This window comes from Drosophila bipectinata, chromosome XL (genome assembly GCF_030179905.1).
Source record: "Drosophila bipectinata strain 14024-0381.07 chromosome XL, DbipHiC1v2, whole genome shotgun sequence".
NCBI classification, from domain to species: Eukaryota; Metazoa; Arthropoda; class Insecta; order Diptera; family Drosophilidae; genus Drosophila; species Drosophila bipectinata.
In genome coordinates this window covers 3,264,976-3,491,693 of record NC_091734.1, presented here as the reverse complement: position 1 = coordinate 3,491,693, position 226,718 = coordinate 3,264,976, and the positions used below count along the sequence as shown (strand labels likewise).

The window sequence follows — 226,718 nt, the reverse complement described above, 5'->3', positions numbered from 1 at the left end:
TACTCTTTAAGGGAGTTACAGTAAGAAAAATAAATCATGAATCTAGTCTAGTTATATTTCAAAATTTAATTGTTTATTTTTTTAAAATTTTTACTTCTTCTGGTAACTTATAGAATTATGACTCATAAATTGTCTTTTTTATAGCTAGTATTTCATCCTTATTTCTCTCTCTAACTTTAAAAATAAACCCCTAACCCCTAACTAAATTCTTGATTGAAGTGTAACCCCTACTACATTTTAAGGTGTGATACGACTCGACAACAGATTGTCGAGACAGATGTTTTGGGCCTCATCCCGAATTTCGGTCGGTATCCCTCCGCGACCTAGTTACGCAATGATTTGTCCGATTGTGGGCGTTATCCAAAGTCCATAAAACACTCGGAAAAAAAGGGACCCCTCAAAAGGGAGAATAAATAACCAGGGGAGTGGGGGGAAAGGTGCGCCTATTTAGTCATAATTGATCGCCTAATTGGTACCGCTTCTTGCCACGCGGCCTCAGTGACGCGGTGATGATGAACTGGAGCCAGACAGAACGCAGTCAGGACACTGACCAGTCCAGAGGCCAGTCCACAGAGACCAGTTTTCAGCTGTCCAGTCTTTGTTGGGGATGACCGTTGACTTGATATAGGTTATGGGATGCTGTTCCTGTTGCTGCAACCGAAAACTGATCATCAAGTTAATTACAAAGTCGATTCTCAGCTGGCCGAGTATCCAAAAAAAAAAAGGAGGAGATGCACTGAGAACAAGTTTCCCTAAGTTTCGATTTGAAATTATAAAACTTTTTTAAGATAAAGTCCAAAAAGGCCTTAGTCTTTTGAGACCTATTAAGAGCTTCATTTTTGGACAATCTCATTTAACATTTTTTGTGGCAGTGTATGGACAAGTGGCACGAGCCAAGAAACCGCAGAAATGCAGCTTGCATTTTTGGTTTCCCGACTCTGGTACCTCTTCTTTGCAACATCTCCGACTTCGACATCGTTATAATTCTGTTCATAATCGTGTGGAGGAAGAAACGACGATCCTGCCAAAGGACAATGACGTCGCTTCTTCTTTATGTGAAAATGCCTGGGAGAAGGGGAACATTCTTCTTTCCATTCGGGGCAGTCAGCACGTGCCCCTCCAGTGGCGTATACGAATCCTTGTGATCCTGGTACTCACCAGAATATGTCAATGAAGATCCTGCTCTCAGTGCGGTCCGCACGTGCCCCTTCTCCGATAGTGGCAGATCCTTGATCCTTAGATCCTGGTGACTATCTCATGATGCAGGTTCTGTGGGAGGAGGGGCGCATTTGTTGTATCCCTCGGTGCAGTCAGCACGTGCCCCTCCGATTCATCTTCAGGATGCAGCGTGGCGTGTGGCAGAAGGGTCCTTGCACCGCAATCCTCGATCCTTTTGATCGCCAAGATGCACCTGTTAGGGCCATTAGTGGAAAGACGTTGAAGAAGCCGAGAAACAGGTTCAATGATCGCTTACCTGCAGCATCTCTGGATCCTGTTCGCCAAGGTCGGGCGGCTCTTTATTCATTTTTCCTAATACGTTGAAAATCCGACTTAAGAATTTTTTTTAAATATTATATATCAAACTTTAAAGTCTACAAGTTCTATGTATTCTTCCAAGAAAACATCTTTGGCTTCTTGGAGAAAAAACCTAAAATGTCACATTCTTCCCCCCCCCCCCCCCCCCCTATGCCTATTATCCTTTTTAGATCCTGATCCTAGAGAGACAACTGTCCGAGGGCGGAAGACATGTGCTTGACTTCTTAATCTAATTTAACAGAAATACCTGGCAGCCTTTTAATTCGAAAGTAGGGGCGAAATAAAAATAAAAAAAATACAAAAAAAGAAGTGGCAGGAGTGGCAGAAGTGGCAGGAGGGTCAGTGGCAAGAAGTCAACCCCCTTGTAAAAAATAATACAAGAGGGGCAGGTCGAAATGAAGAAGAAAATAAGGAAAAACCTGCAGGACAGCATAAAAGCAATTAAAGAAAAGATGGTTCACAAAATAGGGGAACCACCGGGGGCTAGAGGGGATAACAGACCAACTACCAGAAGAGGGGGATGAGAGGGGGAAGACAGTCAACCGCAGCGCCGGAAGTGAACACAAAGAGATAGAGATGGCTAGATACGAGGCGGCTAAAAAATAAAAAACGAAACGAAACGCAAAACAAAGATACAAAGATACACAGATGAGTCGTGAATCGAGAATCGAGGGAAGGGCGCCCTCAGAGATCAAGACCAAAAGTCGGGGGCATCTTCTCCGGACCCTTCTCACTGCGGCCACTCCTCTCCTCTACCCTACCCCGGCCCCGGCCCCGGCACGTTGCAGTTGCAGTTGCATTTCGCGCTTGAGAGGGCACGTGCCCCTGTGCAGTCCGAGCCCACATGACATTTTTTTTCTTTCTCGTATTTTCTTATTTTTTCCCCCTTTATTTTTTTAGTTTTTTACCTTTTGGACCTGAACCCATTTCCTCCCGACCCTCGTCTTCGTTTATTTTCCACTCTATCTGCTGCAATTGGCCCGGTTCTTGTTCTTCTGGTCATCTTCTTGGGCCGAAAGATAGACAGGGCTAAGATATAAGGACTAGATGCTGAAAGGACCATTTTTAATAAAAAGTTTACTTAAATGGGTTTTACTTTTGAAATTTTATTTAAAAATCTTTGTACATCTTAAAAATAATTGTATTATCTTTATAGGTAGAATTCAAAAAAAGCTAATGGACCGTTAAGCTAATCCTATACAATACCAAATTCAAATAGTTTTTAAGATTTTTTTTAAAAAGCTTCTAGAAATGTATTAAACAACTTCAATAAAATATCACAATTGTAAACCCTATCTAAATAAAAGTTAGGAGTTAGGACCTTATAAGAAATGTCCTCTGACAACACTCGCCTCTCACATTTGTCACCTTAATTATATCCTTGATATATTTGCAGCAATTTGCAATTTGAAGGATTTATCTTGACATTTTCCCCCAATTTGGTGCAAGAATTACAGCGCCATCATCATTTATGGTTAAAGGTATTACAGGGGAAAAAAAAGGCTTCTCCCGACGACCCGACAACGAGCCGGAATTAAGGCAAGAAGTTCCACAAATGCACTGAAATGTTGAAAAGTTGCATTATCTAGATGGTGACGAATGTCGAATGATGTGTTATGGCAGCTGGTCTTTGGCCTGTTGTTCTTCCTGTAAGAGGGTCCTGTAATTTTCTTGGCTTCTTCACGGGCCATGGTCTTCTCCTCATAGTCCTGCCGCTATTGCTCTCCTTTCCTCTGCTCGGCTCCCTTTTCTCAATTTTTATTTAATTCCTTTTTTTCTGGTATTTTTGTACTTTTGTGGGCAACGGTTGAGCGCCCCAGTTGATGTCCTCGGCACTCGTCCTCGTAATCTGGTTCGTGGCTCGTGGCCCGTGGCCAAGGCGAGGACACAAGAAGCGTCATCTGGAGGAGTTGCGATCCTTGACTTTATGATGCACTCGAAAAAAAAAATTAGAAAGCGAATAAAAGGACCACATTTTTTTAAAGAATATAAATGATTTTTATTGCATAATATTTAATAAAAAATAATATTTAAAATGAATCAGAAGAAATCAGAAACATTCTCCTTTAGACGCAAAACGATCTCACAGGCTATTCGAAATAAATATTAATATAATAAAAGTCTTTTAACAATAAAAATAAAAATTGAAAAATAAAAAAGTTGAACAATATTTCTCCAAGTGTGATAGTCGTTACACGACATACGACACACGACAATTCCGTTTCCCTTGTCACTTGCCGAGTTCCGAAATCCCTCCATCCAGTAATGGGTCTTATCGAGGGACCTAGTCTTCCACCTGGGTCGCAGTGCAACTGCCTTCGGCGGCTGTCTTCGGTTCGGTGAGCAAATGGCGGGAAATTGGCGGGACTACCAAGGCGAATCCCCAAAACCCAAGCCAAAACTCAAAACACAATCCTAATCAAGTCTAGCGCCCATATGGCGCTGGTATTTCTTATCAGCAAGGGCTCCCTTAAATTTGGATACCTTGGGAAGTGTTTTGGGTTGTTGGGTTTATTGTTTCCCTATTTTCTCCATTTGTTGGGGTCTATGCGGGTAATGTGGAAAGCTTCGGCGATAAGAAAACTCTGGGCGTGGGAAAAACTCCTTAGCTGCGTAAACAAGAAAATCCGTATCTACGACAAACCAATGTTAATGAATATAAAATAAATTAAAAATAAAAATAAAACGAAAAAAATTTAATAAGTAAATCAGACCCATCTAGAAATGCCAACAAAGGTCAACTATTAGATGGCATTAAAGGCTTTATATAAAAAATATAAATACGAAGATAAAAAATAAAAAATTATTGAAAAAAATAAAATCAGGATGAATCCCAAAAGTGTCACGGGGAAGAAATAGGACAACCATGGAAAGGATTAATAAAATATAAATAATAAGAAAATCAGGAGAAAAAAAGGATGAAAACTTGCACTATATATTAAAAAGCTTTCTTGAGTAATCTAAGCAATTAGTTGCTAAATAATTTTAATTTTTTTTTTTAGATTTTTTACGAGTACTTCCCCGCTACTGCCCGGGGTCCTCTTTCGTTTGTCGGCCTTTAAATTTGTACCAGTTTCATGGCTTGCACGTGATAATTGCAACGCAATCGTTTTTGTTTTCAGTTTCATTTTTGATTGTTAAAAAAATACAAAATAAAAAAAAGAAAGAAAAAAAAGTAGACAAATCATAAATAAATAATAAAGTCTGTGTAGCGTAAAATAAAATCATGAGATGCATTTCCTGGGCGGAAGGAAATTGCATACAAGACTTGGCATTTGGCCAAAACAACAAGCAGGATTTGGAGCAAGCAGCGTACCAAATGTGAGTCCCAGGGTCTGGTAAAAAAAAAAATAATAAAATGTCAGAGCCCATGGGATTAGTTGAAGAGCATCTGGTATATGTGTGTGCTTGCTGGCACACCCTTAACCCCAAGGCAATAGACCGAGTGCATCATTCGTTGCGTTAAAAGTCACGATTAAGCAGTACCTCCTTTCTAATATTTTCAGTATTTTTTGGGGGTGTTGTTCGGGGCTTGGCTTTTCAACACAAAAAAAAAAAATAATAATAATCAGCATGAAAATAAGTAATTAACTGAATAAAGTTCACTTCCCGGGTCATTGGAAAGTGAAAAAAAAATAATAGAAAAAAATATTTAAATAAAAAAAGAAAACAAGGCACCGGTCAGTCGAAAGTTGTGCGACGACTGACAAAAATTTCTGGACTCTCTGGGCTTATATAGCCCCCAAGGAAAAAGTTCAAGGCCTACTAGATTGTGGGATTTTTGCAAAAGCGTACTAATGCTTACACTAATAACTTCGATTATTCCATAAATACCAATTGTTTATCGATAAGAGTTGCCATCCCAAAAATCGCTCTTAATTATTAGCAATATCTGTTAACCCTAGACGGGTTAATCCCATTAATATTATCGTATATTCTTAACCCAAACCGGAGATAAAACGGCGAAAGATCAAACTCTCATTAACCCAGATGTGCGCGCAAGGACCTTTCGAGGTCCTGCAACTATAAATTATAATTTTAACGGCCGTGGCGGAAATTACGCAGTCACATAACAAATTTCCTAATCAAGGAAGAATTCCGGATCAGGATCCGGATCAGGATGAAGGAGCCTGGAATCAAATTGTAAAACGCATGTCCATTCCGAAACGGGATGGTCAGCATGAAATATGAGTTCAAGATGGCAAGGGGCAGTGGCAAGAGGGCAGGGGCAGTGGTCAAGCGTAAAATGCCCAAAAGGATCTAGGACTCATGAATGTCTTGGCATTGGCAATTTCACACTGAGACCCAAAATCAAGATCAAACCAACCCAACTAATATTCAAATGAGGTCGGACCTTCGGGGCTCGCTTCGGGGTTCGAGGGTTCGTAAATTAAGGCAACTGCTGACCAAATGCAACTGGCCACTGCAAGGGGCAAGGATAAGGCATAGGGTACATAGGACATAGGACAAGGGCCAAGGGGCAGGGGCAGTGGCAAAAGGGGCCGTGGCAAGGAAAGGGTCAGTCTCTAAGTGAGTAACGAGCTCGAAACTCATTACAATGAGAGCAAACGGCAGAGGCAGAGGGCAAGTCTTAATACCAATGTCCTTTTGAGGAAACTGGAAACTGGACAGTCCAAGATCCAGATCCAGATCCAAGGGGATGCATATTAAATACTAGTGCATTTCCTTACCGAACCTCGGTAGCAACCCCCTTTCAAGGATCAACTGGACAATGGTCAGTGTTCTCATTTGCATTTCTCGCGATATTTTTCCCGGCACTTTGGCATGGGATGAGAACTTTCCACGGCCACGGACTTGGTCACTCAATTCGGCCATTGTTTTGGGCTTTTGTTTGGCCCTCTCTTTCTCGGCCAACTATCTCCGTCTCTATCGATAGGGCGAGCCAGTCCATTGTTTTCTTATGTCATGTCCGACAAGAGGACGAGGACGCGGACTTGGACTCGGTGTCCTGGAAGAGCTTGCAAAGGGCAAACTAGTTCCCGTTCACATTCTTTCATTCAAAATATTTATTTCTATTTTTTTGTTGCTATTTTGCGGCAATCAGCTCAGCTGTCCCGCCAAAGTATCCTTGCCGAGTCCTGGGCCAAGTCACTAATTATATGCCTTGATTTGGGCGGGAACGAACATTTCAGGGGGGCTTCATGGGTCGGACATTTTATGGTTGCGGGTTTCTAATATTTCAATTAATATAATGTACCGAAAGGACTTTTAGGATATACTCTATCGATCCTAGCAAGGGATATCTCATAAATTTAATAAACAAAAATAATCGAAGGAAGATAAAAAAAAAAAACTTTTAAGACTTCCCCAGACATGGAGAAAAATCACCAGGACAAAAGAGGCCATCTGATATTTAAATAAAAATGATAGAAAAATATTTAAATCAGGAAAGCAGAATATAATGATTAAACAAAGTAGACCGACTTCCAAACGAGAAGACTTCCCTATACATGGACAAAAATCATCTGGACATGAGAGGCCATCTGATAAAAAGTCAAAAATAAAAATTAAAAACAGAAAATAAAATGGAGAAAATAAGACGAGCCAGCCTGTCGAATGCCAACCGACGACTGACTAAAATAATTTGGGTTTCCTGGTTAGGAGGATTTTTAAAATTCTAAAAAACTTGCCTACTTGTTTCCTTAGACTTAGACTCCCTTTTCTTGTGGGAAGGTGCCACAAGGTTTCGGGATTTTGGGATTTCAACAATTCCCCACTAACTTCACACTAATTTCCGTTTGAATTTAAATTAGTAGTTATGCTACTACAACACTAATCTGCAAGTGGACTTGGTTAGCTTTTACAATTTTGAAGAAAAGAAGTTGAAAGAACAAAGGTTAAGGAACCTATATCAACTATATCCTTTAAATATAATATTATATTTGCGTATATCCCTTAATATTTTTCGCCATTTGGAACCCTCCATTTGGCAATTTTTAATTACAAGTTGTTTCTGTTTCAGTTTCGGTCTCGGTATCGGTTTTTAGACCAGCTGAAAGGTGTGTTGGCAGGACGAGAGCCGCAGGACGAAGGCTGCAGGGCGCAGGACTCAAGACTCAGAACACGAAAGGGAAAACGCGATCGAAATGAGGTCAGTGACTGGCATTGCAGGCGCGCCTTAAAACGAGATCGAGATCAAGATGGAAGTGAAATAAAAAAAAAAAACGAAAAAGGACAAGCTGGCAGGACCCTCGGGCATTGTGCCAAGGCGTAACGGTTTTCGCTGCTTTTGTTTTCTTTAGTGTTTTTTTTTTTTTTTAGCAGACCATTGGTCCTTAATTGAAAGTCCAGGACGTGTCCGAAGACTGGACAGAGAAATTAAAGCTGGACAAGTTCTGGTCAAGGATTAGCAGGATGTTCAAGGAACAAAGAAGTGAATAAAATAAGAATACTTTAATATTTTCGAACTTAAAGCTTATAAACTTACTTCTGTATATTCCATATTCATTGAATTTTGAGAATCAGGCCACCCATTGGTCCTTTTTTAGTTTGTTTCGACCCTTGTCCAGCTTCCGTAATGGCGTGCTGAAACTGACATTTTCTAACCCAAAAATGCCCTTCGACTTGAACCCCAACCCCTGACAGGGTACTGGGCTTCCTCAGCCCAACCCTCCTCGGTTGAAAGTTCAAAGATACCATTACGGGCATTTTTAATTGAAATTGACATCGGTCATTGGGTTGAAAGAGCATCAAATTCAATTAGTTTTTTGGCTCAAAAGTTCAAGAATTTTCACTGGTCATCCGGTGAGGTCTCTTCTCAAAACAGGATCTTTGGTCATCTCCTGATCCTTGCTCCTTAGATACTTGGATTGATTCACCCCAAGAGGTTAAGTCGCTAAACTGGTTTCCACATCCCCCTTCAGTTCGGCTTGGTCCTGTTCGTCCTGTTGATTTATGGGCTCACCACCCCGTGAACCCTTTTATTCCACCTTTTTTGAACGAAAGGTGACAGATACCCGGGGCGTAAGTAGAGCAGCATCCCCGATGCTGATGATCCTGTAACCTTAAGATCTTGATGATCTTGACCTGGCCACTCGGTTGCGTGTTAAAATCCCTAACCATCGATTGTTTCTAGCTGGTGGAGGTAGAAATACCGATCAGCTGCCTTACCAATTAGTCAAATGAAGATTTCTTTTTTTAAATTTTAATCTTTCCCAGGATGGGAAATGGCAGCTGACCGATAGAAGAATTCCAATCAATATTCTCCATACTCTCTACAAGTTCTTAAATGTCTATGTATTTATAAAAATCTTTAACATTTTTAAGTTTTGTATTTTTGGGAAAGCAAGTGACTTGACCGATCTGGAATGAGGCAAGGCATTTCAACATAATTTGTCTGACAAGTTGGGAGGTGAAACAAGTTTCGGTTTTCCACAATTTCAGCATCATTTGGCGGCCCGTTCTCAGCACCTTATGACCCTTAGTCGAGTGTCGTTTTAACTGCGCCCCAGACCAAAAAAAAAAAAAAACCATCCGACAAGCCCAACCAAACAAAAAGAGATGTAGACCCAACTCGTAATATGTTATTTTTTATTGCCATAAAAGATATGGTGCTGGGCACTTAGATGAAAGCTGACCGAACTGACCGCCAACTGGATAAAAATGGTCAAGCAGTTTCCGTTAGCACTCTTTATTTCTCTTTTTGTTTTTTTTTCTCAACTTGTCTTTAGAGAATATATATGTTAGTGGCTATATGTGTATGATAGTACCACTATATGCACCACAAAAAAGTGACAGACCACCTTAATTGCTCGTATCTGTCACAATTTCAACTTTGAGATCTCTTCTCTCTGCTGTTTCTTGTCTTTATTTGTTTTATTGTTTTTTTTTCGGTTGTAAGTTATTTTTTTTTTTGGTTTTTTTGGATGGGGTCTACTAACATGGGAATCTACAAGATTGGGTGTTGCGATTCCAGAAGATACGGGTTCGAGATACTGGCTTAAGGTGCTGCAAGACATTGAAAGAAAAGAGGGCTTTTGGAGAAAGAACTTTAAGTTCATAATTCTCTATGATATTTATGGGAAAAGTATAGGTTTAAAACCCCTAAAAAAATATATATAATTATAATTATGTTGTATTATTTTTTAGCCTATAATTCCATCTTCCTGGGATATGTACATTGATTATTTTGTGTTTCAGCAAAGAGGAAAGTCAGACTTAAACCCGGCAGTGATTTTGATCGCATTTCCAGCCAATTGATATGCGCTTACTTCCTCCTAAACGGATGCATTTTATCCATCAGATACACACACATCCAGCAATATGGAGTTGCTGTTAATTACAAGATGCCGCATTGCATTAACAGAAATCAAACATGCAACGCAGCCAAGCAGCCAAGCAGGCAGATGGATGGAATGGATGGATGGAATGGATGTGGAGGAGCCAAATAGTTGCAACATTTTCAATTATGAAATGCTTCTTTTTTTGTTTCGAACACAACTTTTCATTGGCTTGTGAGCAGAGGCAGTATTAGTATGTATAGTAGTGGTGGTGCCCCCTCACAGTTCCCTTCTACTCTTAACCGATTATATAAAGCTCGCCTCTTGGCGTAAATCATAAAAAAGCGGCGAATGTATCTTGCAGATACGAAAATTGCATCGCAGCTCAGCGCGTGCCGCCAGTTAAAAATGAAAACGAACAACAACAACAAAATTAATATGACGAAAGCTGGATTAGGGTATTGACGAAGTTTAAATGCCCTTTATTTAATAATATTTCGATTTAAGATACTATATTTTCTTAATCTTGTATGAGGTAAGGTTGCAGCTTCCTTATTAAATTCTTAGAACCAAGAACCAAAAAGGGCTATTAAAATTTAAGGTTTAAGTTCCTATAGTTCTAAAATAGAAGATAAATATTGCTAGATAAGTATATAAGGAATATTTCACGAAAAGAAACTATCCAGAACATGGACTATATCCTCTATAAGTCCACTCTACTCTACTGTCTTATCCCCACTTTAAGGAAAAACTCACACAGCCCCTCCAAAAAAAGTGTATTTAAAAAACCCCAACTTAGCTCACTGAAGATTTTTTTGTTAAATTTTTTTAATCGAAGGTGTTTCTTTTTTGTTTTTGTCTAGTGGGCGGTGGCAGGGTGGTAGGAGGTAGGTGGTTGGAGGTGGTGTCTGCTGGGCCGGTTGTTGTTTTTGTTAATTACACGGCAGCCGCATCAGTGGCAGAAACAGAAAAGCACCATAGCAGCATTCAGCTTTTGTTTCTGGTTGCGCATGCGCCACAAATTTGTTGCATTTACGCGAGATATTTATTATGATTTCGTTTTCTTTTTTGTTTCTTTGTCTTGTGTGTGTTTTTTTTCGCCTTGCACTGTTTGTTTTATGAAGGCGGCAAATGGAAATTGAAGAGGAAGATTGCATGATGCAGCTCCAAATTGTTTTGCGGTGCAGTCTTTTCAGTTGCCTCATATCCAAAAATATAAGCAAAAAAACTCCAACATTGGCGACTTAAGGCCAGTTATTAAAAATTCAGTTTATTAAACGATTTTTATTTGGAAAACATATTAAAGATAATTTTGATGTTTAGAAAATGGATCCACGATTCGTTTAAGGTATTTCGTTTGAGAATCGGATGAGAATTGACTGAGATATAGCCATGGCTCTGCCGAAAATCCAGGATTTAGCAGGGGTCTCCCCACAAAATTTCGAAAAAAATTCAAAAAATATTTTGTATCCAGATTTTGATGCAGAATGACGCAGAATCGATTCACAATTCGTTTAAGGTATTCCGTTTGAGAATCGGATGAGAATTGGCTGAGATATAGCCATGGCTCTGCGCCAAGACCGAAAATCCAGGATTTTGCAGGGTCTCCCCACAAAATTTCGAAAAAAATTCAAAAAATATTTTGTATCCAGATTTTGATGCAGAATGTCGCAGAATCGATCCACAAATCGTTTAAGGTACTCCGTTTGAGAATCGGATGGGAATTGGCTGAGATATAGCCATGGCTCTGCGCCAAGACCGAAAATCCAGGATTTTGCAGTGGTCTCCCCACAAAATTTCGAAAAAAATTCAAAAAATATTTTGTATCCAGATTTTGATGCAGAATGACGCAGAATCGATTCACAATTCGTTTAAGGTATTCCGTTTGAGAATCGGATGGGAATTGGCTGAGATATAGCCATGGCTCTGCGCCAAGACCGAAAATCCAGGATTTTGCAGGGGTCAACCCACAAAATTTCGAAAAAAATTCAAAAAATATTTTGTATCCAGATTTTGATGCAGAATGAGGCAGAATCGATCCACAAATCGTTTAAGGTATTCCGTTTGAGAATCGGATGAGAATTGGCTGAGATATAGCTATGCTCTGGGCCAAGTCTGAAAATCCAGGATTTTGTGGGGTCTCCCCACAAAATTTCGAAAAAAAATTCAAAAAATATTTTGTATCCAGATTTTGATGCAGAATGACGCAGAACCAATCCACGAATCGGTTGAGGTATTTGGGTTAATAATCGGATGACAATTGGTCTGAAAATCCAAATCAATTTGTAAAAATTTGAATTGGGAGAGCAAGACCAAGGAAATTGTAAGGCCACCAATACAACTTTAAGAAATTACAAAAAAAAATAAATAAATAAAAATAAATAAAAGAAAAAATGTTCTTCCCCAGCCATGGTAGAAGAATCATCAAGCCAAGACAGGCCATCCGATAACAAAATAAAAATAATAGAAAAATATTTAAATCAGGAAAGCAGGATAAAATTATTAGACAAAGTAGACCGACTTCCAAACGAGAAGACTTCCCCATACATGGACAAAAATCATCTGGACAAGAGAGCCCATCTGATAAAAAGTCAAAAATAAAAATTAAAAACCAGAAAATAAAAAGGAGAAAATAAGACGAGCCAGCCTGTCGAATGCCAACCGACGACTGACGGAAGTGCGTTGGTTTTTCAGCTAAGGTGGGGCTAAAAAAAATGCTATGCCTACTTGATACAGGATTTTAATGGACTTTGGGATTCTCCAAAGGTCATACTAATAAGTAGAGGTATTTTTTGAAACACTAATTAGGTAGGCGAATGGTAACACTTTACTCATTTGTTTTATTAAAAATTTTCTATTTTATTAAGAACTAAATTACCTTCCTCACTATTTTGTTTGTGAGTCACAAAAGCCTTAGCTTCCCATGAAACCGCAATTAGTCACCGTCTTTGAAGCATCAAAATCACTTTGGAGATCACTTGACAAGGCCAAAAAAAAAAAAAAAAAAAAAAAAGTTGCAAGCACATCTAATTTTTTTGTTTTTGTAAAAAAAAAAAGAAAACAGTTCCCAAAGGTATTCGCTTACCGGGTAAGATCTGCTATCGCATGTCTGGAATCACTTTCGATGGTGCTATCTGGATGTCTTGATTTCTGGACTTTTTAAAAAGCCATCCGCACGCGCACCGCCTCACGTGTATGGAACACTTGCACGGATGGATGAGCTGATGGCCAGATGATGGCTCCCCCAAATGGATACACACGGTTGGCACTCCGGTTTCCATCCAGACCCGCACCAGACAGTCGCCCAGTGTCATTGGAGTAGGCCAGGGAATGGCTATGGACACGAGGGGGTCTTACGTCAGGAGGCTGGCTGGCGTTTCTGGGGACTCATTAAAGCCCCATCAGCTTCATTGTTTCTACAGGGTACAGGGTATATACATATAAAAGTTTTAGGGTTCCATTTTAAAATAGAATATATAACAAGAGGAGTAAGCAAGAACCCAACTACTTATTAGAGATATTATAATATTTCATACTGTATTATAATAAAATATATCCATACATACTACAGGGTACTTCCAATGACTAACCTTTAAATCAAAAAATAATATTTATGCTGATCTTGGTGTAATTTCATATATTTATTTTTCACTTTGCTCGGAAAGAAAGAAAGCTGGCAGGAAAGAAATTAAAGATTCTTTAAAGTTTATAGCGAAATCTTTGGATCACGTGGCTTTATCGTTTACCGTTAAGCATAAACATCTAAGAAGTAACATTTCTTACTTCTCCGATCGATAACCGATTGACCGTTTGGATGGTTTTCCATGGATTTCCTGCTTCTCACATTAACAGTCGTTGGGCGTTCCGACTGGAGTACTGGATACGCCACATACTCCTCCTCTCCACACGAAGTGTTACTGTCCCCCCCCCCGCCCGTCCTGAGTTCTTCTCTGGCTTCAGATCGGATCGAGTGGGGCTATCTCTTTTTTTTTAGTTTTTTTCCGTTTTTTTTTTTCGACGGTCACGTCCCCTACATAAATATCCATAAAAAGTAATGCTCACATCCGTCCGGATGAAATGCGTTCGTGTTTGGCGCGAGAGCAAGAGCAGAAAAAGGAGTGGGAGAAGGGGGGTCAAGGGGGCGTAAATTAATAATACACTTGGAGAAAAAAAATCAAAGAAATCGGTTCAAGAACATTAAACATTTAAAGCTAAAGTAATAACTATATCTTAAAAATTAAAAACCCCAAAAATCCCTTAGCCCAAAGACTCTAAAAGTAGTTACCCAGAATTTTCTTTCAGTGCCAAAAGTAGTTGAAAATCTTGCAATACTTTCATTTATTCTCAAGCCTTCTCAGCGCCCTGTTCTCAGTTCCCAGTCAGAGCCAGGAGAGTCTATCATAAATCATAAGCGATAAGATAAGGTCCATAAAAATAAGTCAAAACCTTCACACGATCAGAGCTGAAATCAAACAAAGCTGCAAGATATAGACACTGGCATACCTGAGATCTTCGGATACAGAAACCACATCCCGAACATCCAGTCGACACGAAATCCATGCCAGTGCATCCAAAACAAGCCAAGTTCGATCAACAAGGTTTATCATCTGTCCAGAAATTGGAGCAAACAAACGGGTATATATCACATAAGAGATGAGTATATAGAGTGTTTTGATTTGGTTTTTTTTTTTGGGATGTGTTTTTTTTTATTGCGGTTCAGTTGATTAAATATTTACACGGCTTATCGAACACCCACGACCCGGAACCCCAAAAGGGATACGCTTACAGATCCCTCACTTATGGGGGATGGATATTTATGTATTTTAATGTATTTTTTTCCACCCTATAACCTTCATTAGAGTCTCACTCGTAGACCGGACCTTCTATATAGTAAACAATTCAATTGTACAACTGAGAAACATCGATCATCCGGAGGCTCTTGCTAATTAGCCAGCAAGCCAGCTAGCCATCAGAAGGTTAACACTTTGTTGCCTTGAACGCAATTCTGAATTCCGAAAAACCGCCAACAAAATGCTGCTGCCATCTTGGCCATCCAAGTTGGCATAAAAAGAAACAACAACAAAAATATTAATAAATAAAGAAATAAAATAAGAACCTTGGAGGGTTGGCGAATCAACACCCAATAAACTGTCAAGGCCTCTAATGTCGTGCTGAGCAGAGCCACATCCTCCCGGCCAATTACATTTAGCCAGCAAAGTTCTTAGCTGTGCAAATAATTCAATTAGCCAATTATCGAGGCTTTGATTTTGTTTTAAATTGGCTGTTAAAGTCGTTAAAGGTAATACACTTTAGTGTAGGAGTTTTTAAAACAGAAATCTAAAGTAATTGCTGGTAGCTCTTGAAGTAATACTTTTCTTACTATTTTTTTTAGCAAGAATTCTAGCACTTAACTGTGATATGTAATTTTATTTGATTTATTTAGAGCTTATAAATTAATTTTACATTAAACATCTTAATTTTTGAATATTTGATTATACTTTTAATAAAATTATAGTAAATATTTAAATAAATATCTTTCAAGAAACCTTAAGATACGTTTCCTAACCTAATACCTTCATTCAGCTCTTAAAACCTTTAAAATAACTATTTTTATAGATGTTTTATTTATAATACTGTTCTAAATAATTTCTGAAGAATTAGTGTTTTAATTACTTAAAGAAAAACCACAAACGTTAAGGCATTAAAAAAATGGCCAAGTGGAAGGCGTCAAGGTGCTAAAAATCAATGTTGCAGTTATTAGAGCGCTCGTTTTGAAAAATAAAAACAAGTCATTGCTAAATAATTCAGGTATTCAGTTATTCATGTATCTTAGTATCCATGTATCTGTGTATGCAGAACGGGTATGGATTAATGGATAAATGAATAAATGGCCAATGGTGTGGGCCAACAAACTCATTTAACCCACAAGTTGTGGCCAATGTCTTTCTGTTTAATTATGGAAAATGATCATGACAGAGAGAATTTCCTGTCGTGCGTTGGGAGTGTGTGTTGGCCTTTTCCCTTCCAAAAACAAAAAAAACAAGAAAACGAAAACCCCAAACACCATTTCTTTTATTTTCTTTGATAATTTCTCCGCAGCGGCACCGGCGGCGACAATCCAAACCAAATTCAAATCAAATCTTTTATAGTTGAGGCCCATCGGGGGCCCATGGGCTATGGCCTCTCGACTGCATCGATTTGCTCTCAGAATTTTAAGTACTTGTTGGCTTAAATGGCTGGCCATCTATTCTCTAAGCCAAAAACTCTTGGAGGTTTCTTAAGGATTTTTCATAGATCCTCTAGAAACGTGATTGCACTGTTAATTTCGATTAAAAGTTCAATTGATTTCAATTGTTGAGGAGAGAGATACTTGACTATCCTAGAGATAGAGATTATCATCATCATTTACAGCTAAAGACCATTAAATCTTCTGACTTGGAGTATCATTCAGTTTTATGTTTAGACTTTATTATCCTTGGCTTCGATTACGACTTGGTCTTGGATCGTTAAATCCCACCGGAGACCCGGAGATCCAGGAGAAGTCCATTAAACCACAAAAGGTAGCCACCGAACCATCGAACGTGTCAGACATAAAAGCCGAGCTCTCCTTCCAGTCCGAGCATCATTCATCCGGAGACGGAGACTCTGTTTTTGCCTCTGGATCGGGCATTTCCTCTGCCGGAGTACCATTTGGACTTGGACTCGGTTGCTGATGTTGCTGGAATACTAATTTTTGATACACAGAACAAAATGTTTCATTAGTTTGGATAGTCTTTAAAAAACGTTGAAGGGTTCAAAGAGGTAAACTATTCTATCTATAATGGGTTGTTCTTTGAGATAGAACTCTTTATAGATTTATTAAACATTGGAGATATATAAATAGCTATTATAATTAAAGTAGTACTTAATAGTTATAATAGAAACTACATATTTATAAAATATTAAAATTTGAAAGCTAAGATATCATACAAAGAATTCAACACGAAAGAGCTCGAACCTGGGCTCTATTGAACCGCTCTCGAAAGTATTCCTATCTCATTATCTCTCACTATTCATACCTATAACTCTATATAGTCTAGTATTTATATATTTTTTCTTTCAGTGCATTTTTAAGGCAAAAAGCCCAGAAGAAGAGGAGCTGGCATTAAATTGGTACTTGATGGGGATGCGATGTGGCTGCTCATGCTGATGTTGCTCGAATGGATGGATTGCCAGATGGATGGATGGATTACTGGATGGATCGGTTGGGCTGGGATGTGGGATGGGATGGAATGTATCTCTATCTGCAGCTCTCGGTTTTGCCATTTTTTGTTTTTTTTTTTTGTTGGTTTGAGGTCGTTATGGTATGGCGTGTCTCTCGCACATTTAATGGCTTTCCAAGGCATCGCGATGCATACTAATCGGCTTTTGGATGAATGGATCATCATCATGATGATGATGATCTGGGCATCCGATGATGATCATGATGCGTTAGTTAAGTTAGGTAAGTCAACGCATCTGTAAATGTATCTGTATCTGTATCTGTATCTGTATCTGTATCTGTATTCGTCCGCCCACGCAGTAGCTTGTGTCTCCGTGGGAATCATTTACAAAACACACACAAATTTCGGTCGAAAATGTGTATTTTATGTGGAAAACGTGAGGATGCCTTCTCCGGGATGTCAACTGTTTCAGCTTCTGTACCTTTTGATGTATTTTATTTTTTTCGAGGTTTCAGTTTAGAGGCTCTCGGCTGGGCCAATTGGATGGGCTGGCTTATTTATATTCCGGCCGGATCATCATCAATGGCCCTCGCAATGCCCACAATCTCCGCTCGGACTTGGCCAACTCTCGGACCCGGAGGCACTGTCTATGCACTGGGGAAAATAAATAGAAAGTTCCATAATTATCTAAAGAGAACTAGTGGCTAAATAGACAAGGGAGTATCAGAGTAACAGGGAAGACTATTTAGAATATCTAGAGAAAGTCTTTGGATTATACCTAAATTATAGGATTTTTCTAAAGTGTAACCCTTAGGTGACATAATCCATGGAAACAGCAGCCCGACTAGCTGGCCAAAAATCGGATAATCCGTCAGTGCTGATGACAGAGAGGCACTTGAACCGTCTTGGCCAGGCCAAGACAGAAAGCCAGCAAGACAACAACACATCCTGAAAGAGGTCAAGTGATTGCCCAATGCTGTGTTTTGTTTTTTTTTTTTTGGTTTTTATCTGAATCTCATTGTGTTTTCCCATCAGGTGCCACCACACTGCCACTACCATACTGCCAGACTACCAGGCTAAGTAGTGGCAGTGCGTTTGGCTTTTTGGCCAGGTTGAAATATGATACGCATTGTGTATGCATGATCACAAAAATCCAAGACGAGACGACTACTCCACAGCCACATCACCTTCGACGACGATCATCGTGCCGCCGATGATGATGATCCCGAAATGTACTGGGTACTGGGATAACCCTGGGCAACTGAATGGGGAACGTGATCGGTTACAGTCTGCATCCCGTATATCCCATCTCCTGAAAGGCATCCTGAGGAAGTCAGGTGCCTAATTGTTTCCGTTCTTTATTGATTTCTTCTCTTGTTTTTGTTTTTTTTTTTGTTTGTATTCCATTGTGTGGTTAATTTTTGTCACCTGATCTCACCTGATAAGTTTCTTTACTTGGGAATCATTGTGCGTAGGGTTTCCCTTTCAGCTCTTAATTTTCTGATTTGTTTTCTTCCTCTATATATGTATGGGGGGTATAGGTTTTTATTGTTTAAATCCAGAGTGTGGGATCTGGTTGACTACAGAAAGGATTCTGAGGAAAGTTGGAGAGTACATACTTGGCAAGTGAAAGGGGAACTTATTACTCCAGAATGTTTAAAAGTCAATTTTAAGGATGCTTTAACTTGGTTTTGGGTTTCTTTAAAGGGTTTTGTTAAAATATATATTTGAAAGATATTTTTTCCCTAAAAAAAACCTCAACTTAAGACTTAAAATTTTCTTAACATTAACCATCAGACTTTTAAAAACTAAAGCTTAATGAATAAAATTAAAATTCCAAGTAGAGTTCAGGCCCAATGGGAGCAGCGCTGATGATATGTATCTTTTGGAAGCACAATTGGAGCACAACCGCCCACTGATAAGCGAGGGGCGGTACGACAGGTACAAAAAATAGGAGGTGGATGGGTGGTGGATGGGTGGTAGGTAGCTGGGTTGTGTTTATGCCACAAGTGCCACACGATGTAGACGCAATGCCAGCCAAATGCTCCGAATGCTAATTAAATCAACGCCTTATTTTCAGCATTTAATGGTGCTGGTTGTTTATTTTGTGCTTTCTTGTCTTTTTAACTAATTTGCATAAAATTAACTTAATAATCAGTTGGAGGGACAGACAGAGCTGCCAACAGCTGGGCGGCAGGCGGCAGGCAGCGTGGGAAATTTGTAGATTAAATTTATTTTCAATTATTTTATCAAGAAGTGAGTGAGAGCAACGCTTTGCGGCTGCGGTTTTTTTTTTATTACATGACATATTTGTTTGTTTCTCTTGTTTTTTTTTTTTTGTTTATCAACAAACTTTGTTGTTTTTTTATGCTTTTTTTCGGTGGGGCTTACACGCTCCGCTTCTTGTCACTTTTTGTCACATAATGTGGCTCAGCAATTAAACGAAACGGCCTTAAACGTTCATCAAGAAATTAAGCCAGTTCACTGCGCCACTTTGCATACCAATTGCTACGATTTTTCTGATTCCCCAAAACCCGGGAAAAATACTATCTGTAATACAAAATAAAGCCAGAAGATCGAGATCAAGGGTTTTGGGGCTGACAAAAAAAACGAGAGTAAACATTGGTCTGTGGCGTTTTGAGTTTATAGTTCCAAACCTTCGAAAGACCTCACAGACTCTACCAATTAAATAATAAATATTTAATTTCCCAAAATGAAAGTGTTATTTATTTATAGACTCTCTCCAGACCACCTACTTACAGACCAGAATCTCTGCAGGAACTTACACCAGAAATAAAAACCCCAAAGACCCATAGCAAGTGATATAGTATATATTTCGTGGTAGGTCATAATTTTTAATGATGAGCGGATTTTGTCTCTTGATCATGGCAGTCGTAAAAAAAAACACCGCAAAGGGAAGGTCACCGGTAAGGGTTAAAAGGTCACAACCGGGTGGCCAGAACCCAAGCCCAAATCTCAGATACCAAATCTCATATTCCCGAATTCCCAGATGTCGGAACTATTTCTTTGGAGATGCCTGTTATCGCCTTGATTTCTTCGGCAAATATTAAATATACCTCTTGGGTTGAGCTTTAACGCCGTTTTTTTACTCGGTATCTGTATTTTGTTTGTTTTTGTCGGCATTTTGATGTTTTCTTCGGGGTTTTTTGTTTCAGTTTTTATCTCTGTGTGGATGCTCCACATTCATCATAATGATGAAATGATCATCTTTATGATCTTTTCGAAAGACCGGAACTTGACGCATGCCAAAGATAATAAAATTTAGTCATTTCCTTAGTGGGGATAAGTAAATAATTTGAATAATATTTTATTTATCTTAGTTTATTTATTGGGGGATTATTGCTATTTATCGATAATAATCAGTACATTTAATAGTTTTCTTTAAAGAATATTCTTTTTATTCAATGTTCGTTTATTTAGAAACTTATATACATAGATAATTATAAATTATTTTATACAAAACATTTTACTTTAAACCTTTAACAATAACATTTTTAAAATCTTTTTAAATATCTTTCAAAATCAGGCCATAGAATTCTCAAGAAATCCTACAACTTAACCCTAGATTAAACGCAAGAAAGTATCAAGGGCTTTATAGAAAAAAACATGCCTGATGTATTTAACAATTTAAATTGTATGGGTATTGCTTTGGGTCTCTTCCACGTGTCTATATTAAATCCAAGTCAATCCAAGCCAATCCGATCCAATGGAATCGATTCCGATTCCGATTCCAAAATGAAAATCTCAACCCCAAGAGCTGTGTCTTTCTCATCAATATTCAACGCATTACAATTGCAATAAGTTCCAGCAGGCATTTCCAGCCATGGCACTTACTTGATCCCCTCGGATCGGAGACTATACATATATATGCTTATATACGATTGCGATCAAATCAGCGACGATCAGTTGCGGATTTTTATGCTGATTTTGACCCACTTGACTCCACAGTCCGGACCGATTGTAGTCCAAATGAATTGCGTTCGAGTGGTGTTTGTTTATTTACTTTGTCGATCCGATCGATGGTCTTCACGGTGACTCTATATATAGTATAGAGTGCTTGGTATATACTGAAAATATTTCCAATTTCTCGGGATAATAATGGGGCTTTTTCATCTAAAGTTTAAAACATAGCTTGAAAATAACTTTTAACCGTTTTTTCCTTATATTCAGTTTATGAGAACAATAACAAGAATTAATATATATTTTTATTATAAAATAAACAAACGAATAAAATAAATAAAAAAAAAAAAAAGATTTATTTTTTTCACGATTATTTATCCGCTTTTTGATAAGTACAACGACGAGTACGATGTGGAGAACAAAAACCCCACCGTTAATTTTTTAAAGAAAAAAATAAAACAAAAGAATTATTTAAATAAAAAAAAAGAAAATAAATCGTGGTCATCTTTAACTATTTAAATATACATTTATTATAAAATAAACGAACGATGTTTATTTTTTTCTCGATTATTTATCCGCTTTTTGATAAGTACAACGACGAGTACGATGGGGAGAACAAAAACCCAACCGTTAATTTTTTAAAGAAAAAAATAAAATAAAAGAATCATTTAAATAAAAAAAAAGAAATAAATAATGGACATCTTTAAATATATAAATATACATTTATTATAAAATAAACGATTATTATTTTTCTCGATTATTTATCCGCTTTTTGACATGAGGACGACGATGAGAAACCCCACCGTAAATTTATTAAAGAAAAAAAAATAAAATAAAAGAATTATTTAAATAAAAAAAAGAAACAAGAAATAAATCATGGACATCTTTAACTATCCAAAACAGTCCAGGGAAAATATCCTTTAATTTTAAATAAAATAATTATATAATATTATTACGATATTATATCAGGTCTGGGCACGATTCAGTTTCAAAGAACCATGGTTATTAATAAAAAATAAAATAAGAAATAAAAATCAAATAAAAATCAAAATCAAAAAAATGAGGCAATGGAGCAGGAAAAACTGATTGCAGACTCCATCTTTTTTAATGGAACATTAAATTACAATACAATAAAGTCAAATCAAAATCAGAAAAAAACATCAACGCTGGAATGATCCAAGGCAATGCCAATGGCAGGCAATGATTAAATAAAATAAAATGAGTATTTAAAAAAATAAAATCGAAATAAATAAAAAAGAAAAGAAGAGACGAGCCGAGCCGAGCCGGATGAATGCCAGGCAACGACTGAATAAAATGATTTAGTTTTCCTGCTAAGGTGGAGTTTCAAAAAAATCACGGACTACTTTGTTTTAGGACTTGAAAGTTTCCTGAGGAAAAGCCTACTAATTATCGATAATTTTGTTGTGAAACTAATTGTTGCCACTATTTGTTGAAACATCTTTTTGTGAACATGTCCGGCAACTACTCCCAAAATTACAACTTGGATATAATCGTAAAATCGGGGTAAAAAAAAGAGGAAACCAAGAAGATTCTTAAACGACGAGTGACACATAAGGAGTGTCGTCTGGTAAAAAGCAATCTTGCAACTAAATAGCTTCCGTTCTTAATGGAAATCGAATGGGATATTTCGGATAAGAAAGAAGACAGACTCGAATGGATGTGGAAACCTTGTTCCGAATGATTCCCAAGGATGAGTCTTACTTCCTGTTTAATCACTAACCGTGCATAATTCAGAGGCAAACATTCAAATAGCGGAGTCTGACCTTCGAGGGCACAGATAACCGCAGGAATTCAGAGCAAATAAATGTCACAACACAGCAGCAAGACAGGGGAAGAGATATTCAACCTGGAGACTACCTGGACTGGACACTTTCAACACGAGACTCATTAGGTAATCATTAATTATCGAGTTCCGATTTTCAAATTTCGGTTTAAGCATTTCCGTTGCGAGGCACAAGCCATGGCTGATAATTGAAAATGTTGTGACAAACTAAATAAAATACAAATACAAATGGGAATTGTTAGAGAGGACAGACTTATCTGCCACTTGGAGTGGCAGAAAGAAATGTCTCTGTGGCAGAGACCCAAAAGACAAAAATTATGTATTCAATGGGGCAATTAAAGCGTACCAGAGGAGGAGAATCTCCCCCACCTCAGATCGCCTCACGAAAGATTTCAAGAAGAAATCAAGCCAACGCCGATCCGAACTGACAATGCCGAGGCATGGCAAAGCATTTTAATATAGAAATTTTCTTGCGGCCATTATTTTAGGCCAACGGCCTACAACGGCCCCGACCAGTCGCAGACCATGTCAGCAGCATACACTGAAGAAAAATGCATAGGCATTGATAAGAATTATGTAGAGAAAGGGTAAAAGTTTTGATCGAAATGTTTCAATAATTAATTAAGGTTCTGAGGTATACGATTTTTATTATTTATTTAATGTCAATTTTGAAACTTACTTAAGATCTATACGAGATTTATACGATCCTTTAAAAACCTTAAACAAAACTACTGTAGATACTCTCTTATCTCTCATTATTTTTCTTTCAGTGCCCTGGCAGAAAAGTCTCAAGACCCAGACAACCAAGACACCCAGCAACATCCAAAGCCATTGAACAGCCATCGACGTCGCTCCATAGAAGGGTCTATGGATGGGCCTCTCTCATTGCCTCCGCCCCGCCCTCATAAAGACCGCCCTGCCCCTACCTTACCCCACCCATCCATCTACCTAACTGCCCATCCACCCCCTCTCCGTCTACCAATTTTGGATGTGGCTTTGGTCAAAAAGAAAGTCGCCTGGCCATTTGGCTGTGGCTTCCATTGGAAGATTGGCGCAGCAGCAGTTGGATGCAGTTTGGGCCGTCGAGGGACGACAACATCGGCACATCGACAAAAGAAAAACACACCATGAATCTTTAATGAAGAATCACCAGTTGCCAGTTACCAGATACCAGTTACCAGTTGCCACTTGCCAGTTACCACCAGTGGCCGGCTATAACAACCAGTTACCAAGTTAACCCAAGTTGGGCCCATAACTGTTGGGCCAACAAACGAACAAACCAATCGCCAGAGTCGTCAGAGTCGCCACTTCCAATCGCCATCATTTTCTTTTATTGAGACCTAAAGATTCTCTACAATTTTTGTTATTATTAGACTATTTTTATACCCATTATAAAGCTTTAATTTGGATAATAAAAAATATGAGATTTAAAATCCTAGAGATAAGAAAAGACTTTGAACTTATAGCTTTAAATAATGTTTTTTTGAAGTAGTTTTTATCAATAGAATTACTTAGAACATTTCTTAGTAAACTCAGTAATTGAACTTTATTTAAATACCTTTAAAAATAAACTTTATCGTAAGACTTCTAACAAAGTTCCAAAGGAACCTTTAACCAAACCCCCTTTTCATAGAAAGAATTCCCTTAGAAGCTTTACTCTTTTGCTTTTCAAAAAAAATATATATTAGTTAAAAACCCTTTTAGAAGTGATCCCAACTTCGTAACCCTCTCGATAACCATATTTTGGATGTGATTTTGTATTTGGCGCGGAATTCGCTGAAGAGTCGCAGAAGAAAAGCATCAAAACATCGCACCTTGGACATGTGGCCATTCGGACTCATGAGACATGAGACATCGGCATCGTGCCCAATCCAAGCCAATCCAAGCCAAAACGAACCAAAACCCTAACCAAATCCAAAAGGCATATCCAAAAAACCGAAAACCCAAACCAAATCCGAGCCAAACAAATCCAAAAATCAAATGAATTGAAACCACAATCCAATATGTTCGGCCACTGATGCCCCGACGACGTCGTGCACCCATCGCAATTTTAATGTATTTGGAAATCGTGCCCAGTTATGCTGTCTTGCCGCCTACATCGCGCCCTCTATAATGCCCTCACCATATAGCTATCTCTTTTATTTCAAAAAGGGGGGAATTTTAGGGGGGGGCCTGGTGTATGAAGTTTAAGAAAACCAGAATGAAAAGCTTGGATACAAGAAATCGAATGGAAAATACTCTTTAATAGGGATTTTGGTTGAGATATTAATGGAGATTATTAAGGAGTTATATAATATATATAATATATTCAGATCTTAAGAAAAGCATAAGTCTATAACTTAAGAACCAAACTTTGCTATCATTTATAAATTCTATTAAAAAATACTCTTAAACTCAAAACAAAATCTTCTTAAAAATGTATAGGACTTTCTTTAATGTGTAACCCCCATAGGGCATATAAAAAGATATATATATATGAGAATGAAAAGAAATTTATGTACAAACTATGCATTATTAAAAAATGATGTGTACATGCGGTGCGTGGCTCGTTTGAGATTTGTTTAATAATCAAAATTCATTATGCGAGTGACGGCGGCGATCGGTGATCGGTGAAATTAAGCAGCCATAGATACATTGAATATATATATCTATATATAAAGATACTGTATGTCTGGAGAAGATGGTCAACGAACTGCCAAAGGCGGATCGAGAAAGTTTCACAAGAGACACGATTCTGACCCAAAAAAAAAAAGCCACAAGAAGAATTAATAATTAATAGTTTATAATAATGATATATTAAGATATAATAGATTCATAAATATCATTTATTCGATTCTTAGAATGCTGCATCCTTTTTGGTCCTGTAATGTGATATGCTGCTGCTTGTAAAGCTTCCTGGCCAGTTGGAAAAATAAAAAATTTAAAGGAAAAGGAACAGAGCATGTCCACTGGAGCATTACAACGCCACGGACTTCCAGTCGGACTTCCGATTCTCGAGTTACGTCCCTGAAATGTGATCGATTTAAAAGGCGAATAAAAAATAAAAGGGATCGGCGGCGAAAGTTTAACTGCCGCCTTCCACTTGATTAAGCCAGTTTAGGCCAAAGCAGCCAGGCTGACGACGACGACGACGACGATGACCTCCAAGAACGCCACCCCTGCCGATAACCCTGTGGCAGGACGGACAGTCAGGTCTGTAACCCGATCCCAGTCAATGATCCGCTGGATCTCCCGTTTTCCTTTCGGTTTTAACAACAGACTACAAAAATAAAAAAGTGTCTTTCTCATTGTCGAGCGCGTTTTGTGGCGCAGTGACAGGTGCACCACCGACACCACCAGCAGTGCCACCACCAGAGCCACAGCCACAGCCACTGCCCGATGATGATGCAAGGATGCACCTTTGTGCAACTGCAGGGGTTGCTGCTGCTGCAGGATGCAAAGCGTGTGTCTTGGCCAAGAAACTGAAAAAAAAGAAGGCCAAAACAAAACTCAAAAAAAGGTAAGAGAAGGAATAGGGATAGGGGAGGATGTTGGCTGTCAGGACTGGTTTAGGGCACAGGACAGGATAGGCCAGGACAGAACAGCACAAGGAAGCTGCTGAGCGACAACGCTGTCCACGTTCATTCAACTGCTGCTGTCGTGGAATATGCCTATATCCTGGCAACAGGACGACAGGACACAACACCTGACCCGCTGCCAGTTGGGCACTCAATTCAGGATCAATGCTCGACGATGTCAGTTTGTTGAACTATAAAGTGTATCATCCCTTCAGTCTTCGGTCTTCAGCTGCCACTTCGCGATGTGGCCACATGAGCAGGTTCATCAACTTGGCCAACAATTCCGGCTAAAATTGGAATTAGAGCCAAAGAAATAATGATACTAGAAAACGGTTAATTCGAGGGGCTAGCGATCATTGACATTTGACCCAAGGATTCTGCAGGACATTCCCTTTTCTCCCATCTGGCCTGACAAATATAGGAGTGTTCTTCAAACCAAATATCGATTACCAACCTAAAGGTGTGTCTGCTCTCATAACTCATCACATCATAGACCATCATCGTGACTGTGTCAACAAATTAATCAGTTCAAATACAAGATACAGATACAACTGCACCAGATAAAGATACAACTGCGAGATACATTTGCATTCCGCAGCCAAATATGCAGCCGTCCGTCATACATAGTATCTGTATCTGTAGCTGTATCTGTATCTGCCAACTGTCACTTCCACATCTCAACTTCCTATATTTTCCGTTTATTTTTCTCCTTTTTTTTTTAGGGTTGCATTGCATTTGAGGTTGTGTCAATATTTTCATTGGCTTTGGCTTGGCTGATGATAAAAAAAAAAACGGAGGAAAAAATGAGGAAAAAAGGAGGAAAAACTACAGGAGATATCAACGAAATCCAAATCCAAATCGAAGTGCAGATGCATTTTGCGCGCACGCTCCGCTTGTTTGCCTTTCCACGGGGGTGGAGGCGGAGGTGGACAGAGTACACACAAAAAAAAATATGGTTCGAAGAAAGAATCAACAAAAATTTTGTATTAAAAACAAATATAATCTACAGATTACTTAAAATAATCAGGTTTCAAATAAAGTTAATAAATATTTCAAAATATTTAAAATGAAGAATAATAATACCTGGTACTAATGGGTAATAGTCTGAAATATTTATATTAGCTTAAATTACTAAAAATAAGCTTACTTTAAACTATAAAGTACTTCTTTGGAATAAATATTGGATAAATATTGGAAAAGTTTTTAAGTTCTTAATTACAAATAAAAATATTTCTAAAGAAAACAACCTATAACTACCAATGTTTTTTATTAAATAAAGACCTAAAGAAAAAATCTATATATCCCTTATAGACCCTTTTCTTTCACTGTATTGAAAGATAGTTGCCATGACTATCAGGCGATTGGGTTGGCCCGATCCCTGGCAATCTGACTGGGAATTGAGGTGAAAAAAAGCCCTATAGAATTGAAATGGAAGGGTAGTTCGGGTCTTTAACTCCCAACTCCGAGAGCTGCAGGACCTCATCAGACTATATTCAGACTGAATCCCTGGCAAACCGTTAGGATCAAACATTGGGGGAGCGCCCAGAGACACCAAGATATGGATACAGATACAGCGGCTAATGTAAATGAGCAGCTGAAAAATGAAAGGACACGAAGGATATGATACGAAGGATACCATGAAATTGCGGGTTGTAAATAAAGAAAAGGTGTGGCCCAAAAAAATGAGTGGGCGAGCGGGGCTGAACATACACTTTTGCTTTTATTTTTTTTCACCCTTTATTTTTTGGTCGATCTTCAAATAAAATATTTATTTATTTTTGTTCCATAAAACAGCAGCCATCTCCCCTCTTGTATAGTCATTAGAAATATGTATATATCATTATCTGGAAAAGAGATAACGATTCAGACTCTCAAAGAAAACCACACAGAGAAACTTGACGTACCATAAAAATGGTATTCCAGGTAATAGCTCCTCTCAAAAAAAAAAAGAGAAGAATTCTACGCCCCTCCATGTGTGCTTTTATGTAGAGCGGTATTTCCGAGGCTTCGCTTATCGGCAAGCAAATCATCGATCATCTCAAATTCACGATCCATCATCATTAGCCAACGCATTTTGTTTTTGGCGATAAGAAGCCCCGAAGGTTCAAATTCTCATAATCATACTCATACACTTTTCTTATTTTTTTCGAAAAGGGGTTTGGCCCCAAAAACTTGGAGAATCTATACACCCAGAAAAAAAAAACCCCTAATTTTTTTGTTTTAATGTTCTGGTATAACTGCGTCTTCAATTGCAATTTCTAGGCATTATCTTTACGATCTTGTAGGCGCGATTAAAAAGGCCACCATTCAATCTATATATATGTAACTCTGGACGCTGGACATACGATCTGGAATAACGATTGCAACTTTTATAGAGCACCGTGTGTATATATATTTGGGGTGATTATCTTCTGAAAGGCGGGCAGCTGGGGGTGTTGTAATACCTTTTCGAGGCCCGATAGTGCAATGCGACTCATAAACCTATCGATCTAAGGCTATAACTTGTGTATATAGATAACCGAACGACAGATAGGCCCCTTTGCTTGTTCTCCGGACCTTCCGATTTTGCTCTCAAAGTATTTTCCCCCAAATGCTAAAGTTTTTTTTTCATAGAATACCAGGCAAAGTAATACTATCGGCGGTTCGGGGCTACATATATCTTGAGACTTGGGCTGTTGTTTGTTGGGCTTTGGCGTCAAAGACGCTGTAAGCGATTTTTAAGCCTCGCACGGAGGCGCGTGATAAAGTCCCCGGAGAGATTTCGTTCCGTGAGGGTCCGAGTAGAAATCGATTCCCCCGTACACCAAAGACATTGCATCAGTGTGATCGCTATCACAAAAACAAAAAATACAAAAAAAAAAAACTGGCTCCTCCGACTGACTCAACTGATTCCTAATATCTATGAGTCACCCCACCCCGATCGACAAATGCCAACTGAGAGTCCATAGAATTCCAATAACCACCACGGTCATATCTCCTCCGCCCGAAAAGTAAAGCTTATTCACACCTTTTTCGCACACGCCGCCGATGATGATGATGGTGATGGTGATGGTGGTGTCCCCGTTTGGAGTCCGTAACGGTAAAGACGGTACACGGCGGCGGTACGACGGATCCGTCATTATTTTTCATTTTTTTTTTTTCAAGGGGACTTTTGCCAGATACCAGACTGTCAGATCAATATTGTTTTGGCACTTCGGGCCAGAGATAGTACCGCCCAGATAATGGGCTTGATCTTTGGAAAATCACAAATGACGTACAGAACACTTAAACGAGGGGTGTTAGGTTCGAAACTGTAAAGGGAACAAATATTCCAAGGAAACTATAGATGATTCAAAAATAAGAGGTCTAATAATACTAGTTTTAAGGTGAATTTTTGGTTTAAGGTTAGTTATTTTTAAGATCTTGTTTTTAAAACTACGATTTCTTTTTTCTAAATACTAAGGAAGTTTATAAGTACATCCCCCAAGTTCTGGCTGTCTATCCCCTGCCTTTTATTCTTAACTTAACCAATAGTCCATCTTAGCCCTATATAATCTCGAATACAATATGTAATTTATAACCCCAAAGTCCTATAACTAAGCAGACCCCACTATTTTAACCCCAAACTCTATTTTTTTAGGCATATAACCACGTTTTTTTTATGCTGGATGCTAAATCGAAAATTGTTTCCACTTAAACGAAAGCCAGTCGAGGCATGTAATCATTGACCATTAACCTGAAATCGGAAAAGGTATTCCCTTTGGCCAGAATATGTATGTATATGTATTGGATGGCTAGTACATAGGGTATACCATACTACCAGTGATGTTACGCTGCGGGGTGAATCAATAAAAGTCTCACGCATAATTTATAAGGCTAAAATGGCAGTGGAAATGGGAGGCGACTGAATGGTTGAGACTGTATCTATTGTCGGATATTGATTGCCTAACCATCCCGCACCACCACCACTCGCATCACGCGCACATACCGCCACCACCACCACCACCACCACCTGACCAGCACCTGAAGAAGAGCAGCTGTGGGGCGGTTAGGGGTTGGGGGAGGTTGAGGGGATAACCACCACACAGATACACCGATACACAGATATACAGATACAGATACAATCGCACAATTGTTGCCTGGTTACCAAAATGAAAGCCCTGAGAATTTGTACATAACAAACCAAAACCAAAACCGAAAACCAAAAACCTCATATAGGGGATGGTTTATATTTTTCTCACTTTTGTAGATCCCATAAGTTAGGAGGTAGGATTTCAGGTTGGAGTTGGATGTTGTATGTTGCTATTGGCCTAAAGCACAAAACATACTATACATATAGTGGCCTTAGACCCGCATGATTTCATCACCTTATGTAATGAGTTTCCATTTTTTTGCATCCCCATTCGAATCAATAAACTGCCTGTATCTGTATCTGTATCTGTAGCTCTCGCTATATCTGTATCTGTAAATGTATCTTTAGCTTTACCTTTAGCTTTTCAGTTGTTCTGGCAAATGTATCTGCAGCTGTGGCTGCGAATGGCTTTTTTGTGGTTCGTTGACTAAATGCGGGCGCGTGCGTTGATGACCAGAGAATCAGAAAGAGAGGGAATCAACAGAGGGAGAGGGAGAGGTGGAGGAAGATGGAGAAGGATGGGGAGAGCACAGGTACCACCATATACTTGGATCCGTATATACAAATACAAATACATATAAATTCTCTGCACTTCTCACATCCAGATGAACCTAACGTAGATACAGTGGCTATAAACTACAATAAATTTACACATATTAACAGTACTTTGATCTTAAATTTTGTTGCTTTTTTTAATGCAGATTGGTGGATAATTAAAATACAAATCGTTTAAGGTATTCCGTTAGAGAATTGGATGAGAATTGGCTGAGATATAGCTATGGCTCTGCGCCAAGTCTAAAAATCCAGGATTTTGCAAGGGTCTCCCCACAAAATTTCGAAAAAAATTCAAAAAATATTTTGTATCCAGATTTTGATGCAGAATGACGCAGAATCGATCCACAAATCGTTTAAGGTATTCCGTTTGAGAATCGGATGAGAATTGGCTGAGATATAGCCATGGCTCTGCGCCAAGTCTGAAAATCCAGGATTTGGCAGGGGTCTCCCCACAAAATTTCGAAAAAAATTCAAAAAATATTTTGTATCCAGATTTTGATGCAGAATGACGCAGAATCGATCCACAAATCGTTTAAGGTATTCCGTTTGAGAATCGGATGAGAATTGGCTGAGATATAGCCATGGCTCTGCGCCAAGTCTGAAAATCCAGGATTTGGCAGGGGTCTCCCCACAAAATTTCGAAAAAAATTCAAAAAATATTTTGTATCCAGATTTTGATGCAGAATGACGCAGAATCGATCCACAAATCGTTTAAGGTATTCCGTTTGAGAATCGGATGAGAGTTGGCTGAGATATAGCTATGGCTCTGCGCCAAGTCTAAAAATCCAGGATTTTGCAAGGGTCTCCCCACAAAATTTCGAAAAAAATTCAAAAAATATTTTGTATCCAGATTTTGATGCAGAATGACGCAGAATCGATCCACAAATCGTTTAAGGTATTCCGTTTGAGAATCGGATGAGAATTGGCTGAGATATAGCCATGGCTCTGCGCCAAGTCTGAAAATCCAGGATTTGGCAGGGGTCTCCCCACAAAATTTCGAAAAAAATTCAAAAAATATTTTGTATCCAGATTTTGATGCAGAATGACGCAGAATCGATCCACAAATCGTTTAAGGTATTCCGTTTGAGAATCGGATGAGAATTGGCTGAGATACAAATATCGTATAAACTCAGAAAGGAATTTGTTTGGGGGTCCCATAAGATACTTTTGCAATTAGGTCCAAAAATGGTTGTAAATATTTAAAAAAAAATATTTAAATAGCAAACTAATAAATTTTAAGCTGAAACAAAGTGTTTGATTTGAATATATGTATGTATCTAAAGAATAGGCATGTCGTCATGGGTGTAAGCTCCACTGTGGCCAAAAGAAGCCTTGGCCAGCATTATGCTGTGTATCTGCAGAGAAAAATCAATGCGCAGACGAACGAGGAGAGCAAACGAATCAGAAGAACGCAAGTCTCCAAGCACATAAGATGTACATACACACAGATACTCAGAAGCACATACACACACACACACACACACTCGCTTACACTCGCTGCCAAGGGACAGTCCTGCGCAGCAGCAGATACACTTCCAGATACAGATACACAGACAGAGACGGAGATAGGCAGGCATCTGAAACGAGAGCAGGCTGCTGTGGTTGGCTTACACACATGCACACACACACAGATACAATCCAAGCAGACACACACATAGTAAAAGATAAGCACGCACGCAGTCTGTCACCCAAACACACACACATACGCGCGCACACACCCCTTGCAGAGAACAAATCTCAACGGATACCACCCCCCGGCACCCCCCCACCCGACTAGCCACCCTTACCCGTCTCCCCCACCCCACCCAAAAAATAAAGCCAAAAAAGGGGAGAAAAGGTGAAAAAAGAAGACGAAAACCTGTGAAAACGAAAGCACGCAGCAGCAGCGTGTGAGAGCGAGAGAGCGCCAGAGAACACGACGAGCAGAGACGAAGCTTATGCCTTGCTGCCGGCGTCGCTGCCGTTGTAGATGTTGCTGCTGCGACGACGGCAGCGCTGCCATCCTCGCTGCTACTACTCACTCTCTTGCTGCCGCGGAGACTCTCTTGTATCTGTGTGAGCCGGGAGAGAGTATCTGTGTGTGCTGCTGCGCTCTTTTCTTATTTTCCTATTACACCTGAGTTGCTGCTGCGTGCTGCTGCTGCTGTTTGGTTTTCCTTCTTCGACGACGGCGACGGCGACAGTGTCGTTGAACGCTGCTGCCGGCGCTGGCGTCAACGCAAACGTTGCTCTGTCGCTACTTCAATTGAATTGTAATGAGCGTAAGGCGGGTGGCGTCTCTGCAGCGGCCTCTTCACTTTTCTCCTTCTAGTAAAAGGCACTGAAAGAAATAAAAGGATATTTAAGAGATAAAGATTTATAAGGATATTTTTAAGGACTTGCATTTGATAAAAAGTATCTTAAGTATCGTTTTTTTTTATTGCTTTCTTAGCTTTCTTGATCTACCCTCTTTTTTTTGGAGTGTAATTCTTTCAGTGACTTCTCTCTTGGCCACTTTTCTTGTGGCTTTTGTTGGTGTTGGAAAATTTGTTAAATTTTCGTCGCCAACTTGACGGGTTTTTACCTTGCTCCGCCTCTTCTTCAGGTTGTTAATGCGTTTTACGTTTTTTTTTTTTTTTTGGTTTTTTTTTTGCCTCCATAGCTTTTTTTCGGTGTTTTTGTTATTTTTGTTGTCCCCATCTGGCTCTATCTTCAACTCTAATTTGTTTAAATTGTTTTTTAATTAACTGTCAGTGACATTTTCTTTTGATTGTTGTTGTTGGGCCTTTTTGTTTTGCGGCTTTTTCGGTTTTGGGTTCTGGCCAGGCCATAATAAAGCTGTTAAGGGAAAGCTGTAAACTCGAATTGGGTTGCAAATTTGTTAAGGAAAATTGAGGTTTTTTTTTGGGGAATTTTTTCTTAAATAAGATGTGGTTTTTGGAAGTCTTTTTTTGTATTACATATTAAAGAAAGTACATAGATATTTAATATTCAATAAATATTTAACAATATAAGCTTTCTTTCTTCTTAAGAAGTATCAACTTCTAGACAATTCTTAAGTCACTTTTCCCAAGAAAACCCAACTAAAATAAACCCTAAAACTTATAACTCTTATATTTCATAAATTCTTTAACTTAAAAACTTAATCCTTATATCTTAAGTGAATTAAATTCCAACCAAATACCCTTAATATTAAAGATTAATCTATTTTTGGCCAACTAACCCAAAAATATGGGCCAGTAATAATAGTCGTAAATAGTTCAAGATATTTTTGAATTTTTTTCTTGTCGACTATTCCCTAGAACGAAGTCTACACAGGAAGGTCCAAAGACACACACACACAGATACATATTTTTATTTGTATTTGTATTTGTCAAGACCCCCGATTTATCCCCCGATTTCTTATCGATGGGGGACATGATTGAACGTTAGTGGTGGAAACGACATTTCTACGGCTGCTGGTTGCGCCTTTGATGGCCGTAGGAGCCCCCTATCTAATCGAAAGTAACTCCCGTTCTTCCGTACACCCCTTTCTGAAAGCTTCGCCGATTCTTCAGAAGATTAGCGAAGCTGGGCGGCATTACGTTTCCTGCGTAATTTCTCACAAAAAAAAAATAATAATAAATAGTATTCATAAGTATGCGTCAGCAGTGGTATTTTTTATTCACCAAATAGATCGGGTATTTAGTTGATTTTTTATCGAATTTGCCTAGCCAGAGATTCGAGGTAAAAAACAGACGACGCAACTGTACTTTTACAGCTGCAGAAAGCCAATAGCTATTCTCCCAGAGAATCCAGAATCTCGAATATCTCTGGTTCTGGTTTCTAAGGAATTTCAATTACGTCTCAGTCCAGTCACTAGTCCAGAGATTCTGCAGTAATCGAAACTCACAAATCCATATAATATTTCTTTATAAAGAATGACTCTTTTTTTTTTTTTTGCGCACTGTAGTAGCTAATCTTCTAGCGATAACTGGTATCTGGTCTATTGGCGTATTAGCATAAATAGCCGTAATCTAGAATATCCCCGTTTCCCTGAGATTTCGGCCTTCAACGGAAGAAAGCCTTAAACCCGAACCCCGGCTATCTGTCATTGGAATTTGTGCGATTTCCAGATGATCACCTGTGCCGGAACGGAACCTGTGAAGGTGGCACAAATCCCAACTCGGACACGTCCAGCCGTCCAGTATTTTTCGCTTTGGAGCTTATGTAAATGGCTCAGGGTACAGGAAGACGTGTCCAAATTCAATTTGGCCGATGACGAAACCAACCAGACGGTCGGTAACTGAAATCGAAGCCCCTTTCGCAAAGCCCCTTGATTCATTCCCAATGTGAGAAATGGCATGCTGCATGTCTTCATTATCTTTTTTTTTTTAAATGTGGAATACAAGTATGCTTTATATAATAGTAGAGGGGGAGTAGAGACGAGAATATATACGTATATATATATATATATATATATATATGATTTGCGGGAGACAAAGGTAATCCCTGGGTATTGCACGCGTTGTCGATAAGCGATCGAATTGTAAACTCACTCAATGCAATCAGGCCATTAAATTGTATCTGTATCGCTCCACCTATATCTGTATCTGTATCTGTAGCAGCTGTATCTTTACACAACAACAGAAAAAAAATATAAAAAAATAAAGCAGTCTCTTAAGATATTTATTATTTTTTTTAAATGCAAATAGCAACAGGAAAAAGTAAACAGAAGAGGTTTGTATGCCCCTTGAAGTTTTGAGATCTTAGCCTCTATTTCTATGGGTTATAGTCTTTCGATTCTATCCATTTTAACAGACATTCCACTTAGTTTAATTGCCAAAGTGTATCCCAGCTTTTTTCAGCTTTTTATTATAAAAATTAAAAGAGTTATTAACTAAAAGCCCCAACAAGCAAACAGACGGTCTGGTTATTTTGATATTATTTTTTTAATTTCTATAACATTGCTCTCAAGTTCTTAAATGAATTTTCATTTGTTTAGGTAACGCTGCCCAGCCTCGTGGCGCCAATCGTAATTGGAACACCCCAATACCAATAATATATAAACACATATTCGTATACATTAGTGGTATTCTAGAATCTGGGAAGCGTCTCTTTCTCTTTGTCTGGCGCTGACCCATTCAGTAATTACCCAATTTCTGCAGTTCGGGTTCACTCTTCTATATCAACGTCTACGTGCCGGTTGATTTTATATTTTTTTTTGCTCGCATAATAGCGTTTTGTTCCCAAGCTCCCCCAGAGTTTAAGGTTTTTGAGTTGTGCAGGTTCCCAGGTAATGCCCACATAAGACCCGACCAAGAATTTTCTTTATGACAATTCATTTGTTCATTGGGAATCTGGCTTGCATAATGGCTAAATGGCTCTTCTTCACCCCAAATGGTCTCTGACTCATCGTTGGTGCAACAAAAGAACCCCAATGATGGCCATGTGAGGGAGTATTATATATAATATATATATGTATTTTTTACCTAATAAAAACTTGACTAATTTCTGTAGTTCACTTTCCATTCTTCCCCTCACTCGGCAATTTGCAATTTTCCAACTTCTTTTACAGACTTGTTACCTTTATTGTCATTGTCTGGGTCTGTTCCACCTTTTTGTATCTCCGACTTTTCCTGTCCATGCATTATCTCAAGACTAGAGACTCAAGAACGTTTTCGTTTTCATTTTCCTCTGGCTGTTGCCTAATTTCCATCAAGAAGTAATTACGTTGCTGCTCATTAATTTCATGATCGCATGCCATGTGAAGTAGCATCTATGGGGTGACTTACATCCACAACACCTGCTCAGGTGAGAAAGAAGGACGAAGGGGATGATGATTCCCGGTAAGACATCTGCCTTGGCTAGGGTGTAACCCCTGTTGCAGTCTTAGTCTTAGGGCACTGCAACTCCAGTTGCAATTTAGAGCGTGCCACAACCGGCTGCCACCCAACCGAACCACCACCACCCACAATCAAAGTCAATCAACGTCAATCTAGAGGCATAATCAATGGGTCTGAGGGCGTAACCCCAAGCGTTAAACGTTTAGCACGGGCCAGAAAGTAACTTTCCCAAGATTGAGAAAAGAAAGTCCACACACGGACATAAAAAAATAAACTATATAGTATGTTCCACTGTGCAACATGCATTTATGAGAAGCGCGGAGAGAGGCCCTCGATGCAACGGATCTTCTTCTACGTCTGACCTACGCTTATGTCCCATTTTGTGGGTAATGATTACACGTAACCCCTTCAGATCGATCCATGGCATTCCAGATCTGTACAAAGTTCGAACTAGAAATAGCCACAGATATGGGGAGATACGAAAAGCAGAAAGTATGTATGGAAGGCTGGCAGAACAGAACCCGAAGACAATGGCAGACTGCAGACCTTGAAACAGTTCAAAAACGTAAACGGTTCAGTGATCATTGATGTAAAAGCTAAAAACGGAGCAAACGGTTGCCAACGAAACGAAAAGCGAAACATAGTCAGCCACCACTGGATGTTAAACTGAGAAGAAGTTGGGAGTTGAAGTCGGAGTCAGAGTACGGGACTCAGAGTTAAAGTTAAAAGATAATGACTGTCGGAGAAGAACGAGAAAACGCCACCGCACAACATCCGTCATCTGGGCATGTCAGTTACAAAAATAAAGGGGGCTTTGAGATACAGACTGGAAAAAAAATGGTATATATATATGTATATATTTTTATATCCGAATCTGGAGCTGGTGGCGTGCGCTCTGATCTGCCTGACTGCCGCCTCACATGGATGGCTCTTTGGTCGTCTTCGGTCTTCTGTCTTCGGTCTTGGCCTGGTCAAAAAATCGGTGAGCCGTTGAGCTGAAATCTGCGAAAAGCATATTTTGACATGGCCACTAACCAATGGTTATCCGGCATCTCTTTAAGCTAACTGTATGCCATTGTCTTGCCTTAAAATAGTGGGGTTTCTTTTGGGTTTTTAGGCGAATTATATAATTATAGATAAATTGATTTTTTTCTAAAGAAAATTAAAGAGTTTTAGGTCAGTTTCTTAGGGAGTTCTTAGGGAGTGAGGTAGTTATTGATTAAAAGAAGTAGAAAATTGAAATAGAACCTATAGGATTGTTTTTATGTAAGTTGGTGGAATGAAAATACCGGGTATTATTCTTAAAAATACTGTTCTTTTGTGAAAGATTTAATTTGAGGATTAAAGTTGACCTTAAGTTCAAGAGTTGTCTGTCTCTTCCTTTATATCTATGTATAAAGCTCCACAAATGTATGCCTTAGAAACCCATTGTCTCTTTGTTTCCCTCCCTTCTTTAGACCCAAGTACCGGGTATCATAAAACCCCTCTTCTAGAGGGATGCAGTTCCTGTAAGATCCAAACCGCCATTTCAAAGCACTCGTTTGTCTGTCTGTGGGTTTGGAGTTCCTGCCTTCGTTCCATGATGGGTTGGGTCTCTACTCGGTCTCCCCCGGACTGGGTCTTCTGTGGGTCTGGGTCTGGGTGTCTGAGTCTTTGTTGGAGAGAATCTCCCTGGCGAGTGCTGACGTCGGCCCCTTCTTCAGGTTGTCGTCGTTTTTGTTTTTATATTTTGTTTTATATATTTTCGCCCTGTCTGCCCTGTCGGCCCTGTCTGCCCTGCGTTGTTGCCGGTAATGATCTTTAACCAAGCGTAACGTTCGCTTTCAGTGCGTCTACATCTGCGCCGTCACCATCATCATCATCATCATCATCTTTGGTAGCAGCAGAAGCAGCAGCAGCAGCAACATCACTAACTTTATGATCATCTTGCAGCCATTTCTTCAGATACAGATACAGATACAGATACAAACTATAGAGATACAGATACAGACAGACAGACATTTAACTCGGGTTGCTCCACCCGCTTCGCTTCCGTCGTATCTCTCATTTAAATGGCTGGCTGCAAAGCTTCTTCCACCACACAGATACAGATACATGTATCTGTGTCTGTACAGACAAACGTATCTGTGGCTGGACAGTGCATTTTAAATGCACCATTAATGATCAGTCGGTGAGGCCAGTACCCAGACCTTTTATTCCCCAAGGAACCCCATCAGCTCATTCCCAGAGGATGAACAAAGTCACACGATCTTTTTAGGATGGTATATACAAAAAGAGTACTCTATATATTTTTAAAATGTATACCATTCAAGTTCATTAAAGTTGAACCCTTTAGTAGCCTACCCTAGAAATAGTCAAATATTTGTTATTTTTGAATAAAACGTGCTAGACACACTCTTCTCAAATAGTTTGCTAAAAAAAAAAAAAACACCAGATGTATTTACTTGGCCAACAAAGTATCATCTAAATACCTGAATCAACCATAAATCTTCCCGAACTCTGGCCAAATAAAACATTGTGTATAATCAGCTTGTGGAATCCGCGGAAACTGCTCCACAGCAGCGGATTTAACCAGAAGCCAACCTTGCGGATGATGTCCCCCCCATTTTTTTTGTTTTTTTTTTTTTTTGAGGAGATGAGAACCCAAAATGTTAAAGACCCAAATGTTAAAACCCCCCGCCATAAAATCCAAAAAAAAAATCGTAGGAAACGAGCCAGACAACAGCCGGGCAATTTCGCAGAAAACTAACACATATAGAGCACTTCGAGAATAATCGCACTTCATGTGTGTATCTTTGGCTTTGGCTTCGATATAGATACAGATACAAGGGTATGGTCACGGATACACAGATGCGGATACCAAAATGCTAATGCGCTTGGTCTTTGTTTTTTTTTCGTTTTTAACTTTTTATACACTTTTAAGAAGTATTTAAATATTTTCAGATATTTTAAGTATTTTTGTAAGCCTTAAGTAAGCTTTGTTCTTATGTTTAGTTTCTAAAAATACCCAGAAATATATATGCTTCAATAGTTATAGTACTAAAACTATATCTTCATCTTCAAACTACTACAACTAGCCTCAATAAATATAGGACTACAACTAAATATAAAGTAGACTAGAGCTCCTTCAAACTTGGCATACATCCACCTCTAAGTTTTATCCTATAACTACAATCTTAAGAGACTCCACACTTTATCCAAAATACATCTCATAGGGTATACAATCTTCGGTTTAGGCCAAATTAGAGCTTACCTTATTGTATTCTTCTGCCTTCACGTTCAATGGGAGAGATGACCATAAAACTTTTGGCCCATGCATCGCTGACTGGACCAAGACACGAGCTCCGAACAGTGTGAGGGGTTAGAGGGAACATGGAGGGAGGACGAGGAAACGAGGGTGGTGGCAGGGATCTGAACTGGACAGGTGCCCGAGGTTCCCGAGGAGCCCTAGGTGGCGTGTGAAAAATGCCAAATGGCCCAAGTGGCTTCTGCAAAAATTGATTTTCTTAGTCTTTCAGTTGGCACAAATATTTCATGTACATTTATTTCTAAAAAAAAAACAGAAAGAGAGAGAGAGAGATCGAGATACAGATTCTCAGATACAGATACATAAGTATCTATAGATGTAGGCGTTAAAAATCTCAACAACAGTAGCAGCAAATAAACGAGAAGCCAGAGATCCCATTTGCTTTTGCAGCCACCGCGAGCCACACAGATACATAGATACAAAGATACAAATACAGAGACGGAAAAAACAAGAAAACAAATCTTACAGATACAAGTTCGGGCACCCCAAAGCCAAGTGTATCTGTATCTTTTGCTTTATTTTCTGATTTTTTTTTGTTGTTTTGTTTTTGGTGTGCTCGCGTCTCGTTCGCCCATAAGTGCTTCATTAATCTCTGTCAGCGCCGTTGTTGTTGTTGTTGTTGTTATTATTGTTTTTGTTGGAGCTGAAGTTGCCCCCTGAACCCCCTACCTTACCCTACCCCCCTCTTACCCCTACCCTATCTAGCTCTCCTCCACCATCTTTCGTCTGAATGATTTTCGTTTCTTTGGGTCTCTCAGGTTCGAGCTCAAAATGTATCTGTATCTGCGCCTGTGTGAATGTATCTTTTGTGGAGATCGCTCTGTGGTTAGCTTTTGATGGCTGCCCGGTTCGGCATTGATTTTTCGTCCCCTCTTTTTTTTTTGTTCAATCTTTCTTTCCGAGGAACAGGCCTTTGATTGGTGGAATCAATAAAGAAAGCAATGAAGTCTGGAAACTGGTCAGTCATCTAGAAAGCCAAGAAGAGTAGCTTGAAAATCATCATCCTCCGACAAAAACCCTATAAAGATCTCATACCCGTCACATCTCACTGGCCAGACACATGCGTGCGTATTGTAAACATAAATATATATTTTTATTTTAGGTGTATTTACCTTCAGGCAGATCGCGTGCCTCGTGCAGCCAAAAAGCGGCTAAAACATCCAGAAAAACAAAAAATCAATAGCCAAAAAAAAAGGGCAACGAATGTGGCAACGGCTGGTGGTAAGTGGATGGTAGGAAGGTATGAAGTGGTGGCTGTAAGTGGTGGCAGATGCTGTCCCCCCGACATCCTCAATGCCGCACCTCACATCGCCACAGGGACACACCCAAAAGGATACACTATGGGAAAAAAATGATAGGTTTTACAGGGATGGATAAGCCAGAAGACTCTTTTTAAGATATGTTCTATTATTTAAAAAATTCTTTAGCTTCTTTAACACCCCTATAAAAAAGCAAACAAATTTTCTCTTAGTGCATAGGAAGTTAAGTACTAAAAGAGTCCCAAGTCAATGACACACCTTCCAACTCCCAGCGCGAAAAAAACACCAAAAATTAAGGAAACGTCTTTGGGGAAGTCGGTTGTTCAAGTGAATGACCAAAAATATTCCCCCAAAAAAATGGCTTAAGCTCTTCTTTATTTTTTATTCTTTAATTTTATTGCAAAACGAATGGAAAATATCCTCGAAAGTAAATTGGAATTGTGCAATCTGAGAATTGCACAACAAAATCCAATTTGCGAGAAGGCTTACTGGAAATATTATCAGAAAAGACTTATACAATTTGTAATTGTCTGGTTATTTGTATTATTATTTGTTATCTTTAAGGGAATTTATATCTTAACGAGGGATTTAATTGTATAACCAAAATGGATATTGAACAAGAGTTTTGTATAAAATATGGAGAGTCAAGTGTCTAGACGCTAGAGCTTACAGTTTCAAGGTAAAGACTGAGAATTTCGAACTCTACGTAAAAAGTAAAGATCTCTTTGGATATATAAGGCTAGATAGATTGAGTATTCTTACAACCCCTCTTTCTAGAACGTTTTTTTCGAGGCCAAGCTTTGATGTCTGCATCGGGTTTCATGTCCTAATGACGAAGCCTGTGACGAGTCGTCATCATCAGCGGGTAATTACCAGCCAGGGGCAGTTCAGAAGGTGTATAGTACTATGTAGGTGGTGGGTGGTGGATGTATCCACCACCTGGACAGGTGAACACTGCTCTGGCTCATTAGGCAAATCCTTGGAGAGTAGCAGGACCTGTATTGTCACTGCCATTGCCAGCGGATGAGTAATGTTTTCGAATCCATTTATTTGCCCGCCCCGAGATAGGTGGTTGTGTCAAAGTGGGTGTTTGGGTGATTTGGGTGGTTGGGTGGCTGGGTGGTTTTGTTGGGTTGACCAACCAAAACACCACACACTACAGAACCAATCCGCCAGCTTGACTGACTTGATTTACATCCTTGGACTCTGGCATTCGAGCGATGTCAACTTCGGTGAGGAAGTTGCCAAATGCTAAATGCTAAGTGGGTGGTACTGGTAGCTCTCTCTGGTGGTGCAAGTGCGGCCACGTATGGTGGCCATGGGTGGTGGCTGTTGACTAACATGACCCAAAAATGTTGGCTTCACTGGACAATTTATTACGTGACCCTAGAATACTTTCTACTTGCCGCAAAAAAAAACAAAAATAAGAAAAACAAAAAACAAGTTTCGCATGGAAATAAAAAATTTAAAAGAAGAATTTAAGCTGCAAAGGAATTTTAAAAGAAAAATTTAATTTTTAATATTTGGAATATATTCTTCATCAGAGTTAGTTTAAAATTGTATAAGACAGGCTCTCTATGTCCTATAACTAAGGCCTATAACTTCTAAGATTATTTTGCTTAAAAGCTTTTTCTTCTTTCAGAAGACCATATCCTAAAATTTCTCCAATAAAACCCTTTATAAGGATATTTTTCTAGAAAAAGCTAGAACAGAAGCTAGAAGTTCTATTAATTTTAGAAAATAGAAAAAAGGACCAGAATACACACACCATATCCAAAACCTAAACCTTAAACCTTTCCTAAATCTTTCAAGAAAAAAAAACAGAATCCTCAGACCACTTGAGAGCCGCCTTTAATACATTGTCCTTTCTAGTAGGTCCTTCTAAGTCAGCCTTCCTTCTCTAGTATTTTGTTATTTTTTTTTGTTTAGTCCTTTTGTCCCAGACTTGGCCCAGAGCCATTGGACACATCAATGTGTGGCTCGACTGGGGGTAGCTCTGTATCCTTTTACCCTTATCCTTTTGGCCACGTGTGTGTCGGTGTGGCCGGAGAGCCGGAGGATAGGTGGATAGGGGGTGTCTCTATGCGACAATTTCCTGTTTTTTTCAAACTTTGTCCAGCGGGTTGACGGCAACGGCGACCTGACGGAGAAAAGCTGGATAATCGAGGGGAAAATCGAGGGCAAAAAACGCAGAAAAGGAGGCAGAAAGTTACAGCAGCGATAAATTCGAGGGAATTGTATCTGACGATCCTTGCCCCCCCTCACATCCTTAAAAGCACCACCCCCCACCATCCCTATCCATCTAACCCCGCGCCCGGCCTTTGCGGTTGGCGTGCGGCACAAAAAGTTTCCTTTTTTGTTGTTATTGTTGGTGGAAGGTTTTTTGCATACGAAATGCGAGCTGTAAATTGTATCTGTGCGCTACTTAGATACACCAATGCGAAGCGCACGGGGGTGGCACATTCAACCACCGCACCATCACCGCCACCCAGCCACCCCACACACATACTATATACATATATATATATATATCTGTTTATATGTATATGTTTTTTTTGGTGGTTTCGTTTGCCCGCAATTGGTTGCCGCAGCAACGTTGATTTAATAGATTTTTCCGTTTCAGTTGGAAATGTATTTTGCAGATACGACAACGACAACGAGGACAAAAGCCCAGAGAGGGTTGAAAGGCAACCAACCACCCACCAGACCAGCCACCAGACCACCCATCACCCACTGATACTCCCACAAAATCATCCCCTGCATCCGATTTTCTGGATAATCTCTTCTCTGTGATTTGTCAGATATTTTTTACATTATATATCTTATTTATAAGATAGCCATAAAATGGCGTTCTTTACAATTTAAATATGAAAATAAACCAGTATCTTGTTTTCTTTTAATTTATATTTAATCAAAGGACCTAAACGATGACTAAGCCAATGGAAACTCTGGACAATGGCCGTAAAAACAACGTATTTTCAGGCAGAAGAGAACTTAAAGATGGAGGGGTGGGGTAGTGAGCGCCAAAAGGGGTGTAGAAATTGGCCCAAAGGGGGTCGCTCGTTGGGCATCCAAGTTGCCGCAGGACAAAAGGCCCACGTCAGCCGCATGTCACTCGAGGTAAACGGAACCAAGCCAAGCCGAACAGGACTAAACTGGAAACCAAACAAATATTGAAAGGTGACTTGAGAATATTGGATACTCTATCAAAATAAAATAATTATAAAATAAAGGAAAATATTAAATATAAATATTAGTTATTATAAATAAAGTAACTGCTTAGGAAATATTTTAAAAGAAACACAAGCTTTGGGTAATATTTTCATTTTATTTCATTGTAATTCTTAAATATCTCTAGCAGTTTATTTATGAAAAGCTTTCTAAACCTGGAGATACGATACTTTCTTCTAAGATACTTCTTGGATAGATATAATATTCCTACATTAATGATTAAAAAAGGTTAACTATATATTTTTTAACAAGGAAATATTAAATTAAGTTTACAAGATGTTTAATCTTTCATTTAATTCTCATTTTTATACCCTTGCAGAGGGTATTATAATTTTGTCCAAAAGTGTGCAACGCAGTGAAGGAGACATCTCCGACCCTATAAAGTATATATATTCTTGATCAGGATCACCTCCTGAGTTGATATGAGCATGTCCGTCTGTCCGTCTGTCCGTCTGTCCGTCTGTCCGTCTGTCCGTCTGTCTGTCCGTCTGTCTGTCTGTCTGTTTCTACGCGAACTAGTCTCTCAGTTTTAAAGCTATCGTCTTGAAACTTTGCACACACCCTTCTTTCCTTTGCACGCAGTATATAAGTCGGAACGGCCCGGATCGGCCGACTATATCCTATAGCTGCCATATAACTGATTGATCGGAAATGGTATAACTTTGGTGTTTTTAGAGTTAGAGAGTTCAAATTTGACATGAGTGCTATTTTTGGCAAAACATTACGACATGCCAAATTTCATAAGGATCGGCCGACTATATCTTATAGCTGCCATATAACTGAACGATCGGAAATGACCCAACTTTCGTTTTTTTGAAGATAGAAAGCTGAAATTTAATACAGATTCTATTTTTGGTCAGTTGATCCAACGTACCAAATTTCATAAGGATCGGCCGACTATATCCTATAGCTGCCATATAACTGAACGATCGGAAATGACCCAACTTTCGTGTTTTTGAAGATAGAAAGCTGGAACTTGGTACAGATTAAATTTTGATCCATCCTACCAAATTTCATAAGGATCGGCCAACTATATCCGATGTTTGCGATATATATCCGGTTTTAGCTGCAAGGGTATATAAACTTCGGCTCCGCCCGAAGTTAGCTTTCCTTTCTTGTTATTAACCAAAAATGGTAACTTAAACATTATATAAAATATTATGTGTTCTTTCAATTAAAATATATAATTTTTGACACAAATATATAGATATTAAGTATTACAATATTTTAAGAATAAAATCCCCTTTTCAAAATTTATAAAACCAAAGTCCTGCCATAGCTAAACTAACCTTACTTAATGTTTGTATAACCAAGAGTATCTAAAGAGCCAAAAGAATTTCAGATTCATGGCTTTGCTTGTGTTTTCTGTTGGTTCATTTCCGTTTTAGCCAACACACACACATACACAGTGAAAAAAAAAATCTTTATATAAAAGGAGAATGGTGAGGGGGTGGCAGATTACACCTAAAGGACAGGAAGAAGCAGAAAAGAAGAAAGGAAGCCGAAGGACCATATTCACATCCAAGGAAGTTGAGCCAAAAGTCTCGAAAAACAAAAAACCAAGCAAAAAAGCACCCTCCAATCTGCAGTCTGTCATTAATTTTACCTTTCACCCTCGACTCACCTGTGTGCAACTAACCACCCCCTGGTAGAGCCACCTCCCTTCATCACACCCCCCTATAGCTGGGCACGCAGCGGGGCCTTCAAGTTAGTCAGCCTTGTCAGCTCGTCAGTTTCAGTTTCAGGTTCCATCCACATCCACATCACAACAAACGCAGCCACCACCCTACCTCCCCCGCTTTTTGGCCAAAACCCCTCCAACCCCCTCCTCTTTGTTGGCCATGTATATATATATATGTGTGTGTGTGTGTGTGGCACCCTGACAGGTGAATTATTTCCCTCTGCGGGCATTTCTAATTGGATTTTCCCTCAGTTCTAAGAAAAAATCTATGGAAAAGAATTTTTTGTTTTCCATTTTTCTCTTGTTTGTTGTTATTGTTGTTTCTCTTAGTATTTTATTTATTTATTTTATTTTATTTTGTTTTTGTGGCTGCGACCTTCTGAGGAAAGCCACCCCCGCGGAGAGAAACTAAGCCCCCTCTTCAGCCATTCAGCCACTAAGCCACTGGCAAAATATTTAAGCCTCTTTTATAAACTAAACTAATAATTTAAATATATAAAAGAAATATTTAAGGCTTATAATTGAATTTTAAAATATTTTTATAACATTTTTTATTTATTTTTAGAACTAGAACCATTTTAACAACTTAACATTTTAAGACTTTTTAGAATCTAATGAAACATAACCTTTAAAAAAACCTTTAAAAATCTGAAGATATATTTAAATTTATTTCTTATTACTTTTTTATCATTTATAATTAATTATTTTATTTTTTATTAATTTTTAAAAAATATTTTCTTGCCACTTTCTTTTTGCTTTGTGTAGCCAGAGAGTAGTCGCAGCAGCTCAGCCACACTACCCTCTGTGTGACCTCTGCCCACCTGTGCAACCACCTTTCATCCTCCCCCCTGTGAGCCCCCCACCTCCCCCCAGAGCACCTTTGTTCTTGGGTTTTTTTGTTGTTTTTGTGGCCATCCAGGGATGATGACGTCGTCGGTCTTCCTTTCTCGTTCGTCGTTTTCGTTGTTGCTCGTGTTTCAATTGTTGTAGTTGTTGTTGTTATTGTTGCCTTGGCCGATTCTCAACTGGTACATAGAATATATATATATATATATAAATCTACGTATATAGAGAAGGCATAGATGTGGTGTATATATGTAGATGTATGGCCACGTCGTCGTCGTCGGCAAAAGTTCCTCTGAATTTCTGATGTTGCTCTGATAAATACTTCACTGCGCCATTCTCTCTCTCCCCCGCTGGTCCTCCCCCCTGTCTATCTTTCTCTTTTCCTCCCCATATCTGCCATCTCTTTCACACTCTGTATAGCCTTCGCACTCACTCATGGTGTGTCTGTGTATCCTCTGGTGGAAAAAAGGGCGTTTTTTCCACCCATCAATGCCAAGCACTTTGCAGCATTATGTGGAAAAAACAGCAGCAGCACCAGCAGCAGCAGTAATAGCAGAAAAAAATCAATACAGATGGACAATGAATATATATCTTTGTATATAGTATGTGGAGAAAAAAATACACACACACATCACAAGGCTAACGGGGCGTATGAGTAATGGAGCAATAATATTCCACCAAAGATTTAATCTTAAAAGGATATCTACAAAAGAATATTTGTTTGTATACCATTTTTAAGGTTTTTCTTAATTTTAAGAAGAATTTCATTTATAAAAAACTTAAAATTTAAATAGAAAATAAATAAGCCAGACCAATAGTGCGTATGAGTAATATTCAGAACAAATATTCACCTAAAATCTTAATCTAAAACTACTTATGATAATAAATATAATTAATAAGTATCTAAAATAACAAAGAAATTTTGAATATTCTGTATAATTTTTAACAATATATACTTTACAAAAAAGTAATACTTTAAAAATAGGATAACAGTGCGAATGAGTGATATAGAAACCAAGCCCCTCACAAATTACATGCTACGTAAACGATTTCTTGGATCACTTGCTGACTAAAATAATCTTAAGTCTAAAAACCAATAACTAAGCCAACCCTAAACCTAAATCATAAATCCAATGACTAATATTATCAAAGTTTACTATAACTGATTGATTTCTTAGCGACACCCTCCTCAGACCCAGATGAATCACAATGTCAAGACTTTGTTTAAGTTCGATTGATTCCTTCAGTTTTGGGATACTCATGGTATATGGGGGTACACCACGTCGTATACGCTATATTTGTGTATGAGTCGAACAGTAAAAAAAAACCGGGAATAAAAACAAAATCGGTATCAGCTTTTCAGACTAGTAAGTAACGCCAATAGATAAGACCAACATCTGTTAAGCAAGTGGTGACGGGGCTAAAAAAAAAATGCACAAAAAACCGGAATAAGTCAGAAAACTTAGCATATATCACTAAAACTAATGAAATATTATTTAAAATTATGTTTTATTATATATAATAAATATAAAACCACAAACTAAATAGTTTAAAGATCAATTTATAAACCCCAATACTAAAAGTGACCTTTGCTTGATTTCTTAGTTAACAAAAATATTTTTAAATAATTTCAAAAAATTATCTTAAACCAGTTAATAGTTAAACCTAAGAGTTATACAACTTTGTCTTAACTCTCAAGCACAAATACAATGATGATTGATCCTCAGGCACTCGGAGAAAACACGCGGCTGTTAAGCTCATCCGGCTGATTGGCGTCGATTTCCCCATTTCGAAACGAAGTATTCCCATTGGAATTCTCAGACCCCAGATACCCAGACCCCAAGCCCCCGAGCCGCAAACGCCAGACCCCAGTAAGAGAACCAATTCTATTTCTATTTTCAAAGTCGGAAAGATAATGCTTGGACGTTAGTGCAATTTCCAGTTAATTGCATTTTTTTTTTTATTTTGTAGCTGCCCCGACACCGGCGACTCTGGGTTGTAAAATATTTGTATATAGATTTGGGTTTCTTCGTGAAGAGGCGCCAGATTATGGGGGCCCCATAAGGAAGAACCTTGTGCGTTTGTGCAAACATTGCAAATCAATCGAACTATCTGCCACTTGTGAGTCTCGGCCCTCTTCTCCTCTCCCCACCAGTCTGCACCTTCACCTCCGGTAATCACTTAAAGATACTCTCCGCAAAAAATAGGGGTTTACGCCTTATTTTTGTGGTTTCAACTACAACATCTGTTGGATACTCTGGTTTTTGGTCAATCTTACTTTTAATATTTGTTTTATTTCATTTTTGCCTTTCAGAAGCTGTGCTAATCAGCCTGAGAAGTGCCCACAAATTTGCGGTTTTTTGTTTTTGTTTCATAAACATGCCACATCTGGAGGAATTGATAAAAAAAAAGAGTCATGAGAAAATAAATACGATTCCTTAATGTGGATGCCACAAAGGCATTTAAGATAAGCAATTTCAGAGTGACCTACAAATATGTTGATATAGGGAAATATTTTAAAGAGTCTTTCGGAGGCTTAGAAAGGGTTGTTATTTTATAGGTATTTGCAGAGATTTTTGTTTAAAAAGATTAAATCCTATACAAACCTCAAACCATTTAAATTCCAAAAGATTGCAAACTCAAGTCCCTGAACTGCGGTTTTTAATATAATTTCTTATAATTACAAGTAGACAGGCCTTATAATCAGTCACAAGTCGTGGTAACTTGAAAACCCAAAATCATTCCGATAAGATTGAATATTTGCGGTCATCTTGTTTGTCAAAAGACGATGAAAAAGTGTCCCATGGGAACTGGTTGATAAATTTTGATTACTACTTAGATCAAAACGGAAAGAGCTTAAAAAAACTGATACATTTCCAGGAATTTTGAAATTCTTACAGGTATTAAACATGCACGACAAAAAAAAAATGAGAGAACAACGAGAAACTTTTCTTCACATAATAAAGCATTTTTTGTATTTTGTATAAACGATAATGCCCTGAGTGGACAGAAATCGAAGTACAATCAGGTAATTACGATCATTGATCTATATAAGAAATGCGAAACATCAGCGAAATCCACGAACATGAACGGCAATTTAAGACGCAGTTTTGGTTTTATATTGTATATGAATATTTTATATTTATTTTCAGTTATGAGATATCCCAATCTTAAAAAGGGAAATATTTTCAAAGATCAATGATCTCTGGGAAGGTTATACTCTGGAATGTTAATCGTTATAAGAAATGGATTAGTTACCATATATTGAAACTAAGTTATACCAACATCTCTTATATGTAAGCTCTTATTTGAGTTTATAAATACTTTTATTTTGTTATTTGTAGTTCTTACACTTTCAAGATTTAAAATTGTTCAAAACTTAATTTATGACTAAACTATTTTATTATCTTCCTTTACACATATCTCCCTTATCTTCAAGCCTAGATCTTTATTTAAAAATAAATTCCCAATAGTAACCCCCAATTTTTCAGAGTGCAGCGATGCACTACGAATGCCATTGACCTGCGTGGGTAAAGAAATCATTGTCCGGTGCACGATTCTTTCTCTTTTTCGCCCCCAGGCTGCCATCTCTTTCGGTAGCACGTGTCTGGCAAATGGAGCAGAGTATCTTGTATCTTTCAGTTCCATTAATCATGCATCCACAAGTGCCAGCCACGTCTGACCCACCTGAATTGATCAATATTATATATATATATATACAGAATACATATAAATATATGTATCTCTGATCTCAGATTTCATTATAATCATGTTGCAATTAAATGATTCTTTCTTGAGGCACTGGAACGTAGAAAAAGCAGAGCAAAGATCTTTATAGAGGTGTCTCTATATGATTCTATATATTTATATATATATATATATTTTTTTTCTGTATATTTATATTCTTATTTTATGGCCTGAATTTTATCTTGGCAATGCAGTTTTTTGATCGCAACCATGAGATACTCGAATTCTATGCGGACTTCGATGATTGGGGGAACTTCTCGTATTACCGTCAAAACCGAAAGGTTTCTGATATTATGATGGTTTTGGATGGTCTACGGTTTACACTTCCACTTGAGTGAGCTCTTTTTGTTGCTACTATCATATATGTATATTTTTTTTGTAAAGTTCAAGTCTCTTTGGTTAAATTTTTGCTGATTCTATGCAAACTTTCGAGTCTTTCGAGTTTATATAAAGAATTGTACGATTCTTTTGGAGATTATTGAAGGGTTCTTAAACCGAAAATCGATAAGCAAATTTCAGTTTCTAAGATTTTCACAATCTTTGAATTGTTTTCATGGGAATGGAAATGTTAAACAAAGGTACATATTTCTGATTAGTAATTAATTCTTATCGCCACGAAATCATGCTGGTTTTTGAGAATTACGCTGATTTCATAGTGAGGTGCAAAGATCTTACCCTATATTCTTTTAGTGCGGGTCCTATAATATTGCTATTTCTTTCTTTTATCGTTTCTGGCTCTGGTTTCCCCTCTCTATCACTGGGTTAGTCACTCACGGTATTGGGTATTGGAGTGAACTTCGAACACTTTTGCCATATATTTATCACATGAGAAAGCCATAAAACCCAGGGGCAAAATGATAAAAAATAAACTTACTTTACTTTTCCGATTTTCTTTGTAATATGACGGAAGGTGTGGCGCCAAAAAAAAACACCTTTTCCCCCCCAAAAAAAATAAGAGAAATATTATAATAATGAGACACTTGAGCTTCCACAGAATCGGGAAAAAAAAAATTGAGACGAAAAGGTTTCCTCAATGACAACGATTGTTCAAATGCTGGAGCCAGCCAAAGATACAAATACAGACAGATACATGCCGCCATAGATACGGATACAATACATATATATATATATTTTCTGGCGACCCATTTGGCCATTTTTTCTTATTTCCACTTATCGAAGGCGACGCTAGATTTTGAACATTTGATAAATGGGGGGCGCCCATTACGAGGCTCCGATTTTCCTATAAATACATATATACATACACCCAGAGATAGAGATAGGCGTTAGTGGGCGAAAGAGAGGGAAAGAGAATGGAATATTTGAATAGAGCCGCTTTTGAGATAAAAAAGAGCCACCCTCGGATGAAACTATCTCAAGGCCCCAATGGAGTTTGAGTTCCGGGGGGGAAAACTGCAGCTACTGGGAGCTATTTTGTAGATAAAACTGGAAATAATACCTTAAAAACTATTACCATATCTAGACTAGACACTCTAGAGTCTAGACTAAAACTAAAAGGAAACTCCCCCCCTAGCAACAGTTTCGCAAAATCATCCCACCTTTCCAACATTTTTTCCTTCAACCTCCAACTATCCAGATATTATCTAACGCCCCAACAAATCCCCAAAAAGCCTACAAGACCCAAGTAGAAGGCGACTCGGGTGTGGAACATTTGACAACAGCACATCATCATTCAAAACCTGAATATATATATATATATATTATATATCTTATCAGTGGAAAAAAGGGGGACTGTGGAGCAAAGAAAGAATCCGCAATGGAATCGGAATCGGAATCGTATCGGATCAGAATCGAAGGTCTATGGGAATAATTGTGTCGCCAGGCGGATAGTCTTCTTAAGTTTGGAACAGAGAAGATATCTTTAGGTCTACGCCCCAAAAATAACCTAGATAAACTTGTAATGTTTAAAAACTCTCTCTCTAATAATTTTATATATTTTTTCCAGTGTATTTCTATATCTTTGTATTTTTTTTTTTTTTTTGGTTTCAAGGAAAATCGATTCGCTTTGAATCGTCAGTCCCTGTTTGCCAATAACTTGTGGGCTTGTAACTTGCACCGATAACTTGTAATGCCTTTTGCTCTATATACTTCCTCCTATATTTTTTTTTTTTTTCAAATCTATTCCTATATTATTTGTGTTATTTTTGTTATTGTCACCGAGTCTAGCCATAAAGCCAAACGAGCTGTCGGCTTTCGGACTTAGAAGTTTCACAGTTTTTCTGTCGCTATTTGCAATGACAACGATGCCAAGTCACGAAATGTAAACCGATCGAGGGTTATGAAGAAATAATACCTCCATTTTTCGGAGGGAAAATTTCGGATGACGCGCTCCGATATATATAACCCATATATCAGTCGGAAGGTCGGTCGCACTGGTGGATCCCACTTAACGTTTATCATCTAAGACTCTGCCCCTGATGACTCTGGGAATTAGCCAAAGATAATGTTCGTTCGAGGGGATTGTCATCTATTGGAACTCCCTTTTCGGTGGGTCTATGGAAAAATATAGTATTTCTCAACTCTGAAGGAAAGATTTTTAGATTTCTTGTAGATTTCTCAGTATATGATTCATAATTCTATCTATATTCATCGAACCCATATATTTGATCTCCTAATAATACTTTTAAAAATATATTATTTCTACGAACTAAGTACTCTTTCTGCTTGAAACTTAATTCTTCCAAAGAATCCATTGATTAATCTTTGGACGTCAGTCAGTCAGGGCCCCGGACATCTAAAAGTTTTGCTGCCAAAACCCCGAAAAACGCCCTGATAACCGTATACCCCCTTCTTTATAACTCCCCACCATAATTTTTCGATTTTGTATTTTATTTTTGGGACTGCTCTCTTATCGCATTTCGATTTGAAATGATTTTTCTCATTAATACCCAGAACAGAAATTCAATTAAAAGCACCTGCGATGGACGTGGCTTATCAAGCAGCATGGCGTCTGAAAGAGATGGCTTCACTAAAGTGTGAAAGAGACAGCCATAAGCTTGTTCTATTTTGGGGCCTGTTTTTTATATAATTTTTTTTTTATATATATATATATTTTTTTTTTGGTCACCACTTGACGAAATCTGTGGCACCATGACTCGCTCTATCGGGAAACAAACCCAAAAAAAAAACGTCTCATGGGGTCAGATGATTGATATAGAAATTTCAGGTGATTACCTTCATTTGGCGTTTCTCAATCAAAATCAAAAATAATGCCAAAAAATGAGAACTTTGGAGATAAAAAATTATTAAAGAGAAAAGTTTATAATGTACTTGGAAGGTGAGGAAATTCGAATTGATTTTAGAACCAACTTTTAAATGTCTTAAGAAGAATTTCATTATATTTTATTAGTCTTTGATATTGTATACACCTTTTTTATAAGTTCTATAATTTTTTTGAAGTGTAGAAGAGCTGTCAATGAAGCTTTATCTCCTCGTCTGCTAATGAGTCTTCGTGAGCCATACAAATCATCTCTCTGGGCCAACACCCATCCAAAGTTGTGAAAAATAATGCCCCAAACGATAAGGGGTGTATGAGGTGTGCAAATAGCCACCACACCCTCCCCCTCCCTATACCTCTTGCACCACCCCCTGCACCACCACCTACGCATCCACATCCGCATCTACATCCGCGTTATCAGTGGCGGTCTCTTTCATGTCTTGTGTCACCAATGCGTGATGATGAAACCCGTCGACTGCGACTGTCCCAGATAAGACACTGCAAAAAAAAAAAAGAAACAAAGGGCTAAGCTAATTCAAAGAATCCCAAAAAAAAAAAAACAAATACTTAAAAAAGAAAGACTCACCTTTTAAGACAATTAATTTTGTGGTTTTAATTTTTAAAAAGACTTTCAAATATGAATGTTTATTTAGACGTTATGATCTGGGTATTTAGACACATGGGGATTATTTATTTGGTTAGTTGAAACAAGGCTTTAATTGGGAGTGTTTATAAATAAAAGATTAAATAGAGTGATATTAATAAATTAAGAGTAAAAGAACTAAAGGACCTAAAGGACTCTTAGTCAAAACTATAACCTTTATAGAACAGATTTAAAGATTTAATATGGGATTCTCTTAGAATCTTAGAATTGAAACTAAAGATACAGGTCTATGGGAGCTACCAAGGAGCATATACAAACTAATAGATATAGGTATGTATATGGTATGTATCTATGTAGCATATGGGATGGGGAAATATATATAATGTTTACCCAGCTTATTAGCAAACATTCTTATCAGTCAGCTCAGAGTTTCTGTTTGGTTCTGTTTCTGTTTCAGTTCAGTCAGGTTGGGTCGAACATCGATGACTATATAATAATGCTGATCATGATGATGATTTATCAGAATGCTGATAATGATGATGAAGATGTCTGTGTTGGCGTTGAGACAACAAAACTGGTAACAAGAGTAAAGCAACAACAACAACAACAACACCAAGGAGATGCAATAATCGATAATGGGAAACGGCCAACAGAGAAAATACATACAAGCTAACAAGAAAAAACTGAAAACTGAAAACCAAAGTCAAACGAAATCCAATGCGTCTAAAGAAAACAGTATCTGTGTATCCGAAAGATAGAAAGATACAGGCCACAGATGCCGATACTTGCGACACATGTGAGGCAAAAACAAAAAAGAAAAACGAAGAAGAAAGACAACGATTATTTGCTTAAGTGTATCTGAAATCGAAAACTCCAAGCAGAGTAACAGAGAGACAGTCAGTCAGTCAGTCAGTCATCCAGATACTACAGATACAGATACTTTGGGATACTGGGTGGTTGGGATGGATGGAGGGGATGGTTGGGAGGAGACCGGGGGAAGGAAGCTCAGATGGCGGTAAATACCGATCAGTTGACAATCAACGTTCAAACAATAAAGTCGAAAAAAAACAACAACAACAACAACAACCGACAACTTTCAACGTTTATTTTCACAGATAAAAGATACAAATAGCGGCCAAGACAGTGCCAGTACCAGATACAGATACATTCGCGATATCTGAGATATGAGAGATCTGGTAACTACAACTGGTCCAAAAGCTTACTAAGCCAAATATTGAGAGATCCATCATCTGAGAGAAACCCATCCCCAGAATTACGAGAGGAGCATCTGTGTTGTCGCATTTACAATTCGCAATTACACTTGAACAAATATCAACATTCGACACTCATCATAGGCATCCAGCCAAGACGATGACTACGAGAGACTATGAGATGCCTTCAACCTCATCGTATTTTCTGCCAAGTCTTTCGCTGACAATAAACCCAAAACCGAATGGATGGGAGTATTTTTTGGGCAGAGGAATATGAGATCTTGTAGCTTCTATACACTCAAAAAAAAATAAATCAGTTCTGCTGTTACTGCTGGACTTTGTGAAGGAAAATATGATACAAGTTCGACCTTATTTTAGTTATCTTTCAACTACTTTAACACAAAATCTCTTAAACTGGAAAGAAGAGTTTAATAGCATTGTATATTCTTCCCACAAAAAACCAAAATTATTAAAACAATTTCTTTCAGTGTAAACTCTCCCATAAATGAGAACCTGTAAGTTCCCATCTCATGCCAGGCGCGATGCCAGAGAATCATTTGTGTGCTTTTTGTGATAAATCTTGCAATCGTTTGCAGAGTTCTTTTTTTTTGAGAAACTTATTTTATTTTATCGCCCCGATAAGGCCGGTGGGCTTATGTTACCCTCTCCCTTTCACTGGCACCCCCCCTCGTTTTGAAATGAAAACTTTGTGGGAAACATCAAAGCCACAAAACGCTGGCCAAACAATCAACTTGAAGAAACAGAGTCAAGGCCAAAAAGCAGCCAAGAGGAGAGGCCTGTGATGATGATCTTTATTTCGGAAAGCGGAAACAGAAACCGAAACTTAAACTTGAAAATAATATAGTGGAAAAGATATAGAAATGAGTCACACGATATAAATAAAACATAGAACTCTATATTCTAGATCTTAGAACTGACTGATATACAATCTTAACTGAATCATTGGAAAAGAAATAACCCCCACGATAATCTTTACGATCTTAACTAGACTTTTAGGATGATCAAGCCTTGTTTCTCAAAAAAATATATATGAAGGTTTTCAAACCCCTTTTGCACACCTTTGCTTGTACGCTGACTAAGTGCCGATAGATCTTTTAAGACACCCCCTTTTTGCTTGACATCGACAAAAAGAAAAACACACCCACTCACAAAAATCTATAGGTATGTACATATATAATACTTTTCACAAAATTCCACAGATCCCAGATAATGTGAAACCACAATCGAGTTAGCTGAGAACTTGCAGAGAACGTTGTACGACAACAAATTCGAGAATTCGAGCAAAGTACTCCACGGTGCTCCTATCTGCCTGCCACCCTGCCACCCACTCCCGTCATCACTTCTCACCTTTCGGCTTCATGCTCATGCACTTCCACTTCCAATATATATATATGTATATATAGATTTAGGTATATGTGGGTCCCAGCTGCTTATCTTTTATGGGGGCTCTGGGTTAGATGGGTTTTGGGTGCCCCTCTCGTGGGCACTGTTCGATACGATACTCAATGAAAAGCCTCTGATGGCGATGACGCCGCAACAAGAGGCATTCGAGTTTAGATGTTGCTATTGCCTTGTACTGGACTAGATGATTATGAATCATAGATACACTTGGAAAAATTAAGAGCATGTTTCCATTGAGTCTTCTTTTAAACATGATAAGTAGAGCAAGATCATCAATAACAGAACACTACATCAGAACATTCAACAAGATCTATCTAAGAACTTCTTTTTCTATTTATTTTTTTTCCATAGGGTATTATCTGTTAAATTTCAAACCCTGGTCACACTGAAAGAGCATAAAATAGGCTATATAAATAAAGATATCCCTTTGAACCAAAGATTGTAAACATAAAACTCTGCTCCACTTTCCAGTTCTATTTATAAGCTTATACTTCTATTTATTTTTGTACATAGATTATAATCTCCATATCTGTATTATTTCCAACCCTGGTCACACTAGAAAAGCAGAAAATAGTCTTTATAAATAAAGATACCCATTTGAACCAAAGATTATAAGCCAACAACTCTGTCCCACTTCCTATTCCTATCTATTGCACCAGTTCCTCCAATAATCTATAAAAGAACTCTTTTTTTCCAGTGCTGATAAGCAGCATTACTCCTCGAAACCCACTGACCATGATGATGATGCAGATTGGCCAAAAACCAAAAAAAATGAGGTGTAAATTTTAGAGTACCATGTGATTTAGAGGGTTTATGGAGAACGGATGGATCGATGCTTCCACAAACTGACGAAATCAGGCCGCACAGCACGAGGTCTCTGGCAGGCTGGAAAACCCCCAAAATAAAGTCTCAGATACGGAGAACGGGATCTGGCCAACTAATGCCCCGAAGGTAATATACAAATATGTGTTTATATATAGAGAGATATAATAACCAAGTCACCTGTGTGTATTGGCGGGCGCCTTATCTTCTTTTCATTTCATTATTTTTTTTTTCTTGAGGACCGACGAAGACGTTTTGGTTTTAGTTACGGATAGCTGGTGGTTATTCATCACGGCCCTGCGACATATAGTAATCAAATTCCCGTAGCCGAACCCGGACCCGGACGGCATAATTTAGTGATAGAGTGGCGGTGTTGCATCAAGTCGGCTGAAATGACCGACCGGCTGGAATGGTCGCCAAAGAAACAATATCCAACTATTCATCTATCGATTGCCGCCGTCATAATTCCGTCGCCGCAGTGTCATAAAAACCCAGTCCGCCAAAGAAAAAGGTTCCCTATAAAGATTACACTGTAAAAAAATATATATTTCTACCTTCTAATAAATATATTTTATAAATATTATAAAGACCTCTTTACCCTATTATTGAAGTAACTAAAGTAATGATTTTAAAACAAGACTTTATCCTTTTCTTTCGATATATTTTTGTCAGTGCATCTATCTTCCACATATAGGGATATTATCTACCTGCCGAGGATATGCGGCGCGTGCGCTAATATACCTCCATATACCAAATGATGGGCAGACCGAGTCCTTTTTTGTTTTTTTTTTTTCGAAAACCCAGAGTGTCGATGATCCTGCAAAGTCAATTGGTTTCTAATGAGCTTAGCTCCTGTATACAGACTCTGTCTGAAAATGAGTCAATTATTGGATAATAGTACTTTATAGAGGGGTCTATAAAAATATGATAAAAGTAGTCTTAAAATAGTCAGATCTGTAGCAAGTATAACCCCTAATTCCAAAACAGTCTAGTCTATTTTTATTATAAACAAATATTACCATAACCTTACCAGTTTTTAAAGTTGGGGGCCCGACTTGTCCTACTTGTTGAGTGTCGCACAATATATATATACATATAGACTTACGTCTAAACACTATTTTATTTTTATGGCTATAAACATTGTCACACCCCCGAAATCCCCGGGAATTTCACTGAAAAGCAAACTGTAAACTGACGCATTTTTTTTACCAGCTAATGGTTTGGTTTGGTTCAAGTTCGATTACCCTTTAAAAGGAGTACATTATTTTTCATTTTATTATATAAAAAATATTAAAAATTATTATGGTATAAAATATATAATTAAAATTCCCTAATCCTAATTGTTTTAAATAATTAAAAGCTTAGGTAAAGGGTATTTATTGTTTAGACAACTAATACCACAAAAAACACCTAATGATTTGTTTTTTCCATTATTTTTTATTGTTATTATTAAACAAGTCGTTTGGCTGGTCATAGCTATTGTTTCTTTGGTTTTTCTGGCGCAAAGTTTAGGGGAAAAACATAAAAAACCATTCAGTAAAAAAAAAAGGAAAATAAAACTATGGCGCGCGCCTTTTTCAATAAAATGTTTATCATTTCTGCTTGTGTGTATTTTGTGGGTGGATGGGTGGTTGGTTGGGTGGTTAGTCGGAATTGGTTGCCCAGTCACCTTGACATGTCACTAACAATAACAAAAACAACAACAAAAAATCACAACCATTAAACCCATTAACTAAGCCACAAAGCACCCAAAAACAACAACAAAGCTAGTGTGAATTAAAACAATTATGACTTTGAAAAAAAAAACGAAAAAAACGAAATGAAAGTGAATTTCAAACATTACTGTCTCGAAACAAACAGAAAAAAAAAATAAATAATAATAATACTAACTAAAACCTCTGCCCTAGTTGATCTAGTGCGAAAGAGAGACGGGTATAGCATGTTCGAAAGAGATGGCAAGTCAAAGTTGAAGAGCAAAGCGTGGGACTTTTTGTTTGTCTTTTTTTGTATTTTAGTGGCATTGTTGTTGCCATTTGTTTTATGCCAAATTAAATGCTAACTAAATGTTGACAATTAAAGTGTCTGCCACTGCACTTTAACACTTTTTCGTTGAAAATGGCAATTGAAAAGGGAAATTGAAACAGAAACTGAAATCTGAAATCTGAAATGCAAAAAAAAAAAATGCAATACCCAGAGACTATTGTTGTTGCTAGTATAACGTTGGGCTTTTAATGTTTATTTAACACGCATTGCCAGTTACAGTTATTGTTGTTATATTATTATTATTGTTATTGTTGTTATTGTCGCCCCATTGTTGTTATTGTTTAGCGCCATTGAATGCCACCCACGCGCAAGCGCAGCCCAGCGCAGCACAGCAGGGCACAGTGACATATCCAATTGGATATTATTGAACTGCAATTGGTTTTTGCAAAGATTTGTTAAACAGATTTTTAAATTAGATACTTTAAAGATAAATTTAATAAAATCCTCATCAAGGTTTTAAGTTTAAATTGGTTTTATGAGGACTTTAAACATTAAATCCCTTCAAATACTAAGCTTTTTCTTTTGGTATTTTTAAGTCCAAAGTTGTAAAGTTTTTGTCTTCAAAAAAACCCTTTATAATTTCCAACTTTATAGATCCTTTAAGTTAACATCTCAATAAGTCCTTTTCCTCCAAAAAATTCTAGAAAAGTTCTTTAAAATACATAATTTTTGCTTCCAAAACTTATAGATCTTGAAAAACCGCACTTTTATTTCCTCAAAAATGCAATATTTTCTTTAATATTTTGAGTCACCTTTTATTTAAAAAACACTCTCTTTACTTTCCTTTGTTTTCCGCTTTTATGATTTCCACTAAACGAACCACTGTGCGAATTTTTCAAGTTCATTATAAATAAAACGTAAATATTATTAAATTGTTTACAAACGGCGCGTTGCACGTGTCGCCCAGTGTGTGTACTATACGTTTGTGTGTATGTGTGTGCAAGTTGGGGTGTATGTGTGTGCGTAGGGGCGCGTGTTTGCGTAGGTGTGTGCTTTTTGTATCTGTGTGAAGTGTATCGAGTGTATTGAACTCTTGCTGCATTTTTTTGCACAATTTCATCGTGTCTTTCTTTTATTTTTTTATTTATTTATTTATTTATGCCTTTTTTTCTGTCACCCCTCTGTTGTTTCTTATTTAATTTTATTTATATCATATGGCATACTGTTTTTACAATTGTTTTAAGCAGTTTATTGCTTATTTTTTTAACAATATTGATTGATTCTTAGTCTTATGATGCTGTCTGAAATACAATTATCTTTTAATTTGTAATTTTTTGAATTAAAGTTGGTTAATTTTTTTCTTAGCAGCAGCTGACACTCGAAAATTGACCTCTTCTGGTATTTTTCTTAGGGCGGTCAACTGTAACGACAATGTAGCTTCTTTACCTTTCAAGGGCACTGAGAAAAATAATTAAACGAATAAAAATATTGGAAGATATTGGAAAAAGTTAAGGTTATATTCTTAAAGTTCTCAAGAGAAAAGCTCAAACAAATATAACAAAAAGGACACTTTTAGGGGAAGTTTTTAGCTTATAATTCTTAACTAGTTTTTTGAGACTATGAACCTCTGAGTTTTGGGATTATTTTTGTAAGACATATACCTTTTTTAGTATATATATATATCTGTGTACTACATATCTTCCTCTCTAATTTATTAATTTTTTCTCTCAGTGCATTAATGTTAATTTTAATGTTGCTTGATTGCCGATGACGCACCCTGAAAAGCTGAAAAGGTGAAAACGTGAAAAGGGACAGGGACTGAGGACCAGGGAACATAAGACCAGCAGATCGTCTCCGACTTCCGTTTTCGGGCCAAAGTTAGAGGTTAAGGTTGAGGAATTGTCCAGGAAGTGTCCGTACTGGTCGTTTTGGGGGTTAATGGATGCGGATATGGATGCGGATGTGGATGCGATGGGCTCATCGTTAGATGACAAAACACACACTACCGAGAGGGTGACTCTGCGGATAATGGTGTGCAAGTGAGAGAGGGAGATGGAGTGCTGGAAAGAGAGGGCAAGAAACATGGAAAGCGTGGCCAATGGCAACGGGATTTGCCCAAAATCTAAAATGCATCCAAACACACACACACACAGAGACACAGATACAGATACAGATACAGATACAGATACAGACTCATATATAAGGGTATTATATACAGTGGATACCCTTAGGGATAAAATTTAAATAAACTATTTAGTTTTGAAGTTTTTTAAAGCTTTAAATTTGTTATCTATAAGAAGTTAGAATTTCCTAGAATTCAAAGAAAAACTTAGCACAGGATTAATCATAAAATTCATCATTATCTTTGAGTAAATAATATTTTCGACTTTGAACGGGTATAAGGTGACTTTTGAATTTATTTATTTAAGGCTTCTTAAAAAATAAACAATGATTTATGATGATTAATTCGGGTACTTAAGCTTAAGGTTCTTGGCTTATTTTTTGAAAAGCTGGAAACCCATTGAGGAAAATGGAAAAATGTATCCAAGGCTGGACTGTCTCCCCATTTTTAGGGCTCACTGTGACCGAGAAGAACGATTCTCTCTGCAAGATGACTGCAGCTCTCTCTCTCTGGCCCACACACGCACTATGCTAATGTGTGTGTGTGTGTGTGTGAGTGTGCGTAATCCTATTTGCCACAAAAAAAAAACTAAAAAAAAAAAGAAAATCCAACAAAGAAGCAGTCGAGCTGCTGGTGCTGCTGCTGCGCTGCCTCTGCCAAGATTTACAGAGCTGCGCAGCGCCAAGTCTTTGCGCCAAGTGTTTGCTCTCTCCCTCTGTCTCATTGGCTCGCTCTTATTCCCTCTGCTGCTGCTCTGCACTTTTATCTAACGCACACTAGTGCAGCCAAGCAGCCACCGCACGCACACAGCAGCAGCAGCAGCATGTAGCAGCAGCAGCAGCAGTAGCAGAGAGGACGCAGCAGCAGCATGAACAGCCAGCAGCATGCCTGCTCTCTTTCCCTCTCGAAGCCTGAAAAGATAACTGCGCTCGGGGCCTCTCTGCCGCTCTGCTGCTCTCGGCGACAGCGCTGCCGGCTGAACGGCAGAACGGCGTGCGGCGCGCTTTGCTCTTTTATAAGTACAACTTCGTAGATACGTAGATACATTCGAGCTTCATCTGCACTGCCGAACGGTGAACCGTTACTTGACGTTGCGCTGCGGCTGCGCTCAGAACTCGTGCGCGGCAAAAAGCAAATGCAGAAAGCAGATACAACATCTTTAAAAAAAAATATAAAAACTTTAAACTAAAAAACAAAACATACAGGAATTGGAGCTAAAAAACTCTTTGAAAAAAAACTACAAGTGCTAAACAGAAAAAAAAAAAATAAAAATAATATTTTTTTTAAGTTTATTCCTTGGATTACCGCAAACTTACAATTTTTTTTTTTGCTAAACTACCAAAGAAGTGTGATCGCCCAAAGTGTGCTAAGTGTGCTACTAAAAAATTAAAACAAAATATATAAATATATATATTTTTAAAACAAAAAACATACCAACCAAAAAATAGAAAACCAAATAATTTAAAGCTCAAAAAATTGATGTGGGAATGCCGTCGCAACTTTTCGAAAAATAAAAAAAATTCATAAAAATAAAAAACACAAATAAAGGTAATTAACTTCCATCGTGCTTATTTTGGATAATTCTTAAAATTTTTTTGTTTCTGTGTTGAGTGAGTGAGTGATGTTTTTTTAATGGAAAAGCAGTCAAGCCGAAATATAAATGGATTATCTCAAAAGGATAAACAAAATTTAGAAATAGTAACTATAGGACTTGTAGGCTTAACAAATTCAATTAAATCTACCACCTCACCATGACCTGATAAATTACCTTAAAATATTCCACAAAAACTCTAGATAACATTTCAATTTTGGACTGTCCTTCCCCTAATTTTTAACCCATTTTTTTGGGTCAAGTTTTTGACTTCACAGGGTCACAAAATTAACCATGAAAAACCCTTGAACTTTGACACACACGCTTTTGGTTCCAGGGAATTATCATAGGGATGACATTGGATGAAAGTCCCTGTTTATAGGGTTAATTCAGATTGATGATCTGTTTATATGCCTATAGTCCAGGTTGGACTTCCATTCATTGATAAATCCCAGGTGTCATAAAGGTGTGAAATACTTGATTCCGATTTTGGCACCGTCGGGAGTCTTTATCTTCCCCCCACTCCATATATGAGTCATGGCTGAAAACTGAAATCAGCCAACCAAAATGAAACACAAATACATTTAAAGAAATTATATATATTATATAATTTTTGTTGATCGGTTGGTCAGCCTCTCATGGAAGTTTAGGATTTCCGAATGGGCCTCTAAATGCTATAAAAAAAAAAAAAAAACAAAAATAATACAAATTGGAACAACACTAATAGTAATAGCCTTGATAACGGTAAATGTTAATGAGCATGCCCACATTTTTCATTGGGAAAACAGAATAGATAAGCTATATATATATATATATGTGTGTATATATGTTTAGATATTACTACACCTCCATCATAGGCACTTGCAACAATCGCGAATTCTTTTAATTAAAGTTTCATTTGAAAGCGATTTCGATTTCGAATGCATTTTGAGGTTTTTTATTTCTTGTTTATATGGCTTGTATCTGTATCTGTAGGTAGAACTGCATCCACATCTTGGGGATTGTATATCTTTCGCTGATCAGCTGTTTATGGAGCTTTCCCCTCAAGATGCCTTCTAGAATTACGCGACAGTCGAGAGGGTCTGGGTGTCATATTAGTATTTGGGAATGTTATTATTATTTGATCGCTTTTTAATGTTTATCTATAGACTTTCATCGATTGATAGACATCTTAAATAGCTTATAGCCTAACCATTTCTTCTGTTCCTTCTTCAGATACGTCAAAATGCTGGCAGCACCGCAGCAGCAGCAGCACAATACCACCACCAACAACCCAAACACAACTACCACAGAGAACGAGATGGAGCGCCAGAGGCGGGACTCCACCACCTCGGAATCCTCGCTGGAGCACCTGGATTTGGGGCGCACGCCCAAAAAGCTCAGCGCCGTTAGCAGCGGCGGCAGCGGCAGTCTGGTGCTGCAGCCGACGTCAACGCCACACGAAGTAGCGACAGCGACGTCGCGCAAACGTAAGCTCCGCCAGCTCCAACATCATCATCAGGACCTACTCAGTGATGAGGACGAGGAGGAGGACGAAGCGACATCAGGGGTTGGAGCCCGCCCCCACGGTCGTCAAAAGCAGAGGCGCAACGCCTCTGCCTCGGCCAGCATCGTGCTGGACGGCAGCGGCAGCGACGCCAGTTCACTGCGCAAGAAGTTCCGTTTGAATCGCTCAGCAGCAGCAGCTGCAGCAGCGGCGGCTGTCTCCAGTCTCTCGGAATCGGGATTCGTGGACACCACCGCCCACAGTGGCTACTTGGGTAACAACAGCAGCTCAGCGACAGCGACGTCGACGACAGCAGCAGCTGCAACGGCGCAGTCGGCGAGCAGCAGTAACAGTAGCAGCGGCAGCAGCAGTGCCGGATCCGGTGGATCTTCGCCGCAAGGTGGCCTGTGCCTGTCCAGCGGCGAGTCCGGCATTGGGGCGGGGGACGAGCACATGAAGTACGTGTGCCCCATCTGCGAGGTGGTCAGTGCCACGCCCCACGAGTTCACCAATCACATTCGGTGCCACAACTACGCCAACGGGGATACCGAGAACTTCACCTGCCGCATCTGCTCCAAGGTGAGTCAACTACAGTGGTTACTCTACAAGGGGGATAGACTTTATTTTTGAAATAGCTGAAAGGTTTTGAAAGATTTATTAATTTTTTTTTTTAACTTGAAATCATTTTTTAAATATCTTAAATATAAAAATAATTACTAGCAATTAGTTCATTATTACCTAGAGATCACTGTACAGACAGGTGTAGTGGAGTTTCTGTTTATGGACCCCCCACCCCCCTGAAATTACTCACCTGTTCACCCGCTTAACGCTCTCTTTCTCTCTCTCTCTCTCTCTCTCTGCCTCTTGTTTTTGGGGGAACAGGTGCTGTCGTCCGCCTCATCCCTGGACAGACACGTGCTGGTGCACACCGGCGAGCGTCCCTTCAACTGCCGCTACTGCCACCTGACCTTCACCACCAACGGGAACATGCACCGCCACATGCGCACCCACAAGCAGCATCAGGCCAACCAGTCCCAGTCCCAGTCCCATCAGCAGCAGCAGCAGCAGCGACGCCAACAACAGTCACATCCTGCCCAGCAACAGCAGCACCAACAGCTGCAGCAGCAACAGCAGAACCTCCACCAGCAACAGAGCCTCAATCCCGCCCAGCAATCGCTGTCGGGACGGGCGGAGAGCTATGAGAGCGACGCCAGCTGCTCCACAGACGCCTCCAGTGGGCACAGCCGCAGTCGCAGCAGCTCCTCCCTCACCCACAACAACAACAACTCCCAAAAGGCCAACCACAACCACAAGGACATGGAGCTGGACCTGGAGCTGGAGGAGGAGGTGAAGCATCATCAGAACCGTCGCGGGCTCAAGACAACCATAAACAACAATGTCATCGAGAGCGAACACGAGGACGAGGAGGAGGAGCAGGATCACGACGATGTCGATGAGGAGACCGATGTGGCGATGCTGACATCCACTCCCGATGTGGCCACTCTGTTGGCCGGAGCCAGTGGCTCGAGAGCCGCCTCCCGGTCTGTCTCCCCCTCGTCGGCTGCCTCGCCGGCGCTCCTGCTCAGCTGCCCCGCCTGCGGAGCCGGGGACTTCGAGACGCTGCCATCCCTGTGCGACCACCTGGACGCCCGGCACTCGGACATCCCGGCCAAGTGTCGCGATTGTGAGGTGATCTTCGCCAGCCACCGCCAGTTGCAGGCCCATTGCTGTCGCGGCGGAGTAGGACGTCCTGTTGGTGTGGGTCTGCCGCCTCTTATGGGCGCCAGCAGCTCGCCGCTCCACGGTGACGACGATGCCGAGGACGAGGATGACGAGGACGCGGAGCGACGTCGCTTGGAGAAGCAGCGCCTGGCCGACCAGCGCGAGGACTTCTTCCAGCAGCTCTACCTCAAGGGCAAGACCTCCGGCGAACACCCGCCCTCGCCGATCAAGCACGAGCCGGCGGACAGCAAGGACCTGGCCGACATCCAGAGCATCCTGAACATGACCAGCTCCAGCTGCACCAGCAGCTTCCTGCGCAACTTCGAGCAGTCGGTGAACACGCCCAGCTCCAGCCAGTACAGCCTGGACGGGCGCGACCAGGAGGAGGAGGCGCAGGATGCCTTCACCTCGGAGTTCCGGCGGATGAAGTTGCGCGGCGAGTTCCCCTGCAAGCTATGCACCGCCGTATTCCCGAATCTGCGTGCCCTCAAGGGCCACAATCGCGTCCACCTGGGCGCCGTGGGTCCGGCCGGGCCCTTCCGCTGCAACATGTGTCCCTACGCCGTCTGCGACAAGGCCGCCCTGGTGCGGCACATGCGCACCCACAACGGTGATCGCCCATACGAGTGCGCCGTCTGCAACTACGCCTTCACCACCAAGGCCAACTGCGAGAGGCATCTGCGGAACCGGCATGGCAAGACCAGCCGGGAGGAGGTGAAGCGAGCCATCATCTACCATCCGGCGGAGGACGCCGGCTGCGGCGAGGACGGCAAGTCCCGTCTGGGCGAGGATCTGGACCTGAGCTTCCGCTCGATCAGTCCGACTCCCCCGCCACCACCGCCGCCGCTCCCGGAGAGCAGCTCCCAGCTGAAGCACATGCTCCTGGGCGAGAATCAGACAGCCAGTGGAGCTCCCGCTCCCAGCCCCCAGCCTCCGCTGAAGATCCAGGTCAAGAGTCTGGACCAGCTGGTGGACAAGAAGCCCAGCCAGGAGAAGAGCTCGCCCAGCGCCGCCCTGGACTTCAGCATGGACGTGCTGGATCTCAGCAAGAAGCCATCCAGCGGATCGGCGGCCATCACACCGACTCCCACACCGAATCCGGCTCCGCTGGCACCTCCCCCGGGAGTGGCTGGTGCCCCGGACCTGGCCGCCGCTCTGGAGCAGCATCAGTTGCTCCTCGCCCAGCAGCAGCTCTTCGCCGGAGCCGCCGGCGATGCCGCCTCCCAGTATGTCCAGCAATTTTTCCGCAGCCTCATGCTGCAGTCCCAGACTCCGGGCTTCTCGTACCTCTATGGCGCCTTCATGGCCCCGCCGCCGCCGCAGACCAACTCGGAGAAGCCCCCGCCACTGGTGAGCCCGCCCACTCGCGGCTTGAATCCTCTGCCGATGGGCGGTGTGGGCGTGCCAGTGCCTCCGGGCGGACCCGTCAAGATGGTCATCAAAAACGGCGTCCTGATGCCGAAGCAGAAGCAGCGCCGCTACCGCACCGAGCGTCCCTTCGCCTGCGAGCACTGCTCCGCCCGCTTCACTCTCCGCAGCAACATGGAGCGCCACGTGAAGCAGCAGCACCCCCAGTTCTATGCCCAGCGCCAGAGAAGCGGCCACCATGTGATGCGAGGACGTGGCGCCTCCAATGCCGCTGCCGCTGCCGCCGCCGCAGCTGCTGCTGCCGGTATGGGTGTTCCCGGCGTGTCATCCGGTGGAGTCGGCTCTGGATCTCATCACCATCCCGGCCACGGTCACGGACACGGACATGCTCCCATCTCGGAGCAGGTGAAGTACGCCATTCTGGCCCAGCAGCTGAAGGCCCACAAGAACACGGATCTGCTGCAGCAAGCCCTGGCCCACGGATCGAGCAGTGTGTCCGGCAATCCTCTCCTGCACTTCGGCTATCCACTGGCCACTCCGCCGCCCAGCTCTGCGCTGCACAACGGCGGTAGCGGGCAGCCGGGAAACGGGGTGCCCATGGTCTCCATGGATGACGATGAGCCCAAGCTGATCATCGACGAGGATGAGAACGACAACGATGTGGAGGAAGTGGAGGACTTCGAGGAAGATGAAGAGGAGGAGGAGGAGGATGAACCGGAGGATGAGCCCGAGATCATTGCCGACGAGGAGCCACTCCCACACGATGAGGAGGAGGACCAGCCGGAGGAGAAGATGGCGGAGCTGGAACTTCCCAAGCCCCTCTTGGAGCAACTGCCCAACGAGGCGGCCCAAAAGACCGCCGAGACCATCCTGGAGCAGGCCATCAAGGCGGGCAAGCCCGTGACTACGCCCCCGCCTCCGCCAAAGGACCAGCAACTGGAGCAGCTCTCTCCGCCCGCTCCCAACTCTCTGAAGACCATGATTGCCCAGGCCGAGTCCGTGGCCAAGTCCCTCAAGGAGGTGGCCAGTTCGCCGTTCAAGGACGAGTCGCAGGACCTAGTGCCGGTGGCCAAGCTGGTGGACAACGCCACCAGCCAGAACATGAGCTTCAACAGCTACTTCCGGCCCAGCGACGTGGCCAACCACATGGAGCAGAGCGACGAGGAGGGCCTGGTGGCCTCCGGCAGCGCCAGCGAGAGCAACAACAGCGGCACTGAGGACGTCACCAGCAGCTCCTCCGGCAGCGAGCCGAAGAAGAAGTCCGCCTACAGCCTTGCCCCCAACAGGGTGTCCTGCCCGTACTGCCAGCGCATGTTCCCCTGGAGCAGCTCCCTGCGCCGCCACATCCTCACCCACACCGGCCAGAAGCCCTTCAAGTGCTCCCACTGCCCCCTGCTCTTCACCACCAAGAGCAACTGCGACCGCCACCTTCTCCGCAAGCACGGCAACGTCGAGTCCGCCATGTCCGTCTACGTGCCCACCGAGGACGTCAGCGAGCCGATTCCCGTGCCCAAGTCCGTCGAGGAGATCGAGCTGGAGGAGCAGCGCCGTCGTCAGGAGGCCGAGCGAGAGCGTGAACGCGAACTGGAGCGTGCCCGAGAGCGGGAGCTGGAGCGGGAACGCGAACTAGAGCTGGAGCGCGAGCGTGAGCTGGCCGAGAAGGAGAAGGAGCGCGAACGCCAGCAGCTCATCCAGAAGTTGGCTGCCCAGATGGCTGCCGCCGCCGCCGTCGCTGCCGCTACCCCCGGAGCTCCGGGAGTCGTCGCACCTGGCAGTCTGGATGCCCAGGCTGGCGGAGATCTGCCCTACAAGTGCCACCTGTGCGAGGGCTCCTTCGCCGACCGGCTGCAGTGCCTCGAGCACATCAAGCAGGCCCATGCCCACGAGTTCGCCCTGCTCCTCGCCAAGGGCGCCATCGAGAACGAGTCCGTGCTGGGCGAGTCGGCCTCGGGCAATCCCAACCAGCCTCCGCCATCTAGCCAGCAGCCGCACTCCGACGATGAGGGCACCAACGGCGTGATCGGTGGAGCCGGAGGACGTGGCAAGTACCCGGACTACAGCAACCGTAAGGTGATCTGCGCCTTCTGTGTGCGCCGCTTCTGGTCCACCGAGGATCTGCGCCGCCACATGCGCACCCACTCCGGGGAGCGTCCGTTCCAGTGCGAGACCTGCCTCCGGAAGTTCACCCTCAAGCACAGCATGCTCCGGCACATGAAGAAGCACAGTGGACGCGCCCACAACGGCGACGCTCCCGGCTCCGACTGCTCCGACGACGAGCAGGTGAGCAGCAGCCCTCCCGGCACCCCGGCCCCACCCACGGCCACCACGGCCGCCACCAATAACAACAACAGCTGCCACACCAACAACAACAACACAGTGAGCGCCAAGCTGGGCCTGAAGCTGCCCAAGCTGCACGAGCTCCTGGACAAGGCGACGGAGTGGCGGGCCAGCCGGCTGACTGGTGAGCACAAGGAGAACCTGGGCGAGGCCACCGCCCCCTCGGGCTCCAGCACAGATCTGATCGGTAACCTCCTCGGGATCAGCGATCAGGGAATCCTCAACAAGCTGCTGTCCTCCGCCGACGAGGCGGCCAAGCTTCTCGGCGTGGACAACAAATAAGGACTTGAAAGCCATAAGATACTGCTGGGATAACCCCTCTTTTGAAAAAAAAACTACACATATTTCTTAAAAAAAAGAGAATAATATTTAAAAACAAAAAAAACGAGAGTAGAAGAAGCAGCCTTACGTATACCAAAGCTTAAATAGTTTTCAGTAAATCATAGTACTTAAAAAACTACTTAAAAAAACTTAAGGAATAACTTAAAAAAGAGACCCATTTGCAAACACTCCCCTCATATATTTTTTTTAAACTTATTTTAACGGTTTAACCATCAAATCAAAAAACATTTTAAAACACCATTTTTTTTTTGAAGCAACCACTTTTTTTTTAATAGCTATAGGTATTTTTAAATATATATTTTTAAATTTTAAAACTTAAGTAGCAGCAATCGAAAAACAACGAACATTTTTCATGACAACAAACAAGACTTTCACACAAGAAACATAAATTAAAAAAAATTACACAAAAATATATAAACAAAAAACAAGAAAAAAACAAAAAATATGTACATTGAAAGAGGCCTTGAGAAACCGCAGCGTGGCTTAAATATTATTAATTAAGACAACAAACAAAAACTATAAACAAATTGCAAACAAAATTGTAAGTCAAATTATTTGATAAGACTCTAGTTTTTAGACGCATGTTTTTTTTTAAGGATCTTATTTAAAGAAACTCATTCATTGCTGTAGCGCCTACACACACATTATATATTATGATAAATAGCTATTAAATACACAGAAAGCATGATTCTTATATTAATTACAAAGTTAGTGGACTTCTTACAGCAATAACCAAAGCATTTTTAAGATAAACGAAAAAAAAGAAACATAAACTTACCCACTGCATGCCTATAATAAACTATATTTATATACATATGGATACCAGCCTCTATATTATATCAAATGTATACATCAAATACGAAATGGCGTATTTGAATTTTATTTTTAATGTGGCAGCAACAAACTACTGAACAAATTAAACTATGTACTTAGCGTTTATTGAATGTACTTAAAAACAAATTATGAAAAAGTGTACTTAATTGTAAACCCTCAACAACACGACGCAACGAGAATGGATTACAAATTGAATTCAAATAAAATAGCGATGAAAGAAAATATGAAATGGTTTTTATTTCTATAATATTGAGTTTAAATAAAGGAACGGCAAGCTTTCTTGATATTCACAATTTAAATTACCCGCCCATGTTAAGTTACAGCCACCTGTTGCGCTTAACAGAGCGCTGTTGATTCCACTCTTATCGATAGTCTAGCGATAGTTCGCTATTGGGCACTGTTCGTGACTCTATCAGCTGCTTATCGCCCATCCCTGACACTCGGTCGTCGTGTATTTTTGTTTTTCGTTCAAAGATTTTAATTTAATCCATTTTAGTTTCGTGTCAGCTTGAATTGAGTTGAAATTTTGAAACCCTGTACCGGGTCAAATCCATATCAAAATTATCTAAATTCAACTTGTGGCCCATAGAGCCGGACGAGTGCGTGTCGCCAGGGAAACCGATTGGAGTCCAAAACCAATAAAGAGACCAAGAACCAAAATAAATTGTAGAGCGTGTGCGCTTGCAATCTCTGACGAAATCCAGAGATATTTCCAGCAAAAAGAGCAAGCATTTCCAGCCAGGTGAGTAGTCACATTCACAGTGCCCACTCAGCAGTCCCGGTGAGCAGACCTCGCCAGCTTCACTGATAACAACTCAGAAACTAATTATTTATTTTTATTTTTTTGTAAAGAAGTAGCAGCAGCAGCAGTTAAACCATTCCCACATCATGACCAGCGAGGCGAATACACCAGTCCTGCGCAACTGCATCCGGTTGCCGCTGGCAGAGGATGAATTGCTGGAAGTGACCGCCAAGGCCAAGGACTACGCCATCATGCACGGAGCTGCTATGCGATCCAAGACAGCCTTCAGTCCCGACTCCTTGAACGTGAGTACATTCCCTAGCCAAGGTCGAGGTCCTTTTTCATTTCGATTTGTTTGTTTTGAAGTTTGCTCCCTTTGTGCTGGTGCCGTCGTCCTTTCCGCGCAAGGAGTTCGAAAAGGCCGTGGCTTTGCAGCCCATCATCAACCGGCTGATGCACAATGTGGCCCATGACGAAGAGTTTATCACTACGACCCTGGCAGAGACGATAAAAGTGGACGAGTTTACAGCGAATCTGTTTAATATCTACCGCAAGGTTTTGGCTCACGGCTTCACCCAGGTGAGATGCCGTCGGCTGGCAAGCATAACATCACATCATCCATACACCATTCGATCCTGCACCAATGCCATCTAAACCAATCAACCAACCAACCAACATCCTCATCTTATTCATTCCCATTGGGAGCATATCCACAGGCAGCCAGCTAGATTTATTGGGCCCCTCCACCCGCGTTGCAATCTTATCGCCACCCCCTCCAAAATCCATAAATCGCCACACCCCGCAGTCGCAGCCCCAGTCGGTTATAGTTGCTAATCTCGCGTGATTTATTTGGGCATCCTGCGGACTCCTACTTATCGCCGGTTGGCCCAGGTAGCCGCTTGTAAATCCATGTAGGCCATCCGTCCATTCCTGACCCATCAACATAAAAATAGAAATCGAATGCTAAGCCCTTAGCCTCTTGCTCTAAAAAGTCTCTCACTATTTATTATTATTTTTTTTTTAAGACTTGAAGTTGATATTGTAAGGGATAAGTAAATTATAAGACTTCCAATATCAATTTCAATATTATCATTTCTTCTGCTTATTCTCGTTATATATATTTTTTTTTAATCCACTTCACACTAAAAAAAAATAAAATTAAAATAATAAATTCCTAACCCCGCAATTGTAAAAATTATATCGACTACAATCACAATCTGTTGCTCCATTATCCGTCACTCATTGCATCGCTATGCTATCTGAATCGGAAAACCAAAGAAAATATCCCTGGGAATGCTGCGCAGCGACCTAATGCTGGAGTCCGGTTGTCCGGAGCTCTCGCCTCGAGCATTTAGATCAAAGGCTGGTGCAGATGAGGCTACCGGAACTGCTGCTGCTGCTGCTGCTACTATTGCTGTTGATGGGACGGAGATTGGGACTGCTGCAGGTGGCACTGCTGAGGAGAAGAACAAAAAGGAGATGGCGGTGGCGGCGGAGCAAAGGGCGAAGAATGATCGTAAGGATTGCAGGGAGCTGCAGTTGAGCCAGGCCACCAAAGAGCAAAAAATGGATGCAGCAGCGAAGAGTATACAATCGGCGTACTGCTGCTGGAAACAAGTCGAGATCAATACGATAGCTTCGGGCTTTGGCCATTTGGGACCAGCAAGTAAAACCATACAAAGGTGCTGTCCACAGTCCACCACACCACTTCCAAAACCAAAACCAAAAACTCCATTCCATTTCAATCCGAATTCCTCCTTTTTTTCAAAAATAAAATTCCACCAACCATCACATCCAGCAACATTTAAACAATTCGATACTCTATGATCCCACGACCTATGACCTCGATCATCTACATTGCATCGCTTGTTTCCTTCTTCGCTAACACCCCCCAAGCTGCATCCATACACAAATACACTAACACACTAGATCAGGTTAGATTAGATAATCCAGGCTATGTTTTATTTTCAAAAAGTAGTTTCCAAACTTTTTGTGAAATTTTTTCTATAAAATGATCATTATTTTGTGTATTACAGTGTGTTTGTGTATGTCGCTTGTAGTGTGTCCTTTGTATTTTAGCGGTTTTTTGATTTTGTTAGACTATTTCTTAATACTTTTATCTACAAATTGTATATATATATATCCTGTATATATGCCTGAATGTTTTTTTTTCTTTAAATATTTTGTTTCGTCTTGAAAATGTTGCGTAGTCCACCCGCCTACTGCCTACTGCCTACCGCCTCCTGCCTGCTCTGTAACCGATCTGCTCTGCTCCTGCTCCTGCCACAGCTGCTTCTAAAATAATTATACTAGTACCTGCCACCTGCTAACTCAAGCTGCTAAAAAACTAATCGCCATCTCGCTTAAAAGTAGTCTACTTTCCACGTTCCCCGAACCACAGTGATTGTCCTTTTTTTTTTTTAGAGTTCTTGGATAGAAATTAAATCCGCATTGTCAAGGTCGTCTGTCCCCGACCACAAGCCCCCAGGTGGGGCATACCAGTTACCGATAGGGTCTCCAGATAGGAATACTAACAAAAAACAAAAAAAATGATATAGATACGCCCCGTAATTGGTTTGTTTAAAATGAGCGATAAAGTGGAACTACAAGTTGCATTTTCAGTTGAAAAATTATGGATAGCAACCCGAGTTACCAGTCATTATTATGACTATTTGTTGTTTATTTTCTAGAATTTTGGGAAGTAAGCTTATCGTTCCAGACCATAACTTCTCCCCCCCCATGACGAGTTCCGATTTCGAAAAGCAAACACAAAACACATTTCTATTAAATTCTGTTTGAATTAAATGCCACCAGCCATGACGTAAACAATTTTTTCGTATTTAATTTTTTTTTTTTTTAATAGATTAGAACATGTATGATGCAATGGATGGCATGATAAAAATTAGTTTCTGTTAGCAGATAATTGTGAAATCAGGCAGTGGGCTTTAGTTGATTATCTAAAGCACAAAATGTTGAGATTAAAAAAAAATACTTCAATTGTAGTTAGGTACTTTAGTTTAATCTATAGACTTTCTATAAAAAATACAAATTGAGGTTTCCAACCTTAGGGTGAACCTTAATTTGATTCCAGCCTTTAGAACCCCTTTAGATTAGCTGCTGCTGCATTTTTTTTGGGGCCAAGGTAGCACCGTTTCATCGACCATTCTCCATTATTCCTCGATCTCTAATTACAACTCTGCACCCGTTTCATCCCTAGATTAAGACCTACGGGCATACAACTTACTATAAACTATTTTTTAGATATATTATGCTAATATTTATAAATATAATGATGTTTTTTTTTAATATAATTGCTTTTATCGGATAGTTAGTTGTAGTTTTAAGGGCTGACCTAAAAATAAAATAAAAAAAAGGACCTAAAAACAATGCACCTAATGTATATATAATGTATAATGATCATTATTGCAGGCTTATAGCATCGGTCTGTTGCGATCCGACTATATGGCACACGTGTACGAGGACTGTGCGATAAAGCAGGTCGAGATCAACACGGTGGCCTCCAGTTTCGCTGGCATTGCCACCCAATTGGTGCCGCAGCAGAAGTATTAAGCGCTCTTCTCTATCTATCTCTCTCTCTATCTATCTATCTATCTCTCACACACACACAAACACACACACTCGAATGCACAAACACACATTTGCACACCTGTCCCCCCACTCTCCACTCATGCACGAACTGATCCACTGATCTCACCTGTAAAGCAAAAAAAAAACAACAAAAATTGGTATTAACGGTTTCTTTATTTTTTTATAATTTGCATGCGGTTGCATCTCTTTCTATATGCATATATCCGTCCTTTTTCAACCCGCCATTGCTTTACGTTCTTAACAAAAGTTATCTCACCTTTTCCAAAATCCCGCCACCCACCGACCACTAACCCCACTCAAGGTTATGGCCACACTAACCAGCCCCCATCCGACCCAGACCCCACATTTGTTGTTGTTTGTTGCTGTTGTTGTTGGTCCAGTGATTACGAAATAATGCTAATCATCTTTATCTTTCTGCTCCTGCTCCTGCCACTCCCCACCTCTTTCCACCAACGCAGATTTGTACTTAGCGAGCTGGGACACGCGGATAAGCTGAAAAATGTGAGTATTTCCAATATGATACCTGGTACTTGGCATTTTATATTGTAAGGAAACCGATCTATATATTTTTGAAGGTATTCTGCATAAGAATCGGTTGAGAAGTGGCAAAGATATAGCTATCTTCCTGGGCCACATAGGGAAATCCTGGATTTTACAGGGGACCCCCCACAAAAATGTGAAAAATTTCGAAAAAATATTTTGTTGCCAGGTTTTGATGCAGATCGATGGAGAATCGATCCACAAACGTTTTGAGGTATTCCTCTCTAGAATCGGTTGAGAATTGACAAAGATATAGCTATCTTCCTGGGCCACATAGGGAAATCCTGGATTTTACAGGGGACCCCCCAGAAAAATATGAAAAATTTCGAAAAAATAGTTTATTGCCAGATTTTAATGCAGATCGATGGAGAATCGCTCCACAAATGTTTTGAGGTATTCCTCTCTAGAATCGGTTGAGAATTGGCAAAGATATAGCTATCTTCCTGGGCCACATAGGGAAATCCTGGATTTTACAGTAGACCCCCCAGAAAAATATGAAAAATTTCGAAAAATTATTTTGTTGCCAGATTTTAATGCAGATCGATGGAGAATCGATCCACAAATGTTTTGAGGTATTCCTCTCTAGAATCGGTTGAGAATTGGCAAAGATATAGCTATCTTCCTGGGCCACATAGGGAAATCCTGGATTTTGCAGGGCCTCCCCCACAAAAATATGAAAAATTTCGAAAAAATATTTTGTTGCCAGATTTTGATGCAGATCGATAAAGAATCGATCCACAAACGTTTTGAGGTATTCCTCTCTAGAATCGGTTGAGAATTGGCAAAGATATAGCTATCTTCCTGGGCCACATAGGGAAATCCTGAATTTTACAGGGGACCCCCCACAAAAATTTGAAAAATTTCGAAAAAATATTTTGTAGCCAGATTTTAATGCAGATCGATGGAGAATCGATCCACAAACGTTTTGAGGTATTCCTCTCTAGAATCGGTTGAGAATTGGCAAAGATATAGCTATCTTCCTGGGCCACATAGGGAAGTCCTGGATTTTACAGGGGACTCCCCAGAAAAATGTGAAAAATTGCGAAATTTTTAGTAAATATTAGTTTATTGTCAACTGTGTTTTTAAATTATTAGTGTTTTTATTAAATTTGAATAATTTTTTATATTCTGTCTTGAACAGATGCCCCAAAACAACGCCCTGGCTGGACTCTGCGACGGAATGGTCAAGGCCTGGGACATCTACGCCCGACCCAACGCTGTGATCCTGTTCATCATCGAGGATGTGTCGTACAACATCTGCGATCAGCGATTCCACGAGTTCTACATCCGCGAGACCTATCCGCACATCAAGGTCCTGCGTCGCACCCTCAGCGATGTCCACCGCGAAGGAAAACTGGGCCTGAACAAGGAGCTGCTGCTGTAAGAGATTAAAAATTCCTTTGACTTCAAATTTCTAGCCTAATCTTCATCTTCAAGGGGTCAGCAAGAGGTGGCCGTGATCTATTTCCGTGCTGGCTACGAACCAGGGCACTATCACTCGCAGGCGGAGTGGGATGCCCGCTACCTCATGGAGACCTCTTTGGCCATCAAGTGCCCATCGATCCATTACCATCTGGCGGGCACGAAAAAGGTTCAGCAGGCTCTGGCCCAGCCGGCGGTACTGGAACGTTTCATCAACGATCCCGAGGAAATCAAGGCCGTGGGCAAGATCTTTACCGGATTGTATTCGTTGGACGACAACGAGGCGGGCAATGCCTCCTACGAGATGGCATTGAAGACACCGGAGAAGTTTGTCCTGAAGCCGCAGCGTGAGGGTGGTGGCAACAATGTCTACGGTGTTGATATTCCGGATGCCCTGAAGGTGAGGTGTACTTTACTCCTGTGGTTAGACTATAAAATAATGAAGCCTATTTTTCCATAGCGCATGTCTCGTGTGGAACGCTCTGCTTGGATCCTAATGGACCTGATCCATCCACCACTCACCAAGGGCTATATGGTGCGTCCCGGGGCCGAGATGCCGCCGCAGATCGTGGATATGGTCTCCGAGCTGGGCATCTTTGGAGTGGTGATCGGCGATGCGGATCACATTGTGCACAACTACCAGGCGGGTCACATGCTCCGGACCAAGCTGTCCACCGCCAACGAGGGCGGTGTAGCGGCCGGTTTAGGTGCTCTGGACAGTCCCTATCTGATCGATAGCGACGATGAAGAGGAGCAGTAGGACCTGTACTGGTGTGATGGGGACACAGATAGCGGTGATCCCAATCCGGCATTCCACCATGTGGCCTCAATTGTGTATAAAGATTCATTTTTTTGTAGAGTGTGTTGTACATTATTTTTTTTTACTTTATCTCGATTGCAATAAACCAACCGTAAAGCTAGTAAATCCTTTAAGATTCAAGGCTTGGTTTCTAAAACACTTTAATAATTGTTTAATAATTATAATAACTATCACCAGGGGCTATGTTAAAAGATTATGGTACTGTGTGAAGTCTTCACTACCGTATGTACTGACGGTATGTGGCGTCCATCACACGATCAACAACATTGTCTTCACTACCGTATGTACTGACGGTATGTGGCGTCCATCACACGATCCACAAGTTTGTCGATAGGATGCACGATCAGTGGTATGCTAGCGAGGCCCACCAGGGTGGGTACAGTCTTGAGTAAAGCAACAGGGGCACGCCTCATCGCAAGGCGGGTGGCCCAGGTAATCCTTTAAAAAGTATGGAAAAAAGATAATTATCCAGCTAACATAGGAGCTATAAAGGGGCACTTACCGATTAATAACTAGACCGGGAATCGTTACAGAGGCTAGCATCTGCCAGGAAAAAACATCACCGCCCTTGACAAGCACCTCCCGTGTGGGGGCACCGTTCATCCGGAGACGCAGCGACTTGTCGAACGTATCTGTGCAAACGTATCCGATGGCCATTCCATAGGATGCAGCTACAAGTGATTTAGACACCAGCGGTCTAAATGCCTCCCCAATTTCGTTGCTATAACCTTTAATTAAAGGTTATGACGTCAGTCGGAATATATTATTGGGATCTTAACTACTCACCCATATACCGTATAAAACTATCCCGAAATATATCCATATCCGGAGGAAGCTCTCTTTGAAAAGAAGTAACATCTTTTAGGGGAGGATCTGGGTTCGGTTGAGTATTGTTTTGTTCTGACATTTTATAATGTTCCAGGCACTCTTATATTTTTGATTTAAATAACAGTTAAGTAATTCCTCACTTTGTTTTTCCAAGCAGCTGATTTTGGCAGTGTTGGCTATTTTTTGCAGCTTTTAGCAACACTTTAAAGCTTATTTTATAACAGCGATTATGATAATAATACTAACTAAAATAAAACATAAAAACGAAGTTGGTTTAACTAAAATTCAAGCTGTAAAATATTACAGAACTTTTTCATGTTTTTAAAGCGTTTTTTATATACTTTCTGGTAATTAAGAATGTTTAATAAATATCTTGTATTTTTTAATAAAATATATTTAATTTTAAGTTAAAGAAAGTGCACAATTTTTAATTAATACATAAGAAATTTAAAAATCCCGCCACAGCTCTTTAGAACAACATTTTTAGCCCACTTTTGTTTACGAACCACGGTCACACTGGCAAATAACAAAAAAATACAAGACGTCGTCATTCGTGTTGGAATTCCACCAAAATAGTTAAGTTTTCGTTTTTGTTTCAACATTTGTGGGAACACCAGGAGCACTTAGGAACGATCGCCTGGATTTCGGATCACAACAGCCAGCCAAAAGGTGACTAATCCTCCAGAACACAACCCTATCACCTCTTTTTTTTTTTTTTGCTGTCGCAATTTGTTTTTGTCAATGCCGCCGCCGCCGCAGCCGCGAGCATTAGTCATGCTCAGAAATTCGATTTTGTTCCCCAGCACTGCGTCACCGAAGGACTTTGCCTGGATATCTCAAGGATTGGGTAACCCCTATCATAAATATCCGGAAATTCGAAGTGGGAGATGAAGCTTAGACAGCGAATGATTCGATTGGACGCTGGCTTGCTAGGGAGGGGCTTAATACTTGAGGGAATACAGTGGCTATAGACTATAAAGGAAGTATCTTAAGATGGCTCGGGAGTACGAGGATAACGGAACTCAGCGCAATGTAGATTAGTACCTTTTCAAAACCAACTCGATGGCATTGTTTTCCAAACCCTTACTTAGTTAATGTTTACTGTAGCTACTAACTTTAGTTAGTTTTGGATTTTAAAAAACATTTACACTGAACCATGAATATCCCGCCCTTTCATCTACAAACCTAATCACATGATGACGTCACTTTCACTATCAAAGAAGCAAGGCTTGAAATTATAATACATTAATTAATAAAATTCCTTAAATTCCAGCATTATGGCAGCCGGAACCACACTACAGAAGGCCATCGATTTGGTGACCAAGGCCACCGAGGAGGATCGCAACAAGAACTATGCAGAGGCATTGCGTCTTTACGAACACGGCGTGGAGTACTTCCTGCACACCATCAAATGTAAGTAATCTTGGAGGCACTTCCATCCTTCAGAGACTTTAATTATCCTCCCAACTACGCAGATGAAGCGCAGGGCGAGAAGGCCAAGGAATCGATCCGGGCCAAGTGCCTGCAGTATCTGGACAGGGCCGAGAAGCTTAAGGAGTACCTGAAGAAGGGCAAAAAGAAACCGATCAAGGAGGGAGGGGAGTCCAGCTCCAAGGAGGACAAGGACAAGAAGAGCGACAGCGACGATGAGGACGGCGATGATCCAGAGAAGAAGAAACTGCAGAGCAAGCTGGAGGACGCCATTGTGATTGAGAAGCCAAAGGTGCAATGGTCCGATGTCGCCGGCTTGGATGCTGCCAAAGAGGCACTGAAGGAGGCTGTCATCCTGCCCATCAAATTCCCGCAGCTCTTCACCGGCAAGCGTATACCGTGGAAGGGCATCCTGCTGTTCGGACCGCCCGGTACCGGTAAATCCTATCTGGCCAAGGCCGTCGCCACAGAGGCCAATCGGTCCACATTCTTCTCGGTGTCCAGCTCCGATCTGATGTCCAAATGGCTGGGCGAGTCCGAGAAGCTGGTCAAGAATCTCTTCGAGCTGGCCCGACAGCACAAGCCCTCGATCATCTTCATTGACGAGATCGATTCGATGTGCTCGGCCCGTTCGGACAACGAGAATGACAGTGTGCGTCGCATCAAGACCGAGTTTCTGGTACAGATGCAGGGCGTGGGCAATGATACGGACGGCATTCTGGTCCTGGGCGCCACCAATATCCCGTGGGTTCTCGACTCGGCCATCAGACGTCGCTTTGAGAAACGTATCTACATTCCGCTACCGGAGCCGCATGCCCGCCTTGTCATGTTCAAGATACACTTGGGCAACACCACGCACGTACTCACCGAGCAGGATCTCAAGGAATTGGCCGGCAAGACCGAAGGGTAATTGGTTCACTCTTAAGATGGTTTATCTCTATGGAAGCTAAATGGTTGTCCTTATTTTATAGTTACTCCGGCGCTGATATATCGATTGTGGTACGCGATGCCTTGATGGAACCAGTACGAAAAGTCCAAACGGCCACGCATTTCAAACGGGTCACCGGACCCAGTCCAACGAATAAGGATGAGATTGTCAATGATCTGCTGGTGCCCTGCTCGCCCGGCGACGAGGGTGCCGTCGAGATGAACTGGATGGATGTGCCCAGTGATAAACTCTTTGAACCGCCTGTAACCATGGTAGGATATTTATGGGAGTTTCTTTTCCCAAAACGAACAGTCTCTAAAGCTTATTTCTTTTTCTATAGCGCGACATGCTGAAGTCCTTGTCGCGTACGAAACCCACTGTGAACGAGGATGATCTTAAGAAGCTGCGCAAATTCACAGAGGACTTTGGCCAAGAGGGCTAGATGCCAGATCCACGCCAGAAACCGCCCTTCAGCACCACCAGCTAATTCAAATTGTTGCCTATTACATAAATTCAAACACGTTTTTACCTTCTGGCTCTCCTTAAACTCAGTTTTTTTTTTATTTTACTTTATATATATATATGTATACATGCAAAATATGGTTAAAAAAAAAGAAAAAGAAGAGAAACCAATGTAATTCTGGATGGAGAGTATTAGAGGATGAGGAGGAGGAGGGATTGTTGTAATCACAAAGTCTATGTATTTTTGTACTCTAATTGTTAAGCTGTAGAACCCGAAACCGAAACCTATACCGATACCGATACTGAAACCGATATGCAATATGTGTCTGCGCTTGCGCAAAGTCTTGCCACAGATAGATCAGATCAGGAGGAGGAGGAGGAGGAGGCGGTGTGGAGTGCGAGTGCGAGTAGCAGTTGGAAGGAGTTAAGCTAAACCAAGTCAGGCCAACCAAAACCTATTTAAAAATTGTAACGTACGAGTAATAAAATTCAGATTGTATACACATAGAATGCCAATTGCGAGTGAATCGACTTGGGGAATACCCTCGCCGCTACTAACTGACCCCATTTGATGGTGGGGTATCGTCCAGAAAGAGAACGAATTACAGACACAGAGCCAGACAGAGATGGAGAGTAAAAAGAATGTGCCACTTTTGCCGTATGCCCTACATGCTGGATATGTCTATGGCCGATAAGATCTTTCCACCGACTGGGGGCCCGAAATTAACGGACATGCTACGTGCTGTGTGGGCGGAAATGTACAGTGGGCCTTGCGCTGATTTTTTTGGATATAATTATTTATAGATTATACTTTTTTTATTCTTCATAAAAATTAGTTTTATTTTAATTAGGGTTGTCACAAAAATTAATAAATAAATGCCTAATGATTGCATACATATGTAAAAAAAATATTATTTGAAAGCCCTTTTTTATTGGAGACGCCGGGAATTGAACCCGGGACCTCTCACATGCGAAGCGAGCGCTCTGCCTCTGAGCTACGTCCCCTTGAAAGAACCCCAAATGTTTCTAAAATATAAGTAAACTTAAATGTTTAAAATTAAACAGATTAATTAAATATATATTTTTTTTTAATTTTTAAAATAATATCTAAATACTATCTTGATGAAAACATTCCACTGTGCATGGCGATTTAAGATCGGTGGAGTCTTCGGCTTGGAGCTCGGCTCTGGCTTCGGCTGCTCCGGTGGGGGTTGGGCTCAGAGCCCGGCTGGAAAGCATGCTTTATGCTTTTCAGTTGAGCTCCAGCCGCAACGGCTTCAGGTTCGATATCCGGTCATCGGTCCGCGCTGTTCTATTTAATATCTACCGCTCTTTGGCGGTCGGACATTCGCAGTTCCGTTACGTGAGTGCAGCGTATCTCTGCCGTCTGCATTGCACAAATAAAAATAAGAAACAAAATCCAAAAGATACAAAGATACATTTCTCGGTTTGCTTTTGCCTTTTGGCTTTGCGCAACCTTTCGCAGCGGCAAGCGTGAAAAGTGAGATACAAGATACAAAAAAATAAATATTTAATACAAAAAAAAGTGCGTATTTGTTGTGATTTGTTTTTTTTTTCTTGTTTTGTTATCATTTTTTTTTCAATGTGCATTTTAAGGGCTTGGCCTGGTCTTTGTTTTTATATTTTAGGAAAATAAAAACCTAGTTTTAATATTTATGTATATTTTAAAAAACTTTATAGTTTCTTTAGTTTCTTCTTGAATATCAAAACTTTTAAGAAAAATGTTTAATATGCTAGTTTCAAGTTTTTATTTTAATTTATAATTTTTTCTTAGAGTTCCTAGTGTTTCTTTCAAAGGATATCTTACATAAAAGCGTAGTATCCTTTATTTTTTTTTAGTAAAACATCATTGAACTGGTCATAAAAAATATATTTAAATTTTTTTCCTGTGAATTTGTTGTTGTTGTTTTTGTTGTTGGGGCTCTGGTGAAGCGCAACTTTCACGCGCTTCAAGTGAAACCGTGAGCCGGGTCCGAAATAAGCGAAATGAAGAAGAAGCTGCCCCAGACGCCGCACAGCAGCCACAAAAAAAAATACATATATACATAAAATATATATATATATATATTAAACTATTGTATATATATTTTTTATGTTTTGTTTTGGCTACTGTTATTTTTTTCTGTATTTTGTTTTATGTGTCAGTCGCGTAGTTTTGCGAAACTATTTCAAAAATGCATATTTCTTGCGGCTCAAATGTGTCCAAGTGACTTGAATTATGTGCATTAATTTATGTGCATTTCGCTGGCAATTACAGAAGTAGTTAATCATTACATTTTTTTTTTTTTTTGCTGCACTTTATACATATATGTACAACATATAGTATGTATTATGCACACCTTTCGATTAAACTTGTTCGCAGAGCCATCGACACCTGAAAAACTAAAAAATCATGCTGACATTGACACGAATTGTCGTCGCCAGCAGCAAACAGCAACAGCAACAGCAAAAAAAAAAAAACAAGCAACTCACCAACAAACAAAACAAAAAGCCAAATCATACAGTTTAAAGTTGAAACCCAACAACACACTTCACAATTAAAGTGCATAAAATTCCAACCAATGTCAAAAAGACGCCAACACAATGAAATATTTGAATTAGTAGCTCTTCAAGATTTCTCTATTTTCTGAGAGGGTTTTGTTTTTTTGTCAAGTGCATAAAATTTATTGATATGTTATTTAAATTTTCAATTTAATAGTAAATATATATCGGAGCTAGAGCGACTTGCATCTTGTAGATAAACAAAACTACAAGTCATTTGATTGTTGCCTTGGCTGATGCAGGCTTGAGCCACCTGTCGGGGCTGGGGAACAAGGTCGTTTACCACCACGCCATATTATACCATATTATCAAATGCAAATGGGCATTATGTCTGCTAAATGCTGGAAAATTTCCTCAAATTATTAACCAGCAATTTGTTTGATCGCTCTTCGACCATAATGAGCATTTTTAAATTCGTTTACCCTTGTGATTTTTTAGTTTTTTTCAAGTTTACATCATATTTAAAAAAAAGCTTAATAATAGTACATGTAATTACCAGAGAAAAAGAGTCCATAAAACGAGTTCAAGCTAATTAAATTTCTTTTTGTTCTTGTGGCCTCTAATTAAAAGAGAAGAGATTATTTTTAATCGGTTCTTTTAATAGCGGCCTCTGCAATGGAAAGCCATAATGACAGAGTTCTAGAATCTAGATCCTAGACATTATGATTTTCTTAATATTTTTATGGTATTAGTTGTATAATTTTTTTTATTTCAAGACCATGAGTTACAAGACTACTATTTACAAAGAACTACTATTTTGTTTTTATTGTCATCTGGTTAGTGTCATTGGGTAACTGGGCCAGAAGGTTTCATAAGCCAAGAAATGATAGAGCAGTTGCTGATTAGGTCAGCCAGCCGGCTCCAGCCATGAGCTGTGAACCATAACTGGCAACTTGATGCTGTCAGAAAAGCGGGATCTATGGAGCCATATACATATCTATTCCCCTATTCCCCTACCCCGAAACTCCAAAAAAAAACTGTGTCAACTATCTATGTAAAGCCCAACATTGCATGCAATTGCTGCCACATTGTTGCACTGTATACCGTTTCCAAACTGATTTATGGCTTATTGTTTTTTTTTTTTTTAGTTTGTGTTCTGCATTGGTAATGAGTTCTTTTTTTTTTACTATATACTTGCCACTAATTGCCTGTTGCAAGTAAGAAATAGATAGATAACTAAACACAACCGACGAGAGCGGAAATTTTATGCGCTGCTGGTTTTCATGATATTTCTTCGCCTCGAATTGGATCGGCTTCCTCCCTTTTTTTTTTGAACTTTTTTTTAGCAGAGTTGGTCGTAACAAACAGGAAACAACTACAAGCGATGCGAAAATTGGCCAAGGAAATTTTGTAAACATATTTTTTGGGGTTTTTTTTCTCTCTAAAGTTGTACTTTGAAAGACAGCGATTGGACATTTTGTGGCAAGTTCGTTGCCTAAGTCTTTCGTTTTGGCAAGTGACGTTGCGACGAAAATCAAAAGGCAAGTCAGGCTTTTGTGTCGTGAGTTGAGTTTGGAATTAAAATAAAAGGTTTTTGGTTTTAAAATTAAAAATTAAATTTTTATTTTAATATATTTTTAGTTTTTTTTTTTTAATTTTTATTACTAAAGACCATAAAATCCAATAGTTTTGTGAAATCCGACTGTAGGAACCTATAAATCATTTGTAGGATTTCTTCATCACCTGTACGATTTCTTGCCGGAATTCTCCATAGAGACGATGGAGAGTGAAGTGGAGTCCATAGAGTAATAATAATAAAGACTGCCTCTATTGCGCTGAGCTTTGTTTTTATTTCTGTCATGTCGTTGGCTTGACAAATCAATCAAATCGCTTCATGCGAATTTCGATTGCACAAAAAAATGAAAAAATAAAACAACAGCGAAGACAATGCATTGGTATTATACTTGGTTGGGGTCTAAGGGGGATTTGGCAATGTTGAGTGACCATTTCCATTTCCATTGTCCGCCATACGTTTGGCTCACGTCCAGAGAGCCTAATGAGACGAATGAATGGGACAGTTGGACTGACAGACTGGCGGACTGACGGACACGCGGACAGACTGAACGGACAGTTCAGGCAGAAGGTAGAAAATACCTGAGACTTTTGCGGCGATTTTCTTTGGCATGGTTCGGTTTTCTCAATCGATTTGTTGACTTTCCCAGCCAGTTCTCAGATCTTCTCACTTTTTATACACTGTTATTTAAATGGGGGGCCGGTAGAGGCTTAGAAAGGTATTAATAAAGGGGAATCTTAAGGAACCTTTAAAGCTTAATTCGACTCTAGTCCCTTCTTGTTGGGTTTTGTTTTTTATACCCTTGCAGAGGGTATTATAATTTTGTCCAAAAGTGTGCAACGCAGTGAAGGAGACATCTCCGACCCTATAAAGTATATATATTCTTGATCAGGATCACCTCCTGAGTTGATATGAGCATGTCCGTCTGTCCGTCTGTCCGTCTGTCCGTCTGTCTGTTTCTACGCAAACTAGTCTCTCAGTTTTAAAGCTATCGTCTTGAAACTTTGCACACACCCTTCTTTCCTTTGCACGCAGTATATAAGTCGGAACGGCCGGGATCGGCCGACTATATCCTATAGCTGCCATATAACTGATTGATCGGAAATGGTATAACTTTGGTGTTTTTAGAGTTAGAGAGTTCAAATTTGACATGAGAGCTATTTTTGGCAAAATAATACGACATGCCAAATTTCATAAGGATCGGCCGACTATATCCTATAGCTGCCATATAACTCAACGATCGGAAATGACCCAACTTTTGTGTTTTTGAAGATAGAAAGCTGGAATTTAGTACAGACTCTATTTTTGGTTAGTTGATCCAACCTACCAAATTTCATTAGGATCGGCCGACTATATCCTATAGCTGCCATATAACTGAACGATCGGAAATGACCCAACTTTTGTGTTTTTGAAGATAGAAAGCTGGAACTTGGTACAGATTATATTTTGATCCATCCTACCAAATTTCATAAGGATCGGCCAACTATATCCGATGTTTGCGATATATATCCGGTTTTAGCTGCAAGGGTATATAAACTTCGGCTCCGCCCGAAGTTAGCTTTCCTTTCTTGTTTTATTTAAACATTTTTCTATATAGTTTTTCTCACAGTGCTCTGATCAGAGCCACTCGTTCTGTGTAATGAGCTGAATTAGCCGCCAAACGCGAAAATGAGCAGCGAAAAGCGTCAGAGCCGCCAAATTGGGTTAATCTGTTTGAAAGTGGAAGCACTGGCCGGTAGAGCCACCAAAACCAAAACCACCAACCACTTTTAACTTCATCTTTGGCTTCAGAAAGTCTCCCCGAGTCTGCCCCAAGAAGTCTCCCCATTACCTATTGCGTTACTTTCCATTTTGATGCTGACGCCTGTGATGTTTGTCGCTGCTTTCTCAGATATACAATATTTTTTTCTTTTACCTTTGTTTTTCTTCATTTCTTTCTCTTCATTTTACTTCAGTCACCTGTCAAGGTGGCTTCTTCGTTTCTATTCTTTAACGGTACTCGCATTTTAATTTTACTTTTCATCGGATGTTCACACGAAGTGGGGTCGCGAACAAAGGGTCTTGAATCTCGAGATAATGACCGCGGAATTGGATCGCAGTTAATGAAGATGATGATTAGTTTTGACGGAGCAGGTGTGGGGGGGATAGATATTAGATAGATGAGGCTTTTTATTGACAGGTAAAAATTAATTATCAACGGATATTTGCTGAAAAATTAAATGATTTATGAGGAGCTTGTTAGGAGAAGTATTTAAAATGAAAGTACATAAAATATAAGCTAGAGAGACTTTTTAGACTTTATACTAACATATACTTGATGTTTTGGGGATAAAAAAAGGATGCCAGAGACTTTTATCCTTAACAAATCAAAAAAAATAGAAGATATAGTCGTCTGATAATAGTTCAAACTTTGATATCTTGTATGAAACTAAGGATCTTCTTTTGATAGTTTGAACCTAAATATAAGTTTAAAGCAGCAGAGTTCTTTAAGTGTTAGTTCCTTTTAAAGTCTAGAAATAATAATACTCTAAATACCCTCTGTTAGGGTATAAAATAAAAACCACAAAATGTATTTTTTATAAAACCAAAATATGTTAATTTTCCATTGATTAATAAAAAGGTTTTTAAAACTCAATCAAGTCGGTTAGTCATAATAGTTTCAAGAAAAGTCTTCAATAAAAAAGTTTAATTTATGAAAGGAAGCTAAAGGAATGCAAAACTTTGTATTTTAAATAAAATTCATTAGTTTCTCAGAAGTCTGTTTTATGTGGTTTTATTTTAATCAATTACCTTTACCATTTTCTATCTAAACCCAAGCCAGAATCTCAAAACATTAATTAATTAATTGGCTTTAAGTTATTGGCCAACTTTTATAGTTGTTTTTAAGCAACTACACTGCAATTGCAATGTGTTAATTATAATTAACAAAAACAAAAAAAAAACGATGACAAAACACTTTCGTGGACAAATAGATACAAATGTATCTGGGCATCTCTTGCACAATCTTGGATGCTAATTGATAGATCACGAAAACTGAAAACCAACGAAAGTGAAATGATGTTACTTGTGGTTTTATGCTTTGACTTTTGTGAATCGATCGGGAAGACTGTTTAGGTTTTTGGTTATGGTTACGGTTATAGGTTTACTCAGGTTTCGGTGTCAGTTTTTTATTTTTGTGGTTTTTTCGTTCAAAGGTTTTCACTTTCGTTTGTCACATCGCCTCCACTGAGTCACGCCCATTTCACACTATATTGGCTTTTTTGTTGACTGGTTGTTTGGTCTTTTTTTTTTTTAGTTTTTTGTCTCATACTATTTAGCTGCTGATTTTGAGTAAATTAGCCAAAAGTCAACAAACGGCAATATGTCCGTTTGGTCGGCGTGTTTGTTTATTCAGCTATTGTTTGGTTTTTTTTTTTTTTTTACTCACCGCCTATTGACCCAAATGTGCGGCGGCCAAAAGTGGTCGAGCTGGATTCGGATTTTTTTTTGCTACGCCAGAATGCTCCAAGTCCGAGTCCGAGTCGGAGACGGAGTCAAGTGTAAGGTCAATGGCCAGAAACAAACAGACCAAGAGACAATGTTCAAGATGGGAGGAGACAGGCTGCAAGAGACAAGAGACACCAACGGAGACAAGAGACAACGGCCAGACGCACATGCGCAACATCCTGTTCGGGCGGCACTGCAACCGGCCTATTATACAACGGCACTGGTAGTAGCTCTGCACTGAAAGAAAAATATTTAACAAATTTAAGGGGCTTTTAAAATAGTAATATGATTTTAAATAAACTTTGTATACCATTTTTAGAGAGAAATCTTTAGGGAATGATGACTTTTTAAGGCTTTTTACTAGACTATATGATACACGGTATTTATTATAGTTAAAATATATATTCTTATTAGTATGTATGTCTATATGGTATATGTTATATACATTTCAGTTCTCTCTTCTTACTTTTGATCTCTTGAATGCATTTATTTCTTAACGAGTACCGGGTATTAATATTCACAAAATCGAAGCACCATCGAATGGAATACCTTCTCATTTAATGAATACTATTTATTATATTTATGTTTCTTAAGGAAACTCTGTTATTAAATATGTAGGTCTTAACATTATTATAAACTAAATATTTGAAATACCTTTATTAAGTACTTTTTTATTTAAATATTCAACACTAAGAACTACATATCACCCTAAAAAAAGAAAGGCTTTTCCTGTTTACTTTCCCCCCCAGGTCCCAGGTTCGAGCCCTGATTCGGGCAAACCTTTTATTTTATTTATTTTTTTATTATTTAATTACATTTTTATTATTATCTATATTATTTTAAGATTATAAACCATATTTTTTCGGCTCAGTGCCTTCTGTTTAAGCCGTTTAAACTCACCAGAGTGTTTTTGATTTTCTGTTTTGTTTGTGATTGCAGACGACTGATCGCCAGCCATCAATCAGGCCATCAATCAGTCAATGCCGCTTGTCGCAAATTGGAGCTGAAGTCGGAGTCTGGGCGTATGTGGCTCTGGAGGTTGAGTTTCACCCTTCTCGGAGAAAGCCATATGTATATAAACCGATATAAATGCCTTACCTGATGCTCTGCCTTGCACATAATTCAATCAAGTAGTAATCAGCAATCGAGGATCGAAGCTTTGGAGATTCCACCGAGGCATTTTTTTTGTTTTTGTTGTTTTGGAGACAGTTTTGGAGTGTCTGCCACTATTTTTACAATTTTTGTTTTTTTTTTTTTGTAACTTTAAAAGTCAGTCAGTGAGTCAGTCATAGTTATAGTCACGATTCCGTAGCCGAAGCCACCATCTCGTCTTGGTTTTGGTTTTGGTTTTGGCTCGGCTGGCTTTTGGCTTTAACTTGTCGCCCGGCAGGTTCACAAATAAGTGAAAGTGAATTTGTTTATTGTGTATATTTTGCTATTACCAAAGCAAAAAAAAACAATAACAACAATAATAAAAAAAAAAGACACACATAACACTGACTACCATCGAGCAATGTTCACTGGATCTTCAACAAAAAAACTAAAAGGAGAAATATAATAGAAAGATCTCGGCAATTTAATCAATGAAGATCGTTGTAGAACAGCGGAAACATGTCGACTGCCAGCCAAGTGATTTATCTTCTCTTTCTTCTGATATTCCACACGGCCTCTGGAAATGGAAATGAGAAAAGTGAGTATACGCCCCGTGGGCTCCATTAACTAATTGCCAGACATTAACTAATTTACTTAGCGCTCAACAAAGGAGGGGGTACTACACTACACACACCATACTTGAAAACACTTTCATGTGGGTGGTTATTAGAGGGGGATGGGGGGTGGAGGGGTAGCTGTAGCTGTCTGGCAATTGAGAAGACGATCAGCGAACCACTTCACGGCACAGATTGCACAATGGTCCGGGGCCTTTGTGGGGCTTTCACGGGTTTATTTTTTGTGATATTTACACATGAAAAAATTAGGTATAATATGGGTCATTTGGTGGATTTTATTGGGCTTAATATTATATTATTTATTAGGGTTTTTATTAACAAAAAATAAAGGTTATCTAGCTGGGAAGCTGTAGGAACTGCAAAGGATCTATGTGTCTTTTAAGCTGCATATTTCTTCGAGTGTCTTTTTGACCCTCCTCCAGACTACACTCACAATTGAGATTAATTCATCCTTGAGGCCATTCCAAGTGATACTATATACCCTTTGATTTAATTTAAAATTTTAAAATAAAATATATGTATATCCGTTTCCTTGACAACCTTTAGACTTTTAAGAGCTATCCTAGTAGGCCTTGGGTTTACGGTTTTTGAAGCATTGGAGTTTATATTTCAGAGTTTAGACACTCCCTTCGGTGTAGCCGGAATGGCCTTAGGTGTAAAAGCCCTAGGCTCCGAACCCGGGGTCGTGTGCCTCCTGTCTGTGGGGGGGATCGAGTCCGGGTCCGATGGTCTATAGTGATGTGATGTAAATATGTCATTATCGTGAGTGTGTGTCTGTCAAATGTTGTGATTTGTCTCTCTGGGTCTATCCTCCTCGTCTATAGTTACTGTCCATGTCCTCGTCCATAAGCGGATCCGTGTATACCGGGTTCTGGGTATCTGGGGCTTTCAAGGCGCATTTCGGTATTTTGAATCATCTAACAATTTTTTTCCCCTTTTTTTTTCGAAATATATTTATTAAAATATATTAAAAATTCTTAGGGTTACTATTTCCTCCATTACCAAACTGGGCGGCGTGTGCGTAAAGATATTTTAGTTATTTTAAAAACGCAATCACGCTCCAACGATTTATTATAAAAAAAAAAAAATACAAAAAACACTCCTATGTGGTTATGTCATCCGCATGGCGTGCATTTTGAATGGTTTGGAGGAAAACGTAAGACGGAAAATTAAATTTAAAATAATTCACGCGTTGTCATTAAAGAAATTACAAACAGTTGGCGGTTTGTCACTAAATCAGTAGAGGGTAGAGGGTTTTTTTTTAAATATTTTTTTTATGGTCCATAAGAAAGGCTTTAAAAAGGCCCTCAACTTCTCTTTAGATTCTATAGCTCATATATTTTTTAAGCTTTTTTTTTCTGCCTTTTTATTTTGAATAATTATAGAACCACAAAACCCACCGAATACCCATCCATATCAGTATCAGTAATGTCTAATGTGTCAGTCGGAATAAGAACGTGATTTTCATTCAAATTGTTGAATTTCTTTCTTAATTTCTTTTTTTAACGACTCGGGAATCTCTTAAAAAATAATTGTGTGTTTTTTTTTTTAATTTATTTATAGCTCATGCCTCCCAGGAAGTCTCTACTGTGACCTCATCTCCACCTTCCTATGCCAATTTCACGGAATTATCAAAGGCAGTGGAGGATTCCATCAAAGAGTTCGAGGAGCGGCAAAAGGAACGCCAGCGGCCAGGACACACAAGGACTCGCCGAGCTGTGAAGCGAGTGTGCTATGGCGAACTGGGCTGTTTTGAGGACTCGGGTCCTTTTGCCTACCTGGAGATGCTGCCATCCGCCCCGGAGGAGATCAACACAAAGTTCTACTTCTATTCCACCCGCCAGCGCTCAGATCGTCCTCTGATGGAGTTGTCCTTTCTGAATATGACGAGTGCTTTCCGCGGGAAACGAGACGCGGAAAATAGCACCAGTTCGCCCGAGGGAAGTGGTCGCTCCTCGGGATCTGGTTCGGCATCTGGCTCTGCAGGAAGCCAGAACTTTACCACAGAAAGACCCACTAGCCAGAAGAAACCCTCAACACCGTCGATTGAGGATCTGGAGGGCTTTGACGAGCTCTCTGTTAGGGTCATAGTCCATGGCTTTGGCTCGGCCTGTCCGCATGTCTGGATTTATGAAATGAAAACGGCTCTAATGGCGGTGGTGAGTTGGGAATTTTTAATAATTTTAATGACTTTAAGTAGTTTTAAACTAAATATTAGTACTTATATTATAAAAAGAAGATGCTATTTTAACTGAGAAGTTGGTGTAGGGCTTTAGGCCTTAGATCATCAACCCTTTGGGTAAAAGGTTCGAAACTGCCCTGAGGCCAAGATGAATTTTTATTTTATTTATTTTTTTAATTCCCCCGTTTAATATTTTTTTCCAAATTTCCAGGAGGACTGCATCGTGATCTGTGTGGACTGGGAGAATGGAGCCACCTTTCCCAACTATGTGAGGGCGGCGGCCAATACACGTCTGGTGGGAAAGCAGCTGGCCATGCTCCTGCGGAATCTCCAGCAGCACAAGGGCCTGGATCTGATGAGGACCCACATCATTGGCTTCAGTTTGGGGGCTCATGTGTCGGGATTTGCGGGCGCCGAGTTGCCCGGACTCTCGAGGATTACGGGCCTAGATCCGGCCGGACCCCTGTTCGAGGCCCAACATCCCAAGGTGCGACTGGACAGCAGTGATGCGGAATTCGTGGATGTGATCCACTCGAATGGCGAGAATCTGATACTGGGTGGACTCGGCTCCTGGCAGCCCATGGGCCATGTGGACTACTATCCGAATGGAGGACGTGTCCAGACCGGGTGCTCCAATCTGTTTGTGGGAGCTGTAACAGATTTTATTTGGTGTAAGATGTCCTTAATTAATGAAGTTATTTTTTTTATGAAAAAATATTAACTAATTATTTCGCCACACAGCTGCCCAGGCGGCGGAGGACGAGGAGGGACGATCCTTGTGCAATCATCGACGTGCCTATAAGTTCTTCATCGACTCGGTGGCACCTCGATGCCTGTTTCCGGCCTTTCCCTGCGCCAGTTACGACGACTTCCTCAAGGGCCGCTGCTTTCCCTGCGCCCAGGACGACGAGGATCTGGCCGAGGGTGTGCCTCGCTGCGGCAACATGGGCTACTATGCCGATCGCTCCACCGGTAGGGGTCAACTCTACCTACTGACCCGCGAGGAGGAGCCCTTCTGCGCCCACCAGTTCCAACTGCAGATCTTCAATTCCTTCAACGACCTGCCACTCCGTACCATCGGCCGCCTGGAGGCCATTCTCGAGGGCGATGGTGGTCTCAACGAGACCTTCGAGATATCCGAGTAAGTATTCCTTGTCCAGCATTGTCCTTCGATTTTGAAAAATTTTTTTTTTTCAGGAAAGACGACGCCGAGTTCTTTGCCGGCGACATCGTCTCCAAGATCATCGTCCCCCACCCGGCTCTGGGCTTCCCCACCACCCTCAGCCTGCACTACAAGTCGTACAGCGGGTGGCTGAGCAAGGGACTGCCCCACTGGGACATCGACAAGGTGGTGCTCACGGACAGCTTCGGCCGCAGCCACTCGCTCTGTCGTCCCTCCACCAAGCTGAGCAGCGGCAGTCCGGTGCGATTGCGCCTCCAGGCCGGAAACTGTGAGTTGGACAACCAGGAGGACTACGGAGCCTACACCACACAGCCACCGGGTCAGAATGGCGGAGGAACTGCAAGCGGAGGGGGAGCAGGATCAGGAGGTGCTACTGTCTCCCCCACGGATGTCCCCGATTCCAGTGTCCAGGAGTCGGCGGTGGATGGCGTGGAGACGGTGAAGCAGCGCAAGGACATCTTCAACTTGGGCACCAGCTTCAAGCTGGCCCAGAACCAGACCTATCCCTTGGGCCAGGACGATGAGTTGCCGTGGCAGCCGATCCTCGTCGGCAACTCGCTGGACAATGAAACCGCCGAGGCAGCCGAGTCCAGTCGCAGCTTGTCCGATTCCCCCGGAGAGATCTTTGAGCCCGTCCTCAAGGATCGCCGCTTGGCGGTGAATAAGGGACGGAATCTCCAGGACTATTCGGGAGATGCCAGAGGCACTTCCGGATCTGCTGCCGTTTCCACTCGACCGGAAATCGTGGAGCCCGTCCTGAAGGCCACAACGCCGCGCGTTAAACAGGGCAAGGACTTGGACCTGGGACAGGATCAGCCCGGGCAGGTGACAGCCACACCGCCCAAGATGATGGCCCAAATGGGTACGGGCCGTTCGCCGGATCCGGATGAGCCGCAGACAGTGCAGCTGCTGCCCTTCCGCTTGGGGGAATTACTCCAAAAAGCCGAGCGCTACGCCCGGGAAACCCTATTGCCCTTGATATCCGTCCAGGCTCCCAGATTTTTTGGCTTCAATGTGACACCCCACGACCGGGAGGCAGTGCGTCCGGGTGAGTCCCGCAAGCCCCGGTACATTCCACGCTACGAGGAGTCTGCCTTTCTGAATGCCAGCAGCTCGTCCAGGCGGCGCTCCAAGGCAAAGGCCTCCCGACGATCGTCGGTTGTCCAGCAGCAGAGGAATCTCTTCCGGTTGATGCGGGCCAGGTCCCAGAAGCAGGACCCTGCAGCTCCCATCCCCGACAGAGACAGCGAGGAGAAGACCAAGGAGCCGGAAGGGAAGCAAAATGATTTCAATTATTATACCAATATGCTGCAAACGGAATCCAGGTCGATGCGTCCTGAAAATCCGGAATACAGGCCCGTCTTCATAGATCTTCCCACCTATAGGCCGCCAACTTCCGGTTCGGCGGCTGCTGGTGCTTCCGTCTCCACACCCTTGGCAGCAGCATCCGTTTCCGCCGCGGCTTCCGTTTCGAAGGCCCGAAGACGCGGCAGATCCTCACAACTGATTCCCTGATGTCCAGAACTCCATGAAACTCATAGCTCTCCCGCCAAAGGGGATGAACACTTTGTGATATGCACACCAGATCGTGGCTATGGCCCCCCGAAACATCATCCCATGATGTAATCCATCATTACCTGAAACACACACACACACAACCAATCCAATCCTCACCTGCTTGGAAGAGCACTGTAAATATCCGAAACGAAAACAAAGATATAGAAATGGAATTTCGAAATGCTGGCAACACGCATAGAATATAGTTTTAAGTTTATGTTTATAATGTGAGACAAAATAAAAAATAATTATATTTAATACAGTCGAGGGTCTCGACTTTAAGATACTAGAACTGGAGTGGTGTTTTGTTTTAAAAGTGGGGGAACTATGGGTGTTCCCATGTGCATATCTTTCTTAAAGCTCTGCTCTATATCTGCTCTATAAAAGTGAAATATAAACCAACATTGTGCCGAAGATGTTTAAGTTTTTATTTCAAAAATAAATGAAATAAAAAAAAATGAATTAATTAAATAAATAACGCCCTCCTCCTCGATTCTCAAAGGTCGCACTTAAGCTAGCCTGAAAATTTCAACCCACCATATATATTTGGAAAATTATTGTTTATTTTGATTATTGTTTGTTGCTCCTTTCATTGCATAACATTAACATTTCTTAAATATAATTTTAAATTTTTCGAATTTTTCCTAGAGGTACCCCTACAAAATTGAGGGTTTTCGCAGTTTCCCCACTTTTGCTCCTTCCGATGGCCATAGCTCTTCCAATTTGTATCCGATCAGGAAACAAAGTACCATTTAGTAATCAGGGAACTCAAAAGCTACTTTCCTCATTCAAAACTTTGCCCTAATATCGTTTTGAAATTTTTCGAATTTTTTCCTAGGGGTACCCCTACAAAATTGAGGGTTTTCCAAGTCTCCCCACTTTTGCTCAGTCCGATGGCCATAGCTCTGCCAATTTGTATCCGATCAGGAAACAAAGTACCATTTAGTAATCAGGGAACTCAAAAGCTACTTTCCTCATTCAAAACTTTGCCCTAATATCATTTTGAAATTTTTCGAATTTTTTCCTAGGGGTACCCCTACAAAATTGAGGGTTTTCCAAGTCTCCCCACTTTTGCTCAGTCCGATGGCCATAGCTCTGCCAATTTGTATCCGATCAGAAAACAAAGTACCATTTAGTAATCAGGGAACTCAAAAGCTACTTTCCTCATTCAAAACATTGCCCTAGCATCGTTTTGAAATTTTTCGAATTTTTTCCTAGGGGTACCCCTACAAAATTGAGGGTTTTCCAAGTCTCCCCACTTTTGCTCCTTCCGATGGCCATAGCTCTTCCAATTTGTATCCGATCAGGAAACAAAGTACCATTTAGTAATCAGGGAACTCAAAAGCTACTTTCCTCATTCAAAACATTGCCCCAATATCGTTTTTAAATTTTTCGAATTTTTTCCTAGGAGTACCCCTACAAAATTGAGGGTTTTCCAAGTCTCCCCACTTTTGCTCAGTCCGATGGCCATAGCTCTGCCAATTTGTATCCGATCAGGAAACAAAGTACCATTTAGTAATCAGGGAACTCAAAAGCTACTTTCCTCATTCAAAACATTGCCCTAATATCGTTTTTAAATTTTTCGAATTTTTTCCTAGGGGTACCCCTACAAAATTGAGGGTTTTCGCAGTTTCCCCACTTTTGCTCCTTCCGATGGCCATAGCTCTTCCAATTTGTATCCGATCAGGAAACAAAGTACCATTTAGTAATCAGGGAACTCAAAAGCTACTTTCCTCATTCAAAACTTTGCCCTAATATCATTTTGAAATTTTTCGAATTTTTTCCTAGGGGTACCCCTACAAAATTGAGGGTTTTCCAAGTCTCCCCACTTTTGCTCCTTCCGATGGCCATAGCTCTTCCAATTTGTATCCGATCAGGAAACAAAGTACCATTTAGTAATCAGGGAACTCAAAAGCTACTTTCCTCATTCAAAACATTGCCCCAATATCGTTTTTAAATTTTTCGAATTTTTTCCTAGGAGTACCCCTACAAAATTGAGGGTTTTCCAAGTCTCCCCACTTTTGCTCAGTCCGATGGCCATAGCTCTGCCAATTTGTATCCGATCAGGAAACAAAGTACCATTTAGTAATCAGGGAACTCAAAAGCTACTTTCCTCATTCAAAACATTGCCCTAATATCGTTTTTAAATTTTTCGAATTTTTTCCTAGGGGTACCCCTACAAAATTGAGGGTTTTCGCAGTTTCCCCACTTTTGCTCCTTCCGATGGCCATAGCTCTTCCAATTTGTATCCGATCAGGAAACAAAGTACCATTTAGTAATCAGGGAACTCAAAAGCTACTTTCCTCATTCAAAACTTTGCCCTAATATCATTTTGAAATTTTTCGAATTTTTTCCTAGGGGTACCCCTACAAAATTGAGGGTTTTCCAAGTCTCCCCACTTTTGCTCCTTCCGATGGCCATAGCTCTTCCAATTTGTATCCGATCAGGAAACAAAGTACCATTTAGTAATCAGGGAACTCAAAAGCTACTTTCCTCATTCAAAACATTGCCCTAATATCGTTTTTAAATTTTTCGAATTTTTTCCTAGGGGTACCCCTACAAAATTGAGGGTTTTCGCAGTTTCCCCACTTTTGCTCCTTCCGATGGCCATAGCTCTTCCAATTTGTATCCGATCAGGAAACAAAGTACCATTTAGTAATCAGGGAACTCAAAAGCTACTTTCCTCATTCAAAACTTTGCCCTAATATCATTTTGAAATTTTTCGAATTTTTTCCTAGGGGTACCCCTACAAAATTGAGGGTTTTCCAAGTCTCCCCACTTTTGCTCAGTCCGATGGCCATAGCTCTTCCAATATGTATCCGATCAGGAAACAAAGTACCATTTAGTAATCAGGGAACTCAAAAGCACCTTTCCTCATTCAAAACATTGCCCTAATCTGGTTTTGAAATTTTTCGAATTTTTTCCTAGGAGTACCCCTACAAAATTGAGGGTTTTCGCAGTCTCCCCACTTTTGCTCAGTCCGATGGCCATAGCTCTTCCAATATGTATCCGATCAGGAAACAAAGTACCATTTAGTAATCAGGGAACTCAAAAGCACCTTTCCTCATTTAAAACATTGCCCTAATATCATTTTTAAATTTTTCGAATTTTTTCCTAGGAGTACCCCTACAAAATTGAGGGTTTTCCAAGTCTCCCCACTTTTGCTCCTTCCGATGGCCATAGCTCTTCCAATTTGTATCCGATCAGGAAACAAAGTACCATTTAGTAATCAGGGAACTCAAAAGCTACTTTCCTCATTCAAAACTTTGCCCTAATATCGTTTTGAAATTTTTCGAATTTTTTCCTAGGGGTACCCCTACAAAATTGAGGGTTTTCCAAGTCTCCCCACTTTTGCTCAGTCCGATGGCCATAGCTCTTCCAATATGTATCCGATCAGGAAACAAAGTACCATTTAGTAATCAGGGAACTCAAAAGCTACTTTCCTCATTCAAAACATTGCCCTAACATCGTTTTGAAATTTTGCAAATTTTTTCCTAGGGGTACCCCTACAAAATTGAGGGTTTTCGCAGTTTTCCCACTTTTGCTCAGTCCGATGGCCATAGCTCTTCCAATTTGTATCCGATCAGGAACAAAGTACCATCTATTAATCATCTCTACAAGAATATCCATTTTTTATTTAAAACAGCTTATATAACATTTTCGGAATATTTCCTATGGGTACAAGCTACAAGAACCTCCAATTCTTAAAAATCGTTCCTTAATTTTTCATTTGTTCCATTTCTAAAATTTTCCTGTTTATTTTTAAGTATATTTGTAACACTTTTATTTGAAACACTGAACTAAACTCAAAAGCCGAAAAATATATGTGTTTTAGGAAAACAAAAATACAGAATGGCAATTTACAGCAACGTTGGGATTCGATCTGGCGTCTCATCCGAATCTCACTTCTTGGAGCGCCCTCGCTTCTTGGGCGGCACATTGGCTTCGTTCGAACCTGGAAGTGGGGACAGTGTTAGAGGGTCAAGTTTGAAGGATGGAGTACACGATTCCTTACCTTCGGAGATGGGGGGCGTGCGCAATGATCTCTGGGACGGAGCCGATGACTCGGCAGCTTCCGCCTCGCTCTTCTTCACGCGCTGGATTCGGAGACGCAGTTGCCGGGGTGCGGAGGTGCCAGGAGATGGTGGATCTGTTTTGTCGGTCTTATCGCTCTTGTCACTTAGCTCGGAGGCCCGTCGCCTGGTTGTGCGTCGCAGCCGGGGCTTCTCCTCCTCCTCCGGCTCTGGCTCCGGCGGTTCTTCTTCCTCCACCTTGCTGTTCTTCCGGGATCGGACGGCACGGCGAGTACCCCGGACTGGGGTTGTTGTGATCGCCGGGCTGGGCGGCTCACTGATGCCGCGACGCAGGCGCGGTGCCGGATTCTGGACATCGGAGAGCAGCGAGGTGGCCCGCTTGGAACGCGCCATCACGCCGGATCCGGGGGCAGGGGCATCCGAGTCGATGCTGAGTCGCGTGCGCGATCTGGTGCGCGGCAGGGAGGGCGTGTCCGGCGAGCCCTCATCGATGACCTCCAGGAGATGCTTGTGTTGGACGGGGCGACGCCTGGGCGTCGACACGGCGTCAGAGCTGCGCAGACGCAGCTTTCGGGCGGACACCGGGGGCGTCTGCACGGCGGGACTCTCCGTGGGAATGGAAGTGCTGCGTCGGGCACGCAGAGTCCGCGTCGAAGTCGGGATGGCTGGTGTGCGGTCGTCATCCTCGGACATAAAGCTCTGCTTGGAGTCCTCTTCCTGAGCGGGACGGGGATCTGGAGTTGCTCTATCTTTGGCCTTTTGCTTGGATGTGTCCTTGGAGGACTTTTTCTTGGTCTTCTGCTCTGCTTTGATGGGCTCTACAGGAACTACCAGCACGCAGTCGTCTTCTGAGTCCTCTTCTTCTTGGATCACTTCCAGTGTCATATCGTGCTTGTTCCCATGAGAGTCCTCGATTTCCATCTTCTCCTCATCTGTAAGCACCAGGACAAGCTCTTGCTCCTCGTCATCCTCCTCATTATCGACCACCATCTCATCCTCTTTTTCTTCCTCCTGAACTTTCTCCTCCTCCTCTTGTTGAATCACCGTCTGGACTTCTAGATTCTCTATAGCCGGTTGTTCTTCCTCATCTTCGACTATAATCTCATTCTCATAATGGACCTCTGGTTCGGTCTCCACTACTGGCTGCACCTTCTCCAGGACTACCTTTTCCTCCTCATCCAAGACCACCATCTCCTCCTCGATCTGTGCCGGCGCCTGTTTGGTTTCAGTGAAGGACACTGTGGCCACGGAATCGTTGCTGGATGCCGGCTCCTCTGCTACTGTCACTGGCACCGTCACCACCTCTCCCACATCCACATTCACGGACGAGGACTTCACCTTGTCTGGTTCCCTGTCCTTGCGAGACTCACTGTCGCTGTCCAGCACTATGGTGTCCGCCACCACAGAATCACTGTTGGCAGTGGCGCCCAGCGAGAGCGAGGGACACGATCCGGCCACCGCCTCCTCCTGACACTCATCCTTGAAGGCGAAGAGCTCGGCGCTGCTGCAGGCCGCCGGCTGCTCCGGACGTGCTACGTATCCGCGCACTTCCGTACCATCCAGCGCGATCACGCAGTCGTCCTCGTAGTCCTCCTCGGCCTCCTCTACGGAACCCTTGGTGGTGTCCAGATCGTCGACCGTTTCCAGGCTGTTGGCCCGATACAGCGACCCATCCTCGCCAGCACCGATCGGCACCGAGACGTTGGAGGCGCTGGAATGGTACGAAACGATGGAGCCCGTCTCCGTGGTGAACAGCGGATTGTCGATGTCCTCCTGGGTGGGGCGCATAGGATCGACATAGGTGGACCGATGATGGTCATAGGATGAGAGCTCGGATGACTCTTCGCTGCTCAAACTGTAGGTTGGCGAGTAGAGTGGCTCCTGGACGGGCGCCTCGGAGCTAGCCATGAATGGTATCTGGTAATTGGCCTCGGTGGTGCTTGCCCTCTCCTGATCCTGTTCCGCTGTCTGCTCCTCTTGCTGCATCTCGGCTGCTATTGACTCCTCCAGCTCCAGCACCTCCTCCTCCAGCTCTTCACGCGGTTCCTCCGCCTGCTCACGCTCCTGTTCACGAGGCTCCAAAGAAGTCACATCGTAGGTGGACATGCCAAGGGTCGTGTCCATCATTTGGAGCGGCTGGCCCTGTGCACGCGACTGCGGCATAGACCATTCGGAGCTTGCCGCCGTCAACGCGGCAGTTGTCTCCGGAATCAGATCGGTGGACTCCATGTCGCCGCAGATGGTGGTGCGTTCGGAAATCTTAACGCCACTGCTGGTGGAGGCGAGTCCGCCGGAAAACAGATGCATCTGCGAGTGGGTCTCGTACATCTTGGAGGAGCAAATGGTTGGCACGAACTGCGATTGCGACGACGTCTGAGAGGCCTGGACTGTGGCGAAGCTGCCGAAACCGCTGCTCTCACTGCCGTTCCCGTTTCCGTTCCCATTCCGGCCCTGAAAGAGGGAGGAGCGCGGCTGAGGTCCGCGTGGCGGGCCCATGATCCTGGGCGACGCTTCCGCCACCACTTCCGACTGATTCGCCAGCGAGACATTCGCCGAGGCCATCGGGGACAGGAACTCGTCCTCTGACTCACTGTTTTCGGTGGCCTGCGGGTCGCTTCTGGACTCTATGGCCATGATGATCTCGTCCGTTTCCTCCTCCTCCGTCTCCGGCACCTCTTCCTTCGATTCGGCGTCCTCATCCACCGGCTCCTCGCCATCCACTTCCATGGAGCCATCCAGACGCAGCGGAATCGGCGGCATGAAACGGAATCGCTTCGTTCCCGACAGCTTCGTGGACGTGGCCACGAGCGGAGTGCCGCCCAAGGATTTGATGGCTGGGCGCGGCTTGAGGACTGCCACCGGTGAGCTGCTGCCCTGCCGGTTCGTGGACTGGCGCGACTGCACGAAGGATGGTGGCTGCAGAAGTCGGCTCACCGAGTCCGTTTCGGACTCCGGCTTCTGGGCTGGCGACTTTCCCAGGATTTTGTTGACGTGACCGCGCATATCCTCCACTAGCTGCTCGCCCAGCAGTCGCCGCCGCTTCCTCGGCTGTATGGTGACCTCGTCTCTGCGGTGGCGCTCCTCCCGCTGCAGCTCCTCCTGCTCGCGCTGTCGCTTCTCCGCCACCTGGTGGAGCACTGGCTTTACGACACGACGCCGCCGGGGCTGTTCCGACAGGCCGTATTGTGCGCGCCGCAGGAAGGGGATGTTGCTGTGCCCCTTGTTGGTCGCTACGGACAGCCCAGGAGCGGGCAAACCGGATGCCAACTCGTCGTAGCGCGTGGCCCAGTGGGCGCTGAGGGCCGAGCACTGGAAGATGCCGCCCACCTCGCCGCTGGCGTTCTGCTTGACGAGTTGGCAGCTAAACGGTTCCGGATTGCCCCAGTTTCGGCTGGGCACTTGATTCATTCTGTCCAGCTTGCCGCGAATCTGGAAATAGGTGCCGGCTATGTTCTGTGCCACCGGAGCCATCGTGGAGCGGTACGCCGAGATGATGGTGCTGGAGGAGTCGTCCTCGCGCTGTCGCTCGTCCGCCACCTCGTCCATGAAGGACACTGCCTCAATATACTTGCTCTTCTGCAGCAGCAGGATCAGCTGGACGCACTCCGTCTGCCGCGATCGGCACTTGCGCAGCAGCCGGTAGACAAGTCGCTCCTCCGGCTCGCGCAGGCAGAGCTCGGCCAGCACCTTGAATCGCCGGTTGTCGATGCAGTGCTGGAAGAATCGCTCCAACAGCGGTTGGGTCTCTTCCTCGTCGTAGAGCCGGGCCATGTGGAAGGCCTCGGGGATGCTTTCGTTGGCCAGGAGGATGCGCAGATGCAGCCAGACGTCCACTGGGCCCGGCGGCTGACTCACCACACGCATGGCAGCCTCGGGGGCTCCAGCATCCAGCAGAGTCTCTAGCAGCAGCCTCGACTGCCACTCCTCGTAGCCAGTGATCGGAGTGGCAGCTTCGTACAGCTCCCTAACGCATTCCTGGAAAGATCAAAGAGCCATCAGCCTATGTCCTGGGGTCTAATCTTCCTGAAAAACTCACCTCAAAGTCACCATGATCCAGAAACCAGAAGGAGCGCACCGACAACACCAGATGATCGCTGATCTGGAAGGCACCCTGGAACCGCAACCACAGCTTCGGAGCGGCGAGATCCATCAGAAAGTAGAGGACGAGGGCGTGCTTTCGGTCTGTCTGGGTGTCGGGGTTGAGCATCAAGTAGAGGAGCGACTGTAGCGTCTCCGGCGGATAGGCATTCGACAACCCAGTGCGCTTGCCGAGAGCGTCTATGTAAAGGGTTCGCTTGTTTTTCCGGAGATCAGCATAGGATCGACGCAGGCGGACAAGTACCGACTCCCGCTGGGCATTGTTCTCCATGTGCTGGCCCTCCGGCAGCAGGGCCTGCTCTATGAACCAGTAGAGGACTCGCTGGTACATCAGAACAGTCTGGAGAGCCCGCTTGTTGGTCTCACATTCCATCAGGATGCTGGGTGGCATGCTACGATTGCCCTGCTCCAGGATGTAGGTCTGCAGGCGCAGGAGTTCACGAAGCTGGGACGAGAGGGCCTGGTATTCGCGGCGCTCGCGCTCATCCAGGGAATAGCCACCATAGTCGAAGATGCCCTGGCAGAGCTCCGAGCAGTGGGCCTTAATGAGCCCGGCACGGCGCACAATCCAATTGGTGAGCGTGGAGAGGGAGAGCTGGGTGGAGTCCAGCGTATTGCACAGGAAACTGCCGTCCAGCCAGCTGCGGGCGCAGTCGTTCAGCAAGGCCACGCACTTGTGTTCCAAAGCCACCGACAAGATCTCATCATACATGGCTGCCTTGGACACCGTGGCGTCCGGATGCAGCTCGCTAAACTGTGGCATCAGACGCAGGCGGACAATCTGCTCATGGTAGGGCTGTGGATTCAAAAACAACGTGGCCCTTTCCCAGCGCAGAGCGTTCAGGAATCGATGCTGGACTCCATCCTGGGCATAGTACCGGCAACCAGTAGACGTTAGCAACGAACAATCTGCGAGAGAAAATTATAAAGTGACCCATAAAGCCTCTAGAGCCACCGCCACTTACCGAAAGTTAAAGATTCCGGATAAAAGTGCTCGTCGAAGCGGTGCAAGGAGATGAAGTGCAAGATGGTGTTAGGGCGCAGCTCCAGAGCCAGGCCCTTGGGCAGTCCGCTCAAAATGTAGCCGGCCAGGTAATGTGGAGTCTCGCGATGTCGCACACTGGGCGGCATCTCGTCCTTGTACCACTGGTTGATGTCGAACAGCACCAGTTTGTTGCGCCGCTCGGCGTGCGAGTGCCAGCTTAGAATGGCCAGCAGTGTGCCGTTGTCGCCGGCGAAGCTGAAGGTGGAGGCCGTGGTGCAGCCAATGATGGAGCATTTTCCTTGGTCGAACACTTGCTGGTTGCGCAAGAGGCTCGAATGGAAACCCTGCAAACCAAGAAGTTTTAGTGGGTATTTGAGGAAGAAGACGATATGGGACTTGCCTGGAATCGATAACCTTCACCGTCGCTGGTCATATGGGAGCGTCTGTAGCTCACCGAGTGCAGCTGCAGGCTAAGCCTGTCCGAGCTTAGGTACATAGCGCAGACATAGAAGCATGGCTTCGGGTCGTCGGGCGGCAGAATGCAGCAGATACGTTCAACGGAAACGTCTCTCTCGGGTGGCGCTCGCAGCACGGTGGTGAGATGAAAGTCAACCAGGTCATAGATCAGAATGGTGCCGTCCTCCAGGCCGGCTGCGAAACCGGGGGCAAATCTTATGCTCGCCAAGCAACGGATGCCGATTCGAGCAACTGCATCAGAGAGACAATGAGCTAAGCAAGAAGCCGACATGGGTTACAACTCACCGTCCACCTCAACAGCCAAATGGGCATCTCGGGAGCGGCACTCGTCCAGCAGAGAATCGATACGCATCACAGAACCCACACACGGAAGGCGGAAAACCTCAGCGGATGGATCGGCCTCTGATCCGCGGATGCAGCGATTGCGGGTCTGCAACAGATGTTTGCAGTTAATGTCCAGCAGAAGGACGAGGCCCTCCTCGGAGGCCACGGCCAAGCAGCCATCAAAGCGGGAGAGGTGCGTTCCCTGGCACAGCCGGTCATCGAGGAAGACGAGGGCGCTGCAATAGAAGCTGTCCAGATCGAAGCGGCGCAGTACCTGGTCGAAGGCGACCGAGTATATGATCAGCTGTGTCCTAGCCGCGGAACACTGCTGTGGCCGGCTATTGCCAGCACTCCAAACCTCTAGGCTGATGGCCACCAGACTGGGTACATCCACTTGCCCCGGGAACATCTCTTCCACGGCCTGGATGCTGCAACGCACATCCTCCTGACCGGGCCGGTCCTCGCTCCAAAATGTGTGTCGAGCCACACTCTCGCCAGTGGCGGTGGCGCACACCAACATGGTGGCCTCGTTGGAGTACTTACATGTCACCCATCCCCATTTTCCGCCGCGCAGATAGCCCCCTATGTGTTCAGCTGCTGGGTGGAAAAATATATATTCATGTATGTCTGTCTGTGTATGCACCAAGGAGCTAACATACCCGATTCCTGACCATGGCCAGGAACTGCCCGCTCCGGAAATGCCGTGGTCCGGCTTCCGTCCAACTCCACTTCGTGCCACTGCATGCCTGCCCAAATTATACTAGATCGCGTTCATAGGCAGCGTTATCAAGGAATATTTTTATGAGAATACGATTCTGTTCGGAGCTATATGTCGTGTGACTGCGTAGATGTGTGAGTCGCTTCGTTTTGAAATGTGTTGCCGGTTGTTTTTGTTGTTGCTGAGTTTAGAGTTTTGTCGGTGTTGGGAAGCTTTAAATGAGAAGTCCGCAAATTTCGTGAGCTAGTGTTGCATAACGATGAAGGACGAGTTGTAGAGCTGAGAAAATATCGATACAGTCGATAGTTTTTTTTTCAGCCAATAGATCCGTTATTAAAAGAATTTTTAAATTTTTTTATGGCTGTTTTATGTAATATACAATCAATTTCATTTCTTTATTTTTTTTTTGTGATTTAATTTCAATAAATCTTAAAGAAATAAATAATATTTGGTATAATCGATTGAATTGATGTTTTTTTTTTCTAAAATATCGTAACGAATCAAAGTTCGACAAGTGGCAAGGCGATGGGAAAGCATGAAACAGGCCTGGCATCGCCAAGGCATTGCAAAAATATCGCGCGAATTTCATAAGCCATTTTACCTGTTTGTTAGTTGTCAGTCAATACCGACACATATCCAAATGAGTTTGAACAAACTACACCCCGAATTACTCACTTATAAAATAGTAATAAAATAAATCACAAAATTTGCACATCTCACCGACATCGCGTGCCATCTGGCAACATCCGCGAGGCGGCTGTCAACCCTGCCCGTTTGCGATTTGCTGCACATTGTTCTAACGACCAGCCGGAAAGGAAAGGAAAACCATTTCCGTGGGCCACTTGAATGCGATTCAAATGTGAGACCCTCGACGCCGAATGCTAAGTTCCCTGGCATTGGCGCAACCCAAAGCAATCCACCGGAGACACTAAGAGCCACAACTAGAGCACTCAGCAGACCGCACTCGGCAAACCACACTTCGCACAGCCACACGCACACCCTAACATCCTCACCCTCACCCACATACGGCTGCCCCCCCCCGCCCCACACCCCTAATCGAAAGAAAAACGTTGTCTGGCTGGCTATAGCTAAAACCGCATTGGGCAGCGGCAAGGAAGGGGGCACGGAATCCGAAGATCCGAGGAAGAAGCGACCGGGCAAGCGAGCGGTAAGTGGCTGGAGCACATGCCTGCGCATCCACCCTCTCAGTATACCTATCCCTCGGCAGAGAGCCATCAGCTAGCCATGGCCCAGCACGTAGCCGGCGGAGGAGGAGGAGGCACCGAGGCTCTGGCCGCGGAACTTGCCAAGGCGGTGGACCTCATAATGCACCCACTAACCCAGCAGCAGGCACGTCTGGAGGCCTACATGGCCTGTGAACGTTTCAAAGAGGAGTCGCCGCTTTGCGCTCAGGTGGGCCTCTTCCTGGCCAGCTCGCCCCAGTCCAACCAACAGGTGCGCCATTTCGGGCTGCAGCTAATCGAGTACACAATTAAGTTTCGCTGGAACTGCATTACGCACGAGGAGAAGGTTTATATCAAGGACAACGCCATCAAGATGCTGAACGCGGGCGTAGGCCCAGCGGAGGATCGCACACTCTTGCCGACCAAGGACGCCTTGTCGCGGATTATCGTCGAGATGATCAAGCGCGAGTGGCCGCAACAGTGGTCCGACTTGTTGCCGGAACTGAGCCAGGCCTGTACCAAGGGCGAGGCCCAGACAGAGCTGGTGCTGCTCGTGTTCCTGCGACTGGTGGAGGATGTGGCGCTGCTGCAGACGATCGAGTCGAACCAGCGCCGCAAGGATATGTACCAGGCACTGAACAACAACATGAACGACATCTTTGAGTTTTTTCTGCGGCTCGTGGAGCAGCACGTGACCGCGTTTCGCGAGACGACGCAACTGGGCAACTTTCCTAAGGCGAACGCACACAGCCGTGTTGTCGAAATAGTGCTGCTGACGCTGAGCGGGTTCGTGGAGTGGGTCAGTATCCAGCACATCATGTCGAGCAACGGCAAGCTCATACACTTTTTATGCATTTTGCTAAACGACAAGGCATTCCAGTGCAACGCGGCCGAGTGCCTGGCGCAGATATCGAACCGCAAGGGCCAGGCCAAGGAGCGCAAGCCGCTGATGCAGCTTTTCAACGAGGAGCCGCTCCGCTACATCTACCAGGCCAGCCAGATACTGCCCGATTCGGACTCGGGCCTGTCCATCGAGCAGCATCACAACTTCCTCAAGAAACTGTTGCAGGTGCTCAGCGGCATGGGCCAGCAGCTGGTGGCGCTCTGGGGCAAGGATGACGCCACCCAGCGCCCGGTACACCTGGAGATTCTGCTCGAGTGCCTGCTGGTCCTGGTGCAGCATCCCTCGCTGACCATCGCCCACGGTTCGGCACTGATTTGGCAGCTGCTGCTTAAGCACGAGCCGAGCTCCAAGGACTTTGCCACAATCAACTACATTCCCAAGCTCATCCACACGATTGCGCCGCGGATCGTGAAACTGCCATATCCCCCTGCCACAAGTGCACCTGCTACCATGTGCACGGACGCCTACATCCGGATGGAGTACGACAGCGAGGAGGAGTATGCGCTCCACTTCTTCCGCTATCGCACCGACTTCCTGGAGATCTTTCGCCTGGCCACGTTGGTCCAGCCGCTCGTCACCTATGGATACTGCGAACGCTGGCTACACCAGCGGCTGCGCAACGCCGCCACCGAAGCCCAGGCAGAGGTCAAGACCGGTGTCATATCATGCAGTGTCCTGGATCCCGTCTACCTGGAATGGGATGCTCTGGTCAGTGTTCTGGACGGTGTCCTTAGCCGCATCCTGCTCGTGGCGGAGCGACCGTCGGTGCCGGCGGGTCTGCGCCTGCTGGAAGAGTGCCTTGAGCTGGAGACCACCAATCCGCTCACCTACTCCATTCTACTGTCGTGCATTTCGGCGCTATTCGTCTTCCTCAGCATGTCCTCGTGCCAGATCACGCCCAGCAATTGTGTGGCCATGAGCGGGGTCAGCCTGCTGCCGCGTGTCCTCGACAAGATCTTTCGGGCCCTGGTCATGAAGCCGCCCAACGAGCTGGAGAAGGTGCAGGCCAAGTCGGCCAAGAATCTGCGGCGTCATGCTGCCTCGCTGCTCGTCAAGCTGGCCCACAAGTACCCGCTGCTGCTGCTGCCCGTCTTCGACCAGATTAGCGGGCATGTGGAGCTGCTGCTGAAGGAGCCCGGCCAGCACCAGCTGTGCCGCATGATGCGGACCACGCTGCAGGAGGCGCTCATCCTAATCTCGAACCACTTCTGCGACTTCGAGCGCCAGACCCTGTTCATCGAGCATATCATTCAGGACAAGCGCACCGAGTGGCTGGCCATCGGCGATGTCCTCAAGTCGCCGCTGGACTTTATGCGCTTCGTGGGCCTGGACAAGCCGCCCATCTTCGCGGTGGAGGGCGACATCACCCTGTCGAATCGATCACGGCTACTGGACGCCCTGCACGTCGTCCTCGGCGTGGTGAAGCGCTGCACCTGGCCGGACGACCCGGACCGCGCCCAACGCGGTGGCTTCGTCATCGGCTGCACCGAGCTGGGCAATCCCATCTGCCGCAATCCGGCCACCAAGCACGTGGTACCGCTGCTCTCCCAGGTACTGGGACTGATGCGTATCCTAAACGAGTTGTTCGCCCCGGAGGCACTGGCCGCCCTGTCCGAGGGCTATCGCGGCATCCACGGCATGCTGGAGCACGAGAAGAAGCTGCTGATGGGGATCTGTGCCTTGCCAGCCGATCCACTGGACACCACCATTCGCAGCGAGCCGACTGCCTTCGAGAAGATGCAGACCTTCATGATGATGATCACCGAGGGCTGTTACCACCTGATGGGCTCGGCGGGTCCGTCGCTGGGTCGCGATCTCTACCAGCTGCTGGGCCTGGCGGACGCTCTGGTTACGAACGTCTTCGCCCGCCTGGACGTGGTGCCCGACTACCGGCTGCGCCCCATCATCCGTGTCTTCTTCAAGCCGTTCGTCTACTCCTGCCCGCCCAGCTTCTACGACAGCGTCCTGGTGCCGCTGTTCTCGCACCTGGCTCCGCTCATGTGCGAGCGCCTGTCCCGTCGATGGATCTACATAGCGTCGCTGTACGAGAGCGGCCAGTTGGACGGCGAGGTGAACGACACGCAGGAGGTGCTCGAGGACCAGCTGAACCGCACCCTGACCCGTGAGTACTTGGATGTGCTGAAGATCGCTCTGGTGGGCGGGCAGATCGGAGCGGATCATGTGTCGTCGGGGGCCAATGCGAACGTGAATGCCAACAGCAGTGCCGTGGCGATGGAGAACGAGGAGCATTCGATGGACAGCGCACCCCAGTCCCGGGCCAGCCAGTCGGCCCTGCTCTCGGACATAGTCTCGGATCTGGGCGGCAAGCTGCTCCGCAACGGTCTCATCGGCAACTATGTGCTGATGACGCTGCTGAAGGCCATCGCCTGGAACGACGGGATAACCAGCATGCGGGCGGTGAATATAGCGGCGCCAGTGATGCGATTCCTTGCCGCCGAGAAGCTGATGGACGAGAACAAGGCGGTGACGGCATTTACGGCGGTGCTGCAGGGCATGCAGGTGCATGGGCAGCACGAGGCCAACCAGTCGGGTCTAGTCACGCTGGGTGTGCAGTTCTATGAGCTGTTGCGCCCGCACTTCCCCATCCTCAGCGAGGTCCTGCAGCACATACCGAGCGTGAACGCGGCCGACATCCAGAAGTTCGACGAGAAGATCTCTGTGGCGCCCGTCAAGGGCAACAAGGTGGATCGGGCCAAGAAGGATCTGTTCAAGAAGCTAACCGCCCAGCTGGTGGGGCGCAGTGTTAACCAGCTGTTCCGGCACGAGGTGCAGATCGCCAACCTGCCACCGATGCAGTCGCACAAGTCCAAGTCCGGTTCGGGCGACATCATGGACAGCAATCAGAACGCGAGCCTGACTCGGCTATTTGGTCCGGAGAAGTGACAGGGACTGTTGTCCCAGACACGCTCCACACAAACAGAGACGACGACGACGACGACGACTGCACACAAGGAAACACAAAACACGAAACAGAGAAGAAGGAGGAGGAGGCGGCGTCGCAGCGGAGACGCAGCCATAAGCGGAGTAGCTCGTCCGGTCCTGGTCGTAGAACGGGATCGGATCAACGAGCCGGAGGCCACCTCAGCTGCCAAACTAGCGACGACTGAACTTAAAATAATTGTAAACTAGCCAAGACGATGGAGCATTATGTAGCCTGATGCAGCCTAGCCCAGGATCTAGAACTAGATCTCCGCTGCCGCAGGACCCGAAACCGTAACCGTAACCGAAATCGAAATCGAAACCCGACATCCCAACATCCCATAGTGGAATCAATCCAGTTATCGTTCAGTCTTGAGCAATATTTGATTTATTTATTTATTTTACGAACTAAATTTAATGCCCGCACGTAACATTTAGTTTTTTAAGTCTAATCCCCAATCGGGAGTCTTATCCCAATATCCGCCTCCGCTTCCGCATCCGGTCAATATATTAAGGGGGGGGGCGACCATTGACTTGTTACTACTTTGTTATTTATTATTCGGAATTTTGTTACAATCTTTTAATTGCAAATACTCGAAAATTATGTTTCAATTATATATATGGAGTGTCCTCCTTAAGGACTCGTTGCTCCTCGCCCCAGCCCCTCCAGCCCGCCAGCCACCCAGCCAGCAGCTCTATTTTTTTTCTAGTTAATTAATTAATGAATTGTGTGCTTTCTCCAGTTTTTTGTATAGTTACCTATGCGAGTGCATACTGTAATTTATATATATACATATATATATATATCAATATATATATATATATACATAACATATATCCTTTGAACATTTCTGAAATTACGCTTAGGCTTAGTTGATAGGCATGAAAAGTACGAGTTATTATTATATAATACATCGATCTGTATATGAATACAACCACCCCTCCTTGCAAAATCCACACATACCCCAATTCTCCCTCCCATTTATACCCCCCACATTATCCTTCCCCCCACCCCCCACAAAGAAAAAAAAAAAAAAAAACAAAACACACATCGGGATTCTAAGAATTATAGTTGCGTGAGTATGCAATATATACAACTGAAATTATACACACATATTGTATTTATAACTAAATGAAATCGAAGTGGGGGTTTACCCGCAAACACACACACAAAATCGAAATAAGCAAATAAATTTGAAATAAATTTACAAAATCGAAATGAAGATAATGGTTTTATTTTTTAATAATAATGGTATACCTATCCCACCTTTAGACCACTTCCTAAGACTATAATCCTCTTCCGGAAATATAATTACTGGAACATTACAGATATTCCAAAGCAATATCTGATATGGAGTTGGAAATAATAGATTTCTCTTAAAACATATATTTTTATTCTTGTTTTAATTTTAATTTAAAAACTACATATGTCGGCTTCTCATCAAACGCTACGTGATAACGTTAATCGTGGTAGTCCATCGATTAAAGATACCGAACCCATGACTTTTTGTTTAAAAATGGATTTATTTTATCAACTGATGATACATTGGCGAAAAAACCGATACCATAATTATAATACATCTATGCAAGATATACAAACATATAATACAAAAAATATAGCGCAAGAATGGTTAACAGACTTTTTAAAATATAAAACAAAAATTTCAAAAACGGAAAATCCAGAAATTCCAAAATATGGACCTTGTGAAGGCCATATCTCGGCCAATATCTATCGGATCCTCCAGAGGAATACCTCAAACGATTTCTGGATTAATTCTCCTTAATTCTGCATCAAAACCTCAAATTAAAATTTTCGATCAAATTTTTTCAAATTTTTCTGAGGGACCCCCTTTGAAAATGGGGAAAATCCAGAAATTCCAAATATGAACCTTGTGAGGGCCATATCTCGGCCAATATCCATCGGATCCTCAAGAGGAGTACCTCAAACGATTTCTAGATTAATTCTCCATCGATCTGCATTAAAACCTTAAATAAAATTTTCGATCCGATTTTTTCAAATTTTTCTGATGGACCCCCTTCGAAAATGGGGAAAATCCAGAAATTCCAATATATGGACCTTGTGAAGGCCATATCTCGGGCAATATTCATCGGATCCTCAAGAGGAATACCTCAATCGATTTCTGGATTCATTCTCCATCGATCTGCATCAAAACCTCGAAAAAAAATTTTCGATCCGATTTTTCCAAATTTTTCTGATGGAGCCCCTTCGAAAATGGGGAAAATCCAGAAATTCCAAAAAACGGACCTTGTGAAGGCCATATCTCGGGCAATATTCATCGGATCCTCAAGAGGAATACCTCAAACGATTTCTGGATTAATTCTACTTCATTCTGCATCAAAACCTCAAAACAAAATTTTCGATCCGATTTTTTCAAATTTTTCTGATGGAGCCCCTTTGAAAATGGGGAAAATCCAGAAATTCTAAATTATGGACCTTGTGAAGGCCATATCTCGGCCAAAATCCAACCGATCCTTGAGTTCATAGATTTTGTTAAGCTTAATTTTATTAAATTTGTTTGTTTTATAAAATTGTATTTTCTATAATTTACACATGCAGGGGAAGGGTAAGGAGAAGGATACTTTAGGCTTATATAATACAATTTCAATCAATTTCAATAAATAACTGTCGGTAGTGCGTGCTTGAATAGATCTAAAGCGTGTATCGTGTGTGGTTTTCGGCTTTAAGACCCTGTTGGCCGATTATCGCAGAGATTACTCCAGTCGGGAACGTGCTCGTTCTTCAGATAGGTGTCCTTGGCCAAGGAACGGGTTTGAACGTGGTCTGTGGCGCCGCACAATGCTCCACCCAGCCAGGCCGTGAAGTTCTGATGCCCGACGGCGGGGAAAAACTTGAACTGCAAGTCACCATGGAAGCGTGTCTTGTAAAAGGAATCGTGGACGAGCAAGTGCTGCAGTTCGTGCTTCAGGCGAGCCAAGAGCCCAGCATGCATTGAGCCACCACCGATGAGGAAAACACTTTCGATCAGCGACTTCCTCACGTCCACGGTGCAGTCGAGAATGGAGCGTAGAATGAGATGGGGCAAGCTATCCCTCTCATTGCTGGCCTCAAACATCACCTCGAAGGCGGTCTCTCTCAGCCGGCCGGGCACCTGGATCATCTCTTCATCATCGGGATCATCGTTTCTGACAATGAATTCCACGGCTGGCGGAGGCTTGGGCAGATCTTCACCACCCTTGGCGTATCCCTGCGCCCGCTCGAAGGTTGTCACAAAGCAGGTTCGTACCTTGATCTCCTCCAGCACGCCCTCCGACAGCAGGCTCTCCTTGACGCCAGCCTCCATCAATTGGCGCTTGATCTCCGCGTGAACGGCCCTGCCTCCGTAGCTCTGGTCTCTAAAAGCGGACATGATTTGTACGCCGCTAAAGACGGGCATGACACTCGTTTCACTGTACCCGATATCAACAACCAAGGCGGTGGGCACGGCCAGCGTGGAGAGTGCCATTAGGTGGACGGGCACAAACAGCACCGAGGAGGCATCAAAATGGACAAAGAGAACTCTCGCCAGTTTTTCCCTGAAGAGGGTGGGGCCGAAAGTGTTCTCCACCACAACGAACTTGCGCTCTTTGGGACTCACCAGCAGGTTCCTAGAATCATCAGGAGGTTATAATCTACCCAATATTCCACATCTTTTAAGGTCACCTACTTGAAGAAAATGGACTGCAGGAAGTCGACGATTTGATCGTAGAGCTGCTCCGTCGTGTCATAGTCAAACAACCGCTTGGTACACCCCGTCGTGGTCAGGACAACCTCTGTGCGAACGATTTTCCTCGGTGACGGTTCGGCCGCAAAGCCCAGCCTGAAAATATGGACAGTAAAGTGTGATGATATCACCTTTATCAGCAACTGGGACAGAAATTACTTTGTGTAGGCGGTACCGATTTCCAGGACGATAGGAGGCTTTTCCTGCATAACGCTTTCGTAGATGGGCATGCTGGGAGTTTGGTCGTTGGCCAACCGTATGCGGTTTTGCCAAATAATTGCACTTATAAATGGAAAGTGTAAAGTGTTCTTTACCAAAGAAATGTAAACTCACCAACACTGGCTCCGCAACTATCGATAACAAAAATCATCGCGTAACTACTATCACGAAAACTGATCCAACCTTATTGGATTTTATGACAGTATTTCCAGCAGCCGATCTAATCCATTGGGATCTAATTAAAGAAATAACTCTTGAGTTAAAGATCAAAATATAATAAAAACATTTAATTTATAGTGTTATCGTTTATAGAGTCTCACAATCGGTAATTATCTGTCATCTTTAATCGACCATAGGCCATCACTAATTTAAAAGATTTGTTGTGGTCGGCAAGACCGCCAAATCGTAAACAGGATGAGTTACATACAATTTGAGAGTGCCAGGGAAAAGGACAAGGCTCGCCAGGAACTGCGAGAGGCCCGCGCCGAGATGCTCCAGCAGGCTAAGGACCGGGCTGAGCTTCGCAGCCAGAGGGAGCGCCAAAAAGAGCTGCGAGGTGAAGGTGCCACCTGGATGCTACCGGCAGTGGCACAGAAACTGGAGAAGTCTTCATCCTCAAAGAAGGCAAAGAAGAAGAAAAAGACGGAACACAAATCCAAGTCGAAAAACAAGAAATCATCCAAGAAAAAGAAGAAAAAACACCACAGTAGCAGCAGCAGCGACAGTAGTAGCGATAGCGACAGTTCTAGCTCCAGCTCTTCCTCGTCCAGTGAGGACGAAAAGGAACGCCGGCGACGAAAGAAAAAATCTAAGAAGAGCCACCAGGAAAGCCACAGCGAGGACGAGTGGGTGGAGAAGACTTCTGCCGTTGAGGTGCCTCTGCAACGCGACAACTGGATGACGAACGAGTCTCTCATGCTGAAGACCTTTTCGAAGGAGCAGAAACAGCCCACAAAGCCGAACGAGAAACTCCAGCAAATCGATGCCTATGATCCGGCCAAAAGCGGTCGTGAGCTGAATCCTTATTGGAAAAGTAATGGCACCGGCCTGCCCGGTTTCCAAAAGCCTCGGGATGACGAGGACGAGTCCGAGAAGCGGGAGACAAAGCAGCATTCGACTTCTGGTCCGAGTTCCTCCTCTCGCGGATGGCGAAAGCCCTCTGCTAAGCCACCCTCACCCTCACCACCACCAAGGAGAGAGAAATCTGTCTCAGAGAACGAATCCTCGGGCGAGGAACCCGAACCGGCTCTCCCCTGCTTAACCAATGACGAGCTCAACGCGTTGGCAGGCAGGGCCATCAAAGCAGAGATCAAGGGCAAGAAGGAGCTGGCGGCTGAACTGAATCTGCAGCTGGAGAATGCACGAAAGGCGCGGGCCGAGTATTTGGCATCCGGCAAATCCATACCGACACCTAATGCCAAGGTCTCGAAGAAGAAACCCACATCCGAGCATGTTCTTCTCACCAAAACGGATCAGAGCGGCAATGTGCGGCCACTAATGCACACTGGGACGCACAGTAACCCCAATGATCTCTATGGGGGAAGCAAAGGACGGAAGCGAAGCAACAAGAAAGTGGAGACTCATGTGGACGGACAAAGGGTGCGTTACTTCGCCGATGATGATCGCTATGATATCAAGCAAATGGTAAGATTATACTTTTATATCCAAATCTTTGAAGAAAGACTCTAAAGAATCTCTTTTCAAAACAGTTCGAGCGAGAGAAGCATGCCACTGCCGCCGAGTCCAACCTGCAATACGCCGACATTCTGTCCAAGCACAAGAATCCCAATGATGATCTTGAGGACTTGTTTGCCGACAAAGTGCGCAAGCAAATCTCACCTGGCGACGCCGAGAAGAAGGAGCTCCAGAACGCCATCAAAGAACACGAAAAGCTGGCTGCCAGTCTTGAGAATTGTGAGCGATGCTTTGACTCCGCCAAGCTGGATAAGCAACTGTTAGTTTCCCTCGGCGACAAGATCTACCTGAGCATACCGTGGTATGTGGGCCTGCAGAATGGCCATTGCATCCTGACAACATTGCAGCACGTGTCCTGCTGCACGCAGCTGGACGAGGATGCGTGGGAGGAGCTGAATAACTTCCGGAAGGCGCTCACCCGCATGTTTGCCGCCCGACGGCAGGACGTGGTTTTCTATGAGATTGCCAACAAGTTGCTTCGCCGACCGCATCTCACCGTGCACTGCATCCCCATCCCATCCAGTCAAGGCGAACTGGCACCGTTCTATTTCAAGAAGGCCATCGAGGAGTCCGAACAGGAGTGGTGCATCAACAAGCAACTGGTTTCTCTGCGTCAGAAATCTCTGCGGGCCGCAATTCCGAAGGGTCTGCCCTATGTGTGGATCCACTTTGGCATGGATTCGGGCTTTGCCCACGTCATCGAGGATCAGGACCGTTTTCCCGCTAACTTTGCACAGGTAAGCAGCTGAAGAAGATCTCTGGAGATCTATGAATATTAACAAATTCTTTCTTTAAAGGAAATTATTGGTGGAATGCTAGGACTGAATCCCAATTCCTGGCGCAAGCCACGAAAAGAACAGAATCCTGTGGGAAGGGTCAAGTCGCTGGCGGAGATGTGGAAAAATTACGATTGCACTGAACAATAATTATTGAAATTATAATTTAAGAATGTTGTTCTAACACAATCTATTTTTGGGGGGGGCTTATGGGGATGGGTGGCTTAAGATAAACAATCGTATGTTTTACTTTGAAAATCTGGTTCACATTTATTGATCAAGTCCCCCCTTCATCCATGGGAATGGAGGTGGCTCGCTCATGGTTTTACAATGGTTCTTATCAGCTAACGCGTTTCATGCACTTCGACATAGATTTATAAAATGGAATTTTGAACATTTGCTGCAATACGTTTTTTCACATAATATGAAATTTCTGTTGGAGACATTCGTTGAATGCACATAGATCCTCTATAGATAATGCATGTAAACTAAACAAAAAATCTTTAAAATGTATGCTAGAGTTGATGATTGGATATTGTTGTGATCCCTGGCCAAAAATGGATGCATCTAGGAGCCCACAATGATGTTGTTGATGGGGATGTGTATCAGCTTGACGAAGAAGCCGATAAAGCCCATGATACAGAAGCCAATGGCGGTGGCAATGGCGATTTTCTGGAACTCCTTGCGATCGGGTTTGGTGCAACGCTTCACCAAACGGATCGAATCCTTGGCGAAGGCGCGTCCAGGCTCAGCAAACTTCACAACCTTGTCCATGTCTTATCAAAAATATATTGTTGGCAACTGCAAGATAATGGAAAAGAGAGAGACGTGTTAGCAGGAAGGTACTTTCACGAGAATCACAACACAGGCGACGTGGCACACTCGTCGACGTCACAGGTGAAATTTTGGCCTGCCCTCTTTCAGCTAAAATATAACATTTATGATGGGCGTTTTAATATTAGTAAACACGTTGATTTACTCTACAAACAATGGTCTATTATTAACACTTGTTTGACTGTCTCAAGTGGGGTAATTAAATTAATGAACGTCAGTTTTATGAATGCATGTACAGACAAAAAAAAAAACTACAAAAGTCTGAGAAAACGGTATTATTAGAAAGTAGTTCTCTTAGTTCCTGTTTTCAACAAGTGTGACGTTGCAATAGCTATATTTTTATTGAATAAAAAACTACTTAGAAATACACTGTTTAAGAAAACAAGACACACCTCTGCTTCAATTGAAAATTTCTACTCGAATGAAACACTTTCCTTGACTGCCGCGTCGGCTCCCGATTCGTTGACAGTTCCACGTCAATATGTCAAAACCCAGGGTTGCTTTGGGGGTGGGATGCCAACCCCCATCAAATGGATGACATCTGTCATGTCTCCCATTAACAATTCCAAATAAAAATAAGATTTGAAACAATGTTAAGTTATTTGCTTATAGAATTCATTATTAAATATTGTTTCATTCATTAAATTATAATTATTTAGAGTTTCTTGAATTACAACTACAGTTTGAACTGATAACGATACTATCGGCCAAGGTAAAAGGTCACATTATTGCCTGGAAACTCGCTATGGTCCTATACTTTATTCGGCACATACATCTGCTAGTAGTATTGTTTTATTTTTTTCGGCATTGGATCAAAACGAACATTAGTTATATATCAAATCCTTGTAAAATTGATCAGCCTTTCCAATTCCATTTTGGAAAAGCCGACTTGTAACAGATTTCTGGGCCCTATACCATCGAAACCTGAACTTTCGGCAAAAGACATCGACTCTTGTATATACATTCTGCAGAAACCGTATACTAGCTTCCTACCATCATGAGTGCTCAGCCAAGTCCGCTTATGAATCCCCAACAACAACAACAACAACAGCAGCAACAGCAAAGTGAGCAAGAAAAGGTAATAGAGTGTCTTGGAATGATGATGACTAGCAAGTATGAACCAGTAACTGGACCCGTGTCCATTCCGTACCAGGTGTACCAGTGGATAAACGAGTTGGCGCATCCCGACACTCGTGAGACAGCCCTCCTGGAACTGAGCAAGAAGCGGGAAACTGATCTAGCTCCCATGCTGTGGAACAGCTTTGGAACAACGTGTGCTCTATTACAGGAGATCCTCAACATCTATCCATCGATTACACCGCCCACTTTGACGGCCCACCAATCGAATCGGGTTTGCAATGCTCTGGCCTTGCTGCAGTGCGTTGCCTCGCATCCCGAAACTCGAACTGCCTTCCTCCAGGCCCAAATACCGCTCTACCTATACCCGTTCCTCTCCACTACCTCGAAGACCAGGCCCTTTGAGTATTTGCGCTTGACCAGCCTGGGCGTTATTGGAGCTTTGGTTAAGGTAAGGTAAGAACCACTGTTCTATTAAACTTTTGCTAAACTTTTGAGCTCATTTCCAGACCGATGAACAGGAGGTCATTACTTTCTTGCTAACCACGGAGATCGTGCCTTTGTGCCTCAGCATTATGGACAGTGGCTCTGAGCTAAGCAAGACTGTGGCTACTTTTATTATTCAGAAGATACTCCTTGATGAGTCCGGCCTGTCGTACATCTGCCAGACGTACGAACGCTTCTCTCATGTGGCCATCACCTTGGTAGATATGATTTCAAGAAGATTATGATCGAAAGCTTACTTACTTCGATTTTAGGGCAAGATGGTGATCCAGCTGGCCAAGGATCCATGCGCTCGCCTGCTAAAGCACGTCGTGCGCTGCTATCTCCGCTTGTCGGACAACACTCGGTACGTATGGGGAATGAACTCTCCTGATAGACTTGAAATAACCAGAAATTCTATATTAAATAGTGCCCGCAAGGCTCTAGGCCAGTGTTTGCCCGATCAATTGCGGGACGGTACCTTTGCTCTGTGCCTGCAGGATGACAAATCCACCAAACAATGGCTACAGATGCTACTCAAGAACCTGGAACTGGGAGTAACTCCCCAGCAGATCGGTATGGCTCCGTTAGGATCATAGACCGAATTATTGCGATATTCTCAAGTATTGCTTAGGCATGGGCTCCATTCGCTAGCTCCTGCACAATTGTGACTTTTGCAAAAAAAAAAAAAATAAATAAATAAATCCTAAAATCCATAACTGCCCAACCCCCTCTCCCTACCATGTACTACCATATACATAGTTAACTAATCGACCGATATTACGGATAATAATATTGCACGAGGTTGCCTGTGTCTAGCCTAAGCAGAGCTGTAATATATAAATATAAATACCGGATAAATAATGTTATTGATAAGCTCTTCACTGATAGCGTATAATTTACAAAGTAAATAAAGATTTCGTAATGTTAAAATTGATAAACTAGTTGAGTTTTAATTATGAATTTTTGGTAAAATTAGTAAGGAATTGGAATGTTCTATAAATGGAATCCAAAGGCATGAATTATGATGAAGATTTATTTGTTTATACGATGAACTAGACAAGATTCCTAGAAAGATTTTCGAAAAATGATTACCTTTTGGAAGGAATTTCACTATATTTTTAGTAAAACCTAATTAATAACTTGTCTTTTAATAAAAAAACATATAAACATTTAAGAGAGGCCCACAAATCACTTAGCAATGCACTTTCAATAAAATGCGTTTTATTTTCGCAGAAACCTCCTCCATGGGAGATGCAACCCTCGTTACCTCCCGTTCTAGCCCATGCAACCGATATCTGGCCATCTCTTTCTACTCCGGCCGGGGAGATGGGCCAGCCCTCGGCCCCCCAAAAAGCTACAACAATAATAAAAACAATATCGGATGCAGTAACGGCAACACACAGTTTCAAATGCTTTTAATACACGGACACACTTATACAGCTGTGATAATTAAAACAATTACAATATACGATTAATATTACAATATAGTACACACTGAATAAAACATTTAACTTCCTAGCAGCACAGCTCTCGGCTCAATTGGCATCTTATCCTGCACCTGTGAAACACCATAGTACATATAATTAACAAGCTCCCAATGTACTCCTCCATCTGTAGATACTGCTGTTTGCGATACACGTACATCCATACACTAATATGGCAATTAGAGGGCTCCATAGAGCAGTACATACATATATGGGTTGCATTGGCATTGGGGGGGGGGTCGGTGCGATTAGAGAGTGCGAATAGACGGGCTTCACTTTGTCGGGGCCTAACAAGGAGGCGGAAAAGAAACCAGTAGAGATAGATGATCATCTGGCAAGTCGCCTTAAGTGGGTGACTTGACTTGTCCGGCGGCGGCCGATGCCCGCCTGGCCATTTCGGCCTGTCCCTCCGCCGTTTCCAGCTCCGCCTGGTTGGCCGGTGCTGTTTGCAGTTGCGGCAAGGCCAGCATTTGATCCATGAGGTCGAAACCGCTCTTCCAAATCAACAAATGGGCACGCAGCTTCAACTTGCTGCGATTGCGCAGCAGGTGCTTCTCCATGGCGAAGCCCTGCCGGGCACAAGCAAAGTCGCAAGCTCGCTGGCGCAGCACAGGGCAGATGTCGTTGTTGCCATCGCCGACATAGAATACATGATCGTATCGGATGCTGCGTCGCAGATCCTGTTCGATGACAAAATGCTCCAGGACGCGTCCCTTGCACAAGTTGCTGGCGCTGAGCTTGCAGTCGGTCTGCTGGTGATGGGCACGAACCTGCAACCGCCCTGTTTCGTCAAACTCGGCCGGATTGGTGAAGATGGCCAGGAAACAGTCGGACAGATTGTGAGCCCGCAGCCACTCATCGATGAAAACACTGTTCGAGTCACTGATGATGATCAGATCGAAGTTCATTCGCTTGGCCAAGTGCTTGATGAGCCGCACGAAGCCGGGCACCTCGGGGATGCCGCGGATTGTATCGCGGATGCGGGCCTCGGGCACCTGTTGCTCATGCAGCAGGCGGAACACCTCCGCCATGTACTCGGTCCAGCAGTCGTTCTCCACCAGTTCGTGAGCTCGGGCACTGGTCACCTCCGTGGGCAACAAATCGCGCACAACAGTGTCCGTATTCTGCGAGACGATCGTATGGTCGAAATCGAAGGCCGCCAGGCGACGGCGCTGCTGCTTCTCCAGCCTGCAGCTGGCCACGGCCGCAGCCACAGCAGCCGAGGACGCGTTCGAGGACATCTTGCTCCGCTCCGCTCCAAGTTCTCTTTGCTCCAAGTTTTCGATGCACCGATTTAACTTGCAAAGCGCCAAAATCCTGTTAAAGCTTTGTGGCGGAACGCGTTTTATAGTCTTTGAAGTTTGGTCACACTAGGTCCTTTGGCGGGAACTTATTTCTTACTTTAAAGGATATAAATATGTCCTGGACTTGTTTTCATTTGCTTTTTACATTTTTTATCCTTTATCCTTAGTTTATGCCTCAGAGAATAATAAAACCCATTGGAAAGTATTTCCGGTACAATCAAGAGACAACTAAGTGATCTAAATTTAATTAATCTTTTAATTATATAAAATATATTTTCATGAGGCAATATTAATAGCATGTTAATTAATTTTTAAAAAGGAAAACTTGAGTTATAAGATATTTAATTAATATTGAATCAACCCTATTGGCCAAAAATAGTGTGCCCAAAGCATGCACTGATAAAATTCCAGACGATAACCAGATTTAGATGGAAATGAGGTCTGGTCACACAGTACATTTTCATTAGTACCTCGGAATCGAAAAGAAAAAAACATAAGCAGACAGGCGAAGCAGATCATACCGTTCAATAATGAATTCCTAAGAATGTTCGACGCGCGCTGAACAAGTCTGCGTATGTATTCAAGCTACCGGGGCAGCGAGTGGATATTTTTTTGGCGTTCAACTAGCATTAAATGCGTTGTCTTACTGCCAGTGCCAGTGCCCGTTCCCGAATCGTTAAAAGTGCGTGGAAAAGTGTACGAAACCAATACACGGAAAGTGGGACAACGGCAAAGGCAGCCGAGAGCGCGAGCGTGTGTGTGCTTGTGTGTGTGTGTGTTGTCTGCTGTAGTTGTGGTAGTAAGTAGTATCAGAGTGTGTGTGTGTGTGTGCCTACAGTCTTCTCAGTCTTTCGAGTGTTTCAAAAAATAAAAAAAAATATAAGAAAAAGTGTTTTATTACCACCCGTTTACCGCCGAACACAACCGCCTAAGACACAACATTAGCACCCCATAAGTGCGGCAGAATTTGCCTAGCGTGCGAGCAAACGCTTGCATTGATAAACATGGAGCATGCCACCAACAGAAGTAGCAGCCGCAGCAGCAGCAGCAGGGAATAGCCATCGCACGAATCGCGAATTGTGCATGCAGAGAAGCAGGCGCTCAGTCGTCTCTTCTACTCCATCTTCTTTTGTCTGACTCTGACCGACGACTTTGCCGCATGGTGAGTTTGTGGTTGTTGTTGGGTCAGGGCTTCGGCGTCGTTTTCTGTTGCTGTTGTTGCCGTCGGTTTCGGTTTCTGTTTCTGTTTTCTGCATTGAGACTGAGACTCTAGCTGATGAAGCTTGCTAATATTTCGAGTTGTTGATGTTGACGCACTGAAATTTTTCATTGCCCTAGAGAGAGAGAGAGAGGGCATGCATGCTAGTTTCGTTTTAACCAATTTAGAGAATATGTGCATGTGTGCGACCCCCTTGCATTTGTGTATGTATTTTCTCCATGCAGCAGCAGCACCAGCAGCAGTAGCAGCAGAGCAAAGCGTAGAAGCGGCAGGGCAGGCGGCAACAGCGGCGCGACTGTGGTGGGTTCGTCGGTCAGTGTGGTGAATTTGCCCGTGCGGCGACAGTGTTGCCAACATATACACCAGCAGGCCGTGGTTCGTGGCGGCTTCCTCAGCATTGCTTCTTCACCCATTCTCTCGCTAGCGCTCTCTCTCTCGCTCTCTCTCTCTCTGGCTGCCTGAGTGCCTGCTTGCCGACTCTTACCCTCTATCCACCATTCTAGTGCTCCGTCCGGCCGTCCCTCCGACCATCCATCCGTCCGTCTGTCCGTCCGACAGCTGTGTGCGCATGTTTTCAACGCTTATTTATTAAATGTTGTTATTCGGCTGGGAGTTTGCGCGGCAATTTTGTTCATCGATGCTTGCTTGTGCCTGTGCCTGTGCCTGGAAAGGAATAGCTCTGGAAAGTGCCTTCCAGCAAATGCCTTGAATCTCCAGCTCCGGTTCTATTATTTTGGATATCGGCTAAAATTAGATCCTCCACTTAGTCCGGTTTTCATTCTTTGATCTGCACCCGTGCCCCTGCTAGTGTATGTGTGAGAGATCAGAGGTCATTAACCCTTGAAATTGGGGTCCATCATGTGTCCAAGTGGGTCAAGATCCTGTGGAATAATGAAAAACCTTAATGTTACAGGCTGACGGCCACTGGACAACTGAATATAGCAATGAATGATTTACGTCAGCAGCAGATGGTAGCAGCGACATCGTCATCAGGATCGGGAACAGGAACAGTAACAGTAACAGGAACCGGAATACCAGCATCAATTGAATCAGCACCAGCATCCTCAACAGCAGGAGCAACCACGACCACGGAGCAACGCGTCACTAGCAATTCAAATATAAAATCCGGAGGAGCCACTGAGAGCACCACGAACAGTAGCGAAGAGGAGCAGCGGGTCAGCTCCACGTCATCCCCGGCACAGCGAGAGCAGCAACTGAATGCGGATCACGAGCCGGACCAGGACCAGGGTCAGGACCAGGAGCAGGAGCAGGAGCAACACCAGCAGCGGCAGGAGGCACTGCATCGACGGCGTCATCATCAGCCCGGGCATATAACTAGTACTACAGCGTCGCCGCCGCCACAGCCGCAGCCACCGTCGACGCATCCGCATCCGCTATCACTGGCTACGTCTCGCGACGATGCTCCAGGCACCACTGGAGTCACAGCATCAGCGTCAGCAGCCCCATCAGCAAGCACAACAGCAACAGAAGCCGCATCGTCCGCGGCCGGAGGAGGAGGACCGGCGATGGCTGCCACGGCGATCGACGTAAAGGGCGAGGAGCGGGACGGACACAAGATCATCTTGAAGCTTTCGAAGCACGTCGCAGCCGCTCCCAACTCAAATCTAAATGAATCTCAGCCCGGTGGCGACGAGAGGCGCGTCGAGCCACTGCGTATTCAGCTGTCCAGCGACGGAGGCGTGGCCAAGCCGCAGGACGCCTCCGATGCGGACGCCTCGTCGTGTTCGTCGTCCTGCGCCGAGGACGAGGTGGCCAGCAGCCTGGCCCAGCATCCACGGAGCACCCCGCACATAGTGCCAAAGCTGACCATCCGTGCCGCCAACGAGGAGCGAGTGGGCAGCGTGGTGCCCAAGCTGACCATTAAGTTGCCCGAGAATCCCGCCGCCTCTGGATCCAATTCGGGATCAGGAGCTGGATCGGCGACAGCAGCTCTGCCGTCTAAGAACGACGCCCATCTGTCCAGCCTATCGCCCGCCTCTGCCTCCTCCTCTTCGGCCTCCTCATCATCCTCGTCGTCGTCGTCGTCTTCGCTCGCCGAGATGCAGACGGTGCCCAAGCTAATGATCAAGACAACGCTGTCCGGAAGCAGCTGCATCACCAGCAGCAGCGAAGAGCATCCCCACCAGCAGCAGATACCAAAGTTAACAATCAAAACGGGCGGCGGCGGTGGCGGCGGTGGGGGGCAGGAGCAGCAGCACATGCACACCGTGATCATGAAGCACGACCTGAGCAACGCCCAGAGCATACCCAAGCTGACCATCAAGACCAAGTCCATCGATCTGACCGAGGACGATGCGTCCGGCAAGCCCCTGGAACAGCTCCAGCCCCTGCCCAAGCTCACCATCAAGAATCTGTGCTCGCCCAAGCACAAGGTGCGCGCCGTGCTCGAGGAGAAGCTGCCCTCCGCCGCCTCCAAGCTGGCTACGGCCGCGCCCACGCCCGCCCCGGCCCTAATCACCAACGGCATGGAGTCGAATAGCAGCAGCCAGGAATTCTGCGGCTTCTCCGACCTGGACGCCGACCAGGCAGCGGCGGCGGCGGCGGCGGCGGACGAGGGGCGTCGCAACTCGGACGACATGGACATCGATGAGTCGCTGTCGAAGGAGCACGACCCGCAGATGTTCCACCGATCAGATCTGCCGCCCAGCAACGGAATCGCCGGTAGTGCCGCGAGTAAAGCCAGCAAGGCTGGAAAACAACCGAATCCTGTCCAGCTGCCGGCGGCGCAGCACAACGTTGTGGAAATGGTGGACCTTACGTCGTCCCCGTCGCCGGGCTCCTCGCCGGCCCACGTCACGAATAACTTCTCCGGTCGGATTTCGCCGGCCCAATCCCGGCCAGCCAATCTCATCGATTGCCTGCGGATGAAGGCCGACGGCGGCGTTGGAGCCTCCTCCTCGCCCAACTCGACCATACTTCTCAGTCAGCTAACCGCCCCGCCCAAGAGCTTCGCCACGGCCTCGCCGAAGAGCAACTCCAGCCGGTATCCGCAGCTGACGGAACGGTTGCTGGCCAACGGTGGCGGTGGAGCTGGCGCTGCAGCAGCGGAAGCGGTGGCAACCTCGGAGGGCGATTCTATTGGCGCCCCCATCGAGATACTGGACACGCCGGAAGGTAGTCCCCACATCACGTACATGGAGGACGAGCATCTGGACAGCCAGGTCCTCAACAACCACCATCCGGTCAACCGCAAGGACCAGCAGCCCGAGGACGACCTCCAGGAGGTGGACAACAATAACGAGAACCACCTGAAACGGACCAGCAGTGCGGGCAACGAATCTCCCAGCAGTGGCGTAAGTATTTCTAAGATTCCTGACCTCGCAGCTACTAATGACACTCCTCCACCGTCTACAGGTTCCGCCCAACAAGCAGCGGCGGATGGATAACGACGAGAACGACCAGCCCATGCAGAACTGCCACGATCCGGTCAAGAAATCCAATGTGGAGCTCTCGACGCCACCACACTCGCATCGGTCGCGGAAACAGAAGCACGAGCGCATCCTCAACACGGAGATGGAGGATCCCATCTTCCCGTCAACTCAACAGCCGCCGGTGGCTCTGCCGGAGCAGAACGGAACGGTGGCCACGTATCCGGAGCACGATATTGGCGAGGCCAAGGCGCAGGATCCCATGGATCTGGCGAGCAGTCAGCTCTCGCAGGCACCAACACCGGCCAGCACCGGAAAGCGGAGGGGCCGGCCGAAGCGGGTCCAGAATCAGAGCGTCATCGAACCCGCCAACTTGCCCAACCAGTACACGCCCACGGACACGCCGCAGGAGGTGAAGTCGCGGCGGGTGCAGTTGCTGCGCAAGCGCCTGGCCATCGACATGGTCAGCCAGGATCAGCTGCCGGATGCGGCGTCAGTGGTCGGTGCTGGCGTGGGGGAGCCGAACGCTATCGCGGAGGATGAGCCGGCTGGGATTGTGGAGACACCGACGCGCCGCGACCGCCAACTGAGAGCGTCGCGGCGCACCGTGACGCCCAGCCAGCAGGCCACCCCAAAGGCCACCAGGAAGCGCCAGAGCAAAGCCAATGCCCAGGCCAGCCAGCTGCCTCCGCCGCCGCCGCCACCCATGCTCGTCAACTTCGGTGGCTCCGATGCCGAGTCCAACAACAACAACAACAGTACCAGCATCTTCGCATTGGCGGCACAAATCGATCTGACCATGTGCTCGTCCAGCTCGTCGACGTCTTCGGGCGCTCCGGGGGCCCATCAGACGGCCAGCGGAATCAGTGGCAGTGGGAGCAGCTCCATGCTGCCGCCCACGACGATTCTGTCGTCCTCGGACCGCCTCAAGGACGTTATTTTCCAGCCAAACGACTTCTCCTCCATCATGGCCACCCAGCAGCTGCGCTCGCCCCGCCCCTCCAGCACCAGCGGCGGGAGTGCCGGTGGCAGCCAAGCGGATTCCCATGAGGAGGACAACTACAACAGTGCCCTGGACAACTCTGGAGGTGAGCTGAGTGGTATATCTTCTTACATGCCTTATTTTAACCTTCATCATCTTCTATTTTAGATGAATCTGTGTCCACGATGCCGGTGCTCTCCACACCGACTCCCACACGGGGTCGCGGACGTGGCCGAGGCTCCAGGGGCGGCAGCCGGGGCAGCAATAACGGGTCTTCCTCGTCAAACCGAGGCGGTGGTAGTGGCGGTGCCGGCCTCTCCTCCACAAACTCCCAGCCGAGGGCCCCGCGGATGAGTCGAGGAGCCAGCGCCGTGGCGAAGGCCATTGCCATGAGCCGGCCGCGCTGCGTGGGCGGTCTGAAGCACACGCCCGATCCGGAACGGCTCAAAGGACTCTTCAGCCCAGTAAGTAGAATTTTTAGGGTTTTTTTTATTTAATAATTTAGATTTAAAATTAATAATTAAGAAAAGATTAAGATTACCTTTTATTTTATTCTGGCAATGCCATTTGGAGTTTCCTTTTCGAACAAGTCCTATCATGCTCACCATGTCCCGTTAATGGAAGCTTTCGAATACTAACTTTTGGTATTAAAATACCATTTCCATGTCAAGAAACCTAACTGACCTTTCCAATAAAAAATACTTCCATGGGAAAGTGGAAAATGGTTCTAGGAGCTAGAATCTAGATTATATAGTAGTAATGATACTTCGAGGAGGTCGCACCTCGGAACTGCACTGCTGCTGCTGGTTGTTTATGTTTTGCTTGGCGTTACGTAAATGCTGGCTAAACGGCAGAATGGCACCAGAACCAGCACCAGCCAGCCAGCCACCAGCTACCAGCACCAGCACAGCACGAGAGGCGGCTAACGTGTCGTACTTTAAATCAAAGGCGCGCGCCATGTCATGAATTCATTACCAATGCTTTCTATATTAGCCTAAGTTAGTGTGAGTGCAACAAAAACAACAACAACCGTAGAAGAAGAAGAAGCACTAACAGTAGCAGCAGCAGGAGGGCAGTAAGGCAAGAAGAAGAGAAGAAGTAGCGTAGCGCAGCGCAGCGCAGCCGCTGCAATTGTTGGCTTTGGCTTCACCTGCGATTTTAATCAGCTGAATTTTTTGTTTGGCTCTCTTTGGTGTGTGTGTGTGTGTTAGTGTGCATGTGCATATTCAGGTGTGTGTGTGTGTGCTAGTGTGTGGGTTCTGAAAGCTTACATGTGGTGGTACGTGTACTGATTCGCTGCTACTACCAGTCCACCTTCACCACACCTGCTGCTATTGCCGCTTTTCTTCTTCTTCTTGCTGGTTTTTTTTTTATTTGTGTGATGCTCTCTTGCACACGCTCTCTCTTAGCTGGGCTCTCTCTTTCTCTCAGCGACAAAGCTCAGCAGTTGGCATAAAAGCTGGCAATGCCATCAGGAGTTTCCGTTTCGGCAAGTCCAATCACGCAAGAAATCAAAATATCCTGTCATATGGTTAAGCTACCATATGACCAGACCAGAGCAGACCAATCTAGTTAATAGTTTAATGTTTAAATATTTTAATAAAAATTATAAGATATAATTATATTTATTTATGTTATTTTGATATTTTCCAGTCGCCGCAAGTGTTCGAGGAGGACACGCGCATGAGCGCGGATCTTAGCAACAGCATGCAGTCGATGAGCAGCCTTATGGAACCTCCTCTAACGCCACAGAAGTAAGCCCTGCTAGTACTATAACCATTTCCATAAGAAAACTATAACACTTTGTCTGTAATCCTTAGGCAACCCGATTTCCTCAATAATGAGGAGTCACAGTCGTCCATGGTGAGCAATGCCAGCCTGTTGGACTCCAACCAGGGCCAGTCTGTGGACACCATCATTAGCTCATCGCAAAAACGTCCAAAGAAAAAGAAAATGGAGATCTGTGTGGCCGAAGAGTAAGAAAATCAAGTCAAGTTATGTCAAGAAACCGAAACTCAAGAAATCCACTTGCAGTACCGACTACAGTGCCTCCAGCATTGCCGAGTACGACTGGCCGCCACCCAAGGGCTGCTGTCCGTCGAAGAATCGTGACACGTTCATGATTCAGGAGCAGGTGGCCCTCTATCTCGGCATAACCAGCTTTAAGCGCAAGTATCCTGATCTGCCGCGGCGTGCCGTCGATATGGAGGAGCGCAACTGGCTGCAGGAGAAGGGGCTGGTCAGCGAGAAGATGTGCGATCTGGGCATCACGGCCGTCTGGGCGTCGGACATCCTGGACATCATGTATGCTGACTTCTATGACAAGTACGAGGAGTACAAGGAGTACATCCGATTGAAGCACCTGCGCGAAATCGAGGCCAAGCAGAAGGCGCTGGGCCTGACCGTGGGCGCCTCTCGAGGCCTGCAAGCCCGCGACCGAGCCATGCTTTCGGCCAGCAAATGGAATGTCTACTTCAACAAAACGTAAGCACTCTTTGGATAATCCTCCTATAGATTCTAACGAAAGATTCTCGCTTCAGCCGCAAAGAGGAACGCCTGGCCTGCCTGGACTTGCAGACGTTCACCATGAATCAGCCGCAGCATAGGACGGCGCCCCTCTGCACTCGCCTCCAGCGCTCCATATCGAACTATGTGCGGGCGGCGGCCGAGGCGGAGAACATGGAGGCTCCACCGACTCTTGTTTCGCCCCGCGTCTACGACCAGGCCTTCCGAAGCTCGGACTACGCGTATCCTCTGACCGTGGTCCCGGACCAGTTCTCCTTCGCCTACAGAGTTTTCAAGCCCGCCGAGCTCAGGTGAGTTTCCCTTATTCCTGCCTTGATTCACAGCCCTCTGATTGATTTCTTTCCACTTGCCAGAGCCTACCCGTTGGACACAGCGCTGGACCTGCCGTCGACTGATCAGGAGGCAGAGCTGCAACAGCGCATCAGCCCGGAGTCCAGCGGCGATGAGGCGACTGTGTCCAAGGAGCCAGAAGTCGCGACAGCTAAGACCCAGGCGCCGGTGCCGGTTCGCCGCAGCAGGAGAGCGCTCCGCCAGCAGTCGGACAAGACGCGTAGCGCCAGCAATGGCAGTACTTCCTCCGCAGCATCAGTTTCATCCGCCTCCAGCGGCAATGCCAGCAGCAGTGATACGGTGAGTCCTTCATTAGAGAAGAGAGAGATTTAAACCTTTTCTCATCCATTCCATTTGGCCTTACAGGATAGCGGCGATGACAGCGACTGCAGTAGCTCCTCCACGAGCAGTTGCAACTCTCTGGGTGCCTCGAGCAGTGCTGCCAGCGACGATGAAGCCGGACGCGCCTCCTCCCAAGCCAGCAGGCTTCTTAACTGCGGGGTCTGTCTGCGCAGCCAGCATCGCAATGCCAGGGACATGCCCGAGGCCTTCATTCGCTGCTACAGCTGCCGACGGCGAGGTAAGTGGATTTGCCGTCCTCCTCACTGTACTCCATGCTAACCCAACACCCTCTCCATCCTGTTACAGTTCATCCAAGCTGTATCGATATGCCGCAGCGCATGGTGGGACGTGTGCGAAACTACAACTGGCAGTGTGCCGGATGCAAGTGCTGCATCAAGTGCCGGAGCAACCAAAGGCCTGGCAAGATGCTCTTCTGTGAGCAGTGCGACCGAGGCTATCACATCTACTGCCTGGGGCTGAGGACGGTGCCAGATGGTGAGTGTTCTGACTTATCCCCAAAAGAACCCAAAGTGACGTATACTTTCTCCGAAGGTCGCTGGAGCTGCGAACGGTGTTGCGTGTGCATGCGATGCGGAGCTACACGTCCCGAGGGCTTGTCCCAAGTTGGAGCAGCGTCGCCGGGTGGGGAGCGCGGAAAGAACTCGCCGCGCGGCAAGCGAGCCAAGTGGGTGCACGAATACCGCACCGACCATGTCACCAAATTGCGCGAGCACTCCGCCATGTTCTGTGCCCCGTGCGCGAAAACCAAGGCCGCCAACGCCCAGGCGGCTGCACTGGCAGCAGCCGAGTCCTCCTTGCCGGCGAGCAGGGACTCCAGTCCGGCACCATTGTCTGTCCCTGACCCGAGTCCCAGTCCGACGCTCAATGGCGGTCCCGATCTGTCGCCGGGGGAGGCTCCAAGTCCCAAGTTGGCGGCGGTAAGCAGTGCATCGCCGCCCGTTATGCTGGAGGTGGTGCCGACATCGATGAGTCCTTTGCCGTCAACGGTCGCAACGATAAGTCGAAGGCCACAGGGCACGCCAGTCACCATTAGTACGATGCAGTGCAGCAGCAGCTTAAGCCGAAACGGAACTGAAGAGTCTACAGCATCTACAGCAACGACAACGACAACCATTTCGGCAACAACGACAGCAGTAGCGGGAGCAGGAGCAGCAGCAACAGCACCACCAAGCACTGCCGCGTCCGGAGGAGCATCGCCTGCCACGTCCACGACGCCAATCGGCATAGCACCGCCGCCGGTTGTTGCCTGAGTGGGGGTTATACGTTATTGTGCCAAACGCACATTAACGGACTTATAGTAAGCGCCGGACGCGGCTCCCACCCACACACCCACATGCATATATATATATATATATATGTATACAAATGCATAGTATTAATAATGGCAACCAGGAAGAGAGATGGATAGAGAAGAGGAACCTGACAAAAGGGAACTATCTAAGCTATAATTTTTTTTTACTTTATTGTCAGTACCAGGTATTGCGATAAGCATATATACCAATTATAGTTATGTTACTTAACTTACACACACATACACACATCTAACACACACACACACATGACAAGCACACAACCAGAGGGGAGCATATTAATTTTAATCCTTTTTTGTCAAATTTTTGAATCAACTAGCACTTAAGTCATAATGTATTAAGTTTTTATTTACGCACCTTAGTCTATATTAGTTGAGTTGTTAATGCTAATCTAACCGATACTAGCATCAAATCCTTGTCCTTTGTGTCCCTCATCCACATCCCTGTTTCACGTTACACATTTTTTTTTTATATATTTTCTATTTTTTTTGTATTTGTACTTTTTTTTGTAACCAAATAGTGCGTTATGATTAAGTTTAAAGATGTCGTTTAGTCTCAGCCTTTAATAATCCCCCCTAACCTCTGTACTATATCTATTATATATATATATATACATTATTTACGTTTCTATATATACAAGAATAAGCGAAGCGAAACTACTTTATTGATTTTGTGTATCTTATGAGCCGAATTTTTCATCATGTATATGTATTTTTAGTAATAAGAACTAGGTATACTAACTAACTAAGTAAAAGGAGGCTTGAGTCTCAAGCTTGACATTATCCGTTCAGGCAGGATGCTCTGCTCTGCTGCTGCAACTGCTACTGCACGGTTAAGGATGTATTATATATGTAATTTATGCTAAAAACACCACACCCACACCATACACTCTCACACACACGCAAAAAAGCTATATATATATATATATATCTATATATATATTGTACTATCTTTAGGATAAGAAACAAAAAAAAAAAAAGCACAAGAACAGAACTATTTTGGCGCGAAAAGGATCCGGGGTGCAAGAAGGCAGGATATATAGAAAGAAAGAGAGAGATAGAGAGTTCTGATACCGCCGCAGCCGTAATAGCGATCGTTAGAAGTTAGTAAGCCCCCCCGCCCCCGCCCCCAACTACTAGAGAGTACATCTACTTAACAGAAAGTGGATTATTTAACACATAAGCACGCCCAGGTGCAGCTGAGCCCTCGGTGGATCTACTTTTCCATGGAGTTAATGGTTAAGTCTCCCCCCCTTTATTAAGTAACAAATTATGTACACGTATGGAAAGATCTATTTTTAAGTCGAATAAAACAGCAGCATTAATAATCAAGCTAGCATTTTGGATAGCAAATTGTCCTCCAGCTCGTATCCCGTACGCCATGAGATCACCTTGCAGCACAGGTCCTTGCCGTGGGCGGTCATCTTTCCGTGCAGCTCGTATCCGCGTCGGATGCAGGCCACATCGTCGGCCCGTAGACGCTGCATGGCGCACAAATCATTACAGCTATCACCCACATATACCACACGCTGGTAGCGCCCGGTGTCCATCAACTGCTGGAGCACAGCACCCTTGCAGAGATTGGCCGGGCAGAGGTCGCACTGCGACTGGTCCTCGAAGGGCAGCACCAACAGCTCACCGCTGGCCTGCACACAGCCCGGATTGGTGTAGACGGCATGGAAGAGATCCTCGATGCCCCGGTCACGCAGCCATTCGCCGATAAAGTACGAATTGGAATCACTAATGATGCACAGGTCCAGGGCCGGCACCCTGGCCAGTCGCCGCAACAGTCGCACCATCCCCGGCACCGGTTCCATGAGCCGGACGCACCGTCCCACCGCCGTCGAGTCCACCTTGTGCTCGCAGAACAACTGCTTCAGAACGGTCTCGATAAAGGACGTCCACCCATGACGGGCCACCAGATCCTCCAGTTTCTTGCCGCGCTTCTCGGCCGGCAGCAGTTCACTGATGGTCAGATACGAGTCCCGCTCCACAATCGTCTTGTCGAAGTCAACGGCTGCCAGGATACGATTGGCAACGACTGGGGCGCCGCACTGGTTGGCTGCGGCACTGAGGCTGCGACAGCTCCACAGACCACAGCCCAGCCGACGGCGGCTCATCGACCAGAGGCTCCTGCCGATCACAAACATTGAGACGTGTATGGAAAACAAACGATTTAGACTTTAATATCAATACACTCATTTACACATATACATATACATAAAGGTCAAAGCACATCGATATCGATGGGGCCATGTTGTGGCAAGTGGCCGGGAAACCGAGTTCCACTTCAAAACAATGGCCCTTCTCTCACAAAACTCTTGAACATGCAACGTTAATAGCATAATTTTAAATATTGTCAATAAAAATTATTATTATTATTATTATTATAATTTTTTTTTTTTTGATCCATTTTCATCGTAAATATTTTCCAAAAAGTTAAAACATGTAAATACATTTATAGTTTTGGTAATTTATGCAAAAAGCTATGCAAATGCAAATCTCAAGTATGTATATTTAACTACATATATCAGCGAATTTATTGGCTAACTATAACAATTGGAGTTTTTTTGGTTTATGATCTGGGTCAAAGGTCACAACCCACAAAAAATTCAAGCTCTTCAATCCGAGCATTCATTTTAGACAAATCACTTCCAGGAATAGGTATTCTATGGTATATCTTGGGGATTCCTTCACATAGGATACAAATAATTTGAAACCCAAAAATGGAGATAGTTTTCTTTAAAGATCCATAACTACCAGTTTCAGAAATACTTTCTTTATAAGAAAAGTTCTTCAAGAAACATAGAGATCCTCGCAAGGACTGGTTCTGTCTGGCAAAAAAATAATAAAAATCGGTGGAAGTGATACGATACTTTGGATATCTTATGATCCATAGATAACCCCCACCCCAATCCATACTCCTGATGATACTGCCATCTCTTTCGCTTTCCAGCACGACCTCTAAACCGTAGTCTGAACATTCTGCACGGCCTTGGAGAGCTCCACTTTGGAAGGTATCAGATAGAATGCTGGCGTCATGGTCTCTCCACAAGGACATTTGCAAGCTGCAAGGAATAAAAACATAATTTATAATTAAATCATTAAGAAAGATAAGTTAAAATCCAAACCATTGATCCAACTATAGTTGCCAAGTTTCTGCTCGCACTTGGGACAGTGGAGACGACCTTGGGTGTTCAGCATGATGCGATGCATCCAGGCGATGGGCTCTATAAACAGAATGCTGCGGCAGTAGGTGGGGCCGCTTTCGTGGCCCGGCGATCCCAGCGATGACTGGCGTATCCGTTCGGCCAACTGCTCCAGCATGCGCGGTTCGCCTTGGGCCTCCGCCTGGGCCTCCTTTGGGGCGGCTGATGCTGACGGCGCTTCCTGGGCCGGCCTATCCCGTGGCTTGTGCTCGAGCACGTTCGATTTGGAGGCCAGGATGCGACGGCAGCGACGACAACGGAACACAATCGGCTCGGGATTTTCGCGGGTGATGTCCGGATCGGGACGCACCACACTGTGGAAGCTCTGCGGCAAGATCTTGGCCTTTCGCATCTGCTCGCCGGCCAAGCGCAGCCGGTGCGTCTTGTAGCGCTGGCATCCCGGATCGATGCGGCAGCCCATGCGGCGGAACAGCTTCAGCTGGGTGACAAAGCCGGCGTTGGGCTGGACGAAGCGCCTCTTGGCCTTCACCATCTCGTAGGCGGGCAGGAAGTCCAGGTTGTGGCGCTTCATCATGTACGCGATGACGGTCGAGGAGCTGCGGCTCACCCCAAAATAGCAGTGCACCAGGACATTGCCATGCTGCTCCAGGGCCGAGCTGATGAACTCCACGCAGCCCTCCAGATGCTGCAGGATGTCTTCGCGGGGCATGTCAGCAACTACAAGGACACAATGATTAGGCCGGAATGCAATATATCTCGAGATTATTAGCTCACTCTGGATGTACTTTGTGGTGAGAAAGCTGGCCTCCAGGATGTGCTGCGGCAGGGGTACCGAGTCGAGGGTGAGTATGTGGGAAATCTTGAAGGAACGCAGCGTCTCCATATGAGTGGCTGCCGTCAGGTTGCCTGGTACAGAAGCAAGGGTAACTACATAGATTCCTCCAGAAACGGAAATCCAAAATCTTACCCAGAAACAGACCCGTCTCGATCTCATCGATGCTCACGGGACCGCCGTCGAAGTCCTCGCGTGTCAGGGTGCCAGAGTCCTGGGGCTTGCCCCCCGACGAGGACGAAGCAGCCTGCTGTTGCGGCTGTTGCATTACTCGTTCATTGAGAAATCGATCGGAAGCGGAATCCAAAACCACATTCCTAGTGTGACCAGCCAGCTTATACATCTTCATGAGTTTCAAACTTTGGCGGGAAACCACATGTCCCCACAACCATGCCTGTAACTTTGCCAATTTTCAACCGATTGTCAAGCGGAGTACCTTAAATGATTTGTGGATCGATTATCTATAAATCTGCATCAAAATCTATAGAGAAAAAAGTTTTCAAAAATTTTCGAAATGGGGAATCCCATTTCTTGTAAAATCCGCGATTTCCACATGTCCCCACAACCATGCCTGTAACTTTGCCAATTTTCAACCGATTCTCAAGCGGAGTACCTTAAATGATTTGTGGATCGATTATCTATAAATCTGCATCAAAATCTATAGAGAAAAAAGTTTTCAAAAATTTTCGAAATTTTTGTGGGCCAACCCCTTGTAAAATCCGCGATTTCCACATGTCCCCACAACCATGCCTGTAACTTTGCCAATTTTCCACCGATTCTCAAGCAGAGTACTTTAAACAATTTGTGGATCGATTATCTATAAATCTGCATCAAAATCTATAAGGAAAAAAGGTTTGAAAAATTTTCGAAATTTTTGTGGGCCAACCCCTTGTAAAACCCGGACACTGTCAACAGTGTTTTAGTAAATGAACAAGTTGTCATTATTTTTTCATTTTCATTGGCCTGGAAATGTTTTAAAAATATTGGCACATAAGTTTTCTATTTGAAAGCTTTCGCGCCCTTCGCATTTTATCGATTACAGAAATATCGGCTTGTGCGCATCTCTATTGGTTACAGCTGTCAACGGGAACATTGCCGGTAGAGATTAATTGGAAATTCCACTTCATTTTGGGGAATAGCTGAATGAGTTCCATAGTTTTAGCAGAATGACTACTCTTAGACCATTTACGTGCGACGACCTCTTCAAGTTCAACAATGTGTGAGTAGCTGAAAGATACAAACACGTGCGAATCATTAAGCTCCTTCCATCCATGATGTTTCGCTAGCAACTTTGACCCACTTACGGAGACCTATGGGCTGTCGTTCTATACTCAGTACCTGGCCAAGTGGCCCGAGTATTTCCAGTTGGCCGAGTCGCCCAGCGGCCAGATAATGGGATACAGTAAGTATAGAAAAAATAGCGCGAAAATATCTTAACCATTGACATTGGCTTTAAGTTATGGGCAAGGTGGAAGGACACCTGGATAACTGGCACGGGCATGTGACCGCACTGACTGTATCACCCGATTACCGACGCCTCGGGCTGGCTGTGTTGCTTATGAACTTCCTGGAGGATATATCCGAGAAGTAACCATCTCCCGCAATAGTTCCTGGGCTACCACTGACCTACTCTTCCCATTATTTTAGAAAACGAGCATATTTTGTGGACTTGTTTGTACGCAAGAGTAACCAAGTGGCAATCAACATGTACAAAAATCTCGGCTACATAATATACCGGACGATACTTGAGTATTACTCGGGTGACCAGGACGAGGACGCGTATGGTAGGCCATAGAATAAGTTACACCATTTAGTTGAGATGTCTTACCTTTGAACCATTGCAGATATGAGAAAGGCGCTGTCGAGGGACGTGAACAAGAAATCGGTCATACCGTACACACAACCTGTACGACTGGAAGATATAGATATGAATTGATACGACTTCTATACCCAGTAGCGCCCACATCCGCATTTATGTCTAACAGATCCCGATATACCGTTTAAATGGGCGCGAGCGCATCAATTCGCTGCCCAGTTTACCTGTAAATAATCCGCAGTTCCACATCCTACCGCCCCAACCAATCCCGGTGGTCAATCATCAACTTAACGTTAGTCGCTGTCCTGCTTGCGAATTAAATTCCCAAAAAATATCCACACAATACTCTCATGCATATCACCAATCCCAAGAGATGTATTAATATGTCTGATCCATAACGAACTCGACCCGATTATTACCTATATAATTCAATTGACTTTGGAATTATTTAAAGATTTCTTAAGCCGATGAGTAAATAACCGTAATTGAAAGAATGTTCCACACTTTCGAAGGTAAATAACGTAAACGACACGTTTACATCAACATTTGTAAATGACAAAAAGTATCTAACGATCAACAGTATTCGAACAAATCAAACAAAATAATGTATCTAACGAATGTATCTAATAAATCTGAATGTTTCTTGCAGATAACGATGCGCGAACTGCGCCGACAAATGAGCCGAGATCACTGATACTGGGATACTGGACTCAATTGGATGGCCAAGGAGACATAAGAAAGCAACGTAGTTTACATTTGTTTAGTTTATCGGCCAGCCGATTCCAAATTATTTTATTTTTTTCTTCCCCCGTAACCATCCTCCTATTATAAAATATACATGTTAGAAATGAATTTTGAACTATTTTGGATACATTTTGGATATGAAAAGGGTTCTTTATCTTTGGAGTCGCAAACAAAATTCCAAAAATTAAAAAAAAGAAATAACTTTAATTAGAAAATACGTATTGAATTTATTGTTATAGGTTATATCTTAACGTGGTAGGGTACTAATCACTAATGGCGACCCCTGTTGTGAGCAATCCCCCCAAGGAACTCTCCTGGCAACCGTCGTTTAATCAATACTTTTGCAAATGTCCTGACCGCGATGGGTACGACTCCGTTGTGGGTTGAGTTAGTCTGCAAAAAATGGCAAAGAAGGGAGGAGTGCAACAGCTCCAGGCGGACCTCTCCACGGACGAGGAGTTTGAAAAGTTCCTGCTACGGTCGGGGCTACTGGGTATGCCTTATAATCTGTGTGTGGTGTGGGGACAAATGGGACTGGGGTTAACCGATAGCCTAACGCCTGTTCTTCCATCCGGTTCAGTGCTCGACATCTATTCGGAATGGTGCGGTCCGTGCCTGGGAATGGTGGGCAGCCTGCGGAAGATCAAGCTGGAGCTCGGCGGCGACAATCTTCAGCTGGCAATCGTAAGATGTCCGAGCATTCTACTGAATTCTGAGTATTCTTTTCCGAACTTCAGTGCAAGGCGGGCTCCATTTCCTACTTGGAGAGGTTCAACAAGAAGAGCGAGCCCACCTGGATGTTTGTGACGGTGAGTATGTACGAAGATTAGGACTGGTTCTTTGGGGAAAGGATGATCCACCATGCTAGTAAGTTTTCTCAACTTTTCAGAATGGAAAAGCCATCAACATTATGTTCGGCACTGACGTTCCCAAACTGGTGGCCATGATCACCCGTATGCTCCAGTCAACGATGGCCAAGGAGTCGCACTTTGGTTACGAGATCACCGAGCTCCAACCCATCGAGCTGGAGCAACAGGAGGAGCGCAACAAGGCGCTCCGGCTGGCCCAGGAAATAGAACTGGCCGAGAGCCGGCGGAAGCGGGTGGAGTACCTTAGCAGCGTCACAGACTGCATCATGGCCAATCTCCCGGATATCGGGATAACCGTGTTTGGGCCACAGGTCAACCGCGACATGTTCAAGAAGCTCTCAGAACCGGCCGATCCCCTCAAGATCCAGTGCAAGGATCGAAAGGTCTTCCCAATCACACCCAGTGACTTTGCCACCGTGAACTTTGCTGCAGAAAACCCACTGGCTCCGGAGGTCATCGAGCAGTTGTACGACAAGGAGCTGCTCATGTGCTTCTGGAAGGTCGAGGAGGTGCTCGGTACCCCACCCAGCGTGCTGCGTCAGTATGCCCACGAGCTCACCAAGGAGACGATCAAGCCGCCGGACGAGTTCAACGAAGAGGAGATCACAGTGCCGCCCATGATTGTTCCGCTGGAGATTACAGTGGAGTTTCCCGCGGAAGGTGAGTATGTCCCCCTAGTCTTGGTCCAACTGTATCTCTTTCGAATGTGCTTTATACAGATCCTGCTTCCGAGGAAGCTGTGGCGGAGGCTATGAAGCAGCATAGCGAGGAACAGAAGGACCCCGATTCGACTCCGAATGAAGGTGGGGCTGGCGATGAGGAGCCCGAGACTGATCCCGAACCGGCACCACCTCCGGAGCCCGAACAGGAGCAGCCGAAGAAGACCAAGATCGTCCGCATTCCTCCGATTTGGGTTCCCAGCGACCAGCGTACTCATGCGGCTCTCATCTACACGTACTTCCGGGGCCAGACCTCGGCCTTCCTGCCGCCGGATCCTGTGCCAGAACCCCCACACATTGTGATGACCTTCGACGCCTACAAGAAGAAGGATCTGGCCCTTATCCTCGAAACCTGCCGGGAGGACATTCCGCTGTATGGATTCTTCACCAGCGACAATCCACAAACAGCTGTCTTCATAGCCAACTCGGTGGAGAAGTACAATGCCAAGCCCTATGTGCCGTAAGTAGCTTCTTCTAACTAATCCTGCTTGATCCTGCAGATCCTTTCTAATTCCTATAACTTCCATTGCAGCACGGATAAGATTGTTTTGAAGGTCAACAAGGTCAACAGTGCCACCATCCCCACACTGAAAGCCTATGGCCCGAGTTATGTCAGTATCAACTCTGTGATCGGTCACAAGGAGGCCGTCCAGTTCTTCCCGGCGAACTACAAGTCCGCTCTGCAGGAAGAGGCCGAACTTCATGCTGTAAAAACCGAAAAGCCGAAGAAACGAAAGAAGGTATCGTGTTGAGTAGGATTTCTTCCTCAAGATATAAATATTTTAATCTATATTTTCTTTCTTTTTAAAGAACAAAAAGGGCGCTGAAGCCGAGGAAAGTGGGAAGCCGGATGCCGGGCTAACGGATGCGCAACAGGAGGCGGACGAGGCGGCAAAGACCTCTCCAGAGGAAGGTGCCTCCACCACGAGCAGTGGCGAGGACAGTTGCGAGAGCCGCCCTGCGACTGCCGATGGCGCCAACGCAGAAGGGGCACAGGCTACATAAAAGCATTATATTTGAATTTTTTAAAAATAGTATTTACTTAAAAAACATATTTTAAAGAAATCTAAAGCTTCTGTTCCAAAAATTATCAAAAATTATGTCGATTTTTTATTCCTGAAATATTTGGAAAAAGGGTAAACAAGATTACTTTATTTAAAAACAGAAACCGCTAATCCAAAAGCTTCATAATTTTGGATAACGTTTTTTTTAAACCTTGGCAGGTTTATGGATTTAAAAAAAATAGTAACAATATTTTCAAAAAAGCTTTCGATACTCCGATAAAGCTCATTCCAATTGACGCACTATCGATAACTTAATATCGGTTTTCTAGGAGAAGCAGCTGATTTTGTCACGAACGTGACGGCTTGGAGAAATAAATTGTATAATTGTGTATTAAAACTCAACTAATTTGGAAAGCATACCCATGGATACCAACCTGCGTAATGTATGCTACCCAATGCTTAAATCCCTTTCGGACCAATGCTGATATACTTCGTATCATTCCAGCTCAAGGACTTTCTTACATTATACAACAAAGTGACGGAGTTGTGCTTTAGCCGATGTGTGGATAACTTGAATCAACGGGAGCTAGGCGGTCAGGAGGTAAGTACCACCCCCATATTCCCATCTGCATGGCACGAAATACATTTCCTGATCCCGTTTAGGACGTCTGTGTGGACAGGTGTGTCACCAAGTTCGCTCGTTTCAACCAGAATATGATGAAGGCATATGTGGATGTGCAAACAACAATAAACGCCAAACGCATGGAAGAGGTGGAGGAGAACGCTCGTAAGGCGGAGCAGCAGCAAAGGGAGGAACGCCAGCGTGAGGATCAGCGCCTGAAAGAGGCCGGTTCAACAACGGTGCTGACACCAGTTCCGGCCAACGCTGCCGGCAACTTGCCCATGTAGCAGTTGGTCGCTCCGCAGCTGTTGTTCTCGATCCTAGATAGCTAATCTACTCCACCACGCACAGTCCCCAAAACCAAGAACACTTCTCTTTAATTACTTAAACCCCATGCCGCGCATCGCCCTGCTGGCGCTTATTGGCCTGCCGGGGGCGGGCAAATCCTCGCTCTGCAACTGGCTCGTGAGCCAACAAAGTGCCCATCGCGGCCGTTACATCGTCCACTTGTGCTATGATGACCTCCTCGACACCCGGCTGGCTTACAAAGACCAGCGCGCTCTTGTTTTCAGGATCCTCCAACAACTCATTTCCGCCATTCAAGATGCTGCTGAGTGGCCCGCTCAGGTACCACGAACTACCTCCTCCGACAGCAGCAACACAGACTACATAATATTGTGCGACGACAACTTCTACTACCGTAGTATGCGCTACAAACTCCATCAGCTTAGCCGTTCAGAGGGCTGCATTTACGGACAGATATACGTGGCCAGTTCGCTCTCGTCCTGTCTACAGAACAACTCTCAGCGCTGTGGAAACACTAGAGTGCCCGATCACGTAATCCGACAGATGCAAGACCGGCTGGAGCTGCCATCTTCAGCTGCCTGGGAATGCCAAACTCTTAAGATTTGCGACGTCAGCTCCGAATCAACACGCTTATCTGTAATGGGATTCATAGACACCCTGTTGGAAAGGGCTACGGGGGAGATGCCACAAGTGCCAGTGCAGTCACAGCCACACACACAGTCTACGGCTCACCAGCTGGACCTGTTACTGCGGGCCCGCATAAAGACAATAATGGAAGGACTAACCGAACCGGGCGAAAAACAAGAGGCGAGCGGTCGATTGAACGGGCAGCGTAAGCAAATACTGACGCATTTCCGAGCGGAGGATGACGGCATGCAGACAGACTTGAATTGCTACGTAAAATTGTTAAATTAAGCTAAGGATAGACTAAATCGTTTGTATGCAACACTTTCACACAGTGATAAATACACAGCCATGTACATATTCGTTAGTTGTACTAGAACTAGATTTATTTAGGCAAAAAATACACGTTAAACACTAGGGGGAAGTCGTCCTGCCGCATCTTAGACCACCTTGACTTGGCTGATGTCACGCTTCTCGATCATGCGCATCTGCTTCTTCTTCATGCGCTTCAGCTTTGCCGGATTCTTGATCACCTGGACGACCTCCGAGCGTCGCTCGTTGGCCAGGCGACGTTCTGCGTTCTCCACGCGTCGCTGGTGACGCTGCACGGCGGCTTCTTTCCGTTGGTCCTTGATCTCTTTGGATTTTTCCTTAATGTAGCGCAGTTCGTTGCGAAGAGCAGTTTTCTTCTCGAAAGTGGCTCGGTTGATGGTCTTTTTGATCTTGCTGAATCTGGAAGGAAGGATTATGTGTTATGTTTCCATGCTTCATATCTTTGATGCACTTACTTCTGTTTGGGGGTCTTCCAGGGCCGATTGGATTTGGGCTGCCCGCGTGGTATACTGGCCTCTGGCTTGGCGGCTTTCTTGGATTTTGCCTTTGGCTTCTCAGGCGCAGATCCTTCGGCAGGAGTAGTTTGGATTGGAGCCTTTGTTTTAGTCATTTCGCTAAGATGTTGTCTAAATACAAACAAAACGCAACACACGTGTTACCTGCCAGTCTATCGATAGTTCGTAACATATGTTTCGTGAGGCTATCGATTTCGATAACACTTTCGTGTGGCGCGTAGAATATAATTTGAATTTCTATTGCAAAATATCTTTTGAAAAATTTAATTCTTTTATGTATATAACATTTTTAATTCTCGAAACATATATGGGAAAACCCCATTTTCAAGGGATCCATCAGGAAAAATGGACAAAAAATCGAAAAAATATTTTGTCTCAGGATTTTGATGCAGAATGGTGAAGAATCGATCCACAAATCGTTTAAGGTACTCCGCTTGAGAATCGGATAAGAATTGGGAAAGATATAGCCATCCCCTTGGCCCTATAGGGAAAAACCCAATTTTCAAGGGGTCCATCAGGAAAAATGGACAAAAAATCGAAAAAATATTTTGTCTCAGGATTTTGATGCAGAATGGTGGAGAATCGATCCACAAATCGTTTAAGGTACTCCGCTTGAGAATCGGATAAGAATTGGGAAAGATATAGCCATCCCCGTGGGCCCTACAGGGAAAACCCTATTTTCAAGGGGTCCATCAGGAAAAATGGACAAAAAATCTAAAAAATATTTTGTCTCAGGATTTTGATGCAGAATGGTGGCAAATCGACCCAGAAATCGTTTAAGATACTCCGCTTGAGAATCGGATGAGAATTGGGGAAGATATAGCCATCCCCGTGGGCCCCATAGGAAAAAACCCCATTTTCAAGGGGCTCATCAGGAAAAATGGACAAAAAATCGAAAAAATATTTTGTCTCAGGATTTTGATGCAGAATGGTGAAGAATCGATCCACAAATCGTTTAAGGTACTCCGCTTGAGAATCGGATAAGAATTGGGAAAGATATAGCCATCCCCTTGGCCCTATAGGGAAAAACCCAATTTTCAAGGGGTCCATCAGGAAAAATGGACAAAAAATCGAAAAAATATTTTGTCTCGAGATTTTGATGCAGAATGGTGGAGAATCGATCCACAAATCGTTTAAGGTACTCCGCTTGGGAATCGGATGAGAATTGGCCAAGATATAGCCATCACTCTGGGCCCTATAGGAAAAACCCCATTTTCAAGGGGTCCATCAGGAAAAATGGACAAAAAATCGAAAAAATATTTTGTCTCAGGATTTTGATGCAGAATGGTGGAGAATCGATCCACAAATCGTTTAAGGTACTCCGCTTGGGAATCGGATGAGAATTGGGGAAGATATAGCCATCCCCGTGGGCCCTATAGGGGAAAACCCCATTTTCAAGGGGTCCATCAGGAAAAATGGACAAAAAATCTAAAAAATATTTTGTCTCAGGATTTTAATGCAGAATGGTGGAGAATCGATCCACAAATCGTTTAAGGTACTTCGCTTGAGAATCGGATGAGAATTGGCCAAGATATAGCCATCACTGTGGGCCCTACAGGGAAAAACCCAATTTTCAAGGGGTCCATCAGGAAAAATGGACAAAAAATCGAAAAAATATTTTGTCTCAGGATTTTGATGCAGAATAGTGGAGAATCGATCCACAAATCGTTTAAGGTACTCCACTTGAGAATCGGATGAGAATTGGCCAAGATATAGCCATCACTGTGGGCCCTACAGGGAAAAACCTAATTTTCAAGGGGTCCATCAGGAAAAATGGACAAAAAATCGAAAAAATATTTTGTCTCAGGATTTTGATGCAGAATGGTGGAGAATCGATCCACAAATCGTTTAAGGTACTCCGCTTGGGAATCGGATGAGAATTGGGGAAGATATAGCCATCCCCGTGGGCCCTATAGGGGAAAACCCCATTTTCAAGGGGTCCATCAGGAAAAATGGACAAAAAATCGAAAAAATATTTTGTCTCGAGATTTTGATGCAGAATGGTGGAGAATCGATCCACAAATCGTTTAAGGTACTCCGCTTGAGAATCGGATGAGAATTGGCCAAGATATAGCCATCACTGTGGGCCCTACAGGGAAAAACCTAATTTTCAAGGGGTCCATCAGGAAAAATGGACAAAAAATCGAAAAAATATTTTGTGCCAGGATTTTGATGCAGAATAGTGGAGAATCGATCCACAAATCGTTTAAGGTACTCCACTTGAGAATCGGATAAGAATTGGGGAAGATATAGCCATCCCCGTGGGCCCTATAGGGGAAAACCCAATTTTCAAGGGGTCCATCAGGAAAAATGGACAAAAAATCGAAAAAATATTTTGTCTCGAGATTTTGATGCAGAATGGTGGAGAATCGATCCACAAATCGTTTAAGGTACTCCGCTTGAGAATCGGATGAGAATTGGCCAAGATATAGCCATCCCCGTGGGCCCTATAGGGAAAAACCCAATTTTCAAGGGGTCCATCAGGTAAAATGGACAAAAAATCTAAAAAATATTTTGTGCCAGGATTTTGATGCAGAATAGTGGAGAATCGATCCACAAATCGTTTAAGGTACTCCACTTGAGAATCGGATGAGAATTGGCGAAGATATAGACATCCCTGTGGGCCCTATAGGGAAAACCCCATTTTCAAGGGGTCCATCAGGAAAAATGGACAAAAAATCGAAAAAATATTTTGTCTCAGGATTTTGATGCAGAATGGTGGAGAATCGATCCACAAATCGTTTAAGGTTCTTCGCTTGAGAATCGGATGAGAATTGGCCAAGATATAGCCATCCCCGTGGGCCCTATATGGAAAACCCCATTTTCAAGGGGTCCATCAGGAAAAATGGACAAAAAATCGAAAAAATATTTTGTCTCAGGATTTTAATGCAGAATGGTGGAGAATCGATCCACAAATCGTTTAAGGTACTCCGCTTGAGAATCGGATGAGAATTGGCGAAGATATAGACATCCCTGTGGGCCCTATAGGGGCAAACCCCATTTTCATGGGGTCCATCAGGAAAAATGGACAAAAAATCGAAAAAATATTTTGTCTCAGGATTTTGATGCAGAATGGTGGAGAATCGATCCACAAATCGTTTAAGGTACTCCGCTTGGGAATCGGATGAGAATTGGGGAAGATATAGCCATCCCCGTGGGCCCTATAGGGGAAAACCCCATTTTCAAGGGGTCCATCAGGAAAAATGGACAAAAAATCGAAAAAATATTTTGTCTCAGGATTTTGATGCAGAATGGTGGAGAATCGATCCACAAATCGTTTAAGGTTCTTCGCTTGAGAATCGGATGAGAATTGGCCAAGATATAGCCATCACTGTGGGCCCTACAGGGAAAAACCCAATTTTCAAGGGGTCCATCAGGAAAAATGGACAAAAAATCGAAAAAATATTTTGTCTCAGGATTTTGATGCAGAATGGTGGAGAATCGATCCACAAATCGTTTAAGGTACTCCGCTTGGGAATCGGATGAGAATTGGGGAAGATATAGCCATCCCCGTGGGCCCTATAGGGGAAAACCCCATTTTCAAGGGGTCCATCAGGAAAAATGGACAAAAAATCGAAAAAATATTTTGTCTCGAGATTTTGATGCAGAATGGTGGAGAATCGATCCACAAATCGTTTAAGGTACTCCGCTTGAGAATCGGATGAGAATTGGCCAAGATATAGCCATCCCCGTGGGCCCTATAGGGAAAAACCCAATTTTCAAGGGGTCCATCAGGAAAAATGGACAAAAAATCTAAAAAATATTTTGTGCCAGGATTTTGATGCAGAATAGTGGAGAATCGATCCACAAATCGTTTAAGGTACTCCACTTGAGAATCGGATAAGAATTGGGGAAGATATAGCCATCACTCTGGGCCCTATAGGGGCAAACCCCATTTTCAAGGGGTCCATCAGGAAAAATGGACAAAAAATCGAAAAAATATTTTGTCTCGAGATTTTGATGCAGAATGGTGGAGAATCGATCCACAAATCGTTTAAGGTACTCCGCTTGAGAATCGGATGAGAATTGGCCAAGATATAGCCATCCCCGTGGGCCCTATAGGGAAAAACCCAATTTTCAAGGGGTCCATCAGGAAAAATGGACAAAAAATCTAAAAAATATTTTGTGCCAGGATTTTGATGCAGAATAGTGGAGAATCGATCCACAAATCGTTTAAGGTACTCCACTTGAGAATCGGATAAGAATTGGGGAAGATATAGCCATCCCCGTGGGCCCTATAGGGGAAAACCCCATTTTCAAGGGGTCCATCAGGAAAAATGGACAAAAAATCGAAAAAATATTTTGTCTCAGGATTTTAATGCAGAATGGTGGAGAATCGATCCACAAATCGTTTAAGGTACTCCACTTGAGAATCGGATAAGAATTGGGGAAGATATAGCCATCACTCTGGGCCCTATAGGGAAAACCCCATTTTCAAGGGGTCCATCAGGAAAAATGGACAAAAAATCGAAAAAATATTTTGTCTCAGGATTTTGATGCAGAATGGTGGAGAATCGATCCACAAATCGTTTAAGGTACTCCGCTTGAGAATCGGATGAGAATTGGCGAAGATATAGACATCCCTGTGAGCCCTATAGGGGCAAACCCCATTTTCATGGGGTCCATCAGGAAAAATGGACAAAAAATCGAAAAAATATTTTGTCTCAGGATTTTGATGCAGAATGGTGGAGAATCGATCCACAAATCGTTTAAGGTACTCCGCTTGAGAATCGGATTCGAATTGGGGAAGATATAGCCATCCCCGTGGGACCTATAGGGAAAAACCCCATTTTCAAGGGGTCCATCAGGAAAAAAGGACAAAAAATTTAAAAAATATTTTGTCTCAGGATTTTGATGCAGAATGGTGGCAAATCGATCCAGAAATCGTTTGAGGTACTCCGCTTGAGAATCGGATAAGAATTGGGGAAGATATAGCCATCCCTGTGGGCCCTATGGGGGGAAACCCCATTTTCAAGGGGTCCTTGAAATCAGTCTAGTCACTAAAAACAAACCAGTGAAATTAAATACAAATTTCTTGATTTAAAAATTATATTTTTTCATTCTCTGAACATATTTAACAAATATTATAGCCAATATTTACAGCCAAAACTGTTTATAATGTGCGATTATGACTTTTGGGGAACCGGGATTGTTCCGCCATTATTCAGAAACCGAAAAATTCGTGGATGCAGTGTCAGTACCAGCCTCTTCTTATTTTAATGCCGAAATGTAGAGGAATCTTGGTGGGAATTGACCGGTTTGTCGGGACTACTGTTTCCAAACTGAGAAAAACAGATAATTTTTGATTCACTTAACAATTTAACAATGGCGAGGGGGTCGCCAATACCAGGCCAACGATGCCTGCCCTCCTATTTCCTGGCAACTTTGGCATTAATTTACATATTTACATCAATTCACGGGGACAACGATACGGGCTCTAGTCGAATTTTGCTCGACCTCCCGCACCCACCTGGGCCGTGGGATTGTGACGGTTGTGCTGGTCGATGTTGTAGTGATAAAAGAATGATTTCCCGTACTCGAACGATGATATCATGATAGCGCAGGCAGGTGCCACTTTGAAGAGTCGAGGGCCCAGTCCGGCAAAGATAGCAGGAATACCGCCCAGGCGGTAAATGCTGGCCAGGCGCGACATCACCGATTGGGTGGCCATTTGTTTGGGTGGATTATCTGCCGTAATGCAAACCGAACCATTGTGAATGTGTGAATGCGATTGTGAGCCGGTGGCGGCAAGTTGGGCAGCCAGGAGCCTACCTGAGAATATGAACTTTTCGCCAAACTCAATCTGTTCATGAGTTTTGACAACGTCAAAGGGTGTGGTAATAGTGGCGGCCATCTATAATTATGAATATGAAGGACAATTAAGGATGTACAGTGTGTGGCAGAAAAGTATGCTCACCGATCCCGCAATAGCTCCAGCTGCAAAGCTAAATCCAAACGTCGGCTCCACCACGTTGAAGGTACTCTTGAGGAACTCATAGCAAGTCCAGTAGATGCCTGAGAACGGTACGTCGCGCAGAATTGTTGGCGGTAGGCCGCGCCACAGACCTAAAATGCCCTGGGATTGCACCACCTGGCGGACGGTGCCTAACATCTCCGCGTGCGTCATGCGCTGTGATTGCATCTTGGTGCGAATCAGCTCGACGGGACTGACGCAGGTCACTGCCAGGATGCGGGCTGTAACGCCCGCTAGCATAGGAACTAGCATCGGTATCGGGAGTGGAATGTCGGACGCAGTCTCCAGGCGAACTGCGTCTAGTTGACTTAGGTACTTGTAGTGGAACTCTGTGAAGCGGGCCTTGAACTGCTCGTAGGCCACAAAATAGATGATGGTGGATGGCAGTGCCGAAATAAGCGTCGGACTCAGCCCTGACCAGAGGGAACCGAGACCTTCGCTACGGCTGATCTTAATGAACGCATCCTGATGCATAGACTCTCGATTATATAAGGGCCGATCTCAAAAACATATAGCAGTACTCACAATTGTGCCAGAAAAGCGGGGAGATGGTTTTGAGGGAGCGGGAGTGGGTGTGTCCGGCCCGCATGGACAAATGTGATCCATGAGGCCGTTGCAGTATAGAAAGCATTTCTTTGATAGCAGTGCCTGCTGCTGTGCTTGCATTCGAGTCTTGATGACGTCCAGCGGAGTCACTATAAAGTCAGGATAAGCTGGGAAAGCTTTTGTATAAAGGTTTATGTTACTTACTGAAGCAAGCTGTCATCATGGCGCCGGAACAGGCGGAGGCCACTTGCTGTAAAGGTCGGATGCGAAACCGGGGGTCTGTCATCGTGGCCTTGGGCTGGCCCGTACACGAATTCCCGGCCATGGTATCGCACTTGGTCTTGCCGGAGCACGTGCTAGCGGGAGCCTCGGTAAGCTGTGGAAGGCGATGAGTTGTGATAAGTTGCTATCCACTTGTGATGCTATAATCGAAAAGGCTTAATTAGGCAAGCTCCTCGATCATTGTGAAATAGTCTCCAGATCAAAAAAAAAAAAAAAACACCTATTCCGTTGCCGCTACCATTGACCAGCGATCAGCTGTTTTCAAAGTGGTGAGCTCTTGTCCGTGACACGCAAAAGAGATAGCAACTATCGATAACAGTCGCGGCGACGGTCACATAAAAATATAACGTATCTTTTGAATTCAAAAGAATTTTTTTTAAATAATTCTTTGGTGACTTTCCAAATGAATATCCAGAAAGCAAATCGTATGATATATGATATATGATGTATTTTTAGCTTTGAATGTAAAGTCCAAAACTATGAGATCTAAGTAAAGGCTTGCAAGTCGATTGAAAACCAAAAGCCAATATTGTTGGACATAATTATAAAGTATAACTTACCTAAATTTCTTTAGTATACTGTGTAGACCTTACCTGCTTCCTTGAGATCCAGATTGTGGTGAAAGAAGAATGATTTACTATACTCAAACGTGGAAATCATAATGGCACAGGCGGGAACAACGCGCAACATCCTCGGCATGACTCCCACATATAATCCTCCAACGCCCTGCTTCCTGTAGATGTGTTTCAGGCGGGAGAACACCGACGGCTTGGCGGTGATTTTTGAGGACGACCGTGGTGCATTTTTTCCGCCGGAAATGCCATCTCCACCCTCGTAAAGAACATCCTGGCCAAGCTCTATCTGCGTGTGCGTGGTGATCAGATCGAAGGGCATCGTCACCATAGTAGCCATCTGAAAGGAAAGACACGGGGGACTCATGCAGTATACTCATGCACGAAGGCTTATCCCTACCCACCGTTCCGGATATGGCGCCCGCAAAGAAACTGAACAAAAACGAAGGTTCCGTGACATTAAAGGTTCGTTTTATAGACTCGTACGCCGCCCAGTATGTACCGGAGAAGGGGGCATCTCGCATGATGGTGGGCGGCCAGCCGCGCCACAGTCCCAGCACGCCGTGTTGCCGGATGAGGGAGCGCACCACTCGCCACAGCTCCGCGTATGTCATGACCTGGGATTGCATCTTAATGCGGACCATTTCGATGGGTGTGATGGCCGTCACCACGATCGTTCGCGAGAAGATTCCCGAAGCCATGGGCACAAAGTAGGGCAGCGCCAGGCCCGAGGGCGCCATCGTTTCCATGGTATTCCCCCTGGCAGCGTTCGGATCCCTCCTGGAGCCAGTGTGGATCTCACGCGGCTTGTCCGCCCGATCTGCATCTTTCTCCGAAGACATCAGGTATAGGGACGAAAGGGAGTTCTTCAGGTACTCGTAGGTCACGAAATAGATAATCGTCGAGGGCAGGGCCGACACCAATGTGGGACTGAGACCTGCCCACAGACCGCTAAAGCCATTGCCACAAATAATCTTAAAAAATGCATCCTACAAAGGGAGTATGTTGAGTTGGGTCAGGACAGAGGAATACCATTGGTTTACCATCGAACCGCGATGGGGTCGCAGGTTGCGGAGATCACGACCTTTCTTGGGAACACAAGTGTCACAGGAACGGCACACGTGGGTCATCAGGCCGTTGTGAAAGACGTAGCACAGCTTGGAAACGGTTGGACGCTGACGGACGGTGTGCTGGGTCTGAACCCGTGTCTTGACCACCTCCAGAGGAGTCACTGCAAGCGGCGGAGAACTCTGAAGGACTCTAAGGATACTCCGAGTAAGAGCCACTCACCCACGAATGTTGTGATTAGTCCACCTATTAGGGCAGACATGACCTGTTGCATGGGCTTGATGCGGTATCTGGGATCTGCGTTCAGGATCACTGTGGGTAGACGCAACGGATCCTCCTCCTCCTCCCCGGCCGCCTTTTGTTTACCGTCTTTGCCGTGGGAGCGGCCATCTTTCCGGCTACCGGACAGTGGCCGGAAAAAATTCTTCGGTGACATTTCTCACTTGCAATATCCGTAGTGGGCTAGCTCCTTGAGAGAAGTGGGTTTGTAATTACAGGTAGGTTAGAGGCAGCAAAACGACAAGATCTCTGGTTCTCGAAAACGACATCCCTGAACAACACCTTTAATTTTGTAAGTAATGGTCGAGCCCGTAGTGTTGTTTAGCCCGGAAAAGTGTTTTTTTTTCCGAACATACACTAAAGTGGGCAAAAAATAATTTTGAGTGGAACGTCAAAAGTCACTAACTTTTGACCTATAGAACATAAGGAGAGAACTGTAATAGATATAGGGATTTCTTATAAAGATTCTATCTATAATAAGAACACTGTAGATCTAAAGATTTCATTCAATTCTCCCACAATATTTCTTCAAATTGAGGAGATTATAGTAAAAAATATAATCTCTCTATGATATCATAATCTTAAACTCTTCCAGAATCCTTAAAAGAAAACTCAACCATTATCCGTAATTCCAAAAAATTGTTTATTCAAATTTATGCTCAAGACACATTTCTTATAATTTGAGTGAAGAAATCATACGAAGAGGAGCCCAGGATCGAGATATATATTTTAAGAATCCTTGAGACAGGATCATAAAATATAGGAAAGGAAAGGAAACCAATGCGGGGACAACTACGACAAAATTGATTACGTTTAATGTAAAATTATAAATATGAATTAAATTAATCAAATTTAATAATAACTTGAATTATATTTAAGTTAATTATGAGTAGTAAGTCAGTAACATAGTTTAGCTTCATAATTCAAAACCAATAAAAAAAAAAATAATAATTAATTAATCATTTAGATAGGATAGTCCAATATGTATGTATGATGTAGGTAATCTGTTTTTTTTTTATTTTATTTTTTTTTTTATCGCCCAAGCCTCGGCCTCCGTCTCCGTTTCCGTTTCCGTTTCTGCCTCCGCCTGTGTCGATCGGTGGTTTTGGAGATGTCATCCTCTACTTGTGGGCGATGGGAATCAGTGTTTCGCCGGCGGTGAGAGCTGGCAATGGGGCATCAACGGTCAGGACACCGTCCTTGCTGAGGGACGAGCGAATCGACTCGGGATTAACGCCCTTGGGCAGCAGGAACTCCCGGTTGTACTCCCTGTAGACGCTCTTTGTGTCCGACTTCTCCTCGTGCTTGGCGTGCACCTAAAGATCAAGAAAGGACATTCAGTTAGGAGGTCTAGAAAGGATCTAGAAGGTATTCTAATCTTACCAAGAGCTTCTGGTCAACGGTCTTCACAACAATCTCCTCGGGGGCGTATTGGCTGACATCGAAGCGCAGTTTCAGGACCTTGTTGTCGCCCTCATCCTGCAGGAAGAGTATACAGGTTAGTGGATTCAACTAAGAGTTGGATTAGATAGCACCTACCTGGATCAAGGGTGAGCTGATGTCGGAGACATAGTTCTGTTGTTTGGGGATTCGCGATGGCAGGGCCGAATTTGTCGTTGAGCTGCAAGGACATCAAGTTTAGAGGTTAAAGGTTAATACATCAAAAGATAAAGAACTAAAATCATATCACAAATGACTTAAATCAAAAAAGTTATACACAATGGGGGGGGAAGGAGGTAGTGGGATCACCTAGTGGTGGAGGTATTGGTGGTTGTGGTGGTGCTGGTCGTGGTCCTGGTGCTGCGAAAGGTTTTTTGCAAAGTGCGTGTAAAGGCCTCCATTTCTAAGACTATCTAGGATGCGACTGATCCCGAAGACGAGCTCCACTAAAGTGTCTACGAGGAGAGCTGTGGTGCGTGCTTGTGAGTTCCATCCCGGGATTGCACTTAAAAATAGACACCCGACATCCGTTTCGGAGCGGTGTTTATGGCTCTACAAGGAAGCAGCTGCCAGCCAGTCCCCCATTCTTGACACACTAAAACATGTGATCTATTTATATAAACATTCCCCATAAAACATCATTTCCCTCTTACAGACGGCCCGGAATAAGGGCATCCCATATGGGATGGTTGCCAAAGAACATAGCCCTCGCCCCCAAAAAGACGGGGTTCCTGTCATCTTTCATAGATCTTTGCAGCAACCCTGTTTGAGTAAGTGCATCCAGTAAGGGGTGGTACTATACATATGTACTATATATATATTTATAGTTCGTGTGCCAAGATCTAAATAGACTTGTTTTCATCTCGAAGACATTTATTTTTATGTTTCTTAGTGGAGTTATACCATCGATATTTGGGGATTTTCTGAAGCTATGTTTATTTTTTAAAGGTTTAACTTTAAGAATTCCAATATTCTGAATGAAATAATTATGTAGCCCATTTTTCAGACACATTTCCCTAAAAAATGATCTTATAATTCTAATATGCTTTGGTTTTCCATGATTTTTGAATAGATTGGTTATCCTTTTTAGTAGGGATATTTAAGATATGATACAATAGTTAAAAAAAACTACTCAAACACTACAATAACACAACTCATAATTAGATACAAAGAAAAGAAAAAGATACTTTTGGGTACAAAGATTAAAAAAAGGAAATTATAATTGGTGCGGAAGTACAAACCAAAAAAAAAGAAGAACATTTTAGTTGGTATACATTTTAGTTATTTTTTTTGTACCTGGTTGTTGTTGTTGTTTTTTTAGTAGAGCTTTTATATATTTATTTATTTATTTTTTTTTAGATAGGAGAGAAGATTATTATAGTATTGAAATAATTGCGGTTGATTATCGTATTCCAAGCAGCAGGGAAGAGAATAGAGAGAAATAGAGGGAAAAGTTATTTATTAAAAAAGGTAATAAAGGTATCTTACAAGAGCATAGGCATTATTACAGGGTATCAGAGTATCAGAGTGATTTAATTCCCGAATTTAACGATAAGAGTGTGCACCTGTTTCCCCCTCCCTCCCGGAAAGAGAGCACGTGTAGCTTTGTGTGTGTGTGATAGAAGAGCCAGCTAGCGTGGCGTCGACCTTGCCTTCTGCAGTGGGAGTTGCGAGGGCGTTGATCGGTGAGGTTGGAGCCGAAAATCAATACCCACACCGGCCACTGGCCACGCTAATGGCTTATTTCAATAACCGTTAGGAGAGAGAGAGACAAGGCCAGACACAACAAGACCCCAAGAACCCCAAGTCTCCTGCGTTTCTACTCCCACTTCCACATGCGCTCCCTGGCTCTCTCTCTCTTTCGGTGTTTAGTTCCTGTCTCTCGACCCCCCGCCCCCCGTCCCCCTTTTGGCACGTATCACGCCGCCAGTGTGTACATACATATATGTGTGTGACTATATCTCTCTGGCATCTGATGACGATGATGTCATGCATATTTTTTCGTTATTGAAAAGCCAAACCGAGGAAACCGAAGAACAAAACGAAAATAAACACGAAATATAGAAACGAGAACAAGCACAAACACAAAATGTTGGCTCTTTTGTTTGCTAGACCCGTTATATACAATATAAACGGTATATGTATGTCTGTGTTGACAGAAGTTTGAAATCAATTATCGATTACTGGTATTAGTGATGACATGTCACTGATCACTATTATCGAATCTCAAAGATAGCCATCTTTTCCGGTGAAATGCAATCACGATCGCTGATCCGCTGATCAGAAATCTAAAAACTGTCAATGATATCATCTTCGGTTTGCTCATTATAATTATCAGCATCCCGCCGGCGCAGCGTAACCAAATAAATGGCCCGGCCTGGCGTGTATCTCATCATTCACTCCACTATAGGAATTTGCATGTGTTGGGATCGGTGTGAGAAAGCTTTTCGCACACTATAGTGCGCCCCCAATCGCTATTTGCATGATAAATAGATATTTGTTCAGCGCACTTGTTTGTTTAAACTACAAAAACACACACTCGAACACTCGAACCCACGAATATTCAAATAACAGCATCCCCACCCACGCGCAAGGCCAATCAGCGAGGCTATAAATCCGCCAGATCGATCATATTGCCAATATATAGTGTTTTTGCACTAGATTTGAGTGAAAAAACAGATGCCTGTATCTGTGGGTATTGGATTTAATCTGATTTAATCGGATATCTATGATAAATACCCCTAATAGTTGCAGAAAAAAAATATTAAATAAAGATGCCAACTGTCGTCTCAAATCACATGACATTTTTGGGAGAACAAGGAATGCAAATAGAAATTAGGAAAAATATGCAAAATAGACATACATACATACGTGTATGTACAGTGTGTACATAACAACAAAAGTATAGTGTGTCCCCATTCTCTAGTGATGCAACTATGATTTCAAATATTTTTGAGTTTGTTTTTTTTTTTAAAAACTATCTAATAATAAATCTTTATTTTGTTTCTTTGTCTGCCAATATTAAAGTCTAAGAATGCCTAGTATAATGGTAGGTTTATTGGCAATACTTTGGCCCTCTGACTCATTCAGTCCGAGGCGCATTAATCGTAGATGTCAAAGGTCGCGAGGTGGGAGGTGGGAGGAGGACGCTACGCATCGATAATTGTTTGGGTTTGCCAGAGGCACCTCTACCTGTATAAACAGGTGCTTCTGTTGGCCAGCAATTTGGGTTAATTTCCTTCGGCTGCCAACTTTTAGCTGGAAATCCGAACTTTGGCAATATAGTAAAGTGAAATGGGGGGGTGATGGGGAATAGAAACTTTGTCATGGTCTGGCCTCCCAATCATAGCAGGACTTGGTGTCGTAGTTGTGGGCTTTGGTTGGCCTCGAAATGGGGAGGCAAAACTTTCATGTTGTGGCCATGCAAATTCAGTGGCAACCAGGGCAACCAGGACACCTTTTAATTGGTATATTTAAGCCTTAAATATCTCCACAAAAAATCCCTATATATTGTTTTTAAAACTCTAAAAATTTATCCAAAAAAATTGGATAAGAAATCGGTTTGATTATGTCATAGGCCGAGGTCGTCAAAACAGTAACCACAACAGCTCTGTTGGCACAGCACAGCCTCGAGTGGAGCGAGCGGAGGAGCTATACCCCCCACCATTGGCGCCCACGCAACGCCACCGCCAAGTGGCACCCGCCAAGTTGATTGAGAGGCGCGACGAGGCGCGCAACCGCGACAGCGGACAGCGACCGAGACGACGTAATTTGTGCCGTGTATTCCGAACATTGTCTTGTTTATCGAGCAAATATTTGGACCATAAACCCCACCGGGGCCCCAATGGCTGCACACCGAATACACACACACACACACACACACAAACCGAGACACGGCACAGGTGAGCGGGCGAAGATCCCTCCCCAAGAAAAGATCTATGTCGGAAAAAATTCCGTTATGCCCCATATAACGGTTGCATAAAGATGGGGAGATGGGGCTGGCGAGGGTGTCGGACACCGGGAGAAGGTGTCGGAACAGAGATACATGTGTTTTCTTGGGTCGGAGACAGAGCCAGACGTAGTAGAAATTAGAACCAGTGACTCATCCTCACCAGAAAAGTATCTAGGGCGGTGTGTTTGTGTGTATTTGTATCTGGTATTTGCTCCTCCAGGCCATCAGCGGCCAGGCGGTGTGTGTGGCAAGATGTATGTACATACATACGCCTCTATATTTAACCACAGCCGCGAAAGACTTATGAGATGATCCAACCCACAGAAAGTCCAACGAAAAAACCAAAACCTAATCTCCCCGAACGAAAAACTGTCAATTCACCCAATCGGTGGGTAGCGATGATAGCGCTCTCTGTTGGCAACCGAAGTCCAATTAAATGATTAAGACTCACCTGGTGGACTCGAAGAAGTTGGCCTCACGGTTCATCAGCTCGTGACGGAACTTGGCCATCTCCTCCTCCATTTTACGCATCTCGGAATCGAAACGTTCGCGGATGTTACTGAACTCCGTATCGATGACACTGAAGTCGCCCAGCTTGATGGGGATATTCCTCTTGTTAGCCTCGGCCATTATATCTGTGATTTGGTAAGTGCTACTGGGGGGGGGCGGCAGTGGTGGCGGTTATATTTGGTGGTGGATGGCTGATGGCTAATGGCTAATGGCTTTCCTTTGAAAAGCACACACTTGGTACGTTCTATACGTTCTGTTTTGTTCTGCTCGACGCGCTTTCGAGCCGTTCACTCGTTCACTTGCTAATCGTCGAAGCAACCAAAAAACAACAAAAAAAACTGGGTAGTACAAAATGTATCTTCTAAATGTATCTGCGCCTCAAGACGTTCGGTTCGCACAGTTTGCCGCGTTTCTGGTTTCTGTTTCTTCTCTTCTCTGGGAGTGGACGCTTTTATACAGCGGTTCGGCCGCAAGAGCTATATGGCGTCGGAGAGCGTTGCACAGTGGTTGTTATCAATCGAAGAAATTATAATAATTTTAATATTAATCAAGTGCTTATTCTAAAAGCCATTTAAGAATTTGTTAAACTAGTTTATAGTTTAAATTAATTTTAATACAACTTATTAACTAAACATTTGTTTAAATATTCTTTAAATATTTTTGAATTAGAACTGAAACTGTTTTTTAAGATCTTTATATTTGAGAAGTTTTTTCTTGAATACTTTATCTTATTTAAATTATTTAAATTTTAATCTAAATTCATTTGTGTTTGTACTATATATCTTTTATAATGATTAAGATATTATTATATATATTTACCTATAACCACTGGAATCTTATTTTGTTCCCTATATTTTATCTTATAAATCAAATAATAAAACTTAAACCTTTACAATATTTACAACTTTTATTCTTTTATAAGAAAGCCATAACAATTATTATTATTTATATATTAAACCCTAAATAAAATGGAATTTAAAGTGCCCAAATATCGCGAAATCGAACCACTGTACCCTACCTAAAGAGAGCACTGGCACCCAAGCACGCACACTCCCAGCCCGCTCTTGCTCTCTTTCCGGCAATATACCCTACTCTCTGAAATGGGGCTTGCTAAGTTATTGGTTATGTTTGTGCATAATGTTGTTTCTTTAATCAAAATAAAGTTTTTTAGGACATCTTTGATATCATGAATGGCCCAGAACTAATTCATTCACCACCCACTGGTGCGTCATGGGCTTCTACGCTCATTCAAAAAATAGGTCCGATGCGTCAACATTTGGTTATTGTAACTGCATATTGACTTACAAACATAGATGTGTATACACTGGCCACTTTCGGACATTGTGTAATATTTTCATTTTTGCCCTTCAGTTTAGTTTTTGAACTTGAAGTTTAAATAGTTTTAAGACCATAAATTATATATAGTGTATACATTTTTAAACCTTTGGTTTTTAGAGTTTCGTACTTATATTTTCTTTATAGTTTTTTTACTTTTGAAATTTTATAGTTTTTGAATGTTTTTTAAAATGTTACCCACTATAATTTCAGGTTCTGAGAAGTCCTAAAGTATCTTTTTGAGTTTTATTCAGTTTCATCATCAAATAATCTATTTATAGAACAAAGATACATCATAAAATAGACTTAAATGTACAAGTTTCTCAATTAAATAAACAAAATAATGCTGTGAAAGGGTATTTGAATCCAATAAAAACCAAAATATACAATATAATATTATATTAAAGTGGGCGAAAGAACTCCAATCCCGGCTTGAAGGTGACCAAACTTTGAATGTGCAACTGCAGTTTCCCGGAACTGCATCTAGTTCCGGAACCTCAGCTTCAAGCGGATGGGGGGGAGGAGGAGGGTTTTCGCTGACGTGTACAGTACAGAAATCGGGTGGGTGGAATCAAAAGTGACTGTGGAAGGTGGCCGGATAAAAATTTGAACCGGTTCGAGATCAACGCTTTTGCACCGTTTTTGGGATTGTGGCGCGAACGAGAGATGATTTGTAACACCGCCAGTGTCGATGGGTCCACAAATTAGCCCCAGTGGGCGGAACGTTGGCGTCCCATAATCGTATATACGTCCCACGACCCCCTCCCCAGCAGTTTGTTTGTAAACAAATCCAAAAAAAAAAAATAATAAAAAAGGTGACTCAGCCAGTCTGGCTGCGATTCGTGTCCCGTGGGGTTCGTGAGTTGTACGGAGCCGAGCTTAGGATGTCCTTTTACGGAGTTCTCGCCGGTACATGGCACATGGCAAATGCAAATGATTTCATATAGAGCCGACTGCACCGAATGCCACTGCAATTAAGTAAACATTTTTATTGAGTACAGTGAAAGCTTTTATATGACAGGCTAATTTGTATTTTCATTATTCGAACTCAGGGTTGGGTAAACAAATTCCCCCACTGCATACATTTTATTCTACAAATTGTAAATAAATGGTATATATATTTCAAAATGTGTATCAGCTATAGAAGAGAGTCTTTTTCTAAAAATGGTTTGGATCGGATTGCAATGAATATAATTTCTAGAATTATTAATACTAGTAGAATATGCTAAAGAATTCCTCCCCAAAGGGAGCATTGACTGTGCACTGGTCCCATTTCCAATTTAAATTCCATTGGGGGCAGCATCAACAGCAACATCAACCGAGAGCTATACAAATAATAATAGATTTAATCATGAATTACGAAAATAAAATGACAATCATCGGTGTGATCAACTCGTTGCGGCTGAGGTGTTTTGCTTTTGGCAGCGGTAGCGCCCACATGGACGCGACTCGGCCGCTAATGCCCCCGAATAATGTCCAAACAATAAACCCGTCCAAATCGGTGACCTTGGAGGCGACAGAATCACTGGCTAAGCTGCCCAGTTGAGCAGAGGCATCCAGAAGAATCAACAACCCAGATCCCCGAGAATAATGCCACGACAACGCATCCATCCGATATCTTTTAATGCAGACAATGGATTTTGGGAATACTATAGATTTTTTTCTGAATAATATATCCAATTGAAATAGATAGATCTAGAATCTATAAGTTTACAGAACTTATAGAGTTTCTATCTTGTATTATACTAGTCACTACTATATTGCATTTTTCAAAGTAACACCCATAAAACCATAATATTTTAGTTTCTAAAGAGATGCCAATATTTTATTCTAAAACTTGCCGCCTTATTCATTATTTAAACAACTATGTATGCTATTTTTAAGAGGTCCATCCCCTCTGGAAAACCCCACCAATAAATACACGTCCTCCCCTTAAAGCTTAAACTTCTTTATTACCTTACCCTGGAACCCTAAAAATAACTATTATAACTATAACTATTCTGTAATAAATACTAGACCCTAAAACAAAAAACAAATTAAGAATTATTGTTATTACACAAATGCATAAATCTAAATACGTTTTCAAGAATGACACATCCTATAGAGTCAAAAAAAATAATAATTTCACCGCATCTGTAAATTTCGAGAGAATCTAGAAAAAACAAATTGCGGGCAAAGCTTTATATTTTCCCCGCGCCATGGCTGGGGAGGATCGGATCGGTTCGGATCGGAGGGAAGGGAAACGAAAACAAAATTTTCCTCACGTCATCGGAATACATGTTCAAGAGCGACGGACATCGGTGAACGCAAAACAGACCCCAAGGATATAGTATATAATTGCTCTAGTCATCCAATAGTATGTCATCTCATTCCCATTCCAAGTCTCGGCAATACCACACGCCCACCCAGCCACCCTTCTGCTGCTTCCCCAACCATATAGCCAAGTCAGAAATCAATCAAAATTTGCTCGCGATGATTTAGCATGGAATTTTTGGCTGATGATGAGAATTTTTCAGTTCGGGCAAATGGCAGCGGCAAATAGCGATCTCCTCCTGCGTGGGAGGCGTATATATATACATAAATACTATACTCTATATATATATATCGGCGTCGGCGTACAAGTCCACCGACTTGCTTGACGACAGCATTCAAAAATGTGTGACAGCCAAGAAAGAAAGTGTTTGTACTCAGGCGAAAGTGCACGTTACATACTGACACATAGCACTTAACATATATGTACAGAAGCATACATTAATTTAGTACAAAAAAAATTAAATCTTATAAATTCTTTAGACAAGCGACAACGTTAATTGTTTGTTCAGGCGCCCACCAAGAACATTTTCACAAATATTTTGATGACTAAACTCATAACGATTTCGTTTTTTAGCCCTATATATGCCATCATTTGTAAAGATTTGTCTAGAAAGAGTCAAACCTTTGGACTCTTGAAATTGTATACTTTAAATAGGGTTTTAATTTAAACAAAAAAATAATAACAAATCATGACTTTTGCTTTTAGTAAATTATTGAAATTTCCATCTAAAAGTAATTTTGCAGCTATGAGATAACAAAAAGAGTTATTATTTAAACTGCTAAATTATAAATTAATTATTATTTAAACTCAAGCTTAACTGTAGTTTTTTATTAAGCTTTTAACTTTTGAAATTTCACAATTTTAAAATTTCAGTTTTGCCCGCCAGTAGTGTTGTTAGCAACACTTATCGATATTTTTTTTTCTGGCAACTCTGTTTGACCCAAGTACGGTCACACGGCTATTAAATGTGTGCGTGTGTATTCCTCAGAATTGAATAAAAAAAAAAAAAATACAAACAATTTCCTTAAACCCAAACAGTGCGACACCTGGGCATTAAGTCAACAAAAAGTATGTCTGCCTATTACAATCTATACACTGGCGACTACGATGACGAGTCTATCGGCGATGAACGCAGCGAGGAAGGTGGGTACAATGGCGTCCATGGTGGCACTTCAAGCTACAAATTCAATCTTATAGATACGGACGACGCCAGTGAAACGGAGTTCCGTAGTGCTCAGCGGTACGGCGGCACCAACGGCACCACGAATACCAACAGTATGGGCAGCAATAGCGAGCTAAAGGAGCAGTAAGTAGGAGCCTATTTCCTTATCACTTTTTATCATTCTTATCCTTATCATCTTCTTATCTCTTCGGAAGGATGTACCAGCATAAGTTACTCAACCTTCAGAAACAGATGGAGGAACTGAATCAGCTCGTCCACCCAGAGTACGTGAAGAGATTAAAAAAGCTGGACACCCAACTGAAAGAACGACGGAGACTGAACGAAATCTATAAAGAGTATATGAGGGAGTGCGTCGAAAGGGACTATATACTGGAGAAGAAGGCCGCCCAGAAGGAGTACGACGAGAAAATGATGGACCTGAAGGACAATCTGATATCGGACTTTGAAGACCGCAAGCGACAGATCGAAAACGAGCGCTACAGCCTTGAACTGACCAATGATTCCATGGAAATTAAGACGACGGTCACCCGGAAGCTGCGAAGGCGACCCAACGAGCCCCTTCCCGTGATCGAGAAACGAAGGAAGCCCGCCACAGGACAGCTTCTGGTCTACCAGCTGGACGATAAGGAAATCGAATCCGATCTCAAGATTATCCAGCGTGGCAAGCCCTTGGCACCCAGTGCCCTCCAAAATGGACTCAGCTCCTATGCCCAGAGCCAGCAACAGCAGCAAGTGCATGGTCTTCTGCCCGAGTCCCCGGTCAGTAGTGGTGGCTATGTGGAGACCCGAATCGAGGACAATAAGCTGCTGTATGAGCGAAGGTGGTTTTGCCGAGGGCAGCAAGTCTACGTGGAAGGCAAGGATATGAGCAAGTTTGCTGCAACCATTACCGCCATTGGCAACGATGTGGTAAGTAGTTATATCCTATTTTTTGATGATTCCTCCATTGATCTCACTCTCCTGTGGCCCTTTTCCAGGTATGGGTGAAGCGAACGAACGAAAGTAAAGTCAAGATCAATATGTCGCACCTGGCAAAAGGTAAAATATCGATAAAGCGACGATAGTTACGGATCCATCAATAGGCCTACGACGATCGAGTCGTAGGTCGCTTTTAATCCAGAGGGCCGCGAGAGAGTATTCTCGTAGCCTGATCATTGTGTGCACAGAAACTTAGGTTAAGCATAAACAAATTTTTAAATTTAAAAACTCAAATTGTAAATAAAACCAATGCTTTTATCAAAATAAAGTCTTTTTTTTATTCAAGATTTTTAAGTTTTTATTTTATTAATGAGATTATATATCCAGAGCTCTTCTTGAGGAGGATCTGTGGAAAAAGATGGAATATGAGTTGTTTTTAATATTTTTTATTTAAAATTGAAACCAAAACTAAATATCTATTAGGCCTGGCTTGGAGGCAGCTTTAAAGGTTAAAGATTTAATCCAAAAACTATCCATGTGGGAGTTCTTCTCCTCCTCTAAGAAACCAGTTTTCTTGGAAACACTTCCTGGAATGCTTTGGAAGATGTCTTCTTGCCGGATTTTGGACCAAGAGGAAGGACTACCAAGCCTCCCTGACATGGCGCTGGTGGCTAAGAACGCATTCCTTGGCAGCAGCAGACTCTCCAGCCACCTAGCCAAGCCTCATCGCTCACTAAGCTCAGCTTCCGGTTATATACTCCTCCAAAGTGCTTCCGTTTCTCCCGCCCTTTTCCTCCGGCTAGATGGACAACCACAACGAAAAAAAAAAAACTGGGGGTTTCACTTGCGCTTGCTTTATAATTCTTCGGTCATAAAACATACACACGCTTCTTCTGAATCTGAAGTGGTTCTGTTGTTCTTGAGGGGAATATTCTTCAGACCATCATTTTTTTTTTTTTGTGTTTAATTTATACATTTAAAAAAAACTGATTCGCGCAGCATTGGTAGTCGCGGGAACTGCTTAGTTGCGGGAGCCGCGTCCGAATCCTCCGCGGAACTCGACCTCACCGGCACCGGGTCCAACATCACCCTTCTTGTCAACACCGCTGCCGCCGGGTGCGCGTCTGTAGGCCGAACGGTCTTCGCCGGTCTTGGAGGCATCGCCAGGGCCGCGGGGTCCGCCGGCAGCTGGACGAGGGCGCACAGTCTCGGAGCGAGCGGGGCGCTTCAGGGTCGAGGGCACAATCTCGGGGGGCAGATGCAGGTAGCTGCGGAGCTCCTCAATGCCCTCGTTGGTGAGGTACCAGTAGTAGTGCCTCCAGGCGAACTGCTCCTTGACAAGGCCGCGAGAGTGCAGCGACTGCAGAGCCTTGATGACGTGCAAGTTGGGGATGGACTCCAGCTCGGGATGCTTCTGGGCGTGGAAGTCCTTCTTGGCCACGATGACACCCTCTTTGAAGAGGTACTCGTAGATGGCTACACGATGGGCCTTTGGCATAAACATGCTGCACAGATAAAAAAAATAGACAAAAAAAATGGTAGTGTATTAGTTGACTTTGTTATGATTGTTGTTGTTTGGTCCGGGACTCCTTTTAAAATGTCCCGTTTGGCGTCATCGAAAGCACAAATCACAAAACACAAACTGCATCAGCTGCAGTGGTGGACGGGGATTGCGGTTTCAATTTGTTTAACTTATCACATAATTGGATTTCGCCACTTTTAATGGATTATTTCACGTACTTTGCGTCTTGAACTTGGCGGAGGACCGGAAAGAAAGGAAAAGAAATCTGACAGCGCTCTTCTTCTTAACCACGCACCAGGGTTGATTCCATCATATCGATATATCGATAGTCATGTTATGTTACCGATTCAGAGTGACCGTTGTGTATATTTAAAGACTTTAAACCGTGAAAACGAATAAGCTTATATTTAAATGACAAATTATGAAATAAATTGCCACAAAAAATATAATCGTTGTGTAAATTATCACAATGAAAACATAATAGAGTAACTGAATGTTGGGAATTTCGTTATTCTTTAAAAAGTGTGGCTGATTTTGTTGAATGACAAAATCTTTTTACTGAAAGCTTAAAGAGATATGGCAGCACTTAAATTTACAAAACTAATTATTTAAAAATGTTTTATTTGGTTTTGTAGTTTGTTTAGAAAGCTTTAGATAGCATATCAGCATAAATACTTTATAAGATTCTACTATCTTATCGTACAAGCTCCATATGATGCTTTCAAGGGTTTTTATTACTCATTCCCCAATACTTCCCCTTTAAATCACTACTCTTCCATTCTTTTAATGGTAGACTTTAAGAACTTGTATATTAATATATATTTTCTACAATATATCATAATAGTTCTTTATAAATTCAAATTAGCGCGCAGAATAAAGCAGTTTAAAGCAGTTAATAAAACACTGCTTGTGGCGAGCTTGGGCAATCGATAAGTTATTCGATTTATGAAATGTAAGCAGTAGTAACGGAAAAAATAAAAGTTTTGTTAGAAAATACGCCAAATCGACTTTTAAATGAATTAAAAGTAATAAATTGAAAGCTTTATTTCTCCGAAACTATTAACTAAAGAAGTAATTTTTGTGTCAATAAGTGATGGTCACACCGTCACACCTGGCAATTACAAAAATGAACCCGCCTATTGGGAAACCTGTTTTTCTCAGCTCAGGTTTTTAAGCCGCACTCTCTCCCGGTTACTACCAGCCGACACTCTCTCTCTCTCTGGGCCATGCAACAAGTGATCACCAGCGTGAACCGTTGTTCCCGAGTTTCCGAATGGAATTTCAAACGCTGCTCGACTGCCGGAGAAGTTTGTTGTGCATTTTTTTTTGGTGCGCGGCGTGCCACGGATTGCAAAAAACAAAAAGAAAAAAAAGTAAAAGATACAATTACCCATTCCCACACTTTAATGTTCAAAGCTACACCATAGCCACCAAGCCACAAAAGCAGTCAAAAATTGAAGTTTTTTTTATGTTTTGTTCGTTGTTATCCACACTCGTCAGTGCCGTGCAATTTATTTGTTCTAAAAAGTAATAAATAAAAAATATATATACAAAAAAAAAAACCTGCAACCAAACAAAAATACAAAATATAGCGAGAGAGAGAGAGCGAAAAAAATAATAATCAACTAAGCGAAATTTAAAGCTCGAGCAGAAGACACGAATGATATCCAATCCGAATTCTTCTCGCTTTTCTTCTAATGTTCTTAGTGACGAAGTGACGTTGAAAGCAGTCGAGAAGAGGAAGAGCCACGGAGAAAGAGAAGCGGAAAGAAGCCACAAGAAGAAGAACCGAAGAAAGAGCTAAAAAAAAGTTATATATATATATAGATAGATATAAAAAAAAATAAAAAACCATCACACACATACACTCGAACACGTAACGCTAGCTGCGAAGCCGGCCGAGACGTCAACGCCGGCAGCAGAACTGTTAACTGAAACGCAAGCCAACAACAACAACAACAGAAGCAACAACAACAAAGCCACAAGTAAGTAATGACCGTAGAGAGGGAATACGGAGAGCAGTACGGTCGGAGAGGGCCAATAATACTCGGGTCTCGGGTATATAGTATGTAGATATAACCTTTTGGTAGCAGCTTGCTGCTCTCTCTTGGAATTCAAATCAGATTCCGAAACAGAATCACGGCCAACAGCAGTAGTAGCAGCACCACCAACAACAACAACAACAATAAAAGCAACAACTGCCAGTGACATTAGAACTAGGATTGGCCAGGTCGATAAAAAAAATAGATACGCTTTTTTATTGAACAAGTTTGAAGCGTTCGTTGGAGGAGTTGGAGGGGGATTATAGGAATTTTTGGAATCTTAGGAGCATGAAAGGTATTTGGAATCTTAATGGTAACTATTTTGGAGTTTATAGATGTTTTTTAAAGAAAAAATTAACATCGATAAGCCTTTAACTGTTTGAAACATAAAAAGAAGAGCTCTCAAATGAGTCTTTCCCTTATTTCTTAAATTTAAAGTAGATTCTATACTTTTGTGTTCTTTTTTTGTATTGCCTTGCTTTTTAAGAAACTTTTTTTGAAAAACTTTTACTTAGAAACCTTTTTTTTAAGTTCCAAAGCCTTGGAATAATTTTTAAAGATTTTTAAGAGCTTAAGTTTAGACAAAATCTAGGATATTTACTCTATAAAATGGAGCTCTTTTTGTTATTTTAAAATTTAGGGTATGTATAAAGTGCGTTTATTGCAAATAAAAAACATAAAAGTCATATTTTTATAGTTAGCAGTATTAGTAATATTTTCAAGCCTAGTTATGCTAAAATTTAACATATTCTATTACCTTTTATAGAAAAAAGTTATTAAGAAGATAGAAGATTTAGCTACGAAAGTCTTGAGAGAAGCTAAAAAAAATAACCATAAATGAAACTACAAAAAATTCCACTCTCTCTCTTTGAATATTTGCATATTTTTAATATATTTTGAATGACTAGATTATTGCTTCCGAGTTTTTAAAAAACTTGTATGCAAAATATGGCCAAAATACAAGACCAAAATATAGGATGCCAGTAGCTTATATACATAGTTTCTAGATGATTTAAAGACAAGACTTTTTTCTATCAGAATCTGTTTATATACTTAAAAATCTCCAAAAATATATAAGCCAAAAGCCAAACTGTCAGTCAATTAATCAGTATTGCCAATGCCACTGCCATTGCCCCACTCCCTCGAAAGCCCAGCACCATTACCATTTAGCAATTACCCATTCCAATAGTGGGCTCTCCGAATCGCCCCCATCATGGCTAATTATAGAAAAAGTGTTGATTGCCTTTCGGTTTTTCGTCGTTGTTTTTGTTGTTTATCGTCTCTGACCATGAGCTCATCCCGGAGATGCAGTCTAACTGGGCTCCAACAAATGTTGCACGTGCGCCCTGAGACTCAAGCATTCTCTGGCCACAGATGTCTAAAAAGTGGCTAAAATGTTATGAGATGGGGGGGACCTGTTCTCTTCTGTTCTGGGACCGAATGCGATCGATTTCAATTTGTGTAACGGTACCGACTGCATTTGTTGCATAAGCTCGTCCTAACGGTTCTCCGAATGGCAGTGGCCAGTGGTCTCAACCTGCCACATATTTATGTTTTTTTTTTCTTTAGGGATTCCAATCAGATGTCTCGATTGGTCTCTTTTTGTTGTTGGTTTTTTTTTTTTTTTTTGGTTTTTGGCCATTGGTTTTGGCAAATCATGCCAAGAACGCGACTCGACGCGGCTATTTGCTGCTGCCAACAACGGTATACGATGGCAATACAGTTAGGCGTGCAAAAAGCCAGAAAAAAAAATGAAGAAATATACTCTGTATATACATATATATATAAAGAATCGACGAAAAAGCAACGCTAAAGCTATAAAACAAAAAAAAATTGGTGGTGGCGCAAAAGAAAACTGGTTCCGGCCATCGAAGAATGCCGCAGCGGCTTGGCCACTTGGCCAGGTCCGAATGGTTTTTCTATACAGCTCTATGTATGTGTGTGTGTGTGTCTCTGTATGTGTGTGTGTGCGTGCCACTTCCGTACAACAACGCCCTGTCCCCTAGCCCCTTTTTTTTTCTTCATCTCTTTCCCGGCATAGTTAGCCTCTCCCTCATAGTTGCTCCATCTCTCTCACTCACTCTCTCAAGACTTTGGAATTCTTGCGTTCGAGTTCGCTGCCTAAGTCTTTTGTTTTGCCTTGCTACACGCCGTGTTTTCTTATCGCTGGTAGAGTTTTCATCCACTGTCAGTGACAGTGTGTCTTTATTATGAATATAATTTAGGAAAAAAAATAAGGAATAATAATTCTTACAATTTTTAACATTAATTTAGAAAAAAGAAAGTTTTAATAGTTTTCTGTATATTTTTGTTACCTTCAAAATTGTATTTTTTTATTAAAGCCTTATAATACATAGTTTTAAAATGAATCTTTATTAAAAATAACTACCACTAAATATTCCTCAGATGTATCTCTTAAGATATCTACTAAGAAATCCCTATTTTCTTGCTCTAAAATATATTTTCCTTTAAAAACTCCTTCAAGATAAAATCATAAACCAACAGTATTTATTATTTCCTTACCTAGCTTGTCTTTTATTTATTTTTTTTATGCCACTTGCAGTATCCATCTATTTATTTTTTTTGCTTACTATTCGCTTTCGAGCTCATTTTCATGCTGGCGACGCTGGAAGAAAGAGCTCCCCAGTGCCGCAAATGCTAAAAAATGCATAACAAAAGGCAAAGCAAACACCAATACCAATATCTTGTATACCACTGGGGCTAACATGGCCCAAACAATCACTCACACTCATGCTAATGCGACAAAGATGTTAATTGACTTTTACTTTATTTAAACAAAATAGTCACAGTCACAGGCGGCGAGTCACAGAAGAAAACCGCGACACGAAACCTCCAACCGTTGCTGCCATCTCTCCCCATTGAGTGAAATTTTTTTAATTTACCTTACGTTTTTTTATTATTATTATTAATTTATTGTTTTTTCAACCCCCTCTCCTCCATATTTTTTGTTTCGGTTTTGTTAACTTTATTTATAAATAAAAGAAATAAGAAACATCTCTGGTTCTTCGTCATCGATTTCGTTTTTCGATCGAAAGCCTACACGTTGTTATTAAGTTTTTAATCGATTTGAATGATGCGATAATTGGTGGCATCCAAAATTCATTTGGCCTGGGAACTCAGCCATCAGAGCCATCAGAGCCATCCGAGGTGTTTTGATTTAATAAATTCGATAATAAAGGGTTTTTAATAAATTGGGTTACAAATTGGAAATTATATTTTTGAGAAAGTTTAAGAGAACATTGCGATAATGATGGCGAAGGGATTTTCTTATAGAGTTTGTGGCACAATATGGCCCTACCTTCTTGGCCACCAAACTTGCCAAGGCCTACATACCAAAAACGCCCTCAAAAAATCGCAGCTGTTTTCCATTTAAAAATCTGACAATGTGGTGGGCGCTTGTTTCCTTTTAGATTTTAATAATTAAAAAAAGCTCCAAACCTAAAAGTTAACTATTGTATTTGTTGCCTTGTTGCATGTTGGCCATGTTGCGGGTGCGGCATTGCAAAAAAAAAGTGGCACTCCTCCAAAGCAGACAAACCCAAGTGACACCCTCGATCGATCGTTAGAATACTTTATGCACTCCGCCTGCCACTTTCAATTGTTGTCTTTGTTTTTGTGATTTTGTGTGTTGTTTTTTAGGAGATTTCCCTTTTTTTTTTGTTGCCTCTGCGTGCATAAACTTATCCATACGCCGGAGTATCTGTATCTGTAGCTGTGACTCCGTTTGTCTGTGTTCGAGTATCTGTGGCGCGTATTTGTGCGAATGTGTTGGTGATCGATGAGCAGCAAACCTGGCAACATGGCGCGCTTTTTTTTTTTTATATTTTTCTCCAAAGGTTTATTGGCCTTTTGGCTTACTCTCTTCAGTGTGTGTGTGTCGCCATTTTAGCTCGAACTTGGCTCTGGCTCTGACTCTGACTCTGGCTCTGGCTAGTGAAATCGTGCGCTGACTTCGACTTGGACTTCTTGCTAAATATTTCTTCTTTCTACATAAAATTTTCTATTTGTCCAACCCGAAAAAAGCAAAAAAAAAATAGAGGTATGTGCTTAGGCAGCAGGGCAATTAAGCCGCTTACTGCAACAACACGGTATAATATATGGCTAGTCACCTCCCTAGACAGGCCACAAGTGTGTGCCTGTTGACTGTTTTTGGCCAAAGCTTTTAGCCAATAAGTCAAGCTGTCAGTCAGGCAGTCAGGCATCCAGACATTCAGCCATCCAGCCAGCCAGACTAGGTTTAATTGAATCGGGCCTGGCCTGAAGAAGAAAAGGCTCTTTGGATCTTTTATGCTTGAATTGTGATTATGATTTGGCTTTAAAAATTATGGCCTTTCTGAGTTAGCTTATCATTATTTTTTGATCAAAAAACACACACGCAGCCGACGAAGGAAAAAACGAAAGCCAACTTGCATATCGAAAAGCCATAAACTTTGAAAATTATTTCAAACATCAGCAATAAATAATAAATAATGCATAATTGTAGCGAATGTGTTAAGTGGGTAACAAAAACGCAACTCGAAAGTAAACCAAAAATAAATCGCAATTAATTGCAGCTCACAGTAGCTAGTTGCAAGTTGCAGTTCGACAAACTGAATCTCAATTATGAAAACCAAAACAAAATCGTTTTAATAAACAATTTAATTAAAGTTCGCATTTGGTTGTGCGTGTGTGTAGTGTGATGGCACTCCACTTGAGTTTCACTTTGTGGCAGCCACCAAGCTGCACCCCTCTGCCCAATGTTTTTTTTAGGGCCCATACAAATATTTCAGCTATGCCAAGAATGTGTCCATACCCTCAAAGCTAGAAACTAGCTCTGCCAGACAATGAAGCACATTTTTCAGAGGTTTTTTTTTCCACCAAACCAACACCTGAGTTTATGAATAACTTAACATTTAAGCGTTTAAGCAGGTGCGGTCGGCCATGGGTGTGTGTGAGTGTGTCATAGTTGATAACAAATCATTTTTAGAAATCGAACAAAACACTGCTTATAAAAATTCAAAGATTTTTCGGTTTTTTGGCCGTCATGGGAACTGCTTGAATTTTGGTAATACTTCCCATAGGAATATGTTAATGAGAAGATAGGAATAGTTTCTAGAATGGTACATAGTTCTAGTAATTATGGTAATTTTTGTTGTCTTTTTCAGAATTTTTGATAAAAATTCGAAAGACTTAGGCAACAAACTTGATGATTTGCTTAGGTCTCTTTTTAGAGAATTTGTCTTTTATTTGTTCTAGTTTTTGAGATATTTGTAGAAAAACTCTTCAGAAAATATAAAAAGTATTTAAGCTATAAATTTTAAAAGATTAAATGCATTAAAACGTAAGCATTTTTCTAGAATTAAAATAAAGTGAAAAGCCCTGCTTTTAGACTGGAATCTGGCCAGCATTTTACTTAAGTTAAAGGCTTAAATAAAGTAAAAATATAATGTTTTTAGTAAATTTACATATTCAAAACAAATATTCATAAGATAAATTTTTTAAATATATTTTATTTAACCCGAAAACGAAGTTATAATAATTTCCTATTATAGGAAAGAAGATGCAGCCCTGCAGTTTAGCTTTTTTAATCTAGCTAGCATTTAATTAAAGTTTAGAGCTAAGAATCAATTAAAAATAAATGTTTTTTTTATAATTTAGCATATTTCAAACATCTATTTTGTTTAATATATTTTGTTTAAATATTTTTCTTAAGCAAAAAACTTAACAAATCAAAGAAAACCAACACATATCCTAAACACTTGCTTGATATCCATATCTTTCATATCTTATTTATTAAAATCTAAACAAATCTTAAATAAATCATACACCTGCATATTTTTGATTTAAAAAAATCTTAAGAATTGTGCCATATCCGTTTGTTTGTTGTTGCCAAGTCGTATGAATTTTTTACGAATGATTGAACAATTGGTTTCACACGGAATTCTTCTGATTGTTATTCCACATCATTGGATATTTGCTCATTGATTACGAACTCTCATGATTATGTTTTAGTGTTGTTGTTGTTAAGGCAGCTTCAATTGTTTTTGTTGTTGTTGTTGTAGTAGTTCTTGTTTGGCTTTTTGTTGTTGTTGTTGTTTTTTAGCATCAAACGTGAACTGCAAGGCAGCAACGTCTTAGCATTGGAATGCGGTCGAACTCGTACTTTAAGCCAAGATATTTTAGCTCTTTTTTGTTGTTATTGTTGTTGTTATTGTTGTTGTGTAACCAAAAAAAGATCCAAAAGAGAGGGAGCTAGCTACCTAGGCTAGAAAGAGATGAATGAAAATGAATGAAATTTTGGATCTACGAAACGAGTTGCCACTCGGGTATATGTTGACTCTATTAATTCGTAAGCACTTGCCACTTGGCCAGCATTGGTTACTGGGCCAGGCCCAAAGACTCCAATTTCCAAGTCGTACAAGCCATATCCGATTGACTCACTTTTCAAGACAAGTCAAAAACCAAAAAAAAAAATAAACTGCATGAATCAAATCCAAAAAGCCAAAGCCAATCCAATCAAATGGCGACAACCTGGCTTGTTGCTTTTGGGCATAAATATTTATGTATATGTGTTAAAGGTATTTTGCCGCAAAAAAAAAAAAAACAGGTGAAAGTTGTGCCTGAGAAAAGGCCAACAGACAAAACACCAACAACAACAACAAACCGTTGCCACCAAAAACAATAACAATAAGAAGCATTTCTTTGGAGAGTTTGTCTTTTTTTTCGGAATCTGTTTAATATTCTTTTTGGCCAACCTATATATTCCTGGGCGGTTGGAATTTCATTATTTATGATATGGCTTTTGATTTTTTTTTGGAAATTTCTTAATGAACTTGCATTTTTTTTATTCCAATCATAATTTTAAATACATTCTTTACATATTAATTTGGAGAGATATTTCCCTTTGAACTCGATTCCTTTTTATTAATTCTTTTCTATTAAGTTTAGCCTTTCTAAAAGTTTTTCTTTCTGTGTCTCTGGTGTTGCATTTCATTGCACTTCACTCGGTCTCGGTTGGCAAACATTTTCCAACAGTTATATATAGATATACAAAAGATATATCTATATATCTCGAAATATTTTACTTTCATTCATAGAGCGGCCTTCGCGTCATTGACTTGAAAACGTCGACATTCACTGTGGAATCGCTCACGATTACAATCACAATCTTGTTTATACAGATCTACCTATATACTATCTTAAATATATATATATACATCAAGTCTGATAAGCTGCATGAGCAACTATTTTTGAATGGTATTATGGAAAGGTGCAATAATTACGTGAATTTTATGCTTTAATTACAACCTTACTTATTAAATTTTTGTTGTATCATTTCTTATAGCAATGAATCAACCGGTTTGAAGACCTCTGCCACGCCCCCTATCCATTTCCCAGAGCAGATCCAGTAGAGATATTATCCGCGCACATCCGCGCGCATTTGGTAGAAGCGAAAGCCACGGGGAGCTGCTGGAAAGTCTCGTTTACGTGGACCACCTGACCTGACCAGGACCAGACCAAGGAGAATCTTGAGAAGGAGGAGCTAGCAGCTAGCCAAGAGTGAGCCATGGACTGGGCCGAAGGCGATCTGGTTTGGTTCGATCCGGGGATGGGTCATCCCATACCCGGTGAGATCCAGGAAGTGCATCGCGCTGCTCAGGTGATTGTTGTCCAGGCGCTCATCAAAGGAAAGGTTAGTATACTTATGGTTTAACATTCTTCACAAGAGTTGGGACTTTAGGACCAAAATCTTTAGAAAAGTACCAGGTATCATATCGTCTTTCAATTTTTAGAGGTTTCTCTTCAAAAGTAAACTCTTCTTCAAAATTATACCATTTTTAAAACCAAATATTTTCCAAAACCCAAACCCGAAACCGTTTTTCCAAGTGCATTTAAAGAAATCATTATTTTTCGCACTCACTGTACCGATTTCACACCTCTGTTGACCCAAAACCCATGAACGTTTAGTTTTCGTGGCCCACTGTTTGGTTTTTCAATTTGTTTTCGGTTTTCGGTATTTGGTTTTTGGGTTTTGGGTTTTCGATTTCGCCTCGGCCCATGAATGCTTTTCACTATTTTCACCCCGACCCATACTGTTTGCACTCACTGTGTGTTTATATATTTTTTTTATTTCGGATTTTCGCCGACGAGGGCCCCTTTTGTCGGAATTTATGGAATGTGTACTCTAGCCGGGATTTATGGGCCAATTTTGTAGCCAACATAGTGAAGCCAAACATTGGCTTGCCAGTTGGATGTTTTTTGTTTTTTTTGTTTAAGGTGGAATGGTGTGTTTACTGTAGAGGTTTGCTCGAGGACCGACTGTACTCTGGGCAACTAAATAATTGCACTCGACTGGACCAGGCGCGTTTCCTTTTTCCTTTCCGTCGGCGGTCGAGGGGAGCAATTATGAGGAGCAATCACTGGCTAGTTGCCAGCATTAGCTGGAGGCACTGAAAAAAAATATTTTGAGTTTTAATAGCTCTTCTTAAATCATAGAGAAAGAAGTTCTTTAAAAGCTTTTTAGTTTTCTTTTTTCTGGAAATTTAGTTTGAATGTTATGGTTATTTTTAAAAATTATTTGCATTTAATATTCGCACTTGAGTATTTTTGGGTGCTTCTATAATTTGTAGAAAATATTTTTTAGCCAAGTTTTTACTTTTTATTTGCCAAATAATTGTTACTTTTTATTTGCAAAAAAAAGTAGGAAAGAAAACTGTCATCATACCATATATTTAATACATAATAAGTAGCTCTGGTACTTTTACAGACAAGACTTTTAAAAAGAAAGCTATAGTTTATTATTTTGTTTAATATTTTAATAATATTTGCATGTTTTAGGACTTAAATAATTTCTTAACTAAGTTTGAGAAAGTTTACTTAGTAAAAGTATTAGAAAATCATAAGAAGCTTCAATGTTTTTAGGTGTCTGTTAGAAACTTCATGCTACCTTTTAGAATTACCTTTTTTTTAGACCACTTTTTTCTCAAATAAAGTTATCTCAGTGCACCTGCAGTAGCATAACGTTAACTGTAGCGGTACCAGCTGCCAGATTGTAAAAAAGAATAAAAAAAAACCAGTCACATGTGACTTGCATCCTGTTCCAGGTGAACCTGTTCCAGAACCATGTGTTCTACAGTTGGCCGAGGATCTTCAATCTCAGATCCCAGAACAGATATGATTGGTTAGGATCATGGTTCTTGGGGATAATAGTTCTGGGGATAATAGTTCTTTACCTTACCAGGTGCTGAGAGGTGTAATCAAAGAATTTAATCAATTATTGAAAAGAGTAGTGCGTAAAAGTGGGCAGTCTTCTATTTTTTATTATTGCAGAAGATTTAAGAAAAAATTAAAGAAATTAAAGAAAACTGAACCATTGTTATGGTATATAGCCTACAAAGCTTGTGATTTTTAAAGTAAAATATGTTTGTTTATAAAATATAAATCTTAAAAGTAAAAGTAAAGACTACCAACTTAAAAGTTGACTAAACTTTAGAGTAAATCTTAAAATATGACCTCCTGTAACTCATATTTCCGTTGTGTACTTTTAGGGATGACCAGTATAATTTAATGATTTATTTTCTACTTAATAAACTACTAGAAAAATCTATTAATTAATCAAAAATAGTTTAAAAACTTTAACAAATCTTCGTGTTTTTCTAGAGACTTTTCACGCCCTTGTTTGTTTGTTTTTTTTTGATTAAATGACATATCCCCTCCGCCTCACACGAAGCTTGAAGAATGAAAATTGTAGACCGAAGAAGACCGAGACTCAGAAGACGGCTGAAGACTGAAGAGCCCAAGAACCGGATCTGGGTTTTGGTATTGATCTTGGTGTCTCAGAGATGGATTTAGAGATGGAGAAAGTCCCACACATTCTCCGTCTAATTGAAAGCCGATCGATCGGGTTTCTTCTTTCTTTCTTTGATTTCTATTTAGTTTCTTGATGCTCTATAGTTTTGATTAAAATTTAATTAGTTTCCACTTAAAATAGAGTATTTAGAATTAGAATTAGAATAAAATATAGTAATATAAAGTTCTTTCCAAAAATTCTTTCAAAGAGTATACCCACTTCGTTGTAGTTTCTTGTTTATTTTTTGAATTTTATTTGTTTTGGTTGCGGAGAGTGTGTTCTGGTAACTTGGTGGCTGTAACAGGAGTGTCATCTGGTCTGGTCGGGTTCCAACTAGTGGTCCGGCTCCCCATCTCCTCCAACTCCACCAATTGGCTACAAAAAAAGAACGTGTTTTGGTTGGAAAAACCGTTTTAGAAACGTTTGGGGAAAATTGTGGCAGAGCCACTCCGCCAGAATCCGATTCCTTTCAGTTGCATTCGAGGCGTCTCTCGTGTGGCACGATCTGGATCTTGTTTTGTACTCTTTGTGCCAGTTTTTTTGTGGAATTTTGTTATATTTTTGGGCTGGCTTCCGGATGCGCATCGTCCGGTTCCACTTGGAGCCCTGGCAGCGTGGCGGCGGCGGCTCGATCACCCCCAGTCCCGCCCAGTCGCCATCGCTGGGCCTGCTCTCGCCCCATGTCCTGCGCCGCCAGCGCCCGGCCAGCCTCGACGAGGTGGAGGGGGCCGACTTGCCGGCCCTGTCCGCCCACCATCCGGCCCTGCCCGCCAGTCGGAGGCGCCGCTTAAAGTGCCACCGCTATCCCCAGGTGGTGAAGCGGCTGTCGACTTTGTGCAGCGATGTGATAGCCCGCCATGTGAGATTTCCCATTTAATGGACACCTAAGCTTCCCAAGAAACCATTCTCCCTTGAACTTGAATACTAAAGTCTACTATTTCTCACTTACAGCCACAGACGTTCGCCCTGCAACCCGGCGAGGGCAACCTGCGCGCCCGCCAGGATCTGGGCAGCAGTGGGGTGGAGGACATGACCCTGCTGGATGACCTGCACGAGGCCTCGCTCCTCTGGAATCTGCGCCTGCGCTACGACAAGGGCCTCATCTACACCTTTGCCGGCAGCATCCTGATCGCCGTCAATCCGTACAAGATGTTCCCGGACGCCTATGGCCTAGAGGTGGCCAAGCAGTACGCCGGCCGACCGCTGGGATCCCTGCCGCCGCATCTGTTCGCCATCGGAGCAGCGGCCCACGCCGCTCTGCCCTCGCCCCAGGTGGTGGTCATTTCCGGCGAAAGCGGCTCCGGGAAGACGGAGTCCACCAAGCTGGTGATGCAGTACCTGGCCGCAGTGGTGCCGGGCGGAGGATCCGCCTCGGCGGTCATCACCGAACAGATCCTGGAGGCGGCACCGCTGCTGGAGGCGTTCGGCAACGCGAGAACCGCCAGGAACGACAACAGCTCCAGGTTTGGCAAGTACCTGGAGGTCTACTTCAAGAGCGGAGCCATTGTGGGTGCCAAGATTACGCAGTACCTGCTGGAGAAGTCCAGGATCGTGACCCAGGCGCCGGGCGAGCGCAACTACCACGTCTTCTACGAGCTCCTGGGCGGCCTGTCCGAGTCGGAGCGCTCCAAGTACGGCCTCCTGGAGGCGGACAAGTACTTCTACCTGAACCAGGGAGCCACCGACTGTGCCAGCGGCCGGGTGGACTGGGAGTCTCTCCAGGGCGCCATGCAGGTCCTGGGCGTCTCTGAGGGCGAACGCGAAGGCATCGTCCGTGTCCTGGCCGCCGTTCTGCATCTGGGAAACGTTTACTTCCATCGCCGGCAGCTGCGCCATGGGCAGGAGGGCGTGGAGGTGGGATCCGATGCGGAGATCAAGTGGGCGGCCCACCTGCTGCACATCAGCGCCGACGGACTGCACCGGGCGCTGACCAGCCGGACGACGGAGGCGCGAGCCGAGCGACTGCATACGCCGCTGGGCATCGACCAGGCCCTGGACGCCCGAGATGCCTTCGCCAAGGCGCTGTACGCCGGACTCTTCAACTGGCTGGTGTCGCGGATCAACTCGATCGTCCAGAAGGGCGGCACCCACGACGCCCACCGCATCAGCATCCTGGACATTTTCGGGTTCGAGGACCTGGCCGAGAACAGCTTCGAGCAGCTCTGCATCAACTACGCCAACGAGAACCTCCAGCTGTACTTCAACAAGCACGTCTTCAAGCTGGAGCAGGCCGAGTACGCCCGAGAGCGGCTCGAGTGGACGCCCCTCGCCTGGGACGACAACCTGCCGGTGATCCATCTGCTGGCCAAGAAGCCGGTCGGCATCTGCCATCTCTTGGATGACGAGTCCAACTTCCCGCGTGCCACCGACCTGAGTTTCCTCGAGAAGTGCCACTACAACCATGCCCTGAGCGAGCTCTACGCCCGTCCCCGGATCGGCGCCCAGGAGTTCGGAGTCACCCACTACGCCGGCCAGGTGTGGTACTGTGTGGACGGGTTCCTGGACAAGAACCGAGACGCCTTGCGGGGCGATGTTTTGGAGCTGCTGGCCTCCAGTCGGCTGACTCTAGTCGGGGAGCTGACCAAGCAGCTGCGCGCCCAGCGGGATGCCGGAAAGACCCTTCCCAAGGGTAGCAATGGACGATTCGTGACCATGAAGCCGAGGACTCCGACTGTGGCGGCCCGCTTTGCCGACTCCCTGCAGCAGCTGCTCCAGTCGATGGGAAGGTGCCATCCGTGGTTCGTGCGCTGCATCAAGCCCAACCAGGAGAAGCACGCCCTCCGCATGGACATGCCGTGCGTGCTCCAGCAGCTCCGCTATCTGGGCATGCTGGACACCATCCAGATCCGGCAGCGCGGCTACCCGGTGCGACTCCGCTTCCAGCACTTTGTGGAGCGGTATCGACATCTCCTGGCCAGTCCGCTGGCTAGGGGTACCCCCTACCGGGAGCTGTGCCGCGTCCTCCTCGAGGCCATGCCGCGCACCGGAGTCGAGGGCCCCGACTACCAGCTGGGTGCCACGCGGGTGTTCCTGCGCGAGGCCCTGCACCGCGCCCTGGAGAGCGGCCGGACGGAGCGGCTCCGGCGGGCGGCTGTTAGTGTCCAGCGCCACGTACGAGGTATGCTGGTGCGCCGCCAGCTGGCGCGTCGTGAGACAGCGGCTACGAAGCTGCAAGCCCGTTGGCGCGGTCAGCGGGAGCAGCAGCGCTACCGGAATCTGCGCAAGGGCGCCCTCACCGCCCAAAGACTGTGGCGCGGGCGCCAGGCCAGGAGAAGGGTGCAGCAACTCCGCTCGGATCACCGCCGGAGGCAAGAAGCTCGCGAAGCAGCACAGCGGGCGCGTGAGGCCCGGGAGGCGAAGCAGGCGGTGCTGGAGAGAAGCCAGCTGAGCTACCTGGACATACCCGCCGAGCTGGCCTTCATCTACTCCAAGCTGCAGGGCTGGTCACCGCCGCACGGCGATCGGAATCTGGTCAAGGTCCTGGGAACGGTGCCAGGACCTCCAAACGCCGCCATGCAGCTGCCCGAGGATCTGGCCCAGTTCTCCTTCGGAAAGTTCAGCAGCGTCTACTGCAACGGCATGAGGCTGCAGCCGCGGCGGGAGCCCATCACGGCGCCCTTCCTCTCCAGAGCCGCGTCGCGGGATCAGGACTTCCAGGACGCTCTGGCCGTGTTCAAGCTGATACTGCGATGGAGCAACGACAAGTCGCTGGAGGGCGCCAAGGAGAAGCTCCTGGCCGACTACATCGTCCACAAGGCGCTGAGCTCGCGCGGCCTGAGGGACGAGATCCTGGTGCAGCTCTGCAACCAGGTGCACGGCCTGCCGCCCACCTCCACCGAGGCCACCAGGCTGTGGCAGCTGCTCGGTCAGTGCCTCTGCTGCTTCCAGCCCAGCGCCGCCTTCAGCAAGTATCTGATGCGCTTCGTGGACGACGAAGCTCCTCCGAATCTCCGGCCGCTGCTCCTCCGCCAGCTGCTGCGCCAGTCCGGCTCCGGGAGCCAGGCTGCGGGCGGCGGTGCGGGTAGGAGCTTCGTGCCCGCCTGGCTGGAGTGGCGCGCCTGGACGCGGGGCTGCGACATGGCCCTGCCCCTCACCCTGCCCGACGAGGCCAGCCAAACGGTGGCCGTCGATTCCTGGACGAGCTGCGAGGAGGCCGCCGCCCTAGCCGTCTCCTCTCTGGGCGTCTCCAGCCGGGGCTGGACTCTAGTCCTCGACGACGGCCAGCAGCTGACCGATAGCTGCGGACTGGACTACGTCATGGATCTGATCGCCGAGAAGGAGCTGTGTCCGGCCTTCCCAGCTCCCAGGAGCGACCTGCTCCGCTCGGGAGCCAAGTTCGCTCGGACCCCGCTGCCGGAGGCCGTGAAACGTCCGGCTGTACCGCCTCCAGCCCCGCCCACTGCGGGCGCCAAGGAGGAGATGCCACGGGAGCGACGCAGCAGCCGGGAGCTCTTGTCCCGCAGCTCGGCCCTCAACGAACGATACTTTGAAAGGGAGCCCAGTCCAGGTCCGGGCACGAGTTCCGGCCAGAGCCAGGCCAAGTCGCGCTCCAAGTCCCTGGACGACTTGCTGGCCGGAGACATTGCTCCGGTGCAGACGGACTGCGACTCCCAGGAGCCGCTTCACACACTCGGACTCTCGGAGAGTCGCCTCAACGATCGCTACCACTCCGCGGAGCGACTGGCTCCGATGGGCAAGGAGACGGCGCCGCGCTACCAGAAGTCCCAGCACGCCGGTAGGAGATCCCACGCCGCCTCCCATGGCTCCCACTCAAGCAAGTACGCCGACAAAGCGGAGTACGCCACCCGATCCTCCGCCATGTCGGACACCAGTGAGGCGCCGTCCCTGGCCTCGCACGTCCGTCGGGTGAGAGTGCCCTCGCAGGCCTCCGATGTGGACCAGTTTCTGGACGACTTGTTCAGCCCGGTGCTCGATGGTTCCCTGGACGAGCTATCAGATGCCAGATCCTTGGCAGCCAGCATCCGGGGAAGCGGAGTTAAGAAACAGGAGGAGGAGGAGGAGGACTTCGACTTGGAATCGGAATCGGAAATCGAAGACCTGGATGACTACATCAACGAACTGATGCCCAGCCACTTGGAAAACCTGTATAACCTGAAGGACAAGGAGCACCTGGTGGTCGCCATCAAGGGAGGCGGCAGCACCGACAGCAACGGGGCGGATCCCCTGCTCCATCAACTGATGCAACTACCGGCGGAGACGGACTCCGCCCCGGCCCTCTACCAGCAGCAGGTGCAGCGCGCCTTCCTCCAGTCGGCCATGGCCCAGAATCTCCAAATCCAGCAGCAGCTCCTGGCCCAGAACCAGGCGCTCCAGACCCTGCTCAGCCAGCAGGCAGCAGCCGCAGCGGCGGCCACCAGTTCTGCCTCCCCACCGCCGCCCCCTGTATCGGGATCCGCAGGAGTTCTGAGTAGCCTTTCCATCTCGCCGCCACCACCGCAATCCCCACTGCGGATGAAGACCACACGGAGCAGTCTGGTGGTGATGGAATCTATGCAGCCACCGGCACCGCCACCACCGCCACCAATGCCGCCACCACTGGAGTGCAAGGATCCTTCGGAGACGCGACACTTCCTGGATCCCTACGGGCGGGCCAAGACCGTGCGGATCGGCAAGTGGCGCTGGCCGCCGCCGCAGGATGAGCCCCAGTTCCAGACCGAGGAGGACTTCTTCGCCTTCAAGATGCGCCAGCAGCAGCGGAAGACCACGCCCCAGGCCCAGCACCATTCACACCACCAGGTGGCTCTCAACGGTGGTCCAGGTGGCGCCTCCGCCACGGCTATCGAATGGGAGGAGTTCGAGATCGAGAGCCCGACGCCGCCGCCGCTGATGGGCGGCCAGCCGCAGCTGATGCGGAGCAGTATCCGGCTGGAGACGAGTACCAGTACCACCACTGCCATCACCACCACCTCGGGAGCCGGTGCCGGCAGAGATATGCAGGATGCGGGCGGGGCACCGCCACTCCAGAGTGTCGTCACAACCACGAAGCTGGCCAAGAAGAGCTTCGAGATCGGAGCCGACCGCCCGCCACCCGGCAGCGTGGGCAAGCTGAAGCTCAGCTCCGAGATGCGCCAGCGACTGGAGCAGGTGACGGCGGGCCACTCGGTGCGCTCCACCGTCTCCACCAAGTCGGAGCAGCGGGCGCCGGCCAAGCTGGAGGACACCCGGAAGCTGATGCTCCAGCAGCAGCTCGGAGGCCTCTTCGCCAGCGTGAGTGGCGGCGCCGGAGGCGGTGGCTCCGCTCCTGGTGGCTCCAACGAACCGCATGCCATCCCCGTGCGCGCCCAGATCGAGCGGATGGAGGGCAAGCTCTCGCCGCCGCCAGCTCCACCCTCGGGCGGGTGGCCTGGAGTGCTCCTGCCACCGGCTCCGAGTGTTCCAGCACCGCCGCCGCCCATCCGGCCACCCAGCATGGCCCCGCCAGCCCCTCCGCCGGCCCCCCAGAGTCCTCCGACCACTAGGAGCCCGGAACCGGAGCCGGACTACCGGATAGCCGGCGCCAAGGAGCACGTGCCGGCCTTCATCCAGCGCCAGGAGCGCGACACCTTCGGGGCAGTGCGTCCGCAGCAGCACCATCCGATGATGAACAGCAGCAGCCACCATCTGCACCTGGAGGAGCACCATCACCATCACAACCACTCCGCATCTTCCTCGCCGGCGGCAGCTGGGTGGGAGCAGGCGGAGCGGGAGCGATCCCGCAGCCGGAGCCGAAGCCGCGACCGTGAGGACTACTCCGAGTCCGTGTGGGACCGGGCGGAGGTGGAGGGTCCTGCCTCGGGCAGTGGCAGCGAGAAGGAGCGCGAGAAGCGGGAACGCGAACGGGAGCGGCTCTACGAGCTGCGCCAGGTGGAGCGGGAACGGGAGAGTCACAAAGTCTACCAGCCGGCACCTCCGCGCGTCATCCAGGCCAGTTTGGACAACACCGGAAGGAGGGAGCGAGAACGGGAAAGGGAGCGGGAGCAGGAACGCGGCCCGGCCACCTTCCGCACCCACATGGCCCAGAAGTACGAGCACGAGCGGAAGCGCAAGAGCTCGGCCAGCTCCGGGATGCGTGAGGAGCTGGACTCGATGCGTTCACTGGCCACGACGCCGCCGGCAGTCATCGTCCCGGCCCCAGTGCCGCCTCCGCCCGCCGTCAGCCCGGGTCCGGGCTCTGGGGCGGGAGCCAGCAGTGCCTGTCTCACCTACAACCGGGTGCCGTGGAAGCTGCGCGTCCGCAAGGAGGTCTTCCAGCCGCACGAGCCGATCGGTCCGCCGGTGGCCCTGGATCTGCTCTTCGCCCAGGTGCTGGGCGACGTATTCGGGGTGACACCCTGCCTCCGGATCACGCCCCAGGAGAAGAGCTCCGCCCTGAACATGCTCCACGGGCATGGAGTCAGTGTGGACACATTGTCGGCGAGGAACACTGGAGGAGCCGGTCAGCAGGTTAGGGCTCTGGTGAAGCGCCACCTGGTGGACATGGCACGCGACTGGCCACTGTACTTCGCCCGCCTGTTCGCCGTCCAGGGCGCCCCCCTCTACCCGGACGTGAGCATCATGGGCGTCTCTCACAGCGGCCTGTACCTGGCCCGGCGGGACGCCGACTACCTGATCGTGGTGCAGGCCATCTCCTTCGGGGAGATCCAGAGCGCCGTCACCCTGCCGCGTCCGGCGGCCCTGCAGCTCAACCTGAGGAACGGCAAGCACCTGGCGCTCCACGCCGCCCGGGCAGCCGCCATCCAGTCGATGGTCACCACTTTTGTCCAGGAGTTCCGTAAGGTGAGTGTTGATTATCCTTTTCATTTTTTTTTAGTTTTTAGTTTATTTTTTATGGGGATTGGTATCCTGATCCCTGAATGTGAATCCCTTGTCAGGATCGGTGGGGAAATGGCCAAGATATTCATGAAAAAGTGAGAAAAAACAGAATTCGCACTTTTCCAAGGGGTAGACCCAGGATTTTGGCCAAAAATCGGACCAAAATTTTTTTCTCAGGATTTTACGAATCCTTGAACACAGCTCGACGTCGAAAGGATCCCCGATTCCTAAATGGCATCCCTTTTTAGGATCGGTGGGGAAACAGCCAAGATATTGACCAAAAAGTGAGAAAAAACAGAATTCGCACTTTTCCAAGGGGTAGACCCAGGATTTTGGCCAAAAATCGGACCAACATTTTTTTCTCAGGATTTTACGAATCCTTGGACACCGTTCGACGGCGAAAGGATCCCCGATTCCTAAATGGCATCCCTTTTTAGGATCGGTGGGGAAACAGCCAAGATATTGACCAAAAATTGAGAAAAAACAGAATTCGCACTTTTCCAAGGGGTAGACCCAAGATTTTGGCCAAAAATCGGACCAAAATATTTTTCTCAGGATTTTGGGAATCCTTGGACCAAGATATTCATGAAAAAGTGAGAAAAAACAGAATTCGCACTTTTCCAAGGGGTAGACCCAGGATTTTGGCCAAAAATCGGACCAAAATTTTTTTCTCAGGATTTTAGGAATCCTTGAACACAGCTCGACGTCGAAAGGATCCCCGATTCCTAAATGGCATCCCTTTTTAGGATCGGTGGGGAAACAGCCAAGATATTGACCAAAAAGTGAGAAAAAACAGAATTCGCACTTTTCCAAGGGGTAGACCCAGGATTTTGGCCAAAAATCGGACCAAAATTTTTTTCTCAGGATTTTACGAATCCTTGGACACCGTTCGACGGCGAAAGGATCCCCGATTCCTAATGGCATCCCTTTTTAGGATCGGTGGGGAAACAGCCAAGATATTGACCAAAAAGTGAGAAAAAACCGAATTCGCACTTTTCCAAGGGGTAGACCCAGGATTTTGGCCAAAAATCGGACCAACATTTTTTTCTCAGGATTTTAGGAATCCTTGGATGCAGATCGACGGTGAAAGGATCCCCGATTCCTAAATGGCATCCCTTTTTAGGATCGGTGGGGAAATAGCCAAGATATTGACCAAAAAGTGAGAAAAAACAGAATTCGCACTTTTCCAAGGGGTAGACCCAGGATTTTGGCCAAAAATCTGACCAAAATTTTTTTCTCAGGATTTTACGAATCCTTGGACACCGTTCGACGGCGAAAGGATCCCCGATTCCTAATGGCATCCCTTTTTAGGATCGGTGGGGAAACAGCCAAGATATTGACCAAAAAGTGAGAAAAAACCGAATTCGCACTTTTCCAAGGGGTAGACCCAGGATTTTGGCCAAAAATCGGACCAAAATTTTTTTCTCAGGATTTTAGGAATCCTTGAACACAGCTCGACGTCGAAAGGATCCCCGATTCCTAAATGGCATCCCTTTTTAGGATCGGTGGGGAAACAGCCAAGATATTGACCAAAAAGTGAGAAAAAACAGAATTCGCACTTTTCCAAGGGGTAGACCCAGGATTTTGGCCAAAAATCGGACCAAAATTTTTTTCTCAGGATTTTACGAATCCTTGGACACCGTTCGACGGCGAAAGGATCCCCGATTCCTAATGGCATCCCTTTTTAGGATCGGTGGGGAAACAGCCAAGATATTGACCAAAAAGTGAGAAAAAACCGAATTCGCACTTTTCCAAGGGGTAGACCCAGGATTTTGGCCAAAAATCGGACCAACATTTTTTTCTCAGGATTTTAGGAATCCTTGGATGCAGATCGACGGTGAAAGGATCCCCGATTCCTAAATGGCATCCCTTTTTAGGATCGGTGGGGAAATAGCCAAGATATTGACCAAAAAGTGAGAAAAAACAGAATTCGCACTTTTCCAAGGGGTAGACCCACGATTTTGGCCAAAAATCGGACCAAAATTTTTTTCTCAGGATTTTACGAATCCTTGGACACCGTTCGACGGCGAAAGGATCCCCGATTCCTAATGGCATCCCTTTTTAGGATCGGTGGGGAAATAGCCAAGATATTGACCAAAAAGTGAGAAAAAACAGAATTCGCACTTTTCCAAGGGGTAGACCCAGGATTTTGGCCAAAAATCTGATCAAAATTTTTTTCTCAGGATTTTAGGAATTCTTGGATGCAGATCGACGGCGAAAGGATCCCCGATTCCTAAATGGCATCCCTTTTTAAGATCGGTGGGGAAATGGCCAAGATATTGACCAAAAAGTGAGAAAAAACCGAATTCGCACTTTTCCAAGGGGTAGACCCAGGATTTTGGCCAAAAATCGGACCAAAATTTTTTTCTCAGGATTTTACGAATCCTTGGACACCGTTCGACGGCGAAAGGATCCCCGATTCCTAATGGCATCCCTTTTTAGGATCGGTGGGGAAACAGCCAAGATATTCATGAAAAAGTGAGAAAAAACAGAATTCGCACTTTTCCAAGGGGTAGACCCAAGATTTTGGCCAAAAATCGGACCAAAATATTTTTCTCAGGATTTTGGGAATCCTTGGACCAAGATATTCATGAAAAAGTGAGAAAAAACAGAATTCGCACTTTTCCAAGGGGTAGACCCAGGATTTTGGCCAAAAATCGGACCAAAATTTTTTTCTCAGGATTTTAGGAATCCTTGGACATAGTTCGACGGCGTAAGGATCCCTGATTCCTAAATGGCATCCCTTTTTAGGATCGATGGAGAAATAGCCAAGATATTCGCCAAATAGTTAAGCACAAAAATAGTCTTGGAATTATGATTCAAAGATTTGTAAAAATCTATGTTCTGCTAGTCTTTATTTAAATACTGGTTTCTCTGGTGGAAACTAGTTTCTTAGCTAAACGATTTTGTAAAATGTCCAAAAGTATGCTAAATTTCCCAACTTAACCCTTAGAAAAATATAATATTAAAATAATAAGTCGTAGAAAGACAAAAAATACTTACTTTTGAAAGCATCATTGGGGATTCTTGAATTATACTTTATATAAAATAAAGCCTTCTTCTGCTTGATAGATCAAAGTCTCATTTACTATACTTTTTCTTATAATTTGCAATACTTACTGTTTTTTTTATCAATTATTTTTTTATGGCAACCATTTCTTACACCAAACTGCTAGCAAATATAATTACATTAATTGCGTGAATAATGGCATACATTGGCCATTATGTGGCCTTAATTAAGTGCAAATAGTTGAATTATTTTTTCCTCCTTTTTGCGGCCTCAAGTTAATAATATTGACATCTAGACTATATATATATGTACATATGTTCGTACTTATTTTTTTATCCCAAAAAACCAATTGATTTTCTTAATCAGACTGGCATGGTTTAATGGATTTTCGAGTGGCATTTTGAAAGCCATCTGGCTGGGTTTTCTATTTTATTTATTTCTATTATTTGCACGCCTTAAAGCTCAGTGGGTCTCAGTGGTTTCAGTGGCTCCAGTGATTCCAGCAGCTATAGAGGCCTCAGTAACTCCAGTGACCAGTTTCCAGTTCCATATATGTAAGCATCCTCCACTCCGCTTGGATGATATTCATAGTTGGCGCACGTCCATCACTCGTGTCTCGTGTATTTACTTTTATTTTCTCTTTTTTGTTGGCTTTTTTTTTTATTTTTTGTGTTTGTTTTTTATTTTAAAAACTTGCATTTGGAAGGCATTTGTTTTTGGAAAAGTTTGGGGCATTTTCTTTATCGTGAAGGTTCCTTTTTTTGTTTCTTCGGTTTGAAGTTATATTTTTGAGTCTTTTGAAAGGGTAATTTTTGGAAACATTAGTCTTCCTAAAATTAGTTAGTTTTATAAATACATTTAATAATTTATTTTTTTATGAATATATGTATAAGTTCTGCCTTAAAAAGTAACGTTGAGTGTCTAAAAAGCATAGTGTTTTTTTGTTTGATTGTTTATTAAATGAAAGTTTAATAAATAATATATAATATATTATATTCCCTTAATTTCTGTATTTTTTATTTATGTATTTTTTCTGTATCTAAGTTTCTGTATTTATAATAACACCAACTTCTCAACTTTGACTATAAAGACTTTATTAAATTTTCAAAAACTTCTCAATCTCAATTTTTTTAAACTTTTTCTCTACACCATTGATTGAATAATTTTCTTATAGAGCATCTAAACTTTCATATTATTTATGACACTATCTAGTTGTCTTGTCTGCGATCAACAAAATGTTTTTCCTACATTTCCCTCTCTGGCTTTTTAATTTTTTGTTTTTTTTTTTGTTGGTTTTTTTAATTCAATTCATTTTATGCGTGAAAACTCGTTAAACGCCAAAGCTGGCCAATTCGAAGGAGAGCGGGCGAAACAGTTATCTCAGCAGGGAATGCTAATGGGAATTCGGAGATGGAGAGCTAGAGAAATGGAGAAAGAGACTTGGAAGAAGCTCTCTTTCTCCTAGGGGCCTACTCGGCTTTCCGCTTGGCCAAAACCAATTTTCACTCAGCCCTCTCCACGGCTCTCTGTTCTGCTCCGTTGCGAGTGAAATGGCCAACAAGCCAGAGCCAGAGCCAGAGTCGGAGTCAGAGTCGGAGTCAGAGCCAGTGGCTCTTTCTGTGGCTGGTTTTGTTTTTTTTTGTTTTGTGTCTTGACCAAGTCCGTTTTAGCCAGTTTTTCAGTTTTCAGCCAGTAGTCGCCAGTTGTTACAAATGTGCGGTAACGGCATCACGCAGTTTGAAAAGTCGCTCCGTCGGATTCTTTGCGGACTTTCTTTCTGTTTTTTGTTTTTTTTTTAAAACCAACTTCTCGTGTTGGCCAAGTTGTGTTGCCTTCATTTCTTTTGCATTATTTTGTTCTGTTTTTGTGTTTTAGTGTTTCGTGTTTTTTGTTTTAAACTTGGTCTAAACAAAGTCAACATGGACTGACCTCAAAAAATTGGAAATATTTTAAACCAAATGTATGATAAACAAAACTCTTTTGGGGTGGCAGTTCGAAAATAAATCTTATTCATTCACAAAACATGAAGCTTCACTTTCAATCACAGACAGTGCGTTTCAAAACAGTTAGGTCGCTTGTTAGCAGTTAGCAGGTAAATGCGAAAATGGTCAGAGAAATCGCAAGGTTGTCTATTTTTGGTTACTTATAAATATAGTTTATTGTTTTTCCATTTCAAAAGTAATTAATGGTGTTTTTAGGTGAAATATTTAAATAGTTGTTAAATTGTTTTTGGTTTTTGTTTTGAGTTTTTAAAGAGTTTTCATAGTTTTTGGTTTCGTTTGTTTTGACTAGTTTTTTTTGTGAAAAATTATACTATTTTTAAAGAAAGTTGTTTGATAATGTTGAAAACTTTAATTTTTCCTTGATTTGATCTTCATATTTAGAGGGGGAAGTTTTGAAATGATTTGTCCATCTTTTTATATCGATACTTATCAATATTTTATTTAATTCTAACTTAAACATAATTAAATTTGATATTTTTTATTTGTATAGAGGAAATACTACAGTACTTATCTTGTTTTACAGAATTTTTAGTAAAAGCTTGTGGTTTAGCCTATAACTTATAGATAATTAGGGACTTACAAACATTCAAGTTTGGTTCATTTAATTTTTTTGAAGCCTTATGAATCAATTCATAACTTAATAAAATCATTATTTATATGAAAAAGCAAATTATTTGAAGAATATTTTGATATATAGCTAAAAGCATAGTTTAAATTTCAATTTCACACAATTGCAATTGAAGAAAATCGATAGCTTGCCTTCATTTTTGTGGCACTTTTAATTTGGTTAATAATAGCCTATCGATTAAATCGATATCTATAATTTTATCTTATTTTTTTTTCATAAAAATGAAACAATTACTAAACAGGATGTCAAGAGATTCTCTTTAACTTTCAAGATAGTCCAAATCATGATCCATAATTATGTGATTACTTCATGGCAATTGAAGAAAAAATAAATATAAAAAATAAATGGAAATGGGAATGGGAATGGGAATGGGGGGAATCCGAAACCGATATCTGGAAATTGGCCAATAATTTGGCCAACCAGCCAGTCAGATAGCCAGCCATCCGTGCCACATTGATTTGAAAGCAATTATATGGACGGGGGCAAGATTATTTATTTTGTTAGTGGAGTTTCATGTTTTATTATTTCGTTTTTGTTTGGATTTTTTTCTCGAACTAACCGCTCCCCGACAGAGAGATAGATAAGACCGGGAGTTTGGATTGAGTTTTTTTTTTAGTCAGTCAGTCGGTCCATCAAGTGGAAAGACAAACCAAACCAAACCAAACTAACTGGCAAGCCGCAAATGGCAAATTAAAATAAATTGAGGCAGAAAAGCGTAAAAATAACAAGACAAATACGACGAATACGAATACGGCACGCATTTAGTTGCATTTGGCCAATTTCCACACGCTGCTAAAACAAAAAGGATAGTAGTCAGCAATAATAAATAATAATAAATAAATAAGAGCTGGCTTCATGTGTGCTCTGTGTGTTTGTTTAAGCCAATTCAAATCGAAACTTTGGCCATTGCGGTTCGTTATTAGCCAAAGCCATTTTGTGTATTTTGTTGTGGAAACAGTCACGATGCACTGAACGAACGCTTTCACTTACCACACTCGCCAAATGGCCAAAAAGCCAAAGCCAAATCCTCAACCCTGAACCCTGAACCCTGAAATCCGCATCAGGATGTCGCAGAGTGTTCGGGCCAGCAAATCCAACCAGGCAGCCGCATCCGTGCAACTGGCCACTGGAGGCGGCAGTGTGCCCCACAAATTCAGCAGCATTGTCAACAAGGTGGAGTCTCTGATCAGTAAGATGCACCACGACAAGGTCAACAACTTCAAGTTGCTGCAACAGCAGGGCCAGGAGAAGCATCAGGACCAAAAAGATCAGCTGCAGGATCAGGAACAGGAGTGCAAGTGCGCCTCCTTGGATTCCCTAAACAACCTCACAGACGAGGAGCAGGAAATGCTTTACACGGACTCGGATGATGCGGAAATAGCCCATATAACTGGCACCACTGCGGCCCAAGTGCATCATGCCCAGCAACAGCAACTCCAGATGCAATTGCAGACCCGGAGAAGTGATCTCGACCAGCTGACGAATGAGAGTATCCGCGAACTGAACGAACAGTGCTGTTTGATGCCGGCGGAGACGTCTGGCGGGGATCTGGGGCTGGCCAACGACAATGCCTGGAGCGTGGAGGAGGACATCGTGTACAAGTGCTGCACAGCCACCACCTCGGCCACCATGAAGTCAAACTCCTCGGGCGGATCTCTCTGCGAGCAGTGCTGCCTGGAGGAGCAGCAGCTCACCTACAAGCTCCAAATGTCAGGACAGCATGTGGATAGTAACAATAATCACAACCACGATGAAGGGGAGGAAGAGCAGGTGCATCTGGAAGTAGATCTGAAAATGGAGGAGCAGGTCAAGTTGGAACAGACTAACCTGGAGCACTGCCTGGCCCAGGCAATGCCACAATCTCTGGCAGCTCTGGCTTTAGCTCCATCCAATGTCATTGGATGCCCGATACCTCCGGGCAATCCGCCAGCTCTGCTTCTCGGCGGCGGCACCAAGACCCGGAGGGTCAGCAACGCCAGCAGCGGATCCGTCAGCCGCATGGAGACCATTCTCGAGGAGCCCACGGAGTCCAAGATCTCCGTCAAGGAGATTCTGGCCCGATTCGAGACCATGAACTCTAATGAGGTAATGAGAGGTTTTGTTTGTTTTTTTTTGGAATAGTTAATTTTCTAAATCGGTATCGGTATTTATTCAACGATGTTACCAGTCCCTATTTCAAAAAAACTTCTGCCGCGAAGAAGTCCCTAATTCTTAAGCTCAGCTAATCGATAAACCTATCGATATCGATTTCTTTGTGGCGGCTTATGCAGCGATCTCTAACGGTTGCAGTTGAAAGAAGAAGATTTTTAAAGTTTCATTTTGTAACTTTTGTAATTATTAATTTTAAAAAACTACAATTGAGTTTATTACTAATTAGCTACCTTTTTTATAAAATATACTTTAGTTTGAGGCTTTAATTTATGAACTCTGTTAACTGCAATCCCCATTTTAATTGATAAAAATTGAAACCTCACGTCATGATGCAAAAACTATGTGGAGGGTTTATGCATATATTCAGTGGTTGGGTTTTTTTCCGTTAAGTAAACTGAAATTTCCATCAAAACTTCCACATATTGATGGCTGTTGACCGTTTAAGCTTTTTGCGGTTCCATTCAATCGCTGCTTTTTCAACTCAATTTCCCCCTCAAGGTTCGGAAGTAAAAACAAACGACAGGTTAATCAAATACAAATGTAGTTTTTATTTCACTTTTTTTTTGGGTAGAGACTGAGCCCACCTCGATCAAAATGAATCATGGCCAAAAAGATGGAAAAGGAAAACAAATAGGTTTATAAAGGGGGTAGGCAGCTGTAGAGCTGGGCAGCTGGGCTGACAGATGAATGCTAACGGTGTTATTAAGTCGACACATAATCGCATTATTAGCGTGGCCAGCCAGAAAGAGGCAGAGATGGAGATGGAGATGGAGAGAGAGATGAATGCACAAAGGAAAATGGCCCAGACCAGGCCGAAACCAGCAAACCCACCAATCGGCCCACTTGCACTACCAACTCTCTTACATCATCGGTTTGTTGTTTTTGGTGTTTTTTATCTTTCTTTTTGGCTAATTAGCTGGTAAAGTGATGATCTTAAGGTGTCGGGTGTCGATTATACAACAACAAGTGATACCAACATCTTTAATGGCCAGCACTTGGACGACCCCAGAGATTTTAGCCCTAAAAAGTGTGTAATTTATGTTTCAGGTGAAGTTTTAATAGCTGGGAAATGTTGGGAAATTGTTTTAGCTTATTTTTTGTAAATTTTCCAGGGATATAAACTCTTTAATATTAAATCTATTAGTATTTTCAATTAAAAAGAAATCTAGAAATTTCTCTCTGGCATCGATTTTGTTTCAATTACCGAAAGGTGGAATAAAGTTGACCAGGCTAAGATTGCCTGGACTGATCCGTAACAAGTGCATCAGATTCCCAGGTGAACTCTCAGCCACATAAAACGGAAATCTAAAGAAAACTCAAAAAAAAAAAAGACTAAACATGAAAATAAGAAACATAAGATGAACGAGTAGTTATCGTGCTGGATCAACGAAGATGCCACCACGTTTCAAGTTCGATGACCAACTCTCTCAGTCTGCAGTCTTCGGTCTTCAATCTATAGCCTTTAATCTTACAGTTGTTAGTCTTTAGTCTTTAGACCAAGATGTGATCCATAAAAGATCCATTAAAGAAATGAAAAGACAATAAGAACACGCTTAGTCTTCTGGGATGGTTTCTTGATTTTCTGATTCTTTGAATTTCTTGATTTCTTGACCCACAAAGATGCAGACCGAGCGATAAGTACATTATGGGGTTATGATACGTGAGCCCCACAAAGAATTGTAATTTAACTGTAATTTGATTTCAATAATTTAATTACACTTTTTTGTGAGCACTTTTTTTTTTCTTCATTTATGTGTGAGTCGTGGTGGTGGTAAATTTTTTGGATTTCGTTCAAGCAAGTGCACTCGGTTCGCCGTAAATCTAACCAAACAAACGGTCAGCTGCGCATTCATTTCAAATTTTAATTAATTTTAACAATAGCAGGAGGTGCACACACTCGCACACACACTAAATAAGAAAAAAAAACAAAAGCCAGCCGAAAAAGAAAGTTTATTTTTTTTTTTTTTTGGTTTCCTAGCGGTCACTTGGACTTGGATTTATGGTACCCAACTCTTGATTTTTTTTTTGCTTTTAATGTACAAATACACATAACATACTCGTATGTGGATTCGATTCTCATTGCAAGCTGTTTGTCGGCCAGTAACTGGAGCAACTGCCTCCGTCCGATTCAGGCCTTTGTGACCCAGTTGTTGGCCCGGTTCTGGTGCGCCATTAAGCCAAGATTTGGTTCACGACAAGCTGGCGGCCCCAAAAGTGGACACTGGATTTTATATGTTTAACCTGGTCAGCATGTTGAGGTTTTTCTGAGACTTTTTTCTAAAGCCAGACATAGTTTGGAAAAAATGCGTTTTTCTAGGACTTTTTTAGGAGCTGGGTGATCACGTAATTTTTAATATTTTCTATTAAATATTCTGCATTGTATTGCTTAACAAAACCTCCTATTCAAATATTCCCCCTTTACATTTTCTGTTAAAAAACCCCAAAAAGATTAAGCAATTTTTTAGTTGCAACCCAAACTAAACCAAAAAAACCTCAAAAAAATTGCACATTCAGTTAACCATTTGAGGAAATATTTATGGTAATATCCATATGGAAATTAGATCATTTAAGCAATCTTATTTTTTTGGTTTCCATTGCATTTTCGTGTCTAAAGTTTTCTCAACCCAACCAAAAAAAATATACAACAAAAAACTGCCTGAAATATTTAATAAAGAGGCATATCAAAAGTCAATCAAAAGACAATAAAGCCATTAAATCCAAGTCCAAGAAAATTCAAGAAAAGAAAAACAGAGGATTGATTAATGATTGAGCTGTGCTTCATCGATGTGGCGCCTAATTTGAATTTAATCGAAACACTTTTTCTATTTTTTACGGTGCTTTGTTTAGCTTTCGGCGCCTTCGTGTTTAAAAATAGCAAATAAAAAAATTGCAAATTGTTTACTTCTTGGTGTATCCAGTTTTTTCATGTTTAGGCTCCGAAATTTAAACAATGCGCATAATTTTTTCGCATTTGGCAAGTTGATTGATTGGTGAAAGATTTCCGCTTTCATAAACAACAACTTTTACTCATTTTTTACGTGCATGACTGCAACAAAAAAAAAAAACAAAAAGTGCACTTAGGAGAGGAAGTCTATAAGAGTAAGTCTATAAAATATATGGAATATATATATGTAGAGTACGATGTACGATATATCTGCGTGAGGGAATGAATGAGTGTGGGCGTTGCAAGAAAAGAAAGCAATTGCAACAAATTGCACAAAACAAAATAAATAATTGAATGCAAGCAATAAAAAGTAAAAAATAAAATAAAAATCGAAAAAAACAAAACACTTTCGTTGCCGAAAACGCCAGTTTCTACCAACAGTTTGCTGTCACCCGTCAATATGAGAGTATAAATCATCAATAGCCATGCCACGCCCCCTACGCCCGATGCAACCGGTAAGAGGCAGCAACCAGTTGCCTCAAATACTGGCCAAAAAGGCGCCCAGCAACTTTCACATGCCATTGACATGGCCAGCGTAAAATGTGAGTTGCAAGTTGCAGATTGCACACTGCACACTGCTCATTGCAAGTTGCACATTGTACGTTGCAAGTTGCAAGCTGCTATCTAGCGCCCCGCAAAGTCAATTAACAAATTGCACCTTAACGCGGAATGCTTTCAAATTTCCAATTCAATATGCCAAGACAAATTTGAAAAACAAAGAAACTAATTTAGTAAACAGCTTAAAGTTTACAAAAGATTAATGTCAAGATTAATTAAAATAGCAAATAACTTTAAAAGAAATTTAAAACTCAACAAATGAAAAGAAATAGACTTACAGATTTTATTTTCCTAAAATCTGGCTTATTTTAAAGAAATATCAAAGCTTAGTTTTAGTATTTTTGTTGTAAAATATGTATTTATTTTTCAAGTCTTCAATTAACGGCTGAAATCTTTAAAATAGGGACTTAAATCTTTATAAATGGCAAAAAATTGATTTAAATCTTTTGGGCCGCCATCTTTGGGCGGGAGACAGCGATCCTTATCGATCTTTGTATCGATATTTCTGGGATGCCACCTTGTTTAAGAAAAGGGCGATATTCATTGCTTCCAGAACTCATCTCTGGGATTATTCAAAGCTTTTAACTTACCGTTAGATCAAGTTTGTGGTGCTCTTAGAGGGCTTTTTCCATTTCTGCGCCTTCTAAACTTGGACTATTTTAAGAATATGTTGATGAATATTTCAGGTAAATAATAATATGTACAGTGTAATTTTAATTTAGTATTCAAATTGCATATTTATTAGTTTAAAAACTCCCACAACCTCTGGCTAACTTTTTATTTGTATTTTTTAAACCCTTCCAGTCCCAATCAAAGGCCTCAACTCTGTCGTCGGGCGCACGGGCCGCAGCCCAGACCCTGAATGTGCCGCTGGAACGCCTGGAGTCCCGCCAGGCGCACAACCAGCGCAACGAGCACGGCGTGGAGGGCTCCTCCTCTCGCCAGAACGACTCCCAGCAACAGCAGCAGCAACAATCCTCCAATCAGATGCAATCGCTGCACCACCAACAGTCCGAGCTGCACCACCACCTGCAGCACCAGCAGCAGCTGGAGCAGGAGGCCCTGGAGGAGCAGCAAATCGCCTCGGAGCATCAGCAACAGCAACACCAGCAACAGCGATTCCTCAAGCAGCAGAGCTATCTGCACTCGGCACGGAAATCGAATGCCGGCCAGCAGCCATCCTCCCTCACCAACGGACAGAGTCATCACCAGCAACAGCAGCAGCAGGAGCAACTGCATCAGTCCCTGCCGCATCACGATCTGGACGCCAACTATCTGCAGGATGAGAGCAATGGCGGTACTCCGCCCTCCGTCACCAAGTACTCGCTGCTCCAGTTTGCGATGCAACATTTCCGTAATGAGTGAGTTGTCGATGAAATCTTAACCACCTGGAAGTCCTTAATCCTTTTATTCTTCTCGCTATCCTTTCTAGCCAATTGAGAGATGCGGATCGTCACCATGAGAGGCATCAGTCTGCCGCGAATCGTTCGTACGCGGAGCTCGTCAAGTGGCAAGGACATGCTATCAGGTTGCCCCTTCTTCGGCTGCCCAATGATCTGGCGCCCCTGGCTCTGGAGTGCTTCGACTGCATTCTGCGCTATTGCGGCGACATACCCCTGGATCCCGACCTCACCGAGGTCAAGTGCGTCTACACTGTGCTCATGGTAAGTGTCGAGATTCGAGAAATTCCGGTTCTAGTGCCCTAAAAGTGGTTCTGCGAACTGTGAACTCCGGAAAATGGGAGTAGTTAAGCGGGTCATGGGTGTGGGAATCTTCAAGAGAGAGAAAGTCACCTCTAAACTCTACCTTTATCCTTCCAGCACTGTCACAAATATCTGGCCCTCCGCGACGAGGTCTACTGCCAGCTGATGAAACAGACCACGGCCAATAGATCACCCTGCCCGGATAGCTCGCAGCGCGCCTGGCGACTCCTCAGCATACTGGCCGCTTACTTTGGCTGCTCGGATGCACTGCGTCCGTACTTAATGGAGCATCTGACCTCGGCTGCCTCGGACAGGAGGCGTTCCTGCCATGGAACCGCCGCCGTTTGCCTCACGAATCTCCGGAAGACGGCACGCTGTGGCGGCCGAAAGAATGTGCCCAGCGTGGAGGAGGTCACGGCCGTGTCGGCTGGAAGATCGGCTCGTCGCCAGATCTACCGACTGCCGGGAGGAGCAGAGCGAGTGGTGAACACCCGCTGCTCCACCGTGGTGGCCGATGTCATCGCGGAGTTGTGCGCCCTCCTCGGCGTGGAGTCCGAGGCCGAACAGCAGGAGTTCTCGCTGTACTGCATCGTCCAGGGCGATGCCTTTACCATGCCCCTGGCTGCGGATGAGTATATTCTGGATGTGACCACGGAGCTGCTGAAGTCCGGCCAGCCCTTCTACCTGATCTTCTGCCGATCCGTGTGGCACTTTGCTCTGAAGCGGGAGCCCGCTCCGATGCCACTCTACGTGGAGGTGCTCTTCAATCAGGTGGCTCCCGACTACCTGGAGGGTCTGCTGCTGGAGCTGCCGGGCAACGGAGTGCCCGTGCCGGAGATGGTGCGCGACATGGCCCGGATAGCCGCCCTCCTACATCGCGCCGCCGACCTGAGCCACGTTCCGGCCATGAAGGAGATCAAGTTCTTGCTGCCCAAGCCGGCGCTGGGCATTCGCGAGATCCGTCCCGCCCAGTGGGTGGGCCTGGTGCAGTCCGCTTGGCCGCAGGTGGCTGGTCTGAGTCCCGGCCAGGTGAAGGCCCAGTTCCTGAATGTCCTGGCAGCTTGGCCGCTCTTCGGCAGCAGTTTCTTTGCCGTGAAACGTATCTGGGCGGAGGAGGGTCCCCACGTGGAGGACAATCACAGTCCCATGTGGCGTGACCTCATCCTGGCGCTGAATCGAAGGGGTGTGCTCTTCCTGGATCCCAATACCCATGAGACCCTGCAGCACTGGAGCTTCATGGAGGTTATATCGACACGAAAGGTGGGGATTCCTTCACTCCTCGATTTTAAATTCGATTTTTTAATCCGATTATCCTTGTAGGTTCGTTCGGAGGATGGCGCTCTCTTCCTGGACATGAAGGTCGGAAATCTGATGCAGCAGCGCGTGATCCGCGTCCAGACGGAGCAGGCTCACGAGATCTCCCGCCTGGTGCGACAGTACATCACCATGGCCCAGATCAGTCAGCGGGACAAGCGGGAACTCAACTAATCCTCCCTCCAGAGCAACGAACGAACGCCCCATATATTATTATTATTATTATGATTATGATTATTATTATTACGATTATTATTATTAATTATTATGATTATTATTATGCTGATTATTATTATTTTATTGATATTCGATCGAGTTACCCAAACATTTTTTTGTCATTTTGTAAGACTCCCCCTTTTTTGTGACCAGATCGGTAGAACCTTTATCCTTTCCACGCCATATAAGATCCCCATTCTTTATCTTTTTTTTTTGTATCCTTTTAAAGAAACCCAATATTTTTAAGGAAACTATGTGCAATCCAAGTCCAGAAATCCAAGTCGCTCTCCGAGTCCAAAATCCCACTTGCTATAGTCTTTCCGATATCCGCCTCCTCCAACTCTGTTTAGCATTTAAGATTAGCAAAACTTGACATTTATTATTATTATTTTACCATTTTTTTTGAGACATTTGTTAAAACGAAAATTGCTTAGCTTAATCCCTAAAAAAAAAAGAATCATTATCATAAATAAATACAATTTATATTATGTATATCTATCGCAAAAAAAAAAAACACACGCAATGAATAGTTTCTTAACTATATTATATTTGGTATAAGTTGATCGCTGTCGTCCTCCTCGTCGTCCTCGTCCTCGTCCTCCTCCTCGTACTCCTCGTCCTCCTCCTCGTCGTCCTCATCCTCGTCGTCATCCTCCTCCTCCTCCTCCACCACCGCCGCCGCCGACGCCGCTGGCTGTTTATCCTTGTTGTTGAGTGCCACGGAGGATGCAGATGTTGCCACTAGTGTTGCCTTTGTTGGCAACTCCTGAAGTCCTGATGATGGGGGTAATGCTGGTCCAGCCACACTTGTTGCGTTCCCTTTTATGGTGGAGCGCCCTGGCTGCAGGGGTGGCGATGGGGGAGGCGGAGCAGCAGTTGTGATGGCGCTTAACGCTTCATTAGTCGCATTGTGGCTGCCAGCTCCAGTTGCCAGCGCCAACGAGGCCACCACCATGGTCGTCACGTTGCCTGTGGCCTGCGTCACAGTTGTGGTATCATTTGTCCGGCTCTCCGGCTCCGTCTCCGTCTCCGGCTTCGGCACCGGCTCCGGCTCGTTAGCTCCCGCCGGCAACTTTTCCACAACACCTGTTCCCTCCAAATTCAAATCAGAGTCTGCTGTGGCAGTGGGTGTGGGCGGAGTGGGCGGTGTGATACGCGGCGGCGCCACCGAGGTCAACAAAAAGTCATCCCGAATCTCACAGTTCTTGCCCAGATACCCCTGCCGGCACTGGCAACGATAGCTACCATCCTCCCGGCTAAGGGATATGCATTTTCCCTCATTTTCACACGTCTCCGGATGATCCAGGCAGTAGTTGAGCTCTATATGGGGTATGAGGAGGGGGTTAGGGGTCACGGGTCATGGGTGCTGTGTCGTTTAGTTACTCACTCTCGTCGCAAAGCATTCCACCCCATCCCGGGTGGCAGTTGCACTCCCACGGCGCCTCACAATCTCCATTGGCACATCCCGGATATGGGAAGCATTTGTCGCACTGGCTACCCGTCCAGCCCACTTTGCAGCTACTCCGGCGGGCCGGAAGGGATGGACATCGACAATTAGTTATTATTGGAATATAGAGAGAGTCCTTCCACTTACCGGCACTCTCCAGGTTTACGGCAGTAGCCGTGCTGTTTGCTGCAATCCGGATCGCAAAGGGCTGGAAAAGAAAACTTGGTGCATTCCGGAATATTATCTATATCTTAAGACTTACGTGTCTGGCACAGCAGGCCCGTATAGCCAGGTAGGCAGAGACACTCCAGCGGCTTGTTGCAGGTTCCGTGCTGGCAGCCCGGCATGGTGGCACATTCGGTGCAGGTGCGTCCTCCATAACCGATGCGGCAGCGACACTCTCCCGGTGCCTCGCAGTAGCCTCGCGTGCTGTGGCAGCCACTCCGACAGGTGGCTAGAGATACAAAATGTCTCAGTAATCCCCCAGAGAAGAGCTATGTTAGACCTACGTTCTGTGCAGAAGAGACCCGCCCATCCTGGCTTGCAGATGCATTCGAAGGGCTTGGTGCACCCGCCGTGCTGACAGCCCGGCAGGGGGATGCACTGATCGCACATCTCCCCGCTATAGCCGATGCGGCACCGGCACTCTCCTGGTCGCTGGCAGTAGCCGTTCATGGGATCACATCCTCGCCGGCACATCGGCACCTGGCAGAGATCTCCCTGCCAGCCGGGAAGGCACTTGAAGTCGCCCTTCTCATCGCAGATATAATGAACGTTTTGCTTTTGTTTTTGGGATTTTTCACAGGCCTATAATTAATACTCTTAGAATTATCTTTTCCAAGGATATGTAGCAGTCCTTACCCTTTGTTTCCAAAGGGGAATATTAGAGTTGGTGCTCTGACGTGCCTCGAAATTGCGTCGAAAGGAATCACTTCCTGGCAGCACTATGAAGCTGATTAGGAGAAGAGTTGCCTTCTTTTCGGGCCACATATTTTTTATTTATTATTCATTAACTAAAAAAAATAAATATAAACAATTTCAAACAACAAACAGTATAATAGGCTTTCGTTTTCTTGGCCAAAATCAAAGCCACACTCTTAGCCAAAGCCAATGTTAGACCGTTAAAAGAAATCGACTGCCCACACACTTGACGCGAGTCACAATTAACATGTTCGAAGACAACTTTCTTCGCTCCACCAGAATGGGAATCACAAACGAGAACTGATTTTCTGATGAATCACCAGCCGGAGGAGGTGCCACTCTTCGACTGATGATGGAGTGCTGGATCGCCTCCACCTACTAGAATGATGGAAAAATTACTCACTTATCCAACAGGTGCACTCCACTCCACGATCGCTTTGGGACTAATCAATTAGCTTCTCGAAGAGCCCCCAGAGCCCAGAGCCCCGTCTACCATTTCTCCGTCTTTCTTTTGGCCTTCACCATGAACCCAGAAACGCTGAGAGCCGAGAGCCAGAGAAACACCTGAGTATTTGGGTCAACCGGTAAACACAAAAAACAGCTGAGAGCCAAGTTAAGACAGCAAGCTGCGCATGCGTAGAACGAGTTACACTGCAACATTCTACACAAAACTAGTTGGGAAAGCTTCACACATTTGTTCTGTTTTCTAAATATTACAAGTCTATTTATTGCTGTAAGTTCGGCCACATCAGCAGGTTTTCCATCTCCCCTTTTCATAAATTCAACTAACACTTAATTAAAAATTGTCTTAAATAATTAAGAATATCTCCCAGATGGAAGTCTCGCTACTTCCAAAGAGTCTCATCGATTCCATCCACAAATTCTACAAGAAGGGCACCAGTCTTGCGATATATTTGTGATTTTTAAAAAATAAGTATAAATAAATATTTTTTCCTAAGGGTTTTCCTTAATATCGAATTTTTGGCGAATATCTTGGCTTTTTCGCACCGGATCGTAACAAGGAATTTAGGAATCAGGGATCCTTTTGCCGTCGATCTGTATCCAAGGATTCCCAAAACCCTGCAAAAAAAATTTTGGCCCGATTTTTGCCAAAAATCCTAGGGGTTCCCCTTGGAAAAGTGCGAATTCTGTTTTTCCCAAGTTTTTGGCGAATATCTTGGCTATTTCGCAGAGGATCCTAAAAAGGGATGCCATTTAGGAATCAGTTATCCTTTCGCCGTCGATCTGCATCCAAGAATTCCTAAAATCCTCAAAAAAAAATGTTGCCCCGATTTTTGCCAAAAATCCTAGGGTTCCCCTTGGAAAAGTGCGAATTCGGTTTTTCCTCAGTTTTTGGCGAATATCTTGGCTATTTCGCAGAGGATCCTAAAAAGGGATGCCATTTAGGAATCAGGGATCCTTTCGCCGTCGATCTGCATCCAAGAATTCCTAAAATCCTCCAAAAAAAATTTTGACCCGATTTTTTCCAAAAATCCTAGGGGTTCCCCTTGGAAAAGTGCGAATTCGGTTTTTCCTCAGTTTTTGGCGAATATCTTGGCTATTTTGCAGAGGATCCTAAAAAGGGATGCCATTTAGGAATCAGGGATCCTTTCGCCGTCGATCTGCATCCAAGAATTCCTAAAATCCTCCAAAAAAAATGTTGCCCCGATTTTTTCCAAAAATCCTAGGGGTTCCCCTTGGAAAAGTGCGAATTCGGTTTTTCCTCAGTTTTTGGCGAATATCTTGGCTATTTCGCAGAGGATCCTAAAAAGGGATGCCATTTAGGAATCAGGGATGCTTTCGCGGTCGATCTGCATCCAAGAATTCCTAAAATCCTCCAAAAAAAATTTTGGCCCGATTTTTGCCAAAAATCCAAGGGGTTCCCCTTGGAAAAATGCGAATTCGGTTTTTCCTCAGTTTTTGGCGAATATCTTGGCTATTTCGCAGAGGATCCTAAAAAGGGATGCCATTTAGGAATCAGGGATCCTTTCGCCGTCGATCTGCATCCAAGGATTCCTAAAATGCTCCAAAAAAAATTTTGGCCCGATTTTTGCCAAAAATCCAAGGGGTTCCCCTTGGAAAAATGCGAATTCGGTTTTTCCTCAGTTTTTGGCGAATATCTTGGCTATTTCGCAGAGGATCCTAAAAAGGGATGCCATTTAGGAATCAGGGATCCTTTCGCCGTCGATCTGCATCCAAGGATTCCTAAAATCCTCCAAAAAAAATTTTGGCCCGATTTTTTCCAAAAATCCTGGGGGTTCCCCTTGGAAAAGTGCGAATTCGGTTTTTCCTCAGTTTTTGGCGAATATCTTGGCTATTTCGCACCGGATCGTAAAAAGGGATGCCATTTAGGAATCAGGGATCCTTTCGCCGTCGATCTGCATCCAAGGATTCCTAAAATGCTCCAAAAAAAATTTTGGCCCGATTTTTGCCAAAAATCCAAGGGGTTCCCCTTGGAAAAATGCGAATTCGGTTTTTCCTCAGTTTTTGGCGAATATCTTGGCTATTTCGCAGAGGATCCTAAAAAGGGATGCCATTTAGGAATCAGGGATCCTTTCGCGGTCGATCTGCATCCAAGAATTCCTAAAATCCTCCAAAAAAAATTTTGGCCCGATTTTTGCCAAAAATCCAAGGGGTTCCCCTTGGAAAAATGCGAATTCGGTTTTTCCTCAGTTTTTGGCGAATATCTTGTCTATTTCGCAGAGGATCCTTAAAAGGGATGCCATTTAGGAATCAGGGATGCTTTCGCGGTCGATCTGCATCCAAGAATTCCTAAAATCCTCCAAAAAAAATTTTGGCCCGATTTTTGCCAAAAATCCAAGGGGTTCCCCTTGGAAAAATGCGAATTCGGTTTTTCCTCAGTTTTTGGCGAATATCTTGGCTATTTCGCAGAGGATCCTAAAAAGGGATGCCATTTAGGAATCAGGGATCCTTTCGCCGTCGATCTGCATCCAAGGATTCCTAAAATCCTCCAAAAAAAATTTTGGCCCGATTTTTGCCAAAAATCCTAGGGGTTCCCCTTGGAAAAATGCGAATTCGGTTTTTCCTCAGTTTTTGGCGAATATCTTGGCTATTTCGCAGAGGATCCTAAAAAGGGATGCCATTTAGGAATCAGGGATCCTTTCGCCGTCGATCTGCATCCAAGAATTCGTAAAATCCTCCAAAAAAAATTTTGGCCCGATTTTTGCCAAAAATACAAGGGGTTCCCCTTGGAAAAATGCGAATTCGGTTTTTCCTCAGTTTTTGGCGAATATCTTGGCTATTTCGCAGAGGATCCTAAAAAGGGATGCCATTTAGGAATCAGGGATCCTTTCGCCGTCGATCTGCATCCAAGAATTCCTAAAATCCTCAAAAAAAAATTTTTCCCCGATTTTTGCCAAAAATCCAAGGGGTTCCCCTTGGAAAAATGCGAATTCGGTTTTTCCTCAGTTTTTGGCGAATATCTTGGCTATTTCGCAGAGGATCCTAAAAAGGGATGCCATTTAGGAATCAGGGATCCTTTCGCCGTCGATCTGCATCCAAGGATTCCTAAAATCCTCCAAAAAAAATTTTGGCCCGATTTTTGCCAAAAATCCTAGGGGTTCCCCTTGGAAAAATGCGAATTCGGTTTTTCCTCAGTTTTTGGCGAATATCTTGGCTATTTCGCAGAGGATCCTAAAAAGGGATGCCATTTAGGAATCAGGGATCCTTTCGCCGTCGATCTGCATCCAAGAATTCCTAAAATCCTCCAAAAAAAATTTTGGCCCGATTTTTGCCAAAAATCCAAGGGGTTCCCCTTGGAAAAGTGCGAATTCGGTTTTTCCTCAGTTTTTGGCGAATATCTTGGCTATTTCCATTTAGGAATCAGGGATCCTTTCGCCGTCGATCTGCATCCAAGAATTCGTAAAATCCTCCAAAAAAAATTTTGGCCCGATTTTTGCCAAAAATCCAAGGGGTTCCCCTTGGAAAAGTGCGAATTCGGTTTTTCCTCAGTTTTTGGCGAATATCTTGGCTATTTCGCAGAGGATCCTAAAAAGGGATGCCATTTAGGAATCAGGGATCCTTTCGCCGTCGATCTGCATCCAAGGATTCCTAAAATCCTCCAAAAAAAATTTTTGGCGCGATTTTTGCCAAAAATCCTAGGGGTTCCCCTTGGAAAAGTGCGAATTCGGTTTTTTCTCAGTTTTTGGCGAATATCTTGGCTATTTCGCAGAGGATTCTAAAAAGGGATGCCATTTAGGAATCAGGGATCCTTTCGCCGTCGATCTGCATCCAAGAATTCCTAAAATCCTCCAAAAAAAATTTTGGCCCGATTTTTGCCAAAAATCCAAGGGGTTCCCCTTGGAAAAATGCGAATTCGGTTTTTCCTCAGTTTTTGGCGAATATCTTGGCTATTTCGCAGAGGATCCTAAAAAGGGATGCCATTTAGGAATCAGGGATCCTTTCGCCGTCGATCTGCATCCAAGAATTCCTAAAATCCTCCAAAAAAAAATTTTGGCCCGATTTTTGCCAAAAATCCAAGGGGTTCCCCTTGGAAAAATGCGAATTCGGTTTTTCCTCAGTTTTTGGCGAATATCTTGGCTATTTCGCAGAGGATCCTAAAAAGGGATGCCATTTAGGAATCAGGGATCCTTTCGCCGTCGATCTGCATCCAAGGATTCCTAAAATCCTCCAAAAAAAATTTTGGCCCGATTTTTGCCCCAAGGGGTTCCCCTTGGAAAAATGCGAATCCGGTTTTTCCTCAGTTTTTGGCGAATATCTTGGCAATTTTGCAGAGGATCCTAAAAAGGGATGCCATTTAGGAATCAGGGATCCTTTCGCCGTCGATCTGCATCCAAGAATTCCTAAAACCCTCCAAAAAAAATTTTGCCCCGATTTTTTCCAAAAGTCCTAGGGGTTCCCCTTGGAAAAGTGCGAATTCGGTTTTTCCTCAGTTTTTGGCGAATATCTTGGCTATTTCGCAGAGGATCGTAAAAAGGGATGCCATTTAGGAATCAGGGATCCTTTCGCCGTCGATCTGCATCCAAGAATTCCTAAAATCCTCCAAAAAAAATTTTGGCCCGATTTTTTCCAAAAATCCTAGGGGTTCCCTTTGGAAAAGTGCGAATTCGGTTTTTCCTCAGTTTTTGGCGAATATCTTGGCTATTTCGCAGAGGATCCTAAAAAGGGATGCCATTTAGGAATCAGGGATCCTTTCGCCGTCGATCTGCATCCAAGAATTCCTAAAATCCTCCAAAAAAAATTTTGGCCCGATTTTTACCAAAAATCCTAGGGGTTCCCCTTGGAAAAGTGCGAATTCGGTTTTTCCTCAGTTTTTGGCGAATATCTTGGCTATTTCGCACCGGATCCTAAAAAGGGATGCCATTTAGGAATCAGGGATCCTTTCGCCGTCGATCTGCATCCAAGAATTCCTAAAATCCTCCAAAAAAAATTTTGGCCCGATTTTTGCCAAAAATTCTAGGGGTTTTCCTTGGAAAAGTGCGAATTCTGTTTTTCCTCAGTTTTTGGCAAATATCTTGGCTATTTCGCAGAGGATCCTAAAAAGGGATGCCATTTAGGAATCAGGGATCCTTTCGCCGTCGATCTGCATCCAAGAATTCCTAAAATCCTCCAAAAAAAATGTTGCCCCGATTTTTTCCAAAAATCCTAGGGGTTCCCCTTGGAAAAGTGCGAATTCGGTTTTTCCTCAGTTTTTGGCGAATATCTTGGCTATTTCGCACCGGATCGTAAAAAGGGATGCCATTTAGGAATCAGGGATCCTTTCGCCGTCGATCTGCATCCAAGGATTCCTAAAATGCTCCAAAAAAAATTTTGGCCCGATTTTTGCCAAAAATCCTAGGGGTTCCCCTTGGAAAAATGCGAATTCGGTTTTTCCTCAGTTTTTGGCGAATATCTTGGCAATTTTGCAGAGGATCCTAAAAAGGGATGCCATTTAGGAATCAGGGATCCTTTCGCCGTCGATCTGCATCCAAGAATTCCTAAAACCCTCCAAAAAAAATTTTGCCCCGATTTTTTCCAAAAGTCCTAGGGGTTCCCCTTGGAAAAGTGCGAATTCGGTTTTTCCTCAGTTTTTGGCGAATATCTTGGCTATTTCGCAGAGGATCCTAAAAAGGGATGCCATTTAGGAATCAGGGATCCTTTCGCCGTCGATCTGCATCCAAGAATTCCTAAAATCCTCCAAAAAAAATTTTGGCCCGATTTTTACCAAAAATCCTAGGGGTTCCCCTTGGAAAAGTGCGAATTCGGTTTTTCCTCAGTTTTTGGCGAATATCTTGGCTATTTCGCACCGGATCCTAAAAAGGGATGCCATTTAGGAATCAGGGATCCTTTCGCCGTCGATCTGCATCCAAGAATTCCTAAAATCCTCCAAAAAAAATTTTGGCCCGATTTTTGCCAAAAATTCTAGGGGTTTTCCTTGGAAAAGTGCGAATTCTGTTTTTCCTCAGTTTTTGGCAAATATCTTGGCTATTTCGCAGAGGATCCTAAAAAGGGATGCCATTTAGGAATCAGGGATCCTTTCGCCGTCGATCTGCATCCAAGAATTCCTAAAATCCTCCAAAAAAAATGTTGCCCCGATTTTTTCCAAAAATCCTAGGGGTTCCCCTTGGAAAAGTGCGAATTCGGTTTTTCCTCAGTTTTTGGCGAATATCTTGGCTATTTCGCACCGGATCGTAAAAAGGGATGCCATTTAGGAATCAGGGATCCTTTCGCCGTCGATCTGCATCCAAGGATTCCTAAAATGCTCCAAAAAAAATTTTGGCCCGATTTTTGCCAAAAATCCTAGGGGTTCCCCTTGGAAAAGTGCGAATTCGGTTTTTCCTCAGTTTTTGGCGAATATCTTGGCTATTTCGCACCGGATCCTAAAAAGGGATGCCATTTAGGAATCAGGGATCCTTTCGCCGTCGATCTGCATCCAAGAATTCCTAAAATCCTCCAAAAAAAATTTTGGCCCGATTTTTGCCAAAAATCCTAGGGGTTCCCCTTGGAAAAATGCGAATTCGGTTTTTCCTCAGTTTTTGGCGAATATCTTGGCAATTTTGCAGAGGATCCTAAAAAGGGATGCCATTTAGGAATCAGGGATCCTTTCGCCGTCGATCTGCATCCAAGAATTCCTAAAACCCTCCAAAAAAAATTTTGCCCCGATTTTTTCCAAAAGTCCTAGGGGTTCCCCTTGGAAAAGTGCGAATTCGGTTTTTCCTCAGTTTTTGGCGAATATCTTGGCTATTTCGCAGAGGATCCTAAAAAGGGATGCCATTTAGGAATCAGGGATCCTTTCGCCGTCGATCTGCATCCAAGAATTCCTAAAATCCTCCAAAAAAAATTTTGGCCCGATTTTTACCAAAAATCCTAGGGGTTCCCCTTGGAAAAGTGCGAATTCGGTTTTTCCTCAGTTTTTGGCGAATATCTTGGCTATTTCGCACCGGATCCTAAAAAGGGATGCCATTTAGGAATCAGGGATCCTTTCGCCGTCGATCTGCATCCAAGAATTCCTAAAATCCTCCAAAAAAAATTTTGGCCCGATTTTTGCCAAAAATTCTAGGGGTTTTCCTTGGAAAAGTGCGAATTCTGTTTTTCCTCAGTTTTTGGCAAATATCTTGGCTATTTCGCAGAGGATCCTAAAAAGGGATGCCATTTAGGAATCAGGGATCCTTTCGCCGTCGATCTGCATCCAAGAATTCCTAAAATCCTCCAAAAAAAATGTTGGCCCGATTTTTTCCAAAAATCCTAGGGGTTCCCCTTGGAAAAGTGCGAATTCGGTTTTTCCTCAGTTTTTGGCGAATATCTTGGCTATTTCGCACCGGATCGTAAAAAGGGATGCCATTTAGGAATCAGGGATCCTTTCGCCGTCGATCTGCATCCAAGGATTCCTAAAATGCTCCAAAAAAAATTTTGGCCCGATTTTTGCCAAAAATCCTAGGGGTTCCCCTTGGAAAAGTGCGAATTCGGTTTTTCCTCAGTTTTTGGCGAATATCTTGGCTATTTCGCACCGGATCCTAAAAAGGGATGCCATTTAGGAATCAGGGATCCTTTCGCCGTCGATCTGCATCCAAGAATTCCTAAAATCCTCCAAAAAAAATTTTGGCCCGATTTTTGCCAAAAATTCTAGGGGTTTTCCTTGGAAAAGTGCGAATTCTGTTTTTCCTCAGTTTTTGGCAAATATCTTGGCTATTTCGCAGAGGATCCTAAAAAGGGATGCCATTTAGGAATCAGGGATCCTTTCGCCGTCGATCTGCATCCAAGAATTCCTAAAATCCTCCAAAAAAAATGTTGCCCCGATTTTTTCCAAAAATCCTAGGGGTTCCCCTTGGAAAAGTGCGAATTCGGTTTTTCCTCAGTTTTTGGCGAATATCTTGGCTATTTCGCACCGGATCGTAAAAAGGGATGCCATTTAGGAATCAGGGATCCTTTCGCCGTCGATCTGCATCCAAGGATTCGTAAAATGCTCCAAAAAAAATTTTGGCCCGATTTTTGCCAAAAATCCACGGGGTTCCCCTTGGAAAAATGCGAATTCGGTTTTTCCTCAGTTTTTGGCGAATATCTTGGCTATTTCGCAGAGGATCCTAAAAAGGGATGCCATTTAGGAATCAGGGATCCTTTCGCCGTCGATCTGCATCCAAGGATTCCTAAAATGCTCCAAAAAAAATTTTTGGCGCGATTTTTGCCAAAAATCCTAGGGGTTCCCCTTGGAAAAGTGCGAATTCGGTTTTTTCTCAGTTTTTGGCGAATATCTTGGCTATTTCGCAGAGGATTCTAAAAAGGGATGCCATTTAGGAATCAGGGATCCTTTCGCCGTCGATATGCATCCAAGAATTCCTAAAATCCTCCAAAAAAAATTTTGGCCCGATTTTTGCCAAAAATCCAAGGGGTTCCCCTTGGAAAAATGCGAATTCGGTTTTTCCTCAGTTTTTGGCGAATATCTTGGCTATTTCGCAGAGGATCCTAAAAAGGGATGCCATTTAGGAATCAGGGATCCTTTCGCCGTCGATCTGCATCCAAGAATTCCTAAAATCCTCCAAAAAAAATTTTGGCCCGATTTTTGCCAAAAATCCAAGGGGTTCCCCTTGGAAAAATGCGAATTCGGTTTTTCCTCAGTTTTTGGCGAATATCTTGGCAATTTTGCAGAGGATCCTAAAAAGGGATGCCATTTAGGAATCAGGGATCCTTTCGCCGTCGATCTGCATCCAAGAATTCCTAAAACCCTCCAAAAAAAATTTTGCCCCGATTTTTTCCAAAAGTCCTAGGGGTTCCCCTTGGAAAAGTGCGAATTCGGTTTTTCCTCAGTTTTTGGCGAATATCTTGGCTATTTCGCAGAGGATCGTAAAAAGGGATGCCATTTAGGAATCAGGGATCCTTTCGCCGTCGATCTGCATCCAAGAATTCCTAAAATCCTCCAAAAAAAATTTTGGCCCGATTTTTTCCAAAAATCCTAGGGGTTCCCTTTGGAAAAGTGCGAATTCGGTTTTTCCTCAGTTTTTGGCGAATATCTTGGCTATTTCGCAGAGGATCCTAAAAAGGGATGCCATTTAGGAATCAGGGATCCTTTCGCCGTCGATCTGCATCCAAGAATTCCTAAAATCCTCCAAAAAAAATTTTGGCCCGATTTTTACCAAAAATCCTAGGGGTTTTCCTTGGAAAAGTGCGAATTCTGTTTTTCCTCAGTTTTTGGCAAATATCTTGGATATTTCGCAGAGGATCCTAAAAAGGGATGCCATTTAGGAATCAGGGATCCTTTCGCCGTCGATCTGCATCCAAGAATTCCTAAAATCCTCCAAAAAAAATGTTGCCCCGATTTTTTCCAAAAATCCTAGGGGTTCCCCTTGGAAAAGTGCGAATTCGGTTTTTCCTCAGTTTTTGGCGAATATCTTGGCTATTTCGCAGAGGATCCTAAAAAGGGATGCCATTTAGGAATCAGGGATCCTTTCGCCGTCGATCTGCATCCAAGGATTCCTAAAGTGCTCCAAAAAAAATTTTGGCCCGATTTTTGCCAAAAATCCTAGGGGTTCCCCTTGGAAAAGTGCGAATTCGGTTTTTCCTCAGTTTTTGGCGAATATCTTGGATATTTCGCAGAGGATCCTAAAAAGGGATGACATTTAGGAATCAGGGATCCTTTCGCCGTCGATCTGCATCCAAAAATTCCTAAAATCCTCAAAAAAAAAATTTTGGCCCGATTTTTTCCAAAAATCCTAGGGGTTCCCCTTGGAAAAGTGCGAATTCGGTTTTTCCTTAGTTTTTGGCGAATATCTTGGCTATTTCGCAGAGGATCCTAAAAAGGGATGCCATTTAGGAATCAGGGATCCTTTCGCCGTCGATCTGCATCCAAGAATTCCTAAAATCCTCCAAAAAAAATTTTGCCCCGATTTTTTCCAAAAATCCTAGGGGTTCCCCTTGGAAAAGTGCGAATTCGGTTTTTCCTCAGTTTTTGGCGAATATCTTGGCTATTTCGCAGAGGATCCTAAAAAGGGATGCCATTTAGGAATCAGGGATCCTTTCGCCGTCGATCTGCATCCAAGAATTCCTAAAATCCTTCAAAAAAAATTTTGGCGCGATTTTTGCCAAAAATCCTAGGGGTTCCCCTTGGAAAAGTGCGAATTCGGTTTTTCTTCAGTTTTTGGCGAATATCTTGGCTATTTCGCAGAGGATCCTAAAAAGGGATGCCATTTAGGAATCAGGGATCCTTTCGCCGTCGATCTGCATCCAAGAATTCCTAAAATCCTCAAAAAAAAATTTTGGCCCGATTTTTTCCAAAAATCCTAGGGGTTCCCCTTGGAAAAGTGCGAATTCGGTTTTTCCTCAGTTTTTGGCGAATATCTTGGCTATTTCGCAGAGGATCCTAAAAAGGGATGCCATTTAGGAATCAGGGATCCTTTCGCCGTCGATCTGCATCCAAGAATTCCTAAAATCCTCAAAAAAAAATGTTGGCCCGATTTTTTCTAAAAATTCTAGGGGTTCCCCTTGGAAAAGTGCGAATTCGGTTTATCCTCAGTTTTTGGCGAATATCTTGGCTATTTCGCAGAGGATCCTAAAAAGGGATGCCATTTAGGAATCAGGGATCCTTTCGCCGTCGATCTGCATCCAAAAATTCCTAAAATCCTCAAAAAAAAATTTTGGCCCGATTTTTTCCAAAAATCCTAGGGGTTCCCCTTGGAAAAGTGCGAATTCGGTTTTTCCTCAGTTTTTGGCGAATATCTTGGCTATTTCGCACCGGATCCTAAAAAGGGATGCCATTTTGGAATCAGGGATCCTTTCGCCGTCGATCTGCATCCAAGAATTCCTAAAATCCTCAAAAAAAAATTTTGGCCCGATTTTTTCCAAAAATCCTAGGGGTTTCCCTTGGAAAAGTGCGAATTCGGTTTTTCTTCAGTTTTTGGCGAATATCTTGGCTATTTCGCAGAGGATCCTAAAAAGGGATGCCATTTAGGAATCAGGGATCCTTTCGCCGTCGATTTGCATCCAAGAATTCCTAAAATCCTCAAAAAAAAATTTTTCCCCGATTTTTGCCAAAAATCCTAGGGGTTCCCATTGGAAAAGTGCGAATTCGGTTTTTCCTCAGTTTTTGGCGAATATCTTGGCTATTTCGCACCGGATCCTAAAAAGGGATGCCATTTAGGAATCAGGGATCCTTTCGCCGTCGATCTGCATCCAAGGATTCCTAAAATCCTCCAAAAAAAAATTTTGCCCGATTTTTGCCAAAAATCCTAGGGGTTCCCCTTGGAAAAGTGCGAATTCGGTTTTTCTTCAGTTCTTGGCGAATATCTTGGCTATTTCGCAGAGGATCCTAAAAAGGGATGCCATTTAGGAATCAGGGATCCTTTCGCCGTCGATCTGCATCCAAGAATTCCTAAAATCCTCAAAAAAAAATTTTGGCCCGATTTTTTCCAAAAATCCTAGGGGTTCCCCTTGGAAAAGTGCGAATTCGGTTTTTCCTCAGTTTTTGGCGAATATCTTGGCTATTTCGCAGAGGATCCTAAAAAGGGATGCCATTTAGGAATCAGGGATCCTTTCGCCGTCGATCTGCATCCAAGAATTCCTAAAATCCTCAAAAAAAAATGTTGGCCCGATTTTTTCCAAAAATCCTAGGGGTTCCCCTTGGAAAAGTGCGAATTCGGTTTTTCCTCAGTTTTTGGCGAATATCTTGGCTATTTCGCAGAGGATCCTAAAAAGGGATGCCATTTAGGAATCAGGGATCCTTTCGCCGTCGATCTGCATCCAAGAATTCCTAAAATCCTCAAAAAAAAATGTTGGCCCGATTTTTTCTAAAAATTCTAGGGGTTCCCCTTGGAAAAGTGCGAATTCGGTTTTTCCTCAGTTTTTGGCGAATATCTTGGCTATTTCGCAGAGGATCCTAAAAAGGGATGCCATTTAGGAATCAGGGATTCTTTCGCCGTCGATCTGCATCCAAGAATTCCTAAAATCCTCAAAAAAAAATTTTGGCCCGATTTTTTCCAAAAATCCTAGGGGTTCCCCTTGGAAAAGTGCGAATTCGGTTTTTCCTCAGTTTTTGGCGAATATCTTGGCTATTTCGCAGAGGATCCTAAAAAGGGATGCCATTTAGGAATCAGGGATCCTTTCGCCGTCGATCTGCATCCAAGGATTCCTAAAATCCTCCAAACAAAATTTTGGCGCGATTTTTGCCAAAAATCCTAGGGGTTCCCCTTGGAAAAGTGCGAATTCGGTTTTTCTTCAGTTTTTGGCGAATATCTTGGCTATTTCGCAGAGGATCCTAAAAAGGGATGCCATTTAGGAATCAGGGATCCTTTCGCCGTCGATCTGCATCCAAGAATTCCTAAAATCCTCAAAAAAAAATTTTTCCCCGATTTTTGCCAAAAATCCTAGGGGTTCCCATTGGAAAAGTGCGAATTCGGTTTTTCCTCAGTTTTTGGCGAATATCTTGGCTATTTCGCAGAGGATCCTAAAAAGGGATGCCATTTAGGAATCAGGGATCCTTTCGCCGTCGATCTGCATCCAAGAATTCCTAAAATCCTCAAAAAAAAATTTTGGCCCGATTTTTTCCAAAAATCCTAGGGGTTCCCCTTGGAAAAGTGCGAATTCGGTTTTTCCTCAGTTTTTGGCGAATATCTTGGCTATTTCGCAGAGGATCCTAAAAAGGGATGCCATTTAGGAATCAGGGATCCTTTCGCCGTCGATCTGCATCCAAAGATTCCTAAAATCCTCCAAACAAAATTTTGGCGCGATTTTTGCCAAAAATCCTAGGGGTTCCCCTTGGAAAAGTGCGAATTCGGTTTTTCCTCAGTTTTTGGCAAATATCTTGGCTATTTCGCAGAGGATCCTAAAAAGGGATGCCATTTAGGAATCAGGGATCCTTTCGCCGTCGATCTGCATCCAAAGATTCCCAAAAACCCTGCAAAAAAAATGTTGTCCCGATTTTTTCCAAAAATCCTAGGGGTTCCCCTTGGAAAAGTGCGAATTCGGTTTTTCCTCAGTTTTTGGCGAATATCTTGGCAATTTTGCAGAGGATCCTAAAAAGGGATGCCATTTAGGAATCAGGGATCCTTTCGCCGTCGATCTGCATCCAAGAATTCCTAAAATCCTCAAAAAAAAATTTTTCCCCGATTTTTGCCAAAAATCCTAGGGGTTCCCATTGGAAAAGTGCGAATTCGGTTTTTCCTCAGTTTTCGGCGAATATCTTGGCTATTTCGCACCGGATCCTAAAAAGGGATGCCATTTAGGAATCAGGGATCCTTTCGCCGTCGATCTGCATCCAAGAATTCCTAAAATCCTCAAAAAAAAATTTTTCCCCGATTTTTGCCAAAAATCCTAGGGGTTCCCATTGGAAAAGTGCGAATTCGGTTTTTCCTCAGTTTTTGGCGAATATCTTGGCTATTTCGCAGAGGATCCTAAAAAGGGATGCCATTTAGGAATCAGGGATCCTTTCGCCGTCGATCTGCATCCAAGAATTCCTAAAATCCTCCAAAAAAAAATTTTGCCCGATTTTTGCCAAAAATCCTAGGGGTTCCCCTTGGAAAAGTGCGAATTCGGTTTTTCCTCAGTTTTTGGCGAATATCTTGGCTATTTCGCAGAGGATCCTAAAAAGGGATGCCATTTAGGAATCAGGGATCCTTTCGCCGTCGATCTGCATCCAAGAATTCCTAAAATCCTCAAAAAAAAATTTTTCCTCGATTTTTGCCAAAAATCCAAGGGTTCCCCTTGGAAAAATGCGAATTCGGTTTTTCCTCAGTTTTTGGCGAATATCTTGGCAATTTTGCAGAGGATCCTAAAAAGGGATGCCATTTAGGAATCAGGGATCCTTTCGCCGTCGATCTGCATCCAAGAATTCCTAAAATCCTCCGAAAAAAATTTTGGCCCGATTTTTGCCAAAAATTCTAGGGGTTTCCCTTGGAAAAGTGCGAATTCTGTTTTTCCTCAGTTTTTGGCAAATATCTTGGCTATTTCGCAGAGGATCCTAAAAAGGGATGCCATTTAGGAATCAGGGATCCTTTCGCCGTCGATCTGCATCCAAGAATTCCTAAAATGCTCCAAAAAAAATTTTGGCCCGATTTTTGCCAAAAATCCTAGGGGTTCCCCTTGGAAAAGTGCGAATTCGGTTTTTCCTCAGTTTTTGGCGAATATCTTGGATATTTCGCAGAGGATCCTAAAAAGGGATGCCATTTAGGAATCAGGGATCCTTTCGCCGTCGATCTGCATCCAAGAATTCCTAAAATCCTCCAAAAAAAATTTTGCCCCGATTTTTTCCAAAAATCCTAGGGGTTCCCCTTGGAAAAGTGCGAATTCGGTTTTTCCTCAGTTTTTGGCGAATATCTTGGCTATTTCGCAGAGGATCGCAAAAAGGGATGCCATTAAGGAATCAGGGATCCTTTCGCCTTCGATCTGCATCCAGATCGACGGCGAAAGGATCCCTGATTCCTAAATGGCATCCCTCGCCAAAAACTGAGGAAAAACCGAATTCGCACTTTTCCAAAGGAAACCCCTAGGATTTTTAGAAAAAATCGGGCCAACATTTTTTTTTGAGGATTTTAGGAATTCTTGGATGCAGATCGACGGCGAAAGGATCCCTGATTCCTAAATGGCATCCCTTTTTAGGATCCTCTGCGAAATAGCCAAGATATTCGCCAAAAACTGAGGAAAAACCGAATTCGCACTTTTCCAAGGGGAACCCCTAGGATTTTTGGAAAAAATCGGGCCAAAATTTTTTTTTGAGGATTTTAGGAATTCTTGGATGCAGATCGACGGCGAAAGGATCCCTGATTCCTAAATGGCATCCCTTTTTAGGATCCTCTGCGAAATAGCCAAGATATTCGCCAAAAACTGAGGAAAAACCGAATTCGCACTTTTCCAAAGGAAACCCCTAGGATTTTTGGAAAAAATCGGGGCAAAATTTTTTTTGGAGGATTTTAGGAATTCTTGGATGCAGATCGACGGCGAAAGGATCCCTGAGGATTCCTAAATGGCATCCCTTTTTAGGATCCTCTGCGAAATAGCCAAGATATTCGCCAAAAACTGAGGAAAAACCGAATTCGCACTTTTCCAAAGGAAACCCCTAGGATTTTTGGCAAAAATCGGGGAAAAATTTTTTTTTGAGGATTTTAGGAATTCTTGGATGCAGATCAACGGCGAAAGGATCCCTGATTCCTAAATGGCATCCCTTTTTAGGATCCGGTGCGAAATAGCCAAGATATTCGCCAAAAACTGAAGAAAAACCGAATTCGCACTTTTCCAAGGGGAACCCCTAGGATTTTTGGCAAAAATCGGGCAAAATTTTTTTTTGGAGGATTTTAGGAATTCTTGGATGCAGATCGACGGCGAAAGGATCCCTGATTCCTAAATGGCATCCCATTTTAGGATCCGGTGCGAAATAGCCAAGATATTCGCCAAAAACTGAGGAAAAACCGAATTCGCACTTTTCCAATGGGAACCCCTAGGATTTTTGGCAAAAATCGGGGAAAAATTTTTTTTTGAGGATTTTAGGAATTCTTGGATGCAGATCGACGGCGAAAGGATCCCTGATTCCTAAATGGCATCCCTTTTTAGGATCCTCTGCGAAATAGCCAAGATATTCGCCAAAAACTGAGGAAAAACCGAATTCGCACTTTTCCAAGGGGAACCCCTAGGATTTTTGGAAAAAATCGGGCCAAAATTTTTTTTTGAGGATTTTAGGAATTCTTGGATGCAGATCGACGGCGAAAGGATCCCTGATTCCTAAATGGCATCCCTTTTTAGGATCCTCTGCGAAATAGCCAAGATATTCGCCAAAAACTGAGGAAAAACCGAATTCGCACTTTTCCAAGGGGAACCCCTAGGATTTTTGGCAAAAATCGGGCAACATTTTTTTTTGGAGGATTTTAGGAATTCTTGGATGCAGATCGACGGCGAAAGGATCCCTGATTCCTAAATGGCATCCCATTTTAGGATCCGGTGCGAAATAGCCAAGATATTCGCCAAAAACTGAGGAAAAACCGAATTCGCACTTTTCCAATGGGAACCCCTAGGATTTTTGGCAAAAATCGGGGAAAAATTTTTTTTTGAGGATTTTAGGAATTCTTGGATGCAGATCGACGGCGAAAGGATCCCTGATTCCTAAATGGCATCCCTTTTTAGGATCCTCTGCGAAATAGCCAAGATATTCGCCGAAAACTGAGGAAAAACCGAATTCGCACTTTTCCAAGGGGAACCCCTAGGATTTTTGGAAAAAATCGGGCCAACATTTTTTTTTGAGGATTTTAGGAATTCTTGGATGCAGATCGACGGCGAAAGGATCCCTGATTCCTAAATGGCATCCCTTTTTAGGATCCTCTGCGAAATAGCCAAGATATTCGCCAAAAACTGAGGAAAAACCGAATTCGCACTTTTCCAATGGGAACCCCTAGGATTTTTGGCAAAAATCGGGGAAAAATTTTTTTTTGAGGATTTTAGGAATTCTTGGATGCAGATCGACGGCGAAAGGATCCCTGATTCCTAAATGGCATCCCTTTTTAGGATCCTCTGCGAAATAGCCAAGATATTCGCCAAAAACTGAAGAAAAACCGAATTCGCACTTTTCCAAGGGGAACCCCTAGGATTTTTGGCAAAAATCGGGGAAAAATTTTTTTTTGAGGATTTTAGGAATTCTTGGATGCAGATCGACGGCGAAAGGATCCCTGATTCCTAAATGGCATCCCTTTTTAGGATCCTCTGCGAAATAGCCAAGATATTCGCCAAAAACTGAGGATAAACCGAATTCGCACTTTTCCAAGGGGAACCCCTAGAATTTTTAGAAAAAATCGGGCCAACATTTTTTTTTGAGGATTTTAGGAATTCTTGGATGCAGATCGACGGCGAAAGGATCCCTGATTCCTAAATGGCATCCCTTTTTAGGATCCTCTGCGAAATAGCCAAGATATTCGCCAAAAACTGAGAAAAAACCGAATTCGCACTTTTCCAAGGGGAACCCCTAGGATTTTTGGAAAAAATCGGGCCAACATTTTTTTTGGAGGATTTTAGGAATTCTTGGATGCAGATCGACGGCGAAAGGATCCCTGATTCCTAAATGGCATCCCTTTTTAGGATCCTCTGCGAAATAGCCAAGATATTCGCCAAAAACTGAGGAAAAACCGAATTCGCACTTTTCCAAGGGGAACCCCTAGGATTTTTGGAAAAAATCGGGCCAAAATTTTTTTTTGAGGATTTTAGGAATTCTTGGATGCAGATCGACGGCGAAAGGATCCCTGATTCCTAAATGGCATCCCTTTTTAGAATCCTCTGCGAAATAGCCAAGATATTCGCCAAAAACTGAGGAAAAACCGAATTCCTCTTTTCCAATGGGAACCCCTAGGATTTTTGGCAAAAATCGGGGAAAAATTTTTTTTTGAGGATTTTAGGAATTCTTGGATGCAGATCGACGGCGAAAGGATCCCTGATTCCTAAATGGCATCCCTTTTTAGGATCCTCTGCGAAATAGCCAAGATATTCGCCAAAAACTGAGGAAAAACCGAATTCGCACTTTTCCAAGGGGAACCCCTAGGATTTTTGGAAAAAATCGGGCCAAAATTTTTTTTTGAGGATTTTAGGAATTCTTGGATGCAGATCGACGGCGAAAGGATCCCTGATTCCTAAATGGCATCCCTTTTTAGGATCCTCTGCGAAATAGCCAAGATATTCGCCAAAAACTGAGGAAAAACCGAATTCGCACTTTTCCAAGGGGAACCCCTAGGATTTTTGGCAAAAATCGGGCAAAATTTTTTTTTGGAGGATTTTAGGAATTCTTGGATGCAGATCGACGGCGAAAGGATCCCTGATTCCTAAATGGCATCCCTTTTTAGGATCCTCTGCGAAATAGCCAAGATATTCGCCAAAAACTGAGGAAAAACCGAATTCGCACTTTTCCAATGGGAACCCCTAGGATTTTTGGCAAAAATCGGGGAAAAATTTTTTTTTGAGGATTTTAGGAATTCTTGGATGCAGATCGACGGCGAAAGGATCCCTGATTCCTAAATGGCATCCCTTTTTAGGATCCTCTGCGAAATAGCCAAGATATTCGCCAAAAACTGAGGAAAAACCGAATTCGCACTTTTCCAATGGGAACCCCTAGGATTTTTGGCAAAAATCGGGGAAAATTTTTTTTTTGAGGATTTTAGGAATTCTTGGATGCAGATCGACGGCGAAAGGATCCCTGATTCCTAAATGGCATCCCTTTTTAGGATCCTCTGCGAAATAGCCAAGATATTCGCCAAAAACTGAGGAAAAACCGAATTCGCACTTTTCCAAGGGGAACCCCTAGGATTTTTGGAAAAAATCGGGCCAAAATTTTTTTTTGAGGATTTTAGGAATTCTTGGATGCAGATCGACGGCGAAAGGATCCCTGATTCCTAAATGGCATCCCTTTTTAGGATCCTCTGCGAAATAGCCAAGATATTCGCCAAAAACTGAGGAAAAACCGAATTCGCACTTTTCCAAGGGGAACCCCTAGGATTTTTGGCAAAAATCGGGGAAAAATTTTTTTTTGAGGATTTTAGGAATTCTTGGATGCAGATCGACGGCGAAAGGATCCCTGATTCCTAAATGGCATCCCTTTTTAGGATCCTCTGCGAAATAGCCAAGATATTCGCCAAAAACTGAGGAAAAACCGAATTCGCACTTTTCCAAGGGGAACCCCTAGGATTTTTGGAAAAAATCGGGCCAAAATTTTTTTTTGAGGATTTTAGGAATTCTTGGATGCAGATCGACGGCGAAAGGATCCCTGATTCCTAAATGGCATCCCTTTTTAGGATCCTCTGCGAAATAGCCAAGATATTCGCCAAGAACTGAAGAAAAACCGAATTCGCACTTTTCCAAGGGGAACCCCTAGGATTTTTGGCAAAAATCGGGCAAAATTTTTTTTTGGAGGATTTTAGGAATTCTTGGATGCAGATCGACGGCGAAAGGATCCCTGATTCCTAAATGGCATCCCTTTTTAGGATCCTCTGCGAAATAGCCAAGATATTCGCCAAAAACTGAGGAAAAACCGAATTCGCACTTTTCCAATGGGAACCCCTAGGATTTTTGGCAAAAATCGGGGAAAAATTTTTTTTTGAGGATTTTAGGAATTCTTGGATGCAGATCGACGGCGAAAGGATCCCTGATTCCTAAATGGCATCCCTTTTTAGGATCCTCTGCGAAATAGCCAAGATATTCGCCAAAAACTGAGGAAAAACCGAATTCGCACTTTTCCAAGGGGAACCCCTAGGATTTTTGGAAAAAATCGGGCCAACATTTTTTTTGGAGGATTTTAGGAATTCTTGGATGCAGATCGACGGCGAAAGGATCCCTGATTCCTAAATGGCATCCCTTTTTAGGATCCTCTGCGAAATAGCCAAGATATTCGCCAAAAACTGAGGAAAAACCGAATTCGCACTTTTCCAATGGGAACCCCTAGGATTTTTGGCAAAAATCGGGGAAAAATTTTTTTTTGAGGATTTTAGGAATTCTTGGATGCAGATCGACGGCGAAAGGATCCCTGATTCCTAAATGGCATCCCTTTTTAGGATCCTCTGCGAAATAGCCAAGATATTCGCCAAAAACTGAGGAAAAACCGAATTCGCACTTTTCCAAGGGGAACCCCTAGGATTTTTGGAAAAAATCGGGCCAAAATTTTTTTTTGAGGATTTTAGGAATTCTTGGATGCAGATCGACGGCGAAAGGATCCCTGATTCCTAAATGGCATCCCTTTTTAGGATCCTCTGCGAAATATCCAAGATATTCGCCAAAAACTGAGGAAAAACCGAATTCGCACTTTTCCAAGGGGAACCCCTAGGATTTTTAGAAAAAATCGGGCCAACATTTTTTTTTGAGGATTTTAGGAATTCTTGGATGCAGATCGACGGCGAAAGGATCCCTGATTCCTAAATGGCATCTCTTTTTAGGATCCTCTGCGAAATAGCCAAGATATTCGCCAAAAACTGAGGAAAAACCGAATTCGCACTTTTCCAAGGGGAACCCCTAGGATTTTTGGAAAAAATCGGGCCAAAATTTTTTTTTGAGGATTTTAGGAGTTCTTGGATGCAGATCGACGGCGAAAGGATCCCTGATTCCTAAATGGCATCCCTTTTTAGGATCCTCTGCGAAATAGCCAAGATATTCGCCAAAAACTGAAGAAAAACCGAATTCGCACTTTTCCAAGGGGAACCCCTAGGATTTTTGGCAAAAATCGGGGAAAAATTTTTGCAGGGTTTTTGGGAATCTTTGGATGCAGATCGACGGCGAAAGGATCCCTGATTCCTAAATGGCATCCCTTTTTAGGATCCTCTGCGAAATAGCCAAGATATTCGCCAAAAACTGAGGAAAAACCGAATTCGCACTTTTCCAAGGGGAACCCCTAGGATTTTTGGAAAAAATCGGGACAAAATTTTTTTTGCAGGGTTTTTGGGAATCTTTGGATGCAGATCGACGGCGAAAGGATCCCTGATTCCTAAATGGCATCCCTTTTTAGGATCCTCTGCGAAATAGCCAAGATATTCGCCAAAAACTGAGGAAAAACCGAATTCGCACTTTTCCAATGGGAACCCCTAGGATTTTTGGCAAAAATCGGGGAAAAATTTTTTTTGGAGGATTTTAGGAATTCTTGGATGCAGATCGACGGCGAAAGGATCCCTGATTCCTAAATGGCATCCCTTTTTAGGATCCTCTGCGAAATAGCCAAGATATTCGCCAAAAACTGAAGAAAAACCGAATTCGCACTTTTCCAAGGGGAACCCCTAGGATTTTTGGCAAAAATCGCGCCAAAATTTTGTTTGGAGGATTTTAGGAATCCTTGGATGCAGATCGACGGCGAAAGGATCCCTGATTCCTAAATGGCATCCCTTTTTAGGATCCTCTGCGAAATAGCCAAGATATTCGCCAAAAACTGAGGAAAAACCGAATTCGCACTTTTCCAAGGGGAACCCCTAGGATTTTTGGAAAAAATCGGGCCAAAATTTTTTTTTGAGGATTTTAGGAATTCTTGGATGCAGATCGACGGCGAAAGGATCCCTGATTCCTAAATGGCATCCCTTTTTAGGATCCTCTGCGAAATAGCCAAGATATTCGCCAAAAACTGAGGAAAACCGAATTCGCACTTTTCCAAGGGGAACCCCTAGGATTTTTGGAAAAAATCGGGCCAAAATTTTTTTTGCAGGGTTTTTGGGAATCCTTGGATGCAGATCGACGGCGAAAGGATCCCTGATTCCTAAATGGCATCCCTTTTTAGGATCCTCTGCGAAATAGCCAAGATATTCGCCAAAAACTGAGGAAAAACCGAATTCGCACTTTTCCAAGGGGAACCCCTAGGATTTTTGGAAAAAATCGGGACAAAATTTTTTTTGCAGGGTTTTTGGGAATCTTTGGATGCAGATCGACGGCGAAAGGATCCCTGATTCCTAAATGGCATTCCTTTTTAGGATCCTCTGCGAAATAGCCAAGATATTTGCCAAAAACTGAGGATAAACCGAATTCGCACTTTTCCAAGGGGAACCCCTAGGATTTTTGGCAAAAATCGCGCCAAAATTTTGTTTGGAGGATTTTAGGAATCCTTGGATGCAGATCGACGGCGAAAGGATCCCTGATTCCTAAATGGCATCCCTTTTTAGGATCCTCTGCGAAATAGCCAAGATATTCGCCAAAAACTGAGGATAAACCGAATTCGCACTTTTCCAAGGGGAACCCCTAGGATTTTTGGAAAAAATCGGGCCAAAATTTTTTTTTGAGGATTTTAGGAATCCTTTGATGCAGATCGACGGCGAAAGGATCCCTGATTCCTAAATGGCATCCCTTTTTAGGATCCTCTGCGAAATAGCCAAGATATTCGCCAAAAACTGAGGAAAAACCGAATTCGCACTTTTCCAAGGGGAACCCCTAGGATTTTTGGAAAAAATCGGCACAAAATTTTTTTTGCAGGGTTTTTGGGAATCTTTGGATGCAGATCGACGGCGAAAGGATCCCTGATTCCTAAAT

The 226,718-nt window shown here is 43.5% G+C and overlaps 26 protein-coding genes and 1 non-coding gene across 50 annotated transcripts; 14 read left to right on the top strand and 13 right to left on the bottom strand.

Annotated features, from left to right (window-relative positions):
• The first annotated feature begins 63,241 nt into the window (after nt 1–63,241).
• On the top strand, nt 63,242–71,113 carry peb (pebbled). The gene is made up of 3 exons (XM_043210040.2): nt 63,242–63,748; nt 65,007–65,856; nt 66,160–71,113. Exons 2-3 carry the CDS (start codon nt 65,017–65,019, stop codon nt 70,984–70,986), a joined length of 5,667 nt encoding a protein of 1,888 aa, XP_043065975.1. The 5' UTR covers nt 63,242–63,748; nt 65,007–65,016; the 3' UTR covers nt 70,987–71,113.
• Nucleotides 71,114–72,300: 1,187 nt separating this feature from the next.
• On the top strand, nt 72,301–79,118 carry Gss2 (Glutathione synthetase 2). 5 transcript variants are annotated; one of them, XM_017254317.3, is made up of 8 exons: nt 72,301–72,622; nt 72,736–72,927; nt 72,989–73,201; nt 73,901–74,304; nt 76,690–76,732; nt 77,913–78,151; nt 78,209–78,593; nt 78,654–79,118. In XM_017254317.3, exons 2-8 carry the CDS (start codon nt 72,769–72,771, stop codon nt 78,951–78,953), a joined length of 1,743 nt encoding a protein of 580 aa, XP_017109806.2. In that variant the 5' UTR covers nt 72,301–72,622; nt 72,736–72,768; the 3' UTR covers nt 78,954–79,118. The 5 variants fall into 5 exon arrangements, with proteins under 5 accessions (XP_017109806.2, XP_017109805.2, XP_017109804.2 ...); XM_017254316.3 differs by having other exon boundaries at nt 72,301–72,661; nt 72,733–72,927; XM_017254315.3 differs by having other exon boundaries at nt 72,302–72,622; nt 72,733–72,927.
• LOC108134120 (mitochondrial fission process protein 1) lies at nt 78,978–79,985 on the bottom strand. Its single transcript, XM_017254321.3, has 3 exons — nt 79,800–79,985; nt 79,516–79,741; nt 78,978–79,451 (listed from the first exon to the last, which is right to left on the bottom strand). The coding sequence occupies exons 1-3, from the start codon at nt 79,918–79,920 to the stop codon at nt 79,289–79,291; spliced, it is 510 nt and encodes a 169-aa protein (XP_017109810.2). The 5' UTR covers nt 79,921–79,985; the 3' UTR covers nt 78,978–79,288.
• A 364-nt stretch (nt 79,986–80,349) lies between these two features.
• Nucleotides 80,350–83,172, top strand: Vps4 (vacuolar protein sorting 4). Its single transcript, XM_017254345.3, has 5 exons — nt 80,350–80,510; nt 81,115–81,254; nt 81,317–82,178; nt 82,244–82,472; nt 82,541–83,172. Exons 2-5 carry the CDS (start codon nt 81,119–81,121, stop codon nt 82,640–82,642), a joined length of 1,329 nt encoding a protein of 442 aa, XP_017109834.1. The 5' UTR covers nt 80,350–80,510; nt 81,115–81,118; the 3' UTR covers nt 82,643–83,172.
• Nucleotides 83,173–83,595: 423 nt separating this feature from the next.
• TRNAA-CGC (transfer RNA alanine (anticodon CGC)) lies at nt 83,596–83,667 on the bottom strand. The gene has a single exon. It is a non-coding gene; the product is annotated as a tRNA-Ala (tRNA).
• A 242-nt stretch (nt 83,668–83,909) lies between these two features.
• Nucleotides 83,910–97,164, top strand: LOC108134125 (uncharacterized). Of its 2 annotated transcripts, none has more exons than XM_070279677.1 (6): nt 83,910–84,163; nt 91,163–91,913; nt 93,514–94,109; nt 94,344–94,803; nt 94,874–95,273; nt 95,330–97,164. In XM_070279677.1, exons 2-6 carry the CDS (start codon nt 91,835–91,837, stop codon nt 96,828–96,830), a joined length of 3,036 nt encoding a protein of 1,011 aa, XP_070135778.1. In that variant the 5' UTR covers nt 83,910–84,163; nt 91,163–91,834; the 3' UTR covers nt 96,831–97,164. The 2 variants fall into 2 exon arrangements, with proteins under 2 accessions (XP_070135778.1, XP_017109818.2); XM_017254329.3 differs by having other exon boundaries at nt 83,910–84,208.
• A 3,310-nt stretch (nt 97,165–100,474) lies between these two features.
• On the bottom strand, nt 100,475–107,720 carry Elys (AT hook containing transcription factor 1 homolog). 2 transcript variants are annotated; one of them, XM_017254310.3, is made up of 7 exons: nt 107,450–107,720; nt 106,752–107,387; nt 106,390–106,697; nt 105,970–106,333; nt 104,943–105,913; nt 100,888–104,881; nt 100,475–100,827 (listed from the first exon to the last, which is right to left on the bottom strand). In XM_017254310.3, the coding sequence occupies exons 1-7, from the start codon at nt 107,532–107,534 to the stop codon at nt 100,775–100,777; spliced, it is 6,411 nt and encodes a 2,136-aa protein (XP_017109799.2). In that variant the 5' UTR covers nt 107,535–107,720; the 3' UTR covers nt 100,475–100,774. The 2 variants fall into 2 exon arrangements, with proteins under 2 accessions (XP_017109799.2, XP_070136349.1); XM_070280248.1 differs by having other exon boundaries at nt 106,752–107,384.
• A 348-nt stretch (nt 107,721–108,068) lies between these two features.
• Nucleotides 108,069–112,967, top strand: Ranbp21 (exportin-5-like protein Ranbp21). Of its 2 annotated transcripts, none has more exons than XM_017254314.3 (2): nt 108,069–109,491; nt 109,573–112,967. In XM_017254314.3, the coding sequence occupies exons 1-2, from the start codon at nt 108,694–108,696 to the stop codon at nt 112,498–112,500; spliced, it is 3,726 nt and encodes a 1,241-aa protein (XP_017109803.2). In that variant the 5' UTR covers nt 108,069–108,693; the 3' UTR covers nt 112,501–112,967. The 2 variants fall into 2 exon arrangements, with proteins under 2 accessions (XP_017109803.2, XP_017109802.2); XM_017254313.3 differs by having other exon boundaries at nt 108,070–108,676; nt 108,737–112,967.
• A 2,068-nt stretch (nt 112,968–115,035) lies between these two features.
• Arp10 (Actin-related protein 10) lies at nt 115,036–116,615 on the bottom strand. Its single transcript, XM_017254293.3, has 3 exons — nt 116,439–116,615; nt 116,223–116,375; nt 115,036–116,163 (listed from the first exon to the last, which is right to left on the bottom strand). The coding sequence occupies exons 1-3, from the start codon at nt 116,507–116,509 to the stop codon at nt 115,239–115,241; spliced, it is 1,149 nt and encodes a 382-aa protein (XP_017109782.2). The 5' UTR covers nt 116,510–116,615; the 3' UTR covers nt 115,036–115,238.
• A 223-nt stretch (nt 116,616–116,838) lies between these two features.
• Nucleotides 116,839–119,144, top strand: LOC108134121 (CWF19-like protein 2 homolog). Its single transcript, XM_017254322.3, has 3 exons — nt 116,839–118,142; nt 118,208–118,930; nt 118,991–119,144. Exons 1-3 carry the CDS (start codon nt 116,913–116,915, stop codon nt 119,117–119,119), a joined length of 2,082 nt encoding a protein of 693 aa, XP_017109811.2. The 5' UTR covers nt 116,839–116,912; the 3' UTR covers nt 119,120–119,144.
• Nucleotides 119,145–119,213: 69 nt separating this feature from the next.
• Sec61gamma (Sec61 gamma subunit) lies at nt 119,214–120,332 on the bottom strand. Its single transcript, XM_017254324.3, has 2 exons — nt 120,196–120,332; nt 119,214–119,770 (listed from the first exon to the last, which is right to left on the bottom strand). Exon 2 carries the CDS (start codon nt 119,741–119,743, stop codon nt 119,537–119,539), a length of 207 nt encoding a protein of 68 aa, XP_017109813.1. The 5' UTR covers nt 119,744–119,770; nt 120,196–120,332; the 3' UTR covers nt 119,214–119,536.
• A 186-nt stretch (nt 120,333–120,518) lies between these two features.
• Rcd-1 (Required for cell differentiation 1) lies at nt 120,519–122,138 on the top strand. 2 transcript variants are annotated; one of them, XM_017254323.3, is made up of 5 exons: nt 120,527–120,881; nt 120,957–121,331; nt 121,390–121,584; nt 121,639–121,730; nt 121,794–122,138. In XM_017254323.3, exons 1-5 carry the CDS (start codon nt 120,801–120,803, stop codon nt 121,960–121,962), a joined length of 912 nt encoding a protein of 303 aa, XP_017109812.1. In that variant the 5' UTR covers nt 120,527–120,800; the 3' UTR covers nt 121,963–122,138. The 2 variants fall into 2 exon arrangements, with proteins under 2 accessions (XP_070132854.1, XP_017109812.1); XM_070276753.1 differs by having other exon boundaries at nt 120,519–121,331.
• Nucleotides 122,139–122,748: 610 nt separating this feature from the next.
• LOC108134105 (pyridoxal phosphate phosphatase PHOSPHO2) lies at nt 122,749–124,154 on the bottom strand. The gene has a single exon (XM_017254291.3). The coding sequence runs from the start codon at nt 124,089–124,091 to the stop codon at nt 123,195–123,197; it is 897 nt and encodes a 298-aa protein (XP_017109780.2). The 5' UTR covers nt 124,092–124,154; the 3' UTR covers nt 122,749–123,194.
• Nucleotides 124,155–124,594: 440 nt separating this feature from the next.
• On the top strand, nt 124,595–135,283 carry e(y)3 (enhancer of yellow 3). 4 transcript variants are annotated; one of them, XM_017254303.3, is made up of 12 exons: nt 124,595–124,726; nt 126,287–128,687; nt 128,749–129,850; nt 129,913–130,208; nt 131,398–131,498; nt 131,565–131,720; nt 131,779–132,228; nt 132,285–132,560; nt 132,624–132,900; nt 132,967–133,180; nt 133,249–133,437; nt 133,495–135,283. In XM_017254303.3, the coding sequence occupies exons 2-12, from the start codon at nt 126,318–126,320 to the stop codon at nt 134,211–134,213; spliced, it is 6,150 nt and encodes a 2,049-aa protein (XP_017109792.2). In that variant the 5' UTR covers nt 124,595–124,726; nt 126,287–126,317; the 3' UTR covers nt 134,214–135,283. The 4 variants fall into 4 exon arrangements, with proteins under 4 accessions (XP_017109792.2, XP_017109795.2, XP_017109793.2 ...); XM_017254306.3 differs by having other exon boundaries at nt 124,606–124,836; XM_017254304.3 differs by having other exon boundaries at nt 124,606–124,953.
• Nucleotides 135,284–135,471: 188 nt separating this feature from the next.
• LOC108134115 (pyridoxal phosphate phosphatase PHOSPHO2) lies at nt 135,472–136,429 on the bottom strand. Its single transcript, XM_017254308.3, has one exon. It carries the CDS (start codon nt 136,420–136,422, stop codon nt 135,601–135,603), a length of 822 nt encoding a protein of 273 aa, XP_017109797.2. The 5' UTR covers nt 136,423–136,429; the 3' UTR covers nt 135,472–135,600.
• MKP-4 (MAPK Phosphatase 4) lies at nt 136,430–138,593 on the bottom strand. The gene is made up of 4 exons (XM_017254307.3): nt 138,410–138,593; nt 138,217–138,348; nt 137,404–138,159; nt 136,430–137,340 (listed from the first exon to the last, which is right to left on the bottom strand). The coding sequence occupies exons 1-4, from the start codon at nt 138,540–138,542 to the stop codon at nt 137,237–137,239; spliced, it is 1,125 nt and encodes a 374-aa protein (XP_017109796.2). The 5' UTR covers nt 138,543–138,593; the 3' UTR covers nt 136,430–137,236.
• Nucleotides 138,594–139,233: 640 nt separating this feature from the next.
• Nucleotides 139,234–140,942, top strand: Naa20A (N-alpha-acetyltransferase 20 A). The gene is made up of 6 exons (XM_017254350.3): nt 139,234–139,493; nt 139,561–139,676; nt 139,732–139,861; nt 139,922–140,058; nt 140,119–140,602; nt 140,740–140,942. Exons 1-5 carry the CDS (start codon nt 139,441–139,443, stop codon nt 140,208–140,210), a joined length of 528 nt encoding a protein of 175 aa, XP_017109839.1. The 5' UTR covers nt 139,234–139,440; the 3' UTR covers nt 140,211–140,602; nt 140,740–140,942.
• Nucleotides 140,943–141,186: 244 nt separating this feature from the next.
• On the top strand, nt 141,187–143,445 carry LOC108134137 (uncharacterized). 2 transcript variants are annotated; one of them, XM_017254349.3, is made up of 7 exons: nt 141,187–141,327; nt 141,415–141,518; nt 141,572–141,643; nt 141,724–142,363; nt 142,423–142,882; nt 142,955–143,162; nt 143,233–143,445. In XM_017254349.3, the coding sequence occupies exons 1-7, from the start codon at nt 141,237–141,239 to the stop codon at nt 143,425–143,427; spliced, it is 1,770 nt and encodes a 589-aa protein (XP_017109838.2). In that variant the 5' UTR covers nt 141,187–141,236; the 3' UTR covers nt 143,428–143,445. The 2 variants fall into 2 exon arrangements, with proteins under 2 accessions (XP_017109838.2, XP_070136258.1); XM_070280157.1 differs by having other exon boundaries at nt 141,187–141,518.
• Nucleotides 143,446–143,714: 269 nt separating this feature from the next.
• Nucleotides 143,715–144,335, top strand: Tim9b (Translocase of inner membrane 9b). The gene is made up of 3 exons (XM_017254347.3): nt 143,715–143,869; nt 143,932–144,027; nt 144,090–144,335. The coding sequence occupies exons 1-3, from the start codon at nt 143,849–143,851 to the stop codon at nt 144,333–144,335; spliced, it is 363 nt and encodes a 120-aa protein (XP_017109836.2). The 5' UTR covers nt 143,715–143,848.
• A 106-nt stretch (nt 144,336–144,441) lies between these two features.
• Nucleotides 144,442–145,338, top strand: Pstk (Phosphoseryl tRNA kinase). Its single transcript, XM_017254288.3, has one exon. The coding sequence runs from the start codon at nt 144,442–144,444 to the stop codon at nt 145,267–145,269; it is 828 nt and encodes a 275-aa protein (XP_017109777.2). The 3' UTR covers nt 145,270–145,338.
• Nucleotides 145,333–145,989, bottom strand: LOC108134135 (coiled-coil domain-containing protein 86). Its single transcript, XM_017254346.3, has 2 exons — nt 145,767–145,989; nt 145,333–145,710 (listed from the first exon to the last, which is right to left on the bottom strand). Exons 1-2 carry the CDS (start codon nt 145,919–145,921, stop codon nt 145,419–145,421), a joined length of 447 nt encoding a protein of 148 aa, XP_017109835.2. The 5' UTR covers nt 145,922–145,989; the 3' UTR covers nt 145,333–145,418.
• A 4,868-nt stretch (nt 145,990–150,857) lies between these two features.
• Shawn (shawn) lies at nt 150,858–154,953 on the bottom strand. Of its 7 annotated transcripts, XM_070278060.1 has the most exons (6): nt 152,849–153,101; nt 152,551–152,722; nt 152,326–152,495; nt 151,744–152,265; nt 151,599–151,680; nt 150,858–151,514 (listed from the first exon to the last, which is right to left on the bottom strand). In XM_070278060.1, the coding sequence occupies exons 2-6, from the start codon at nt 152,669–152,671 to the stop codon at nt 151,264–151,266; spliced, it is 1,146 nt and encodes a 381-aa protein (XP_070134161.1). In that variant the 5' UTR covers nt 152,672–152,722; nt 152,849–153,101; the 3' UTR covers nt 150,858–151,263. The 7 variants fall into 7 exon arrangements, 6 of the variants coding, with proteins under 6 accessions (XP_070134161.1, XP_070134154.1, XP_017109827.1 ...); XM_070278053.1 differs by lacking the exon at nt 152,849–153,101 and adding an exon at nt 153,222–153,362 and having other exon boundaries at nt 150,858–151,680; XM_017254338.3 differs by having other exon boundaries at nt 150,858–151,680; nt 152,551–152,768; nt 152,849–153,097.
• Nucleotides 154,954–155,166: 213 nt separating this feature from the next.
• LOC108134124 (heat shock protein beta-1) lies at nt 155,167–160,887 on the bottom strand. 3 transcript variants are annotated; one of them, XM_017254325.3, is made up of 5 exons: nt 160,391–160,887; nt 157,284–157,313; nt 156,087–156,168; nt 155,931–156,026; nt 155,167–155,863 (listed from the first exon to the last, which is right to left on the bottom strand). In XM_017254325.3, exons 1-5 carry the CDS (start codon nt 160,567–160,569, stop codon nt 155,669–155,671), a joined length of 582 nt encoding a protein of 193 aa, XP_017109814.1. In that variant the 5' UTR covers nt 160,570–160,887; the 3' UTR covers nt 155,167–155,668. The 3 variants fall into 3 exon arrangements, with proteins under 3 accessions (XP_017109814.1, XP_017109815.1, XP_017109816.1); XM_017254326.3 differs by lacking the exon at nt 157,284–157,313 and having other exon boundaries at nt 160,391–160,886; XM_017254327.3 differs by lacking the exons at nt 157,284–157,313; nt 160,391–160,887 and adding an exon at nt 156,297–156,438.
• A 4,152-nt stretch (nt 160,888–165,039) lies between these two features.
• On the top strand, nt 165,040–166,527 carry LOC108134126 (sin3 histone deacetylase corepressor complex component SDS3). Its single transcript, XM_017254330.3, has 4 exons — nt 165,040–165,241; nt 165,296–165,404; nt 165,476–166,190; nt 166,259–166,527. Exons 1-4 carry the CDS (start codon nt 165,169–165,171, stop codon nt 166,343–166,345), a joined length of 984 nt encoding a protein of 327 aa, XP_017109819.1. The 5' UTR covers nt 165,040–165,168; the 3' UTR covers nt 166,346–166,527.
• A 510-nt stretch (nt 166,528–167,037) lies between these two features.
• Nucleotides 167,038–168,092, bottom strand: RpS10b (Ribosomal protein S10b). The gene is made up of 2 exons (XM_017254331.3): nt 167,940–168,092; nt 167,038–167,704 (listed from the first exon to the last, which is right to left on the bottom strand). Exon 2 carries the CDS (start codon nt 167,701–167,703, stop codon nt 167,221–167,223), a length of 483 nt encoding a protein of 160 aa, XP_017109820.1. The 5' UTR covers nt 167,704; nt 167,940–168,092; the 3' UTR covers nt 167,038–167,220.
• A 901-nt stretch (nt 168,093–168,993) lies between these two features.
• Nucleotides 168,994–202,452, top strand: Myo10A (Myosin 10A). Of its 4 annotated transcripts, XM_017254298.3 has the most exons (8): nt 168,994–169,706; nt 177,109–177,455; nt 180,190–180,472; nt 180,565–187,389; nt 199,524–200,080; nt 200,152–200,383; nt 200,540–201,682; nt 201,743–202,452. In XM_017254298.3, the coding sequence occupies exons 2-8, from the start codon at nt 177,331–177,333 to the stop codon at nt 201,908–201,910; spliced, it is 9,333 nt and encodes a 3,110-aa protein (XP_017109787.2). In that variant the 5' UTR covers nt 168,994–169,706; nt 177,109–177,330; the 3' UTR covers nt 201,911–202,452. The 4 variants fall into 4 exon arrangements, with proteins under 4 accessions (XP_017109787.2, XP_017109784.2, XP_070132571.1 ...); XM_017254295.3 differs by lacking the exon at nt 180,190–180,472 and having other exon boundaries at nt 177,109–177,456; XM_070276470.1 differs by lacking the exons at nt 168,994–169,706; nt 177,109–177,455; nt 180,190–180,472; nt 180,565–187,389 and adding exons at nt 192,313–192,395; nt 193,683–195,151.
• A 38-nt stretch (nt 202,453–202,490) lies between these two features.
• On the bottom strand, nt 202,491–204,728 carry C901. Its single transcript, XM_043210016.2, has 6 exons — nt 204,261–204,728; nt 203,909–204,206; nt 203,662–203,853; nt 203,547–203,607; nt 203,340–203,470; nt 202,491–203,272 (listed from the first exon to the last, which is right to left on the bottom strand). Exons 1-6 carry the CDS (start codon nt 204,387–204,389, stop codon nt 202,491–202,493), a joined length of 1,593 nt encoding a protein of 530 aa, XP_043065951.1. The 5' UTR covers nt 204,390–204,728.
• Nucleotides 204,729–226,718: the final 21,990 nt, after the last annotated feature.

Coding starts and splice junctions, on each gene's coding strand:
- peb (XM_043210040.2), top strand. CDS start 65,017: ATGCTGGCAGCACCGCAGCAGCAGCAGCACAATACCACCACCAACAAC. Junction 65,857..66,159: donor CCTGCCGCATCTGCTCCAAG/GTGAGTCAACTA, acceptor TTGGGGGAACAG/GTGCTGTCGTCCGCCTCATC.
- Gss2 (XM_017254317.3), top strand. CDS start 72,769: ATGACCAGCGAGGCGAATACACCAGTCCTGCGCAACTGCATCCGGTTG. Junction 72,928..72,988: donor TCAGTCCCGACTCCTTGAAC/GTGAGTACATTC, acceptor TTTGTTTTGAAG/TTTGCTCCCTTTGTGCTGGT. Junction 78,152..78,208: donor CTGAACAAGGAGCTGCTGCT/GTAAGAGATTAA, acceptor TTCATCTTCAAG/GGGTCAGCAAGAGGTGGCCG.
- LOC108134120 (XM_017254321.3), bottom strand. CDS start 79,920: ATGTCAGAACAAAACAATACTCAACCGAACCCAGATCCTCCCCTAAAA. Junction 79,742..79,799: donor TAGTTTTATACGGTATATGG/GTGAGTAGTTAA, acceptor CTTTAATTAAAG/GTTATAGCAACGAAATTGGG. Junction 79,452..79,515: donor CCCGGTCTAGTTATTAATCG/GTAAGTGCCCCT, acceptor TACTTTTTAAAG/GATTACCTGGGCCACCCGCC.
- Vps4 (XM_017254345.3), top strand. CDS start 81,119: ATGGCAGCCGGAACCACACTACAGAAGGCCATCGATTTGGTGACCAAG. Junction 82,179..82,243: donor TTGGCCGGCAAGACCGAAGG/GTAATTGGTTCA, acceptor CTTATTTTATAG/TTACTCCGGCGCTGATATAT. Junction 82,473..82,540: donor TTGAACCGCCTGTAACCATG/GTAGGATATTTA, acceptor CTTTTTCTATAG/CGCGACATGCTGAAGTCCTT.
- LOC108134125 (XM_070279677.1), top strand. CDS start 91,835: ATGTCGACTGCCAGCCAAGTGATTTATCTTCTCTTTCTTCTGATATTC. Junction 91,914..93,513: donor TGGAAATGGAAATGAGAAAA/GTGAGTATACGC, acceptor ATTTATTTATAG/CTCATGCCTCCCAGGAAGTC. Junction 94,804..94,873: donor TGTAACAGATTTTATTTGGT/GTAAGATGTCCT, acceptor TTCGCCACACAG/CTGCCCAGGCGGCGGAGGAC.
- Elys (XM_017254310.3), bottom strand. CDS start 107,534: ATGCAGTGGCACGAAGTGGAGTTGGACGGAAGCCGGACCACGGCATTT. Junction 106,334..106,389: donor GTGAAGGTTATCGATTCCAG/GCAAGTCCCATA, acceptor CTTGGTTTGCAG/GGTTTCCATTCGAGCCTCTT. Junction 100,828..100,887: donor CACGCCCCCCATCTCCGAAG/GTAAGGAATCGT, acceptor CCCCACTTCCAG/GTTCGAACGAAGCCAATGTG.
- Ranbp21 (XM_017254313.3), top strand. CDS start 108,754: ATGGCCCAGCACGTAGCCGGCGGAGGAGGAGGAGGCACCGAGGCTCTG.
- Arp10 (XM_017254293.3), bottom strand. CDS start 116,509: ATGCCCATCTACGAAAGCGTTATGCAGGAAAAGCCTCCTATCGTCCTG. Junction 116,376..116,438: donor ATCGGTACCGCCTACACAAA/GTAATTTCTGTC, acceptor CCATATTTTCAG/GCTGGGCTTTGCGGCCGAAC. Junction 116,164..116,222: donor CTGCAGTCCATTTTCTTCAA/GTAGGTGACCTT, acceptor TGATGATTCTAG/GAACCTGCTGGTGAGTCCCA.
- LOC108134121 (XM_017254322.3), top strand. CDS start 116,913: ATGAGTTACATACAATTTGAGAGTGCCAGGGAAAAGGACAAGGCTCGC. Junction 118,143..118,207: donor GCTATGATATCAAGCAAATG/GTAAGATTATAC, acceptor TTTTCAAAACAG/TTCGAGCGAGAGAAGCATGC. Junction 118,931..118,990: donor TTCCCGCTAACTTTGCACAG/GTAAGCAGCTGA, acceptor CTTTCTTTAAAG/GAAATTATTGGTGGAATGCT.
- Sec61gamma (XM_017254324.3), bottom strand. CDS start 119,743: ATGGACAAGGTTGTGAAGTTTGCTGAGCCTGGACGCGCCTTCGCCAAG.
- Rcd-1 (XM_070276753.1), top strand. CDS start 120,801: ATGAGTGCTCAGCCAAGTCCGCTTATGAATCCCCAACAACAACAACAA. Junction 121,332..121,389: donor TTATTGGAGCTTTGGTTAAG/GTAAGGTAAGAA, acceptor GCTCATTTCCAG/ACCGATGAACAGGAGGTCAT. Junction 121,731..121,793: donor CGCTTGTCGGACAACACTCG/GTACGTATGGGG, acceptor TATATTAAATAG/TGCCCGCAAGGCTCTAGGCC.
- LOC108134105 (XM_017254291.3), bottom strand. CDS start 124,091: ATGTCCTCGAACGCGTCCTCGGCTGCTGTGGCTGCGGCCGTGGCCAGC.
- LOC108134115 (XM_017254308.3), bottom strand. CDS start 136,422: ATGTTTGTGATCGGCAGGAGCCTCTGGTCGATGAGCCGCCGTCGGCTG.
- MKP-4 (XM_017254307.3), bottom strand. CDS start 138,542: ATGCAACAGCCGCAACAGCAGGCTGCTTCGTCCTCGTCGGGGGGCAAG. Junction 138,349..138,409: donor CGAGACGGGTCTGTTTCTGG/GTAAGATTTTGG, acceptor CTTCTGTACCAG/GCAACCTGACGGCAGCCACT. Junction 137,341..137,403: donor CAACTATAGTTGGATCAATG/GTTTGGATTTTA, acceptor TATTCCTTGCAG/CTTGCAAATGTCCTTGTGGA.
- Naa20A (XM_017254350.3), top strand. CDS start 139,441: ATGACTACTCTTAGACCATTTACGTGCGACGACCTCTTCAAGTTCAAC. Junction 139,494..139,560: donor CTCTTCAAGTTCAACAATGT/GTGAGTAGCTGA, acceptor ATGTTTCGCTAG/CAACTTTGACCCACTTACGG. Junction 140,059..140,118: donor CCAGGACGAGGACGCGTATG/GTAGGCCATAGA, acceptor GAACCATTGCAG/ATATGAGAAAGGCGCTGTCG.
- LOC108134137 (XM_070280157.1), top strand. CDS start 141,237: ATGGCAAAGAAGGGAGGAGTGCAACAGCTCCAGGCGGACCTCTCCACG. Junction 142,364..142,422: donor AGTGGAGTTTCCCGCGGAAG/GTGAGTATGTCC, acceptor TGCTTTATACAG/ATCCTGCTTCCGAGGAAGCT. Junction 143,163..143,232: donor AGCCGAAGAAACGAAAGAAG/GTATCGTGTTGA, acceptor TTCTTTTTAAAG/AACAAAAAGGGCGCTGAAGC.
- Tim9b (XM_017254347.3), top strand. CDS start 143,849: ATGGATACCAACCTGCGTAAT. Junction 143,870..143,931: donor TGGATACCAACCTGCGTAAT/GTATGCTACCCA, acceptor GTATCATTCCAG/CTCAAGGACTTTCTTACATT. Junction 144,028..144,089: donor GGGAGCTAGGCGGTCAGGAG/GTAAGTACCACC, acceptor GATCCCGTTTAG/GACGTCTGTGTGGACAGGTG.
- Pstk (XM_017254288.3), top strand. CDS start 144,442: ATGCCGCGCATCGCCCTGCTGGCGCTTATTGGCCTGCCGGGGGCGGGC.
- LOC108134135 (XM_017254346.3), bottom strand. CDS start 145,921: ATGACTAAAACAAAGGCTCCAATCCAAACTACTCCTGCCGAAGGATCT. Junction 145,711..145,766: donor TGGAAGACCCCCAAACAGAA/GTAAGTGCATCA, acceptor CCTTCCTTCCAG/ATTCAGCAAGATCAAAAAGA.
- Shawn (XM_070278048.1), bottom strand. CDS start 154,704: ATGTCACCGAAGAATTTTTTCCGGCCACTGTCCGGTAGCCGGAAAGAT. Junction 154,432..154,490: donor ACTAATCACAACATTCGTGG/GTGAGTGGCTCT, acceptor CGCCGCTTGCAG/TGACTCCTCTGGAGGTGGTC. Junction 152,723..153,221: donor TCTGGATCTCAAGGAAGCAG/GTAAGGTCTACA, acceptor CGCCTTCCACAG/CTTACCGAGGCTCCCGCTAG.
- LOC108134124 (XM_017254325.3), bottom strand. CDS start 160,569: ATGGCCGAGGCTAACAAGAGGAATATCCCCATCAAGCTGGGCGACTTC. Junction 156,169..157,283: donor AAAACAACAACAACAACCAG/GTACAAAAAAAA, acceptor ATGTCCTTGCAG/CTCAACGACAAATTCGGCCC. Junction 156,027..156,086: donor TCAGCTCACCCTTGATCCAG/GTAGGTGCTATC, acceptor CTCTTCCTGCAG/GATGAGGGCGACAACAAGGT.
- LOC108134126 (XM_017254330.3), top strand. CDS start 165,169: ATGTCTGCCTATTACAATCTATACACTGGCGACTACGATGACGAGTCT. Junction 165,242..165,295: donor CGATGAACGCAGCGAGGAAG/GTGGGTACAATG, acceptor TCAATCTTATAG/ATACGGACGACGCCAGTGAA. Junction 165,405..165,475: donor AATAGCGAGCTAAAGGAGCA/GTAAGTAGGAGC, acceptor TCTCTTCGGAAG/GATGTACCAGCATAAGTTAC.
- RpS10b (XM_017254331.3), bottom strand. CDS start 167,703: ATGTTTATGCCAAAGGCCCATCGTGTAGCCATCTACGAGTACCTCTTC.
- Myo10A (XM_017254298.3), top strand. CDS start 177,331: ATGGACTGGGCCGAAGGCGATCTGGTTTGGTTCGATCCGGGGATGGGT. Junction 187,390..199,523: donor TTGTCCAGGAGTTCCGTAAG/GTGAGTGTTGAT, acceptor AAACCCTTCCAG/TCCCAATCAAAGGCCTCAAC. Junction 201,683..201,742: donor AGGTTATATCGACACGAAAG/GTGGGGATTCCT, acceptor TTATCCTTGTAG/GTTCGTTCGGAGGATGGCGC.
- C901 (XM_043210016.2), bottom strand. CDS start 204,389: ATGTGGCCCGAAAAGAAGGCAACTCTTCTCCTAATCAGCTTCATAGTG. Junction 204,207..204,260: donor TTCCCCTTTGGAAACAAAGG/GTAAGGACTGCT, acceptor TATTAATTATAG/GCCTGTGAAAAATCCCAAAA. Junction 203,471..203,546: donor CGTAAACCTGGAGAGTGCCG/GTAAGTGGAAGG, acceptor CCGCCGGAGTAG/CTGCAAAGTGGGCTGGACGG.